This window comes from Salmo trutta, chromosome 2 (assembly GCF_901001165.1).
Source record: "Salmo trutta chromosome 2, fSalTru1.1, whole genome shotgun sequence".
Lineage (NCBI taxonomy): Eukaryota > Metazoa > Chordata > Actinopteri > Salmoniformes > Salmonidae > Salmo > Salmo trutta.
Window position 1 is genome coordinate 18,439,782 of NC_042958.1, and position 288,358 is coordinate 18,728,139.

Here is a 288,358-nt window from a genome sequence, read left to right on the forward strand (position 1 = left end):
ATCTGGGAAGGGTAGCTGATCCTAGATTTGTGTCTGAGTGTTACGTCTACTCCCGCTCTCCTACTCCGGCGCTCGACGTCACCGGTCTACTAACCACCAGTCCTGGCAACCCATCTTTACGCACACCTGGCAACCATCATTACGCACACCTGCGCCCTATCATCAGTCACACCTGTACTTCATTACTACCTTCATTACTTACCATTTATCTAGCACTGTTTTGTCAGTCATCGGGTAGTATTGTTTGTGTTTCCATGTCAGACGCTTCTCTTGTTTTGTATCGTTCCATGTTGCTTATCATTATCACTAACTGCACCTGCCTCCTGACCCTGCATCAACAGAATTGTTTTATTTTTTATTTCACCTTTATTTAACCAGGTAGGCCAGTTGAGAACAAGTTCTCATTTACAACTGCGACCTGGCCAAGATAAAGCAAAGCAGTGCGACAAAAACAACAACACAGAGTTACACATGGGATTAACAAACATACAGTCAATAACGCAATAGAAAAATCTGTATACAGTGTGTGCAAATGAAGTAAGGAGGTAAGGCAATAAATAGGCCATAGTGGCGAAGTAATTACAATTTAGCAATTGATACTGGAGTGATATGTGCAGATGAGGATGTGCAAGTAGAAATACTGGTGTACAAAAGAGCAGAAAAAAAACAAATATGGGGATGAGGTAGGTAGTTGGTTGGATGGGCTATTTACAAATGGGCTGTGTACAGCTGCAGTGATCGGTAAACTGCTCTTACAGCCAATGCTTGAAGTTAGTGAGGAAGATATAAGTCTCCAACTTCAGTGATTTTTTCACTGAGTAATGGAAGCAGCAGTTAATCAAGACATCTCCTAGATGGTCGGTGAACAGGGACACCTACTTAGTCAACATCACGACCAGCTGGCTCATTTGGGAACGGCTATGGATGAGGTCCTCTGCGTTCTTCAACGAGTCAACATTACTCAAGGGGAGTCATCTATAAACAGTGGAGGATTCTCTTCCACATGTTGAGCCAGTAGTCCGTCCTGGTCAGCGATGCCCGATTGTCCCTCCCGGACAAATATGACAGGACTCCATCAAAATGCCGCAGCTTCCTACTCCAGTGCTCCCTCTATTTCACTCATTAAATGGGAGCCCTCACCACCGAGAGGTCCAAGGTTGCCACGGTTATTTCTCTACTGACCGGACAGGCGTTGGAGTGGGCCACGGCCATCTGGGAGAGAGGAGAGGAGGAGCTGGGTTCCTATGAGGGGTTCATGGCTCTGTTCAGGGGGGTCTTCGACCATCCACCGGAAGGCAGAGAGGGGGGTGAGCGCCTACTCCAACTACGGCAGGATGGCCAGACCGCGGCGGAGTACGCGCTCACCTTTCGGACAGTGGCAGCATCCAGCGGATGGAATGAGCCGACGCTCCACACCCTATTCAGAAGAGGATTGCGTGAAGAGGTCCAGATTGAGTTAGCGTGCCGAGGCGACAACCTATCCTTGGACACCCTCATCGCAATCGCCATCCGTCTGGATAACTTGTTTCAGGTGCGTCGGTACCCCCATCGCCTCTCTCCCTCCTCAGTTGATCGTTCTGAGTCAGAGCCTGAACACATTGAAGTTATGTTATTACATACAGCCGGAAATAACTTTTGGATATCCGAGCTGCGGTAACACACCAGCATTACGACCAGGAATATGACTTTCCCAAATTGGATTCTTTGTTTGTACCCCCAGGGCAATTGAACTTATCCCAGAGGCTGCTCCAAGACGCCGCCGGAGAAGAGATATTTGGAGTGGACTTCTAGTCCGACTCAGGAAGCGTGCACGCCATCCACCACTTCCGAGTATTTGACTCGCTAATGTTCAGTCCTTGGACAATAAAGTAGACGAGCTCAGTGCGAGGATCTCCTTCCAGAGAGACATCAGGGACTGTAACATACTCTGTTTCACAGAATCATGGTTCTCTCTGGATATACTGTCCCTGTCCGTACAGCCAGCTGGGTTCTCAGTACAATGCGAAGACAGGAATAAAGAACTCTCCGGGAAGAAGAAAGGCGGTGGTGTATGTTTCATGATTAACTACTCATGGTGTGATTGTGATATCGTACAGAAACTCAAGTCCTTTGTCCACCCGACCTAGAATATCTCACAATCAAATAAGATACCTCCCAAGAATATTATCTTTGGTTATAGTCACATCCGTGTATATTTCCCCTCAAGCCAATACCACGCGGCCCTCAAGGAACTGCACTGGACTTTGTGGACCAAAGTTCTATCAACACATTGCCTGTAGTACTCGCGCTACAAGAACTCTCAACCATTGTTACTCTCCCTTCGGGATGGCTACAAGACCCTCCCCCACCCTCCCTTCGGCAAATCAGATCACGACTCCACTCCTCCCTTCCTATAGGCTGAAACTCAAACAGGAAGTATTCGACACAAAGTATTAGGATTACTGTGAGCATAGTTACATGTGTATAAGTGTTGTCTCTCTTTCTTCCTCCCTTTCTCCTTCCTCATTCTTTTGATAAACAAGCAGTCATGTTGTCGTTAGTCCACTAGGGAACTGATTTCATCGTATTAAGTTTCTAATCAATAACCTATACCGTGTGTGTGTACCCTGTGTTATCATTAAGTTAGTTAGTAAATAAACAATAAACCCAGCCCTGTGCAACTGGGTCCTGGACTTCCTGACGGGCCGACCCGAGGTGGTGAAGGTAGGAAACAACAACACCACTATGCTGATCCTCAACACAGGGGCCCGACAAGGGTGCATGCTCAGCCCCCTCCTGTACTCCCTGTTCACCCATGACTGCTTGGCCCTGCACGCCTCCAACTCAATCATCAAGTTTGCAGACGACACAGTAGTAGGCCTGATTACCAACAATGATGAGACAGCATACAGGGAGGAGGTGAGGGCCCTGGTGGAGTGGTGCCAGGAAAATAACCTCCCTCAACGTCAACAAAAAGAAGGAGCTGATCGTAGACTTCAGAAGACAACAGAGCGAGCACGGCCCTATTCACATCGATGGGACTGCAAGTTCCTCTGCATACACATCACCGACCATCTGAAATGGTCCACCCACACACACAGTGTGGTGAAGAAGGCGCAACAGCTCCTCTTGACCCTCAGGAGACTGAAGAAATTTGGCTTGGCCCCTAAGACCCTTACAAACTTTTACAGATGTACAATTGAGAGCATTCTGTCAGGCTGTATCATTGCCTGGTACAGCAACTGCCCCGCCCGCAACCGCAGGGCTCTCCAGAGGGTGGTGAGCTCTGCCCACCGCATCACCGGGGGCACACAGCCTGCCCTCCAGGACATCTACAGCACCCGATGTCACAGGAAGGCCAAAAAGATCATCAAGGACATCAACCACCCGAGCCACGGCCTGTTCACCCCGCTATCATCCAGAAGGCGAGGTCAGTGTGGGTGCATCAAACCCTAGAGGCCGCGGGGCCCTAAGTAGTTGCTTATGTCGCTTATGCCTGGGGCCGGTCCTGGTGACAGCACGCAGAGACAAACCTAATCTCATCTGAACCAGAATTATTTTCTACCCCCCTGGACCTGCCCGACCTCAAAACACAGTCAGTCAATCCAGGAGGACAGAGAAAAAGAAAAAGAGAGAAAATGAGAGCGGGAGAGAGGGCTTCAGAGCATCAATCTAATGAACTCACAGGACCCCCGGCTGGTTTTCAGAGGTGTTTACTTGTCTAAAACCCCAGAATAATCTGTCTCTCTCAGTCTCTCTCCTTCCTCCTCTCTCCCCTCAGTCTGAACAAGATTTCACTTCCTGCTGTTGTCTGGCACACCTATGTTAGACCTCTCATCTCTGTCAGCACAGCGTATGGGCACCACAAACACACACATATACCCACACCTGTATGAACATTTCTTTTTTCCATATACAGTACATGTATAAATGTCCATTGTAGGTCTGTGAGTAGACTAGTTGAGTCAGCACTAAATGGTTTCTTACATCTGTTTGTGTCAGAAGGTGAGTGTAGCTGGTGCATGAAGTCAGGCGCAGGAGAGCAGAATGAATGAGCAACGTACTTTACTCAAAATAAAGGCACAAGGTAAACAAATACACTTGACCAATAACCAACGGTAAACATTACGCACGGGTGAACACAGCACCCGTCTAAAAACCAGCCGTCATGAACCAAACTGAACATAGAAATAATCACGCACAACAAACATGGGGGAAACAGAGGGTTAAATACATGAACATGGAATTGGATAATGAAAACCAGGTGTGTAGAAAATAAAGACAAAAATCCAATGGAAAATGAAAGATGGATCAGCGATGGCTAGAAGACCGATGACGTAGACCGCCAAACGCCGTCCGAACAAGGAGAGGGACCGACCTCGGCGGAAGTCATGACAGTTTGAGGCCACCACTCCTGCTGAACATTGCAGGAGTGCTGCGTGTCTGTGTAATGTGCGTACGTGTGTGCGCGAGTGGGTGTGTGTACATACGTGCGTCATTGGTGCCTGTCTAACCTGTAGTTAGATCGGTGGTCTAACCCTGGTTTGAGAGACAGCAGGTATAACATCTCATCTCGCTGAGGGTTTTCTGTTTCTGTTAAAGTGAGGTATCAGATTCTACTGCCTTGCACATCTCTGAGACCAGCAGGAAACACACACAGTGAACAACTCACGTCTGATGGAGAAAGAACATAATCATTGAAGGATGTAAAAACATTTGATTCACTGAACAAGAATACACTATTAACTTCAGACTATCAAGATGTATTGTTCCTGTAAGGAAGAACACATTACTCCTACCCAGAGCCGTGGATACAACTTGGCAACATATTCCCAGCAACATTTAAAAAAAGAATGTTTAGTGCCAACATGGTGGGCAGTTTGCTGCTAATCAATTAACCCCAAATTATTAACATACAGTATGAACTTCCCTCATCCTTTCTCTGCCATTTGTAAAACCCTGAATCCCCAAACCCATGAATAAGGCCATATTATGAGTAATCACAAAGGGCTGACTATTTAACACCTTTAAGCATTAATCTGTCTCAGTTTGCCCTCTGATGAAGAGTCCTTAAAGGTGTGGTGAAGGTTGAAGCGCAGGGTGAGATAGGACAACCCTTATCTTAATTACCCCCATCACTCACACCCTCCTCTATCTGAGCCCTCTCTCCACACCAGGACATTAACCACTAATAAAATAATAAAAGATAGCTCATTGAGGAGGAGTTTCCCCTTTCATAGCAGGACAAACTGATTTTTATACGCCGTTGTGAGAAATTTAGCTTCATAGCTGATATTTCATCTCTTGAGTTTGGTTTAAGTTGTTGGAGGTGAAAGGCACCATTTGTAATGGCTGTGTGGAGGGGCATGTTGACAAACTATCACCCGTTGTAGAGGGGTAATAACACTCATTTGGGAAGGTTAGCGATTCTGCATTTGACCTTTGTATTAATCTGGCAGTTTGAACGCAGCAGACGGTGGTTTTATGTTACACTTGCCTGCCAGTAGTTTTAATGCAGGCAGATTGGGATCATTTGTCACAGATGATGTTTGGATCATCACAGGGTTACAGGGGTTATCAGTGAGCAGGAAATAGAAGGGTAACACGCGGAATGTTGAAACATAAACATTCCGGATTTAACTTTAAAGACAACAATGGCAGTCACATCTCCCCTTCTTTGGCATTAGCCTGGATACCAGTGTGTTTCTGCTTAAGTTTTAGTTGACTCCTTTGTTGTTGTCATACCAAACAACAAGTACAACCAATATCTGGTATAAATGCTCTGGAAAACTACAGGAACAAGCCTTGATTGACAAGAATGAGAGCTTATGGGAGAATGAATGGTGTGTTATTAAACCCAATTCTACTGTATATTTGACCAACATTACAGTAATTAATGGGTCCCATACATAATTATAACAGGATAATTCATAAGACTGCATAATCCTGTAATTTTCTCATTAACAAATTGCACATGGTATCCAATCAGATGCACCAGAGGTTGGGGGCGTTTTAGAAAATGAACAAAACCTGTACTTTACTTAGAACTTTTCACAATCACTTAAATGGGACATTAATAGTGCTGCGTTCAGTCCTACCAAGTGCAATGATTACTTTTCTGTAGCGTAATGATTGCAGAGTTAAACAGATTCCCCATCGTTATGATAGTCTCTGTCTCCATCTTTCTCTTCTTTAAGGTAATCCATTTTCTTATGGGCACCAATCCCTGTAGTGTTTAAGTGCCCACTTTGAGTGCTGCCATTAATCACCCATACAAACCATGTCTCAGAGAGGACTATTCTCTATGGCGCATACTGAAAATACTGCTTCCAAAACTACAAATACCTTTCTTCATATTTCTAAATGGAAGCTTTAATTCCTGCATAATAGACCGTTAAACAAGTATGTGTTCCGTGTACAGTTGAAGTCGGAAGTTTACATAAACCATAGACAAATACCTTTAAACTCTGTTTTTCACAATTCCTGACATTTAATCCAAGTAAAAATGCTGTGTCTTGGGTCAGTTAGGATCACCACTTTATTTTAATTTCTTATGGATGGTGGCAGTATTGAGTAGCTTGGATGACTGACGTGCCCAGAGTAAACTGCCTGCTACTCACTCCCAGAAACAAAGATATGCATATTATTAGTATATTTGGATAGAAAACACTCTGACGTTTCTAAATCTGTTTGATTGATGTCTGTGAGTATACCAGAACTCATATGGCAGGCAAAAACCTGACAAAAAATCCAAACAGGAAGTGGTTTGTAGTTTTTCAAGTGTTTGCCTATCCAAACTACAGTGTCTGTGGTGTCATTTTGCACTTCGTAAGGCTTCCACTAGATGTCAACAGTCTTTAGAACCTTGTTTGAGGCTTCTACTGTGAAGTGAGGATGAATAAGAGCTCCTGGAGTCAGAACACTGCCAGCAGAGCATGAGGCTCAGCCATGCGCGCTCACGTGAGAGGTAGCTCATTGCATTTCTGAAGACAAAGGATTTCTCCGGTTGAAACTTTATTGCAGATTTACGATAAAAACATCCTAAAGATTGATTCTATACATCGTTTGACATGTTTCTACGAACTGTAATGGGATTTTTTGAGTTTTCGTCTGACCTGCGCGTCGTGAATTTGGATTTGTGAACTGAAAGCGCGAACAAAAAGGAGGTATTTGGACATAAAGGATGGACTTTATCGAACAAAACAAACATTTATTGTTGAACTGGGAATCCTGGGAGTGCATTCTGATGAAGATCATCAAAGGTAAGTGAATATTTATAATGCTATTTCTGACTATTGTTGACTCCAACATGGCGGATATATTGTATGGCATGTTTTTGTGTCTGAGCACCGTACTCAGATTAATGCTTTTTCAGTAAAGCATTTTTGAAATCTGACACAGCGGTTGCATTAAGGAGAAGTTTATCTAAAGTTCCATGTATAACAACTGTATTTTCATCAACATTTATGATGAGTATTTCTGTAAATTGATGTGGCTCTCGGCAAAGTCACCGGATGTTTTGGAGGCAAAAGATTACTGAACATAACGCGTCAATGTAAACTGAGATTTTTGGATATAAATATAAACTTTATCGAACAAAACATACATGTATTGTGTAACATGAAGTCATATGAGTGTCATCTGATGAAGATCATCAAAGGTTAGTGATTCATTTTATCTCTATTTCTGCTTTTTCTGACTCCTCTCTTTGGCTGGAAAATGGCTGTTTTTTTGTGTGTAGGCGCTGACCTAACATAATCATATGGTTTGCTTTCGCGGTAAAGCCTTTTTGAAATCAGACACTGTGGCTGGATTAACAAGAAGTAAAGCTTTAAAATGGTGTATAATGTTTGAGGAATTTTAATTATGAGATTTTTGTTGTTTTGAATTCTGCACTTTCACTGGCTGTTGTCATATCGATCCCGCTAACGAGATTCAAGGCATAAGAAGTTTTAAGAATGTGAAATAGAATAATAGCAGAGAGAATTATTTATGCCAGCTTTTATTTATTTCATCACATTGCCAGTGGGTCAGAGGTTTACATACAGTCAATTAGTATTTGGACTCAAACGTTTTGGGTAGCCTTCCACAAGCTTCCCATAATAAGTTGGGTGAATTTTGGCCCATTCCTCCTGACAGAGCTGGTGTAACTGAGTCAGGTTTGTAGGCCTCCTTGCTCGCACACACTTTTTCAGTTCTGCACACACATTTTCTATAGGATTAAGGTCAGGGCTTTGTGATGGCCACTCCAGTACCTTGACTTTGTTGTCCTTAAGCCATTTTGCCCCAACTTTGGAAGTATGCTTGGGGTCATTGTCCATTTGGAAGACCCATTTGCGAACCAAGCTTTAACTTCCTGACTGATGTCTTGAGATGTTGCTTCACTAAATCCACGTCATTTTCCATTCTCACGCTGTCATCTAGTTTGTGAAGTGCACCAGTCCCTCCTGCAGCAAAGCACCCCACAACATAATGCTGCCACCCCCGTGCTTCACGGTTGGGATGGTGTTCTTCGGCTTGCAAGCCTCCCCCTTTTTTCCTCAACATAACAATGGTCATTATGGCCCGACAGTTGTATTTTTGTTTCATCAGACCAGAGGACATTTCTCCAAAAAGTACGATCTTTGTCCCCATGTGCAGTTGCAAACAGTAGTCTGGCTTTTTTATGCCGGTTTTGGAGCAGTGTCTTCTTCTTTGCTGTGCAGCCTTTCAGGTTTGGTCATTATAGGACTAATTTTACTGTGGATATAGATACTTTTGTACCTGTTTCCTCCAGCATCTTCACAAGGTCCTATGCTGTTGTTCTGGGATTGATTTGCACTTTTCGCACCAAAGTATGTTCATCACTAGGAGACAGAACGCATCTCCTTCCTGAGCGGTATGACGGCTGCGTGGTTCCATGGTGTTTATACTTGCGTACTATTGTTTGTACAGATGAACGTTACCTTCAGGCGTTTGGAAATTGCTCCCAATGATGAAACAGACTTCTGGAGGTCTACAATGTTTTTTTCTGAGGTCTTGGCTGATTTCTTTTGATTTTCCCATGATGTCAAGCAAAGAGGCACTGAGTTTGAAGGTAGGTCTTGAAATACATCCACAGGCACACCTCCAATTGACTCAAATGATGTCAATTAGCCTATCAGAAGCTTCTAAAGCCATGACATCATTTTCTGGAATTTTCCAAGCTGTTTAAAGGCACAGTCAACTTAGTGCATGCAACTTCTGACCCACTGGAATTGTGATACAGTGAATTATAAGTGAAATAATCTGTCTGTAAACAATTGTTGGAAAAATTACTTGTGTCATGAACAAAGTAGATGTCCTAACCAACTTGCCAAAACTATAGTTTGTTAACAAGAAATTTGTGGAGTGGTTGAAAAACGAGTTTTAATGACTCCAGCCTAAGTGTATGTAAACTTCTGACTTCAACTGTATGTGTTTCACTCACACATACAAAAACACGCACACATGCCTGCATGCAAGCACGCACACATATAGATACACACATACGCACACAGCTTCACAGTGTATTACGACATTGTTTTGTATCCATTATGATGGTGGGTTCATGTAGACTGTGTGAGAAACAACCTTTCATCTTTAAGTAAGACTGACTGAGCACGTGCCATGGGTGGTGCTTTGTTCCATTAACATGACTTCACCTGTAGGGCTGAAACCAGAACTCACCTGGAATCACAGATGATGTCATCTCATTCTAGAACTTTACAGAACCTCTCCCACACAGAGAAAAATAGGACCAAAGACAACTGCAAAAAAAATGTAATAAGTGTTCAGACCCTTTGCTATGAGACTCGAAATTGATCTCAGGTACACCCTGTTTCCATTGATCATCCTTCAGATGTTTCTACAACTTGACTGGAGTCCACCTGTGGTAAATTCAATTGATTGGACATGATTTGGAAAGGCACACACCTGTCTATATAAGGTCCCACAGTTGACAGTGCATGTCAGAGCAAAAACCAAGATTGTGTCGAAGCACAGATCTGGGGAAGGGTACCAAAAAATGTCTGCAGCATTGAAGGTCCCCAAGAACACAGTGGCCTCCATCATTCTTAAATCGACAAAGTTTGGAACCAAGACTTCCTACAGCTGGCCGCCCGGCCAAACTGAGCAATCAGGGGAGAAGGGCATTGGTCAAGGAGGTGAGCAAGAACCCAATGGTCACTCTGACAGAGCTCGTGAGGTCCTCTGTGGAGATGGGAGAACCTTCCAGAAGGACAACCATCTCTGCAGCACTCTACCAATCAGGCCTTTATGGTAGAGTGACTAGAAGGAAACCACTCCTCAGTAAAAGGCATATGATGGCCTGCATGGAGTTTGCCAAAAGACACCTAAATGAAACCTGGCACCATCCCTACAGAGGAAACCTGGCACCATCCCTACGGTGAAGCATGGTGGTAACAGCATCATGCTGTGGGGATGTTTTCAGCGGCAGGGACTGGGAGACTAGTCAGGATCAAGGGAAAGATGAAAAGAGCAAAGTTCAGAGAGATCCTTGGTGAAAACCTGCTCCAGAGCTCTCCGGACCTCAGACTGGGGCGAAGGTTCATCTTCCAACAGGACAACGACCCTAAGCACACAGCCTAGACAACGCAGGAGTGGCTTCGGGACAAGTCTCTGAATATCCTTGAGTGGCCCAGCCAGAGCCCGGACTTGAACCCGATCGAACATCTCTGGAGAAACCTGAAAATAGCTGTGCACCTAACCTCCCCATCCAATCTGACGGTGCTTGAGATGATCTGCAGAGAAGAATGGGAGAAACACACCAAATACCGGTGTGCCAAGCTTGTAGCGTCATACCCAAGAAGACTCAAGGCTGTAATGACTGCCAAAGGTGCTTCAACAAAGTACTGAGTAAAGGGTCTGAATACTTACGTAAATGTGATATTTCAGTTTTAACATATTGTTAAAATATCTAAAAACCTGTTTTTACTTTGTCATTATGGGATATTGTGTGTAGATTGATGAGGGCAAAACACTAATCCATTTTAGAATAAGTCTGAAACATAACAAAATGTGGAAAAAGTTGTATATGTGACTTGATATTTTAACAATGATAATGTCACAGAAGAAGAGGGGTACATTACAACAACGTTAAAGCTGATGTAATGTAATTAAGGTTTGACAAGTAGGAAGTCGGGAGGAGTCTGCCAGTAATCCCTGAACGCTTCAAAGCATTAACTACACCAAGTTCAAGCTTTTATCACTCAAATAGCAGTTAATGCAAACTGAAATCCATGAGCGTTTTGACAACTAAATATTGACATTTCTTACAATCTTGAAGATTTAGGCCAGGTTTCTATCTGATCAGGGATTCTATCTGATCGCGCTTGACATTTCAGATTGAGCCGACAGTTTAATTTAACCGATTGAACTTGACCCTTACCCTTACCGCTAAACCCAACCCTAACCGTGACCCAGTGGCGAACTGGGAATGTAATTAGGCTCTGGCATTTCAACCACACTGGCCCACTACTGCTATACCACACCGTAGCATACCACAAAACCATTTTTGAGGTCTCACATTTTTATTTAATTTCCCCTTTAATTACACACCTAGGGGCAGATTCAGACTTAGGAAATGTACACCTTTCCTACACACGCCTTTCCTAGACACTTCTCAGTAGTCAGTAACCAAATTAAAATAAAATAGTATTTGTCACATGCGCTGAATACAGCAGGTATAATACTTACCGTGAAATGCTGACTTACACGCCGTTATCCAAAATGTAGTTAAGAAAATAGAGTTATGAAAATATTTACAAAATAAACTAACATCAAAAAAAGGTACACAATAAAATAACAATAATGAGACTATATGCAGGGGGTACCGGTACTGAGTCAATGTGCTGGGGTTAAGGTTAATCGCGGTAATTTGTACATGTAGGTAGAGGTAAAGTGCATAGACAATAAACAGCTAATAGCAGCAATGTAAAAACAAAGGGGGGAGGATCATTGCAAATGTTCCGGGTGGCCATTTGATTAATTGTTTAGCAGTTTTATGGCTCGGGGGTAGAAGCTGTTAAGGAACCTTTTGGACCTAGACTTGGCACTCCAATACCGCTTGCCGTGCGATAGCAGAGAGAAGACTCTATGACTTGGGTGACTGGAGTCTTTGACAATTTTTTGGGCCTTCCTCTGACACGGCTAGTATATAGGTCCTGGATGGCAGGAAGCTTGGCCCCAGTGATGTACTGGGCTATACGCACTACCCTCTGTAGCGCCTTACGGTCGGATACCGAGCAGTTGCCATACCAGGCGGTGATGCATCCGGTTATGATGCTCTCGATGGTGCAGCTGTAGAACTGTTTGAGGATCTGGTGACCCATGACAAATCTTTTCAGTCTCCTGAGGGGGGAAAGGCGTTGTCGTGCCCTCTTCACGACTTTCTTGGTGTGTTTGGACCACTCAGACTTACCTTATGCAGTAGTGTAATGGTCTTTGCTGCTGGGGCTTTGCTGCTGGGCGTGCTCTGAATAAATTTAATTAAACTGCTGAAAACCCTCCCACTTGCTGGTCAACAGATTTTCTTGTGAAGTTTTAATTCAATAGGATTTTCAGTACATTTATCTTTAGCCATTCCTTTAAATATGATTTACCTTTAATTTGAATTTTGTTGACAAACTCACTGGACTATATCGAGAGAACAGGATATTCAGAACCTGATAAAGGTTGTAGAAGTATTAGGGAATTAAGTCAAGGTCAGAATACACTGGCGTACCACCCCTCCCCAGGGTACCTTGCTGACACTGGCTTGTCCCCATGATTAAGTTCACGGTCAGAATACGCATAGAGAGAAAAGTGCATAAAATGGGAATAAAATTATATTTATGCGGGTGTAATTTGGGTCTGAATAAACCCCCTAGCTAGAGAGGACTGTGTTTGGCTAGCAATGTTTCTGCAGACTACCACAATGGCAGAGTTTGTTAAACAAATCCCAACCCAATTGATACAAATAATATTAATTATATCATCCTGCCAGGAAGTCATACTTTGTAGATCTACTCATAATCAAAATAGTTGCTGTAGGCCTATTAGTTAGCCTGACGACTCACACTCGCTGCTCTGTCGTTCACTACATAAACTAACGTCCGTGGGCGTGGCATAGCGTTTGGCCGGAGGAAGGAGTCTGGGTAGACAGGCAAATCATTAGTAGCCAATTGCTAGCTAACTACACAAAGTGATAGATGAACATGCGCACACACACACACACACACACACACACACACACACACACACACACACACACACACACACACACACACACACACACACACACACACACACACAGGGGAGTTAGTCATTAGGTTCCAATTCATTCCATTTTCCTTCTTACCCTTGGCCTTAACCATTCCATGATAGCAAATCTGAAAGCTATAAACAATTGCAACATCAACTACGTAGTTACCTGACTAGCCTTTTTTTAATGTAGCTGTCATTGTTACTGTAGCCAGAACATCTTCCATTATTTACAGCTGTCACTATTCCTGTTTTGTCCCCGAAACATTGATTTTGTTGTAAAATTCTATTTGCTTCTATTTCAAGTTTTTTGGCAAGTTGTTATTATAATGTAGCTTTTTTAAATCTGGACATGGTCCAATTTGTACAAATCAGAGCAGTTTATTGTTTCGTTGTCAAAATAAATAAAAATCATAAGTACATCCAGGCTGCATCACATCCGGCCGTGATTGGGAGTCCCATAGGGCGGCGCATAATTGGCCCAGCGTCGTCCGGGTTTGGCCATCATTGTAAATAAGAATTTGTTCCCTCTTTGGGCAAGGCGTGCCGCTAGCGACCCAACCCGACAACATCCGGTGAAATTGCAGAGTGCCAAATTCAAATGACATAAATAGTAATAATAAACATTCATGAAAGTACAAGTGTTATACATCAGTTAAAAGATTAACTTCTTGTTAATCCAGCCGCTTTGTCAGATTTCAAAAAGGCTTTATGGCAAAAGCCTACCATGCAATTATCTGAGGACAGCGCCCCGCTTACAAAAGCATCCAAACATTTTCCAACCAAGCAGAGGAGTTGCAAAAGTCAGAAATAGCAATAAAATAAATCACTTACCTTTGAAGATCTTCATCTGGTTGCAATCACAAGGGTCCCAGCTACATAACAAATGGTCCTTTTGTTCGATAAAGTCCTTCTTTATATCCAAAAGCTCGTTTTGTCGGCGCGTTTTGTTCAGTAATCCACTGGCTCAAAGGCGGTCAAAACATGCAGACTATTACATCCTAATAGTACCGGTAAAGTTCGTCAAAACATGTCAAACAATGTTTAGAACTAATCCTCAGGGTGTCAATTATCTAAATAGTCGATAATATTTCAATCGGACAATAGCGTATTCAATAGAAAGGAAAAAGAACGAAAGGCACAAACCAGTCATTCGCGCGAACCAGTACTGCATGATTCCATAGACCCCTGACCAAAAGGTATTTTTCTTCGTTGTTTTTCAGAAAACAAGCCTGAAACCATGTCTAAAGACTGTTGACATCTAGTGGAAGCCATAGGAACTGCAATCTGGGCCCTAACCACTTATATAGCCAATAGGCTTTCAATGGAAAACCACTCACATCAAATAAAATCCCATTTCCTGGATGGATTTTCCTCGGGTTTTCGCCTACCATATCAGTTCTGTTATACTCACAGACATTATTTTAACAGCTTTAGAAACTTCAGAGTGTTTTCTATCCAAATCTATTATATGCATGTCCTAGCTTCTGGGCCTGAGTAACAGGCAGTTTACTTTAATCGCTATTTCTGACTTTTGTGAGTCCTCCTTGGCTGGAAAATGTCTGTATGGTTTCTTGTGGCTAGGCGCTGTCCTAACATAATCGCATGGTGTGCTTTCGCCGTAAAGCCTTTTTGAAATCGGACACTGTGGTTGGATTAAAAAGAAGTTAATCTTTAAAATGATGTATAATACTTGTATGTTTGAGGAATTTGAATTATGGGATTTCTGTTTGAATTTGGCGCCCTGCAATTTCACTGGCTGTTGTCGAGGTGGGATGCTGGCGTCCCAATGATACCAGAGAGGATAAACTGATATTTCTTCTTCGTTTTTGAAGTTACAAGCCTGAAACCTTGAACATAGACTGCTGACACCCTGTGGAAGACATAGGAATTTTTATCCAGGGAGCTAATTTCCAGTATGCCCTCATAATTTCCATTGTAAGTGCATGGTCTCTCTCAAAATAAAAATTCTGGTTGGTTTTTCTTCGGATTTCCTCCTACCATAGGTGTTGTGTTATATTTTCCTACATTATTTTAACATTTCTACAAACTTCAAAGTGTTTTCTTTCCAATGGTACCAATTATATGCATATCCTGGCTTCAGGGCCTGAGCAACAGGCAGTTTACTTTGGGCATGTCATTCAGGCGGAAATTGAGAAAAAAAGGGCCTAGCCCTAAGAAGTGTGCACTCTATATAATGGCATATGACATGGTTATACTGCCCATCTTTCCATTCAATGTAATAATGTGACACAACGGTTGGTAAATGACATAACACCCTGTTATAACATCTTGTATGTAGACTTATAAAGCATGTAACAGATGACATAAGTTGTCATGCATACTATGTAATAACAGTTGTTATTAACAGTTGACATTAGAGTATAGGACAACAGGATAAACAGTCATCTATAACACCAATTATATCTTATTTCAGAACATCATATGGGGTTTCTCATAACTAATTATGACAACTTATGACAAATGTTATGTGTTATATAGCTGTTATAAAAGGTGTTATGAATGCATGCATAAGGACACCTACTGTAAAGTGTTACCAAACAGGTATTGCAATGTGAAACATGTATTTCTAGATGAAACATTAAGTTGAGTTTGGTGAAAAAGTGACTGTGAGATTTTGTGTGTTGTACAATTGAAAATATGCTTAGAGTTTTGAAACAACTGCCTTTTTGATTATCTGTTTTGAGTTTTGGGCCCGAGGAAGAGTAGCTGCATCTTTGGCTGTAGCTAATGGGTATCCTAATAAAAAAATGAATTACTAAGCGTTGTGAAAATTGCACCAAAGCTATAAAAATAAGTATTCACACCCCTTGACTTTTCCCACATTTTGTTGTGTGACAGCCTGAATATATAATTGATTAAATGTAGATGTTGTATCACTGATCTACACGTAATACCCCACAATGTCAAAGTGGAATTTAGTTGGATTTTTTATTTTTTTTAATTACAAATGTATTAACAATGAAAAGCTGAAAAGCTGAAATGTCTTGAGTCAAAAAGTATTCAAACCCTTTTTTATGGCAAGCCTGAATAAGTTCAGGACTAAACATTTTCTTGCCAGCAGCATACCACCTTGCATCCCACTGCTGGCTTGCTTCTGAAGCTAAGCAAGGTTGGTCCCTGGATGGGAGACCAGATGCTGCTGGAAGTGGTGTTGGAGTGCCAGTCGGAGGTACTCTTTCCTCTGGTCTAAAAAATATCCCAATTCCCCAGGGCAGTGATTGGGGACATTGCCCTGTGTTGGGTGCTGTCTTTTGGATGGGATGTTAAATGGGTGTCCTGACTCTCTGTGGTCACTAAAAATCCCATGGCACTTATTGTAAGAGTAGGGGTGTTAACACAGGTATCCTGGCTAAATTCCCAATCTGGCCCTCATACCATCATGGTCACCTAATCATCCCCAGTTTACAATTGGATCATTCATCCCCCTCCGCTCCCCTGTAACTATTCCCCGGGTCGTTGCTGTAAATGAGAACGTGTTATCAGTCAACTTACCTGGTTAAATAACAAATTGGTGATTTACTGCCACCTGCGGTGATGGAGTCTCGTCATTCATTTATTGTGGCCACTTCATGGTGGTGATGAAGCTTAAAGCCATTTACAGCCATAAGCAATCCAAATTGAAGTTTAAGATAATGCTCTGGTCATTGGCTAATCATTCTCAATCCATAGAAATCCCCACCCAGTTGACTACTTTAAAATGGTGGAAGCCCTCAATGGCAATGTCCATGCAAAAACATTTTACATCCAACTAGCGATCTCTGTCAGTATGTCTCTCTGTTTTCAACCTCGACAGAATTGCCTTCTGTTCCTTTGGCTGCAGTTGAACTGTCTTTGCGCACAGAATCAGGTTCTTTGTCCTCATCATCCATTATTCACTCGGCTCATTTAGCTGTCTCTCCCTCGCAACTTTAGTAGGAATATAGGCTGGCTCACTGATGGCGCGTTTGACTTTGAACTACAGATAGGACGATAAAACCAAAATTATCAACACCAACCATTCCGATCACTGTTTGCAGGCATTTTGCTTATGTCGTTCATTACGATAAGTAGCCTATGCTAGAGAAAAGTGAAGTTTGATATTAAATAAGTTTGCTAATATGGATGATTGTTAATGGAACAATTGATAGCTACAAACAAACTAATAGTAATAGATTAAATGATAATAAAAAAAACTGTGATGCACATTAATGTAATAAACGTATTGTTCTATTTATTGTTATCGCAATATGGATTTTTTTCCATATCACCCAGCTCTACATTGAAATAATATCATTTTTTTCAATTTTGACCCACTCAACCACCTAAAAAAAATGTCCAGTCCATTTGGCAGACGGCCAATTCAACCTTGCCGTAACCCTAACAAGCAGTTGAATATCAAGAGAGTTGCAGTTCATAGTTTCTTCATAGTATGATCATCTGTAGATCATTTACAGATATCAAATCAAATCTTATTGGTCACATACACATGGTTAGAAGATGTTAATGCGAGTGTAGCGAAATGCTTGTGCTTCTAGTTTCAACAGTGAAGTAATATCTAACAAATAATCTAACAATTCCCAACAACTACCTAATACACACAAATCTAAAGGGGTGAATGAGAATATGTACATATAAATATATGGATGAGCGATGGCCGAGCGGCATAGGCAAGGTGCAGTAGATGGTATAAAATACAGTATATACATGTGAAATGAGTAATGTAAGATATTTAAGCATTATTAAAGTGGCATTATTTAAAGTGGCATTGTTTAAAGTGACTAGTGATCCATTTATTAAAGTGTCCGTCCAGTGATTGGGTATCAATGTGGGCAGCAGCCTCTCTCAGTTAATGATTGCTGTTTAGCAGTCTGATGGCCTTGAGATAGAAGCTGTTTCTCAATCTCTCGGTCCCAGCTTTGATGCACCTGTACTAACCTCGCCTTCTGGATGATAGAGGTGTGAACAGGCAGTGCCTCGGGTGGTTGTTGTCCTTGATGATCTTTTTGGTCTTCCTGTGACATCGGGTGCTGTAGGTGTCATGGAGGGCAGGTAGTTTGCCCCCGGTGATGCGTTGTGCAGACCGCACCACCCTCTGGAGAGCCTTGCGGTTGAGGGCGGTGCAGTTGCTGTACCAGGCTGTGATACAGCACGACAGGATGCTCTTGATTGTGCATCTGTAAAAGTTTGTCAGGGTTTTGGGTGACAAGCCAAATTACGACAGCCTCCTGAGGTTGAAGAGGCGCTGTTGCGCCTTCTTCACCACACTGTCTGTGTGGGTGGACCATTTTAGTTTGTCTGTGATGTGAACGCCCACTCCCTATCTAGGGGACTATCAAAATGAAGTATTACGAAATACAGTAACAACAACTGGTGAATGACCCAAGAAACCTTCACCTCATTGCCAGTTAAAATAAATAAAGAATCCTACCAGTAATCCTAATGAAATAATACTCCCTGATGTTTAAGAACCCTCTTTATTCCATAGAGACACAATATATTTCACACAGATATAGCTCCTACTTTTATCCTGTAAGTATCTAGCCTCAAAGACTAGATCATTTCAGAAGATGTGTCGTTTCAGAATGAGAGGTGCTGTAGCTCTGCTGCTGTTTTCTCTGTTTGGGGCATGGGCTGAAGCTACAGAGATGGCCCACAAGACCCCTGACATCTGGTCTAAGCTGGAGGAGCTGAGAGACATGGTGGTGGAACAGAGACAGGAGCTGAGCGTCACCAAGACTGAACTGCAGCTCCAGAAGAGCAAGGTGGAAGAGCTGGAGAAAGCGAAAGCAGGTAATGTCAGAAATATCAGGCATTTGTAAATTTGATTGATACAGGTGGCTAAGTAAGCATTTGCCTTGTTGTTATTGCAATCTCAGACTGTCCTTTTAAATAATCAACTCCTTTTCACAGGCAGACCAACTGTGGCCTTCTCTGCTGGTTTGACTGACTCTGGAAATGTTGGTCCATTCAGTACTGCTACTACACTGATCTTCAGTAGAGTCATCACCAACATCGGCAAGGCCTACAACCCAATTACAGGTACTAACAAGAGGGAAATCCATTTGAATGTTGCATAACATTCATCCAACAGTGCCAAATATTGAGTCAGTCATCTCATCAATATTTGTTATGAAAGCAATTTAATGTAATTCTTCTAGGGTGGATTTTGCTGCATGTTTCTCAGTAATCTCTGTATATAATTTTACTTCCCTAACTTGTTTTATATTTTATTTTGAAAATCATGATGACACTAGATTTTCAGAGTGGACATAATTCTGAGGGACAAATTCTACATTTCAAGCTTTTAAATCCATCTCATTTGATGACTTCTGTAACTGTAATAGCCTTGGGTTCATGCGTGTTAACATTAGAAGCCTCCTCCCTAAGTTTGTTTTATTCACTGCTTTAGCACACTCAGCCAACCCGGATGTCCTAGCCGTGTCTGAATCCTGGCTTAGGAAGTCCACCAAAAACTCTGAAATCTTCATCCCTAACTACAACGTTTTCAGACAAGATAGAACGGCCAAAAGGGGCGGTGTTGCAATCTACTGCAGAGATAGCCTGCAGAGTTCTGTCTTACTATCCAGGTCTGTACCCAAACAATTTGAACTTCTACTTTTAAAAATCCATCTCTCTAAAAACAAGTCTCTTACCGTTGCCGCCTGCTATAGACCACCCTCGGACCCCAGCTGTGCTCTGGACACCATATGTGAACTGATTGCCCTCCATCTATCTTCAGAGCTCGTGCTACTAGGTGACCTAAACTGGGACATGCTTAACACCCCAGCCATCCTACAATCCAAGCTTGATGCCCTCAATCTCACAGAAATTATTAATGAACCCACCAGGTACCACCCCAAAGCCGTAAACACTGGCACCCTCATAGATATCATCCTAACAAACTTGCCCTCTAAATACACCTCTGCTGTTTTCAACCAAGATCTCAGTGATCACTGCCTCATTGCCTGCATCCGTAATGGGTCAGCGGTCAAACGACCTCCACTCATCACTGTCAAACGCTCCCTGAAACATTTCAGCGAGCAAGCCTTTCTAATCGACCTGGCCCTGGTATCCTGGAAGGATATTGACCTCATCCCGTCAGTAGAGGATGCCTGGTTATTTAAAAAAAATGCCTTCCTCACCATTTTAAATAAGCATGCCCCATTCAAGAAATGTAGAACCAGGAACAGATATAGCCCTTGGTTCTCCCCAGACCTCACTGCCCTTAACCAATACAAAAACATCCTGTGGCGTTCTGCATTAGCATCGAACAGCCCCCGTGATATGCAACTTTTCAGGGAAGTTAGAAACCAATATACACAGGCAGTTACAAAAGTTAAGGCTAGCTTTTTCAAGCAGAAATTTGCTTCCTGCAACACAAATTCAAAAAAGTTCTGGGACCTTTTAAAGTCCATGGAGAATAAGAACACCTCCTCCCAACTGTCCACTGCACTGAGGATAGGAAACTCTGTCACCACCGATAAACCCACTATAATTGAGAATTTCAATAAGCATTTTTCTACGGCTGGCCATGCTTTCCACCTGGCTACCCCTACTGCAGTCAACAGCACTGCATCCCCCACAGCTACTCGCCCAAGCCTTCCCCATTTCTCCTTCTCCCAAATCCATTCAGCTGATGTTCTGAAAGAGCTGCAAAATCTGGACCCCTACAAATCAGCCGGGCTAGACAATCTGGACCCTTTCTTTCTAAAATTATCTGCCGAAATTATTGCAACCCCTATTACAAGCCTGTTCAACCTCTCTTTCGTGTCGTCTGAGATTCCCATAGATTGGAAAGCAGCTGCTGTCATCCCCCTCTTCAAAGGAGGGGACACTCTTGACCCAAATTGCTACAGACCTATATCCATCCTACCCTGCCTTTCTAAGGTCTTCGAAAGCCAAGTCAACAAAAAGATTACCGATCATTTCGAATCCCACCGTACCTTCTCCGCTATGCAATCTGGTTTCAGAGCTGGTCATGGGTGCACCTCAGCCACGCTCAAGGTCCTAAACGATATCGTAACCGCCATCGATAAGATACAATACTGTGCTGCCGTATTCATTGACCTGGCCAAAGCTTTCGACTCTGTCAATCACCACATCCTCATCGGCAGACTCAATAGCCTTGGTTTCTCAAATGATTGCATCGCCTGGTTCACCAACTACTTCTCTGATAGAGTTCAGTGTGTCAAATCGGAGGGCCTGTTGTCCGGACCTCTGGCAGTCTCTATGGGGGTGCCACAGGGTTCAATTCTTGGGCCAACTCTTTTCTCTGTATACATCAATGATGTCGCTCTTGCTGCTGGTGAGTCTCTGATCCACCTCTATGCAGACGACACCATTCTGTATACTTCTGGCCCTTCTTTGGACACTGTGTTATCAACCCTCCAGACGAGCTTCAATGCAATACAACTCTCCTTCCGTGGCCTCCAACTGCTCCTAAATAGAAGTAAAACCAAATGCATGCTCCTCAACCGATCGCTGCCTGCACCTGCCCGCCTGTCCAGCATCACTACTCTGGACGGTTCTGACTTAGAATATGTGGACAACTACAAATACCTAGGTGTGGTTAGACTGTAAACTCTCCTTCCAGACTCACATCAAACATCTCCAATCCAAAGTTAAATCTAGAATTGGCTTCCTATTTCGCAACAAAGCATCCTTCACTCATGCTGCCAAACATACCCTCGTAAAACTGACCATCCTACCGATCCTTGACTTCGGTGATGTCATTTACAAAATAGCCTCCAATACCCTACTCAACAAACTGGATGCAGTCTATCACAGTGCCATCCGTTTTGTCACCAAAGCCCCATATACTACCCACCACTGCGACCTGTACGCTCTCGTTGGCTGGCCTTCGCTTCATAATCGTCGCCAAACCCACTGGCTCCAGGTCATCTACAAGACCCTGCTAGGTAAAGTCCCCCCTTATCTCCGCTCACTGGTCACCATAGCAGGTCCCCCCTTATCTCCGCTCACTGGTCACCATAGCAGCACCCACCTGTAGCACGCGCTCCAGCAGGTATATCTCTCTGGTCACCCCCAAAGCCAATTCCTCCTTTGGCCGTCTCTCCTTCCAGTTCTCTGCTGCCAATGACTGGAACGAACTACAAAAATCTCTGAAACTGGAAACACTTATCTCCCTCACTAGCTTTAAGCACCAGCTGTCAGAGCAGCTCAAATATCACTGCACCTGTACATAGCCCATGTATAATTTAGCCCAAACAACTACCTCTTCCCCTACTGTATTTATTTATTTTGCTCCTTTGCACCCCATTATTTATTTTCTACTTTGCACTTTCTTCTACTACAAATCTACCATTCCAGTGTTTTACTTGCTATATTGTATTTACTTTGCCACCATGGCCTTTTTTGCCTTTACCTCCCATATCTCAACACATTTGCTCACATTGTATACAGATTTATTTTTCTACTGTATTATTGACTGTATGTTTGTTTTACTCCATGTGTAACTCTGTGTTGTTGTATGTTGTCGAACTGCTTTGCTTTATCTTGGCCAGGTCGCAATTGTAAATGAGAACTTGTTCTCAACTTGCCTACCTGGTTAAATAAAGGTGAAATAAATAAAAATTAGTTTACTTTTGTAACTACTAGCTATATAATACCAAACACGTACAGTACCAGTCAAAAGTTTGGACACACCTACTCATTCCAGGGATTCTTTATTTTACTATTTTCTACATTGTAGAATAATAGTGAAGACATCAAAACTATTAAATAACACAAATGGAATCATGTAGTAAACCAAAAAGTATTAAACAAATCAAAATATATTTTATATTTGACATTCTTTAAAGTGGTCACAATTTGCCTTGATGACAGTTTTGAACACTCTTGGAAAAGCATTCCAGGTGAAGAGAGAATGCCAAGCTGTCATCGAGGCAAAGGGTGGCTACTTCGAAGAATCTAAAATATATTTAGATTTTTTTGAAACTATTTTGGTTACTACATGATTCCATATTTGTTATTTCATAGTTTATGTCTTCAGTATTATGCTACAATGTAGAAAATAGTCAAAATATAGAAAAACCCACACCTCTAAGTATCTCCAAACTTTTGACTAGTACTGTATGTCTACGGTATAAAAAATATATATATTTTATGTTACTTAATCTGTCACCCTTATTTTATTTTAGTTATAACAATGTTTTATTTGATACTTATTGTGTTTGGTGGTAATTTGTGTTTACTAGTCCCTGACTTAATTATACTAAACTCAGCAAAAAAAGAAATGTCCTCTCACTGTCAACTGCGTTTATTTTCAGCAAACTTAACATGTGTAAATATTTGTATGAACATAACAAGATTCAACAACTGAGACATAAACTGAACAAGTTCCACAGATATGTGACTAACAGAAATGTTACAATGTGTCCCTGAACAAAGGTGGGGTCAAAATCAAAAGTAACAGTCAGTATCTGGTGTGGCCACCAGCTGCATTAAGTACTGCAGTGCATCTCCTCCTCATGGACTGCACCAGATATGCCAGTTCTTGCTGTGAGATGTTACCCCACTCTTCCACCAAGGCACCTGCAAGTTGGCCCTGCCCTGGCCCTAGCCCTCACCCTCCGATCCAACAGGTCCCAGACGTGCTCAATGGGATTGAGATCTGGGCTCTTTGCTGGCCATGGCAGAACACTGACATTCCTGTCTTGCAGGAAATCACGCACATAACGAGCAGTATGGCTGGTGGCATTGTCATGCTGGAGGGTCATGTCAGGATGAGCCTGCAGGAAGGGTACCACATGAGGGAGGAGGATGTCTTCCCTGTAACGCATAGTGTTGAGATTGCCTGCAAAGACAACAAGCTCAGTCCGATGATGTGATACACCGCACCAGACCATGACGGACCCTCCACCTTCAAATCGAACGTAGTTGCCGGTGATGACCTGCCTTACAACAGGCCTACAAGCCCTCAGTCCAACCTCTCTTAGCCTATTGCAGACAGTCTGAGCACTGATGGAGGGATTGTGCATTCCTGGTGTAACTCGGGCAGTTGTTGTTGCCATCCGGTACCTGTCCCGCAGGTGTGATGTTCGGATGTACCGATCCTGTGCAGGTGTTGTTACACGTGGTCTGCCACTGTGAGGATGATCAGCTGTCCGTCATGTCTCCCTGTTGCGCTGTCTTAGGCATCTCATAGTACGAACATTGCAATTTATTGCCCTGGCCACATCTGTAGTCCTCATGCCTCCTTGCAGCATGCCTAAGGCATGTTCCTGCAGATGAGCAGGGAACCTGGGGCATCTTTCTTTTGGTGTTTTTCAGTGTCAGTAGAAAGGCCTCTTAAGTGTCCTAAGTTTTCATAACTTTGACCTAATTGCCTACCGTCTGTAAGCTGTTAGTGTCTTAACGACCCTTCCACTGGTGCATGTTCATTAATTGTTTATGGTTCATTGAAGAAGCATGGGAAACAGTGTTTAAACCCTTTAAAATGAAGATCTGTGAAAGCACTGGGCCTTTAATGTCTGTAAAACTATTTCCTGGAGGAACTACGGCGACGTCTGTAGCACTGGGCGATGAGACTTGGACATTGGTTCCTCCTGGGTTGGGGTTGGGCCGTGGTTGGAGGGAAATGGTAAGTGCCCGGAGTGTCTCTGATATTTGGGAGAGTTGTTCTTGCTGCCGCCCCAGCAGCTCCTTGGTGGGTTATAACATTCTTGATCTGGGTGATCTCTACTGGGTCCATGTTGAGGGGCAGAAGCTTGCTGTGACATGATGAGGTTGGACCCAGGAGCAGAGAAGAGACCAGACGATGAATCAGTGGTTTAGGAAAAACGTAAATACTTTACTGAGAATTAGTAACAGAAGGATCACAGGAATACTGGGAACCAATAAACATTAGGGCTAGAAAACTCATTCAGGAAACAACCGCCCATGGGAAACAGAAAACACACCTCTCTTAAAAGGGAACTAATAATTAGTAACGGAACACACCCGAGTGTCATTATAGTCTCTAGGACGGTCTCTGTCGCCCTCTGGTGAAAGGAGGAACCATAACACAATCCCTGTAAAATACAACACCCTCAATGAATTGAATTCATTCATCTATTCCAATTACGGTAGCATTTACTTTTTTACAGTATAATACAGTAAATTACGGTTTTCTGCTGTGTGTCAATTCACAGTACTTGCTTTGATACCGTATTTATATTACATTCATATTACAGTAGGTGTACTGTAATATGAAATACAGATTATTACTTTCCACTGAGCTGCCTGTAAGTTACTGTAAAATTCACAGCAACCCTTTTACAGTGTTGAAAAATAGGGGTAGGGTTGTAGAGAATCGAAGGACCATGAATGTAATAAGAAAACTTAGGTGCTGGCTTAAGGCTGGTAGCAACCATTACAGAATGTCCGGTCAGAACAAGGATGAGGCGGATGTGCAGGTTAAGGGGATTTTAAAATGGAAGATGTCCACACTCACACACACATATCTGACCACTCATGGTTCAGATAACTGAAAATCATGTCCAGTGAGAACTGACATTAACTATGTGGTTCTGAAAGGAAAGAGGAGAAAGAAAACTAAACAGCCTATTGGACTTGTACACATGAAACTCAGGCAAATGTGTTAAAAAAAAAATTACAGTAATGTTGAAATGTATACATAATATAATTACAATGAGCATTAGTGATATATTTAGAGAATAGAAAATAGCCTAGTACCATAAATGAGAAATGCTAATAAACGGCTAATCGCTAACAGTTATGCTAAATCGCTAATGCTTTCCAATGCAAAATGCTAACGGTAGTGCTAATGCTAGCGGGAGCGCGAGCTAGCTAACAAGCTCAACGGTAATTATACACAATAGACCACAAAACCTAGCCCCATATAATATGACACAGATTTCAAGGCACTTACGTTTAGATGCACACACAATTATATATACAGGGATTCAGTCCACAGGAGGACAAGTGCAGCAGGAGGGCAAACTGTGGAAGTGCTCATCAAGATGGGGAAAGCATGTTTCTGACCACACAGCCTGCTAGGGTCATAGACTAACTGAAACTGAAGTCCTGGGAGTCAAGGCCACTGATAAACTGAACGAAATGTGGTGATAAGTATTTGGTGTGACCTTGACCAATAAGACACTAACAAAAGTGGGGGTCCTCTGAATGGGAGACTAAGCTGCAGGCCTAGAACTACCAGAAGGGATGACTAGAATCAGCTGACTGAAGCTGGCTGTTTTAATAAGTATAGCTGTGATACCATGTGACCCCACAGGACTATAAAATAGCTCAGCTCTCTCTCTCTCCCTCTCGCTCTTGTCCTTGGGAAATATTATATTGGTCTTGAGGTTTTCATAACCACTTATTTCTAACAATTCAATAATGATGAGAAGGGAGATGGGAATTAGTTCAACCATTTATTTGGAACGTGTTCATCAACAACACACAACTCCCATGATGTTTTGTGGCACAACCCCAATCCATAACAGGAAAGATCCTCAATTTTAGCAGACCATCAAGGGGCCTTCGCCTACTTATCAGTCCCAGGGAATCCCACAGTGAAAAGCTGAAATTCAATACTTTCATTCATCTGCTTGCTCTGCCCTTGCGTGGCTTGTGAACGTCACAGAGTCTCAGCTTTTCATAAATGGGTCATAATAGTTTGCTGCTCAAACAGTTCTGACGTTTCAGACGTTTCTGTGAGAAGAACCATTTTCGGGATCTGCCCTTGTCTCACAAACACCGCTCTAGCTTAGCTTAGGTCATTGTTGGTATCAACAGATGCAGAGAAATAGACAAATTCAATGCAACAACCCAGCAGTCGATGTTTAAGGGGGATTGGAAGTCCAAAATCCGCCCGCATCAAGGTGGAACTGTAGGAGTTGAACTGTAAACTGATAAGTTAGGGAAAGTATTTTTAGGGAAAGAGTTTATGACGTACTGGCCTTATAACCTGCAGGGATGAAATTTGGGGACCCAAACTATTGGCTTCTGTAGCCATACTCAAATGACAGTATAGCGCCAAACCTATGGAGTTGATTTATGATTTCTAGAAGGTTTTAATTATATGCCCAGACCTTTCACTGTATTTTTTACAATTTTTATCATATTAAAAATCAGCCACTATTGGTTGCTACCGTTAGTTATGACCACATACATTTCTAACTGTCACTTTAGTGTTAGTTTCCTTACATTTTGCTTCATTCCATTAGTTTACCTTTCTTTCCTATGTCCCGTTAGTGTGGTTGTTCCTGCCAATCTCTAGCAATAGTGGATCATATTAGGCTAATGTATTACCAGTTGTGGAATAATTTGGGACATGTACCCTACTTGAATCATTATGGAACGCAGACTATATGTAGCAGTTAAAACTTGGAGCCTGGCACACGGTTCACGACTGGATCGTTGTCATCACAGTTCAATGATTAGTGGCCCCTATTGAACACTTATCTCACCTTCCAATATTTCATTGATTGAACAATTTAATATGACAACTTTCAGGAAGTATTTTTATTCAACAATACATTTTTTGCATAAAGGCTCTCCAAACCTGTTTCTTTTATTATTATTTATAAATACGTTCCTAACCCTAAATAAAATAATTCAAGATCAGAGTATTTTTAATCTACCAATTGGTGCTGAAAAGGAAACGAATATGAATGTATTTACATGGCTTTCTTTAATTGATCCCTAAAATTCTGAATTGTTCTCTCCATGTATTCTAGTGAGTCTGTCGAGAACATTCAAATTAAAGATGCACCAAATATAAAGGGATGGCTTTAGATAAATGTACTGAAAACCCTATTGTATGAAATATTGGTCAGCAAGTGGGAGGGTTTTCAGTGGTTGAATTAAATGTATTTAGAACTACGCCTGCAAAGCCCGTTAAGCACCTGCAGAAGGTATGTCTGAGTAGCAACTACTGAGAAGTGTGTAGCAAAGCGTGCATAGGAAAGGAGTACATTTCCTACGTGTAAATCGCACCCTACGGAAATTGGGACGGAAGAGCCCATACACTAAGCAGTCTCAGAAGACTTAGTCTCAGAAGAAGACATAAGACTTTAGAGAGCTAGTTAAAAGGGTGGCAGGTAGCCTAGTGGTTAGAGCTTTGGGTCAGTAACTGAAAGGTTGCTGGTTTGAATACCTGAGCAGACAAGGTAAAACATCTGTGGATGTGCCCTTGAGCAAGGCACTTAACCCTAATTTGCTCCAGGGGTGCTGTACTACTATGGCTGACCCTGAAGAAACAACACATTTCACTACAGGGTGTGAAAGGTGTTGTTTCTTCAGGGTCAGCCATAGTAGTACAGCACCCCTGGAGCAAATTAGGGTTAAGTGCCTTGCTCAAGGGCACATTCACAGATTTTTTTACCTTGTCTGCTCAGGCATTTGTATGGCCTGTACACTTAAGCTAACCTTCTTCAAGGAAAGAAGACAATCAGAGCACAGCCTCTGCGACTCGAGGAGCCAACAGACCGCAACAAGGAGCACAATCCAGAGGAAAGGAGAAACATAAAGAAGGAACCCCAGCTCAGAAGAGAGGACACTGACATCTTCTCTTTGTTTTTTTACATGCGGCCTGAACAACAGAGACAACAACAGACTTTGCTCACAGATTGAGAAGAACATATTTAATATTCAGAAATCTTGTGGTCTTTCTTATCTTTCAATCTATACCTTTTTCCATGATCATTCTCATTATGTTTGTAAATATTTAGATTCGTGTCATTAAGGGCTCTATTCAGTCTGTAAAGCTCAAGCGTCACAGATTCCGCAACAGAAAGGTAAAGGTAATTTTTGATTGAGCAGACATGTGCAGCGTTTACCATGAATGCAGCCTCCGTTAAAGCGAGAACATTGCCTTTAAATTTCAATCATACTGTGAATCTAAATTTTCACTATGCGGATTGAATAGAGCCCTAAATGTTGGTAAAAAATAATTGTGTTGCCTTTTTATTGTGGTAAAATTAGCTCAAATTGACTCAAAGAATTCATACCTTCAGATAAACTATTGTTAAAAAATAATTCTTATAGAGTAATTGTTCAGTAACTCATGAGACAGGACTCTTTAGAAGACCAATACTGTCCAATAATGGACTGATGCTCCGATTTCATAATTTTATAGAAAATAACTTGACACACTCCCTCAAGAAGTTCATTCAGACTCATAAATGAGACAAGTGTTCATCTCTGCCATCAATATGCCACTGATAGAACACAACTGTTTGCGGTGTTGCGCAGTGGTGCCTGCAGTATTTGTTTGTTTCTTGTTCATTGTTTAAATTTGTTTAAACTCGTCTGTTTTTGTTGCTTTGCTTTTAGTAGTTTAATTGTGTTTTATGTTAAATCGGATTACCGATTAGGCTATGGTAGAGCGTCATGAAGTGCACACAGTGGATTATTCTCCTACTTGGATTACTTTTGCTGGTACCTGAAACAACATGCGACCTTCTGAGAAAGTCGGCGGCACCACACATCTGCTACAGCAGAAAGTCTTTTACAATGTAATAACTCATATTGGGGAGAACGGATCAAAGGGGAAATACCTGCAGAGATCGTGAGACAAAACAACTTGGGTGAAGGACTACTAAAAAGGAAGAGGAAAAGGGGCAGGAAAGGCGGTGTGCAGCAGAGGTTGAGAAGGAACAAATAAAAGTTTTCACTTCCAACTATCCTGCTCTCCAATGTCCAATCGTTTAAGGGGAAAATGGAGGAATTGCGGGCAAACTCACGGTTTGAGTACAGGGAGGCCTGTGTGATGGCCTTTTCTGAAACTTGGCTGTAGGAGGTGGTGCCCGATTCTGAAGTCACCCCTGATGGATTTACTACTACTCGTATGGACAGAGACAGGGAAGCTACGGTAAGGAGCACGGAGGCGGAGTCTGTGTTCTGATAAATGATAGATGGTTAAAACTACGATTGTCAGGAATAAAATATGCACTCCTGATATAGAGCTACTGTCAGTGTCACTGCGCCCCTTCTACCTCCCCCGTGAATTCCCCCAGCTTTTTCTGACAGTTGTTTATATCCATCCAAGAGCAAACAGTGTCAATGCAGCTGACATAATTTTTAACCTCACTTAAGAGCTTGATGCGATTTCCCCTGATGCGCCCAAATTCATCATGGGGGATTTCAATATCTGTACTCTTAAGCACACTTTGAGTACTTACACCCAGTATGTGACTTGTCTAACAATGAAAAATACGATCATTGACTTATGTTATGGCTCGGTTCCCAAAGCGTATTCATCCTTGGCCAGACCTCCACTGGGTGGATCAGATCATAACACTGTTTTTCTATGACCAACTTATAGGCGGTTACTCAAAAGGGAGAAGGTGATGGAAAAACAAATACAGGTGTGGGACAATGATAGTATTGATCAATTGCAGGGATGGTTTGATTGTACCAGCTGGAGTGTATTTAAAGAATCATCAGCTGACCTGAAGGAGTTGACTAACGTAATATCTGGCTATATGGAATTCTGTGTTGATTTGGTGATCCCCAAGAATTGAAAGTGGTGCTTAATGTTTGCCTCCGGGAATCCACTCGAAATAAAAGAGGTACAGAGAGATGTGAACAGTGATAAAAAAGGCAAGATGCCAGGACAAGGATAAGGTGCAACAGATAATGTTACAGGGAGACTCTCGGTCTGCCTGGTTGGGCATTAAGAATATGGCAAACGCCCCCTTCAAAGGTAGGCAACGTATCGATCCCTGCCTGGACGAGAGGGTGTCCCTCTCTACAGCCAATGAACTAAACAAGTTCTTCACCCGCTTTGAAACAGGGGTCTTCCCCGCTCCCCTGGCCTGTCTGGAGGAGGATGTCATGGCAACCAAGAGCGTGCTTGTCATCGATGAGGAAGTTGTACAAAGAGTATTCGAAAGCACTGGAGCACGAAAGAGCCCGGGGCCTGATAACATAAGTGGTTGTGTCTTGAAACACTGTTCCACTCAGCTGAACGGTGTCTTCTGCTCTCTGTTTCAGCGGTCCCTGGATACATTGGAAATTCCATCTCTATGGAAAAAAATATATTGTTGTACCTGTCCCAAAAACCTCACCCATTTGCATCAAATGATTACAGACCTGTCGATCTTACCTCTCTCTTGATGAAATCTCTTGAAAAGATCATCAAGGCATACATAATCAACACCACCAGACACCTTCCTGACCCCCTCCAATTTGTATACCGATCAGAGAGAGGGACAGATAATGCCATCTTTTCGCTCTTACATCTGGTGTACATGCATTTGGAGGGCAGTGAAACCCATGTGCGTATCATGTTTGCAGATTTCTCCTCGGCATTTAACACAATCAATCCGTTGGTCCTCGCGGACAGACTGAGAGGAGACTTCAGACTTGATGTTATGCTTATCACATGGAGTTGGCAACACTCTCTGAGGTGCGCACTACTTCAGTTGGAATGCCACAGGGCAGTGTTCTTTCACCAGTACTATACATACTGTATACTTTTGTATTTGTATTTATTATGGATCCCCATTCTCTTTTATAAATCATTCATTGAGAGCATTCTGTCCTACTGCTTGACCTGCTGGCTTGGGAATATCAAGGTTGCAGAAAAATAGATTGGGCAAAATAGTCAGGACTTGTGGAAAAATCATGGGGCAGGAACAGCAAGAACTGTCATCTCTCTACATGGGCAGAGCCCTCCATAAGGCGAATAAAACAGCGGTTGACTCTTCCCATCCACTCCACCCTAAATTCCAGCTCCTTCCCTCTGGACGCAGGTACAGACTACCTAAGGTTAAAAAAAATAGGGCCAAGTACTATTTTATTCCGAATGTAATTCTGCAACTTAACAAAATGTTGGACTAATTGCACTTAGCACTTGTACTATGAAACTGCACTTACCCTGCCTATTTGCTTGTAAATATCCTTCGCTATTTATTTTACATTTTTAGATGTGATATGTTTTATGACTGCTGCAAGATGAATTGCCTCTTTGAGGACATTAAAGTTTTTCTGAATCTGAACTGTTGTGAGCCATATCTCCCTGCTCCGACACAGAGAGGGAAAGGGGAATATGAATGAGGGGAATAGGCCCATTGCAGCTGGTGAAGATGAATAGAATCAGAACCTTTTTGTGGGGAATCTGGCAGAGAGGAAAAAGGGAGAGGGAGAGGATAGAGGGAGAGAGAGGGTGACTTGAAAGTAAGGTAGATGATAGAGGTCTTCCTATGAAGGTAAAAATTCTGGCAAGGGAGGAGAGAGGATAGAAGTGAGGATAGAAGAGAAAGAAAGGAGTGAGAGTGAGGGTGAGTTAGTTAGTTAGATAGAGGACTCCCATTGAAGTTGAAACCTGGACCCCAGTGGCATCCGCCATCTTGGCAAGTCACATCAGTAGCAGCTTTCAATGAGTTGAATGAGCTGGGTTTCTAAGGGGAGTGTTGTTGTACCTGATAAGGTTAATACATTTTGACTGGGGGGTGTTACGGAGGAAATTGCACCCCCTCTGCATCCTGTGCCTTCCTGCAGCTGTACTCTGGAACTGTGGAGGCACCTGGAGGACCAGATGTCTTGGGTAGACATCTATGGTGGCATCTATCCTATCCTCTAACTGGCATGGATTTCTATGGTAATATCTGTCAACCCTATCCTCCAGTTGGCAATGTGTATCCTCCGATTGGCAAAGATTTCCATGGTGCTGATCAATCCCCCAGCTGGCGTAGAACATCTATGTTGACATCTATTCCCAGTTGACAGAGAGAACCCGTTAAGATCCAGCCAGGGCCCTGTCTATCTCCCTTCCCAGATCTCCCTTAGCTCTGCTGGCAGACCAGACCATTTTTGTTGCTCCCCATTGGACAGAGAGGAAGTGGGAGGAGGGAGTTGTCGCTGGGGATAGAGGGCTTTCTATGAAGGTCACAGGAAACTGGACCACAGTCATATCCACCATCTTGGTAAGGGACATTGGTAACAGCTGTCAGTGGGGTGAATAGGTTTCTAAGTTAGACAAGCTCTCTCTCATCACCCCTCTTCTCCCTCTCTCTCTCACCCCCTTCTCTCTACCTTTTACCCTCTTTCCAGAGAGACCCAAACAGCTGTAGCTTGAGTGAACCCAGGAGATATTGTCCAGAGACTGGCATACAGCCTATCTTTGGGGGGTTGGTAGACGATGGGCAGTGGTGGAAAAAGTACCCAATTATCCTACTTGAGTAAAAATAAAGATACCTTAATAGAATATTACTCAGGTAAAAGTGAGTCACCCAGTAAAATACTACTTGAGTAAAAGTCTAAAAGTATTTAGTTTTAAATATACTTAAGTATCAAAAGTACATTTAATTGCTAAAATATACTGAAGTATCAAAAGTAAAAGTATAATAATTTCTAATTCCTTATATTAAGAAAACCAGACGGCATCATTTTCTTGTTTTTTATTTATTTACGGAGTGCCAGGAGCACACTCCAACACTCAGACATCATTACAAATGAAACATTTGTGTTTAGTGAGTCTGCCAGATCAGAGGCAGTAGGGATGACCAGGGATGTTATCTTGATAAGTGCGTGAATTGGACCATTTTCCTGTCCTGCTAAGCATTCAAAATGTAATGAGTACTTTTGGGTATCAGGGAAAATGTATGGAGTAAAAAGTACATTATTTTCTTTAGGAATGTAGTGAAGTAAAAGTAAAACTTTTCAAAAATATAAATAGTAAAGTAAAGTCCAGATACCCCAAAAAAACGACTTAAGTAGTACTTTCAAGTATTTTTACTTAAGTAGTTTACACCACTGTAGACGGGTTGGTTGTTTAGTAACAAAACCAATGTCTGCGCAACTATGGGGCAAAACAGACGGGGTTGGCTTAGATTGTTGATAACATGTAAACTATATTTAGACTCCAATGTTTATTGAAAACATATATGAAGTGGCACAATTTACACTTTTTTCCTCAAATACATTGTTACAGTTGTTGATTAGCTAACTAGCTAGCAACATTTAGCCATATTAGAATGGATGTCCCAGTCAAAACAACTCAAAACCAAACATGGTATCAAGAACAAGATCAAATGAGCTGAAACGTGCCACTTACGAATAACCACATGGTAGCTTCTTACTGTATCATTGTTGCTAGCTATCTGACCATCCAGAATCACAACAGCACCCATTTGAAGCGCACACATCATTTTTGTGACGTTGTCAGCTAACCCCTTTATGGAAACAGGCAACAGTATCCACACAGTAACAGAAGCAAAACAGTAGGCCTATTTCATTGCATAACCTAGCCCTCATCTGTATTCAGCACGATCACAGTTCGAGAGAGTCCTAAAATCAAGTGTTTTGTCAACCCCCTCACTCACATGAATTTCTAGGTGAATTAGTAGGGTCTAACATTGGCACTGTGTCACAGTGATAGCAGCTATAGATAAGCCGTGCAATTTAGGAAGAGTACCCACTTCACATGAATAAATATTCATGGATATCCTCAGCGGGGTGAAGCACAGTCTAATGTTGCTATGCCCACTGTGTCTATTTCAGATGCAAAAGCACATCCCTCTTATACAACTCTAATTCTGTCACGTATGACCCTTTGACTTCTCAGGCTGTCTGCATGCTGAACTGCTAATGTCAATGGTGGCTGTATGACATGAGATAACATGTTTTTTATCTAAGTAAGGTGTGTGTGAGAGAGAGAGAGAGAGAGAGAGAGAGAGAGAGAGAGAGAGAGAGAGAGAGAGAGAGAGAGAAAAAAAAGAGAAGGAGAAGAGGGCTCTTGTAGGGAGAAGAGGGCTCTTGTAGACTCTGGTGGACATGTGGCTGACATGTGGTCTGGATTTCTGGGATGCAGACAGTCTGGTGTGTGTGTTTGTGTGTGGTGTGGTGTGTGGGTGTGTATGTGTGTGTGTTTACTCTAGAGTGAGACTGTCCTGCTTTCTCTCCAGGTTGAATGCTGTGGGCATCACCAGACTCAGACCCACATGGTTACACTTACTCTTACCCGGCTCTGAGACTCCATCTGATCTGCAACAAAACAGCAGCCTGTCTTTTTCCCACTCAAATACAGCTTCAAAAGGCTCCTACATTTGCTCTCCAATTTGACAGGTCAACTATTGCTACATATATTATTATTTATCTCAGCAAGTCAGTTACAAACAAGTTCTTATTTACAATGACAGCCTACCTGGGAATTTTTACCTTGTCAGATCAGGGATTCGATCCAGCAACCTTTTGGTTACTGGCCCAACACTCTAACCACTAGGCTACCTACCGCCCCAATTAGAACCAACCCTTTTGTTGCTACGGAACTTTGAAGTGAAACATTCTTATTGGTCCTGTTAGAATGAATGGGCCGGTGGAAAGGAAAGATCTGAGTGTCTGAGGAGGTGTTCCGGACTGTTCTGATGTAAATGTGAATGAGAGAGAAGAACTCCCAAGGGAGGAGTAGGGCTTAATGGACATCCACGCTCTGTCAGTCTGTGACAGGAACAATGTCACTCGCCCTGTTTGTCACTCACTGGCCTCTGTAGACACACTAATTGGCAGATTACAGAGTGTAACATGACACAGTGGCAGACATGTGCGCACACGCACACACACTTCTCTGTGGCAGACAATAATACATTCTAAAAGTGTTAAACTGGCTAAATGAGACGTAAGGGATACAGGCGAAAGGTGTGTAATTTGTAAGTTGCTCTGGATAAGAGCGTCTGCTAAATGACTTAAATGTAAATGTAATCCATCTAACAGAGTACCTACCTTCTAGTGTATTTAGTGTTGCTGGGAAAGTTGAGATAGAGACAGACATAGAAGATTATGGTGTTTATTGGTATCCTCTTTTGCATGGTCCGATGTATGTAGCAAGGCACAATATGAGAAAGAGACTTGTGTGAACTTCTCTCTGAGTGAGACATAGCCAAATGTCAGTGTGGGTAAGTCATCCATTGTCCCAAGGGCTAATGTCAGAGGCTGAGAGGGGGAATGCCACATGTGTCTGAATGACTAAGTGCAACATAGATCATACCGTCCAAGAGCCAAGGGAGAAGGCAGGCTATTGTGAGAAATGGAATTGCTGAGGAAAGCTCCAACAGTGTTCTTGTACCTGTAGATCTGTGTGTGTGCGTGTTTGTATGTTACTGCATCAAGTAATAACACTGATCAAGGTTGATGTAGGGGGCGAATAGCCATAGCTAATTACAACATGCACTCAGCAGCCCACCAGTGTATTTGAGAGAGTGGGTGTAGCTCGGCAGTTTCATGAGAAGCAAGGATGTCTATACAACTCAAACACACACACACACACACACACACACACACACACACACACACACACACACACACACACACACACACACACACACACACACACACTCTCTCAAAGCAATCCTCCAGACACCTGAAAAGTGCAGCCAGAGTTCTGTAGGGCCCCCAGGTCGCCAGCTCCATCTCTCTCTGAGGTAAAGTGGAGTCAAGGTAAACTGAGATTGATTCTCCTGGGCCAGAATCCTTCTATTCTGGCTGGATCAGCACTCTCACACTTTTGGACCCACTGACGGTGATGATTAATAACACACACGCACACTCACACACGGACCTGCACGCACACTCACACATGCACACACACTCCATTACCCTTTGCACACAGATGGCCAGTCAGGTTGAAGGTTGATGGAGAATAACACTGCTGCGCTTCGCTACGTCATATAGATCCATTAGACCTAACCACTCCCTCTCTGCATCTGTATCCTTCATGTATCCTTCCATTGCTACTGATGCCATTCATCACTATGGACTTGTTAACGGACTCTTGTAAAGGCTAAAAGAGTCTGTTACCGTGGTCTTGAGTGATTCATGTAGCTCTTCCAACAGTAAGTATTTTTCTTTGATGTTAGAGTGTGCATCTGTTAGTTAGTGTAGACTATGACAACCCTGAAGTGTACCAAGCGGTTTTTAATTTATGCACAATAAAACAAGCAAACATATAAAAAAAATTGTTAGTTACAATTGAAAACATTGAAGAAACCAACATACTGAATATTTCACTCAGTTATGGATGTACATCATCTTTAAACAAAACAGAGATATTACACCTTGAAAAGTACCACTTCAGCTTCTGGAGAAGGATGTTTGTAAAGCACTATCTCCATGTTCGTTACTATAACCCCAGGCAGAATAAATTCATTAAGTCACACAGCCAAATCAACAATTGTGAACAAACAGTTTCAAAATGATGAATTCCAAAATTATAAAAACTATACAAAGTAGGGGAGACCAGTGGCAATTGTAACACCTTGAATTTCTCCACACAGAAATCAGCTACAATTTTTTTCTTTTAAATCACTCAGCACAGGTCCATTTAGGTTCTCTCCCTGCTTGAAAAGCCAAATATCTCACTATTTGCACGCTTTATTGGCAAATGTTTGTTTAGTGGTGAAAGTATTTTTTTTCCAGCAGCTGTATTTTTCTTATACTGTCCTGATCATTAATGTCCAAGAATTCAAACTAGCATAATTTGCATTACTATATGTTGGCTAACCATTGACATGATTGACACGTGTCACTATTGTTGTCTTTTGCTAGGCACATGAGGTTTTGTCATGGCTGCTAGGGTTGGGGGTAATTGCAATGCAATGTTAAAATTACCCTGAGCCAAGAAGACAACTTATGAAAACAAGTGATTTAAACTTGGATGCAGTAAGTCATGTCAAAGCTAGCGGATTCATTACTTACCAACAACAGCTGCAAATTCCAATGAAACTATACTAAGTTTTGAAGTTCACCTTCCTTGCTTTGTCCAACAACACTATCTTGAATTTAGCAAATACGTTTTGTGTTTGTTTTGAGTGCAGTATTTATTTAGTTTCATTGCACAAATGTTGGTTAGCACGTTTCTCACACTGGCTTTAAGCATGGAGGGAGCAGGCCTGCCATGGCAAGCGCAGGGGGGTTGCCTAGCAACACGTGCCTCGGAAGGGAGTCAACATCAGCGGACAAATTCCCATGACTTGGAAATCTTTTCAGACTGAACAGCTAGGGTGATAGCTAAAATGGCTTTGAAAAAATATGATTGCAGCTAATAGGGAGAAGCATCTAACAAAATAACTACATTATGGCATTCACTAATCATAAACTATTTACATACGGCATAATATAAATGTTTGTACATTTGTGGAGAAAATTCTTACTTACTCAACTTTTAAAATAACTATACAAATACTAACTAACATTAGATCCTATGTAGAGTGCCATAGAAGTTGTAAAAATATATAATCTGGGCACTATCAGACTATTCAAGAGGTTTGGAGATTAACTGAATGTCCATGCACAGGGTGTTACTGTAAATATTGGTTACTTGCAAAATCATTACATATGTCTATGATAATATGATAATTTCTAAGCATGTTATTTGGGTTATTTTTTAGGTGTTACATTTGACCCCTGCTACTGTTACAATTGCCCCTGGCACAGGACTTTTCTGATTAAAATCTATATTGGGATCTGACCGTCCTATGTACAGACATATAAATGGTATGAATGATTAGGAGACAGATGTTAGTTTCTAATATATAAAAATGACCGGCCTAGCTCAGGTTGTCTCTGAGCAATAGAGTCAAATATAAAAAGTGTTACAATTGCCCCCGCTCTCCTCTATGACGACAGCTTAAGCATGATCTAGTTACATATTCCTGACCATTCTTTCCTTTCAAATTTATCCAATCTACTTGCATGAACTCATTACTTCTAAGCAAAAACAAAGAAAATTATTATTTTTAACACTGACATTGAGTAAATGGACCTATAAAAGCTACAGAGACATATATATATGCTTCTAAATGAGCTTACTGTACAATAACATCAACAAAAAGAAAAAAAGATTGTACACTGATATCTCAACCATTGCTAACTGCTAAACTGACGCCAGCCCTGTAAGAGAAAAAAATATGGTCACATCTCTAAAATATCTACATTCTGATCGATAGCTGTCACAGGTAGATGGTTAAAAGCACTAGATCGGTTAAACAAAAGTCTAAAATTGGGTAGCTATTGAGTGACAGCTACCCTGGGTACACTAAGCACTTGACTATCTAACGTTGAGCATAGTAGTTGGGTCAAATTCATCAGGCATCACTAAGGCCACCCCATTTGGGGTACGCTGTAGGACCCTAGCACAGCAGATGAAGGGAAGTGGCTATACAGACACATCTGGTGCCCAAATTGATGACATATATCGTGCAGCAAAGAGTCCAGTGGAGACGAATGATTTCGGTTCAGTCAGTTCAGGTAGTCATCCTGATGAGCCCTTCCCCGTTAGATAGTTTATGCTGGCTAGCTAGCAACAACAGCAGCATGGCGCTAGTTACAACTTGTAAAATAAAGTTATGTTTATTTCGATGGGCGAGGGAGAAAGTAGTTGTAGGCTATTGGTCACCATCTGGATGTTATTCCAATGACATGCCGTGACATGCCAATTAGCTATCGTAACGACAAGCCGGTGCAAATGACCCTAACCATGCCACTTGATTTTATTTTGAGTAGGATAGCGTCCTACTAATATTGGTAGTAACCATCTGGATGTCACAGTGATACAGTCTACTGGAGAGTTTATGCTACAAGCCGGCAACACAACACGGGGCAGTGTCCTTCGCTCCCGCTTGCCGCAGTTAGGAGAAGGAAGTAGCTAGATAGTGTAGCTAATATCAGGCCAGAATGACAGCTAAAGCACCGGAAATCTACAGTTACGGCATTACGTCTCCATTATTTATTTATTTATTTATTATTATGATAAAAACCGAATGATTCTGAACACTTTCCCAAATTCGGCAGACAAGTTTTAAATTCTCGCTGAAGTTTCTAGCCACAAGCAAACTAGCTAGCTGGGAAGGGCTCATCAGGACAACTGACTGAACTGAATCCGTTCGTCTTCCCTCGACTCTCAGCTGCGCGACATACGTCAACAATTTGGGCACCAGGTATGTCCGTATAGCCTCTCCCTAGATGGAGCAGTTCTTGGACTACAGACCAGTGGAGTGGAATGTGACCAACCATGCAAAACTGAACAGAGCGACAGAAAAAACACGTCAGATGAATTCATGCAAAGCAGTTAGGTGGTTTTCTTCCCCCGGAACAGACATAGTTCTGGAATCAGATAATTCACAGGAAATCAAAGAGGGATCCATCCCATTCAGACAGCTCTTTAAGTTTATATATTTATATATATTTTTATGTATTTTTTTTTATTTTTTACTTTTTTTAAACTTTTTTCCATTCCTTCCATGAAAAAAACGAAATTCCAGTTGTCTCCATGTTTGTGAGAGTCAAGTCAGGATCTTGTTGTTTTTAGTTTTTCCGAAGATGAACATTCCCAGTGAACCCCATCAGAGCACCTGAAGGAAAGTAAAGTGGGCATGTCCCTTTGATGACATCACTGTCTGGCTGTAATTTGATTGAATGGCAGCTGCCTAAGGGTCCCAGAGTAGGAGGGTCCCACATAAAATGTCACAAATTACATTAGAAACCACAAAGCAGAAAAAAATAGGACATAGTCAAAGCGAGTGGAGTGGGGTTGTTGTCTACACAAGGGTGTGTATCCCTGGTGCTGTAGCCCAACGAAGGGTTAATAGTCATCATAAGTGTTAAGGTCCGTGAAGTATGCGTTGGTGTATGTCTTCCCGGCTAGCTGGGGGTTGAAGTACTTATTTCTTTCCTCCAGAATCAGGTTGTTCTTATTGAAAGCCTGTGAAGGACAGAGAGAGAATAGGAAGAGAGCGAGGGCAAGAGAGGGGAGATGGAGAGAAGAAGACAGAGATGTGTCAGTGTCAACTGTATTGTAAGGATCAAATAATGATTCAGTCTAGATGGGAGAGTGCAAGGTAAAAGGAATACGTCAAACAGAAAAATAAACCTTGGTTTATGAGACGACAATATAAAAATCAACAGGAGGTCCCTGCATGAATAAAGCATTTCAATGAGCAAGGCCAAAGCACTAACAACAACAGGCTGGCAAAATGATAACCACTGAGCTGGTGTATTATGATGAGAAACCATATGTCCATTGATCTCCTCTCTAATGTCTCTACATCAGCAGCTTTCATGGCTTTCACATCTCCAAATCCCTGAGGACGAGTTAAATGAAAAAAATATTAATCAAAGAAAAGAAAATAGAAGACAAAAAAGTGAGTCAGAAAATAAGGAAGGGCCACAGGGTATCTCTGTAGTATCCTTCTCTGTGGTTCTATGGAGATACCATACATTCCTGTGAGTTAAGCACCCTGCGCTCAGTACAACCTCAGCAGTTTGCTAAATTGATGTGCGTGCGCCCCTCTGTCTTATTGTCTTGGCTAAGTGCATTCTGAAAGCCCCTGGAGGCGACATAATTCAGCACTTGATGATGCTGCGTTTGTTCTTGATTGATGGATCCGTATCAACTGATAGGGTTGCGAGTGCTGAGCACAAACACACATAACATTATTCTGTCTCGATAACATTTAAATGGCTTGCACACAGAGAGGTGACAAACATAACTTAAAGATCGAATCATGTGTTATTGGTTGAGTCTAAAGTCAATTTCTATGTCTAAAATGGAACAAAATATACATTCTCAAAAGTCAAAATCTGTCTGAAACAGTAATATCTTGTATCTCTGCCAGTGGCCCCTTGGCTGCACTCAACCATTAACCAGCTGTTCTCAGACTTCGTCTACTCTGCCTTTCTTCCTTAACTGTGCTTAATTGGCTAAAGAGTGATTAGGGAGTGTTTTTAGTGGAGTAAACAAAATCTGTTGAACAGTGGGGTGGCATTAGAGATAAAAAGAAAGAGGACAGCTACGGAGAAAACAGAATGAGTTACGAGTTCCCTTTTCTCCATGGTAACCCATCATTAGAAAGCCAAACAGAGCTAATAAGACAGAGAAAGACAGAAAAGGGAAAAACAAACACATGCAAATGAGAAGAGTCAGAACATGGTGGACGTTTTAGAACGGAAAGAGATGAGTGGAAAATACACTGCCTTCTCACAAGTCTATGGGTAGTCCTATGGCAGGGTGGGGGGCAAATCTGTCCCTCAGGAGCCTCCATGTCTGCTTGTTTTCATTATTTCCTTCTGATCTAGACCTGGGAAACCAGGCGAGTGCACTCTCTGATCAATCAACCAATTGATCAATTAAGAACCTGACCAAAGTGAAGAGTGATAGAAGAGGGATGACCTATCCCTAAAAGCACCAAAGCTACTGACTAACTGATTAAGTGCCAAAGAGAGAAGAGAAAACCAGCAGACATTACGGCTCTTGAAGACCGCAGTTGCCTTCCTCTTGCCCTATGGGATGAATATGAAATAATGGGATTTCCGAGCAATGAGAGAGAAACTGAGTCTACCCCAACCTGCCGCACACAGAAGCGCCACAGGAAGTGGGGGCGCGGTGGGGAGGAAGAGGAAGGAGGTTGCTGATAGGTTAGGAGGAGGGTCAAGAGGCGGGATGTTGTAGAGGTCAGAGGTCAGTAGAAAGTTAGTAGAAAATCTCCAGGCCACGCATGGACACGCCCATGTTAGCAGACAGAGGCTGGCGCATGCCGGGTTCATCCAGGGTCAAGAGTACGGACACATCGGGCTGCGGAAGCAGAGGAACGGGCAACAGTCATCCTCACTGGAGCCACAATGGACGACTAAGTTCTACTGTACCCATTGAGGAAGACAGGTGGTCTGTGCTACTGTAGGTGCAGGGGACTACATGGTCATTCTATGCCCTCCATAAGAAAGGACACACTACTGAATCATCGAAAATTGCATTATTTCAGCTACACTCACTGCCTTTGTCTCAGCGGTGCTCTAGAGCATAATCTTTCCGAGCTCACCTGGATGATAAAGATATTATTTTAATCAAACAAAGAACGAAGCTTTAGGAATTATAGTGCCAGGTGTTCTTCTTTCTCCTACATTATAAAATTAAATTACAGAATCACTCTTCTCACTTTTAGAATATGTATATTCAGCTGTACAACGCAGCCATTAAAACAAGAGTAAAGACAGGAATAATACGCTTTTGAAATATAAAGACTAGATTCATTTTTTAAATGGCTCTTTTAGAGTTTTTCACTTAGCCAAACGAGCATTGTCCATATTCATATTATCCTCTATCCGTAACTGCAAACTAGATTATGCTCACACACCAGACACTAATTACATGATAGATGGACACTTTTCAAATCTTTATTCTGCTATGGAAACTGCATTCTAGACCTGCGTCAGAGACTCCATTCACTTTAGATGGTGTGTCTGTTCAGTCATTTATAGGAGATGAATACTCTTCTGAAAGCTAGCTCTCTGTCCACACGATATGTTAACTCACATAAAATAGTGTCTCAACTGCTTAACCCCCTGACTTCATAGAATTCTAAACTAAGTCTTTCCAAAACCAAGCCTTGTGTCAACAGTAATCTCAGAGAAAATATAACTAACTAATAGTATTAATTTATTGAGTTAAACCAGGATGATCCACTGATATTAAACATCTCTTTTAGAATGAAGACCTGGAACCTATTCACTCCATATAAGAAACTTACAGTATGTATATTGTGATGTATGTTGTTAGTAACTTATGAGAAAGCAGTGTATGGCTATATACACAGAACAGTGCAGTCACACAGAGTAGACGCAGGACCACACACACAAGTACAAAAAGCTACAGTACTATAGACCAGCCCAGGGGTATAGGTGAGCCTGGAATGTTCTAGAAGGCCACAGAGTGTGATAGTATACAAACCTTAATGGCCTCCACCGAGTCATATTTGTCCAGTTTGTTGATGTGGTTGGTGATGGAGGTGTTGAGTGGTGCTGCTGAGATGGGGTGGATGACCGTAGCATCGTGAGACTGCTGCTGGTAGCGCTGGCAGTAGGTGTACACTAGTAAAGTGACCAAACAACCCATGATAGAACTACTCAGGCCTACAGCAATCATATGGAACAGGTTGAAATCTGGAGAAGGAAAAAAGAGAGCAAAAAACGTTTTCAATGGTCAAAATAAGTTGACTGTGCAATGATTGATGTCACGTTAATACGTGTGGATGAATTCATTATTGATACCAACAAATATCACACTACATTATCACACTACCACACTACATTATCACACTTTCACACTACATTAAATACCACACTACATTATCACACTAGCACACCGCATTATCACACTTTCACACTACATTAAATACCACACTACATTATCACACTAGCACACCGCATTATCACACTACCACACTACATTATCACACTACATTATCACACTACCACACTACATTATCACACTATCACACTACATTAAATATCCCACTACATTATCACACTATCACACTACATTATCACACTATCACACTACATTATCACACTACATTATCACACTACCACACTACATATCACACTTTCACACTACATTAAATATCACACTACATTACTACATTATCACACTATATTATCACACTACATTAAACCCATACACACTCATACCTCCGCATCTTCTCTCCTCCTGACTTGAACGAGCAATGGAGACTTCTGTAAAAGAGAAAAATAAAAGAGATGCTGAACAGAAGAACACACTTCTTCCCCTGACAAAACTGTATAGATAGTGTTGAAGTCTTTGAGCATTATATTGAGAATGAACCAGAGGATGATAAAGCCCATCACTAGACACCTGAAGAGTTTTATGATAAGTACTGTATGATAATTAGTGTATCTGGCCTCATTACGGGAAATGAAGTACACAACCCTACTAACGACCCTTAATGGAGTGGCATTCCCATTAAAACAGATGAGTGATAAGGAACTAAAGACAAACTGGTGTTTCAGAAAGATAAAGTGTACACTTTTAGAAAAAAAAGATGCTATCTAGAACCTAAAAGGATTCATCAGCTGTCCCCATATGAGAACCATTTGAAGAAGCCTTTTTGGTTCCAGGTAGAGTCCCTTTTGAGTTCGAAGTAGAACTATTTGGGGTTCCTCTGTGTAAAGGGTTCTACATGGAACCCAAAAGAATTCTACCTGGAACCAAAAAGGTTTCTATCTGGAACCAAAAAGGGTTCTCTTATGGGGACAGCCAAAGAACCCTTTTGGAACCTTTTTTTCTAAGAGTGTACTCAAACTTATCACCTAGCATAGGCTACGGTCATATCACTGGAGCAGTTTTGAAGAAATAATCATGTTTTATGGGTTGCTAAGTGTTAGTTAGTCCAAAGTATTCTGCGATATAAAATCTATCCGGCTCTGGTAGCTCGAGTAGTATTGTGTCCATTGATACTATGTAGAACACATCATTGTTGAAGACATCAATGGGTGTGTTTGACTGAGCCTCAGAACTCAGAGAGAAAGAGGTCTAATTATCCAGTGGTGTAGTAGAAATCAATGTTCTGGTGTGTCTCACATTACACCCTGTCAATAAGGGAGACACCTGTCTGGATACACATAAATACTATCTGGCCTATGCATGTGTGTGTGTGTGCGTGTATGTGTGTGAATGTGTGTGTGTGTGTGTGTGTGTGTGTGTGTGTGTGTGTGTATGTGTGTGTGTGTGTGTGTGTATGTGTGTGTGTTAATCAGTATGTATGTGTGTATTACCTGGTATAAAGTTGGAGTCAGGTGGGCAGGCCCTGGTCTCGGTGTGGTTTCCTGAACACTGGTTTCCAGTAGGGAACAGGATGTCACAGTGACGGACACGCAGCTGGGAGCCAGCACTGTCACACTGGGACCATTCAGACCAGTTAGACCAACTCTCTGGAGACAAAACATAACCACATCAGATTACTGGGCTGCTGAATACACATGCCAAGAGTCATAGAGAAAACTGATGGTCCATGTGATTGTGTGTGTGTGTGTGTGTGTGTGTGTGTGTGTGTGTGTGTGTGTGTGTGTGTGCGTACCTACATGTGTGTATGTGTGTGTGTACCTGGACATGATTGTATGTTACAAAGAGCCTCTTCAGTGTGCAGTCCCAGACAGATATCTCCTCCGTAGGCTGGTGGGGGGTTGTTGCAGGTGCGCGTCCTCATATAGTGTCCCCCTCCACACGTCACTGAACACTTAGACCAGCCAGACCAGCACGACCAGCTACCATCCACTACACAGGAGGAGAGAGCGGGAGGGGGGTGTTGAGGCAAGTACTGGGTTGTTGAGAACAGAGTCCATGTGTGTACTGTACAGTGTAAGAGTGTGTGTGTATGCCCATGTGTGTGTAAGTGTGTTCCTGTTTGTGTGACGTCTAGTGCTTGGTATCACATGAAGGGAGGAAAAACAAGAAGGACTTGATGGTTAATTTCCCTTTGTTAATTAGTGGAGAGTCTGGAGGGGGAGGAGGGGGAGAGGAGATGAGATGAGGGGTCAGGAGGGGGTTGGTTTGAGCAGCTGGATGAAACAAAACCTGCTAGCTGTCACATCTGAACTAGATCCAAACACACAAACACGTTAACACACACACACAAACACGTTAACACACACACACACACACACACACACACACACATACACACACACACACACACACACACACACACACACACACACACACACACACACACATCTCATTGTGCTGTTCTTGCTTTGTCCTAGAACTGTAATGTCTCGACGACATGTCAGGGAAGGACAAAACCTCATTGGGGTTTTCGGGATTTGTCCAAGAACCCAAAAAAAGGCCTCTCAATAAAGACTGAGAACAAAATCCTTTCACTTCATCTGAGGAGAAAAATCTCTTTTCAGGGCCATTTCAGAATTGGTTTTAAACAGCTCAGCCTGTAAGGCACTGGCTGTGTGGTAATTGAAGTTCCCTTGGTCTTTGTCATCTCTGTGTAATTTCTCTATGGTAAAATGACACGAGTCGATTCTTGCCTGCACATGATGGATAGTCTCATCTCCATCAGCCGCTGCAGAAAACTAGGAAAGATTCATTTGTTTCAAAACCAGATGGACTTCAGACATAACATCTCTCTCTCTCTCTCTCTCTCTCTCTCTCTCTCTCTCTCTCTCTCTCTCTCTCTCTCTCTCTCTCTCTCTCTCTCTCTCTCTCTCTCTCTCTCTCTCTCTCTCTCTCTCATTTCAAAGGCCTTGGCTTAACTGGCGGATGGATTATGTCTTGAGGCGCGGCCTACGTCCAAAAGATCATCACACTTCCAGACGAGGGCTAATTTAAGCGAAATTACTATTAATTATTATTCACACTATGCAAAGTTGCACCATTCCTATGAAATCTCTTCGATTCAGGTGACTTGATAAGTCTCCATTGTCTACATCAATAGAACTGGAGGCTGACTGCTGCTCCTGCAATTCAAGCCCTCAGAATAGTTGTATGTTTAGTTAGCTAGCTTAGAGCTATAGTAAAGTAGAATTTTAAATCTTTACAAACAGCCTTCCATCCTTTGTTGAACATTTTAATTGGTTCTACTCAATGACATTCCTAAGGGCTGTCAACTTAATCTGAATCAAACATTCCAGAAAAGAACACAGACGGGAAAATACTTTCTTTTCCTTTTTTTTACATTTTAGCAGACACTCTTAACCAGAACAACTTACAGTAGTGAGTGCATAAATGGGAATCGAAGACTCAATCTTGGCATTGCTAGTACCATGCTCTACCAAGTGAGCCACACGGAACACACAGGGCTTATCCTGAAGTAACCCGGCAGTTCACTCCAGGTGAGTAAGTGTCAGAGGGGAACGCTAAGAGCTAGCTACAGTGCCTTCAGAAAGTATTCACACCCCTTGATTTTTCCCACATTTTGTTGTGTTACAGCCTGCATTTAAAATGTATTAAATTTAGATTTTTTTAATGTCAAAGTGGAATTATGTTTTCTAAATGTTTACAAATTAATTAAGAAAGAAAAGCTAAATTGTCGTGAGTCAATGAGTATTCAACCCCTTTGTTATGGCAAGCCTAAATAAGTTCAGTACTAAAAATTTGCTTAACAAGTCACATAAGTTGCATGGACTGAGTGTGCAATAATAGTTCAACATGATTTTTGAACGACTACCTCATCTCTGTACCCCACACATACAATCTGTAAGATCCCTCAGTTGAGCAGTGAATTTCAAACAGATTCAACCACAAAGACCAGGGAGGTTTTTGCATGCCTAGCAAAGAAGGGCACCTATTGGCAGATGGGAAGAAGAAAAAAAGATGACATTGAATATCTCTTTGAGATTGTTGAAGTTATTAATTACCCTTTGGATGGTGTATCAATACACCCAGTCACTACAAAGATACAGGCAAATCCAATACAACACATTACTGAGTACCACTCTCCATATTTTCAAGCATAGTGGTGGCTGCATCATGTTATGGGTATGCTTGTAATCGTTAAGGCCTTGGGAGTTTTACAGGATAAAAAATAAACGGAATGGAGCTAGGCACAGGCACAATCCTAGAGGAAAAACTGATTCAGTCTGCTTTCCACCAGACAACCTAAAACACAAGGCCACATCTACACTGGAGTTGCTTACCAAGGAGACAGTGAATGTTCCCGAGTTACAGTTTTGACTTAAATCTTCTTAAAAATATATTGGAAGACCTGAAAATGGTTGTCTAACAATGATCAACAACCAATTTGACAGAGCTTGAAGAGTTTAGAAAATATTACATTGGAAAATGTAGCACAATCCAGCTGTGGAAAGCTCGTAGAGACTTACCCAGAAAGACTCACAGTTACAATTGCTGCTAAAGGTGCTTCTACAACGTATTGACTCAGGGGTGTAAATGCTTATGTAAATGAGATATTTCATTTGAAATACATTAGCAAAAATCCTAAAAACATTATGGGGTATTGTGTGTACATGGGTGAGACATCTATTTAATCCATTTTGAATCCAGGCTGTAACACATCAAATTGTGCAATAAGACAAGTGGTATGAATACTTTCTGAAGGCACCGTAGCATTAGCAGCTAAACCCTCAAGGTAACTGGGATGATGGATCTTCGATCAACTCAAAGAGCATCAGTGAGAATGTGGTGGGTCAGCATCTCAATGCTCCCCATTCATAGCCTCATTCATGACGAGACAGACAGGTTCTCTCCAGTGAATAAATTAACAGCTAAAATCACAGCTTTGGTTCTGTGTCAGCACATACAGTATTATGATGGATAGCTGTTGTTGAAGGCATTATCAGACACCGGTCTTGCTTTGTCCTAGAACTGTAATGTCTCGACGACATGTCAGGGAAGGACAAAACCTCATTGGGGTTTTCGGGATTTGTCCAAGAACCCAAAAAAGGCCTCTCAGTAAAGACTGAGAACAAAATCCTTTCACTTCATCTGAGGAGAAAAATCTCTTTTCAGGGCCATTTCAGAATTGGTTTTAAACAGCTCAGCCTGTAAGGCACTGGCTGTGTGGCTGTGTGTACTGTATCTCACCTGGAAACAGAGTCGTGTGTGTGCATGTGTATGTGTGTGTGCGAGATGCTAACTTAGCACTCCTTTCAAATACGACTGATTAATAATGATTTGAAACAAACTCCTTGTTGTGTGTTTGTGTCTGGCGTGTGTGTGGTGTGTGTGTGTGATGCCATGTGTTCTCTTTAATTAAGAAGCTAAGCAGGAGGATTTCCATTTAGATGGCACATTTCCTTCTACCGTCACTATGAACACTAATTTAATTACAATTGCTTCCTTTCCGTTCCCCCTCAGGTAGAAGACTGGAGAAACAGACGCATTGTCTTTGGCTTTTCACAACAGAGATTGAGACTCGCACACAAACGCACAAGTTAATGCATGCAAGAGTGCAAGTGCATGTGCACGCACGCACGCACGCACACGGCTCCCCGTAGCTAGCAGTATAATTGCCCTGAAATGTAATTACAGTCTTACACGCTGTGGGGATTGTGTCTCTGATTCCAGCTGTAAATTTGTGTCTTCGTCACACCTCCTGACTTAAACACATTCCTATTGTGTAGTTTTGTGCTTCATTATATTCATTATGAGGATATTTATTCTAATTTCTTTATTTCTTTATTAATTTCTCATGGATGTCATATTACTGAAGCTTTCCTGTTTTCACTCAGTGTGTAAATGAAAAGCCCTCCACAAATGCAATTTATTATTATAATTATTCATATTATTATAGGGTTGTGTGTGTGGATGTAGAGTAGGTGTGTACTGTGTCTCACCTGGAAACAGAGTCGTGTGTGTGCATGTGTATGTGTATGTACAGGTAACTGCCAAAAAAAAGGAAACACTTGAGTAAATGAGGGAAACTAAGTATATTGATAGCAGTTGCTTCCACACAGGTGTGGTTCCTGAGTTAATTAAGCAATTAACATCCCATCATGTTTAGGGCCATGTATAAAAATGCCCAGTTGCCCATCATTTCGGCTACCATGTCTAGAAGCAATAGTTTCTAACTATTTTAGCACTGCTCTGAGACATGCATGGGGACTGGTCTTGATAAATCAATGAGATTTTTCTTTTGACTGAATCTCCATTTGGGTATTGGTTAGACTACAATTATACAAATAGGTTGTAGACATGTTATGTTCTTAGTGTAACCTTTATTTAACTAGGCAAGTCAGTTATGAACAAATTCTTATTTACAAGGACAGCCTACTCCTTTCTCACCATCAGGGAATTGAACCCCGGTCTCCCGCGTGCCCGCACAACACGGGGATTCTTTAGCTAAAGAGCTCAGTACTGTACTCCCGACTGTCACGTTGTACAGCGCCATGATTTCCGTTCCATCCTAACGGAAACCCAGAGGGTTTTTAATTTTTCTTGGAATAGAAACACCATAATATTAATCCAATTAATCCCAAACTCTAAAAGTAATTGTAAAGGTAGATACAAATTATTTGTGACATTGTGGTTACAATAAAAAATGTAAACAAGATGTAAACAAGATGCTGTGTTTATATTTACAGTAGTGATGGACAGCTGGTGGCATTTTGAAAACAGGTTTTCAAACACTTGTAGCCCGATTAGCAGGACAATAGACACTTTATAGCCCAGCTACTGTAGGTGTGAACATCCCTCTACCTGCAAAAAATGACATTGCGACCAAAGAGTGAGACGAAATGGACATTGTTTTCATGAAGCCAGCTTCTTTCTATGGTGCTACCCGTTCCAGGGTTAGGACCGTAACCACCAGCTTCTTTCTATGGTGCTACCCGTTCCAGGGTTAGGACCGGAACCACCAGCTTCTTTCTATGGTGCTACCCGTTCCAGGGTTAGGACCGTAACCACCAGAGGACTTGAAAATGAGCCGGAGCTGAGAGGATCACCAAAGCTAAAAGATATTTTAGTTTCAGCGCATTTTCTTTAAAAAAAAATATATATTGCCTATCAATGTGTAGACATACTGTGTAATAAAATTGATAATTAAATAAAGGTTAAATAAATAAAAAAAATATAAAAATTATTGTGTACCAAAAACGTGAATGTGTTTTGTACGCAGTATTTGTGTGTTGGAGTCACTTTTAATTCTTAATTGATCTACAGTTTCTATAATAGGCCGCTGTAATCAATGGGGGCTCAGGGCGGGTCCATTCTGCTCATCTGATGAAGGTGCACATGGATCAGATTCAAACTTTGAACACCGAGATTGAGTCATTGAAGGCAGACCAGCAGAAAGACAAACATTATCTGAGGGCAGAGATACGGGCGACAGCTGAAGCATTGCTCCAGAGCCAGGCGGCATTGGTGGAGAGTCAGGCGGAGAATGACGCGTTGAAGAGGGCGAGGAACGAGATGGAGTCACAATCGATGTCAGGCACACCTGTGAGCTCTGGAACTCCACCTCCGACAGGCAGAGTCAACATACCTGGCGGGTTCATCAGGTAGTCGGTTCACCCTGACATTTCCATTTCTCTTCTGACAACAGAACTTGACTCACTGCTCACTAGGCACAGCAAGGGGCGTCCGGACAATTATACTGTTCTGCTATATCCTAATAAACAAATGCCGGTGGCTTATATCTTCAAAATGTTTTAGATGCTTTATTATCGAAATGTGAAAGCATATACTGTACAGTACTGAATTTCTTCATCAGCATCTTTATGACTTATTTAATAAAATAATGATAAAAATACTCAAAATGCCGATGTTTATTTAGTTATGGATCCATAACAAATTACTATGGGAATAAATGTCACTGAATTACAGAAATATTGGAACAAAGTTGTCTAATGAAGGTAAACAAATTGTTGCTTACTGGAAAATACTCTTTCAAACACACATGGTTACATTGTATAGCACCATCATGGCTATTAGCAGGTAGCTGGACAATAGAGGGTAGAGGGAGAATTCTATCGTCAAATATATTTCGTAGGTTGGCCGTGATTGGTTGCAATTTCAGTTTAATCCACCAGAAAAGACAAAACAAATAACACAACAAACAAAACGTATTATTATTAGGATCAGTTAGGATCACCACTTTATTTTAAGAATGTGAAATGTCAGAATAATAATAGAGAGAATTATTTCTTTAAGCTTTTATTTCTTTCATCACATTCCCAGTGGGTCAGAAGTTTACATACACTCAATTAGTATTTGGTAGCATTGCCTTTAAATTGTTTAACTTGGGTCAAATGTTTTGGGTAGCCTTCCACAAGCTTCCCACAATACGTTGGGTGAATTTTGGCCCATTCCTGACAGAGCTGGTGTAACTGAGTCAGGTTTGTAGGCCTCCTTGCTCGCACATGCTTTTTCAGTTCTGCACACACATTTTCTATAGGATTGAGGTCAGGGCTTTGTGATGGCCACTCCAGTACCTTGACTTTGTTGTCCTTAAGCCATTTTACCACAACTTTGGAAGTATGCTTGGGGTCAATGTCCATTTGGAAGACCCATTTGTGACCAAGCTTTAACTTCCTGACTGATGTTTTGAGATGTTGCTTCAATATATCCACATCATTTTCCTACCTCATGATGCCATCTATTTTGTGAAGTGCACCAGTCCCTCCTGCAGCAAAGGACCCCCACAACATAATGTTGCCACCCGCTTGCTTCACGGTTGGGATTGTGTTCTTCGGCTTGCAAGCCTCCCCCTTTTTCCTCCAAACATAATGATGGTCATTATGGCTAAACAGTTCTATTTTTGTTTCATCAGACCAGAGCACATTTCTCCAAAAGGTACGATCTTTGTCCCCATGTGCAGTTGCAAACCATAGTCTGGCTTTTTTATGGCGGTTTTGGAGCAGTGGCTTCTTCCTTGCTGAGCGGCCTTTCAGGTTATGTCGATATAGGACTTGTTTTACTGAGAATATAGATACTTTTGTACCTGTTTCCTCCAGCATCTTCATAAGTTCCTTTGCTGTTGTTCTGGGAATGATTTGCACTTTTTGCACCAAAGTACATTCATCTCTAGGAGAACGCATCTCCTTCCTGAGCGGTATGATGGCTGCATGGTCCCATGGTGTTTATACTTGCGTACTATTGTTTGTACAGATGAACGTAGTACCTTCACGCATTTGGAAAGGATGAACCAGACTTCTGGAGGTCTACAATATTTTTTCTGAGGTCTTGGCTGATTTCGTTTGATTTTCCCATGATGTCAAGCAAAGAGGCACTGAGTTTGAAGGTAGGCCTTGAAATACATACACAGGTACACCTCCAATTGACTCAAAGGATGTCAATTAGCCTATCAGAAGCTTCTAAAGGCATGACATCATTTTCTGGAATTTTCCAAGCTGTTTAAAGGCACAGTCAACTTAGCGTATATAAACTTCTGACCCACTGGAATTGTGATACAGTGAATTATAAGTGAAATAATCTGTCTGTAAACAATTGTTGGAAAAATTACTTGTGTCATGCACAAAGAAGATGTCCTAATCGACTTTCCAAAACTATAGTTTGTTAACAAGAAAATTGTGCCGTGGTTGAAAAACGAGTTTTAATGACCCCAATCTAAGTGTATGTAAACTTCCGACTTAACTGTATATATATTTTATCCCAGCCCCCGTCCCCACAGGATCCCTTTTGCCTTTTGGTAGGCCGTCATTGTAAATAAGAATTTGTTCTTAACTAACTTGCCTAGTTAAATAAAGGATAAATAAAATTAAATAGAAATAAATCCAGAAAATGCCAGACTTTGATGACAAAGTTTGATGACAGAATTTGCCCACAAAGGACTGCCACGCCACCTTCATGTTTAAGTGAGCACATCACAAGTCAAGGTGAGTCCAAAAATGTCTTGAATGCTGCATAAATCATGTAATATGCAAGGGAGGTATGTATACTGTAGCTAAGAAAGTAATACTAAGTGTATGTTGTGTAGTAAGCTGTTAGTAGCCCATGTGCTTCACCCTAATAATTTGGCCTATTTTCACCTCTTAATTTCGCCTAACGTTACTGTTCTGACTCGGTGGTGCTGCACATGTAGCCTATAACATGTTTTTGAGAAATGTCATCTAATACTATAAGAGTTTTCATTGTCTGCGTATATGCCCCCTTTATCCTACGGTTCTGACTTGATGTACAGGGAAAATACTGTAAGAACGACCCAAGATCTGCATTCTGTCGTTGTACATTTCAAAAGTGCTGAACACATAGTTATATTGACTACGTCCGTCGTCGCTCACTCATTAATGTTTTAATCGAAATTACAGAATGCCTCTTATCCGCTCATCGTTCCCTTATGCCATAGTTTGTACATCTCAATTGTCAGTAGAAACCACATTTGTTTAAGCAAGTCAGCCATATCAGCTAAGTTTTTTATAAGGCTGTAAATGAGGCTGAATTAACTGTTTCGCTGCCAGACAAGGCTCCGCTGATAGCCAGGTGTAGCAGTGGTAAGGATTCACTCCATGATGCTGAAAAGAAAGCTCTGCTGTTGGGACAGCTTTATGTAGGCCCTAACAGTTTGTGGGCACCGTTTGTCACCATTATAGTGCAATTAATGTATTGTTTAGTGTTGTGTAGTGGCTTTGCTGGCATGCATCTAGGATTTTTTTTCTTCGAGTTTGCCCCACCAAGATTTACATGCTAAAATCGCTACTGCTTATATTCATTATAATGCCATTATCGCTTACGTGCTGAGTTTCACTCTTTATCAAGACCACTTGGTGCTTATAATGATGTTTAGGCTACTGATGTTTTCATCATTTGACCACGCATCTTGCTGACCTTATGTCTTGCTGACCTTATGTCTTGCTGACCTTATGTCTTGCTGACCGTATGTCTTGCTGACCGTATGTCTTGCTGACCACCCGTCTTGCTGACCGCTCGTCTTGCTGACCACCCGTCTTGCTGACCACCCGTCTTGCTGACCACGCGTCTTGGTGGTTGGGGTTTTTATTTCATTTTGTCATTATGAAAAGAAGCTGTTAATGTGTTCCAACACACATGCCTTCTGTTCCATAGTTGTAACAAATGTATTGAACACTTGAATTGGTGTTTTGTGTGTTTCTTTTTTTTTTTTTTTTTTACATATAGCCTACAATAACAAGCTAATGAAAATGCTATTGTGTTATTTGAAAGCCAATTACCCAAGGCCTTCATGAACACAACCTAATCATTCATTTTGTGATAGCATATATGAAATGTATTAATTACAATGTTAGAATGTTGCAGTCAGAATCAGTGGTGCAAAAAGTACCCAATTGTCATACTTGAGTAAAAGTAAAGATACCTTAATAGAAAATGACTCAAGTAAAAGTGAAAATCACCCAGTAAAATACTACTTCAGTAAAAATCTAAAAGTATTTGGTTAATATATTTTAGAATCCCAAGTAAATGTAATTGCTAAACTAAACTCCAGTATTGGGGCGGCAGGTATCCTAGTGGTTAGAGCATTGGACTAGTAACCGAAAGGTTGCAAGATCAAATCCCTGAGCTGACAAGTTAAAATCTGTTGTTCTGCTCCTGAACAAGACAGTTAACCCACTGTTCCTAGGCCGTCAATGAAAATAAGAATTTGTTCTTAACTGACTTACCTAGTTAAATAAAAGTATTAAAGTATAAATAATTTCAAATTCCTTATAGTAAGCAAACCAGACAGCACCATTTTATTATTCGATTCGATTTTTAACGACTAGCCAGGAGCACACTCCAACACCATTTACAAACGAAGCACGAGTGTTTAGTGAGTCCGCCAGATCAGAAGCAGTAGGGATGACCAGGGATGTTATCTATTTATTTATTTTTATTTTGGGGGGTAGATCAGCTTTAATATTGCAGATAGATTGTAGCTTCCATCAATGTAATTGTCTGCATCATTTCCAACCCCCATATGCAGTGCATTCAGAAAGTATTGTGTTACGTTACATTCTTATTCTAAAATAGTTTCTGGTGGATTAAACTGAAATTGCAACCAACTTTCTATGGCTTGTTTTAAAAATAGTGATATTTTTTAGATTATTTCATTTTCAAATAACCAATGTTCTCTTGATAAGTGTGTGAATTGGACCATTTTACTGTCCTGCTAAGTATTACAAATGTACTTTTGGGTGACAGGGAAAATGAATGGAATTATTTTCTTTAGGAATGTAATGAACTAAAAGTAAACGTTGTCAAAAATATAAATAGTAAAGTAAATTATAGATACCCCAAAAAACTACTTAAGTAGTACTTTAAAGTATTTTTACTTAAGTACCTTCCACCACTGGTCAGAATGACTGCTCATTAGCTTGAAGGTGGATCCGTCTATGCCCGGCGGTTCTACTGTTAAAGGGTGTGTGTGTGTGTGTGTGTGTGTGCGTGCGTGTGTATCAGTCACCAGATCTCAACCCAGTTGAACACTTATGGGAGATTCTGGAGCATTGCATGAGACAGCGTTTTCCACAACCATCAACAAAACACCAAATTAAGGAATTTCTCGTGGAAGAATGTTGTCACATCCCTCCAATATAGTTCCAGACACTTGTCGAATTGATGCCAAGGCGCATAGATGCTGTTCTGGCTCGTGGTGGCCCAACACTCTATTTAGACACAATGTTGGTGTTGCCTTTATTTTTGCAGTTACCTGTATGTTCAGGTGTGTATCTCTATATCTCACCAGGGCAGGGTGTGACATTACACTCCTGGTACTCCTGAGCAGGTCCCAGGCAGGTCTGTCCTCCATGGCGTGGTTCAGGGGAGGTACAGGTCCGTTTACGGCTACGTATCCCTCGGCTGCAGTCTCTACTGCACTGAGACCAGGAGCTCCAGGATGTCCAGCCTCCATTCACGGTGTGGCCGGAGATCTTACCCGACAGCAGCAGCTCTCCTAGTGGAGAGCGAGACGAGAGAGAGGGGGTCAGGATGGAGCTGGGACAAATGGACTTACTTACAGAGAATTAAGAAATACATCATATTTTGTCCATTTGGAATATGTATTGAAGCTAAGAATTTATAATAATAGAACCAAGAGTTTTTGGTGACCAAGAAAAACTGAATCCCTGGAGCAAGACATCTACATGACTCATATGTAGGCTACAAGACGGAGAGACTAAAAGGCTCTCCACAGTGATTTCAAAGTCTACGCAAATGGAGCTACCAATCTCCGTTTGTGCCACTTTCCAAAACTGCAGCTGCAGTATGTATGTAGAACTAACAGAGTTATGCATACTAACCTGTGTACAGCCCGTCACTGTACTGTGTGTGTGTGTGTGTGCCTCTGTGCGTGTGTGTGTGTGTGTGTGTGTGTGTGTGTGTGTGTGTGTGTGTGTGTGTGTGTGTGTGTGTGTGTGTGTGTGTGTGTGTGTGTGTGTGTGTGAGGTGTCTGAGCTTAAAGTACATCAGCCTGTGCCACACACACACGCACACACACACACACACACACACACACACACACACACACACACACACACACACACACACACACACACACACACACACACACACACACACACACACACACACACACACAGTCAGACTCAAGCTACAGCAGGTCGCCTAAAAGTTAAGTTAACTTTACCTCTACAGCTCTTTAGTCGAGCGCGTTCACAACAGGCTTGCTGAGAGCTACTGAGATCCTCTAATTCATGCAACTCTACGAGCATTTGACTACTGTATGATCCCTCATCTGACATGAGTTAACGGAGAAATCTAAATGAAATATGAAACTATAATTTCTATTAAGCTTCAATTACCGCATTCATTCATCATCAGAGGCTGTGAAAATGTCCCTTTCAGAGTGAGTCTGTCTTGCTTCTCTTTGTGCGAGACAGAGGAGTGAGATCAGGTCTTTGTGTGAATGATAATCACTCGAAACTAAATTAGAGCGTTCGCTCCCAAACACTCCAGTGATGATTCACTCAATCAACCCACCCTGCTATTATCAACCATCTGAGCCACAACAATGAAACCATTTCTCTCTCTTTTCCTGCCCTTTTCTCTTTTCTCTCTGTGACCTTCCTTTGTCTCTCTATCTCTACGTCTTGGAAATGTCCTTTGCCTCTATTTCTCTCCCTCTATTTTTCTGATTGACCATCCAGTTCCCCTGCTGCTGGGTGCTTTGTATTCTCCCTGCAGCCCTTTAGTAGAGAGACCAGAGTGTTTACCTATCACACATACAGTCCTGACCTCTTCATAACTACACACAACCTTGGGAGTCAACATGTCCGCACGCACACACATGCATGCGCGCAGACACACATACACAGACACACGCGCACAAACACTCTCTCTACCTCACCCTGAGTTGGCAGGAAAACTGACAGGTCCTCTGAGGCCCCCTGCTTTTTTATTGATTCTGAACAGGTAGTGGCACGGACAGCCCTGCCTGCCACAGTGACCTGCACTCTTTATCAAGCCCTCTGCTCGGTCGGGTAGATGTACACGCACACTCGCTCACACACACAACACACACAACCACACATAACACACAACACGCACACACACACTTGAGATGAGATCAGAAATCCCAGTCTACACAGTTGCTAAAACAAACAGCGGCCTGTCCTCCCTTTTAAATGAGGAGAGTACTGTAGTTCCATTGATCTCTGTATCCACCATGTACAGAGGAGATAATTATAAGCCACTCTCTCAGAATGCAGGGGTACCGTGCAATACAAACCCCTATCAGCTTACAAACTAGAACAGAAGAATAGAGTTAGCAACATGATGTCTTTGGACTGTAAAAGTACAAATACTGAGTGTCCCACACACATTCACACACACTTGAGATGAGGTCAGAAATCTCTCCACAGGGATGAGAGGTCTGGTGTGTGTGCATGTGTGTGTATGTCAGCGGAGGCTGGTGGGAGGAGCTATAGGAGGACGGGCTCATGGAATTCATGGAACGGTATCAAACCCATCAAACATATGGAAACTACAATGACCCCTTCCTCTTATAGCTCCTCCCACCAGCCTCTACTAGTGTGTGTGTGTGTGTGTGTGTGTGTGTGTGTGTGTGTGTGTGTGTGTGTGTGTGTGTGTGTGTGTGTGTGTGTGTGTGTGTGTGTGCGTGTGTGTGCATCTGGGTGTGTGTGCATCTGGGTGTGTGAGTGCATGCATCTGGGTGTGTGAGTGTGTAAACCAGAAAATGAGCAGCTCTGGTGGATTACAGCGTTACACCACAGTGCTGTGACAGTATTCCCAGAGCTGTCATCTGGTTTGTCAAACACTCGCCTTGGGGAAGAGACTCGAGAGCTGCTTAGTGTGTGTGTGTGTGTTCTTAAATCGCTTATTAAAAGTTAGTGAGAGGGCAATTAAAACTCCCACCCTGAAGGGAAAGGGGATCAGAGAGAAGAGACACGCACGTATGCACACACACACACACACACACACACACACACACACACACACACACACACACACACACACACACACACACACACACACACACACACACACACACACACACACACACACACACACACAATATAACTAACACCCAGTGATGAGGGCTAATTACAAGGGGACTTTGTATTTACTTTTGTCTGAGGTCGACAGAGGTAAGACAGATACAAGGAAGTGACTCTTAGATTTTTTTTGTAAAGAGGTTAACAGATCTATTATCCATCTGCTGAGACGGAGTGTGCTAATGAAAGACTTCTGCTTTATCTCAGATCAATTGTAGATGTGTGAGTTATTTAGCATGTAATCCTGGTTTAGTGTACGTATGATTAAGGGATTGAAGTCCCAATAGTCAAGCGTAGCCGGAGAGAAACAGAGGGGGTGAAAGAGCTGGCGTGGTAGAAAGAGAGAGAGAGAGAGAAAGGGTGAGCGGGGTAGCATAGTAGAAAGAGAGAGAGAGGTTTGAGAGGGATAGCACGGTAGAAAGAGAGAGAGAGAGAGAAAGGGTGAGCGGGGTAGCACAGTAGAAAGAGAGAGAGAAAGAGAGAGAGAGGTTTGAGAGGGATAGCACAGTATAAAAAGAGAGAGAGAGAAAGAGGGTGAGACCGATAGCACGGTAGAAAGAGAGAGAGAGAGAGAGGGGTAGCACAGTAGAAAAAAGAGAGCGAGAGAGGGTGAGAGGGGTAGCACAATAGACAAAAAGAGAGAGAAAGAGAAAAAGAGAGGTACTTTAAAATAATAAAAAATCCCATTCGTCAATGTCCTATTGTCTGATCACAGGGAGAACTAATCTATCGATAGTCTCCTTGTCGGCTAGTGATGTCTGTGGGCAGAAAGGAACTGGCCTCAGAGCATCTGAGCTGAAAAACATCACACACATTTCCATTTTAGTAATATCCAGACCGACTTACAGGAGCAATTAGGGTTAAGTGCTTTGCTCAGGGTCACATTGACAGATTTTTCACCTAGTCGGCTCAGGGACTCTAACCAGCAACCGTTCAAAGAAAAATCTCTCTTATGTGTGTTCTGTCCAGTGTGTCTCTCTGTGTGTCTCTCTGTCTCTCTCTCGACCTCGACATTAATGCAGCTCTTATTGATTCCTCTTGTTCAGATAGTTTATCTGCTAGATACTGCATTTACCCATCTTTTCACACATTCTGTAAATAAATCCATAGGCTAACTTTCATGTGCAGTAATCTTCTGTGAGAAATGTACTGTATGTTGGAACTGTATGTGTCGTGGGTGTATGGCATAAAAAAAAACAGTAGTAGTTACATAATATCCTCAGCATTTCTCTATAGTGTATTTCCATGTGAACACGAAAATAATAACATCCACAACATGCCAAAAGTATGTGAACACCCCTTTAATTTTGTGGATTCGGCTATTCCAGCCACACCCTTTGCTGACAGGTGAATGAAATTGAACACACATCCATGCAATCTCCAGGGACAAACATTAGCAGTAGAATGGCCCATACTGAAGAGCTCAGGAACTTTCAAATGTACAGTGTGTGCAAATGAGGTAGGATAAGGGAGGTAAGGCAATAAATAGGCCATGGTGGCGAAGTAATTACAATATAGCAATTAAACACTGGAATGGTAGATGTGTAGAAGATGAATGTGCAAGTAGAGATACTGGGGTGCAAAGGCGCAAGATAAATAAATAAATACAGTATGGGGATGAGGTAGTTGGATGGGCAATTTACAGATGGGCTATGTACAGGTGTAGTGATCTGTGAGCTGCTCTGACAGCCGGTGCTTAAAGCTAGTGAGGGAGATATGCCAAGCCTTGGCTGGAGTGGTGTAAAGCTCGCCACCATTGGACTCTGGAAACGCGTTCTCTGAAGTGATGAATCACCTTTGGGGTGAACCAGAAGCCATGGATTACAGGCAACATCCGCACTGAGCTAAAAGGTAGAGCTGCCACTTTCAAGGAGCAGGACTCTAACCCGGAAGCTTCTAAGAAATATCTCCTATGCCCTCCGACAAACCATCAAACAGACAAAGCATCAATTCAGGACTTAGATCAAATCGTACTACACCGGCTCCGACTCTCGTCGGATGTGGCAGGGCTTGCAAACTATTACAGACTACAAAGGGAAGCACTACTGAGAGCTGCCCAGTGTCATAAGCCTACCAGACGAGCTGAATGACTTCCATGCTCTCTTCAAGGCAAGTAAAACTAAATATGCATGACAGTATCAGCTGTTCCGGATGACTGTGTGATCACGCTCTCCGCAGCCAATGTCAGTAAGACCTTTAAACAGGTCAACATTCACAAGGCCGCAGGGCCAGGCGGATTACCAGGACGAGTACTCCGAGCATGCGCTGACCAACTGGCAAGTGTCTTCACTGACATTTTTAACCTCTCCCTGTCCGAGTCTTTAATACCAACATGTTTCAAGCAGACCACCATAGTCCCTGTGCCCAAGAACACTAAGCTAACCTGCCTAAATGACTACGGACCCATAGCACTCACGTCTGTAGCCATGAAGTGCTTTGAAATGTTGGTCATGGCCCACATCAAAACCATTATCCCAGGAATCCTAGACCCACTCCAATTTGCATACCACCCCAACAGATCCACAGATGATGCATTCTCAATTGCGCTCCACACTGCCCTTTCACATCTGGACAAAAGGAACACCTATGTGAGAATGCTATTCATTGACTATAGCTTAGTGCCCTCAACACCATAGTGCCTTCAAAGCTCATCACTAAGCTAAGGATCCTGGGACTAAACACCTCCCTCTGCAACTGGATCCTGGACTTCCTCATGGGCCGCCCCCAGGTGGTAAGGGTAGGTAACAACACATTCGCAATGCTGATCCTTAACAGTCCCCTCAGGAGTGTGTGCTCAGTCCACTCCTGTACTCCCTGTTCACTCATGACTGCACGGCCAGGCACGACTCCAACACCATCATTAAGTTTGCCGATGACACAACAGTGGTTGGCTTGATTACCGACGACGACGAGACAGCCTATAGGGAGGAGGTCAGAGACCTGGCCATGTGGTGCCAGGACAACAACCTGTCCCTCAACGTGATCAATACAAAGGAGATGATTGTGGACAACAGGAAAAGGAGGACTGAGCACACCCCCATTGTCATCGGCGGGCTGTAGTGGTACAGGTTGAGAGCTTCAAGTTCCTTGATATCCACATCACCAACAAACTATCATGGTCCAAACACACTAAGACAGTTGTGAAGATGGCACTACAAAGCCAATTCCCCCTCAGGAGACTGAAAAGATTTGGCATGGGTCCTGAGCGGCGCAGCGGTCTAAGGCACTGCATCTGGTTTGAATCCAGGCTGAATCACATCTGGCGGTGATTGGGAGTCCCATAGGGCAGCACACAATTGCCCAGCATCCTCAGGGTTTGGCCGGAGTAGGCCGTCATTGTCAATAAGAATTTGTTCTTAACTGACTTGCCTAGTTAAATAAAGGTTAAATAAATACAATTGTCACGCCCTGATCTGTTTCACCTGTCTTTGTGATTGTCTCCAACCCCCCATGTGTCGCCCATTATCCCCTGTGTATTTATACCTGTGTTCTCTGTTTGTCTGTTGCCAGTTAGTTTTGTTTCGTCAAGCCTACCAGCGTTTTCCCCTCTGTTCCTGTCTCATTATTGTTCCTGTTTTTCACGGTTTTGACCTTTTCTGCCCGCCCTGACCCTGAGCCTGCCTGCCGTCCTGTACCTTTGCCCCACTACCCTGGATCATCGACCCCTGCCTGCCTTGACCTGTCGTTTGCCTGCCCCTGTTTCTGTAATAAACATTGTTACTTCGACACAGTCTGCATTTGGGAGTTACCTGAAATGTGATAAAAAATAAAAAATATCCTCAAAAGGTTCTACAGCTGCACCACTGAGAGCATCCTGACTGGTTGCATAACTGCCTGGTATGGCAACTTCTCAGCCTCCGACCGCAAGGCACTACAGTACATCACTGTGGCCAAGCTTCCTACCAGGCGGTGTCAGAGAAAGGCCCTAAAAATTGTCAAAGACTCCAGCCACCCTAGTCATAGACTGTTCTCTCTGCTACCGCATGGCAAGCAGTACTGGAGCGCCAAGTCTAGGTCCAAGAGGCTTCTAAACAGCTTCTACCAACCAAGCCATAAGACTCCTGAACATCTAATTAAATGGCTTCCCAGACTATTTGCATTGCCCCTCTCCCCTCTTTACACCACTGCTACTCTCTGTTATTATCTATGCATAGTCACTTCAATAACTCCACCTACATGTACATATTACCTAAATTACCTCGACTAACCGGTGTCCCCGCACACTGACTCGGTACCGGTACCCCCTGTATTTATTTTATTTTTATTTTACCCTTATTTTACCAGGTAAGTTGACTTAGAACACATTCTCATTTACAGCAACGACCTGGGGAATAGTTACAGGGGAGAGGAGGAGGGATAAAAGAGCCAATTGTAAACTGGGGATGAGTAGGTGGCCATGATGGTATGAAGGCCAGATTGGGAATTTAGCCAGGACACCGGGATCTTTGGTGACCCCAGATAGTCAGGACACTTGTTTAACGTCCCATCCGAAAGACGGTATATAGCCTCTCTATTGTTATTTTACTGCTGCTCTTTAATTATGTTACTTTTATTTCTTAATTTTTGTAGGTATTTTTCTTAAAACTGCATTGCTGGTTAAGGGCTTGTAAGTAAGCATTTCACTGTAAGGTCTACACCTGTTGTATTCGGCGCATGTGACAAATACAATTTGATTTGAATTGGAACGCCAACTGCGAGCCAGTCCTAATCGACCAACGTCAGTGCCGACCTCACTAATGCTCTTGTGGCTGAATGGAAGCAAGACCCCGCAGCAATGTTCCAACATTCTGGAAGCCTTCCCAGAAGAGTGGAGGCTGTTATAGCAGCACAGGGGGGACCAACTCCATATTAATGCAGATGATTTTGGAATGAGATATTCGACAAGCAGGTGTCCACATGTACTCTCTATAAGCACAGAATAAAACAGTTATATCAGAAATGTGTGATGGGTTGCATGGATCTTTGTGTCGATTGTGTTGAATACAGCAACTGAAATATGATATATAGTATACCATTCATATAATGAATATCATTACAGAGCGACAAGAAAGGATAACACATTACATTAAATATCACTGAGTAGACGCAATGAGAAATATCTAGTAATCAATTCATATCTTAAGTTAGTAACTAATAACCATTAAGTATTGATCGCTGGTAGAAAACACCTCAGTATGCAGTAAAATACATACAGATTGCTTGGCTTAATCGTATACGCTTTATCTATTCCATCTAATTTAGATAGATAGAAACGAGATGAAACCTCCTAATATGTAATATTTTCAATTATTTCCAGAGAAAATTAATCTAGCCTTCCGTATCGCCATGATGTAGTTGGGACTTGTGTCTGGTTTAAAATATGTTTCTTCAAATGGAGCTGAAATCGCCAAATGTCAGTCATTTCTGATAGCCCTGATCCCTCTGATCCTTCCATGACAAACATGATGACATTCAGAAAAAAGGGAGGGAGGCCCACACCTCAAAAGGCCTGATAAAACAGATATCATATTGGTGACTGCCAGGGAGTCACCTGCATATTAAAGGGAAGCTCCAAGGGAAGTTGGAATAGTTTGCAGGAGTGGTCTTTCACAGTCATATCATTTGCATACACAGGGTTGGGTCATTACTTTCTTAATGTAAACAGTTACGGTTACTAGTTACCTGTCCACATTCTTTATCAGTAACGTAACGTTTGGATTACCCAAACTCAGTAATGTAATCTGATTACGTTCAGTTACTTTCAGATCACTTTCCCTTTAAGGGGCATATGAAGAAAACAAAAATGTATATTAACAAATGAAGCGACATTATTGCAACATAAATCAATGTTAGAGTTTACATAGCTGGCCATAAACAAATGCTGCATTTTACTTTATGGGTTATGTAGGCTTCTAACCCATTACTTTCTACTTCAATACATATAATAAAATGATTAGGCTATATTTTTACATTAACAATCAAAGTTTATCAGATTTCCAGTCCTTACAATTAATTACAGTCCCTTTAGAAAGTATTCACGCCTCTTGAGTTTTTCCACATTTTGTTGTGATACAAAGTGGAATTAAAATGGATGTAATTGTCATTTTTTGTCAACAATCTACACAAAATACTCTGTAATGTCAAAGTGGAAGACAAATTTGAATATTTGGAGAAAAAAAATTGAAAAATAAAACACTAATATATCTTGATTAGATAAGTATTCAACCTCCTGAGCCAATACATGTTAGAATCACATTTGGCAGCGATTACAGCTGTGAGTCTTTCTGGTTAAGTCTCTAAGAGCTTTCCACACCTGGATTGTGCTACATTTACCCATTATTATTTTCAACATTCTTCAAGCTCTGTCAAATTGGTTGTTGATCATTGCTAAACAACCATTTTCAGATCTTACCATAGATTTTCAAGTAGATTTAAGTCAAAACTGTTACTCGGCCACTCAGGAACATTCACTGTCTTCTTGGTAAGCAACTCCAGTGTATATTTGGCCAAGTGTTTTAGATTATTGTCCTGCTGAAAGGTGAATTCCTCTCCCAGGATCCCAATGTTGTTGATTCATCCTCAGTTTCTCCAATCACAGCCATTAAACTCTGTAACTGTTTTAAAGTCACCATTGGCCCAATGGTGAAATCCCTGAGAGGTTTCCTTCCTCTCTGGCAACTGAGTTAGGAAGGACGCCTGTATCTTTGTAGTGACTGGGTGTGTTGATACACCATCCAAAGTGTAATTAATAACTTCACCATGCTCAAAGGGATATTCAATGTCGGCTTTATTTTTATTTTTTACCCATCTACCAATAGTTGCGAGGCATTGGAAAACCTCCATGGTCTTTGTGGTTGAATCTGTGTTTGAAATTCACTGCTTGACTGAGGGACCTTACAGATAATTGTATGTGTAGGGTACAGAGATGAGGTAGTCATTCCAAAATCATGTTAAACACTATTATTGCACACAGAGTGAGTCCATGCAACTTATTATGTGACTTGTTAAGCAAATTCTTTACTTATTTAGGCTTGCCATAACAAAGGGGTTGAATACTTATTGACTTACACTTACATTTCAGCTATTACTTTTTGATTAATTTGTAAATATTTCTAAAACATAATTCCACTTTGACATTATGGGGTATTGTGTGTAGGCCAGTGATACATTTATTTTTATTGAAACCATTTTAAATTCAGGCTGTAACACAACAAAATGTGTAAAAAGTCAAGGGGTGTGAATACTTTCTGAAGGCACGGTAAATACCCCTTGATCTTTAAGAATAGGACTTGGAAATATAGATTAGTAAAATTGTTTTACCTGAACGTAACCCAAAAAATGAAGGACTTCTTAGTCAACCCCAGAGATATACAGTATTATTTATATTTCTAAATACATGGTTCTGGCCTAGTTATGTTTTAGTCATGGTGGAATGATTGGACTCATTGCTTCAAAATATGGTTGAAATAAATGCTGCTCTCATGGAATGTCATCGCTGAAAAATGCTATTTTTGTGACATGAAAAATGAATGGAATTTGCTATAAGACTATTGTTTGCGTTTTTGTTGGTGACACTATAGAATTAGAATACTTTGTTAATTTAATAGGGTCTCTATGGGTGACACTTTGATATCTCAATCATTTGCAGCTGTTGAAGTCTATCAAAAGTGTGCGAGTTCAGGCATGTGTCATGGCCTTCAGACTTTTTTCTAAATTGGCATGAATTAGATTAAGAAATAAAAGCCCTGCTTGGGGTCTTCTTAAATGAAACTCGTTTTTTGACAGTATGTGTGGAGCACAATACCACGGAAGAATTTACAAGGGAGGAACTCCCTCAAACGTTTATCTGTTGCAAGAGCACATTTTTCAACAGCTGTCCACGGATCGCATAAACAATGATTGATCGGCAGCTTAGCCTACACTTATTCAATTTAACAATTATTGGGTTAAAATACAACTATGCATTTGTCAACAGCCATCCATAACAACCACAATCCGTAAGGTGCAAATAATTGAGAGATCAGCAGTGTGATTCACATCATTCCTATGTAGATATCAATAATAGGACTAAATTATATCCGTAGCACCCGTAGGCTACACCACTGTTGGCGTCCTTACCTCCAAGCGTTTTTTCAAGTTGGTTGTATAATATTTAATGCCGACAGCAGTCGCACCATTGGAAGACATAATTTAGCTTGCACTGTAGCCTACAAAACATATTACTGCTCTTTTTCTGCAATCCATCAAACGCATTTAGTGTGTCATCATAGTGGTTAGCTGAGGAACGCGCAACTCCGTTCTCTTATATCTAGGCGGATTTGAGTTTTGATAACTGGTCACTTGATTTGCTAGCAACAACATTGAGTCACCATCAGTCAATACTTGTAAAAATTGTATTTCTTAAAATGCTTACCTGTACCTATGTTTGTCTTGTAAATCTGCGGTCCTTCCGCTGGGTGCTGAAATTCATACTTATAATAAAATGTTCTATCAAATACTTTCCCAGACTGATGGTTACGCAATGTTGTTTCTTGCAAATCGTGCAACTAGTTATCAAAACTAAACTCTGCCTCGATATAAGAACGAAGTTTAGCGTTCCTCAGCTACATACAATAGTGGTCTCTGACTTGTGGTCAGACTCGCTCAGATGGAACAAACTTAAACTTGAGCCTTTTTTCAATGTTGATTTGAATGTCATTGAGAAAACGGAATGGTGTAATAAAGTATTGTTTTTCGCAAAAATCCTTTCTGAATTTAAAAGTAACTCTAGAAGTAATCATATAGTTTTTCTATAGTATCTGTATTCTGACTACAATATTTTAGCCAGTAATGCAATGGATTAAAGTTACATTTTATTTGTAATCAGTTACATGTCACAGATTACAGAAAATAAAATTGTATTTGTCACATGCGCCGAATACAACAGGTGTTTACCTTACCGTGAAATGCTTACTTACAAGCTCTTAACCAACAATACAGTTAAGAAAATAGAGTTAAGAAAAGATTTACTAAATTAAAAAATAAAATAAAATAAATATCACAATAAAATAACAATAATGAGGCTATATACAGGGGGTACAGGTTAGTCGAGGTAATTTGTACATGTAGGTAGCGGTAAAGTGACTATGCATAGATAATAAACAGTGAGTAATGTAATTCGTTACTCCCCAACCCTGTGTACAGTAAGAAAGCCTTGCCGGAGCCAAAATGGCCCATAGGGTAAGAGCCAGTGAGCCTTGTCCAAGCAAGAAAGACCCATAGGGCAGGAGCCAGTAAGCCTTGTCCGAGCCACATCGGCCCATAGGGCAAAAGCCAGTAAGCCTTGTCCGAGAAAGAAAGACCCATAGGGTAAGAGCCAGTGAGCCTTGTCCGAGCAAGAAAGACCCATAGGGCAGGTGCCAGTAAGCCTCGTCCGAGCCACATCGGCCCATAGGGCAAAAGCCAGTAAGCCTTGTCCGAACATGCTCCTGTTTCTGTAGTATAAGGCAGCTTGATAAGCACACCTTCCGGACAGGACTCCCTCTACTCTCTCCACCCTCACTTCACCTCCAGTTAATTATCTCTTGTTCACCATCTCTCCATTTATCTCCCTCCCTCTCAATCCTTCTCTCTGTCCCCCAAGGCCTTTTAGTACAGTATACAGTATAATGTATAGATAGAGCCCAGAGTTTTTCCTGGACTTGTCACAGGTAAACCTCCTGGTCCCATAATGATACAGTTATACATGTAGGTAGACGTGGTGTGTGTGTAGCAGTCTTTATTCACTGATGACTACTGGAGTTTCTTCTTTCCAACCACTAGTTTTATGTGTGTGATAATGTGTCATGTGTTTCATTGGAGTATAAATCACAGTCCCAGTCTCTGGCTACGTATGGCGACACGCTATCTGTCTCTGAGGTTTACTATCTACTGTGATCATGTCTAGATACTTCTGTATTTCAGAAGACACACACAAACAATAACGCAGGCAGGCATGCACAAATGTAGGCACACACACACACACTCACACACTTTTATCAGCCTGCTTTATCACCGTCCTCTTATAACCGGCTAGGATGTGTTTGTGTGTGTGTGTGCGTGTGGACTCAAATCGATAGCGAATAGCCCGCTGCTAACTGTAAATCTTCATTGGGTGACAGTACGGTCCATTCCCACTGGGCTCTCATCATCTCTGGAGGATAGAGGGGGACTGAGGGATCTTTGGCTTTGTGGCTTCATCACACACACAGCGTGGCAGACATCAATACACAGCTTCAATATGGAGGTGATTACTTCAGGACGGCCTCCTTGTGTGATAACTACTGACCCTGGGTCAAAAGGAATATGTCATTGGGATGATCGGGCTACGTATGGATGATCACATGCACACACACTATCTGTCACACACACTGTGCACTATTTGGATGGATGGATGTGGAGTGTGATAATGAGGAAGTGGGTCATTGAATCCATCCTCCTCACTGCCAAAGCACTGAATCTGTCACCTTCCTCTCTCTCTCTCTCTCTCTCTCTCTCTCTCTCTCTCTCTCTCTCCCCCCTCTCTCTCCCCCTCTCTCTCTCTCCAATGGTGTTTGTTTTTCACTGGTTGAACTTTACTTGTGGCAACCGGTCACAAATCTTGCTGCTGTGATTGCACACTGTGGTATTTCACCCAATAGATATGGGAGTTTATCAAAATTACATTTGTTTTCAAATTCTTTGTGGGTCTATGTAATCAGACCTGGCTCTCAAGAGAAGACAGGCTTCAGCATTTTATTTTATTTTTTTCTTTCTGTTTTTTTTGTAAATTCTTTCCAATATGTCAAGTAATTATCTTCTTGTTTTCTCATGATTTGGCTGGGTCTAATTGTGTTGCTGTCCTGGGGCTCTGTGGGGTCTGTTTGTGTTTGTGAACAGCCCCAGGGCCAGCTTGCTTCGGGGCTCTTCTCCAGGTTCATTTCTCTGTAGGTGATGGCTTTGTTATGGAAGGTTTGGGAATCGCTTCCTTTTAGGTGGTTGTAGAATTTAACAGCTCTTTTCTGGATTTTGAAAATTCCTCACAACCATAAAGGGAAATGGGTTCTATTACTGATTCAAGTATTTTTAGCCAGATCCTAATTGGTATGTTGAATTTTATGTTCCTTTTGATGATATACAAGGCCCTTCATGCCTTGTCTCTCAGATCGTTCACAGCTTTGTGGAAGTTACCTGTGGCGCTGATGTTTAGGTCGAGGTATGTATCGTTTTTTGTGTGCTCTAAGGGAACGGTGTCTATATGGAATTTGTATTCGTGGTCCTGGCAACTGGACCTTTTTTGAAACACCATTATTTTTGTCTTACTGAGATTTACTGACAGGGCCTAAGTCTGACAGAATCTGTGCAGAAGATCTAGGTGCTGCTGTAGGCCCTCCTTGGTTGGGGACAGAAGCACCAGATCATCAGCAAACAGTAGACATTTGACTTCAGATTCTAGTTGGGTGAGGCCGGCTGCTGCAGACTGTTCTAGTGCCCTCACCAATATATGTTGAAGAGGGTGGGGCTTAAGCTGCATCCCTGTCTCAACCCCCAGCCCTGTGGAAAGAAATGTGTGCGTTTTTTGCCAATTTTAACCGCATACTTGTTGTATGTGTACGTGGATTTTCTAATGTTGTATGTTTTTCCACCATCACCACTTTCCATCAATTTGTATAGCATGCCCTCATGCCAAATTGAGTCAAAATATTTTTTGAAATAAGCAAAGCATGAGAAGACTTTGCCTTTGTTTTTGGGTTGTTTGTTTGTCAATTAGGGTGTGCAGGGTGAATACATCGTCTGACGTACGGTAATTTTGAAAAAAAACAATTTGACATTTGCTCAGTACATTGTTTCGCTGAGGAAATGTACAAGTCTGCTGTTAATGATAATGCAGAGGATTTTCCCAAGGTTGTTGTTGACGCATATCCCACGGTAGTTAATGGGGTCAAATTTGTCTCCACTTTTGTAGATTGGGGTGATCAGTCCTTGTTTCCAAATATTGGGAAATACGCCAGAGCTGATGATGTTAAAGAGTTTAAGTATAACCAATTGGAATTTGAGGTCTGTATATTTTATAATTTCATTTAAGATACCATCAACTCCACAGGCCTTTTTGGGTTGGAGGGATTGTATTTTGTCCTGTAGTTCCTTCAATGTAATTGGAGAATCCAGTGGGTTCTGGTAGTTTTTAATAGTTGATTCTAAGATTTGTATTTGATCATATATATGTTTTTGCTGTTTGTTCTTTGTTATACAGCCAAAAAGATTGGAGAGGTGATTTATCCATACATCTCCATTTTGGATAGGTAACTCTTTGTGTTGTTGTTTGTTTAGTTTTCCAATTTTCCAAGAAGTGGTTAGATTCTATGGATTCTTCATTTACACTGAAAGCGTCCAGAAAGCAAAGACTATTCTGCTTGACTGAATCACATGTTGTCGCCTCACCTCCACTTTTAAATTAGAACGATGACAGACCATTAACACATGGCTCTTTGTTCATAAAACCTGTTAGACGTCTGTCTGTTGCTCCTCATGAAGCTGTGAATCAACGTTAACACCGCCACTATGTTAGTTCATTTAAACCTCCACAGTCATTAACTTCAGAAGGCAGTCAGAGTAAAGAGAGAGAGACTGTAGTTAGTAAGTCTTAACTTTCTTTCCGGTTGATGAACTTGCGGTATGTGTGCGAGTGTATATGCAAGTGTGTGCGCGAGTGTGTGTGCGAGTGTGTATGCGAGTGTGTGTGCGAGTGTGTATGTGTGCAAAGCGCTAAAGCTTTAAAAAGAGATCTTCCTCCCATTGGGGCCGAGAGCAACTCAATAAACAAACTTTAACTGGCACATCTGTAACCCAAGCCACTATATTGCTCTGCTGTCCCTCCCTCCCTCCCTTTCCCTCCCTCCTTCTTTTCTTCCCTCTCTCCCTTAAATGGTTGGATCCCTCCTAAACAACATCAACAACATGTCAATTAGCAGCCTGTTGGTGTTTACGACTCTCTAATCTGAGATGGAAGAGTCAGACTCTGTGGTATCAGCCGAGGAGAGAGCTGAGAGTGAGAACCTGGGGAATTGGAGCCACAATGGTGCTTGTGTCAGGGAGAAGTGAGAGGGGGAGAGAGTGGGGAGTTGGATCCATAATGGCGCTGATGCGAGGATGCTAAAATTAGCAGCCCCAAACTGTTAAGTAGCTCTGTGGATTTTCATTGTGGAAGTTCATTAACACGTTTGACGTTTGGAAGCGCTGAAGGAATCAGCCCGGGACTGAAAACACTTCAGCCGATTAAGATAACACTACTAAGAGAGAGAGAGAGAGAGAGAGAGAGAGAGAGAGAGAGAGAGAGAGAGTGAAAGCCGACTAACAGGCCTAGAGGGACAGAGAGAAGGATGAAGAGGGAGGGCGATAAATGGAGAGATAGTGAGTGAGAGAGAACAGACTGGAGGTGAAGTGAGGGTAGAGAGAGTTGTCAGAGAGAAGTAAAAGAGTGTGCAGGTTCAGTTGAAGAACTAGTGTCAGCTGGGAGTACCGTCAGCACCTGACAGAAGATCCCCCATTTATTTATTCTGTTAACTATGAACTGTTCCACTCACCATCAGTAGAGCATCCAGTGGAGCCATCACTGGAGCAGTACCTCATCTCTATCCTCTGTCGGCCCACCTCTAGCAGGGCAGGGTCCGGGACGCGGGCCTTACAGGTGTACCGGAACCGCTGCTCGTAGTGACCGCCGTTGTCCGAGATGTTGACCGGCGTCCAGGGGGTCCAAGGGGTGGTCTTCTTCAGGTCTGGACACGGGAGGGTGTTACACGACTGGTACTCCTGGAGAGAGTGAGAGAGGGGGAGGGAGAGAGAGGGAGAGAGACAGACGGACAGACATAGAATTATCATTATTACAATGGATATTCTCATTCAAAGCATTTGATATCAAATCAAATGTTATTGGTTTGATATCAATCGCTTTGAATGAGAATATCCATTCTAATAATTATTTCACTCTCGCTCTCACTCGCTGTCTCTTAGTAGTGCTATCTTAATCAGATGAAGTGTTTTCAGTCCCGGGCTAAAGTTATAACATTTTGGCACCATTTGAAATTAAGCCCCAAAACATCCTTACAATTCAAAGCACTGGAAACCCAAGAGCTGAACCTTGAAAGAGTCCCCTATGTCAACTGTTAAAAACACTAAACAGCCCTAATATCCAAACATAATTCATTTTTTACAGAAATTAAAACCTCCTATTTGACAAATTGGGCAAATGAAACAAAACACAGAATAAACTAAATTGCTATTTGACCCTCAAAAGATAATACAAATTGGCAGAATATTTCTACACTCTAAGAAAAAAAAGGTTCCAAAATGGTTCTTTGGCTGTCCCCATAGGAGAACCCTTTTTGGTTCCAGGAAGAACCCTTTTGGAATCAATGTGGAACCCCCTGTGCAAAGGATTTTATAGGGAACCCAAAAGTCTTCTACCTGGAACCAAAAGGGTTCCACCTGAAACCAACAAGGGTTCTTCAAAGGGTTATCCTATGGGGATGTCACGTCCTGGCCAGTATAAGGGTTAATTATTATTGTAGTTTGGTCAGGACGTGGCAGAGGGTATTTGTTTTATGTGGTTCAGGGTGGTGTGTTAGTTAGGAGTGCGTTTGATTTATTATTTCCGGGTTTTGAGTTATGGTCTATGTTTATGTATTTCTATGTGTAGTCTAGTAAGTGTGTTTCTTGTTGAGTTAATTGGGGTGGACTTCCAATTGAAGGCAGCTGTTTGGTGTTGCCTTTGATTGGAAGTCCTATATTAGTTGGGTGTGTTTGTCTGTGTATTTGTGGGAGATTGTTCTTGGATTGCTGTGTTGCCTTCAAGACTGTTATTTTGTCGTTCATCGTTTTGTTATTTTTGTACACGTGTTTGTTTGGGTTTTTCCTTCTTTTCCCGTAAATAAAGAAGATGAGTATACATGTCCCTGCTGCGTATTGGTCCTCCATTTCTAACGACACCCGTGACAGGGGACAGCCGAAGAACCCTTTTAGGTTCTAGATTAGGGCTGTTGCGGTGACCGTATTACCGCCAAAACGGCGATCACGAGTCATGAAGGCAGTCAAATTTCATGTGACTGTTTTAGCCACTATAATTAGGCTTCTCCAAGCTCTGATGCTGCTGATGGTCATTAGTTGCCTAACAAACTTGCTAACTGCCTGGTACTCAGCACTCTATTGTCCCTCTAATACTTCATTAGAACCCATGAGCTCATGTTGCACAACTTTTCTATAGGCTATGCAATTGCGCGAGAAAACAGAGTGATGGCTTCTACTAAAAAGAGGAGGGTCCCATCAGCTTTCCTAATATTAAGCACATTGTTTATCTTTACAACAGGAGTGTAGCCTACCTGGCTGGCATGAAAATCAACCAGGGGAAAACCTTCCTCCATTCGCTATTTAAGTGCATAGATAACATGTATTTTTTCCCGCTGCCCATTTCGATACAGGTGCATGATAATGGTCCATTCTAAATCAAAACAAATTTCACACATATATTATTTAGTATATGTAAAGACAAGATTAAATCAAGAATAGTCTGATGGGTGACAATATTAGCCTATCACTTGTGAATTATATATTATCACTTGTGAATGATGCCCTGCATAAGGAATTTACTTTTTTTTGCAACTTTTTCTAATCATAGTTGCACACCTCTTGTAGCCTAGCCCATATGTTATTTTATTAAAAAAAGTTACACCTTTTTTTTTTTTTTTACCCACTGCAACTCCCGTACGGACTCGGGAGAGGCGAAGGTCGAGAGCTGTGGTCAACTTTTGTACTATGGGGATAGTAGATTGAAAAAGGCTAGTGCTTTTGATGTTCGTTAGGCAACTGAACAACTGAAGTTACATTAATAAGTCTAAATTAAGCATATAGGAGTACATAATTCTTTGTTAACCTCATGAGCGCACTCCCTCAAATCGTTTGGAGAAAATATTTAGATTTTATTCAGCTTTGTTTAATTGTATTCTTTATACAATAAAATATTGCCACGGAATTCTAAGCAAATCTTGTCTGCTAAATGAACTAGCATAGTCCACAGCCATTTGGCATAGCCAGATCAGGACCTGCTAAATGAACTAGCATAGTCCACAGCCATTTGGCATAGCCAGATCAGGACCTGCTAAATGAACTAGCATAGTCCACAGTCATTTGGCATAGCCAGATCAGGACCTGCTAAATGAACTAGCATAGTCCACAGCCATTTGGCATAGCCAGATCAGGACCTGCTAAATGAACTAGCATAGTCCACAGCCATTTGGCATAGCCAGATCAGGACCTGCTAAATGAACTAGCATAGTCCACAGCCATTTGGCATAGCCAGATCAGGACCTGCTAAATGAACTAGCATAGTCCACAGCCATTTGGCATAGCCAGATCAGGACCTGCTAAATGAACTAGCATAGTCCACAGCCATTTGGCATAGCCAGATCAGGTCCTAAGATAAGGACAACGCAGAGTATGCTATTCTGTTCTTCTGAAATAGACTACATTTTCTAATCATGCTTCTTTAGACCTGTCTAAAATAAATAATGGATTTATTGTGAAGGTATAGGCTATATTACATGGATTTATTAGACTTTTTAAAATGTAGATGTTCCAAAGGTCTGCATCAGTGACTTGTGTGGAAGCCAGGAGATACTAAATGTGTTAATATTAATTAACGGTAAATTACCGTGAGACCGACAGTTATTTGCTTGACAATCACCGGCTGACAGAATTTTGTGACCGCCACAGCCCTATTCTAGATTGCACCTTTTTTTCTAAGAGTGCACTCTGTCAGAGATACAAAACAGAGACAGATCCTGACCAAGTACAGGCGCAGTGACCACCAATTGGCTATAGAAAAAGGGAATCACAAAAAGACATGGCTACGCAAAGAGGAGCGTCTATGTGGTCACTGCACGACAGGGGAGGTAGAGACAGAGACGCACCTTTTCCTCTACTGTGAGAAATACTCCCAAATAAGATCATCTTTTTAAAGAAAATATCTCAATCAATTACCATCTTCTGTGCATTTACTAATGACATAAAGCTGGGAATTATTTTGGGTGAGGGAGAAACCACAAATATTACTGCCAGATATGTATACGATTGCCATAGCCTGAGGGATATCCCATGAACACTAATTTGGTGAAGTATTTACATTGTATATAACTTACTGGTAATACATAGTGGAACCATTATCCATGTACAGATTGTTGTTTATTTATTAGACATTCTTTATTTTTTGTTTTTTATAATTGTATTTTTATTGAATTAAATGTTTTGACCGAAGATTACACAATACAACAGCAGTAGTGTTGTACCTGTATACATGATTATACGTACTAGTATTATTACTACTGAAATTAACCGTATTTCATAATCCTTATAGAATTGTACTGTATTTACTGAAATGCTGTACCACAATACTGCTTTGGCAATATCTACAAATGGTATTTCATGCCAATAAAACAATCTGAATTTAAATTTGATATTCCCGTGGAGAACAGAGAGGAAAGAGCAAAACTCATAGATTTAGAACTAGATGAATGCATATTCCTATTAACATTCTACGATGACTTTACCCTGTGGTGTTTGTGCCAAGCATAATTTCTGCTGACGGGCAGCAGGTATCACATATGAACTATGAAACAGTCCCATTAGACCCACGTGCTGAACATGGCAAGTGGCAAACAGGCAGAAAAGGTCATTGATCAGATGTGATTTATAACAGAGGGGGAGGGAGGTGGGGGAGGGAAGAAGGATGGATAAAGGGAAGGATGGTGGGGGAAAAAGAAGGAGGGTGGACATGTGAGGGTATGATAATAGAAAAACATGATACACAACTTTGAGTGACATTTCCATTTGACGTTCACTCCACCTGCAAAAGGAGAGATGTCGGTCTCTGCCTTCCTCTCTGGCTGTTTGTTACAATAGTTAAAGTGAAAACCCCAGACCCACACAACAAGGCCCTTTTCCATCCTTGTTGTCTAACTATCTAATGTGTCTCTGTCTAATAGAGAACCATTGTTGCATGCTTTCTCCTCCGTTTTCCCCCTCTCCTTTCATTTCTCCTTTCCCTCACTCTCTCCGGTCCTTCTCCCAGGCAGCCATAAATACATGCTTTCCAGGGCACTGTTAGTGATGATGACATACCGATGTGCATGCAGCCTCAGTATGTCTAACGATCCAAGCGGCACCTGCTTATAACGACAAGTCAGATGAATAAAAACGAGAGGAGAGCAGGGGTGGGAGGGAGTGATAGGGTGATGCAGTGATACCGGGGGACTAAATTACACCATCGTCTTCGTCTCAGCGTCGTTTAGGTGATATGACGGCCATTCTCCCAGGTCCTTACTTATTCATGCTGAGTGAGGCCTTGAGTTGAGTGACTGCCAGACCTTGACCAAATAAGATAAAAGTCTCTTTTGTTCATCCATCAGGTTGTCACAGTGATTCTGGGGTTGGACAAAGGGGCTGGAACACTGCATATTTCCATCTCCCTCCCTCCCTCCTCTTATCTTCCTCTATATCTCTCTCTCTCTCTCTCTCTCTCTCTCTCTCTTTGCCTCTATATCTCTCGCCCTCTCTCTCCTTCTCTCTCCCTCTCTCCCAGCGTGGGCCCAGGAACAGGAGTCCAAGGTTAAAGACAGTAGGAGGATCCAGATTGGGTTACGTTACAGAGATGATGAATGAGTGTGTCATCCCCGTCGCCTTTCTGACTTCACACCGTCTAGATTAGTAATCATCAGCCTGCCACACATTAATATTAAACACCATCAAGCATCAGGAGGACCTGGCCCGGCCCCAGCCATAACAAACCGACTCTGTCTTCAAAAGAACTTCCTCCTTTTCAGCAATGGCTCGCCAATTTTTAACATGATCCAATAAACCTAACAAAAGATGAGCCAACGGGCCCAGTCTGGAATGATAACCTATTCTTCATAGCCTACTAATAGCCATATAGGACTGGGGAAGACACGTTTAACCATTTACAGTATCACCCCAAGGATGACAAAAACAACACCCAGCATGCAACAGTAAACAGGAAGGGGCTGTTTGTTGTTGTGAGTTGTCCTCAAACAGTATGAATTTGTAATGAGTGTGAGTGTGTGAGAATGTATTAGAAATGGACCGAGGGCCACGAAATAAATAGGTTCAATAGGTGGGAAATATCCCAAATAAATGTTGATTTACCCCTAAAATGTTCAGACAAATGTCCTCCTGCGTATTGTAATGACATTTTACACCAGATGATATTAGGGCGAGCCGGGCACACTAATAAAATGACATTAGTGATGAAAAAATAGGAATCTTTGCCTGTATCTCTTCCTCTACACCCCCGTCACACATCGCTCCACCCGTAAACGCCTCTATTCCGGAAAAAATTAAGGGAAACTGAAAACGCAGCAGAAATCATCGGAACGTGTAGAGTGGCATGTGGAACGCTAAATTGGATTCAATTAGTGGCTCATTCCTGCTGGGACCATTCATATGCATTATGGAGAGGACAAGAGCAGAGGAAAGAAGGGGAGGGGAACAGGATGTGCTGAGGTACATTATAATTCACAACCCCTCTAACAGACAGCTGCCCAGAGGCTGCTAATAGAATAATGCGTACCGCAGCCAGCTCAGCATTCGGCTGAGAGTATAAGGATGTTGGATATGTTCTTTACTGCTTCAGACACACAAGGTGTTTGGGCTTTCTGTCCAGCACATACAGTGTGTGTGTCTCTGTCCAGTCTGTCTGTCTGTCTGTCTGTCTGTCTGTCTGTCTGTCTGTCTGTCTGTCTGTCTGTCTGTCTGTCTGTCTGTCTGTCTGTCTGTCTGTCTGTCTGTCTGTCTGTCTGTCTGTCTGTCTGTCTGTCTGTCTGTGTGTGTGTGTGTGTGTGTGTGTGTGTGTGTGTGTGTGTGTGTGTGTGTGTGTGTGTGTGTGTGTGTGTGTAGGCCTACAGTTGAGTAATGGACTCAGGCATCTCCTGTCTCATTCATTCTCCATCCTAGACTCTCCTGGTTATTTTTCTAGGTGTTAAAAGCAGAAAAGGAGAGGTGCGACAGAGGGTGATGAGAGAGGGGGATGACAGAGGGTGATGAGAGAGGGGGATGACAGAGGGAGATGGGGGGTGTCAGGGGGCCATTCGTGTGTCTTGTGAAGGCATTACCTAAACCCTTGCCCCTAAGCCTCTCCTCCGTTGTTTTATCAATGTGTCTGTCTGGAGGGTGTGTGTGAAGGGAGGCAGATGGGGGACATACGGTAGGACTGTGTGTGTGTGTGTGTGTGTGTGTGTGTGTGTGTGTGTGTGTGTGTGTGTGTGTGTGTGTGTGTGTGTGTGTGTGTGTGTGTGTGTGTGTGTGTGTGTGTGTGTGTGTGTGTGTGTGTGTGTGATTGTGGGTGTGTATGTGTGTGTGTTGACGGTGAGTAATAGGGATCTTTGTCTCTGGAGCCTCCTAACATCATTACAGTCAGTCATGTTTATATCACTGCACTAAGAGACATGTGTGACGGTGTGTGTGTACCTCTGGCCCTGCGGTTCCTGACACTACCCGTTCTGTTAGCCAGCCCAGCCAGCCCTGCTGCTAACTATCCATCCATCTCCCAGGTGCCTGCTTACTGTAACTCAGAACAGCTATGATATCTGCTGTGAGAAGAGAAGCCGTGTGTGTGTGTGTGTGTGTGTGTGTGTGTGTGTGTGTGTGTGTGTGTGTGTGTGTGTGTGTGGGACATACTGCTGTCTGTCTGTCTGCCTGTCTGTCTTCATTAATAGCTGCCTCTAGTATCCTGGGGAGAGAGGACAGATGGCTCATAAAAACATACCTCTTCCCGGTTTACGCTTCCTTTCCTGCGCTGAAATAAATATTCTCATCATTCTCCGTCTTTGCATGGTGAGTACAAATAGCAGAATAGACGCAAGGATGTGTTGATTTATCTGGGAAGATTTTACAACTTGTAGTGTTCGTCTGGCATAATGGGAGCAATGATAAAGGAGTTGTGAGTAACATCACTTATTGGTAGCCTTTACATGTATTACAACTATGGGTGACTATCTGATTACAGTTGCTTCAAGATATCCACCATTGTTCCTGTACCCAAGAAAGCAAAGATAACTGAACTAAATGACTATCGCCCCGTAACACTCACTTCTGTCATCATGAAGCGCTTTGAGAGGCTAGTTAAGGACCATATCACCTCTACCTTACCTGACACCCTAGACCCACTTCAATTTGCATACAGCCCCAATAGATCCATGGACGGCGCAATTGCCATAACACTGCACACTGCTCTTTCCCATCTGGACAAGAGGAATACCTATGTAAGAATGCTGGTCATTGACTATAGCTCAGCCTTGAACCACATAGTACCCTTCAAGCTCATCATTAAGCTCGGGGCCCTGGGTCTGAAACCCGCCCTGTGCAACTGGGTCTGGGACTTCGTAACGGGCAGTGAAGGTAAGCAACAGTACCTCCACTACGCTGATCCTCAACACAGGGGCCCGACAAGGGTGTGTGCTCAGCCCCCTCCTGTATTTCCTATTCACCCATGACTATGTGGCCACACATGTCTCCAAGACAATCACCAACTTTGCAGATGACACAACAAGAGGTAGGCCTGATTACCAACAACGACGAGACAACCTACAGGGAAGAGGTGAGGGCCCTGGTGGAGTGGTGGCAGGAAAATAACCTCTCCCTCAATGTCAACAAAACAAAAAAGCTGATCGTGGACTTCAGGATACAGCAGGGGGGAGCACGCCACCATCCACATCGACAAGGCCGTAGTGGAGAAGGTGAAAAGCTTCAAGTTCCTCGGTGCACACATCATTGACAATCTGAAATGGTCCACCAACACAGACAGGAGGCTGACTAAATGTGTCTTGACCCCTAAGACTCTCACAAACTTTTACAGATGCACCATTGACAGCATCCTGTTGGGCTGTATCACCGCCTGGTACGGCAACTGCACCGTCCGTAACCGCAGGGCTCTCCAGAGGGTGGTGAGCTCTGCCCAACGCATCATCGGGGGCACACTGCCTGCCCTCCAGGACATCTACAGCACCGGGTGTCACAGGAAGACCAGAAAGATCATCAAGGACCTCAGCCACCCGAGCCACGGCCTGTTCACCTCGCTACCATCCAGAAGGCAAAGTCAGTACAGGTGCATCAAAGCTGGGACCGAGAGACTGAAAAACAGCTTCTATCTCCAGGCCATCAGACTGTTAAATAGTCACCACTAGCCGGCCTCTGCCCAGTACCCTGCCCTGAACTTTATTCACTGTCACTAGTCGGCTACCACCCAATTACTCAACCCTGCACCTTAGAGGCTACAGCCTATGTACAAAGGCATGGAACACTGGTCACTTTAATAATGTTTACATACTGTTTTACCCACTTCATTCGTATGAATAGTATTCTAGTCAAGGCGTATCCTATTTAACTATTGCGGTACATAATATATTTTATCCTACGTATTCTTCAGATGTACTACATATTATATCCATATACTGTCCATAATGTCTATACATCCCATCATACTGTATGCATTGTCGTCCTAATATTTCAATATTTCTTAATTCCATTATGTGTATGTGACCAATAAAATGTGATATATTTGAATTAAAGAAAGGGTTTTCTTTGATCACTTTAAATAAATAGAGAGAGAGAGAGAGAGAGAGAGAGATAGAGAGAGAGAGAGCGAGAGAGAGAGAGAGAGAGAGAGAGAGAGAGAGAGAGAGAGAGAGAGAGAGAGAGAGAATAAGACACTGACATCTCTGCCCTCTTTCCCACCTCTCGACTTTGTTACTTCATGGTCTCCCCTCCTCACCTTGCTACTTACCCCAAACTGGAAACACACCTTACCCACCACAGACAGGGTTCACATCTTGAAATTAGGTTCAGAGAGGTTTACCACACGGATAGGGAGACAGGGACAGACTCAGTTTCCGTCTAGGAATGGGGTCTTGGAATGGGGTTCTGGGAAGGAAGCCTTCAGGGCCGGAGTGGTATTCCCAAAATAATGGCAGAACAGTGCTGACAGAGTTAAGGCAGCTGCAGCTGGGAGTGTGTGTGTGTGTCTGTTTGTGTGGTCCAAACACTGGCACGTCCTAGACTACATTATCGTCCGTCAGTGCAACCAAAAGCAGGTACTAGTGAACCGACCCATGCTGAACTGACCACCGCTTGATCAAGTCCAAGCTCCGAATTGAGATTTGCCCACGCCACCCAAGGAAGACCTTGAATAAGAGACTCAACTGTAATGCCCTCAAAAACCCTTCCATCATCATCATCACTTGCGCCGTCTCCTCTACACCAAACTCCCCCCAACCCTCCCGGATTGATGAGAACGCTTCTGACATTCACACACTCCTACAAAACAAACGCCAAGCCCACAAAGCCCTCCTGTCCAACCCAGACTCCCCCACTCAAAATATCTGATGAGATTAAAAGTATAACAGACAAAAACAACACCCAAGGGTTCTATGCTGCCATTAAAGCCCTCTACGGCCCGCAGAAACAAGTCATCACTTCAGTCAGGTCTGCCCATGGAAAGACACTTTTCAAGACCACCAGAGGATCTCGGAGAGATGGGTAGAGCACTCTGGAAACCTCCTCAACCACACCAACCCAAAAAACCTGCTCATCCTGTACACACTCCCACACATCCCCACCATTCATGAACCCCACTGCAGTTTTCTGAGGTCCACCAGGCGATTAAAATCCTAAAAAATAACAAAAGTGCTGGACCAGACGGTAGCCCAGGTGAAATCCTGAAGCAAGGGGGATATCTCCTCTTGTGCCAAATTCCACCTCCTCATCAAAGCCATCTGGCTGTCTGAAACCATCCCACAGGAATGGAAGGATGACAATATTGTAGTCATCTACAAGAAGGGTGACAAAGCAGCTTGTGGTAACAGCAGAGGCATCTCCCTTCTTTCAGTGACAAGGAAGGTTTTATTTTTTATTTATTTAACTAGGCAAGTCAGTTAAGAACAAATTCTTATTTACAATACCGGCCTACCCTGGCCAAACCCAGACAATGCTGGGCCAATTGTGCACCACCCTATGAGACTCCCAATCACAGCCAGATGTGATGCAGCCTGGATTTGAACCAGGTACTGCAGTGACACCTCTTGCACTGAGATGCAGTGTCTTAAACCACTGCGCCACTCGGGGGCCCAAGGTCATTGCCAGGATAATGTGCTATCTACTCGCGTAGTACCTATCTGAAAACATCCTCCCAGAATCACAGCACGGCTTCAGGAAAGGCAGGAGCACAACCGACATAATTTTTGAGGCCAAACAAATGCAGGAAAAGTGCCAGAAACAAAACCAAGACCTCTACATGGCTTTGATAAACCTCATCAAAGCCTTTGACACCATCAAACGTGAGATGCTCTGGCAGCAGCTCACCAAACTCGAGATGCCTCCCAAGTTTCTTAGTGTCTTAAAACAATTCCATGAAGGAATGCACGCCAGAGAGGTGCTTGGTGGGCATCAATCAGAGCCCTTTAGCGTAGAGGTTGGGGTCAAGCAAGGCTGTGTTCTGGCTCCGGGTCATTTTTAACATGTTCCATTTCTGCAGTTACAAGCCTGTCAAACAACTACCTTGGCTCAACCGATGGAATCCAGCTACAGTACCGTCAAGCCCACACAAAAAACAGAACCCAAACAGATCTTTGAATTCACGTCTGGCTCATACCCCAGAATCCATGCAACAGACCCTCAACCTGGTCTCCCGCACCTGTCGACCTCCAAGACAATACCCAAAAGACAGAAATAATTGCACAACTCTCATCCGCATCCCCCCCACTCCCTTCTTTCATCATTGGTGGTGTTCTCCTCAAAGATGTACCCCATTTCACCTACCTTGGCGCTGTCCTCTCTCTGGCGTGCTCCCTAGATGATCAAGTCTCTGCTTCCATCAGACGACTCGGGGCCAGAGTTTTGGAAAATCTAAACCTCAAGACCCATACCAAAGTGGCAGTATACAACGTGTCTCCACCTGCTTTATGGCTCAGAGACCTGGACCCGATATAGGCAACACATAAACATCTTGGAAGCCTTTCACATCAGAAACCTCAAGACCCACACCAAAGGGGCAGTATACAATGTGTCTCCACCTGCTTTATGGCTCAGAAACCTGGACCACATATAGGCAACACATAAACATCTTGGAAACCTTTCAAATCAGATGCCTACAACACATCTTAGGGCTAACCTGGGAGGACAGAGTACCCCATAACGATATCCTCACCAACACCAAGTTGACCGACTCCTTTGTTGGCTCGGCCACGTGATCCGAATGCCTGAACACTGCCTCCCCCGTCGATTTCTCTAAGGCCAGCTAAGTGCAGACAAGCTCTCTGCTGGAGGACCTGCTGAAGCACTGTAACATTCATCCCTCTAGCCTGGAAAACCAAGAAGACAGCATCTTACATAGGAGATGCGAGAGATGCAGCCAAAGACACTAACGCACAGCTGGGACAACGCCATCCGACTCCCAACACACGTTTCTCAGCTCCCACATCGGCCCCCACATTGGCCCCCACATCGGCCCCCACATCGGCCCCCACAACCACATGAAGTGGCACAAGCGGCAATTGCGCTAACCCACCCCTTCCCCCCATCCACAAGAGGAGCATCATCAACATCTATGGACTAAGAGTGTGTGTGTGAACAGACACCCACCAGGGTAGTGAAAAAATAGTGCTGCTGTATATGTGTGTGTGGCCGTGCCGTTTTCACGGTTGTTTTATGGGGTATCAGTCATGCTTCATTACAGTTAGACTGTTAAGGTATGGGAGGTCAGCTCTCTCAGTTGTTAAAGGGTTATCTGTGCTTAGTTAGGTTAATCACGGAACATTATCAGATATGTTACTACTTTGCTGTGGGTTGTAAGTTGCTACTTTCAGCTTGCCAGCAATATTACATTAGTCATGCGTCATTACCAGCTCCTGATGTGGTTGCTATGGAATGCAACACTAGATAGGGTTGCTATGGAATGTTATAATGCAAACATAGATATTTATATACAGTGAGGGAAAAAAGTATTTGATCCCCTGCTGATTTTGTACGTTTGCCCACTTACAAAGAAATGATCAGTCTATAATTTTAACCTATTGGGGATAGGGGGCAGTATTTGCATGGCCAGATAAAAAACTTACCCGATTTAATCTGGTTACTACTCCTGCCCAGTAACTAGAATATGCATATAATTGTTTGATTTGGATAGAAAACACCCTAAAGTTTCTAAAACTGTTTGAATGGTGTCTGTGAGTATAACAGAACTCATTTGGCAGGCCAAAACCTGAGAAGATTCCAAACAGGAAGCGCTCTCTCTGACTATTTCTTGGCCTTCTTGATCATCTCTAACCAAAACAGGGGATCTCTGGCATAACGTGACATTTTCTAACGCTCCCATAGGCTCTCAGAAGGCGCCAGAACGATGAATGGTGACTTTGCAGGCCATGGCTGAAAAACAGTAGCGCATTTGGATAGTGGTCGATCTGAGAACAATGAGACTGAGGCGCGTGCACGAGCCGACACCATGTTTTTATTTTTTGGTCTTTGAACGAAAACAGGGTTTCCCGGTCGGAATATTATCGCTTTTTTACGAGAAAAATAGCATAAAAATTGATTTTAAACAGCGTTTGACATGCTTCGAAGTACGGTAATGGAATATTTTGAATTTTTTTGTCACGAAACGCGTCGGACGCATCACCCTTCTTTACCCTTCGGATAGTGTCTTGAACGCACGAACAAAACGCCGCTATTTGGATATAACTATGGATTATTTGGAACCAAACCAACATTTGTTATTGAAGTAGAAGTCCTGGGAGTGCATTCTGACGAAGAACAGCAAAGGTAATCCAATTTTTCTAATAGTAATTCTGAGTTTGGTGAGTACCACACTTGGTGGGTGTCAAAATAGCTAGCCTGTGATGGCCGGGCTATCTACTCAGAATATTGCAAAATGTGCTTTCACCGAAAAGCTATTTTACATAGCGATTGCATAAAGGAGTTCTGTATCTATAATTCTTAAAATAATTGTTATATTTTTTGTGAACGTTTATCGTGAGTAATTTAGTAAATTCACCGGAAGTGTTCGGTGGGAATGCTAGTCACATGCTAGTCACATGCTAATGTAAAAAGCTGGTTTTTGATATAAATATGAACTTGATTGAACAAAACATGCATGTATTGTATAACATAATGTCCTAGGAGTGTCATCTGATGAAGATCATCAAAGGTTAGTGCTGCATTTAGCTGTGGTTTTGGTTTTTGTGACATTATATGCTAGCTTGAAAAATGGGTGTCTGATTATTTCTGGCTGGGTACTCTGCTGACATAATCTAATGTTTTGCTTTCGTTGTAAAGCCTTTTTGAAATCGGACAGTGTGGTTAGATTAACGAGAGTCTTGTCTTTAAAATGGTGTAAAATAGTCATATGTTTGAGAAATTGAAGTAATAGCATTTCTAAGGTATTTGAATATCGCGCCACGGGATTACACTGGCTGTTGAGTAAGGTGGGACACAAACGTCCCACCTCCCTTTAAGAGTGTGCTCCTAATCTCAGCTCGTTACCTGTATAAAAGACACCTGGGAGCCAGAAATCTTTCTGATTGAGAGGTCAAATACTTATTTCCCTCATTAAAATGAAAATCAATTTATAACATTTTTGACATCCGTTTTTCTGGATTTTTTATTGTTATTCTGTCTCTCACTGTTCAAATAAACCTACCATTAAAATTATAGACCGATAATTTATTTGTCAGTGGGCAAACGTACAAAATCAGCAGGGGATCAAATACTTTTTCCCCTCACCGTAGCTCTGAAATGGGTTGCCAGTGCACAGTGAAACACTTGTAAGATGTAACTCTCTAATCATTTGACCCATATAGAGACCATGGTGCTATCTTTATGAAAGGGTCTATAGTCAGTACATCTGACAGTCACACACTTATACATTTGTTACTGGTTATCATGTGACTCTCTCTGACCCCTACTCACTAATCCATTTCAACTGTAAAGGAATCTCATGGTCATGTGTCTTCCTTTCTATTTCTACCAGGCCCGTGGACAGAAGGAGGAGTGGGTTTGAAAATAGTGTTAAAATAATATGACAGTCTCGTCATCCTCCTGACACCCAAGAGGACACCAGCGTAGCTGACATACACAACGTGCCATTACATCCCTCTGGCATCATCCAGCCTTGGACTTCATTACTCAGCACTAGGATATCATATGCAGTAGGTAACAATTATAGATGGTGGCAAAAATAAAATCTTATTTTTTTTATATTCATTTGTTGTCAGCATACAGTAGATAGACTAATAAAAGTGATTAGCAATCTAACATGTACTTGTGTATTTTAATATGTGTATTCAGTTGAGAGAATATAGTGTAAGACCATTTAGGGGGGTGATTTAGTGTTACATGTTAATGGTTAGCAGTGGTCATGTATCTGCTGTTCTTAACATGTTAAGTGCCATGGCTGAATATAAATACTAGGGGATTTTGGAGGGGATGACCCTTAAAGTTCAATGTTACAGTTTAGATGGTTAAGAAGTTCAAGGTCAGCCTGCTATGGAAGTGCAGCCCAGATCTGTTTTTTTTGTGTGTGTGTGTGTGTGTGTGTGTGTGTGACATACCTGGGCACACCCAGGGCACTCGTTGCCGTTCTCGCAGGTCCTGCGACGTGATTGGATGCCGCCTCCGCAGGGCACCGTGCAGCGTTCCCATGCCGACCAGGCCGACCAATAGACATGAGGCGGGCAGGGCAGGTGCTCGTTACAATACCTAGGAAGGACAAAGACCACGGCGGATGAGTGTGTGTGTGTGTGTGTGTGTGTTTTTATGTCGCCATCAACGACAGAGAAATTACACACTATTAAACTAGAATTACTAGAATTTAACAAAGCCTGCAAATGCACCATGTATGTGGTTACCCATTTTGATATTCCTCTGAAATTCAGACTTAAACATGCATGTAATGTTAATTTATGAAAGCTATATCTTAATGAGTCTACATGCATATCCCACTTATTTTAATAGTGCTGCCTTTGAAAAAGCCACACAGACTCATGAATCATGTTTAATTACAATATTTAATTATTACTGTACCGCTCCATAGGTTAATTGTGACGTTCATTATCCAATAATGTGATGCTATTGATAGTTTTATTATGGTCCATATACTTACACACACTACAACTTCAGCAGTATTTGTGTAACCATGAAAAACATTTCATGTTGGATAAAAACTTTGGTGATGGTGACTCACGCAGATTTCCCTTACTTCATCGTGTCTGAGATCTGACTCCGAGAGAAAGAAATAGGCCTTGTTATATCTGCTTATACATATAACAGATAACACACACTGAGTGTACAAAACATTAAGAACTGCTCTTTCCATGACATAGACTGGCCAGGTGAATCCAGGTGAAAGCTATGATTCCTTATTGATGTCACTTCAATCAGTGTAGATTTTTTATTTATTTTTTATTTCACCTTTATTCAACCAGGTAGGCAAGTTGAGAACAAGTTATCATTTACAATGAAGGGGAGGAAACAGGTTAAAGAAGGATTTTTAAGCCTTGAGACAATTGAAACATAGGGCACACAAAAGAAAACGGGTTATCGTAGTAGGTACCAGGCACACCAGTTTGTGTCAAGAACTGCAACGCTGCTTGGTTTTTCTCACTCAACAGTTTCCTGTGAGTATTAAGAATGGTCCACCACCCAAAGGACATCCAGCCAACTTGACACAACTGTGGGAAGCATTGGAGTCAACATGGGCCATCTTGTAGAGTCCATGCCCCAACGAATTCAGGCTGGGGAGGTTCCTAATGTTTGCTATACTTAGTGTATATTATGTTGCTTTTTGGAGCGCAATGAAAAGTTGAAATAGGAAAACATTGGTGCATTACTCTGTTTTTCTATAAACCTATTTACATTAAAGTGCCTGAGATATGGCTGAGGAAAGGGAGAGAAAAAGAGAGATAGAGCGAGAGATGACAGAGCGAGAAAGAAAAAGCGAGCGAGAGGAAGGTAGAACGGGAGAGGGAGAGAAGCACCGACTGCAGGAAAAATGAGAACGAGAAAGAAAGAGAGTGGGAGAGAGAAAGGGAGAGAAATGAAGCGAGGGAGGAAGAGAATAGGTGTAAATGGGATATAATGCAAATGGTAGCGATATTAGCATTGATCTGCAGGGTCCCCTGCTGAGTCTCAGAATGGAGGAGTCAGACCTAAGCCAGATCCATAGTAAATAGATTTAGAGCTTCGCTAAACTCATCGTCAATCCAGCCATGCAAATTGTTCTGCTCACTGATTAGATTAGCCTTTGTAAAATGCAATGTCCTCCCCCTCCCTCAGTAAAACTGGGGAGGAAGTCAAGAAGAAAATGGTACAAATAATTTGCCTATAGGAGCTGAGTAAGCAGGGGAATACAGTGAACATGTGCTGAGGGGGATGCTAGCATAAGGTACATAAACCTGAGCATTACCCAGCCAGACTTCTGCCCCATGGCATTGACTGATTGGTTTTTATAACTGTTTCTCTTCCTACGGCCAGCAAACAAGGACAAACTGCTGGGATGCCCCTGGCCAGGTACTCAGACAGTTGGGTGTGAAAGAGTGACTTTTCATCATTGATATATACACTACATGACCAAAACTATGTGGACACCTGCTTGTCAAACGTCTCATTCCAAAATCATGGGCATTAATATGGAGTTCATCCCAAAGGTGTTCGATGGGGTTGAGGTCAGGGCTTTGTGTAGGCCAGTCAAGTTCTTCCACACTGATCTCAACAAACCATGTCTGTATGGACCTTTGTGCATGGGGGCACTGTCATGCTGAAACAGCAAAGGGCCTTCCCCAAACTGTTGCCACAAAGTTGGAAGCACAGAATCGTATAGAATGTCATTGTATGCTGTAGCGTTAATATTAACCTTCACTGGAACTAAGGTGCCTAGCCCGAACAATGAAAATCAGACCCAGACTGATATTTCACTCCCACCAAACTTGACAGTTGGCACTATACATTGGGGCAGGTAGCGTTCTCCTGGTATGTGCCAAACCCAGATTCGTCCGTCAGACTGCCAGATGTTGAAGCGTGATTCATCACTCCAGAGAACGCGTTTCCACTGCTCCAGAGTACAATGGCGGCGAGCTTTACACCTTTACGCCTTCAGAAAGTATTCATACCCCTTGACTTATTCCACATTTTGTTGTGTTAAAGCCTGAATAAAATGTTTACAATACTCTATATCACACAATACCCTATAATGACAAAGTGCAATCGTTATTAAATACTCTTAAAAACAATGTTGAAAACGGGATAATTTTATTGTTCGCTAACTTCGCTGGGTAGACCTCTGGTTGGAGAGAAAAGTACATTACCTCTACTTATCACTATGTTTAGCCAACTGTACAAAGCTTCTGCCGGTAGCTTGCAAAGTAAACATCAGCTAACAGTACATTGGCAAATACGTTCTTCGCTGCTTGACAGGCAGAGCCCACAAAGGATGAATGAACCTAAACCACTCATACCTGTCAGGTATAGTTAACGTTTATTTTATATCACTCAAATATTCAATTAATGGTGGTCAATATTGAGAGATATCGTGAGGCTACCCTCACATATCTAAAATGACTTAATCAATTGATGCTTACTGATTATGAAAAGCATGTAGTTACTTGCTGTGTAACTGATGATAAAGCTAAATGTGTGCAATAGTTTTGCATGGAATAATGGGAAATGTGTAGTTCTGACTAGGCTCTTCAAGAGGTGATGATATTACAACCAAATAGTTAACATTTATTAAACAATCCCTTGAAAACAGCACAGAGTTGTCAATAGTTTTAGAGGAGCTGGGGGTCTCCCTGCCCCCCCAGCAAGAAAACCGAACGCTCTGCACCGTATTTTGACGCTATACTTTAGCTCTAACTATAGCCATCAGGCTTTATAAATAAAGTGTGCGTGTACATCTGAGATGAATATCTATTAAAGGAGGCTCTATGGCCACAGCAGAAAAACCCTCCACCCTATTCCTAGCATTAAAGGGAGAGCACAGTCCCAAAATCAAAGTGGTCCAACGTATAGCTGAGTCTACATTCCACACCATTTGTTCTGCACATCTGTATTTGCATTCGGTGGGAATCACTACATGCCTTTAACAAGTCAAGACAGTTTGCCTTTCAATTAGGACAGAAATGAGAGGAGATAGATAGGTAGATAGGTAGATAGATAGATAGGTAGATAGATAGATAGATAGATAGATAGATAGATAGATAGAGAGGACAGTAAGAGAGAGAGAGAGAGAGAGAGAGAGAGAGGGAGAGAGAGAGAGAGGATATTTAGAGAGAGGACAGAGAGACTTTAAATTGAGAGAATGTGTGTGTGAGACAGAAAGCGAAAGAGAGAGAGAGAGAGAGAGAGAGAGCGGACAGAGAGCGAGAAAGCGGACAGAGCATGAGCAGAATCAAGAAAACCTACTCTTTTGGGACAGAGAGACTCTTCTCCCCCGCAAGATCAGAGTGATACAGCATATTTCATCCATTAACACGTGTCTCCCTCCACAGTGTGTAAAGCCACCAAGCCCTACTATAGGACCCTGATGGATTCTCCATTCTCACAGCTCTACTGTTCAAGGTGTTTTATTGGCTGAGCAGGTAGTGTGAAATAAGCAGAGAGGGAGAGAGGGTCAAGGAGTGAAAGACTGAGGGAGAGAGAGAGAGATGGAGGTGGCAGGGTAGTCATAGTTATGAGTGCACTCGAACAAATGATAAATCTACAGTCTCTTTTTCACCTTGAAAACTTGCTTCAGTCACCATGGAAACTCTTCAGTCATTTACAGCTCTGTTTTTTTCACACTTTCTTTCCATTTTTCTCACGGTCACATTTTGAAATAATTGTTTACATTTTTTATTTTACTCTTATTTTACCAGGTAAGTTGACTGAGAACAAATTGTTCTACAGTCTCATACACAAATGCCTTAAGCCTGTGTCACACGAAGCAATTTGGACACAATTTCTGTTGCAGATGCAAGTTGCAAGTGAAATCATCTAAAGCACCTTTGCTGATTGATACATGAAGCAATTCAAATGCAATTCAAATTGCATGCAACAGTCAATCCTGTCATCAATGGTGTAAAGTACTTAAGTAAAGATTATTTAAAGTACTACTTAAGACGTTTTTGGGGCATCTGTACTTAACTATTTATCTTTCTGACAACTTTTACTTGTACTACATTCCTAAAGAAAATAATGTACTTTTTAATCCATACATTTTCACTGACAAAATTCCTTCCAATGTGTCAAGCAATTATCTTTTTGTTTTCTCATGATTTGGTTGGGTCTAATTGTGTTGCTGTCCTGGGGTTTTGTGGGGTCTGTTTGTGAACAGAGCCCCAGGACCAGCTTGCTTAGGGGGCTCTTCTCCAGGTTTATTTATCTGTAGGTGATGGCTTTGATATGATACGGTGGTTGTAGAATTTATCGGCTCTTTTCTGGATTTTGATAATTAGCGGGTATCGGCCTAATTCTGCTCTGCATGTATTATTTGGTGTTTTACAAAAGTTTGGCAGAATTCTGAATTCAGAATTCATCTCACTTTGGTGTTTGTCCCATTTTGTGAATTCTTGGTTGATGAGTGGACCCTAGACCTCACAACCATAAAGGGCAATGGGTTCTATAACTGATTCAAGTATTTATAGCCAGATCCTAATTGGTATGTCGAATTCTATGTTCCTTTTGATGGTATAGAAGGCCCTGTATATTTTATAATTTAATTTAAGATACCATCAACACCACAGGCCTTTTGGGTTGGAGGGTTTATATTTCGTCCTGTAGTTCAATTCAATGTATTTGGAGAATCCAGTGGGTTCTGGAAGTCTTTAATAGTTGATTCTAAGATTTGTATTTGATCATGTATATGTTTTTGCTGTTTGTTCTTTGTTATAGAGCCAAAAAGATAGGAGAAGTGGTTTATCCATAAATCTCCGTTTTGGATAGATAACTCTTTGTGTTGTTGTTTGTTTAGAGTTTGCCAATTTTCCCAGAAGTGGTTAGATTCTATGGATTCTTCAATTACATTGAGCTGATTTCTAATGTGCTGTTCCTTCTTTTTCCGTAGTGTATTTCTGTATTGTTTTAGTGATTCACCATAGTGAAGCCGTAGGCTCAGGTTGTCTGGGTCTCTATATTTTTGGTTGGATAGGTTTCTCAATTTCTTTCTTAGGTTTTTGCATTCTTCATCAAACCATTTGTCATTGTTGTTTCATTTTCTTAGGTTGTCTGCTTGAAATTTTTAGATTTGATAAGGAAGCTGAGAAGTCAACTATACTGTTTAGGTTTTCTACTGTCAGGTTTACACCTTCACTATTATAGTGAAACATTCTGTCCAGGAAATTGTCTAGAAAGGCTTGAATTTGTTGTTGCCTAATTGTTTTTTGGTAGATTTCCACACTACTTTCCTTCCATCTACAGTATAGCATTTCTGAATATTATTCAGTTCCTTTGTCTTTGATGCATCATGACCGAGCAAAACTCTGTCAAGTAGTGTGTGATTTTGCTGTGATCTGATAGGGGTGTCAGTGGACTGTGAACACTCTAAGAGACTCTGGGTTGAGATCAGTGATAAAGTAGTCTACAGTACTACTGCCAAGAGACGAGCTACAGTTGAAGTCGGAAGTTTACATACACTTAGGTTGGAGTCATTAAAACTCGTTTTTCAACCACTCCACAAATTTCTTGTTAACAAACTATAGTTTTGGCAAGTCGGTTAGGACATCTACTTTGTCCATGACACAAGTCATTTTTCCAACAATTATTTACAGACAGATTATTTCACTTGTAATTCACTGTATCATAATTCCTGTGGGTCAGAAGTTTACATACACTAAATTGACTTTAAACAGCTTGGAAAAATGTCATGGCTTTAGAAGCTTCTGATAGGGTAATTGACATAATTTGAGTCAATTGGAGGTGTGCCTGTGGATGTATTTCAAGGCCTACCTTCAAACTCAGTGCCTCTTTGCTTGACATCAAGGGAAAAATAAAATAAATCAGCCAAGACCTCTGATATAAAATTGTAGACCTCCACAAGTCTGGTTTATCCTTGGGAGCAATTTCCAAATGCCTGAAGGTATCACGTTTATCTGTACAAACAATAGTACGCAAGTATAAACACCATGGGACCACGCAGCCGTCATACCGCTCAGGAAGGAGACGTGTTCTGTCTCCTAGAGATTAACCTACTTTGGTGCGAAAAGTGCATATCAATCCCAGAACAACAGCAAAGGACCTTGTGAAGATGCTGGAGGAAACAGGTACAAAAGTATCTATATCCACAGTAAAACGAGTCCTATATCGACATAACCTGAAAGGCCGCTCAGCAAGGAAGAAGCCACTGCTCCAAAACCGCCATAAAAAAAGCCAGACTACGGTTTGCAACTGCACACGGGGACAAAGATCGTACTTTTTGGAGAAATGTCCTCTGGTCTGATGAAACAAAAATAGAACTGTTAGGCCATAATGACCACCATTATGTTTGGAGGAAAAAGGGGGAGGCTTGAGGGGGAGGCTTGCAAGCCGAAGACACCATCCCAACCGGGAAGCACAGGGGTGGCAGCATTATGTTGTGGGGGTGCTTTGCTGCAGGAGGGACAGGTGCACTTCACAAAATAGATGGCATCATGAGGTAGGAAAATTATGTGGATATATTGAAGCAACATCTCAAGACATCAGTCAGGAAGTTAAAGCTTGGTCGCAAATGGGTCTTCCAAATGGACAATGACCCCAAGCATACTTCCAAAGTTGTGGTAAAATGGCTTAAGGACAACAAAGTCAAGATATTGGAGTGGCCATCACAAAGCCCTGACCTCAATCCTATAGAAAATTTGTGGGCAGAACTGAAAAAGCGTGTGCGAGCAAGGAGGTCTACAAACCTGACTCAGTTACACCAGCTCTGTCAGGAGGAATGGGCCAAAATTCACCCAACTTATTGTGGGAAGCTTGTGGAAGGCTACCGAAACGTTTGACCCAAGTTAAACAATTTAAAGGCAATGCTACCAAATACTAATTGAGTGTATGTAAACTTCTGACCCACTGGGAATGTGATGAAAGAAATAAAAGCTGAAATAAATCATTCTCTCTACCTTTATTCTGACATTTCACATTCTTAAAATAAAGTGGTGATCCTAACTGACCTAAGATAGGGTATTTTACTAGGATTAAATGTCAGGAATTGTGAAAAACTGAGTATAAATGGATTTGGCTAAGGTGTTTGTAAAATTCCGACTTCAACTGTATATGTGTACCTACCATAGGAGTCCCCTTGAAGCCTACCATTGACTATCAACAGACCCAGCGTCTGACATATTTGCAGGAGTTGTGACCCGTTTTTGTTGGTTATGTTGTCGTAGTTGTGTCTAGGGGGGCATATGGGGCAGGGAATGTTGTCACCTCCAGGTAGGTGTTTGTCCCCGTGTGCTGAGGGTGTCAGGTTCTTGTCCAGTTCTGGCATTTAGGTCACCACAGACTAGTACATGTCCCTGGGCCTGTAAATGGTTGATCTCCCCCTCTAGGATGGAGAAGCTGTCATCGTTAAAGTATGGAGGTTCTATTGGGGGTATATAGGTCACACACATGAGGACATTTTTCTCTGATTAGATAATTCCCTTTTTAATTTCTAGCCATATGCAAAATGTTCCTGTTTTGACTAATTTAATAGAGTGGGTTAGGTCTGCTCTATACCAAATTAGCATATCCCCTGAATATCCTCCCTGTTTCACACCTGGTAGTTTGGTGGATTGGACTACCAGCTCTCTGTAACCTAGATGGCAATCAGTGGGTCCATCTGCTCTATACCATGTGTCTTGTAGGATGACAATGTCTGTATTTCCAATTTCTTTGATGAAGTCTGTGTTCCTGCTCTTTAGGCCAAAGACAGATGACCTCAGATCTTGTATATTCCAGGATGAGATAGTAAAAGCTTTGTGTTCCATTGGTTCTAGTGTTGTTTTTGTGTGGTTTAGGCCCGGACCATCACAGTAGGTGTGAGCAGAGCATGTTGAGCATCTGATACATACCTCTTAGGTCGCAGGATGGGGCATGGGCAGGTGTAATATTGGGGTCACGGCTTGGGCATATGTCCTGCTGTCATGTTGAGGCCCTTGCCTCAGAGGTGGGGGGCATGGGGTGGGCCGAAGGGCCATAGGTCTGATATGGGGGGGCCTATATAGAGTGTGGCCAGGGTTTGCTGGGGGTGGTTTTAGATGGTTGGGGTGTGGCTGGTGATGCTGTGGTCTGGGTGTAGTTCCTCTTGGCATGGGTTGTCTCAGTGCAGGTCCTTCAGGAGGGGGTCTTGCAGGTCTGGGAGGGTGTCTCGCTGGTCTCGGAGGGGTGTCTAGTGCTCTGTTGCTCCTGTGTGAGGTGCTGGAGCTACGGTTGGCTGCCTTGTAGAGGTAGACCTGGTCGTAAAGTCCAGGGTGGAGTGGTGGGCCAGGTATACATTAGGTTTTGAGGCACAGTCTTGTGAAATGCTTGCATTCACCTGCTGTATGGTGGCAGGGTGAAAGTATTTTCGTGGTAGCAGGGTGGAGTTAACCACTTGTGCTTTGGGGAAAGTGGAAGATGTTTTTTCAATCACTCCCTTGAGTGCTGTGGCCACCCTTTCTTGCTGCACCCTCAGGTCATTTGTGCCCATGTGAATTATGATGTGGCTGGGGACTCTAGTCTGTCCTCTGACAACAGCTTCTGGGCATGCCTAGCGTTTGGTCACCAGAGCTTAGCCACTTTGTGTTTGTGAAAAAGTTTATCCTCTTGAATGTATTTGCCATTTGAGTCAATGAGGAGCTCTGGCTCTGGCTTTTGTATGTTCTCAGTGGATGTGTTGGGGTTTTCAAGACAGCAATCAGGGGAGCTGACAGGGGGGCTGTTAGGAGGGGGTGGGGTCTGTTGGGTTGGTGGGTCCTGTGTTGTCTGTCCCATTGTTGTGTTGGAGTCGGGGTCTGGGGCGGGCTGTTCTGCTGGCTTTCTCTGGGGGAGTGTCCGCTTTTTTTTGTACTTATTCCTTGCAGTGTTATTTTTAATATCCATGGGGTACTGTATTCTAATAACCTCTGGACAGGGATAAGCCATGGGGGCTTCAAAGGCCTCTACATTTGGGTGGATGGGGGAGCTGGGGAACTCTCCTGCCATTGTTAGGCTCAAGAGTTTTCACTCCTCTCACTTCACACTTAAGTGATAATTGATCAGTTCAGTTTCTTTCCTAGCAGCTTGGTACATTGTAGCCTTATTTATTAAGCTTTACATAACACAATTCCCTCGAGATTATTGTCTTTTACTTTTAGCCTTCAGAAGTAGGTTCAGACTGAACTTTAAACACTCAGTGTTGTTGCAGATGGTATTTCCAGGTTCCGCTGTGTTTCTTCTGCGGGTTTTGGTTTGTTAGAAGTTTTTTTTTGATAGTCCTTGGTAGGAATAGTCCATTCAGGTCATTTTGTCTTAAATCAAGGTTTTCGGTGTGGAATAGTGATTTGGATTGAAGGTTTTGATGTTGAGGTTAGTATCCTGTACAAGTCCTTCTAAAATATTCAAGTTTATCTACATTTATCCAACTCTCATTCTATCTTTTTTCAGGAGAACTCAGGAGCTCATGCTCTAGGTGTGTGTGTGTCTCTCTCTCTCTATCCCCCACCCTCTTTCCCTCCCTCCAGAGGTGGTCAATGAAATTAGCAGCATGTCTGGGTAGCTAAAAGAAGCTAGAGCCTCATATAAAGAATGCCCAAGTCCCCCATGCTTCATTATGATGAAATGGACCATGTATAAATGACATATAGAGGAACAAAGTACCCAGACATTAAGGAATCTGTCTGAAGTTATTCTCATATTATTATTTACTTTGTTGTAAAGTTTCAGGTAAAGAAGTTTAACTTCAAACAACCTGTAGACGTGTTGACCTTCTCTACCTGCACTGTTTCATGTTCTCCAGCTTTTATTTTTCTTCTCTCACTTTCTTTCTCTGCAAATCCCATATTTCAGAGGGCCACATCGGTTGCTTAGAAACCTTCAAAACATATTTTTTGGAGGTGATTATTCCAGACCAAAGCAGAGGATCCAGAGCTCCAGAAGGAATGCAGCTTCCCTCGTCTGTGTGGGGCTCAGATAATTACCAGGCTCAGAAACATCCCTCTCTCTCTTAATTGGCTGTCAGAGTCGGACAGAAGCGATTATGACAACAGCGAGTAATTTCTTCCAGTCATACATTTTACATTAGAATGTATGACTGGCTGGATGAAGGACTCAAGACTTCTGTGACACTCACACCAGCAAGGGGACTGTGTGAGGTGATCTTGTGTGGATTTACGGTTGAGTATTAGTGGCTATGTGCGCGTGTACATGTGTATGAATTTATGTGTGCGAGTCCTGTACCTCTCTTCTCGGTTCTGCCCCACACACACTCGTCCTCCGTGGCGCGGAGTGGGGTTGCTGCAGGACCTCTGGCGGACCTGGAAGCCAATGCCACAGCTGGTACTGCAGGGAGCCCACAGAGTCCAGGGGGTCCACACTCCATTCCTATAGAGAAACACAGACCACAGGGTTACACTCACAACGAGAGAGGCAGTGGAGAAAGATAGAACGCTTGCTATTGGGAAAATCTTTCTGTTGTCGAATGAAATATATACTCTCTTTCATGTATTATCCATAACATGAACTGTAAGCTTGTGGTGTCTTTGTGAGAAAAGGGCAGATTGACAAATACAAATGAAAAGACAGAAAGACAGAAAGACAGACAGACAGACAGACAGACAGACAGACAGACAGACAGACAGTCATGTACCTGGAGCAGTTGGCTACCTCCACGTTGAGTCCATGACAGGACTGACCCCCACACTGGGGTGTGGGGTTATCACACGCCCTGGTCCGACACAGACAGGACCCAGCACTGCCCCCATCAGTATTGCTACAGGCCCCCCAGCCTGACCAGGACCCAAACCCTCCATCCACCGTCACATTACGCACCTGGGGAAAATACAGAGAGGAGGAAGAAAATACTTTGAACTATGTTGGAGGTAAATAGAAAAGAACGAAGGATACAGGCGGATAGAGGGAGAGATAACTATACACAAACAGGAAGTTTGACTAAACCATATACTCATGTACGGTATATCCACAAGGGTAATAAATAATAATGTAGTCACTACAGATATATAGATATGGACACTCTGAGATCCAAATAAGGAGATATATAAATAAAAAGATAGTATGATTTTTTTTTTAAGTATAATCCACAAGGGACAAAACACATACTTTAGCTGGGAAATGGATGATGAGAGAAATAAATATTCACATACACACACATAGTTACTCATATACAAACGTCCATTTGTATAAAACAGAAAACAGTGCAGAATTTCGATAGCAATGTATTTATTACAAATGACGGCCCGGCCGTACGGGCTAACTGGAAAGAAATGGTGTGACATTCAAAACCACAGGTGATTTGAGCCCTGTAATGGTTACATTTCCGGCTAATTTAAAAATGCTAAGAGCATTTTAACAACAGTAGAAAGAAGGCTTGATGTGTCACTGCTTTGGCGGAAACTGAAATAGCGTCTGCCCTTCTCTTATTGGTAACTGAACCCAGTCGACGGTCTAAATAGGAAGACATCTCAATGAGAGAAACATACTCTCGTGAAAGGAGAGAGATAACACAGAGAGAGAGGGGGAGCAGAGAGAGAGAGAGCAGAGAGAAGAAGAAAGAGAGAAAGAGAGAGAGAGAAAGAAGGGGGAGAGAGAGCGAGAGAGAGAGAGACTTTTGACTTTTTGTCTTTCTTTAATGATACATCCTCATTTCATTAAAACCTCACCACCACCACCCCCACACACCTTTAAAAAATAAATATCCCTTGTGCTGTATACTCACCTTGCCCTCTACCGCACCATACAAAACAACATCATACATCTCAATAACCAAAACCTAACTACTTCTACAATCGTATAACCATCCCATCTTCCCCAGCTAAACACACTATATCTCCTGAAACATCTCCACACTTTTTATAATTTTATAGAACTCAAATTCCACCCTAAGGCGTGCAGAGACCATCCCATTAAGGGTCTGTTATCCCCCCACCTTTGACCCTGTTCCTCCTTGTTAGCCAAATAGCCAGAAAATTCAACAACCACATTTGGTCTTTTCCTTATTCGGATACCTGGGCCCCATTATAAACATCCCGACAGTAAACTCCATCCCCAACCTCTCACACAGACATTACAACAAAGACATTAATGGCATTAACCTGAACACACAGAAAACACATGATCCAGTTTCACTCATGACACAGAAAGGACACCCTGTCTGACTCCCGAGTCGACCCGTGCCAACCAGCTACTAGTGGCCAGGCTCCATGTAGAACCCTCCACTGGAGGTCCCCTGACCTCTTTGGTACTGGGGGTTTGTAGACCCCCCTCCATCTAAAACCCACCATACTCTCTGCCCCACATACCCCCTGCCACTGATGTGCCTTTACTCCTGTTAGGCTCCTAATGTTCCTCACCTTAATGCAGAGCTTGTAGAAGGCTTTACCTTCCACCCCTCAGAGGCTCGGAGTATTAAAATCCAACAAGTCCTCCATCCCCCTTGCCAGTCCCCAGTCTCTGCTGTCACCTGCAGTGGCGGAAACATTGGTGGCCTCTTCCCCTTTGGCCGCTCAAATACCCCCATTACCGGCTCAGTCAGTGCCTCCTGGACCTCTCCCAGGAATCAATTCAATTCAAGGGCTTTATTGGCATGGGAAACATATGTTAACATTGCCAAAGCAAGTGAAATAGATAATAAACAATAGTGAAATAAACAATGAAAATTAACAGTAAACATTACACTCACAGAATATTAAGTCTATATACAGTGTTGTAACAATGTGCAAATAATTAAAGTACAAAAGGGAAAATAAATAAACATAAATATAGGTTACTGTCACGCCCTGACCTTAGAGATCCTTTTATGTCTCTATTTTGGTTGGTCAGGGCGTGAGTTGGGGTGGGCATTCTATGTCCTTTTTTCTATGTTTGGTATTTCTTTGTTTCGGCTGGGTATGGCTCTCAATCAGGGACAGCTGTATATCGTTGTTGCTGATTGGGAGCCATACTTAGGCAGCCTGTTTTCCTTTGGCTTTGGTGGGTGGTTATTTTCTGTTTAGTCATTTGTTACCTGACAGAACTGTTTAGCTGTTGCACTTTGGTTTTTTGATTCAGTGTTCATTCAAATACATTTCATAATGAGCACTAACCACGCTGCGCCTTGGTCTACTCTTTCAGACGGCCGTTACAGAACCACCCACCATAAGAAGACCAAGCAGCGTGGATTGGAGCATCGGGTTGACGGATGGACTTGGCAGAAGGAGCGAAGATTCTGGGAGGACAAGTTACGGGAGCTACGGGAGCCCGAGAGGCAGCCCCCAAATTCTTTTTGTGGGGGCACACAAGAAGTTGGCCTGAGTCAGGATGGAATACTGAGCCAACTTCCCGTGCTTACAGAAGGCATCGTAGTACTGGTCAGGCACCGTGTTATGCGGGAGAGAGCACGGTGTCCCCAGTACGCGTTGAGAGCCCGGTGCACTACATCCCAACTCCTAACATCTGCCGGGCGAGAGTGGGCATTGAGCCGGGGCGGAGTGTTCCAGCTCAGCGCATCTGGTCCCCAGTGCGCTGTTTCGGTCCAGGTTATCCTGCGCCGGCGCTGCGTACTGTGTCTCCGGAGCGCTGGGATGAATCAGTCCGTCCTGTGCCTGCGCTCCGCCCGCGCCGGGCTAGGTTGGGTATTCAGCCTGGAAGATGGGTAACAAGCCTACGCACCAGATCTCCAGTGCGACCCCACAGTCCAGTACGCCCTGCTCCTGCTCCTCGCACTAGCCTTGAGGTGCGGGTCTCCAGTCTGGTACCTCCAGTGCCATCACCACGCACCAGGCCTCCAGTGCATCAGCCCAGTCCAGTACGTCCTGCTCCTGCTCCTCGGGCTAGCCCTGTGGTGCATGTAAACAGTCTGGCACCTCCAAAGCCAGCCCCACGCATCAGGCCTTCAGTGCGCAGTCCCCGTCCAGAGCTTCCGATGACAGTTCCCCGTCTAGAGCTTCCGGTGACAGTTCCCCGTCCAGAGCTTCCGGCGACAGTTCCCCGTCCAGAGCTTCCGGCGACAGTTCCCCGTCCAGAGCTTCCGGCGACAGTGCCCCGTCTAGAGATGGCCCACAGTTTGGAGCCTGCAGAGACGGCCCACAGTCCGGAGCCTGCAGAGACGGCCCACAGTCCGAAGCCAGCAGAGACGGCCCACAGTCCGGAGCCAGCAGAGACGGCCCACAGTCCGGAGCCAGCAGAGACGGCCCACAGTCCGGAGCCAGCAGAGACGGCCCACAGTCCGGAGCCTGCAGAGACGGCCCACAGTCCGGAGCCAGCAGAGACGGCCCACAGTCCGGAGCCAGCAGAGACGGCCCACAGTCCGGAGCCAGCAGAGACGGCCCACAGTCCGGAGCCAGCAGAGACGGCCCACAGTCCGGAGCCAGCAGAGACGGCCCACAGTCCGGAGCCAGCAGAGACGGCCCACAGTCCGGAGCCAGCAGAGACGGCCCACAGTCCGGAGCCAGCAGAACCGGCCCACAAGGCTATGCTCACTGAGTCTGTACACAGTCAGATTTCCTTAAGATTGGGTCAGTCACAGTGGTCAGGTATTCTGCCACTGTGTACTCTCTGTTTAGGGCCAAATAGCATTCTAGTTTGCTCTGTTTTTTTCTTTCTAATGTGTCAAGTCATCTTTTTGTTTTCTCATGATTAGTTGGGTCTAATTGTGTTGCTGTCCTTCGGCTTTGTGGGGTCTGTTTGTGTTTGCTTAGGGGACTCTTCTCCAGGTTCATATCTCTGTAGGTGATGGCTTTGTTATGGAAGGTTTGGAAATCGCTTCCTTTTAGGTTGTTGTGGAATTTATAACGTCTCTTTTCTGGACTTTGCTAATTAGCGGGTATCGGCCTAAAACTGCTCTGCATGCATTAGTTGGTGTTTGACGTTGTACACAGAGGATATTTTTACAGAATTCTGCATGCAGAGTCTCAATTTGGTATTTGTCCCATTTAGTGAATTATTGGTTGGTGAGCAGACTTGTGTCTCAGATTGTTCACAGCTTTGTGGAAGTTACCTGTGGCGCTGATGTTTAGGTCGAGGTATGTATAGTGTGTTGTGTGCTCTAGTCCTGGCGACTGGACCTTTTTTGGAACACCATTATTTTTGTCTTACTGAGATTTACTGTCATGGCACAAGTCTGGCAGAATATGTGCAGAAGATCTAGGTGCTGCTGTGAGCCCTCCTTGGTTGGGGACAGAAGCACCAGATCATCAGCAAACAGTAGACATTTTACTTCAGATTCTAGTAGGGTGAGGCCGGGTGCTGCAGACTGTTATAGTTCCCTTGCCAATTCGTTGATATTTATGTTGAAGAGGGTGAGGCTCAAGCTGCATCCCTGTCTCACCACACGGCCCTGTGGAAAGAAATGTGTGTGTGTACATGGATTTTATAATGTTGTATGTTTTTCCCCCAACACCACTTTCAATCAATTTGTATAGCTGACCCTCATGCCAAATTGAGTCAAATACTTTTTTGAAATCAACAAAGCATGAGAAAACTTTGCCTTGGTTTTGGTTTGTTTTTTTTGTCAATTGGGGTGTGCAGGGTGAATACGTGGTCTGGAATATCTACAGCCTAAGAGATGTTAGTCCTTTTTGTTGTGCCAGAACTTCCGGGGTTTTCCACTCCTCCTCCCCCAGCAGTCGCAGGTCACCCAGCCTTAGTAAACCCGCTGCCATCAGTCACTTCTGCAGGGTGGCCGATTGAACCGATCTCAAAAGGATGACTGAATTGTGGAAGATAGGCTCCTCCCACACCGACAGCCCAGGCTCCACACCCCCTTCTCCTGTGGTCCTTAGCAGCTGCCAGGCCCTCATAACCGCAGAGAAAAAAATCTGAGAGACCTGCTGTACTCAGCCTCTCCACCCTCATGAGGAAGAGCTGCCAGTCCAACCTTAATCCACCAGCTCTCCTCAGCAGCACGCATGCTGGTTCTCTCCAGCCGACCTCAGTATGGTACAGCAGTCTCTGCGACGCCTATAGTCGGAATGCAGCCACCCTGCTCTCCAGTTCCACCAGGCCCTGTCCTCCTTCGTGGAGTGCCAGTGATGGCCTGACCAGAAAAAAATCCACCAGCTTGCGCTGCAGGTCTTTTATCAGACCGGCAGGGAGGGTTGAGGACAGCCAGTTTAAACCACAGGGAGGATGCTGCCAGGTTGTTGATTATCAGCACCCTCCCGCTATATGACACTTGGGACAGGAGCCGCCTCCACCGGGCCAGTCTTGACACCACTGCCTGTGACAGCCCCTCCCAGTTCTTCTTGACCCACCTCTCTGAGCCCAGGTACACCCCCAAAATGTTAAGCCCTTCACAACCCCTTTGCAAAACCCCCTGGAAGCAGAGGGGGGGAGGGGGGGATATCCCTCCATGCCCCACATAACAGAGCTTTGCTCTTGCCCCAGTTCACCTTAGCTGACAAAGCTCCCCCGTACACCTTCAGACTAGTCTCTAGTGCCTGCATATCCTGCCCATCCCTAACCATCACAGAAACGTCATCTGCATACGCCGACACTGATATGCCTGTCCAGCACATTCCCTGCAGTCTCCTGCGTAGGAGGCCCAAAAAAGGCTCAATGGCTAGTGTATATAACTGCCCCGATAGAGGGAATCATTGTCTAATGCCCCGTCTCACCCAGACTGGCCTACTGAGCCCCACTCCCACCTTGACCATACATGACGCCCCAGCATACAACATCTTCACACAAGACAAAAACCTTTCCCCAAACTCAAACATCACATTAAACAGATTATCATGGTCCGCTCTATCAAAGGTCTAAGGAGACCAGTCAGAGTTCACATTAGAAACTCTTGATAAGTCCAACATGTCCCTGATTAAAGACAAGTTGTCCGTGATTCAGCGACCCGGTACGCAATAAGTCTGGTCCTTGTGTACTATAGAGTCTTTATTATTCCCTTGATTTTTAAAATAAAACTCTACTGGGAGTCCTTCGACCCCCGGTGCTCGGCCGGGGGACATCTTGGTTATGGCCTCTGAAGGTTCATGGGACAACAGGGGAATGTCCATTTCATCCATCAGTGCCAGAGAGAGCATAGGGAGTTCTGCAAACAAAACCTGACCACACATAGGATCACACAATTCTGCCCTACACAACTCTGTGTAAAACTCCACAGTCCGCTCCCGCATCTCCCCCACCACAGAGGTCACCCGCTCATCCGACAGCTGCAGACAATGCATACCCTTGGCTTCACCGCTCTGTCTTTCCAAACCAAAGAAGAAGGAGCTGGGAGCATGGAGAACCTAGCTCGTACAAGTGCTCCCTTTGCTTTAACCTTGAAAAAACTGCCAAGGTCATTACGTAATTCAGCTAAATTAGCCTGGAGTCTTACATTGCCTTGCCCCACCAGCTCTACCTCCACTTCACTGATACTACGCTCAAGTTACCCCAATATTGTCCTAGCCTCTGAGGATGAGAGAGCTGTACCCTGTTGACAGAAAAGCTGAATTTGGACATTTCCCACATCCCACCATTGACTCAGACTCCTCTTTGTGCAGCCCCCAACTTTCCCAAAAAGTCTGGAAACGTGAGCAAAAACTGGCATTTTGTAAAAGCTTTACATTAAACTTCCAATAGGATGCCTACAGAGGCCCTGGTTAAATAGACAGCCGAGCCACGGTCATGTGGTGATCCGAAAAACCCACCGGGACAATGATAGCGCCCAACAGCCTATTGCTCTGATCTAGTCTGGCTACTTTCACCATAGTCCCAAAGACCTTCACCCATGTATACTGTCTTGTGTTGGGATGTCTAGATCTCCAAACATCCACCAGGTCAAACTGCTTAATGATGTTGCTTAACACCCACACTGAGCCTGAATGATGCTCCTCCCCATTTCTATCTTTCGTAAAATCTATCGTACAATTCCAGTCCCCGCCAACCACCAGTATCTCCTCATGCACTACCTGTGAGACTTCCTGTGTAAGACACCCAAACGACACCCTCTCGCTCCCTTTGTGAGGTGCATACACATTTATTAGGACAAAACCCCTGTTTTTAATTTCTGCTTTTACTACAAGCAGTCTACCCCTACACACCCTCCTTTGAGGAACACATTTTTACAGTCAGATCCGGTGCAAAAAGGACTGCCACCCCTGCACTAACATTTGCTCCATGGCTCAGCACACTTGCCCCTTTCCATCAGAGCCCCTAATTGACTTAATTCACAACATTTGTATTTATTTTACCTTTATTTAACTAGGCAAGTCAGTTAAGAACAAATTCTTATTTACAATGATGGCCTACATCGACCAAACCCGGACGACGCTGGGCCAATTGTGCTCCGCCCTATGGGACTCCCAATCACGGCCGGTTGTGATACAGCCTGGATTCGCCCCAGGGTGTCTGTAGTGACGCCTCTAGCACTGAGATGCAGTGCCTTAGACCGCTGCACCATGGGTCTCCAGCGTCTCCTGCAGAAACAAAACCTATACTTTTTTTGTTTTACATATTCACCCAACAGACTCCTCTTTCCCGCATCTCTGGCGCCATTTATATTAAGCAATCCTACCCGAAGAGTCTCCATAAGAAGTGGGAGAAAAGCCAGCAAAGAAAGAGACCAATTGTAAAGCTAAAAAAATCCCAGTGCCAGATAAGAACTATTAATCTAAAAAGCATCTGAAGGTAGAACCTTACGCATGGTTGTGACCCACTTCCTCAACCTAAAACATTTCCTGATCTTACAAAACTTTCCCGGATCGCATAAAAAGCTTCAAGATGAACCTTTTTCCTTTTAGTGTCATTCAGGAACCCAGGAACTTTGACCCCTCTGCCTGACTGGCTGGCTGTCAGCTCTGGACCCATTGTGGAGGAGTCTGAAAAGAAAGCCTCCTCATTGTCCTCTTCCTCCTCCTCATCTCCATCTCCCGTCCTGACCAGCTGCCCTTTCTCTAAATTCGGGGCCTCCCCCCAACACCAGGCAAAGGTTCCTTATTGCCTTTGACCACACCAGCCTCTCCCCTCCCCTCCCACCTCCTTTCTTCTCCCCCTTTTTCCTCTTACGCTTGACACCCTCCTCCACCGCCCCTAGCCACTTGCCCTTCCCCACTTTACTCTCCTCATCCACTAGCATAACCTGACTAGGCCCAGCCTCATCTACACCCCCATCCATCACATGACTAGACCCAGCTTCAGCTACACCACCATCCATAGCCTGACTAGACCCATCCTCATCTACACCATTTCTAGCATGACTAGGCCCAGCTTCATCCACACCACCATCTATAGCAGGGGTTGGCAACACCAGTCCTCGAGGGCCTGATTGGTGTTACACTTTTTCTCCATCCCTAGCAAACACAGCTGATTAATCAAATTGCATTCTAAAGTGAAGACCATGATTAGGTCATTATTGGAGTCAGGTGTGTTAGCTGGGGCTGGGGCAAAACTGTGACACCAATCAAGCCCTCGAGGACTGGAATTGCCCACCCCTGATCTATAGCATGACTAGGCCCGGCCTCTGCTGCCTGCATCTCATGGCCCCTGCACGTTGACCTCGATTTCCCCCACTGGTGGTTGTACCCTCACCTTGTCTATGGCCTTTATGTGGGCACTTAACGCTCTTATGTCCCAAATCCCCACACTCAAAGCACCATAGACTATCTGTGCTGGCAAACCCTGCGTAGAGCCCCTCTCCATGCCTCACTTTAAAATGCACATTTAACTGTTGCTCATTGTTATTCAGAAACATGAACACTTGCCTCTGGAATAAAACAAAATGCTTAACGGCATCTTCTGAAAACCTGCCGACAGTAAACAAAAATGCTAGCAAACTTACCGTGAGCAGAATCTCCATCTTAACTCCAATCTCAGGAACACACCTGAATCCATGCTGTAACAACAGTGTTTCTTCCGAGCTAGGCTGCGAAGCCATCGTGCACACCACAGTGTTCAAAACCCCAGGAAACTAAAGCTCTGTCCTCTTCCTCCCTAACTTAAAAAAAAAACTACGGGTACTGCTAAACTAACAGTGCGTTAACCCTCCACCATAGAAAATTAAATGTAAAGAAAAGACCAAGGAAAGAATCAAGAAAATGTCTACTGTTTGCTGATGATCTAGTGCTTCTGTCCCCAACCAAGGAGGGCTCACAGCATCACCTAGATCTTCTGCACAGATTATGTAGGACAAAAATAATGGTGTTCCAAAAAAGGTCCAGTTGCCAGGACCACGAATACAAATTCCATCTAGACACTGTTGCCCTAGAGCACACAAAAAACTATACATACCTCAACCTAAACATCATAGGCAACTTCCACAAAGCTGTGAATAATCTGAGACAAGGCAAGAAGGGCCTTCTATGCCATAAAAAGCAACATAAAATTCTACATACCAATTAGGAGCTGGCTTAAAAATACTTGGATCAGTTATAGAATCCATTGTCCTTTATGGTTGTGAGGTCTGGTGTCCACTCACCAACCAATAATTCACAAAATGGGACAAACGCAAAATTGAGAGAAAGTATGCAGAATTCTGCAAAAATATCCTCTGTGTACAACGTAAAACACCAACTAATGCATGCAGAGCAGAATTAGGCCTTCTATAACAAAGCCATCACCTACAGAGAAATTAACCTGGAGAAGAGCCCCTTAAGCAAGCTGGTCCTGGGTCTCTGTTCACAAACACACCCCACAGAACCCCAGGACAGCAAAACAATTAGACCACACCAAATCATTAGAAAATAAAAAAGATAATTACTTGACACATTGGAAAGAATTTATGGAAAAAAACTGAGCAAACTAGAATGCCATTTGGCCCTAAACAGAGAGCACACAGTGGCAGAATACATGACCACTGTGACTGACCCAAAATGAAGGTGTCACGTCCTGGCCAGTATATAAGGTTAATTGTTTTGTAGTTTGGTCAGGGCGTGGCAGAGGGTATTTGTTTTATGTGGTTCAGGGTGGTGTGTTTTTGTTAAAAGGGTGTTTGAGTTAGTAATTCCGGGTGTTGGTTTATGTTTAGGTATTTCTATGTGGAGTCTATTGAGTGTATGTCTATGTTTGGTTAATTGGGGTTGGGACTCTCAGTTGAAGGCAGGTGTTGTCTATCTGCCTTTGATTGAGAGTCCCATATAGTAGGGTGTGTTTGTGTTTGGGATTTGTGGGTGATTGTTCTGTGTTGAGCCTATGCTAGCCAGACTGTTTGTAGTTGTTCGTTCGTTCTTTTTGTTTTGTTATTTTGTACGTTCATTTTTTGAAGTTAATAAATTCTCAAGATGAGCATACACGTACCTGCTGCGTTTTGGTCCTCCTTCACCGATGACAACCGTGACAGAATCACCCACCAACGATGGACCAAGCAGCAGAGGAAGGAGCAGACGGTTTTCGAGTTGGACTGGCGGGAGAAGTGGACTTGGGAGGAAGTTCTGGACGGGGCCGGACCTTGGCACCAGGCTGGGGAGTATCGCCGCCCGCAGTGGGAAATTGAGGCAGCCAAGGCGGAGAGGCGGAGGTACGAGGCCATGGACGCGCTGAGGGAGAAGCACGAGAGGCACCCCCAAGAAATTTTTTGGGGGGGGCACACGGGTAGTTTGGCTAGGCGAAGGAAAAGCCGGAAGCCAGCTACCCGTGGTTATATGGAGGAGCGTATGGGGTGGAGAGCGCTATGTTTCGCTGAGAAGCGAAACCCATACGCACGCACAGTCCGGTGCGAGTTATTCCAGCCCCTCGCAGGTGCCGTGCTAGAGCGGGCATCCAGCCTGGTAGGAGGATGCCTGCGCAGCGCATCTGGTCGCCGGTACGCCTCCGAGGACCAGGCTACCCAACTCCCGCTCTACGCACGGCTACCATCAGGCCCCTGCACAGCCCAGTCTGCCCTGTACGAGCACCCCGCTCGTACAGGGCTACTAGTTCCATCCAGCCAAGGCGGGTTGTGCAGGAGGTAAGATCTAGACCGGCTGTGCGCCTCCATAGCCCGGGGTTTCCAGCTCCTGTCTCTCGTGCGGACCCGGAAGTGCGTCAACCCAGTCCGACTCGTCCTGTTCCCGCTCCCCGCACTAGCATTCAAGTGCATAAACCCAGCACCGCCAGTCAACAGTCGTCGGAGCTGCCCGCCAGTCAACAGTCGTCGGAGCTGCCCGCCAGTCAACAGTCGTCGGAGCTGCCCGCCAGTCAACAGTCGTCGGAGCTGCCCGCCAGTCAACAGTCGCCGGAGCTGCACGCCAGTCAACAGTCGCCGGAGCTGCACGCCAGTCAACAGTCGTCGGAGCTGCCCGCCAGTCAACAGTCGTCGGAGCTGCCCGCCAGTCAACAGTCGTCGGAGCTGCCCGCCAGTCAACAGTCGTCGGAGCTGCCCGCCAGTCAACAGTCGTCGGAGCTGCCCGCCAGTCAACAGTCGTCGGAGCTGCCCGCCAGTCAACAGTCGCCGGAGTGGCCAGACTGCCCTGATCTGCCGGAGTGGCCAGACTGCTCTGAACTGCCGGAGTGGCCAGACTGCCCAGACTGTCCCGAGCGGCCAGACTGCCCAGACTGTCCCGAGCGGCCAGACTGCCCAGACTGTCCCGAGCTGCCAGACTGCCCAGACTTTTTGTGTTGCTTGGAGTTATTTTTTGTTAAGGTGCTTCCGGGGTAGCACCTTTAAGGGGGGAGTACTGTCACGTCCTGGCCAGTATATAAGGTTAATTGTTTTGTAGTTTGGTCAGGGCGTGGCAGAGGGTATTTGTTTTATGTGGTTCAGGGTGGTGTGTTTTTGTTAAAAGGGTGTTTGAGTTAGTAATTCCGGGTGTTGGTTTATGTTTAGGTATTTCTATGTGGAGTCTATTGAGTGTATGTCTATGTTTGGTTAATTGGGGTTGGGACTCTCAGTTGAAGGCAGGTGTTATCTATCTGCCTTTGATTGATAGTCCCATATAGTAGGGTGTGTTTGTGTTTGGGATTTGTGGGTGATTGTTCTGTGTTGAGCCTATGCTAGCCAGACTGTTTGTAGTTGTTCGTTCGTTCTTTTTGTTTTGTTATTTTGTACGTTCATTTTTTGAAGTTAATAAATTCTCAAGATGAGCATACTGCTGCGTTTTGGTCCTCCTTCACCGACGACAACCGGGACAGAAGGACATTTTTGAAAGATGTACAAACTCAGTGAGCATAGCCTTGCACAAGAAACGGGCAACCAGTGAAGAACAAACACCATTCTAAATACAACCTATATTTTGTTTATTTATTTTCCCTTTTGTACTTTAACTATTTGCATTATAACACTGTACATAGTCATAATATGACATTTGAAATGTCTTTATTCTTTTGGAACATTTGTGAGTGTAAAGTTTACTGTACATTTTTTATTGTTTATTTTACTTTGTTTATTATCTATTTCACTTGCTTTGGCGATGTAAACTAATGTTTCCCATGCCAATAAATCCCTTAAATTGAATTGAGAAAGGGAGAGAGAGAGCTATATTGCATCTCTTTTACTCTTATTGTAAGACTGATACAGAAGTGTGTAATCTGCTAATGAAATGAAAGGTTAGAATAGAGGGATGGACAAAAGAGTGATATTTTGCTGCCATGGCAAGGGGAGCTAGATAAAACAATTGTTTGTGAAAAAAAGTGTTTGTATTTCATATACACTAGGGAACATCACATCAAAAATAATTTAGAATTTCACGGCCTCAGTGGAATTGTATCAGCAGACTTCTCTATTGTTTCTCACTTAAAAGATGAAGTGCATTGTTTTATTGTTGGGTTTGAAATGTGCTGTAGAGGGGGAAGGAACAGAATGGTTACAGTTAAGGTGAATAGAATGGTGAATAGAATGCAGTTCCATTTGTACTTTTAATGCCTAAAAGACACATTTGGTGAACATGGTGACTAAGATTTATTTTACTTCACCAAAAACACACCTCTTTTCTATAGTGTTTATTTCCACAGGGAGTCCAGTCCCAAACACCAGATGGTTTTGTGAATAGGTTGGTAAAGCCGTCTCCTTTCTACCAACTCACTGTGGTACACATTACACCTTGGAACAAGATCCTATCCAAATCTTAACCACAAAACATGTGAAATATGACTTCATCTCTCCTCTAAGTTCTCTGAAAGTTCAGTTCCATGTTGAAGAAAGCCATGTTAATCACAAAAGCCGATTAGAGTAATGTATGGGAAATAAATCTACGCAGCTTCACAAAAGCGTCATTGACTTTGCAGTCATTTTGTCCCCAATATTCCAGTCCTGTCCAACAGTTATGTGCATTTGGACTGCCAGTTGTCAGTCAGTTTTAACAGCCATGGAAGTCCTACAATAATAACCAAATGGTTCATAGTTTGTCTGGGCAACACAGGACTCCATTGTTCCGCTGGCTAGCAGGTCGTTATTGGAACAGAATTTATTCTCATTTTCAATTATTTAACTGGCTATATAAAGGCTACATAAGCAAATACACGCTCCCTTCTTGTCTTTGGCAGTTGTGTCTGAGCAAATAAAAGGCGCTAAGAATAGCCAGAGCACAGGCGACGACACCTGTAATAGTGTCTGTGTTTACACTGTCTTTTAGTTGACCATTATGTAATCAGAAGGAGACAGCCAGTGCTCTCTGATCAGTAGAGAGTGTCCCTTAGGTCTGTCGGTGAACTTTAAAGATTCTGGATAAGTAATGCTTTGGTGTGTGTGCGCATGTGTGTAGGTGTTCGCCAACAAATGCAGTGGGCTGTCTAGTAGTGCCAAATAACCTGTTGAACATGAAACCACATACAAGACTAGGGCAGCACTCAACACTGCCAATGGTCACCGCACCAGAATGGATGTCTGTCAGAAACACGTCAATTACCGTTTCATTAAGCGGGGTCGCTGTGAAATCAATCCCCCGGAATTGGGAGTGGACAGAATGAATGGGGCGAACTGTTGCGAATTAGCTAATGATCGCGAAGACAGAGGAGATTGATTGAGGCTTTGCTGGGGAGAGAATACATTTCTCTTAGTGTGTGTGTGTGTGTGTGTGTGTGTGTGTGTGTGTGTGTGTGTGTGTGTGTGTGTGTGTGTGTGTGTGTGTGTGTGTGTGTGTGTGTGTGTGTGTGTGTGTGTGTGTGTGTGCGTGTATGGTACAGTGCATTCTGGGTACTCACAGGGCACTTAGTGATGCTCTGTTCCCATTGGCTCATGCTGACGCTCTCCTCCAGTGTGGTGCACTTCCTCAACACCAGGTCCCAGCCACAATACGGGTCCCTCGCCCCCACACACGCCCTGACAGAGAGGAGACATATTGACTGATTCATTGATTCATATATTAATTAATGAGAGAAAAGGCAAGAGGGTGTGAAAAAGTTATTCCTCAGTCATGTTCTGATCTGTAAACTTTTAAGGAATAAGCAAGACTATCACAAACTATTATCACAGTACAGATTTGTCATGGGACCAGTCTAATACCAGCTCAATCCCCTTCTGGCTTTTCCAGGTCTCTGTTTAGGAGGCGTAGAGGTTTCCAGCACAATAAAGTACCTGATGTCTCTCTTCTGTCATGCAAATAAGAGAGCCGTGTCACAACCTACACTCATCTCTGAGACACAGACAGATGGTATTAGCTACAGTAATAGTCTGTAGAATATAATAGTGATAGATTGTGTACTGACACACACTCGCGCGTCTGTCAGAAGAGAAAAAATAACAGTTTATAATCTACTCAGGTGTTACTGACCCAGGTGTTACCCTCCATCTCTAAATCTAAACCAGAGAATAACTTATGTCTTTGTGAGATGAAAATTGCAGATTGGTTTTCACCTATTTGCTGTGGTTTCTCCAAATCTCTTCAATGGAGTCTGTCTTTGTAAATCATGCATTGCGTCCGAAATGGCACCCTGTTCCCTATATAGTGCACTACTTTTGACCAGAGCCCTATCAAAAGTAGTGCACTAAATAGGGAATAGGGTGCCATTTAATACACAGTAAGTCTCTGTGAATCATGTGTCTACTGTTATCCTTGGCACTGTGTTCATATCCAGGCCTCTGCTCCGAACGATCTGGTGCCTCTGTCAGAAACTCAATATGTCTCATTAACATACTCCCACTACAATAGCCACAGCAGCTGAGGGGACAAGAAGGCAGACCAACACTATATTACATTGGCATCATGCCAGGCGCACTATAATTGGATTAATTAACAAGTAATTAGCTTGTAACAACTATGAAACTACATGCAGTTGTGGAGAAGTAGTGTATGTGTGTGGGTCTGTGGGTGGGTCTTTGTCTGAAACCTAATCCCTGGTGGACAGATTCTCATGGACAGATGAAACGTCGAGAATCTATCAAGACACACGTATAATTATGTGATTAGCAGCAGTAGTTCCTGGTTTTGGGTTTTTGTGATTGATTATTTGGACGAATCAGGATTGGGCAAAGGTGGTGCTTAAGCTGGTGCGGTGTTATTCAAGCCCGTGATGAACGGTTTCCACTAGATTCCACAGCAACAAAGTCAAAATTGGCTATATTGTAAAAATTCATCAAAACAATAATGTGCTTTTTGACCATGATAAACACAGCTGAAATTAGTGGAAGGGTTTGGCTGAGAGTTTCCATTTCCACAGGAGGACACTTCGCTTCCTTCCTTTGCACAAAGGTAATCACAATTGTTAACGGCATACACCCCAGAAGTAAAACAGGAAATTACAAACCTTGGTAAAATAATTTTACTTCTGGGTTACCAAGATTATCTGAAACCTGAAGACTTGTTTTAGCTCCATAAAATAATGTCTAGACTTTAGCTCTGTTGGCTAACATGTTCTTGGTCACCTGGATTGCACAGCTTTGATAACTAGGAGGTTGTGTGTGTGTGTGTGTGTGTGTGTGTGTGTGTGTGTGTGTGTGTGTGTGCGCGTGCGTACACGTCTGTGTGTACTACTCACTCTCTGGTCTTGTGGAAGTTGCATCTCATCAGTGGTATCTTGATGACCTGGTCCCTGACCCCGACGTACAGCTCACTGCTGCTGTGAAGGATCAGGAGGCTTCTGATTGGTTGTCTCCTCCTGGGCGGGAACAACTCAATCTCATCCAATAGACAGCTGCCCATGGACTGGTTCAGAGGAGACAGGACCTTACGGATGGTTCCATAATCTGGAGAGAAGAGAGTAAGAGAAGGAGGTATATAAAAAAGAGGGAACATTTCTGTCTCATATGTATTAAACAATATTCTTATTTTTCAAAGGGAGTGGATGAGGGAGAGGAAGTCACCATTGACTCCATATTTGGCAAAGTTGCAAGATCCCCAATCAACTACAATAGCTTACTCCCTCTGGAAAAGTACACAACATGACCAAAAGTATGTGGAACATCTCATTCCAAAATCATGGGCATTAATATGGAGTTGGTCCTTCCTTAACTGCTATAACAGCCTCCACTCTTCTGGGAAGGCATTCTACTACATGTTGGAACATTGCTGCATGGACTGGCTTCCATTCAGCTACAAAAGCATTAGTGAGGTCGGGCACTGATGTTGGGCAATTAGGCCTGGCTCGCAGTCGGCATTCCAATTCATCCAAAAGGTGTTTGGTGGGGTTGAGGTCAGGGCGTTGTGCAGGCCAGTGAAGCTCTTCCACACTGATCTCGACAAACCATTTCTGTATGGACCTCGCTTTGTGCATGGGGGCATTGTCATGCTGAAACAGGAAAGGGCCTTCCCCAAACTGTTGCCACAAAGTTGGAAGCACAGAATCATCCAGAATGTCATTGTATGCTGTAGTGATTTCCCTTCACTGGAACTAAGGGGCCTAGTCCTAACCATGAAAAACAGCCCCAGACCATAATTCCTCCCCTACCAGACAGTTGATACTGTGCATTCGGGCAGGTAGCGTTCTCCTGGCATCTGCCAAACTCAGATTCGTCCATCGGACTGCCAGATGGTAAAGCGTGATTCATCACTCCAGATAACTAATTTCCACTTCCCCAGAGTCCAATGGCGGCGAGCTTTACACCACTCCAGCCGACACTTGGCATTGCGTATGGTGATATTACGCTTGTGTGCAGCTGCTCGGCCATGGAAACCCATTTCATGAAGCTCCCGATGAACAGTTCTTGTGCTGAAGTTGCTTTCATAGGAAGTTTGGAACTCGGTAGTGAGTGTTGCAACCGAGGACAAAATATTTTTACAAGCTACGCGCTTCAGCACCCAGGGGTCCCATTCTGTGAGCTTGTCTGGCTTATCACTTCGCGGCTGAACCGTTGTTGCTCTTAGAAGTTTCCCCTTCACAATATCAGCACTTACAGTTGACTGGGGCAGCTCTAGCAGGGCAGAAATTAGTCTAACTGACTTGTTGGAAAGGTGGCATCCTATGACGGTGCCACGTTGAAAGTTACTGAGCTGATCAGGCCATTCTACTGACATTTTTTCACTATGGAGATTGCATGGCTGTGTGCTTGTTTTATACACCTGTCAACAACAGATGTGACTGAAATAGCCAAATCCACTAATTTAAAGTGTTTTTAGACATGCTAAACTGCCATCATAGGAAGTCTTGATTTATAGATTAGGTCAGCACTTAACAGATGACCTCTGTGGTCAATAATGTAATGTAATGCGAACATCCCATGTGATTGCATAAGATACAGAATTTGGAGGCAACTCAAGCAAACATCGTCAATTATACATGCATTCCCTGTGGGGAGGGGAATGTAATTAGATCTAAGAAAGTTGAATTCCTATTCCCTAACACAAAGCTTCAAGGTGGCAAAATACAAAAGTACAGTCCTGCCCCGAAGTAGAGTTTTTCACTGCGGGAGCAATGGATGTTTTATCGATCTGTAGGGAAACTGATATCCGAGATACTCAGAAATTGATGACTACACTTGACTAAAAGCTACAAGCAAAGAAATGTGGGAAATAGTTTGGTTCAACATGCTACAATAGTGTTAGCGTTCATGGCTAGATCCTGCCTAAAAACAGTTTATTTTATACAAACAGGAATTAAAGAGGATTTGTGTGGTTTACAAAGCCAACAGTTGGAAAAACATTGTACGACACTACCTAGTTGTTCGGCCCTCTAGTAAAACAATCAGGTACCAGAGAATGGTCCCAATCAGAGCAGTGCACTAGAGCGCTAATAGCCAGTGATTAGCTATGTATGCTAGCCGTTGCTAATGGCCCTGGCACTGGTTCAGATGTTTTCATTAGGGTCTGGTTAGCATCCAGAAACTTGTCTGCTCTGTGTGAACCCACCGATCTCATTGCCGCATTGATCACACAGACACACTCACGCACGTATAAGCACGCATCCACACACAATGAGAGTGGAGATACACACACTCACTCACTCACGCACATACGAACACACACAAACACAATGGGAGCAATGTTTTGTCAGCAGGACCGTCAGACAGACAGAAATGCCCCAAGGCTAGTGATGCAGAACAGGTGGAGGAGGGATCCAGAAATAACAGGGGCACAGAATGAGACAGAGCATGGCTGTACAAGCCAGCAGTGTAAGAGGAGGTTAAACCTTCCAGTCTGGTTGCTGTGTTACATACTTCCTGTCCTCTGTCTGGTTGCTGTGTTACATACTTCCTGTCCTCTGTCTGGTTGCTGTATTACATACTGTACCTGTGTTTTTCTCATTACCGCCATGCTTCCCCTTGACAGGCGACTGGTTGCAATTTCATGGTGTTTAACATCTCTCAGTGAGGGATTGAGTGTGTGGAAAAGGATGGGGTGTGTGTGTGTGTGTGGTTTGTGTGTGTGAGTCTGCTGGATGTGCAAGGTTGTGTGCGTGTGTGAGCTTGTGTGCCTCTGTGTGTGTGTGTGTGTGTGTGTGTGTGTGTGTGTGTGTGTGTGTGTGTGTGTGTGTGCGTGCGCGCTGCCGCATATGGAGGACACATGGCAGTTCATTGCGATCCCATTAATGTCAGCTGAATGAAAGCTTTGATGTCTCCTCAGAGCTACACATCTAATGCCTTCATTCACCTTCCTGAACCACTCCACAATGTGCAGAGTCAAAGGGCTAGGAATCAGATCACACACACACACACACACCCACACACACACACCCACACACACACACACACACCAATTTTACCTGTGGCCAGGTAGATGATATGGAACAGCATGTCTTTGCCCTGCACCACGTCCACAGCTACGTGGGAGAAGCGGATATTATCCTCCATAAAGTAAGGGACAGGCTGGACCGGCTGAACCACCTCGTTCATCAGCAGGAACTTCTGGGCATCCTGCAGGTTCCTCTCTGTCAGGTTCACGTAGGAGCCGTAGTCTATGGTACCACACTCGAGGGAGAAAGAGAGGGACAGAGATCATTTATTTGTGCTGTGTTTTTGTATTTTAATGCAATATATACAGTCCCAGTCAAAATGTTTGGACACACCTACTCATTCCAAGGTCTTTTGTTATTTCTTTTAAACTATGTTCTACATTGTAAAATAATAGTGAAGACATCAACACTATGAAATAACATATATGGAATCATGCAGTAACCAAAAAAGTGTTAAACAAATCAAAATATATTTTATATTTGAGATTCAACAAGTAGCCACCCTTTGCCTTGATGACAGCTTACAGATCTGAGGAAGTGACTACTTTTCTGAAACTATTGGATTGGCTGCCTTCAACTAATGGCAGGGCTGTATCTGGAACTGCATGTTGAAGATAGAAATAGAATGAATAGAGCACACACAATCTCCTGCACAATTTCAATCTATCTGAGAGTCTTATTGGATCTACACAATACATTTATTTCTGAACTTTTTGTAAATCATTGATTGTATGTTGTTTTACTCCATGTGTAACTCTGTGTTGTTGTATGTTGTCGAACTGCTTTGATTTATCTTGGCCAGGTCGCAATTGTAAATGAGAACTTGTTCTCAACTTGCCTACCTGGTTAAATAAAGGTGAAATAAATAAATAAAATGTTCATTCTCCTGAATATCCATTGCCCCAGGTGTACAATCAAATCAAACCAATTAATCAATGATATTTTGTACAGAAAAGTATAAATAAGTTGTGATGCTCAACAACTGACTCTTCCAACATGCCACTGAAAAGTTTGAAAGCTGCAATTAATTGTATGATACCTGAAAATACTGCAGAGTAATTCAAATCCATTTACAAACATTGGAAACAGCAAGTTGGATGCTTAGCAAAAACAACTTTGAACCTCTTTGTCCATCTGAGGGTAAATGTTCTTGTTACAAACACACACTATACCATCTTTAAAGAGAACTAACAGATTTTCCACCTACCTTGGTTGTAGTTGATTCATGAAGGCAGTTTTGGGATATTTAGTTTCCTTTTGACACTCAATAGCCATCATTTGTTACTGTTAGCACTCTCAGTAAGGTTTAACATTAAACTGTTCTTGTGCCTGTGTAATAAAACTGTAATTACTTTTGGGGCAACATTTTATTAGCATGTTGTTACATAATAATTTTGCAATTGCATTTTAATTGCATAGAAATGAGCTGAGAGTTTTTTGTAACTACTGCACACAAGAGAAATAGTGACTATTCCTTATTCTACTTATGTAATAACTCCATTATTATGCAAGTCCTATGTAACAACAATGTTGCTATTGAAAATAATCACAAAGTTACTACACAAGAACTTGATGCCAAGTGTTACTGTATTACCTTATGTCTCACTCATTGTGAAAGTATATTTGTTAGTCATTTTGAAGCTGCAAAAGTGGTCTACTCTAATGTTGAAGTGATTCCATGTCCCTCATATATTTCATTCTAGACGATAAACTAGATTAAGACGAATATCTAAGAGCCCCCTAAACCACGTGCTTATGATGATATATTTAGACTAATTCAACTAACTGTTGTAGCTTTTTGGCAGCCATCAAAAATATCTTTTGTTTGCTTTCAAATAACTTATATTAAAATACCTTAAAATATTTTTGGGTTTTCTGAGAGATATTCCAATACTTCAATATTATGTTGTTTTTCTGAGACCTGTATTTGAATATTAAAGAAAATATTTTCCTTTTAGTTGAAATGTCATAACCTATATTTGACGACCTTAAGTTTTTGAAAAGGTAGTATTTTCAAATGAACTACAAAACATAACTATTTTCTACCCAGGTCTGGTACTAACTGTATGGCTTATAGTATAGTGAGATATACATGTAAAATGTATTATAACAACCATTGGGAAATCATCTATAAGAGTTTTGTGCAAAACACATCAATCTCTCTGACAATGAGTTAAACGATGAATTCATTTTGCATTTACAAGTGAGAGATGACTATCTGCACTCAGACACACCCACCCCAGTCTGATGGTATTGGAACTGTTAATACACAGCAACATGATTCACCATGATCTATAACTGCTGGATCAATTCATACAGTTTAAGAGAAGAGGGAGATATTTCTCTAGACAGATAGATCATTAACCATTCAATCAATGGCCAGGGTGTGTGAGAGTAATGATTTCACAGGAAGTTGGGGAAAGATCCATGTTGGTGTGTGTGTGTGTGTATTTGTGTATGTGTGTGTGAGTCTCTCTCTCGCTCTGTGTGTGTGTGTGTGTGTTTGTGTGTGTGTGTAGGGTGCTAGATATATGGGCAGGCCATTTTACATCAATGCAGGGCTGCCATAAATCCAAAGCTCGTAAATCGAATCCTCCAACATTGACAAATACTTGATGAAGATGTCACCCCAACCTAGATAAAGTGTGCTGTGCTCCAACAGTGAAATGTGTGTGTGTGTGTGTGTGTGTGTGTGTGTGTATGTGTATGTATGTGTGTGCGTGTGTACGTGTGTCAAATGGTGCAGCTCAGAGCAATTCCCCCTGAGCCTGGAAAAGGCTGGTTTACACACACACGCACTCGCGCACGCACGCACACGCACACGCACACACACACACACTTTATCCTCTCTAACAGGGCCCTGTGCAGACCTACACTGCCACAGTGGGCAGGGCAAGGCTTTGGTCAGATACTACAAGCCAGAGGAAATTGGTTTCCATCAAGGCAATTTCTCCTAGCCTCAAGTGACTGGAATCTGTGTGTGTGTGCGTTTCTTCATGTGCAAATATGTGTGTCTATCAAGCGTAAAACTCGCTGACCAAGTTAACCTTAGGCTTTTGGTTACATGAGTGATATGGAACATGTGTGTGCAGCCGGCCGTGTCTGTAGCCGTGTGTGTGTGCGCCCTCCACTCCCCAACCCCCTGAGAAAATGAAATCACATTCAGACTGTTGTATGTAGATTAGCCTATAGGCCATCTGCTAAGCCTGCTAGCCCTGAGAGCTGCTAGCCCTGGGAGCTGCTAGCCCTGAGAGCTGCTAGCCCTTCCAGCCATACACCATTCTCTCTGTGTCATGACTAAAAAGCACAGAGCTTTAAAGCTAAGGCTTCCAAGTCCTCCCTCTGTTCCAAAGCCCTATGAGGTCAGAGCATAGCCGTAGGAAGTAGGGGTGCTGAGCACCCCCCCAAAAAAACATTTTAAAAAATATATTGTTTTCACAAGAGTAGTGCACTGGATCTTTAATACACGGAACAAAAATATAAATGCAACATGTAAAGTGTTGCTCCTATGTTTTGTGAGCTGAAAAAAAATATCCCTGAAATTTTCCATATGCACAAAAAGCTTATTTCTATCAAATTTTGTACACAAATTTGTTTAAATCACTGTTAGTGAGCATTTCTCCTCGGTCAAATTAATCCATCCACCTGAAAAGTGTGGCATATCAAGAAGCTGATTAAACAGCATGATCATTACCTTGTACATTACCTTGTACCTTGTACGGTGGACAATAAAAGGCCACTCTAAAATGTACAGTTTTGTCACACAACACAATGCCACAGATGTCTCAACTTTTGAGGGAGTGTACAATTGGCATGCTGACTGCAGGAATGTCCACCAGAGCTGTTGCCAGATAATTGAATGTTCATTTCTCTACCATAAGCCGCTTCCAATGTCGTTTTAAAGAATTCGGCAGTACGTCCAACTGGCCTCACAACCACAGACCACGTGTAACCACGCCAGCCCAGGACCTCCACATACGGTTTCTTCACCAGCGGGATTGTCTGAGACCAGCCACCCGGACAGCTGATGAAACTGTGGTTTGCACAACTGAAGGATTTCTGCACAAACTGTCAGAAACCGTCTCAGGGAAGCTCATCTGCGTGCTCGTCGTCATCACCAGGGTCTTGGCCTGACTGCAGTTCGGCGTTGTAACCGACTTCAGTGGGAAAATGCTCAGCTTTGATGACCACTGGCACGCTGGAGAAGTGTGCTCTTCATGGATGAATCTTGATTTCAACTGTACAGGGCAGATGGCAGACAGTGTGTACGGCGTCATGTGGGTGAGCGGTTTGCTGATGTCAACGTTGTGAACAGAGTGCGCCATGGTGGCGGTGGGGTTATAGTATGGGCAGGCATAAGCTATCGACAACAAACACAATTGTATTTTATGAATTGCAATTTGAATGCACAGAGATACTTGGGCCCATTGCCATGCCATTAATCCGCCACCATCACCTCATGTTTCAGCATGATAATGCACGGACCCATTTTGCAAGGATCTGTACATAATTCCTGGAAGCTGAAAATGTCCCAGTTCTTCCATGGCCTGCATACTCACCAGACATGTCACCCATTGAGCATGTTTGGATGCTCTGGATCGACATGTACGACAGTGGGTTCCAGTTCCCATTTATATCCAGCAACTTCGCACAGCCATTGAAGAGGAGTGGGACAACATTCCACAGGCCACAATCAACAGCCTGTTCAACTTTATACAAAGGAGATGTGTAGCGCTGCATGAGGCAAACGGTTGTCACACCAGATACTGACTGGTTTTCCGATCCACTCCCCTACCTTTTTTTAAAGGTATCTATGAGCAACAGATGCATATCTTTATTCCCAGTCATGTGAAATCCATCGATTAGGGCCTCATTTATTTATTTATATTGACTGACATGAACTGTAACTCAGTAAAATCTTGGAAATTGTTGTATTTTGCGTTCATATTTTTGTTCATTGTAGTATTAGTCGAGCGATATCGACGTCTGTAGCGAGGGCAAAAGCATGTTTTCAGCATCTCCACTTTGGCAAAAAAGGTAGTTGTATAATTAAGAACATGACTCAATAGTTGGTGTTGTAAGAGTCGTTGCCCTGTCCCTTTCTCTTTGATTGTCATTTTAATGGAATCCATGAAGATCAAAACCCTGTCCTCAGACATTTACATCAAAAAGTGCAAAGTTGTAGGCAAAGAAACAAAACATCCACTTCAAATAAAATATTTTTCTTGATCAAATAACATAGAAAACAACCACTTTATGTGCAGTATTAATTTACCATCCAAACAAACCACATAATGTACATTACTGTATTGTACACAAGCTGGTCATCTAGGTTTGTAACTAGACCATCACCATGAAGAAAAACAATGTACAGTAGAGTAATTGAGTACATTGAGACATCAAGTGGTTTGTGATGATGTGATGATCTGGCTGAGTTGGTAGAGCATGATCCTTGCAATGCTAGGGTTGTGTGTTTGAAAAAACATGTAAATGTATGCACTCACTACTGTATGTTGTTTTAGATAAGAGTGTCTACTGAAAAGGAATGAATAAACCATTTCAGTTCACAAGTTGCATTTGCAAAGTATTTCAAGAAACTGGAAAACATATATCAAGCAACTATTTTTATATTCCACAAGTATTATCAGATTAACTGTTTTGTACAGAGTCAAGTTACAAATACCTGGTAAACATTCAAATACATTTAGTTAATTTTTTCACAAAAGTCATGCACTGAGCCTTTACTAGTCCTGTATTAGTGGACTGATAAAGACATCTTCAGCGTGGGCAACAACAAAAAAATTCTGCATCCCCCAATAGGCAAAAAAAAATCGCAGCACCCCCACCCCCAAACAAATTCCGTGGCTATGGGTCAGAGAGGCTTCAGAGAATGAACTGCCATTCATGATAGGTAGAAGTTGACCTTTAACACAGATCTAGGATCAGATTACCCTCAACCCACTCCTAACCTTAAACTATAAGAGAGATGTAATAACACCTGGTCCTGGGTCAGTGGTTAGGGACAACTTCTTCCGGCTCCAGGGAAAGTACTGTAGTGGTGCGATTGGGATGTTGTAAATTTCACATCAGTGAATTTTATAACGCGAGGTCGTCATTATTAACAGGTTTGTGAGGAGATTGAAAGAGAGAGTGAGAGAGAATTAATTAATGAGAGGGAGTGTAGAGGGACTCTGGAGCTTGCTCATCAGCCCTACACACAAGCACACACAAGCACACACACACACTCAAGCATGCACACAAACAAACACACACACAAACACAAATGCAGACCCACCCATACACATAACCACATGTACACACATACTTTCTGTTGGATTCGATGATGTTTTTGTGTGTTGGTTAATTGGACAGAGTTGTTGAGGTGATAAAAGCTCTCAGAATAACCAGGTGAAAGCCTGAGTCCATGACGGCTAGATGTCCACCAGAGCTAACTGTCCATGGGAAACAGACACAGGCATGGTCGTCCGCAGCCATCTCAGATGTAAGATCTTAATTTGATCACTCTTTTGTTGCTGAAAATATTCCTGTACAGCAGGAAATGAAAACTTAGTGTATTTGATTTTTTTAAACGTTTCTAAAGTTTATAATTTCCAATTTTAAAAAAAACTTAATTTGCCCTAATGAAAAATATATCAACCCCTACAAAAACGTCCATTAATTATAATCCACATAATAATTCACATTTTCTGTTGCTGCAGGATTATTTTCCTGCTGGAACAAACTTGCTCAAATTAAGATCCTACATCTGTAAGGCACTGACCTGAGTCATACATCTGTCTTGTCACACTATTTATATATATATTTTTTATTTCACCTTTATTTAACCACGTAGGCTAGTTGAGAACAAGTTCTCATTTGCAACTGCGACCTGGCCAAGATAAAGCATAGCAATTTGACACATACAACAACACAGAGTTACACATGGAATCAACAAAACATTCAGTCAATAATACAGTAGAACAAAAGAAAACAAAAAGTCTATATACAGTGAGTGCAAATGAGGTAAGTTAAGGCAATAAATAGGCCATGGTGGTGAAGTAATTACAATATAGCAATTAAACCCTGGAATGGTGGATGTGCAGAAGATGAATGTGCAAGTAGAGATACTGGGGTGCAAATGAGCAAGATAAATAAATAAATACAGTATGGGGATGAGGTAGGTAGATAGATGGGCTGTTTACAGATGGGCTATGTACAGGTGCAGTGATCTGTGAGCTGCTCTGACAGCTGATGCTTAAAGCTAGTGAGGGAGATATGAGTCTCCAGCTTCAGAGCTTTTTGCAGCTCGTTCCAGTCATTGGTAGCAGAGAACTGGAAGGAAAGATGACCAAAGGGGGAATTGGCTTTGGGGGTGACCAGTGAGATATACCTGCTGGAGCGCATGCTACGAGTGGGTGTTGCTATGGTGACCAGTGAGCTGAGATAAGGCGGGGTTTTACCTAGCAGAGACTTGTAGATAACCTGTAGCCAGTGGGTTTGGCGACGAGTATGAAGCGAGGGCCAACCAACGAGAGTGTGCAGGTCGCAGTGGTGGGTAGTGTATGGGGCTTTGGTGACAAAACGGATGGTACTGTGATAGACTAATAGCTACTATGGTAGCTATTAGCCTGATTTGTTATATTCAATTGGTCATATTCAACTTTAAAAACTGATTCAAGCTCATCCATCCCAAAACATATCCCAATCTGATCCTGTGCCTGGCTTAACCCTGATAGAACAACTACCTAGCTGAGCTCATGGCTCAAGGCCTTGTTTCTACTATAGGGATAGAAGATTTTCCTGTGAGCTGTGTCGGCAGCCATACTAGAGTTCCTTACCTGACCCTGAAAGTCAGGGTTAGGGTTGGGGTAGGTGTATATTTACCAGAAAGTCAGGGTTAGGGTTGGGGTAGGTGTATATTTACCAGAAAGTCAGGGTTAGGGTTGGGGTAGGTGTATATTTACCTGAAAGTCAGGGTTAGGGTTGGGGTAGGTGTATATCTACATGGAATTCAGGGTTAAGGGTGGTGTATACTTGGTTTAATGACATGTCTGTAGACAATTAGAATGTGACAAGTGTCGCTGGTCAAAACAACATTTAATTTATACTCTGGTGGAATGTCTGTAGACCGTCACTGCAACGGTTTCCTTGTTGCACAGACATTAAAAAAGTTAATGTCTCTGCGACTGTCGGAACGCCCGTTGTCGTGGTTACTGGGCTGCTACAGCAACAAGACCAAATCCACTGTGACAAGACAGTGCAGTAGTTCTAAATTCTCTGAAAGAATTACCTACTTTTATTTTGTAACACACAACCAAAAGCTACTTTCTGTAAACTCGCCATCATTACCTTGCAATTAATGATGTTGTTGTGGTGGGTTTATTTTCCTGTAATAATGAATAAATGAATAACCCCTATTACTAGTCTGTTCAACCTCTCTTTCGTATCATCTGAGATTCCTAAAGATTGGAAAGTGGCTGCGGTCATCCCCCTCTTCAAAGGGGGAGATAATCTAGACCCGAACTGTAACAGACCTATATCCATCCTGCCCTGCCTTTCTAAAGTCTTCGAAAGCCAAGTGAATAAACAGATCACTGACCATTTCGAATCCCACCGTATCTTTTCCGCTATGCAATCTGGTTTCCGAGCTGGTCACGGGTGCACCTCAGCCATGCTCAAGGTCCTAAACGATATCATAACCGCCATCGATAAAAGACAGTACAGAGCAGCCGTCTTCATCGACCTGGCCAAGGCTTTCGACTCTGTCAATCACCGTATTCTCATCGGCAGACTCAATAGCCTTGGTTTATTGAATGACTGTCTCGCCTGGTTCACCAACTACTTCTCAGATAGAGTTCAGTGTATCAAATCAGAGGGCCTGTTGTCCAGACCTCTGGCAGTCTCTATGGGGGTGCACAGGGTTCAATTCTCGGGCCGACTCTTTTCTCTGTATATATCAATGATGTCGCTCTTGCTGCGGCTGATTCTTTGATCCACCTCTACGCAGACGACACCATTCTGTATACATCTGGCCCTTCTTTGGACACTAAGTTTTAACAAACCTCCAAACGTGCTTCAACGCCATACAACACTCCTTCCGTGGCCTCCAACTGCTCTTAAATGCTAGTAAAACTAAATGCATGCTCTTCAACCGATCGCTGCCAGCACCCGCCCGCCTGACTAGCATCCCTACTCTGGACGGTTATGACTTAGAATATGTGGACAACTATAAATACCTAGGTGTCTGGCTAGACTGTAAACTCTCCTTCCAGACTCACATTAAGCATCTCCAATCCAAAGTTAAATCTAGAATCGGCTTCCTATTTCGCAACAAAGCCTTCTTCACTCATGCTGCCAAACATACTCTCGTAAAACTGACTATCCTACCAATCCTTGACTTCGGCGATGTCATTTACAAAATAGCCTCCAACACTCTACTCAGCAAATTGGATGCAGTCTATCACAGTGCCATCCGTTTTGTCACCAAAGCCCCATATACTACCCACCACTGCGACCTGTATGCTCTCGTTGGCTGGTCCTCGCTACATATTGTTCGCCAAACCCACTGGCTCCAGGTCATCTATAAGTCTTTGCTAGGTAAAGGTCCGCCTTATCTCAGCTAACTCGTCACCATAGCAACACCCACCCGTAGGACGCGCTCGAGCAGGTATATTTCACTGGTCATCCCCAAAGCCAACACCTCCTTTGGCCGCCTTTCCTTCCAGTTCTCTGCTGCCAATGACTGGAACGAATTGCAAAAATCACTGAAGTTGGAGACTTATATCTCCCTCACTAACTTTAAGCGTCAGCTGTCAGAGCAGCTTACCGATCGCTGCAGCTGTACACAGCCCATCTGTAAATAGCCCATCCAATCAACTACCTACCTCATCCGCATATTTGTTTTTGTTTTTCTGCTCTTTCGCACACCAGTATTTCTACTTGCACATCCTCATCTGCACATATCACTCCAGTGTAAATTGCTAAATTGTAATTACTTCGCCACTATTGGCCTATTTATTGCCTTACCTCCTTAATTCATTTGAACACACTGTATACATATTTTTCTGTTGTGTTATTGACTGTAGGTTTGTTTATCCCATGTGTAACTCTGTGTTGTTCTTTCCGCACTGCTTTGCTTTATCTTGGCCAGGCTGCAGTTGTAAATGAGAACTTGTTCTCAACTGGCCTACCTGGTTAAATAAAAAAGAAAAGAAAAATGCCATACAGAGGCTGTCGTTTTGTAATTATACTTTTTCATAACGAAGAGGATAAGTTTGATGTCGGATGATAATAGAATGTTCATGATGTCACTGCGACAACTGTCTACAGACATGTCGATCGACCAACTGCAAACCAGCCTTTCGGGTTGGGTAGGTGAATATTTACCTGGAAGTCAGGGTTAGGGTTAGGGTAGGGTAGCCAGGCGGAGCGAGAGTTCTCCTGGTATTTGAAGGGACCTCCAAACACCTGGGTGATGGCACTGAGGTTGAAGGCACACACCGCAGATGCTGCTATGCTGTTCCTGAAGGGGGAAGAGAGGGATAGCGATAAATATACAGTGCCTTCAGAAAGTATTCACACCACTTGACTTTTTCCACATTTTGTTGTATTACGAAGTGGGATTAAAAGGTTTTAGTTGTCATTTTTTGTCAACTATCTATAGAAAATACTCTGTAAGGTCAAAGTGGATTTTTGTGGTAAGACTCTAAGAGCTTTGCACACTTGGATTGTACAATATTTGCCAATTATTATTTTCTAAATTCTTCAAGCGCTGCCAAATTGGTTGTTGATCATTGCTAGACAACCATTTTAAAATCTTGCCATAGATTTTCAAGCAGATTTAAGTCAAAACTGTAACTCTGAGACTCAGGAACTTTCATTGTCTTCTTGGTAAGCAACTCCAGTGTAGATCTGGCCTTATGTTTTAGGTTATTGTTCTGCTGAAAGGTGAATTCATCTTCCAGTGTCTGGTGGAAAGCAGACTACCAGGTTTTCCTCTAGGCTTTTCCCTGTGCCTAGCTCCATTCTGGGTTTGTTTATCCTGAAAAACTCCCCTTAATGATTACAAGCATACCCATAACATGATGCAGCCACCACTATGCTTGAAAATATTGATAGTGGTACTCAGTAATGTGTTGTATTGGATTTGCCCCAAACAAAACACTTTGAAGTCAGGATAAAAAGTGAATTGCTTTGCCACATTTTTTGCAGTATTACTTTAGTGCATTGTTGCAAACAGGATGCATGTTTTGGAATATTTTTATTCTGTACAGGCTTCCTTCTTTTCACTCTGTCAGTTAGGTTAGTATTGTGGAGTAACTACAATGTTGTTGATCCATCCTCAGTTTTCTCCTACCACAACTATTCAACTCTGTAACTGTTTTAAAGTCAACATTGGCCTCATGGTGAAATCCCTGAGTGGTTTCCTTCCTCTCCAGCAACTGATTTAGGAAGGATGTCAGTATCTTTGTAGTGACTGGGTGTATTGATACACCATCCAAAGTTGAATGAATAACTTCACCATGCTCAAAGGGATATACAATGTATGCTTTTAAATTTATTTTACCCATCTACCAATAGGTTCCTTTTTTGCGAGGCTTTGGAATACCTCCCTGGTCTTTGTGGTTGAATCTGTGTTTGAAATTCACAGCTCGACTGACCGACCTTACAGATAATTGTATGTGTGGGGTACAGCAATCATGTTAAACACTATAATTGCACACAGAGTAAGTCAATGCAACTTATTATGTGACTTATGTTTTTACTCCTGTACTTATTTAGGCTTGCCATAACAAAGGGCTTGAATACTTATTGACTCAAGACATTTCAGCTCTCATTTTTACTTAATTTGGAACAATTTTGAAAACAGAATTCCACTTTAGTTTATGGGGTATTGTGTGTAGGCCAGAATGTGGAAAAAGTCAGAGTGTGAATACTTTCTGAAGGCACTGTATATCTTTCGTATTTTTTCTGCTGACTGTTAATATCCAGTCTGTGTTTTTGTCCTCTAAATATACCTACACATCTGTCCCTACCAGTTAGTGTCTATAACACACACTCAGATCCTACTGTGAGCGATGGTGTAAGGTGACTATACATTTAACACCAGGCTTCAATTAAGATGTTCTGCCTCTGTGGCTAAGTGTATGGATCGGGCCTGACGGATAGCTTTGACTTTTCAAACTGTCACTTTCCACAAAAACATGTATCTTCTAAGAGGTGAGAAAATTGAAAATGAAAGAAATGAGTTTAAAGTCAAACTGTGAAACTAAACGTTTATAAATGACGATAGTATGTATAACATGACTGTTCATTTTAAGCTGTGCCTGAATTATACTTCAGTGTTTTGGCAACTACATGGTTTATCATACATTATAAACTGGGTGGTTCAAGCGCTGAATGCTGATTGGCTGACAGCCGTGGTATATCAGACGGGTATGACAAAATATTTATTTTTACTGTACGAACAGCCCTTAGCCATATACCATACCCCCTCTGGCATTATTGCTTAATAATACAGGCAGAATATACCCTATGTGTGTGTGTGTGTGTGTATATAGTATAGTATGCGTCTCACACTTACACATTAGTAGTGAAGATCCCATAGAGCAGTTCTAGCTCTGGCAGGTAGAACGTCCCCTGTAGTTCATTATAGTTGAACGGTATCTCTCCCGGTCGAGAGCAGTTCAACCGCGCCTTCATGAACGTGGTCCAGGTGTCTTCCAATAGGAAGCGGCCCCCAATGTCGTTCTTACAGACCCGGGCGGCGCGCGAGAACACGGTCCGACCGCAGTCGTGTTCCACCGCGTTCTCTCGGAAGAAGAAGTAGGTGAAGTTCCCAATGTCGTAGGAGGAGACAAAGTTGGGTTCTGTTGAAGGATGAGACAAAGTTAGGTTCTGTTGTAGGAGGAGACAAAGTTAGGTTCTGTTGAAGGATGAGACGAAGTTAGGTTCTGTTGAAGGATGAGACAAAGTTAGGTTCTGTTGAAGGATGAGACAAAGTTAGGTTCTGTTGAAGGATGAGACAAAGTTAGGTTCTGTTAAAGGAGGAGACAAACTATTCAGACCACCTGACTTTTTCTACATTTTGTTACGTTACAGCCTTATTCTAAAATTAATTAAATAGTTTTTTTCCCTCATCAATCTACACACTACCCCATAATGACGCTACAAGCTTGGCACACCTGTATTTGGGGAGTTTCTCCCATTCTTCTCTGCAGATCCACTCAAGCTCTGTCAGGTTGGATGGGGAGTGTCGCTTTTCATCTATTTTCAGGTCTCTCCAGAGTTGTTCGATCGGGTTCAAGTCCGGGCTCTGGCTGGGCCACTCAAAAACATTCAGAGACTTTTCCCGAAGCCACTCTTGTGTTGTCTTGGCTGTGTGCTTAGGGTTGTTGTCCTGTTGAAAGGTTTACCTTCTCCCCAGTCTCAGGTCCTGAGTGCACTGGAGCAGGTTTTCATCAAGTATGTCTGTACTTGGCTCCGTTCATCTTTTGTGCCTTTACTGAGGAGTGGCTTCCGTCTGGCCACTCTACCATAAAGGCCTGATTGATGGAGTGCTGCAGAGATGGTTGTCCTTCTGGAAGTTCTCCCATCTCCACAGAAGAACTCTGGAGCTCTGTCAGAGTGACCATCAGGTTCTTGGTCACTTCCCTGACCAAGGCCCTTCTCCCCCGATTGCTCAGTTTGGCCAGGCTGCCAGCTCTAGGGAGATTCTTGGTGGTTCCAAACATCTTCCATTTAAGAATGATGGAGGCCACTGTGTTTGTGGGGACCTTCAATGCTGCAGACATTTTTGGTACCCTTCCCCAGATCTGTGCTTCGACACAATCCTGTCTCAGAGCTCTACAGACAATTTCTTCGACCTCATTGCTTGATTTTTGCTCTGACATGCACTGTCAACTGTGGGACCTTATGTAGACAGGTGTGTGCTTTTCCAAATCATGTTCAATCAATTGAATTTACCACAGGTGGACTCCAATCAAGTCGCAGAAACATCTCAAGCATGATCAATGGAAACAGGATGCACCTGACCTCAATTCCAAGTCTTATAGCAAAGGGTCTGAATACTTATGTAAATAAGCTATTTCTGTTTTTGTTTTTTTATACATTTTCAAAAAATTCAAAAAATCTGTTTTCACTTTGTCATCATGGTGTGTCATCGTGTGTAGATTGATGAGGAAAATTATTTTTGAATAAGGCTGTAACGTAACAAAATGTGGAAAAAGTCAATGGGTCTGAATACTTTCCGAATGCACTGTATATGACAATGAGTTCTGAGTGATTGACTAGGGGTCCATAGGAATGTGAGGTTGAGGTGATTAGTCTTAATAAATGGTGGCATTGTTATTAATGACTTTGTGTTTCAAAATGTATTATTTATCCAGGGAAACCCTAAAGGTTAGGATGAGGTATGGCCAAAACACTGGTGTAGTGTAATAGTTGTCAACCCATCTAAAACTGCTGACCTTCCTAGAGCACTCATTGATGAGCTGTTCATTTTTATGTATGACATTATTGGACCTTAACCGCACGCTTTATCCTCTCTGACAGTGATTTAATTCACTTTTAAATGAAAGAGTTTTTTCCTCTTGTTTGCTCTTTCAACCCCTCCTCTCCTCTGCACCTTTGCACAGCATCACAGGAGAAAAGAGAGAAAAAAATCAATTTGCCATAAAATTAGTTATTAAACCTTTCTCAAAGGTTGTCGCGGCGCTATGTATGTGGTGGCTTTTAATTTATTTTTTCAATCTGGCTTTAATGTGAATCAGATAAAATCCTGACAAGATAGCGATTGACCTGCTCTTTTAGAGCAAGTGAACGACTGAAGCAGCGTATTCAATCAGCAGCCCTGGTCCAGGTGGGGTGTGCTGTTGAACTGCGATCCACTGAGCTCTTCAGAACGACACACTGATTTCATTGTTTCAGTACCAGATGTAAATGTCACTTTTATGTCCTTCAAAAGGAAAGAACAAAATATTTTGAAATACACTGCTCAAAAAAATAAAGGGAACACTTAAACAACACATCCTAGATCTGAATGAAAGAAATAATCTTATTAAATACTTTTTTCTTTACATAGTTGAATGTGCTGACAACAAAATCACACAAAAATAATCAATGGAAATCCAATTTATCAACCCATGGAGGTCTGGATTTGGAGTCACACTCAAAATTGAAGTGGAAAACCACACTACAGGCTGATCCAACTTTGATGTAATGTCCTTAAAACAAGTCAAAATGAGGCTCAGTAGTGTGTGTGGCCTCCACGTGCCTGTATGACCTCCCTACAACGCCTGGGCATGCTCCTGATGAGGTGGTGGATGGTCTCCTGAGGGATCTCCTCCCAGACCTGGACTAAAGCATCCACCAACTCCTGGACAGTCTGTGGTGCAACGTGGCGTTGGCGGATGGAGCGAGACATGATGTCCCAGATGTGCTCAATTGGATTCAGGTCTGGGGAACGGGCGGGCCAGTCCATAGCATCAATGCCTTCCTCTTGCAGGAACTGCTGACACACTCCAGCCACATGAGGTCTAGCATTGTCTTGCATTAGGAGGAACCCAGGGCCAACCGCACCAGCATATGGTCTCACAAGGGGTCTGAGGATCTCATCTCGGTACCTAATGGCAGTCAGGCTACCTCTGGCGAGCACATGGAGGGCCACAGCTCGCATTGATGTGCCATCCTGGATGAGCTGCACTACCTGAGCCACTTGTGTGAGTTGTAGACTCCGTCTCATGCTACCACTAGAGTGAAAGCACCGCCAGCATTCAAAAGTGACCAAAACATCAGCCAGGAAGCATAGGAACTGAGAAGTGGTCTGTGGTCTCCACCTGCAGAACCACTCCTTTATTGGGGGTGTCTTGCTTATTGCCTATAATTTCCACCTGTTGTCTATTCCATTTGCACAACAGCATGTGAAATGTATTGTCAATCAGTGTTGCTTCCTAAGTAGACAGTTTGATTTCACAGAAGTGTGATTGACTTGGAGTTACATTGTGTTGTTTAAGTGTTCCCTTTATTTTTTTGAGCAGTATATATATATATATATTGTAAAAGAGGCTAAAATGTGTGGATATGTTCTTTGTCATCAATACACTGCATGGCAGTGACAGACGTCCGTATCACTGACATTTTGACACTTCCTGTAAACACCACCACCTTACTTCTACCCTTTCCCCCTCATCCACCCCTTTTCTCCTTCTATATGAACTACTTTTCCTCCTCTCTATACCTTTACTGCTTATCCCCCTGCCCCCTTACCACCTTCCATTTCCCAGCCTACCATTGAGCCATTTGGAGTTGTACTAAGCAGTGCATTATTGGCAGCAGCTGCCTATCTCCTACCACTTGCTTCCCTACCCCTACTACCCTTACCTCTACCCGGTACCCCATCCTACCATTGAGCCATTTGGAGTTGTACTGTGCAGTGCGTAGAGGCGGCAGCCCCCCCAGGCTGCGATAGATAGCTGGGTCTCTGCCAGAGAAGTCCATGGCGGTAGCAGCATAGAGCTCTCCGCTGGAGGTGATCAGGGCTGTGGAGTTATGGAGAGGGTTGTAGGGACAACGGGCCATCCCACTGATCTGGTCATGGATCTCTGTCAGGTTGGTCAGCTAGAGGGGGAGGGGGAGAGAGGGTGGAGAGGGGGGAGAGGGGGAGGAGATGAAGGGCAGGAGGAGTTAGAGGGGAGAGGATTAATGTGTTTATAATGCACACAAATGCATGCAGGAGTGGTGAGAGAGGGAGTGTGAGCACACATCACATGATTTTTAACCCTCTCCTTGACTGGAATTTGTCACTCCCATACAAATATTGATTGGTCTCAATTACTGTGAGTTTCAGCAAACAATGAGACAAGGCTAAACATTGAGCATGTTGCTTGGTTACCACAGAACCAAGGGAGAGATTTGGAGTTTGACTTAAATAATTGATTATGATAGTAAAAGTTCAAGTGAAACAGAGAAGTCCCAATTGGCAGCATTTATAGTTGATAACGGCAAAGCAGTGTGAGTGCAGACTGTTTTACAAATCACCTTTATATGATTGTTTATTTCACCACTATGGCGATTTCTCATCTCATAACTAGCTTGTCATCGCTAACATAAATTAACATAAATGCTAATCATTGCCTACCTCACACATACAGTCAATACCAACAGACACAGACATACATACACATGTACCACTTGGTTGGCTCAACATGAGCTCATTTAAATTCTAAAACTTTATCAATTTTCAGAAATGTTGTGGAATTTGTTTTTTTTAAAAGAAATGATCAAATAAATGATTGTGTTTTTTCACTATGATGGCATGGGGTTGTTCAATGAAAGACATGTTTTTTGTTTAAAATCTATCACTTGGTGGTTTCAATTCAGAGAGACAAATATTTTATTTTGCTAAATGCTATATATCCACCTCACTCTCAGAGAAATAACTAGTACTGCTATAGTAGGTTTTATAACTTCTTCAGGATCGGTGGGTCCCCCACGGGACAGTTGAGCTAACGTAGGCTAATGCGATTAACATGAGGCTGTAAATAACAAGAACATTTCCCAGGACATAGACATATCTAATACTGTCAGAAAGCTTAAATTCTTCTTAATCTAACAGCACTGTCCAATTTACAGTAGCTATTACAGTGAAATAATACCATGCTATTGTTTGAGGAGAGTGCACAGTTATGAACTTGAAAAGTTCCTAATAAACCAATTTGGCTCATTTGGGCAGCCTTGATCCAAAATGTGGTTGTTTTTTTTCTTTGTATTTTCTTTTACCAGATCTAATGTGCTATGTTCTTCTACATTCATTTCACATTTTCACAAACGTCAAAGTGTTTCCTTTCAAATGGTATCAAGAATATGCACATCCTTGCTTTAATGCCTGAGCTACAGGCAGTTAGATTTTGTCATTTTAGGCGAAAATTGAAAAAAGGTCCGAACCTTATTAAACAGTCAAATGCAACAACAAACTACATTTTTTATAAAGACATTAAGAAATGATACTGTACATTTGTGACATCAATATAATAAATAAAAAAATGCAATACAGTAATATGACATTTTAGTCATTTAGCAGATGCTCTTATCCAGAGAGACTTATAGTAAGTGCATTCATCTTAAGATAGCTAGGTGAGACAACAGTCAAATATACAGGATACGAACATTCCATTCCAGCGAAACAATGGACATATAGCGTTTCGCAAACAAATCTGAGAACAGTAATATTTTACACACACATGAAGGTACCCATAAGCAATCATTTCTGATGAAAAAACACAAATGTGAAAAATATATGGATATAGTGTTTGGGAAATAAACTCTTCATTTGGACAGACCTCAGATTAGAAAGAAGGATATGGAACAATAAACAATAATGCCTGTGAAAGTGCTGTTTGTCCTCTAGGAAGAAACCTGTCTCTTATTGTTAATGTAAGACCATCTTACAGAACCATAGCTAAAATCCTACCTTTACCTATGAAGTTTGGATACAAAACCAATCCGTGGAGAATCAATCGAGGTAAAATAGAGGCAACCTACAGTCTACCTACGCAGTTCCCAGCGTAGAGCTCTTATGGCCATATCTATGTGGGTGGGTATTGCTGGTAATTAGCTATAGCATATTTTTAGGCAAGAATATGACTCTTCCCACAGCCTTTTATAATCAGCTTAACCTATCCAAAACCACACTCTAAGAACAAGAACACAACATCTGGAACAGGACCAATGCTAATAGAAAACCTCCATCTTCACTGTACTTCCTGGAGAAGTTCATGCAATTTTTATTCCTCCTTGGTTTGGTTGTTCTGATGACTAGCGGACATACATCTGTTTTCCTTGATAAAGCATTATTAAACCACATCAGTGACTTAGGGAAAGCCTCTCCGTTTTCACAAGCAGCTCCATGCGAAGCTCAGAGCTCAGACGTTTGGTTTGTCTGCCTTTGAAAGTGAGGCCAAATCCAGCTCTCCGTGTTTAAAAATACTCTACAGTACGACCTACACTTGGCCCTAAGACAGTGCACTTGTTCCCAATAAAAACCCACCCAACATAAACTGAGGCAAAAGCCTTGGATATGTTTAAGAGCTGGAATGTACACAGTATTTTCTTTGCCAATATGACATTTTAACTCACGGAGTAACCGTGAAGGAGAGATGCTTAGGGCAAGGCTTCCACCTCCATTCCTATCAATCTAAACCGTGAGGTATTTTTAGACATTTATATAAACCATCATTCTGTACTTCCCATTTATGGTTAACCACATACTGTTGTAGAAATGCATCTTTGTTTCAATGGAAACCCTTCCAATAAACTTTAAATACTTACTGAGTCCCCAAATGGGGTTCTGCAATGGTCAATTTTAGGGCCGCTATAGTTTCTTTCCCACCCACTAACCATCGCATTAAGCTATGAGGCAACGCTACACATTACTCACATCGACCCAGGTGTGTTCTTAACTGCACATCCTGCCTGCCGTGCAGAAGATCATCAGCACAGGAATTTCTAACCATACAGAACACAAGCTCTGTCCAACTGACACACTGAAGCTTCTCTCTAATGCTGGCTTGAGTTTCAGGTTAATCAATGAGAGATGGCCTTTCCACTTCCTTAAAGTACGTGATGCTCATTAATAAAACAGCCTAAGAGCGGGTCACTTTGTATAGATTTATTAGAGTGGGTTGATTTGGACCACTGTTGGTTCCGTCAACACAAACTACCTCCGCTCCGGGCCTCCGGGCCTCCGGTCTGACCCAGCTTGACCCAACAAGTGTCACTGTGTCTGGGCCTGAAGTCTGTGATGAAAGGGGGTATTGATGGAGCTCATTCTGTGTGTTGAGGGAAGTGTTTGGGTCGAGCTGGGTCTGTAAGATGGGTGGAATGGGGATAGAGTATAGATAGAGGCTGCATCTATCATGCATATTAAAGCAATGGAGTGAATGAGTTCTCTCTTCAGGACACACAGCAGCTGTGGTTGGGAGGACAGGCTGGGGAAACGGGTCACTTTCACACCTCTAATAGGCAATCATTTGAGACACACTCAGTGCTGTTGACTTGGCTTTCAGATCATCTCTCTTTCTCTCCCTTCCTTCCTGGTCAGTTGCCATGTTACACTTCCTTGCAGCCGTCTCAGAAATGTGATCAGACACAGAAAGAGACAGCTAAGCAGGTGTTAGGTGTCTGATGATTCATAGCTGTCAACAGGGCAGCAAAGAAGACATTGGGTCTGCAATAATAAGCTCTATATAATCATCATCATTTCACTCATCATCATTATCATTATCAAAATCCTCATCATCATTATCATCATCACCATCCTCATGACCACCATACTCATCGTACTCATCATCATACTCATCATTATCATCATCATCATCATACTCATCATCATCATACTCATTCTCATCTTCATCCTCCTCATCATACTCATTCTCATCATCATCCTCCTACTCATCATTATCATCATCACACTCATCATCATCATACTCATCATCATCACATCATCATCACCATCATCATACTCATCATCATCATTATCAGTAGCAATATCATCATTGCCATTATCAATAGCATGACTAGAGGATTGCATTCTCTAATTTCTGACAAATCCATAGTGGGCAAAAATAATCCTGCCATTCAAGGCTATAAATATTGATAAGGTCTTGAAATTAATTAATATATTGTCATGAATGAGGACATTTGGACAGAATTAATTTCAGTAAATGCCTGTAAAGACAGTGAATGGGTCATTAACGGGATATTAATCTGTGGTTATGTACACACATTATGATAACTAAATGCATATTTATTTCCTTCTCCTCTCTCTTGCCATCTCTCTCCCTCCCTTGAATCTTTCTCTCTCTCTTTCCCTCCCTCTTTGTCGCTCTCAATCCCTCTCTCCCTCCCTCTCAATCTCCTTCTCTGTCGCACCTAATACTTCTCTTTCCCTCCCTCCCTCCCTCCCTCCCTCCCTCCCTCCCTCCCTCCCTCGCGATCTCGCTCTCCCTCCCTCCCTCCCTCCCTCACGATCTCTCTCTCTCCCTCTCTGTCACACTCGATCCCTCTCTCTCCCTTCCCTCTCTGTCGCACTCAATCCCTCTCTCCCTCCCTCGCGATCTCTCCCTTCCTCGCGATCTCTCTCTCCCTCTCTCGCGATCTCTCCCTCCCACGCAATCTCTCTCCCTCCCTCGCAATCTCTCTCCCTCCCTCGCAATCTCGCTCCCTCCTTCGCAATCTCGCTTCCTCCCTCGCAATCTCTCTCTCCCTCCCTCGCAATCTCTCTCCTCCCATGCAATCTATCGCTCTCCCTCCACCTCTCTCCCTCTCTCTCCCTCTCCTGCCCTCTCTCTACCTCTTTGTCGCTCTCGATCCCTTTCTTTCTCCCTCTCGCCTGATCCCCCCCACTCTCTCCTTCCCTTTGTCACACTCGATCCTTCTCTCTTTCCCTCTCTCCCGATCCCCCCCTCTCTCTCCCTCTCTGTCACACTCAATCCCTTTTTTTGTCTTTCTCGCTCTCCCTCTCTCTATAGCTATGCAGCACTTATCTTTCATATTAGCAGACCCACTCAGAGTAAATATGTGTTCTCCTATAACAGGGCTGATGAAATACTATCGTAATAATGTTTTGGCATTTATACTATACGTATTTCTGACGGAGTAGTCGTTATGAGACGGTGACCTTTGCATTTGCAGCTAACAAAATGAAAAATAAAATCAAAAGACTGTCCTTCCCTCCACCTACACACCATATAATATAACCAACAGTCCACACACTTCCCTCCACCTACACACCATATAATATAACCAACAGTCCACACACTTCCCTCCGGTTAAACTGCAGGTTTATATACAGGTGGTGGAGTAGAACTAGAAGTAGAGGAGCATAGAGTAGTAGAAGAGAGGAAAATAGAAGATAGTTGCAGATAAGAAAGTAAAGTAGAGGAGAGAAGAAAAAGGAGAGGATAGAAGAGACATGATTAGATTCTTACAGTGCGGTTGGTGCAGATGGGTGTGAAAGCATTGGTTCCACAGGTGAACAGTCTATCTCCATTCACCAGCAGCACTCTGATGTAATTCTGACACTCCTCCTGTGGAGAGGACAGAACAGCACAGCTAACATTAGCACTGATAGAATGACACAAACACAGGAATAAACACCTTAACCAAGTTTCAAGTATTTGCCATTTGTAAGTACATACATTGGAATTTCTCTTCAACGAGAGCTCAAAAAAGGTAGAAGAAGATAAAAAAAACACAAAGATTACGTATAATACAAATAATCACATATGCAAGATAAGAAAGTATATGTGTAAATACTAGCCAGTCACATCCAAATATTGCACTAACTCTGAATAATGAAGCTACAGCCCTAGAGTACCTACAGATGTAGGATCTTAATTCAAGCCAGTTTGCTACAGTAGGAAAATAATCCTCCAGCAACAGGAAATGTAGGGGTTGATACATTTTTTGTAAGGGAAAATCAAGTCGAAAATGTCAAAGTGGAGATTACAAACTTCAGAAGCCTTTTTAAACCTCATGTTTTAAATGTCCTGCACTGCAGGAAAGTTCTCCTGCAACAGGGTGGTCAAATTAAGATCCTACATCTGTTTTGGGAGTTTTTCTTTGCCTCTGTTGCCTTGGCTAATCCTTTGGGGGTTAGCTTTAAGCCCGGGTTGAAAAGTGCTATACAAATAAAAAATGAATAAAATGTGATTGATTGAAACAGTGTAACAACACGACCTCTGTTTCCCCCAACACTATTCACACTGCTCAGTCTGTCAGGGGACTTTGTTAAAAACACACAACACTAACACCATGCTAGCAGTGAGAAGTCTTGTCAGAACATGGTGGATGTGTGTTTTTGCATTGTCTGACTGGAGTCTTAAAATAAACCACTTGTATGGTAAGTTCCCCTGAGTCCGTCTGAAGGGACCTGGGGCTTGTGGTTCTGACGGCCCTCGTTCAGATTTAGGGCCACTAAATCAAACTGTCTGGTGTACTAGAGATGCCCGGAGCCCCTCTCTGACTCTCTTTTTTCCTCTCTTTCTCGCTCTTCTATCTCCCTTTCTCCTTTCTCTTGCTTTCACGCTCGCTCTCTCCTCCACCTCTCTCTCTATCAGTGGTGCCTGATTTATTAGTGTTACAAGGGACCGCTGAAGGGTTAGTGGGAGCAGTATATGTGTGTCTGTGGGAGGGGTAGAAGTCTGGTATATTTTATTTCCCCCTATCAAGATGGAGGTTAACTCGTAAAACCATTCATTTTCCTGTACTAAGCACATTGTTTATGTGTGTGTCTCTCTCGCTGTGTGTTTGTGTGTCTCGTTGTGTGTGCGTGTGTCTACCTTTTGTAGTGTGGCTGCCTGTGTGTAAAACTCAACTCAGCACGGAGGTTGTTCCCCCAGCAAATAAGAAGCTGATTGTCTTGTGTCACAGTGTTGAAAACTTCCTGACAAACGTTCAGGCTCCTTATAGTAACATGGAGACTGTTATGCACGGCTCTCGAATGACAAACCAGACAGAGCTGCCGATCGACTCCCGTCAAGTCAATTTAAGTCCCTTTTCTTCTCCTGGTGGAAATAAATCAAAGGCGGTTCAGAGAGGCAGACACCGGCTTTAAAGAGCACAATCACTTGTAAATTCACTCAAGGCGGAGACACCGTATCTGTGAAATAACTTAAGTTACGGTATATTGCTGTGCGGCGGACTAAGTAATAAAACCCCCAACTCTGCCAAGTAAAAGGGAGAGATGAAGAGCGAGAGTGAGAGGGCGAGAGAGTGAGAGAGCGAGAGAGTGAGAGAGCGAGAGAGTGAGAGAGCGAGAGTGTGAGAGAAAGGGAGTGTGAGAGAGAGAGAGAGAGAATGTGAGCGTGAGAGAGTGAAAGACAGAGAGAGCGATAAAGAGAAAGAAAGAGAGAGAGAAATAAAGAAATATGCAGAAAATGATGTCTTTAATGCTATTCTTAGTGTTCTGTACATTACTGGAGTGTATCTTCAGAAGCAACAACAAGAAAAACAATTCCTTAGGACTAAGGTAGCTTAGTCTGTAATTCAGAATGACAATCATACACTGGCCAGTCCCTGCACACCTATTATGTGTGTGTGTGTGTGTGTTATATGCCTCTAACCACCTTTCACAGAGGGATAAACACACAGGCAAATCTCTCAGACTCCAACTAAAAAACGTAAATACCCACAAGGCCCCTGCAGTTCAGCACACGGTCACATTCAGTTATAAAGCATGTTATTTGGAGGAGGGTATGCAGGAAAACCACACACACACACACACACACACACACACACACACACACACACACACACACACACACACACACACACACACACACACACACACACACACACACACAGAAGAAAGGGAAACAGTATCTGGGTATAGTCGGTTTAAATGAAAAGGTGTGTACTAAACCCACTAAATACTACTTCAGACATAAATCACACATTATTGTCCATGAGGGGTTTTCTCCAGTTTGAGTGAAGTCTAAGTTAAGTCTGAGTTATGAGTGGGTTTGTTTCATGTTGGGATGAGTGTGTTAATGGCCTCACCTCTGATTTGCCCTGACTGAAGCAGGCTCCTTTAGTGAACTCCTCACAGTTGTGTGTGTGTGTGCGTGCGCGTGTTTACACACACACACACACACACACACACACACACACACACACAGCGCTCACTGACACAGACATAGTGTATCCTAGAAATACCGTAATGCTTTTGAATCATCACTTTTAGAGAGCAATGAACTAAAGTGGTACCAATTGATTAACAAACCTGGGTAATACTTTCTATGAAGTCCACATGCACACTGCATTACACAGCATTAGACATGCACTCCTAATGCAGTATACGTATAGTTATAGACACACATAAAGACTCATAATTCTATATACCAATAGTCATAATGCATTATAAGTATCATCATAATCACTATAAAGGTATGCTATAACACACCATAACAAAGATTCCTTTATAGTGGCTTATAGGTATGCTATAACACACCATAACAAAGATTCCTTTATAGTGGCTTATAGGTATGCTATAACACACCATAACAAAGATTCCTTTATAGTGGCTTAGAGGTATGCTATAACACACCATAACAAAGATTCCTTTATAGTGGCTTAGAGGTATGCTATAACACACCATAACAAAGATTCCTTTATAGTGGCTTATAGGTAGGCTATAACACACCATAACAAAGATTATGATGCAACAATAATCATGTGCTGCTCATTGATAAAAACATTAGAATTGCATCGCACTCATAGTCATTATAATACTGTATGATCCTTGAGGAAGAAGTGATCAGCCATGATGAAGCAGTATGTTGCAGTATATTCTAAGTGATTATGATGATACTTATAATGCATTATGACTATTGGTATATTATGAGTCTTTATGAGTCTTTATGTGTGTCTATAACTATGCTTATACAGCATTACGAGTGCATGTCTAATGCTGTATAATGCAGTGTGCATATGGGCTTCACAGAAAGTGTTACCCACACCTGAAAGTAACAAACTGTGCACCTACTACCTTTTTAAATGCTATTTTGGGACAGAACACAATGTATGTACTGTTTATCCAAGCAATATCAAAGTTATTTTGCAAAATGTTGATTTGGAGTGGGCCCTCTCGCTATTAAGACTGGTCGATACACTGTTGTAACTTTAATGGGTTACAGAGTTAATGTTTACAGTTAATTCATTGAGCTGTATCTAAAGATATTTTCTTTACAGTTATTTACATATGTAATTGTATTAGAATTTGTGTGTTGGAGATTGAGAGAACTACATACATATTTTTGTTGTATTGGTTAGTATTGGATTACGCTTTTGACTGCAAGTTCCAGAATGCCTTGCGACAGGAAGTAGAGAGAGAACACACCAGTTACGTACAAGTGACAAGTGATTATCCTGACTTTCGCTAGCAACTTTCTTTTATTGTTTTGTAGAATCTAAAGTTGTTAAATGTAACGTGAACAAGTAGTATTACTAAAAGAAGCTTTCATTTCAAACCCGACGTCCCGAGTCATTACTTTGAAGATAGTTATTCTATATATGTGTATGTATTTCTTGTAAAGATCATTACATTGAAACAGAAGTTCATGCCTTCCTTGCTTTACTGTGGGTTGTACAACAACATTAGAGATGATCCTTACTGTGGGTTGTACAACAACATTAGAGATGATCCTTACTGTGGGTTGTACAACAACATTAGAGATTATCTTTTTGGTCAGCTGCCCAGCCAAAATGAACATTTTAATGGTTTTGATGAAAATATGAAACTATGGGAAATGTTATGAAGAAAAATGTCTGAGCCGTGTGAATGTCTGAGCAGTGTGAATGTCTGAGCAGTGTGAATGTCTGAGCCGTGTGAATGTCTGAGCCGTGTGAATGTCTGAGCAGTGTGAATGTCTGAGCCGTGTGAATGTCTGAGCAGTGTGAATGTCTGAGCCGTGTGAATGTCTGAGCCTTGTGAATGTCTGAGCCGTGTGAATGTCTGAGCCGTGTGAATGTCTGAGCCGTGTGAATGTCTGAGCAGTGTGAATGTCTGAGCCGTGTGAATGTCTGAGCCGTGTGAATGTCTGAGCCGTGTGAATGTCTGAGCAGTGTGAATGTCTGAGCAGTGTGAATGTCTGAGCAGTGTGAATGTCTGAGCCGTGTGAATGTCTGAGCCGTGTGAATGTCTGAGCCGTGTGAATGTCTGAGCCGTGTGAATGTCTGAGCAGTGTGAATGTCTGAGCAGTGTGAATGTCTGAGCCGTGTGAATGTCTGAGCAGTGTGAATGTCTGAGCAGTGTGAATGTCTGAGCCGTGTGAATGTCTGAGCCATGTGAATGTCTGAGCAGTGTGAATGTCTGAGCAGTGTGAATGTCTGAGCCGTGTGAATGTCTGAGCCGTGTGAATGTCTGAGCCGTGTGAATGTCTGAGCCGTGTGAATGTCTGAGCCGTGTGAATGTCTGAGCAGTGTGAATGTCTGAGCCGTGTGAATGTCTGAGCCGTGTAAATGTCTGAGCCAAAACCTGCCATCTTATCCTCAAACAGTTTAATAAAGGTTAAATAAAATAAAATAAAATCATCCAACGGAGACATATCTTTTTAAGTGCCTAATTGTCCTTTCATCCACTGTTTTTAATAAAATACAATAAGTATGCATACATGTGTATAGATGATGTAATGTACCATGTTTGACCATGATTGTGTTTAGTGTCTCAACTCAATTTGAGCGGTCCACAATGTGGTAAAAAAATCTGTATTTTATATTATTGTGAAGTGATATTTAAATACACTGTTCTCACTCACTCACACACACACACACACACACACACACACACACACACACACACACACACACACACACACACACACACACACACACACACACACACACACACACACACACACACAAACAAACAGAAGAAAGGAAAACAGTGTCTGTGTATAGTCGGTTTAAATGAAAAGGTGTGTACTAAACCCACTAAATCCTACTTCAGACATAAATCACACATTATTGTCCATGAGGGGTTTTCTCCAGTTTGAGTGAAGTCTAAGTTAAGTCTGAGTTATGAGTGGGTTTGTTTCATGTTGTGATGAGTGTGTTAATGGCCTCACCTCTGACTTCCCCCGACTGAAGCAGGCTCCTTTAGTGAACTCATCACAGTGCCACTCCGCCTCCTGTCAACACAAAAATAACATTAGAAACACAAGATACTGGTGTTAAACTGCATTAGAAACAGACACTGAAACAGCATGACACAATGGAAACACATAGGCATTAAACGAAGAGAACATTAAACATTGGGCAAAAAAATATGAATTGTTCATTAACAACATTGTAAACCAACAATAAAACAGCTTTTAGAAACACTCAATAAACTGACACTTGAGCAGTAGACAACAGTTTAATAATGAACAGTGACAACATTCTACAATAGCCGTTTTCTGTAGGCAGGTATACCACATCACATTGTTTTAAATACGGTGTAGACTATTTCCTCCAGTCTTGAGTTTGTTTGACCAGGTGGTATAGTATTGGCCACTACAACCAACCTCTCTCCCTTTCCCATTCATTTATATGGCTGTGGTTCATCGACCCACACAGAGGCTGAATGAATACATCCTACACAACAGACCGCATCCTATCGGTGTACCAGTGCACGTTAAATATGAACACTGAATTCAATTAACGCGCCCACCCACCAGGGCTCACTCCAGACACGAGGGAGCGAGCACAGAGACGGATGACAATGTGATTTACACCAGGGGAGAAAATGAGGGATACTTAGACATGACAGAGCAATCACAGAACTGAATGTCAATGTGATTTACATGGGAGGAAATGTTGAGATGCTTTTCACGTTTTTACTAGCAGAGAGGAATTAGGAGATAAAACCTAGGCCTATCCTCTAAGGATGAGAATTCAATACACTCTGATTCCTCAACTGTAATTTCACTTCTGGTACTCCAGGGGGTTTTCATTGATAAAGGTTCTGTAGTAATGGAATGAAATGACTGCTGGCGTCAAGCCAGTGAAACGATGGACGGAGGGAGGAGGAGAACAGCCATTACCGCCACTCCAGAGATTAGGGAGTGAATGGAAAGTTTCTGTAATAATTACTGTACCGGTGTAACTTAATGTACCACTCCGGAAGTTTATGAACCACTTGCTAGCTATAAGTCCCATTATAATTGTATGTTTCACTGTAACTCTTGACCACCTTCCCCATTCATTCATTTAGCCAGGTAAATCATGGAGAGCAGTTTCTATTTTTACAATATGGTAAACTACTTGAGGGAACGTTATACTGTATGGATAAAAAAATTTAGGATAGAAAATAAATCATATTTTCATCTTAAATATACTCTATATTTCAACTTTGTATAAGGACGAAACGAGGGGAAGGTAGCCTAATGAGTTGAAACCACCTTTTACATTAAGAACCTGTTAAACTTTACCAAACACATTATTATAATGTTTCCATCTGATTCAGGATTGAAAGTTGTATATCAGCTGTATATCGTGCAGAAAGAGAGGATAAGTTGAAACCCCTCAGCAGAAACTTTCTTTAATTTCCTCCTCAGACAGGAACAGTGCACTGAAATTCTCCTCAGTGGTTTTTATGAGGAAGCCTTAACTCCACCGTCGCAATGGCCTAAAAGTAGTAACAGGAAGTAGAGATATTGCACGCACGCACACGCACACACACACATACACACGCACGCACGCACGCATACACGCACAGGTAGCCTAGAGGTTGGGCCATTGGGCCATTAACTGAAAGGTTCCTGGTTTGAATACCGGGGCCGGCAAGGTGTAAAAATCTGTTGCTGTGCCCCTGTGCTAATTTCACTCCCTGGGGTGTCTCAGGGGGAGTTGGGATATGCAAAAAAACACACTTGTGTGTAACAGGACAAAATATAAGCACCCCCAAATAATAATAATTATTATTATTACCCACACACCTGGCAGGTTCACGTGGGAACAGGAGGTGGGAGAAGGGGGGATGAGAAGGAGAACGAAAATAGGATAGAGGCCCAGCATAAAGTGGAGGGAGGCAGAAGGTGGTGGATTGTGTGTGTGTGTGTGTGCGTGGCCACCACTCAGCTGTATCTGTCAGGATGCCAGATGACATTCCAGGCCAAAGCTAGCTATTTTAGGGACAGTGCTCCTCTGACACAAACCACACATAAGCACTAGCAGCTCAGCATGCCAACCCAGCTTGCACAGCACTAGCTGTCCCTATGAGTAGACTATGCGTGTGCAGTACGTGCTCTCAGAAATGACAGGGGAAATACCAAAAGGTTTGGTCTAACTCAAACACAAACATTCTCTAGTCCGTCTGTGAAATGGTATTAGATAGTAATGATGAGGTAGCATAATCAATAATATTACGAAAGGGCTTTGTGGGCACTAACGGATTCAATAAAACAAATCATTACTCATTCAAATGTATTATAATAATCAAATATAACTAGAACAATTCAGAAGAGATTCAATACTCATACTTATTCCACTTTCAAAAACGGCTACTATAATAAAATATGAAGTGAATATTATCCATCTTTCCTAAAACCAGTAATATATTGGCATCATTTACCACCTCTCACACCCCAGTACCACAGTGCCAAGACATCAAATGGGCCAGAATACCTAGCCGTGCATCGATGCAAAGTCTAGAACCAAAATCTTAATAAACACCCATTACAACGCTATTATTTAGCCTCTTTGTGCTCTGCAGACGAAATAGCTCTCTTAAAGTGAAATATAATCTCTAGTGTGCTGACATTTATTCTAATTATCAGCTCTCAACTTTAGGTCTCTGATACACAGCCCTTTTTAGTTAGAAAGAAAAGCTGCTTTTCAGAAGTATCTACTGGTCTGAAAGCAGCTGTAGGGCATAATCACATGCAGGCATTCAGTGTTTGGGACTTAAAGTGATTTGAATCTGGAGATATGCATGTTCTCTCTGCCCACCCTCTCTCTTCACTACACTGTCCTCAGTACTGTTTGATAACCAAGAGATGAGCCTTTGTGCAGAGACCATGTGTGTCTTCACTACTAAGAGGCCCATTGTTACTCTAAGGTGGGTGTTAGGGAGAGACAGAGAGAGCGTGGTCAGAGGACAGACAGAGGGAGAGAGAAACAGAAGGGTGACAGAAAAAGAGATCGGGGGTGAGAGAGAGAGAGAAAGAGAGAGAGTGGTTGGGGGGACATAACATAGGACAGGGACTTAGGCAGAGAGAGAAAAGGGAGAGCAAGGAAGAGAAATGGAAAGACAGAGAGAAAAACAGAGAAGGACAGAGAAAGAGAGAGAGAGAGAGAGAGAGAGAGAGAGAGAGAGAGAGAGAGAGAGAGAGGGAGGGAGGGAGACAGACAGACAGACAGACAGACAGACAGACAGACAGACAGACAGACAGACAGACAGACAGACAGACAGACAGACAGACAGACAGACAGACAGACAGACAGACAGACAGACAGACAGAGAGAATCCAAAACTGTGTTCTTCTCCCCAGACAACCAGACATGATAGCATCTATTTTGCATAAAGAGAGCCACACTTTATGTCTAGAGTAGATACTGTCTTGGGACTCCTTCATAAGACTAGGACATTATGAGGAGAGACAGAGAGCAGAGACATCTGTATCTGTTCGAAATGTCTTTTGACCGTTTTTTTGTTGCGACATTTAGAATTCTGACTGATGTCTGGCTGATGTAAGCCGATGAAAGGTTCTGACAAGAAATTGGCCCTGAAGTCATATTAAAATATGTGTCTATTTCACTACAGTCCCAGATAGTTACAGTCATCAGAGCAGAGCTGTCAGTCAACATGTAGGTAGGGTATTTAAAATCTTAATCAGGTATGTTTTAATTGACTGAAAAACATCCTAACTCCACAGAGACTGTAGTCTCACCATAATGTATGACATCAAATATGAAGGTGTTCAGTATACACAGGGTAGACAGTCAATTAGTCACTATCAGTGTCAACATTGACCATCCTCCACAGTCAAACCATTAGTTTCCGAACCCCATCACCCCTCTCAGCCCCTTTAATGGACCAGTCCAAGTTATTATTGAGTGTGCTGTGTATCTCTATTCTGTGCCCTCATTCCACTGACTCAGTCCTCTGTATTATTCCATGCATTTAAATGGAGGAGTTATTCCGACTTGGCCAATTTAAAGAAGCTGAGCTATTGGAGCTAACAGAGGTGTTCCGTTAGCGCTTGCTAAGCAGGGGTAATTGTCTCTCAGACAGAAAGCGTGATGGGAAGAGAGAAGCTGCTGAAATACAACACACTGGGAACTTATTTTGCATCTTGCATTAAATGTCTTCATTATAGCAACAAAAAAAAATTTCATGGCATATCTGCTATTTATTTCACATACTGCACTCCACATTGAATGTGAACAATGCTACTGCTACTACAGAATTCGTCCAGCAATAACTGCCTAATGCTTCGATCCACAACACTGTCTGAAAAACTAGACTGCCTCTGTGTTCCAGTTTAGATTTTCTGTGTCAGAGGAAATAGCCTACTAATGAAGGATTTAAAACATCAGGTCTCTCTGAAGGCCATTCTATTAACGATAGAACAGAGGGAGAGAGAAAGAGAAAGAGAGAGAGAGAGAGAGAGAGCGAGAGAGAGAGAGAGAAACAGGACAGGAAGGAAGGAACACTGAGGTCTAGAACCCAGGTGATCATCCATCACCGTGGGCAAGACAATGGGATGTGAACACAATGCAGACAGAGAGCAGGTGATTCATCAAGGAAGTGCTCGGTCCAACCAACAGCAGCTACTGTACAGGGTGTACAGGGTGCAAAGGCTCATGGAAGTACGGTACAGTGGTGCCAAGGCTGACTCTGCTGACTGGGGTTGGCAAGGGGTGAGTGTAGGACAGTGAGGGAGTAGGGGGTAAGGCTAGGGAGTAAGAAGGGGGTAGAAGGGGGTAAGGGCTGGGGTATTGACATAGGGGCTGTTCACACTAGACATGTTAGTCATTGCAGAGTAGGCCTACTTTACCTGCTGCCAGATTCTATATAAACCAGATTCTGAGTGTGTGTTTGTGTTGTAAAAACACTCCATCTGATGGCAATCAGAAACTTCTCAGAAACTTTTCACTTCAAATCATTGTTTTGCTTTGTATTCTGAGAGTGTTTACAACACAAAAACAGTTCATCAGACAAAGTACTATCTCTCACCTGAGTCGTCTGTACCCTTCCTGTTCATAGCCCCAATTGAAGAGATAATCCATGGGGAATGCAATCAAAGACACACAGAAATTGCAAAAGAGTTCTCTCGCTCTCGCTCTCTCTCTCTCGCTCTCTCTCTCTTGCTCTCTCTCTCTTCATCTCCAATGTTATCCCTTCTTCTCCGAGCAGAGGACTTCACTTCTTCTCTCCCATATGCTTTTCTAAAACCTTGACTTTATTGTTCATTACAGTCAGGAAGTAGGAAGAGAGAGGGGGAGAGAAGGAGGGAGGGAAGAAGAGTGTTTTGCTGAGGTAACAGAGGCCAGTGAGATTATGATAGCAGGCCTCAGCCAGTATCGATCTCCTGGTGAACTCTATATCTGCAGTACCACAGGACAGACAGAAGGCAGTTAGCTAGCTAGCAGCACATCAACTGCCACCACTCTCTGAAACTCCAAACAACACAACACTGCCAAGAGGCTCCAGGTTTCATTTTAAGTGATGAGGGTTAGTTTGAGGGAAAATTAGAGGGATTTCAATCAATAATGCCGGAAACAATTTCTAGAGGACTGGTTTATTTTTCCTTCATACATCGAAGGATGACCTTGGCTGTTTTGACATGCTCATAAATATATTTTCTTTGTACATAAAGGATTAAGTCTGAGCATTGATTAAACATCAAATGGTAATTCTACCTCGTCTCTTCTTGTATAAAAAAAATCATGCACGGCATAGCTCTCAGCACTAAGCTTCATCAAGACACACAAGACACGAGAGTGTAGTTTGTAGGTCATTTCCCACAGTAGACTACTTTATTTTTTCAACAACAATGTAGACAAGTAAAATCAACAAACCCTGTGAGTATTCTGGTAGTTCATTCTTTCTAGGAATGTATTATTTCTTTGTTTCTTTGTTAGGGACCATGTACAACATGCCATTGCACCAGATTTAACTAGATAGTACATTTTCATCTGTAGTCCCTGTATTGCGGTTTCATAAACAATATTCACATCACAAATTAACTTGATCAATCTTTAATGCACTTAATATGAGCTGAGAGGCACCGGCAGGGGAGACTTCCTTCATAATGAAACCTAACACAGAAAGAATATAAGACATGCCAAGGACGCCAAGGATGCAAATTTCACCGCAATGAAAATAATTGCATCTTTTAAAGAGAGGAAAGGAGAGGGTAAATTAAAACGAGAGGAGTGGGTAAAGGGTAGTGGAGCTGAGGGACAAAGCAGAATATGTCACGCCCTGATCTGTTTCACCTGTCTTTGTGATTGTCTCCACCCACCTCCAGGTGTCACCCGATTTCCCCATTTTCCCACGGTATTTATTCCTGTGTTCTCTGTTTGTCTGTTGCCAGTTCGTCTTGTCTTGTCAACCAGCGTGTTTTTCCATGCTCCTGCTTTTTCCTTTCCTCTGTTTTCTAGTCCTCCTGGTTTTGACCTTTTGCATGCCCTGACTCTGAACCCACCTGCCTGACCATTCAGCCTGCCCTTACCTTGAGCCTGCCTGCTTCCTTGTACCCTTTGGAACTCTGACCTGGTTAATGAACTTTTGCCTGTCCTCGACCTGCCTCTTGCCTGCCCCTTGTTGTTTAATTAATATCAGAGGCTCTAACCATCTGCCTCCTGTGTCTGCATCTGGGTCTCGCCCTGTGTCGTTATAGTACGAACTGGCCATGACTGACCCAGCAGACTTGGACACCATTAAAAAGCCACCATTAAAAAACACGACGAGCTACTTCAGAACCTTATGGAATGGTTCCAATCTCTGGCGGAACGCCACAACCAGGGGTCAAGGCGTTGATGGAGCAGGTCTGTGAATTATCTCACAGGCAGCATGCCACATCTGAGACCTCCCAGTCACTCAGTAACCCACCTACCAGCGGTGGGTTTGTTCAGCCTACCCCGTTTCCCCGAGAACCCCGCATACCTCTTCCTCCGGAGCGATATACTGGGGATCCTGGAACCTGCCGGGCGTTTCTTTCCCAGTGCTCCCTTATTTTTGAGCTACAGCCATCTTTGTTCCTTTCGGATCGGTCGAAGATAGCGTATCTTATTATGCTAATGTCTGGAAGGGCACTCTCCTGGGCTACAGCTGTTTGGGAGAAACAATCTGGTGTTTGCTATTATCTGTAGGATTTTATGGCAGAGGTGAGGAAGGTGTTCGATTCTCCGGTGCCTGCAAGAGAGACGGCCCAAAAACGACTGAAATTAAATCAGAACTCCCATAGTGTGGCATACTACGCAATAGATTTTCGCACATTGGCCACCAAGAGTGCCTGGAATCCGGAGGCCGTGTTCAATACCTTCACGGACTATCAGAGGAGATAAAAGATGAGCTAGCAGCCCGGGAGTTTCCTTTGGACCTCGATTCCCTCATCTCCCTTACCATTAGGATTGATGGGCTTCTACAGGAACTCAGGAATGAGAGGAGGTCGGGTCTCGGCAATACTCGTTCATCTGCTGCTGCTTGTTCACCTCCGAAGGAACCCGGAGGTCCCCAAAGGCTGCATTTCTGAGAAGATCCGAAGCCACCCGAGTTCCCTCGAATCATGGGCGACGGGTCTGTCGGATACACTGGAGCCTATGCAACTGGGCAGAGCTAGATTATTACCTAGGGAACGTTCACGTAGGCTAAGCTCCAACAGTTGTCTGTATTGTGGTGCTGCGCAGAATTAAATAGCCACCTGCCCAGTAAAGAGACCTGACTCATTAGTAGGTACGATTAGTAGGTACACTGGTGAGCCAGACTGGGAATTCACTAATTCCCATTACCCAAACTCCTTTTTTTTGTGATCCTGCTGTGGGGAGACCAGTCTAAGTCTCTCCGGGTGCTCATTGACTCTGGGACAGATGAGAGTTTTATGGACGCTATCCTGGTATCGGAAATAGGTATCTCCACTCAACTCCCCTCCTTTCCAAGAACGCCAGGGCACTGGACGGCCGCTCCATTGGAAGAGTCACGCACAGAACAGTTCCCATTAATCTGCGGGTATCTGGAAATCACAATGAGTCAATACAGATTCTCCTCAGTGAGTCTCCCCACATCCCTGTTGTTTTGGGATTTTCTTGGCTCCAGAAGCACAACCTCGATATTGACTGGACCATTGGTTCATTCCTGGGTTGGAGCCCGTTCTGTCATTCACAGTGCCTGAAGGCAACGCAGCCTCCCCCGGAACGTCCACCTCCAGGGTTAAGTCCAGCCTCGGATTTCTCTGCTGTTCCCGCAGAGTATCATGACCTCCTGGAGGTTTTCAGCAAGGCTCATGCTACCTCCCTTCCTCCACACCGTTCTTACGATTGTGCTATTGACCTCCTCCGGGCACCACACCGCCTCGAGGCTGGCTATATTCCCTGTCTGGCCCTGAGACCAAGGCCATGGACGAGCACATTGAGGACTCTCTGGCTACTGGGAGTATTCACCCTTCTGCCTCCCCTGCCGGCGCAGGGTTCTTCTTTGTGGGGAAGGACAAGACCCTGCATCCATATATATTGATTACTGGGGCCTCAATGACATCACGATCAAGAATCGTTACCCTCTACCACTCCTATCCTCGGCTTTCGCACCTCTCCAGGAGGCTACCATATTTTCCAAACTGGACCTTCGGAATGCCTACCACCTTGTTCGGATACGCAAAGGAGACGAGTGGAAGACGGCCTTCAACACTGCCAGTGGACACTATGAGTACCTTATCATGCCGTACACTCCCACTGTCTTCCAACCCTGGTCAACGATGTGCTCCGGGACATGTTGAATCGTTTAGTATTTGTCTACCTCGACAACATCCTGGTTTTCTCTTGTTCTGCCCAAGAACACGTTCTCCATGTTCGACAAGTCCTTCAGTGCCTCCTGGAGAATCAGTTGTTTGTAAAAACAGAGAAGTGTGAGTTCCTCCACTCCACTATCTCCTTTCTGGGATACGTCATCGCTGAAGGGAATGTCCAAATGGATCCAGAAAAGTTGAGAGCGGTGGTGGATTGGCCCCAACCCACGTCCAGGGTGCAGCTACAACAGTTTCTGGGGTTTGCTCATTTCTACCACCGTTTCATTCGAGGCTACAGCACCCTGGCGGCTCCACTCTCTGTACTCACCTCTCCCAAGGTACTGTTCACATGGTCCCCAGCAGTGGACAGGGCTTTTATGGATCTGAAACAGCGATTCACTTCTGTCCTCATCCATCCGGACCCGACCCGTCAGTTTGTGGTTGAAGTTGACGCTTTCAATGTGGGAGTAGGGGCCATCCTTTCCCAGAGTTCCATCCAGCTAACCGGATGTTCGTCCCTGATTCAGCCCGGCCTCAGGTCCTGGAATGGGCTCACTCCTCCAGGCTTACCTGTCATCCTGGTGCCCGTCGTACCCTGGCTTTCATCCAACAACGCTTCTGGTAGCCCACCATGGCTCCTGATGTCTCGGCCTTAGTTGCCGCATGCACTGTGTGTACTCAAAATAGGACTCCGCGGCAAGCTCCATCTGGTCTCGTTCAGCCACTGACTGTTCCTCATCGACCCTGGTCCCATATTTCCCTGGATTTTGGCACTGGGCTTCCCCCGTCAGATGGCAACCCCACCATCCGTTTTCCTCATTATTCCCAGGGTATTTGTTCTGTGTTCTCTGTTTGTCTGTTGCCCGTTCGTCTTGTCTTGTCAACCAGCGTGTTTTTCCATGCTCCTGCTTTTTCCTTGCCTCTGTTTTTCTAGTCCTCCTGGTTTTGACCTTTTGCCTGCCCTGACTCTGAGCCTGGCTGCCCTTACCTTGAGCCTACCTGCCTCCCTGTACCATTTGGAACTTTGACCTGGTTAATGAACTTTTGCCTGTCCTCGACCTGCCTCTTGCCTGCCCCTTGTTATTTAATAAATATCAGAGACTCTAACCATCTGCCTCCTGTGTCTGCATCTGAGTCTCGCCCTGTGTCATTATAGAAGAAGGTAAATGAGGAGAGGAGAAGAAAAGAGAGGAGAGCGGGAAAGAGGAGAAGAGACGTGAAGAGGGGGAGAGTTAGAGGAGAGAGAGAGAAGAGGACAGGGGGAGAGGAAAAGTACAAGAAGAAAGGAGAGAAGAGAAGAAGAGAAAAATAGAAGAGGGTAGCAATCAAAGTAGTACTAAATCTCAATAGCACTCTGACCACTTCAGCTGAGCCCTGGGGGTTTTTAGATAGGTAGCTCCTTAACTCTCTAACCTAAAACCCTGTTCCAGTCAGATGCAAAGCAGCCTCTAGACTCAGGGTCAGTTTAAATTGGCAGTTGGCCCGTGGTCCAGATTACCAAGGCTTTCTCTCTCTGGAGATGGGGCCTGCCTGGGGCGAAGGAGGGTTGATAGGGGCTAGAGGAATCACACTGAGTGAGGGATGAGATAAAGGCTAAGAGGGATGGATGAAGGGATGGGGAGGATGAGAGAAGAAAGGATGGGATGAAGCATCTTTAATAACCAGCCCTGTCCCAGTGAGCGCCAACAAAAGAGTGACTCCCCATGGATCTCTGCCTTTCTCTATGGGGCTATCTCTATTTTCTTATCTCTCTGTCTCGCTCTACCTCACTTTCTTTCTCTCATCTCTGTCTATCACGATCTCCGATCTCTTTTTCCTCTATTCTTCCCTCTCCTCGTCTTCTTCATGTCTTTTATTCTCCCTCTCTCTCCCCAACCCCCTTCCCCCATTCTCTCTATTCTCCCCTGGTCTTTGAGGGTGTAAACAGCCATTGTCTAGCCTCTGTCCAGAGCATCAGTAAACTGCCAGTGTCTAGCCTCTGTCCAGAGCATCAAAGGAGCCTGCTGTTTTCCCCCAGGAAGAGATCCAGATAAACCTCTAACGTGTCAATATTTGACTGGTTACTCACTGGGCTACACGATTCTTAGCCCCACAGGGGGTAAGTACACACATACAGCCTTCAGCCATGGAAATCAAGGAGAAAGGAGGGAGCATGCTGGTGTAATGGTTACTATTCCATTGTGAGATGAAGGGATGAAGGGAGGGAAAGAGCTACAATTATACTGTACAGTATGTTTACAAACATCACATTGCACTGCTCAAACACATGCTATGGCTTTCAACATCAAAGGTTGACAAAAAAGATAAGAGATTATTTTATAGCATCATTTTAATAACAATCAATTTGCTTGATTCAATTGATTTGGTTTTGTGCTGCCAGTCTTAACTAAGAAGAGAGAGAATGAGCATCTGTGTTTCTTTCTCTGGCAGGCAGAACACAAGGTGCAAATAACTGCAAAAATACTATCGTCATGCAGCAGAACAGAATGGGTCTGGAACACAGGAACCACAGGAACTTCACACGTGGTTTTAGGAGTTGGGGTAGACATACACGTATAGGGAATTAACACTGACTGCAGAGAAGACTACAGTTTGACAGATGGGGCATTAAGACTGACTGAAGAGAAGACTACAGTTAGACAGATGGGGCATTAAGACTGACTGAAGAGAAGACTACAGTTAGACAGATGGGGCATTAAGAATGACTGAGGAGAAGACTACAGTTAGACAGATGGGGCATTAAGACTGACTGAAGAGAAGACTACAGTTAGACAGATGGGGCATTAAGACTGACTGAAGAGAAGACTACAGTTAGACAGATGGGGCATTAAGACTGACTGAAGAGAAGACTACAGTTAGACAGATGGGGCATTAAGACTGACTGAAGAGAAGACTACAGTTAGACAGATGGGGCATTAAGACTGACTGAAGAGAAGACTACAGTTAGACAGATGGGGTATTAACACTGACTACTGTGGCTGGTGGACTTTCCTGAATCCCTGATCCAGCTTAGCCTAGAGATGGCCTCTGCACATAGCCCATGGTGCAATCCAAGCCCATAGGATCTCCTGACAAAATAATAATGATCCTGGCTTCATTTATCAGCACTTAACATAATGATGTTGTCAAGATGCATAGGCCTATAACATGGAGAAACTATTGAACTATTTGAAATGTTCCCTGGGTTTTCATTACTGTAGCTCCCATGGCATGCTATGACAAGCTTTGTGTCTTGTTTGTGACCATTTCTAAGGGCCTGACAGCTGGGCTGTTCCAGTAAGTGCTACGATAATTACTGCATAACTGTGTTACACACAAAGACAAGACAGTCAGGACATCTTATAGATCACACTGTGGTCCAACAGAGAGTGAGGAGGTGGTGGGAGAGGGAGGGAGGGGGCAGAAAAGAAGGAAGAGGAGCAAAGAGAGAGAGAATACGAGAAGAAAGAGAGAGTATGAGAAAAGAGAGAAGTGAATCGAAGAGTGAGTGAGAGGTATATAAATAGGAAGGGGATTGAGAGGGAGAAAGAGGGAGTGACAGAGAGATAGATAGTAAAATAGAGGGAGGATAATGGTAACGCTGGTAAAGACTCACCTGGATCAACGAGAGGTCCTCCAGATTGAGTCTGAAGAGGTGGTTTCTGAAAGAAAAAAGAGAGGGAGGAGAGATGAAGATAGAATCTTCTCTAAAAGAACAACACCGGAGAAAATAAAAGTGGACAGGAGAGCATTTCTGGTAATAGGTGTCCAACGATATCTCTGGGTTATTTTATCCCTATTTTGGTCATTTTCTCTCCCTTAATAACACATCTTTGATGTAGCACACTTGTTTCTGGGCCACTCCGAAAGCCTGTTCAGATGTAACCACATATAGGAACACTTGATTTGACTACTTTACTGCTATAGCATTCCAAAACTAGGTATATCTTTGTTGAATAGAAACCCAGTCAAAACTGAACTGAATATAGTTTGCAAGATTACATACTTTGTCATCTCCCAGTGATATGCCCTTGTCTGGGAAGAACTTTCCCATAGACACAGATACGGAATCAGCTTACCCTTTACTAATCCAAACATTAACCATTAGATCTTTTTTACGGGTAACTTCAACCAACTGAATGGGAGTTTTGAGGAGTATTTTTCTTCGCTCTGCTGATGAGTATTTGTCTCTGTTAATACATGAGTAATAAAGGCCTAGTTCATACATTTGGTGAAAAAATACATATTCTATTCGTCAGCTTGACGAGAAAGAAATAGCCTATTCCAAACAGACTATGGGACAGTTATGGGACGATAGATCCCAATAGGCCTAGACTAAATAAATAAAACATTCAAAAGCAATGAGTCTGATGCAACAGATCAGAACATTTAGCTTAAAATGTTAATAAACTACTATTATTTCACATTATAAGAGTAGCAATGTGCACAAGGCAGCAGGCTACGTGTGAATATTCTTTCCATAATGCAATTAGCGGGAAAACACTGTTGTCAAAAGCACACCATACATGTGAGCGGTTTCATGTGACAGAGATGAAAATATCCGTTCGAAATTTTGAAAGAGGGAAGATCTAATATGCAACAACTAGCATGGATTGCTGTTATTACAACGATTGTGCCTTTGGCTATTGACCAAAGAAAGAAAGTTAATATAAAATAATTTCCCCCATGGATATGGTCTGATTTTGTCTAGGCTACTTTAACCTGTTTGGGATAGGGGGCAGTATTGAGAATTTTGGAAAAAATATGTTCCCATTTTTAACTGCCTCCTACACCAACTCAGAAGCTAGAATATGCATATTATTGTTCAGGTTTGGATAGAAAACACTCTGAATTTTCTAAAACTGTTTGAATGGTGTCTGTGAGTATAACAGAACTCCTATGGCAGGCAAAAACCTGACAAGGTTTCAAGCAGGAAGTACCCTGTCTGACAAGGAGTCGTGCGTCTTGCATCTTTTTATTGAAAAGTAAGGATCTTAGCTGTAACGTGACAATTCCCAGGGCTCCAATAGGCTCTCAGAACCCGCGAAAAACCTGAAGGTTTACGAGGGAGCCTCAGGCTGAAACACATTATCACCTTTTGTAAGTGGCTGCTCAGAGGACCTTTGAATGAGGCGCGTGCACGATTCGCTCCTGAGGAGAAATTTTATTCGGCTGTTTAGGCTCAATGCATATTCCCGGTCGGAATATTATCACTTATCTACGAGATAAATGGCATAAAAATTGGTTTTAAACAGCGGTTGACATGCTTCGAAGTACGGTAATGGAATATTTAGACATTTTTGTCACGCCAATGCGCCATGCGCGACACCGTGATGAAGCATTCTGATAGTGTCTAGAACTCACGAACAAAACGTCGCTGTTTGGATATAACGATGGATTATTTGGGACCAAACCAACATTTGTTATTGAAGTAGAAGTCCTGGCAGTGTATTCTGACGAAGAACAAGCAAGGTAAGAACATTTTTCTTATAGGAAATGTGATTTTGGTGGAGGCTGACCTGGGTGGGTATCTAAATAGCTAGCCGTGTGATGCCGGGCTATGTACTTAGATTATTGCAAAATGTGCTTAATCCGAAAAGCTATTTTAAAATCGGACATATCGAGTGCATAGAGGAGTAATGTATCTATAATTCTTAAAATAATTGTTATGCTTTTTGTGAACGTTTATCGTGAGTAATTTAGCAAACTGTTAGTAAATTCCCCGGAAGTTTGCGGGGGTTATGCTTTTTCTGAACGTCACATGCTAATGTAAAAAGCTCTTTTTTGATATAAATATGAACTTGATTGAACAGACATGCATGTATTGTATAACACAATGTCCTAGGTGTGTGATCTGATGAAGATCATAAAAGGTTAGTGCTGCATTTAGCTGTGGTTTGGTTTTATGTGACATGATATGCTAGCTTGAAAAATGGGTGTCTGATTATTTCTGGCTGGGCACTCTGCTGACATAATCTAATGTTTTGCTTTCGTTGTAAAGCCTTTTTGAAATCGGACAGTGGGGTTAGATTAACGAGATTCTTGTCTTTAAATAGCTGTAAAATAGTCATATGTTTGAGAAATTGAAGTAATAGTATTTCTAACGATTCAAAAATCGCGCCACTGGATTTCAGTGGCTGTTACGTAGGTGGGACGAGTTCGTCCCACATGCGCCAGAGAGGTTAAAGCAAGGTAAGACATGCCTCATAATATGTAGTAAAATGTTCAGGTTTCAGACAATTAAGTATATGTTTTTAAAATGCATATACTGCCTCCAGTTCATTGCAAAGTGGTGTGTGACGCGCTGATGATGCCTGCCTTCTGTTGCCTACGCATTTGCTATTTGAGATGCTGTAGCAGCAGCTCTCACGCTGTCAGACATATTTTCCACTGAAAGGCTATCTGTATTGTGTACGTGTGTGATAAATAAGATACATAACAAATATACTGTACACATGCGCCAATTTAATTCCACTAAATTAGGCAAATTAACCTATAAACTGATAAGGATGACCAGTCAAACTGGTATTTCCACAAATTAATAGTTTAAAAAGCATTATTTCGGGATGGAATTTTTTCTTCTTCTCTCCGACAATTGGCCGGCGTCAATTTTATTTATCGGCTTTTCAATTTTTTTATCCGCCAAAAGCCGGCTATCACCGGCTAACGGAAACTGTGTTTCACAGGTACATCTCTCACTCTGTCTGATTATAAAGACTTTCACAGGTACATCTCTCTGTCTCTGTCTGATTATAAAGACTTTCACGGGTACATCTCTCTGTCTCTGTCTGATTATAAAGACTTTCACAAGTACATCTCTCTGTCTCCGTCTGATTATAAAGACGTTCACTGGTACATCTCTCTGTCTGATTATAAAGACTTTCACGGGTACATCTCTCGGTCTGATTATAAAGACTTTCACAGGTACATCTCTCTGTTTCCGTCTGATTATAGACTTTCACAGGTACATCTCTCTGTCTGATTATAAAGACTTTCACAGGTACATCTCTCTGTTTCCGTCTGATTATAGACTTTCACAGGTACATCTCTCTCTCTCTGATTATAAAGACTTTCACAGATACATCTCTCTCTCTCTTTCTGATTATAGACTTTCACAGGTGCATCTCTCTGGCTCTGTCTGATTATAAAGACTTTCACAGGTACATCTCTCTGGCTCTGTCTGATTATAAAGACTTTCACAGTGTCACGGTTGTCGTACTGGAGAGAAGACCAAGGCGCAGCGGGTTGCGTGTTCATCATGATCATTTATTCAATACACGTGAACACGAAAAAACAATAAACAAAAGAGAACGACAGACCGACAGTTTTACAGGCTAGGTACTCACATATAGCAGTGCAAAATCAACTACCCACAAGTGAACAAACAAAACACACACCTACTTATAGGACTCCCAATCAGAGGCAACTAGAAACACCTGCCTCCAATTGAGAGTCCAGCACCCAACCTACACATAGAAAACTAACCTAGAACCTACCCATAGAAATACAAACATAAAACAGTGACCAAAAACCCCCGTAATACATAAATAAACTACCCTCTGCCACGTCCTGACCAAACTACAATAACAAAATAACCTCTATACTGGTCAGGACGTGACAGTACCCCCCCCCAAAGGTGCAGACCCCGGATGCACCTACACAAAACACAGAAAACCCCCAAAACAAACAGAAAAAATCCCCCTAAACTAAAGGGAGGGAAGGGAGGGTGGCTGCCGTCAACGACGGCACAGTGCTACACCCCCCCTCCCCAACCCACCTATATGGGAGGCGGCTCAGGTGCGGGACGTGGACTCCGCTCCATCCCTGACGTAGTCCACTTAAGTGGCGCCCCTAACTTCGCCCGGCTGGCGGGTGTCTCTGGCTGCGCCCGGCTGGCGAGCGACCCTTGCTGCGCCCGGCTGGCGGGCGTCCCTGGCTGCGCCCGGCTGGCGAGCAGCGATGGCTGCGCCCGGCTGGCGGACGACCCTTGCTGCGCCCGGCTGGCGGACGATCCTTGCTGCGCCCGGCGGACGGCCACTCTGGCAGATCCGGCACGGCGGGCCACTCTGGCAGATCCGGCACGGCGGGCCACTCTGGCAGATCCGGCACGGCGGGCCATTCTGGCAGATCCGGAACGGCGGGCCACTCTGGCAGATCCGGAACGGCGGGCCACTCTGGCAGCTCCGGGCAGACGGGCCACTCTGGCAGCTCCGGGCAGACGGGCCACTCTGGCAGCTCCGGGCAGACGGGCCACTCTGGCAGCTCCGGGCAGACGGGCCACTCTGGCAGCTCCGGACAGACGGGCTAGCGGGCAGCTCTGGCTGCTCCTGACTAGCGGGCGGCTCTGGCAGCTTCTGACTGGCGGGCGGCTCTGGCGACTCCTGACTGGCGGGCGGCTCTGGCGACTCCTGACTGGCGGGCGGCTCTGGCGACTCCTGACTGGCGGGCGGCTCTGGCGACTCCTGACTGGCGGGCGGCTCTGGCGACTCCTGACTGGCGGGCGGCTCTGGCGACTCCTGACTGACGGGCGGCTCTGGCGGCTCCTGACTGGCAGGCGGCTCTGGCGGCTCCAGACTGGCGAGGCTGGGCTGACGCACTAGAAGCCTGATGCGTGGGGCTGGTACAGGATGTGCCAGCCTGGGCACACGCACCTCAAGGCTAGTGCGGGGAGCGGGAACAGGCTGAACAGGACTAGGCTGACTATTGGGAAGCTTGGTCCGGGTTGCTGGTACTGGTCGTGCTAGACTGGGGGTACTCACTTCCAGGATACTCCGAGAGGCAGGAACCGGAAAGACTGGGCCAGGGAGGCGCACAGGTGGCTGTGATCACACCGCCTGCACAACCCATCCTGGCTGGATGGAACTAGTAGCCCTGCACGAGCGGGGTGCTGGTACAGGGCGGACTGGGCTGTGCATGCGTATGGGCGAGATAGTGCGCACCTCGGCGAAACACGGCGCTCTCCACCTTCTTCGCTCCTTCCTGCACTCACGGGTAGCTGGCTTATGCTCTTCCTACGCCCAGCCAACTACCCGTGTGCCCCCCCCAAAACATTTTTTGGGGGTGCCTCTCCGGCTTCCTAGCCAGACGTGTCCCCCGGTAGCATTCCTGTTCCATCCCAGCCTTCTTCCACGGGCCCTCTCCGGCCAGTATCTCTTCCCAAGTCCACTTCTCACAATAATCCATATATTCAGCGTCCTGCTCCCTTCTCCGCTGCTTGGTCCTGTTGTGGTGGGTAGTTCTGTCACGGTTGTCGTACTGGAGAGAAGACCAAGGCGCAGCGGGTTGCGTGTTCATCATGATCATTTATTCAATACACGTGAACACGAAAAAACAATAAACAAAAGAGAACAACAGACTGACAGTTTTACAGGCTAGGTACTCACATATAGCAGTGCAAAATCAACTACCCACAAGTGAACAAACAAAACACACACCTACTTATAGGATTCCCAATCAGAGGCAACTAGAAACACCTGCCTCCAATTGAGAGTCCAGCACCCAACCTACACATAGAAAACTAACCTAGAACCTACCCATAGAAATACAAACATAAACCAGTGACCAAAAAACCCCGTAATACATAAATAAACTACCCTCTGCCACGTCCTGACCAAACTACAATAACAAAATAACCTCTATACTGGTCAGGACGTGACACACAGGTACAGTGCCTTGCGAAAGTATTCGGCCCCCTTGAACTTTTCGACCTTTTGCCACATTTCAGGCTTCAAACATAAAGATATAAAACTGTATTTTTTTGTGAAGAATCAACAACAAGTGGGACACAATCATGAAGTGGAACGAAATTTATTGGATATTTCAAACTTTTTTAACAAATAAAAAACTGAAAAATTGGGCGTGCAAAATTATTCAGCCCCCTTAATTCTTAGGGCTAGGGGGCAGTATTGAGAATTTTGAAAAAAAGATGTGCCCATTTTTAACTGCCTCCTACACCAACTCAGAAGCTAGAATATGCATATTATTGTTCAGGTTTGGATAGAAAACACTCTGAATTTTCTAAAACTGTTTGAATGGTGTCTGTAAGTATAACAGAACTCATATGGCAGTCAAAACCCTGAGACAAATTCTGACAGGAAGTGGATACCTGATGTGTTGAATTACCTTTAAGCCTATGCCATTGAAACACACAGGGGCTTATTAATTGTTGAGCACTTCCTATGGCTTCCACTAGGTGTCACCAGTCTTTACAAAGTGTTTTGAGTCTTATACTGTGAGATCTGACCGAACAAGAGCCATGGAACGGTGGTGGCCGATTAGACTCTGGCGCGCGAGTTCATGTTGGGTACTCTCGTTCCAATACGTTTTAAAAGAGAATGCAATCGTCCGCCTTGAATATTACTCATGTTCTGGTTAAAAAAGGCACTCATGATTTATGCTATACAACGTTTGACATGTTTGAACGAACGTAAATATTTTTTCCCCCTCGTTCATGAAGTGAAGTCCGGCGGGCATAGATCATGTGCTAACAACACGGAGCTTTTTGGACATAAATTATGAGCTTTTTCGAACAAAACTACATTCGTTATGGACCTGGGATTCCTGGAAGTGACATCTGATGAAGAGAATCAAAGGTAATGGATTATTTACATAGTATTTTCGATTTTAGATCTCTCCAACATGGCGGTAAGTCTGTATCGCAAAGCGTATTTTTCTGGGCGCAGTGCTCAGATTATTGCAAAGTGTGATTTCCCAGTAAGGTTATTTTTAAATCTGGCAATCCGGTTGCGTTCAAGAGATGTAAATCTATAATTCTTTGAATGACAAAATATAATATTTTACCAATGTTTTCGAATAGTAATTATTTAATTTGTTGTGCTGATTTGACTGGCGGTTATTGGAGGGAAACGATTTCCTGAACATCAACGCCATAGTAAAACGCTGTTTTTGGATATAAATATGAACTTGATAGAACTAAAAATGCATGTATTGTCTAACATAATGTCCTAGGAGTGTCATCTGATGGAGATTGTCAAAGGTTAGTGCATAATTTTAGCTGGTTTTCTGCTTTTGGTGACGCCTGTCTTTGAATTGACAAAACATTACACACAGCTATTGTCAATGTACTCTCCTAACATAATCTAACTTTATGCTTTCGCCGTAAAGCCTTTTTGAAATCGGACGACGTGGTTAGATTAAGGAGATGTTTATCTTTCAAAGGGTGTAAGATAGTTGTATGTTTGAGAAATTTGAATTATGACATTTAATTGTTTTCAAATTTGGCGCTCTTGATATTTCACCTGTTGTTGATAGGGTGTACCAGGGGTGGCACGCTTGCGTCCCACATAGCCCCTAGAGGTTAAGTTAATACTTTGTAGCGCCACCTTTTGCTGCGATTACAGCTGCAAGTCGCTTGGGGTATGTCTCTATCAGTTTTGCACATCGAGAGACTGACATTTTTGCCCATTCCTCCTTGCAAAACAGCTCGAGCTCAATGAGGTTGGATGGAGAGCATTTGTGAACAGCAGTTTTCAGTTCATTCCACAGATTCTCGATTGGATTCAGGTCTGGACTTTGACTTGGCCATTCTAACACCTGGATATGTTTATTTGTGAACCCTTCCATTGTAGATTTTGCTTTATGTTTTGGATCATTGTCTTGTTGGAAGACAAATCTCCGTCCCAGTCTCAGGTCTTTTGCAGACTCCATCAGGTTTTCTTCCAGAATGGTCCTGTATTTGGCTCCATCCATCTTCCCATCAATTTTAACCATCTTCCCATCCCCTGCTGAAGAAAATCAGGCCCAAACCATGATGCTGCCACCACCATGTTTGACAGTGGGGATGGGGTGTTCAGGGTGATGAGCTGTGTTGCTTTTACGCCAAACATAACGTTTTGCATTATTGCCAAAAAGTTCGATTTTGGTTTCATCTGACCAGAGCACCTTCTTCCACATGTTTGGTGTGTCTCCCAGGTGGCTAGTGGCAAACTTTAAACGACACTTTTTATGGATATCTTTAAGAAATGGCTTTCTTCTTGCCACTCTTCCATAAAGGCCAGATTTGTGCAGTATACGACTGATTGTTGTCCTATGGACAGTCTCCCACCTCAGCTGTAGATCTCTGCAGTTCATCCAGAGTGATCATGGGCCTCTTGGCTGCATCTCTGATCAGTCTTCTCCTTGTATGAGCTGAAAGTTTAGAGGGACGGCCGGGTCTTCGTAGATTTGCAGTGGTCTGATACTCCTTCCATTTCAATATTATCGCTTGCACAGTGCTCCTTGGGATGTTTAAAGCTTGGGAAATCTTTTTGTATCCAAATCCGGCTTTAAACTTCTCAACAACAGTATCTCGGACCTGCCTGGTGTGTTCCTTGTTCATGATGCTCTCTGTGCTTTAAACGGACCTCTGAGACTATCACAGAGCAGGTGCATTTATACGGAGACTTGATTACACACAGGTGGATTCTATTTATCATCATTAGTCATTTAGGTCAACATTGGATCATTCAGAGATCCTCACTGAACTTCTGGAGAGAGTTTGCTGCACTGAAAGTAAAGGGGCTGAATAATTTTGCAAGGCACTGTACATCATTCTCTCTTGGTCTAAAGAAAAATATACTCTAATCTGAAAAGATCATAGGCCCATGAGGCGGTGTGTGTGTGTGTGTGTGTGTGTGTGTGTGTGTGTGTGTGTGTGTGTGTGTGTGTGTGTGTGTGTGTGTGTGTGTGTGTGTGTGTGTGTGTGTGTGTGTGTGTGTGTGTGTGTGTGTGTGTTAGTGTGTGTGTAGTGTGTGTGTGTGTGTGTGTGTGTGTGTGTGTGTGTGTGTGTGTGTGTGTGTGTGCAAACCACAGTGAAAGAAACCTTAAGCCCAACAGTGAAACTTCACTTTAATGAACACCTTTAGCCTATCCTTGGCTCAAGCTCTTTTGAATTGTGAAGTTTCATTGTAAGCCAACTAAAAAAACGGTTTATTTGGAAACCTTTTACAAAACATGACAGTGAGTAGTATCTATATTGACTATCAATGTCTCACTATGGTTTTGGAAAGTCAGCATTATTGCATCACAGAATCATCATTTCAAAACGATTGTCTGGATTCTGGATGCTGATTGGTTGATAGCAGGGAGTTATTCACCACAATCCCCAGGTAATTGAACTGTTCCATTAGATTTATCAATGCGCATCCACTGTCCCACAGCCCAGCTAGGAAATGTATATACTTCATCTCCCCTGGAAAAAAGCGTCTAGACAATATTTCCCCATGCTACTTGCCTAGCATTTGGTTTGCAACAGTTGGAGTTTGTCTAAACCTTTCCTGTGGAACAATGCTGCAGGTTTTTTGGGCGATCTCCACCGTGCCATGCATATGAACATTATGAAACTGACAGCTTCTCTGAGCCAGGTTATTCAAGGTATAACAACACTCCTAGCTCTTGTCAGAGTAATGCATCTATTCTGTAATATTATTCACCAGCTGAAACCTCTTCACATAAGATGACTCGATAGCAACACACATATGCATAGGTGCACACACGAAGACGCACGCACGCACGGACACACACCAACGGATCCATCTTCTGAAGAGTGGCTATCTCACAGGGCAGGCTGTGGTCTAAGAACCTCTTTACAGTATATTGACATTTACATCGATCTGCCGCTCCTTCTCTACCTCCATTATCACTGAGTCCTTTCACTCTGGCCATCAGGCCACAGACAACCCCTAGCTCCTTAAACACTTCTTCTAGATCCCTGTCACTGAGCATTTAAGGAGCTAGGGGTTGATTTGGTAATAGGCTTCTTTGACTGTGTGAATGGTCTCGGAATACACTGTGTGTTGAATCCGTCTAACATGGAGTTTCCATGAGTCCAATTAGACCTGTATTTTGGATACAGTTGGTTTAATTCAAGATGTTTAACATACGAGCAGTCGTATAATTGCCTTAGAACCTCTGGTGCCAATATGACTCACATCAATGTCTAAAACTCAAATGTAGTTAGCCAGAGAGGGTATGTCTGTGGCCTGATGGCCTGAGTGAAAGGACTCAGTGAGGCCTGGTCCTAAGTCAACCCCAAGCCCTGGACACTTCTCCTAGATCCCTTTTACAGATCCCACAGAGCCCACTCCAGAGAGAGCGAGAAGACAGACTAGGCCAGACCACTGCAGGCAGAGACAGGACCACCCTTAAGCCCCTGAGTCAGGTTCGTGTTTGAAAGGAAAGGGTAAGAGCTCTTCTCTCTCCCTCCCTCTATCTTCTCCTTATCTGTCAGTCCTTGCAAGTCTTTCCAACTCCTCCGTTTCCCTGTATCCCATCTGCAGTACATTAGTTTATTCCCCCAGCTCTGCTTCTCTGTGTTGGTCCTGCTCCTCCAGCTCTCTGTCTCCTCAGCCATCTGCTAAACTGGAGAGAACGGCTTGTATTGACAACCTAGGCCATTAGCAGAAGTGAAATACATGCATAGTAAAGCACACACACGAACGCACTCACACACAAACACACACAGACACTCTAGTTAGAGTTCATCTAAACCCAATCTCAGCTGGCCAGAGAACACTTCAGACAAACACAGACACTCTGGATTAAATACGATGTGCTTGACAGAGACAATGAGCTTAACTTGAGAACACTCTGTGGCAAGTGAGGGGATAGCCAGAGAGAAAGAGAGGGAGAAGCATAGAGAGGGGGGGAAAGAGAGAAGCAGAAAGAGAGAGAGAGAGAAGCAGAAAGAGCGAGAGAGCAGCAGAGAAGCAGAGAAGCAGAGAGAGAGAAAACAACATATTACCTGGCTCCGACTATCAGTTCGTTCTGGCTGGGATCAAAGGTTAGCTGGGAGTAATCCACTGTGCCCTCATCCCGGAACCTGTGGATCCACGGCTCCATATCTGCCAATCAGTGTAGAGAAAGATACACGGTAATCAATGAAACAGGAGGAAAAGAGATCAGAGGAAAAAGGGGTGGATAAAGAGTTTAGCCAATAGCCACAGTAAGTAATAAAGTGATGTAGGCCTATATTATATTGTCTTTCTGTGTATTGTTCTGTATTGTGATTTTATGAAAACAAATGCTTCTTGCCTGGTGATGTTACACACTCCCTCGCAAAAGAGGTTCAAACCAGAGGGTAGTTCCTGGTAAAATGAATATTACTTCAAAAAAAGCCTTCCAAGGAGACCTAATGTACCCTATATCCTGTGCGTCTCCAGATAGCTGTAGTCTATCTCAAGGACACATAAGTACAGTGTCCCACCTGGGCTTTCAACCAAATGCCTTCCACTCCATTTACTAAACCATTACTGCAGCTAGCAGGAACTAATGCATACAGTACATAGTGTGTGAGAGGAGGAGGGTTGTTTGTGTGTGTGTGTATGTGTATTTGGGTGGGGGGGATTGTGTGTGTGTATGTGTATTTGGGTGGGGGGGGGGATTGTGTGTGTGTTGTGTGTGTGCATGCCTGTCTGAATCCAAGGTCCTTCTAAAGTGAATCTGAGACGGATGCATCTCATGGTTGTCAGTGCCTTGACCTTGGCCCTGAACCCAGAGATAGAGATTCCCTCATGGTACATTAGACACACACACGCACGCACGCACGCACGCACACACACACACACACACACACACACACACACACACACACACACACACACACACAATACGTCAAACCCCAGACACACAGAGACAGATCACCCTCAACACGCCTGTCTCCATGGCGCCCAACCCATTAGCCCTTGACCAATAGAATCAAATATTCCTGTCGGGTTGCTGGGCGATTAGTGTCGGGCCCCTACTGTCCTGTAATCTGATAGGTAGTGAGTCAGTTAAGCATTTGAAAGAAGATAATCTGATTCTAGGTCTGTGTGTCACGCCTGCTCCCACTCTCCCTCCCTGGCGCTCGAGGGCGCCAGGCTGCCCAGCACTACGCACTCCTGCCACCATCATTACGCACACCTGCCTCCCTCGTCACGCGCATCAGCAATTCATTGCACTCACCTGGACTCAATCACCTGTGTCATTTCCTCCCCTATATCTGTCTGTTCCCCAGCTCTGTTCCCTGCTTCAGCATTAATTGTCGTTTGTCATTTTGTTACCCAGTTCTGACACTGTTCCTGTCCTGTTCCATGTCAGTGCTAAATGAAATGTTCACTCTCCCTACCTGCTTCTCTACTCCAGTGTCAGTTCTTACACTGTGGTTAGGGCAGGTTCTTCTCTGGGCGTTTGTTTCCTCTCACTCAGCACATAACCTGCTCTGTAGTCACAATAACACATCACTACACACCGATACTAGACAGTATTCTATTCTAATAATCCCCGTTTGAAACGGTTAGCAGTATGTCTTATGTTCATCTAAGTACAGTATTTCAAAATATCTGGTGCCACTGTGGCTCAGGGATTTCAAAACACTTTTCATGGTAGAGAATGAAGCCATTTTAGGGCAATTACTGTGGTGGATATTATGTTGTGATCTGTCTATACCTGTCCTGTACTATATCTGATCGAATACAGCTAGGGTTGAAGTAAAGAAACTCACCTCGAAAAACTTTTAGTCAAAAATGTGAAACACCTGTCAGAAGACATCTTGAAATGAAACCACAGTTTCCCTTCACTGCATCAAACCAACAATCCATTGTTTACTGTCAAGCCAAAGCATTCAGCCCAATACAACAGGGAATCTCTGCCTGGCTGCCTGCCTTCCTGTGAGTCACTGCTAGGAGCTACGTACTAAAAAAATACAGCACTGACTCTACCTCCTTGTCAAACTGCAGGAGCACAGAACACTATCATAGCACATTCATTTCACCTAACATGATGGCATCACTGCTAACAAAGACATTCCTTTCCTCTTCCTTCCACTCTCCAGGGTCTAAAATATTAATGAAAATGAGCACCAGTTAAACTGGAAGGAGGAAACTTTCAACTCGCAGACCCAAAGCTAATACATTTTCATTAGCCTGGGTGAAATAAATATTGTGGAGAGATCACAACAAATTCCGCCCTAAGATTTGGCTGTGGTTAATGGCTTGTTCCCCTCTAATTCTACAGGGGGACGGGAGTTTGGGATGCGCCTCTCTGGTGCCAGTGACAGGCTAGTTTTTCATACCGGGGGAAGCATTCAGAGCATACAAATGTGGCAGCGACACCATCAGAGGGAAACCAAGGCTTCAGTTACCCAGTGTTTCCCCCATAAATCATGCTAAGATCCCACCGGGGTATAGCCCCACTCAGGTCCCTCTCAGAGGGGGAGGCAGAGAAGGGTTTTTAAGTGAATACAACGCCCACAACATGGAGGATTTATGTGTTTTATGACAAGGTGAAGGGCTCATAAACATTCATAAGCATTGATAAGCATTCATAACCAGAGCAGATGTGTTACCCTGGGCTCTGGGCTCTAATGAGAAACAGACCAGACTAATGTTGGAGAATGGCAGCAGGACATTATGCTTTGGTAGAGCGTTGAGTGATCTTGGTAGAATACTAGAAAGTTATATGGAACATTGAGTGATTTGGTGGATTACCTCAGGGCTTCAGTATAACATTGGTATGTTTTGTAAGGCTCTAGGGGAGCAGCAATAGCTCCCTTAGGAGCATTATATTACAGTTGAACCTCAAATTAACTCTGACCTTGACCTCTACAAAAGGAACCAATGGGATTTAAAGAACTTCTTCACTAAACAAGATGTGTTTTTTAAAAATAGCCCCTTTAAACAGTAGAACGTCTGAGCCTCAAGGGACACCCCCCCCCCTCCCTGCAAGTTAATGAGCAGTCATTCTGACTGCAACATTCTAACACTGTAGTTAATACATTTCATATATGCGATAGCAAAAATAATCATTTGGTTGTGTTTATGAAGACCTTGTGTAACTATGATTTTTTTTAAATAGCATTTTCATTAGCTTGTTATTGTAGGCTATAAGTAAAAATATAAAACACAAAAAACACATTCAAGTGTTTAATACATTTTATTTGTGGGGTGGGTTTGTTACAACTATGGAACAGAAGGCATGTGTGTTGGAACACATTAACAGCTTATTTTCATAATGACAAAATGAAATAAAGACCCCAACCACCAAGACGCGTGGTCAGCAAGACGGGTGGTCAGCAAGACGGGTGGTCAGCAAGACGGGTGGTCAGCAAGAAGGGTGGTCAGCAAGACATAAGGTCAGCAAGACGGGTGGTCAGCAAGAAGGGTGGTCAGCAAGACATAAGGTCAGCAAGACGGGTGGTCAGCAAGACGGGTGGTCAGCAAGACATAAGGCCAGCAAGACGGGTGGTCAGCAAGACGGGTGGTCAGCAAGACGGGTGGTCAGCAAGACGGGTGGTCAGCAAGACGGGTGGTCAGCAAGACGAGCGGTCAGCAAGATGGGTGGTCAGCAAGACGGGTGGTCACCAAGACATACGGTCACCAAGACGCGTGGTCAGCAAGATGGGTGGTCAGCAAGACGGGCGGTCAGCAAGACGGGTGGTCAGCAAGAAATACGGTCAGCAAGACATACGGTCAGCAAGACGGGTGGTCAGCAAGACATACGGTCACCAAGACGCGTGGTCAGCAAGATGGGTGGTCAGCAAGACAGGTGGTCAGCAAGACATATGGTCAGCAAGACATACGGTCAGCAAGACGCGTGGTCAGCAAGACATACGGTCAGCAAGACATACGGTCAGCAAGACATACGCTCAGCAAGACGGGTGGTCAGCAAGACATACGGTCAGCAAGACGCGTGGTCAAATGATGAAAACATCAGTAGCCTAAACATCATTATAAGTGCCAAGTGGCCTTGATAAATAGTGAAAATCAGCACAAAAGCAATAGTTGTATTATAATGAATGTGTCGATATGACAGCAGTCAAAAACAGTCAATTATTGTCAGCTATGTGCTTGTGTGCATCTTCACACAATGGCATCAGTTGGATTTCATTGAACTGTTATTCGTGGTCCTAGTAATTTACCGAATTTTTGTAACTTTCACTTGCTTGTCACACTTTGACATACCTTTGTTTGGTTGTAGTGCATAATAGTCTCCGGTTCTCTCTTTATTGCGTCCCTGTGGTCTTGTCAATCTTCAGCACCGTTGTGGAGTACAATGGCTGTGCCGGTGAGCTCCGTCTCCCTTTGTTCATGGTGCCAGCCAATGACAGTGAAGTGAAGAAATTGTACATGGTGACATTTCTCCCCTTGCCAGTGTAAGGTTCCACAAGCCTCATCACAACATTCTCTGTCACTCCCTCACCTGCTGCCCAATATTGAAAGGGTTTCTGCATGTAAATGACACACGCTCTCACTGTGTAGCCTGTTCCAAGTAGGCCCATGGTAGACTGATAAGGCTGCTTTTATTTAGTGGACTGAAATAGGGTACACACCATTTTAAGATTAGAATTAGACTGGATCAATACAATAGAATCCCCCCCCCCCTGTTCTTCAATCACAATTGGTGATTACACAATTATGCATCATTCGCTTCCCCTCGCTCATCAACTCAACCATTCTCCCCATTTCTCCCCAGTCATTCTTACTTAATTTATTTAATCTGATTTTATACGTGTGAAATTTGTTTCGGTATAGTTTCGAGGCAATTATCGTGGTGATTATCAACTGGGCACTGCACTTTCAACTGTTGGGAGAAGGAGGGGCAATGTGGGAAAACCATTTCAAAAATGACACGCCCTGCTAAAAATGGTAATACCTCCGGTTCTGTTTGTGATATTAAGATTCTAACACAGACAGTGTGTTATATAGACTTATTTAGGAAAAGTCAAGAACGGAGGGGGGCAAGACTTAAAAAATGGCAGAGTAAAAAAAATGATTCATGAGCAGTCAAAATGACTGCTTTAGCGGTTGTAGTGTTAAAATATGGTCCCCTGCCTCGCTCTCTCTCCAGGCATTTCTCTAGTCTTTTTCATGTCCTTTCCTTCATGCTTTTAATGCGTGTGCGATAATGTAATCGAATCATTACTGTGCTTGTACCACAGCCGGGTGCATCGGGGGCTTGGCTGCTGATGAGACAGAACCGTACAGCGTGCACGTGTATGTGTGTGTGTGTGTGTGTGTGTGTGTGTGTGTGTGTGTGTGTGTGTGTGTGTGTGTGTGTGTGTGTGTGTACGGTTTGGGAAAAGAACTCTGAGAACGCGGCCAGGGCTGCCATGGCAAAGAGCCAAGCCAAAACCGGCACAGTCCCCTCCCCCTTCCCTTCCTCCTCCTTTCTATCCCCCTTTCCAAACTAGATCTTTGCCTTTTTCCTTCTCCATCACTCTTTCCAGGTTTGTTATTCTGGGTTTTGAAACAGAGCGGTTGACACACAATGACAAAGTGACAGACTATATAAATATTTACACCCTAGCTTCAGAAACTAGGGCAGTGTTCAGTCTCAGAGTGCTCAAACTGTATAAAGAACAACCTGACCTGAAACAATAGACACGTGGAACCAACTGGGACTGGAATACTGCAGGTTTCCAGGAGTAAATGGGGGGTCATTGAGGGTTTAAATGGAGTACCTACGTATATATTCAATTTAAATTCAGCCTGACAAGATGTCCAACTAGGGAGACTGGGGTGTGTTTGCTGTCCCATGTGGTAAAGGGAAAATATGAAATTACAACTATTTTGTGAAGTTGGATTGAGAAGAAAACCTTAAAGATGCACTGCAGAGGGTGAATCCTAACAGACAAACCACAATAAAACGTTTCAATGCATCATGCGCTTCAGAGCGAAACCGTTTAAGGGAAGAAAAAAAGGAACATTTAACAAGATGACCTAATGACCTCTGTGTGCCACATGGGAAAAAGAAACACAACTGTAACTTAAGACTTAAAGAAAACACATGAAGGTAGAGGCAGGGTGGACTACATTTCATTTCCTGTGTCAGTATTCAAATGCAGCTTTGTGGGAAGTTTGGCCGTAAATAGAATGCACTGATGCTTAAGAATGTAGAAGTTGGTCTCGCAATTGACTTAGTGGGCTGTAAAAAATATTCCCCATGGACCAATTAAATCATCTTGGTCTCCAATCGTTGATGTGGCGATTTGTTTATTTTCTTTTGGAAAGTCTTGCGCGCACACACACACACACACACACACACACACACACACAGCAACTCTCTAACAATGTGTTATTCTTTGAGGGGTGATAAAAGTGCAAGTCTATCCACCGCTGTTAAACAGACACGTCTTCTCAGATCCTCCGAGACGAGACCTTGAATGGTGGTGAGATGACACTGTTTACTGCACACGTTTTAACTATCTTCCATAACTTCAACATCCGCCAAGGAACACTCGTTAAACATAGAGCTTCAATAATATATCTCTGGAGGTTAGGACTGCTGATTGACTCATAAACCCACACGTGTTCCACAAGAATGAACTGTGCTTTAGAACGTTTTTTTTTCTGATAGAGGATACATTTTTGTTTAAAGTCTGATTTCATCATGGTTGACATTAAGAAGTCATTTCCGAAAGGTTCCTTGCAGAATCAGAAGTTCTATGACTCGTTCGAAGTTCTAAATTCTGTCTGTCAGTTTTGAGCTACGCAGCTTCAAATCCTTCTCACTATAAAACATTTTTCTTGGAAAGAAAACTGCACTCAGAACGACAAAGGAATGGACAATTTCTATAATTCAGCCTTTGAAAATATCACAAGGGAGTATTGCTGTACAGTAGCAGTTATTATGGCTGAGCAAAGAGCCAAGTCAGAAAATCACCACCCTTTAGTCTTTCATGTGTGTTAGAGTGTCACACCCTGCTCTGAGCAACCCACAGGCCCCAGACCAGACAAAACACAACAGGAGAGTACAGTGTGTCACTGGAACAGCTTTAGTGCCATATTCCATCAAACCCACTAACCAGATTCCCAGGAGAAGTTATTTTCAAACAATCCCAGAAATCCAGTTTTCGCTTTAGATTGAATATGGCCCTTGGAGACATGGAAGACATGGGAGTATAGCGAGGCCCACCACAGCTAGCCCAGTCAGTGTGTGTCCGCCATAAGAAAAAGCCTGACTCTCCAGGGAGTTACATTTATATTATATTGATATATTTTCATATTTATGTTTGAGGTCTTTGTAGTTCTTCCCACTCTTTGGAGGACCTGGGGACCTCCCTCCAACTTTAGACGTCAGCAGGACATGGAGTATACAGCATATAGAGAGCAGTGAGTGTGTGTGTGTGTGTGTGTGTGTGTGTGTGTGTGTGTGTGTGTGTGTGTGTGTGTGTGCGTGGCTGTGTTCTATTATACTACATATTATAAACTGGGTGGAATGCTGAATGCTGATTGGCTGACAGCCGTGGCATATCATACCGTATACCCTGGGTATGACAAAACATTACCCTGGGTATGACAAAACATTTACTGCTCTAATTACGTTGGTAACCAGTTTATAATAGCAATAAGGCGTTTGTGGTATATGGCCAATATACCATAGCTAAGGGATGTATCCAGGCACTCAACGTTGCATTGGGGTTAAGAATAGCCCTCAGCCGTGGTATATTGGCCATATACCGCACCCCCTCAGGCCTTATTGCTTAATTATACTACCTTTAGAGACATTTCCTCCCACTTCTTCTCTATCCCCTACCCCTAACTCTTCTCCCCTTCTCCTCTTCCCCCTCCCCTCTACAGTCTCCCCTCTTCTCCTCTTCCCCCTCCCCTCTACAGACTCCCCGCTTCTCCTCTACAGACTCCCCTCCTCTCCCCTACCCCATCCCCTCCTCTACAGACTCCCCTCTTCTCCTCTACCCCCTCCCCTCTTCCCCTCTACCCCCTCTTCTCCTCTACCCCCCTATTCTCCTCTACCCCCCTATTCTCCTCTACCCCCCTATTCTCCTCTACCCCCTCTTCTCCTCTACCCCCTCCCCTCTTCCCCTCTACCCTCTCTTCTCCTCTACCCCCCTATTCTCCTCTACCCCCCTATTCTCCTCTTCTCCTCTACCCCCTCCCCTCTTCCCCTCTACCCCCACTTCTCCTCTACCCCCCCTCTTCTCCTCTACCCCCTCCCCTCATCTACCCTGCCCCCCTCTTCTCCTCCTCCCCCTCCCCTCTTCTCCTCTACCCCTCCCCTCTTCTCCTCTACCCACTCCCCTCCCCCCTTTGCATCTCCCCCCTTCTCATCTTCCCCCTCCCCTCTTCTCCTCTTCCCCCTCCCCTTCCCCCTCTCCTCTTCTCCCCTTCCCCCTCTACTCTTCTCCCCTTCCCCCTCCCCATCCCCCTCTCTTCTTCTCCTCTTCCCCCTCTTCTCTTCCCCCTCCCCTCTTCTCCTCTACACCCTCCCCTCTTCTCATGTACCCCCTCCCCTCTTTTCATGTACCCCCTCTATCTGTGTTCAGTGTTCATATCTGATTAGTAACCAAACTGTCTCCATACTTTATTAACACCACTGCATTTCCATGACTTCAGCAGGCACTGAGTGTATGGACTGAAACATTAGGGAACACAAACTGTTGACCTCAGGCAATGCTAGTGTGCAGTTTGGTCACCCCAACTACCACAGAGACTCACCGAGGACAGCAGATAGCACTAGCCAGACCGTTAGTCATCGTCCTCACAGTCTATAGACTGAGTGCTGAAGGTAACCCAACTAACCATGAGCTAACAGAGGAGGCTATGGTGTGTGTGTGTGTGTGTGTGTGTGTGTGTGTGTGTGTGTGTGTGTGTGTGTGTGTGTGTGTGTGTGTGTGTGTGTGTGTGTGTGTGTGTGTGTGTGGTGACCTTGCCCTTTCACTCAATTACACCCTAGACAGAGAGCTGTATGATTAGCTGACAGTCTCAGCTAGGATGGATGGAATGGGCGCAGTGGCATTGGGCTGGTATGTTGTTAGTGGAGAGAACTGAATGAATTTTTATCCATGTTTTCATCTGGTGAAGTTTTACAGTACTATTTATGGCTGAACTGCTCTATAAAATATGTTCTTTAATGCAGGAAATATGAAAAATGCTATTAGATTACAGGAAACACTGAATAACAAAATATGAACTTCCACAACGGGAAGGGAATGAGTGTGTGCATGACTGTGAGTGTGTGAGTGTGTGTGTGTGACTGTGAGCGTGTGTGACCTACCTGTGTGTGAGATGAGGGGGTGTTCTGCCCGGTGACAGGGCGACTCAGGCAGCAGCACCGGCCCTCTCCTGCCAACCACGCCCCCAGCCCACAGGACCAGCATGCACTGCAGCAGCAGCACCGCATGCCGGGTAAGGGAGAGGCGACCCACGGGGGGCGGAGCCATGGGAAGGTGGGGCGTCGGTTACTTCCTGTTGGGCCGTGAGCTAATCGCATTAGAGACACGCCTGTAGAGAGAGAGAGGCAACATAAGTTCCTTTAGTTTGCTTGCAAAAAAGGCTTTTTGAGGGCGAAAGAAAGACGGAGCTGCGAATTTAAGCTGGTAATAATTGGAACTCTTAATAAACCACGAGAGAGTGAGGAAGAGACAGAAAGAGAGCAGGGGAGAATAAAAGAAAGGAGGAGAGATAAGACCAAAGAAAAAGCAGCGAGAGCGAAGATCGAAAGTGCTAGAGAAAGGAGAGCGGAGAAAGGGAGATAAAGAGAGAGATATGGTTCTAGTGTCAGATTCATGCGGAGCTGAGGCAGCTGCTGTCACATTCACCCTGATGACCCCTGAACTGTAACCTCTGACCCCTAACACATGAATCAGATCTGCATGCCCTCACACAGCATGAGCGTGCGTGTGTGTGTGTACACATGACCTTCATGTGGGACATACTACTCTTCATGGGGCCCGTTTAAACGTGGATCCCATAAAAACACATTCACTTCTGCTCCAAATGGAACTGTTTAAAGATACATGCATGGCTATTCCGACTCCATGGTCTTGGCATCGTGTAGAGAAATCTGTCTCTTTTGAAGGAACGCTTGATGGTGGAATGTACGGCACTCTTGACTTTCTAATGTAAATCACCTGTCAAATACTGCCAGTCAAGACCACTGTCTTTAGCAATTCTTTCCTCCCGTTTTCTATAGGAAGAATATCCTCATGGCTTTTAGCTTGTCTCCCCTTTAGTGAGCATATTTCCTCAACTCTATATAATAAAACTGTCCAAATGTAATTTTTCTTTAGTTAAGTTTTCCTACCCTTTTGACAGCCTAGTCTACAGTATCTGACAGCCTAAATATAATTTATCTAAAGGAAGGTTTACCTATTATATCAGAAACTGTCAGGAAGCGTTTAACTTTAGTAATATTTACTCATTCTAGCATTTTTCTGGATTGATGTTTTCTCCCTTTCTGACAGTCTGCACATCATTTGTCATAAACATTCAAAGAGTGCAGCAAACCTGCAGTCAATTATCTCAAGGCCTGTATTCAGAATGTCAGCACAATCATCAACATGACAATCTGCACATAGACATGTGTGTGTGTATGATTGACTGCACGATTCCAAGTCAGATTTACTGGGCTGACTGAGTGCTGATATATGTCTGTGTGTGTGTGTGTGTGTGTGTGTGTGTGTGTGTTTGCTGATGCTATCTGTTAGGTGGAGGCCAGAGTATGACTGACTGACTGACTGACTGACTGACACACACACACACACACACACACACACACACACACACACACACACACACACACACACACACACACACACACACACACACACACACACACACACACCCTTATACATTGCTGAGGCAGCCATGATTTACAGTGGGTGGACGGATAAATAAACCAACAGCATTGTAAGAGATGTATACAGTAATAATACAACCCAGTCTAAATCATTTTTATCCAGGGTGATTGTGTAAACCCGTTCTTGATCTCGCTCACAAACACACAACCATAACTTGCACACTGCTTTTCAATGGCATCATCTTCAGCATAATACTCCTCAAGTAGCACCGCATTAGAGACCACACACAGTGTTCCTCCCTAAACAAGATGAACATGTGTACAAGGTCATGTATTTACACTACAGACCATAAATACTCGGGTTTAACCCTGTGTTGTCCTAGACAAAAGGACTGTATTAAGATCAACACCACTATTTATCTCAATTACAACATGTAGACAGCTACAGAGGTTATGGAAATAAAATGGTAGAGATGAATGCTATTGTCAACACTCAAAAAGTTATACAAAGACAGATGTTGGGAAGATAAATAATTGTTCATTTTTATATATGTACAGTGGGGGAAAAAAGTATTTGATCCCCTGCTGATTTTGTACGTTTGCCCACTTACAAAGAAATGATCAGTCTATAATTTTAATGGTAGGTTTATTTGAGCAGTGAGAGACAGAATAACAACAAAAAAATCCAGAAAAACGCATGTCAAAAATGTTATAAATGATTTGCATTTTAATGAGGGAAATAAGTATTTGATCCCTCTGCAAAACATGACTTAGTACTTGGTGGCAAAACCCTTGTTGGCAATCACAGAGGTCAGACGTTTCTTGTAGTTGGCCACCAGGTTTGCACACATCTCAGGAGGGATTTTGTCCCACTCCTCTTTGCAGATCTTCTCCAAGTCATTAAGGTTTTGAGGCTGACGTTTGGCAGCTCGAACCTTCAGCTCCCTCCACAGATTTTCTATGGGATTAAGGTCTGGAGACTGGCTAGGCCACTCCAGGACCTTAATGTGCTTCTTCTTCAGCCACTCCTTTGTTGCCTTGGCCGTGTGTTTTGGGTCATTGTCATGCTGGAATACCCATCCACGACCCATTTTCAATATCCTGGCTGAGGGAAGGATGTTCTCACCCAAGATTTTTCCCTTTGATGCGGTGAAGTTGTCCTGTCCCCTTAGCAGAATAACACCCCCAAAGCATAATGTTTCCACCTCCATGTTTGACGGTGGGGATGGTGTTCTTGGGGTCATAGGCAGCATTCCTCCTCCTCCAAACACGGCGAGTTGAGTTGATGCCAAAGAGCTCCATTTTGGTCTCATCTGACCACAACACGTTCACCAGTTGTCATCTGAATCATTCAGATGTTCATTGGCAAACTTCAGACGGGCATGTATATGTATTCTTGAGCAGATGGACCTTGCGGGCGCTGCAGAATTTCAGTCCTTCACGGCGTAGTGTGTTACCAATTGTTTTCTTGGTGACTATGGTCCCAGCTGCCTTGAGATCATTGACAAGATCCTCCCGTGTAGTTCTGTGCTGATTCCTCACCATTCTCATGATCATTGCAACCCCACGAGGTGAGATCTTGCATGGAGCCCCAGGCCGAGGGATATTGACAGTTCTTTTGTGTTTCTTCCATTTGCGAATAATCGCACCAAATGTTGTCAACTTCTCACCAAGCTGCTTGGCGATGGTCTTGAAGCCCATTACAGCCTTGTATAGGTCTACAATCTGGTCCCTGACATCCTTGGAGAGCTCTTTAGTCTTGGCCATGGTGGAGAGTTTGGAATCTGATTGATTGATTGCTTCTGTGGACAGGTGTCTTTTTTACAGGTAACAAGCTGCGGTAAGGAGCACTCCCTTTAAGAGTGTGCTCCTAATCTCAGCTCGTTACCTGTATAAAAGACACCTGGGAGCCAGAAATCTTTCTGATTGAGAAGGGGTCAAATACTTATTTCCCTCATTAAAATGCAAATCAATTTATAACATTTTTGACATGCGTTTTTCTGGATATTTTTGTTGTTATTCTGTCTCTCACTGTTCAAATAAACCTCCCATTAAAATTATAGACTGATCCTTTCTTTATCAATGGGCAAACGTACAAAATCAGCAGGGGATCAAATACTTTTTTCCCCCCACTGTACATTTTGAGAATAAAAATGTTGTTATGGGACTGAAACTCATTGAATGTCATTTTAATTCAGGGGAAACAAAAACACACTGAAACACATTCACACTATTCTGTAGAGTGGGAGGTCTTTGTGAGACCGATGGGGATTAAAACCTGGGTGTCTAGCGTGTTGCAATACTGTGAAAGCCTGCGTGGCTAAAACCAGGGTGATATCTTGGGGGGACAGTGAGAGTCTTCATGTTTCAGCCAAGGTCACTTATCTTGCGAGTCTGGTTACAAACCAGCTCCATTAAACATGGTGTAACTTAACTGATCAATATGTCAGAAAACCAGGCAGGATCATACTGTCACACCCATATTGATCATGTCTGAGTTCGTCTATGATAGCAGTATAGCATTGTTAATGAATAACCTCTGAAATGAACCACAGTTTAGTGGTCAAGACGAACGCATTCTCACACACACACACACACACACACACACACACACACACACACACACACACACACACACACACACACACACACACACACACACACACACACACACACACACACACACACACACATCTGTGTAAACAGACAGTAGGGTGTTAGCTTGGGGTCACATCACCATGTTGATAGATGCTGCCTCTCTCCACACTAGACATGTACATGCGCACACGCACGCACGCACGCACGCACACACACACACATACACACCAGTAAAACAACCCCAGACTTTACATTACAATCTAAGATTAGAGGAAAACCAAAAAGAGAGGCCTGAAGTGTGTGTGTGTGTGTGTGTGTGTGTGTGTGTGTGTGTGTGTGTGTGTGTGTGTGTGTGTGTGTGTGTGTGTGTGTGTGTTTCTGTCATTTGACTAAGTTGGTAGGTCGGTTGTCTGTCAGTTAGTCTAGAATACATGAACTATATGAACTGTGTGTCCGATGTGAAGTGTGAGTCAGTGTGTTTGTAAAATAGTGAGAATAAGAATGGGATTAAGAATAGAATGACGATATCAGCATCAAAGTCACTGGGTCAGTAAGCAGGCTTTTCAGCTTTTCTCTCTCAAAATGATGTGAGGGCTGAGCTACTGAATAAATGTTGATTCATTTCTAACAGAAGATTATTATCACAGTCAGATTAGAAAGCTGTTTGTTAAAGCCTGGTATGTGCGGTTGGAACAGGGATTATACACACTCACATAGATAGCGGTAAAGAGAAATTCAGGGCTGAGCAAACAGCTCAGTATTCTCTAGACCAGGTGGCGTGTGTGTGTGTGGCGTGTGTGTATGTGTGTGTGTGTGTGTGTGTGTGTGTGTGTGTGTGTGTGTGTGTGGGTATATTCTCCCCAGGTGTGTCGGTGTCAGTGTGTGAACATTTACTGTCTTCAGGCATATAATGCATTTCACCGCCTCCAGCTTCTTATCCCAAACTGATATTTCTCCTCATTCAGACAGAAAGCTGTGTGTGTTGATATTTCTCCTCATTCAGACAGGAAGCTGTGTGTGTTGATATTTCTCCTCAGTCAGACAGAAAGCTGTGTGTTGATATTTCTCCTCAGTCAGACAGAAAGCTGTGTGTGTTGATATTTCTCCTCAGTCAGACAGAAAGCTGTGTGTGTTGATATTTCTCCTCAGTCACACAGAAAGCTGTGTGTTGATATTTCTCCTGAGTCAGACAGAAAGCTGTGTGTTGATATTTCTCCTCAGTCAGACAGAAAGCTGTGTGTGTTGATATTTATCCTCAGTCAGACAGAAAGCTGTGTGTGTTGATATTTCTCCTCAGTCACACAGAAAGCTGTGTGTTGATATTTCTCCTCAGTCAGACAGAAAGCTGTGTGTTGATATTTCTCCTCAGTCAGACAGAAAGCTGTGTGTGTTGATATTTCTCCTCAGTCAGACAGAAAGCTGTGTGTGTTGATATTTCTCCTCATTCAGACAGAAAGCTGCGTGTGTTGATATTTCTCCTCAATCAGACAAAAAGCTGTGTGTTGATATTTCTCCTCAGTCAGACAAAAAGCTGTGTGTTGATATTTCTCCTCAGTCAGACAGAAAGCTGTGTGTGTTGATATTTCTCCTCAGTCAGACAGAAAGCTGTGTGTGTTGATATTTCTCCTCAGTCAGACAGAAAGCTGTGTGTTGATATTTCTCCTCAGTCAGACAGAAAGCTGTGTGTGTTGATATTTCTCCTCAGTCAGACAGAAAGCTGTGTGTGTTGATATTTCTCCTCAGTCAGACAGAAAGCTGTGTGTGTTGATATTTCTCCTCAGTCAGACAGAAAGCTGTGTGTGTTGATATTTCTCCTCATTCAGACAGAAAGCTGTGTGTGTTGATATTTCTCCTCAGTCAGACGGAACGCTGTGCGTGTGTGTTGATATTTCCCTAGGTGAGTTAGAACATTTCCCATCACAAACCTAACTACTAACTTTCAGGATTGCTTCTACCCAATCTGTTCCACAAACAGTATTCCGGCGGAATAAACACTCGAGTGTGGGCTGTGTGTGTATGTATGTAAGTCCCCTCGGAAAACCAGACTGAGATTCCAATCTGTTTGGTTTGTAGCTGACTCTCTGGAGTGGAGGGGTTTTAAAACAGAAATGTTCTACAGTGAGTGTTCTCTGCTGTGGACAGATGGACGGTGTAAGGCATGAGTAATGGAACACATGGATGGAGGACTGTAGAGGGGCTGTAAACAGGACTGTAGAAGGATTGTAGAGGGACTGAAGAGAGACTGTAGAGGGACTGTAGAGGGACTGAAGAGAGACTGTAGAGGGACTGAAGAGAGACTGTAGAAGGACTGTAGAGGGACTGAAGAGAGACTGTAGGGGGACTGTAGAGGGACTGAAAAGAGACTGTAGAGGGACTGTAGAGGGATTGTAGAGGGGCTGTAAACGGGACTGTAGAAGGATTGTAGAGGGGCTGTAGAGGGACTGTAGAGGGGCTGTAGAGGGACTGTAGAAGGATTGTAGAGGGGCTTAGAGGGGCTGTAGAGGGACTGTAGAAGGATTGTAGAGGGGCTTAGAGGGGCTGTAAACGGGACTGTAGAAGGATTATAGAGGGGCTGTAGAGGGGCTGTAGAGGGGCTGTAGAGGGGCTGTAGAAGGGCTGTAGAGGGGCTGTAGAGGGACTGTAGAAGGATTGTAGAAGGACTGCAGAGGGGCTGTAGAGGGGCTGTAGAGGGACTGTAGAAGGATTGTAGAAGGACTGCAGAGGGGCTGAAGAGAGACTGTATAGGGACTGTAGAGGGGCTGTAGAGGGGCTGTAGAGGGATTGCAGAGGGACTGTAGAGGGGCTGTTGCAAGTGTGTGGTTGAGGGTGAGGTCAAAAGGTTGAGGAAAAACTAAAACACTAATAAAATAAATGAAATTAAAAGCAACCGTATGCAATGACAATTGTTAGAATATACAAATGTACTGAAACCCTGATGACTTCGTAAATACTGTACTTAACTGTACAAAATCTTTGTCTTTGGAGAAAAACTCACACCCACTGTGGTAACAGACTGTATTGTACAAAGGTCTGAAGGACTCTTGGACTAATCCTGAGTTGACTGGCCACAGCCTTGGTCCCATTTAAATCTGACGCACTAACACAAGCACACACACACAGTGTCACGGTAGTCATACAGAGTGGACCAAGGCGCAGCCTGAGTTGAGTTCCACATAATTTTAACAAACAACAAAACATCTGTAGACCGTCACTGGAGTCTCCGGACCATACACACGCACTGGTGGACGAGTGCGGGGATCCGGCACAGGATGTACTGGGCTGGGGAGGCGCACTGGAGGCCTGGTGCGTGGAGACGGCACAGGTGGCACCGGACTGATGACACGCTCTTCAGGGCGAGTGCAAGGAACCGGCACAGGTGGCACTGGACTGATGACACGTTCTTCAGGGTGAGTGCAAGGAACCAGCACAGGACGTACCGGGCTGGGGAGGCGCACTGGAGGCCTGGTGCGTGGAACCGGTACAGGTTGCACCGGACTGGTGACACGCTCTTCAAGGCGAGTGTGGGAAACAGGTATAGGACATACCGGACTGGGGAGGCGCACTGGAGGCCTGATGTGTGGAGCCGGTACAGGTTGCACCGGACTGGTGACATGCTCTTCAGGGCGACTGCGAGGAGCAGGCACAGGACGTACCGGACTGGGGAGGCGCACTGGAGACCTGGTGCGTGGAGCTGGCACAGGACTCACCAGACTGCTGACAGGCTCTTCAGGTCGAATGTTGTGCAGAACACACCTCCACAACATCTCTCTCCTTTCTCTCACCTCCAACAGTTCCATCAGCTCCCCGACGGTCTCTGGCTCTCTCCGACGCTCGACCGACAGCCCCTTGTGCCCCCCCCAAAACTTTTCTTGGGGTTTCTGTGGCATCGGACTGAAGACACGCTCTTCAGCACGCCTGCGCTGCAGCATACTCCTTGCTAATACCTCTCTCCGGTATCCCTCATTAAACTCCTCCACCGACCCCCATTCGGGCTCTGGCACTCTCCGCTGCTCGACCGACAGCTCCATGCCCCCCCCCCCCAAGAATCTTGGGGTTTCTGTGGCCGCGGACCCCGGCGTCGTCGCTGTCCTTCCACCTTCCTTGGTGTCTCACAAGGGTCTCACAACCTCCCATGATTTCCTCCCATGTCCAAAACTCTTTAACCTCCATAACACGCTGCTTGGTCCTGCGTTGGTGGGATATTCTGTCACGATCGTCATACAGAGCAGACCAAGGCGCAGCTTGAGTTGAGTTCCACATAATTTTAATTCACAGTGAAACAAAAAAAAAGAAAAAAACATCCAACGAACATGAAGTACAGCACGCACATAGGCACTAACTGAAACAATATCCCACAAAGCAGGTGGGAGAAAGGGCTTCCTAAATATGATCCCCAATTAGAGGCAATGATTACCAGCTGCCTCTAATTGGGAACCATACAACTCACCAACATAGAAATAGAATTACTAGAACACCCCCCTAGTCACGCTCTGACCTCAACCAAGGGCTCTCTATGGTCAGGGCGTGACACACAGACACACGCGCACACAAGCACAATAAACCCAGCAATTTCAGCTGTGTCCCGCCCTTACTCTCAGAGGTTCCCAAATCCTGATGTTATTTTTACCAATCGCTCTCAGCCTCCAGCAGTGTGTGTGTGTGTGTCAGAAAAGGGGGATAACAATCACAGTGAGGACTGATGACTGACAGTAGACAGAGCAGATCTTCACCTACAATACAGAGTTGAAGGGTACCTGTAGCAGTGGGGATATATGTTTGAACAGACACACACACACACACACACACACACACACACACACACACACACACACACACACACACAAACAAGCAAGCAATTACCTGTGTAACCTTGCCCTGTGGTTTCTGGAGGTATTCCAGAATGAGATGGGAGTTAAACCCATTAAATAATGCCTGGGGGATCTGGCCTCATGGCTTTATAACAGGTGACTCTACCTCCAACACACACACACACACACACACACACACACACACACACACACACACACACACACACACACACACACACACACACACACACACACACACACACACACACACACACACACACCAGAACTACAGTAGGTCAAGGTCAAATAAAGCTGTGTATGCAGTTAAGGAGAACTTCAATTAATCAAACTATGAAACCCTGACACGTAATGAAAATGTTTTCTGAGTGGATGCCAAGGTAAAGTCTATGGTAAAGACCACTTAACCTGACCAGGAAAAATGTCTGAATCCTGTAGGGCTGTGAGTTTTTCCGGTTCAGGTCACGTGGTGAGCAAAAACTTAGGACGCAACTTATCGGCAATCCAGAGGATTTTAAATGACTCCTTAGCTGTCAAATCATATACTGATGTTTCTATGTGTTTCTAAAGAATTTTCTCTCCTTCTGTTTGAGTGACATGGCACATTTCACACAATCTCATTGGTAAACAGAAGCTTTAGTTTAAACACCTAAAATGCCATTTATATTTGTCCACAGTTGGCTCACAGTGATCTCGGACCTAGTTTGAAGTATTCCCTGCACAAACTCTGATGTTTTCCAGACATTAGAACGCTTAGGAAATGCCTCAGCATCAAAGATCCACATTACTTCAAAGACTGACATGTCCATAGACTGACACTAGGAAAGGAGAAGAGTGTCATCGGAAAGCTGATCAAGGGAGAGAGAGAGAAAGAGAGAGAAAGAAAGAGAGAGGGAGAGAGAGAAGGAGAGAGGGGAAGAGAGAGGGAGAGAGAGATGGCCACTATGAAGACCCAGAGGAGTCAACATCAACACACATACAGTTGAAGTCAGAAGTTTACATACACCTTAGCGAAATACATTTAAACTCAGTTTTTCACAATTCCTGACATTTAATCCCAGTAAAAATTCCCTCTGTTAGGTCAGTTAGGATCACCAATTTATTTTAAGAATGTGTAATGTCAGAATAATAGTAGAGAGAATGATTCATTTCAGCTTTTATTTCTTTCATCACATTCCCAGTGGGTCAGAAGTTTACATACACTCAATTAGTATTTGGTAGCATTGCCTTTAAATTGCTTAACTTGGGTCAAACGTTTCGGGTAGCCTTCCACAAGCTTCCCACAATAATTTGGGTACATTTCGGCCCATTCCTCCTGACAGAGCTGGTGTAACTGAGTCAGGTTTGTAGGCCTCCTGGCTCGCACACTCTTTTTCAGTTCTGGTATATTCAGTTCTAGTATACAAACTTTCTCATTTGTTCTATGTTTGCTGTCACGGACAGCTAGAAACCCAAGCATTTTGCTGCACCTGCTTTAGCATCTGCTAATCTGTGTATGCGACAAATAAACTTTGATTTTATTAAAGTGGAACTGACAGCGTTTTAACAACTTTGCAGATATCGAACAAACAGACAATCATAATATCAGTAAAAAATATCAAATTCCCAGTTTATGCTACAAAACCAACTTCATAAGATGTTATAAAAATGTCAATACAATTAAACTAGCAAGGGCAATGATCAAACTAGCAAGCGCAAATCAGACATTACGTGGCTAATATGCTAGCGTATTTATTTAAAACACATAGCCTAACTTTAGCTAGATAGCTAGCTAGTTGACAGGAGGACGTCATGTCATTGGAGGAGTGGGTGAGTGACTTTTTCCACTCGTATCGTTTTTCGGTGGCTACACAGCTAGAGATAACAGTCGTCCAGCATTTGGTTAGCTAGCAAGAAATGTGGTTAGCTAGCAATGCTGAACAACTGTTTTCCAGTTAGCATATCTCTTGCGTTCACAAATTCATTCTGGCTAGCTACCTACTCCGATTTCAGGGCACTCTTGTCTGAGTGTGCCAGAGCACAGAATAACTGATGAATTTACAAACGCGCAACACCCATCGAATATGACCTGTGTCAGTAAACATAGGTAAAAAAAGTAATAGTTAGTCACGAACGCTCTAGATAGAGCGTCTGCTAAATGACTAAAATGTATAACATCTAAACAGCCTAACCAGCTCTATTAGGGTGAGTAAAATGGTCAGAGTGAGGTGTTCTCTTATTTGTGTCTGAAAGCAGCTAGCTAGTAAGCTAGCCAACTTTAGCCAGTTAGCTTGGGTGCTTGGTTGGGACAACAGATGCATTGGCAGGCACGCTGCAGAAGGACGAGCAGGCTATTCCCCTTAGTTTATAAGTGCAATTTTGACAGCCAACAAGCTAAAAAAAGTTTGAGAGACTTTATCTAATGTTCCTTCGTTAGATTTGAGCTAATCTTGCTCTGGCTAGCGTTAGTTGTTGGTCTTGTTGTTATTGATCTATATATATAGGGCAAAATAGCCTACATTTTTATGGTTGTTCAATCAATAGGACTGTAAAGTTCACAAATGTAAGAGGACTCCTGTGGTATTTAGCTACATATTTGCAGAAATCCATTCAAGTGTATTTAATGGCTTTTGCCGAATGCGTTCTAAGGACCTAAAGTCACGCTGCTGCTACTTCCTGTAAACACACAGTGCAGTTCAAATTGAATGATGGCAGGCCCTTGTGGCCTCTGATTGGCTATGGCGCACCGGTCTGCGTAGACTCCGGTCCTGGACGAGACAGATGTTTTTATTAGGTTTTATTTACTGCAGTGTCTATTAAATAGTCCAAACACACAGCTGCTTTCCTACTCTACTCTAATTTTCACAAATGCCTTAGTATACGTAATTCCCAAATATTCTAAGAATTTATGAAAACGTGAAAATGACCATTTCAAATCAAATGTTATTTCTCACATGCGCCGAATACAACAGGTTGACCTTATTGTGAAATGCTTACTTACAAGCCCTTGACCAACAATGCAGTTAAGAAAATAGAGTTAAGAAAATATTTACTAAATAAACTAAAGTAAAAAATACAAAAACACAAAAAGTAACACAATAAAATAACAATAATGAGGCTATATACAGGAGATACAGAGTCAGTGTGCGGGGGTACAAGTCTCGACCCGCTCCACTACAGCTTAAGTGCTCACTTGTCAGAAAGCGTTAAAAAAATCGAATATTCTTCCTGGGGGTGTATATGAACAGATTTTAATAAGATTTCATGTTGCTAAAATGCTGTCATTTCCACTTTACATTATATTTGGAATAATGCCATGCCTGGAGCAATAACAACACCGACACAAAAATACACTTACCATCAGCAAGTCTGATGTCAATAATCTAAATGTAGATTCTCCTTAAAAGTCAGATATCGTGTCCTATACCACAACATTAAAATGGATCAGTCACAACCCATACAATTTAGAGAGGTCTTTATTGTTGCTGTCTGGTGGTGAGTTGATAACTTGGACAATGAAATGTGAGCGCTCGGTCGACCAATACCATGATACTCTTTCACCAATCACACACAAACACACACACACAAACACACACACACACAAACACACACACACACACACACACACACACACACACACACACACCTGGTAATGCTGTGATAAGGGACATAAAGCCGTCTGGCGAGGGATGGTGACATTTTTAAGGCTTTAATTACATGGTTGGCTAACGTGAGCCTAGTAGCTCTCTGGCTGGAAATTACACTATCACTGTCATACACACACGCACACGCACACACGCACATGCACACACACAGTCTATCAGTCTCTCCAGCTGCAGAGAGGAAGAGGATTCTGTCTTTTCTTTCTGTTAGATACAGCGTGGACACAGCACCAGGGCCTAAGGTGACTGGATTTAATTGAAAAGCAGACAGGAATGCTACCAGGACTGGCCACTGGTGCTACTGTATGTCTCCTTAAAGTTTAGAATAAAGTGCTATTCTAAGGACTTCAGAATGGCAGAACATGTTTCGACCATTGCTTTGTCCAAGTTTGACCTTTTTGGGAGTAGACATATTAAGTACAGCAATCTAATCTATTCTTAGCAGCACTTCAACCATGCCACAATAGTTACTTTCTTCAAATCCGCATGACAGCAAAGCAAGAAGCAACAGCTGTGTATAAACAATAGCCAATACATTTTATCAGACGCTCTTATCCAGAGCGACTTACAGGAGGAATTAGGGCTTGCTCGAAACTTTTCAACTAGTCGGCTCGGGGATAACCTTTTGGTTACAGGCCCAACGCTTTTAACCGCTAGGCTACCTGCCACCCTATAAGTCGCTGTAAATTGCCAGCTGAAAAACTAATTTCTCATTGCCAGTACTGTACACATAAATTAGAGAGCAGAAAAAGTTAACCAACTTCCCGGTTCAATGAAACCAAGATAATGATCTTCCAAAGACACCTCTAGGAGAAGTGAGAAGAGGTGTGAGTTAAGGACTAATAGATCTCTGCTGATGAGGACACTTAGGCTACACTGCCAAATCAACATGTGTGCAAAACCCGTCACCAGACGAAACTTAAGGAAACAATGTCACCACTGATCATTCTACGATAATCGATCATTTCAATAAGCATTTTTCTACGGCTGGCCATGCTTTCCACCTGGCTACTACCCCTACCCCGGCCAACAGCTCTGCACACGTTGCAGCACCTTGACAAGCCCCCCCCCCCCCACCGCTTATCCTTCACCCAAATCAAAGACAGCTGATGTTCTGAAAGAGCTGCAAAATCTGGATCCCTACAAATCAGCTGGGATAGACAATCTGGACCCTCTCTTTCTAAAATGATCCGCCGAAATTGTTGCAACCCCTATTACTAGCCTGTTCAACCTCTCCTTCGTATCGTCTGAGATTCCTAAAGATTGGAAAGCGGCTGCGGTGATCCCCCTCTTCAAAGGGGGAGACAATCTAGACCCAAACTGTTACAGACCTATATCCATCCTGCCCTGCCTTTCTAAAATTTTCGAAAGCCCCACCGTACCTTCTCCACTATGCAATCTGGTTTACGAGCTGGTCATAGGTGCACCTCAGCCACGCTCAAGGTCCTAAACAATATCATAACCTCCATCGATAAAAGACAGTACTGTGCAGCCGTCTTCATCGACCTGGACAAGGCTTTCGCGCTGTCAATCACCTCATTCTTAATCGGCAGACTCAATAGCCTTGGTTTCTCAAATGACTGCCTCGCCTGGTTCACCAACTACTTCTCAGACAGAGTTCAGTGTGTCAAATCAGAGGGCTTGTTGTTCGAACCTTTGGCAGTCTCTATGGGGGTGCCACAGGGTTCAATTCTCGGGCTGACTCTTTTCTCTGTATACATCAATGATGTCGATCTTGCTGCTGGTGATTCTCTAATCCACCTCTACGCAGAAGACACCATTCTGTATACATCTGGCCCTTCTTTGGACACTGTAAACAAACCTCCAAATGAGCTACAATGCCATACAGCACTCCTTCGTGGCCTCCAATTGCTTGAAAATGCTAGTAAAACTAAATGCATGCTCTTCAACCGATCGCTGCCCACACCCGCCCGCCCGACTATCATCACTACTCTGGACGGTTCTGACTTAGAATATGTGGACAACTACAAATACCTAGGTGTCTGGTTAGACTGCAAACTCTCCTTCCAGACTCACATTAAACATCTCCAATCCAAAATGAAATCTAGAATCGGCTTCCTATTTTGCAACAAAGCCTCCTTCACTCATGCTGCCAAACATACCCTCGTAAAACTGACTATCCTACTGATCCTTGACTTCGGCGATTTACAAAATAGCCTCCAACACTCTACTCAGCAAACTGGATGTAGTCTATCACAGTGCCATCCGTTTTGTCACCAAAGCCATAAATTCTACCCACCACTGCGACCTGTATGCTCTCGTTGGCTGGCCCTCCCTACATATTCATTGCCAAACCCACTGGCTCCAGGTCATCTAGGTAAAGCCCCACCTTATCTCAGCTCACTGGTCACCATAGCAACACCCACCCGCAGCACGCACTCCAGCAGGTATATTTCACTGGTCATCCCCAAAGCCAACACTTCCTTTGGCCGCCTTTCCTTCCAGTTCTCTGCTACCAATGAGAGGAACAAATTGCAAGAATCACTGAAGCTGGAGACATATATCTCCCTCTCTAACTTTAAGCATCAGCTGTCAGAGCAGCTTACTGTTCACTGTACCTGTACACAGCCAATGTGTAAATAGCACACCTAACTACCTCATCCCCATACTGTTACTTATCTTCTTGCTCTTTTATACCCCGGTATCTCTACTTGCACATCATCATCTGCACATCTCACTCCAGTGTTAATGCTACATTGTAATTATTACGCCTCTATGGCCTATTTATTGCCTTACCTCCCTACTCTTCTACATTTGCACACACTGTAAATAGATTTTTTCTATTGTGTTATTGACTGTACGTTTGTTTATGTGCAACTCTGTGTTTCTGTTTTTGTCGCACTGCTTTGCTTTATCTTGGCCAGGTCGCAGTTGTAAATGTAAAAACTGGTCTAACTGGTTAAATAAAGGTGAAATGTACACTGCTCAAAAAAATAAAGGGAACACTTAAACAACACAATGTAACTCCAAGTCAATCACACTTCTGTGAAATCAAACTGGCCACTTAGGAAGCAACACTGATTGACAATAAATTTCACATGCTGTTGTGCAAATGGAATAAACAACAGGTGGAAATTATAGGCAATTAGCAAGACACCCCCAATAAAGGAGTGGTTCTGCAGGTGATGACACAGACCACTTCTCAGTTCCTATGCTTCCTGGCTGATGTTTTGGTCACTTTTGAATGCTGGCGGTGCTTTCACTCTAGTGGTAGCACGAGACGGAGTCTACAACCAACACAAGTGGCTCAGGTAGTGCAGCTCATCCAGGATGGCACATCAATGTGAGCTGTGGCAAGAAGGTTTGCTGTGTCTGTCAGCGTAGTGTCCAGAGCATGGAGGCGCTACCAGGAGACATGCCAGTACATCAGGAGACGTGGAGGAGGCCGTAGGAGGGCAACAACCCAGCAGCAGGACCGCTACCTCTGCCTTTGTGCAAGGAGGAGCAGGAGAAGCTCTGCCAGAGCCCTGCAAAATTACCTCCAGCAGGCCACAAATGTGCATGTGTCTGCTCAAACGGTCAGAAACAGACTCCATGAGGGTGGTATGAGGGCCCGACGTCCACAGGTGGGGGTTGTGCTTACAGCCCAACACCGTGCAGGACGTTTGGCATTTGCCAGAGAACACCAAGATTGGCAAATTCGCCACTGGCGCCCTGTGCTCTTCACAGATGAAAGCAGGTTCAAACTGAGCACGTGACAGACGTGACAGAGTCTGGAGATGCCGTGGAGAACGTTCTGCTGCCTGCAACATCCTCCAGCATGACCGGTTTGGCGGTGGGTCAGTCATGGTGTGGGGTGGCATTTCTTTGGGGGGCCGCACAGCCCTCCATGTGCTCGCCAGAGGTAGCCTGACTGCCATTAGGTACCGAGATGAGATCCTCAGACCCCTTGTGAGACTATATGCTGGTGCGGTTGGCCCTGGATTTCTCCTAATGCAAGACAATGCTAGACCTCATGTGGCTGGAGTGTGTCAGCAGTTCCTGCAAGAGGAAGGCATTGATGCTATGGACTGGCCCGCCCGTTCCCCAGACCTGAATCCAATTGAGCACATCTGGGACATCATGTCTCGCTCCATCCACCAACGCCGCGTTGCACCACAGACTGTCCAGGAGTTGGCGGATGCTTTAGTCCAGGTCTGGGAGGAGATCCCTCAGGAGACCATCCGCCACCTCATCAGGAGCATGCCCAGGCGTTGTAGGGAGGTCATACAGGCACATGGAGTCCACACACACTACTGAGCCTCATTTTGACTTGTTTTAAGGACATTACATCAAAATTGGATCAGCATGTAGTGTGGTTTTCCACTTTAATTTTGAGTGTGACTCCAAATCCAGACCTCCATGGGTTGATAAATTGGATTTCCATTGATTATTTTTGTGTGATTTTGTTGTCAGCACATTCAACTATGTAAAGAAAAAAGTATTTAATGAGATTATTTCTTTCATTCAGATCTAGGATGTGTTGTTTAAGTGTTCCCTTTATTTTTTGGAGCAGTATATATTTTTTTAAACTACAAATCAGAGTGAGAGAGTGAGAGAGGGAGAGCACATGAGAGTATGTTGCAACACACAAAATCGCCCACTTGTCTACACATACAGATAATAACAAGTTGACAAACCCCAAATCCAACATAATTATATTCCCTAAAACATAACTCTCTCACTGTCTCCACACTAGTCCCACACGAAAGGGTGAATGAGGCTTACTGTACATTTATTTTATTTGACCTTTATTTTACTGGACGGGTCAATTGAGAACAAATTGTTATTTACAAGGACAGCCTGGCAGTATGAGGATCATAAGGTATCTGAAAGCCTTGAGCAGCCTTGATGTGTCACGATACTGAGACTATGTGGAGGGTCAAATCAAATCAAATAAGCACGTGGTACCAGCGGAACCAATTAATCACCCTGTGTGTGTGTATGTGTGCACGTGCGCACGCGCAGAGGATATCATTTGTCCTGTTAAAATACAGACTGGCACAATAGCGCAGAGTGAGGGAGTGAGAAAGATAATGAGAAGGAGAGAGATGGAGGGAGAGTCACAGACTGGATGGGAGAGACGTCTGAACAGGACAGAGACTAAGCAGAGCGTGTGGGTGTTCTCCTCAGGACATGAGGAGACCGTGAAGGAGAGGAATGGAGACAGAGCCTAGAGGCATCCGATCTGATCACGTCCCAACTAGACCGAGGAAAACAGATGTAGAGGACTTTTTTGTCTCCTGGTGGCTGATGCGTATGTGTCTGTGTGTGCCTGCATTTCTTCCTGCGTGGGGTTGTCTGATGACTGGGAGATCTGGAAGATCTCCCAAATCCTTGTCTGTGTTTTCCACAGACAAGGATTTGGTTAAATCAGGATTGTACATTTTCTAATCATAGCCTGGTGTCTGACTTCTGCCCTAGTCTCAACCCATAGGCACTTCTTGTAACTTGATCTGAAAGGATGGAGTATAGGCATAAGCAAGCTGGAGAATAATTCCGCCCAGCCTACCATATAAAGTAATTACAATATTCCTCATCTCTTCCTCTCAGATCTGGAAGACGTGCCTAGGGCCAAGTGGGTATAGGGACTGGGATTGGGCATTTGACTCCTAATTGGCCAACTAAGAAAAGAGGACCAGAGCCTTTGATCTGAGCGCCACCTCCCTCTTTTTTCGGCTCCCTCCCTTCTTTCTGCTCCCTGCTACGATGGATAGAAACAGCGCAGATAATGAGCGTGATCTGAATCTCAACTACCGCTAGTGAAAGTAAGAGCAGTGTCACATGTGCTCATTTGTAGAGTCCCAAACCTTGCAGATTTCTTTGGGCACAGATTGCACATTTGGGCCTGAATTTTATCTTGAGTAAAGCTTGTGCAGCTAAAATCTGTAAAGTCAATTGTTTAAGTGAATGGCTGAAGTCTTCTAATTGAGCATGTGTATCCGAAGAGAACCTGTACAAAGAGGGACAAAGGTTCAGTACAATGTGACGTGCCATTAAACAAGTAGCCCAGAAACTTTAGACCAACAACACAACACATAAATCTTGACCAATATACTCTCTGTGATTTATCTGCTTCTTCCTCATATCGGTCTTCTGACAGTATATTAGATGAAGTTCATTAACGAGGAGGAGGGAGAAGAGGAAGGGGGAAGAAATGGGGAGGAGAATGAGGACGAGGAGTCTGACACATATGGACAGTAAATAACACATGATTTCCCTACTGGGTCCTCTGAGACGTGTCTTAATAATGACACACTGATTACCTCTCTATCTCTCCTGAGACAGTAATAAAGTACAGTAGAGTTAGAGATTCAAAATGGCCTCCTTACTAATAAGCTCATTTACATCCCTGAGAGGAGAGTAAATAAATCAGATAATTTGCCATTGCAGGGTCTTTGAATTTCAACACGTTTAGAAAAGCACATTTCTTAGAACACCAAGGCTTGGCGATTATGATACTATAGAGAGATGGTAATTGTGTTTCTTTCCCTCCTTTCTAAGAGCTGATGTATTCTTCCCCTGAGAGAAAGCAGAGTGTTTTTGAAGTATCACAACAAACCAATTTCTCCTTCCACAGACCTATACCTATGCTGAATGGTAAACCATGAAATGGTAGAACATTAAGGTGAAAACCAAGGACAACGTAGCGCTGCTATTTTTGAATAGCTAAATCATGTAGAACCTGATGAAGCACTGTAGGCCTACAACGAGGGGTGGTGATGGGTTGAAAACGAATATATAAAATAATCTCAATAAAAGGAGGTCCTCCCCTTCTTTAATAAGAGATTGCTAGAACTAGCGTATAGCGAGATGGTAAGGGTCCACTCATGGGCAACATGCTCCTGACCCCTGCCTGTAGATGTTAGATCATGTTGGGCTTTAAAGATCTCCAATGGCATTTCCTTCGGGGAGAACCTTCAAAGGCGGACGTTTGTTTATGCTGTCCATCCTCTGTTTTATAGATGTATTCTGCATGCTCATCTTTGCACTGCTGCAACCAAAAGTGCCCAGCGATGGGAACATAAATATTTACATCATAGCCAAACCATATAGATATAGAGCTGATGATGGGAAGTACATCCTAGACCTTGTATTTACAGTGTCAACACCAGAGTAGTGTAAGTACCCTCGACAACCTACGCTTCTATTAACACTACACAGTTAAAAACCTACACTTCAGCCGACATCACGTCTAAGAGCTCCAGACCACACAGCCTGTGCCCTCATGTCCCCATCATTATATCTGTGACATCAATGACAGTCATTACTGACACGCTAAGGTCATCAGAGGTACCTGTCTGTCCTTCTCACAGCTCGTTAGCCAGCGCAACAAAGCCATCGCTACAGAGGAAAGGTTGTCTTTGAAAGCTGGCTAGCAGGAACATCAGTGTAAATGTCAACGTGAAGGTCAAGTGACTGGGGGAAGTTGGGGAGAGAGGTGATAAGGGACCCAGTGAAGTGGAGTGTGATGTTCGTGCCCGAATTGAGTGAAAATGCCCTAAGAGAGCACAGATGGTAAAAAATAAATGCTTCTTAAACACAACTCATTTGAGTTTGTTTCAAAATGTTTGTGGTGTGTGTAAAGATAGCCACTTATAATTACAGAAACGGTAAAACCGATATCGCTGTTGTAAACTGCCATGTAACGTCTCGCTTCAAGAGCCAATCCAAAAAGCTTTGATGGAATACGATGTCGAAGAGAAGTTGACTGTAGATATTAACAACCAAACAATCAATAGAAATTCCATTTCCACTGTCAGGATTTTGAGGACAGAAAGCATCTATCAAACCTTAGAGTGAGAGAAAAAATGAAGCCCAAGGTGATTTCCTAAGAGGGTAGGGTTATTAATGTTTTCTCTTCAGGCAGTTCACACACCACCCTTATCTAATCAGGACCCACTAAAACACATCACTTCCGATCTGTCTGATCAATCCCACACTCCCCCTAACACAGGAAACATCAGACAGACAGATAGGACATACGAAACCTTTAATCTACTGTACTGGAGAGTAGTGAATCATCTGCATCACACACACACGCGAGAGCCTGGAGTAGGGTTGCTGAACACCACTCGCATGATCACAGACTTTAGGCTTCCAACTCATATCATTAATAGAGCCTTTTAAAGATTAGGCTAAATGTTGTGAATATTTGATCGCTTTTAAACAGCAGACAGCTAATAGCAGGTCTTCAGGGTACAACAGCACTTCTCCAAAATACAGGCAACATGAAAGGAGATTCTCCTAATTGAACTAAATGCATGTTGTACGAATTACAAAGCACTGTGATAATTTGTCGTCGACGCCTCCCTACACAGACAGACACAGACATTCAATTCAACTGGGATGAGAGAGAATGAGAAAGGGAGAGAGGGAGAGAAAGCGCAAGAGACCGAGAGAGAAACAGAGAGAGAGAGAGAAACAGAGAGAGAGAGAGAGAGAGAGAGAGAAACAGAGAGAGAGAGAGAGAGAGAGAGAGAGAGAAACAGAGAGAGAGAGAGAGAGAGAGAAACAGAGAGAGAGAAACAGAGAGAGAGAAACAGAGAGAGAGAGAGAGAGAGAGAGAGAGAAACAGAGAGAGAGAGAGAGAGAGAGAGAGAGAGAGAGAGAGAAACAGAGAGAGAGAGAGAAACAGAGAGAGAGAAACAGAGAGAGAGAAACAGAGAGAGAGAAACAGAGAGAGAGAGAGAGAGAGAGAGAGAGAGAGAAAACAGAGAGAGAGAAACAGAGAGAGAGAGAGAGAGAGAGAAACAGAGAGAGAGAAACAGAGAGAGAGAGAGAGAGAGAGAAACAGAGAGAGAGAAACAGAGAGAGAGAGAGAAACAGAGAGAGAGAGAGAAACAGAGAGAGAGAGAGAAAGACAAGACGAAGAGGAAAGACGTTCAGTGAATAGGTGTAACATATCCTGTCTGCATGTGTGAGACGCTAGATAACAATCCCCTGTAAATCCTTTACAAAACTGATTACAAGGCTTCTGTCTGTCTGTCTGGGCCAGATCAACCCCAACAGCATATCAAACCGTGTAGCCCAGCTGTAAACTACTGCTATACATAGCAGTTCATCTGTGTTTTACATTCCTGCCGTTCAGACAACAAAACCATGCAGTCAGTGTGTGTGTGTGTGTGTGTGTGTGTGTGTGTGTGTGTGTGTGTGTGTGTGTGTGTGTGTGTGTGTGTGTGTGTGTGTGTGTGTGTGTGTGTTCTGATCATAAACCCGGACTACACCAGATGTTTGAGTGTCCCAGGACTTTGTAGAGCTGTCTGATGAGACTACAGGGAAACGTTAACACATCCCAAATCAACAACTGCTGAAGACCCAGTCTGGCAGTCTTCTTCACGCCCAGTCCTGTGGGGGCTTTTGTTCTCGCCCAGCATTAACATACTTTGATTCAGCACTTGATTCAGCCAATCAAGGTCTTGATGAGTAGCTGATTGGTTGAGCCAGGTGTGTTAGTGTTGGGCTGGAACAAACACTCTCACACCTTGGGGTCTACCAGACATCACATATCATCACAACTGAACAATTCTGTCAAAACAACACACAGCTAAATCAACACAAACCCTGAATGAAGATGTGCGTTGGTATGGCATATCTACATTTCGTCAGGTCTAATTTTGTCTCCCGGCTAAATATACATTCCAGTCCGGCCCAGCCGACCTAATCAGCGATGCCTTTGATGCTATGTTTCCCTTCAAAGGAAGATGCCATCACTTTCAACTCTAACTCCAATGTATTCATTCAACATCTATCTTTAGCATGTAATGCCCCATATTGCTAGAGAGAGAAAAAATGTATATTAATGATAGTCGAACTACAACACACCTGAGTCTCAAGACTCTTCTCTTCCTCTTTCCCACTATATCTCTTCTCTCCTCCCTTTCTCTTACTCTCCTTTTCTGTCTCTGTCTTTGTCATTGTCATTCTCTCTGTCTCTTTCTTTCTCTCCCTCTCTTTATCTCCTGGCCTTGGCGACTGACCTAAATCTCCCTAGATTATGCCATAAATTAATTTGGAAAATAACTCCAAGTACCCATCATATACTGATTAGTAACTCATACCCTGGCTCCTCTTTTGATGTGTGGTCTTTAGGTAGGAGAGAGGGGGAGAGAGGGGATAGAGAGGGAGGAGAAGAGATGGGGATGAGAGGAGAAGATGTGACTGGTGGAGTAAGGTAGGAATAGTAAAGTATGGGATAGCAGGCAAAGAGGGGAGATGAGAAGGAGAGGTGAGGAGAGGAGGCAGGGGATGAAGGGGTGAGTGTGGAAGGAGAGGTGAGGTGAGGAGAGGGAGAGAGGAGCAGGGGGTGAAGGGGCGAGTGTGGAAGGAGAGGTGAGGAGAGGGAGAGAGGAGCAGGGGGTGAAGGTGTGAGTGTGGAAGGAGAGGTGAGGAGAGGGAGAGAGGAGCAGGGGGTGAAGGGGTGAGTGTGGAAGGAGAGGTGAGGAGAGGGAGAGAGGAGCAGGGGGTGAAGGGGCGAGTGTGGAAGGAGAGGTGAGGAGAGGGAGAGAGGAGCAGGGGGTGAAGGGGCGAGTGTGGAAGGAGAGGTGAGGAGAGGGAGAGAGGAGCAGGGGGTGAAGGGGCGAGTGTGGAAGGAGAGGTGAGGAGAGGGAGAGAGGAGCAGGGGGTGAAGGGGTGAGTGTGGAAGGAGAGGTGAGGAGAGGGAGAGAGGAGCAGGGGGTGAAGGTGTGAGTGTGGAAGGAGAGGTGAGGAGAGGGAGAGAGGAGCAGGGGGTGAAGGGGCGAGTGTGTCTTGCTATAAAGAGCACCTGGGATAACACAGTGGAGCAGCAGCAGCCCTGGGCCCCTGAGTCCATGTGTGTGATTGTAGGGTAGGAGCAGATGTCTGTCTAGAGACGGAGAGTGTTTTTTTCTTTGTGTCAGTTTAACCACACTGGAGTGTGGTATCAGTGTCACTGTTGGTGCAGAGTTACAGTTTAACAGTGGAGTTTTACTGGTCTAAAGCTGTCTACTTACCCCCTCTCCCCTCTGCTGATAACACACAAGTTCATCATCATCATCCTATTATTATACTGTGGTTGATGTCTAAAGAGGATTATTATCATATAACCATGACCAACACTGAGCTGTATGTGGACAAAGACGTATACCAGATTTATTAGTATGTGTGCCATATTTTATATCTCCTGTCTAGGTCTGCTGTATGATTTACATGCTGAAACCTGCTATATGTCTGAAACTTGGGTTATATTTTAGTAGATGGCTGTCTTGGATCTCTCTCTCTCTCTCTCTCTGTGTGTGTGTGTGTGTGTGTGTGTGTGTGTGTGTGTGTGTGTGTGTGTGTGTGTGTGTGTGTGTGTGTGTGTGTGTGTGTGTGTGTGTGTGTGTGTGTGTGTGTGTGTGTGTGTGTCAGACAGACAGACATTAGATCGAGTAATGACTTACAGACGCTCACTTAACCACTCTTGCTCTGCTCTGCACTGCAGACTGTGGCCAGGAGAGAGAGAGAGAGAGACTCACACCTACTGTAAAGGTCCAGGAATAAACCATAGAAAACAACACTAGACACTATGGAACACAAAGCTTTTACTATCTCATCCTGGAATATACAAGGTCTGAGGTCATCTGCCTTTGGCCTAAAGAGCAGGAACCTGGACTTCACCAAAGAAATTGGAAATACAGACATTGTCATCCTACAAGAAACATGGTATAGAGTAGATGAACACGCTGGTTGCCATCTAGGCTACAGAGAGCTGGTAGTTCCATCCACCAAACTACCAGGTGTGAAACAGGGAAGAGACTCAGGGGTGTGCTAATTTGGTATAGAGCAGACCTAACACACTCTATTATATTAGTCAAAACATGAACATTTTACATCTGGCAAGAAATTAATAAGGAAATTATCTCAACAGAGAAAGATGTCCTCATGTGTGCTACCTATATCCCCCCACTAAAATCCCCATACTTTAACGATGACAGCTTCTCCATCCTAGAGGGGCAGATCTACCATTTCCAGGCCCAGGGACATGTACTAATCTGTGGCGACCTAAATGCCAGAACTGGACAAGAACCTGACACTCTCAGCACACGGGGACAAACACCTACCTGGAGGTGACAGCATTCCCTCCCAAATATGCCCCTTCTAGACACAACTATGGCAAAACAACCAACAAAAATGGGTCACAACTTCTACAGTCCTGTCGCACGCTGGGTCTGTTGATAGTCAATGGTAGGCTTCGAGGAGACTCCTATGGTAGGTACACCTACAGCTCAGCCCTTGGCAGTAGTACTGTAGATTACTTTATCACTGACCTCAACCCAGACTCTCTTAGAGCTTTCACAATCAGGCCACTAACATCCCTATCAGATCACAGCAAAATCACAGTCTACCTGAACAGAGCAGTACTCAATCATGAGGCATCAAAGCTAAAGGAACTACACAATATTATGAAAGTCTATAGATGGAAGGAAAGTAGTGTAGAAACCTACCAAAAAACACAATTAGGCAACAACAAATTCAATCCCTTTTAGAGAACTTCCTGGACAAAACATTTCACTGTAATAGGGAATGTGTAAACTTGGCAGTAAAAAGCCTAAACAGTATATTTGACCTCTCAGCTTCCCTATCAAATCTAAAAATGTCATGCAGACAACCTAAGAACATTTACAACAATGACAAATGGTTTGATGAAGAATGCAGAAACCTAAGAAAGAAATTGAGAAACCTGTCCAACCAAAAACATAGAGACCCAGAAAACCTGAGTCTACGTCTTCACTATAGTGAATCACTAAAACAATCCAGAATACAAACCCTCCAACCCAAAAAGGCCTGTGGTGTTGATGGTATCCTAAATGAAATAACAAAATATACAGACCACAAATTCCAATTGGCTATACTTAAACTCTTTATCATCCTTAGCTCTGGCATCTTCCCCAATGCTTGGAACCAAGGACTGATCACCCCAATCCACAATAACTACCGTGGGATATGCGTCAACCACAAACCTTGGGAAAATCCTCTGTATTATCATTAACAGCAGACTCGTACATTTCCTCAGTGAAAACAATGTACTGAGCAAATGTCAAATTGGCTTTTTACCAAATGACCTTATGACAGACCACGTATTCACACTGCACACCCTAATTGACAAACAAACAAACCAAAACAAAGGCAAAGTCTTCTCATGCTCTGCTATACAAATTGATGGAAAAACATCAAAAAACATACAACATTATAAAATCCATGAACACAAACAACAAGTGTGCGGTTAAAATTGGTAAAAAAAAACACACATTTCTTTCCACAGGGCTGTGGGGTGAAACATGTCAACGAATTGGCAAGGGCATCAGAACAGTCTGCAACACCCAGCCTCACCCAGCTAGAATCTGAAGTCAAATGTCTACTGTTTGCTGATGATTTGGTGCTTCTGTCCCCAACTAAGGAGGGCCCACAGATCTTCTGCACAGATTCTTCCAGACTTGGGCCATGACAGTAAATCTCAGTAAGACAAAAATAATGGTGTTCCAAAAAAGGTCCAGTTGCCAGGACCACAAATACAAATTCCATCTAGACACCGTTGCCCTAGAGCACACAAAAAACTATACATACCTCGGCCTTAACATCAGCGCCACAGGTAACTTCCACAAAGCTGTGAACAATCTGAGAGACAAGGCAAGAAGGGCCTTCTATGCCATCAAAAGGAACATAAAATTTGACATACCAATTAGGATCTGGCTAAAAATACTTGAATCAGTTATACAACCCATTGCCATTTAGGGTTGTGAGGTCTGGGGTCTGCTCACCAACCAAGAAATGGGCCAAACAATTAAACATAAAACACCAAATAATGCATGCAGAGCAGAATTAAGCCAATACCTCCAGAAAAGAGCTTTTAAATTCTACAACCACCTAAAAGGAAGCGATTCCCAAACCTTTCATTACAAAACCATCACCTACAGAGAGATGAACCTGGAGAAGAGTCCCCTAAGCAAGCTGGTCCTGGGGCTCTGTTCACAAACACAAACAGACCCCACAGAGCCCCAGGACAGCAACACAATTAGACTCAACCAAATCATGAGAAAACAAAAAGATAATTACCTGACACATTGAAAAAAAACTGAGCAAACTAGAATGCTTTTTGTCCCCAAGAATACCTGACCACTGTGAATGACCCAAAATTAAGGAAAGCTATGTACAGACTCAGTGAGCATAGCCTTGCTATTGAGAAAGGTCAGACCTGGCTCTCAACAGAAGACAGGCTATGTGCACACTGCCCACAAAATGAGGTGGAAACTGAGCTGCACTTCCTAACCTCCAAAAGGAGCAGAGAGATGAGAAGGAGGATGAGAGGTGGAGGACAGAGAAATAAGAAGGAAGATGAGAGGAGAGGGGAGGGGAGGGGAGGGTGAGAGTGACCGTGAATAGAAAAAAGTTAGACTAGAGGGCAGGTCTCCACACAGAAACCAAAGTTAGACTAGAGGGAAGGTCTCCACACAGAAAACAAAGCTAGACTAGAGGGAAAGTCACCACAAAGAAAACAAAGTTAGACTAGAGGGAAGGTCTCCACACAGAAAACAAAGTTAGACTAGAGGGAAGGTCTCCACACAGAAAACAAAGTTAGACTGGAGGGAAGGTCTCCACACAGAAAACAAAGTTAGACTAGAGGGAAAGTCACCACAAAGAAAACAAAGTTAGACTAGAGGGAAGGTCTCCACACAGAAAACAAAGTTAGACTAGAGGGAAGGTCTCCACACAGAAAACAAAGTTAGACTGGAGGGAAGGTCTCCACACAGAAAACAAAGTTAGACTAGAGGGAAGGTCGCCACACAGAAAACAAAGTTAGACTGGAGGGAAGGTCTCCACACAGAAAACAAAGTTAGACTAGAGGGAAGGTCTCCACACAGAAAACAAAGTTAGAGGAGAGTGGGAAAGATAGAGGATTATGGGAAGTAGAGAGGAGAGATGAGAAATAAGGAGATGTGAGGAGAGCAGAGGGAGCAGTGGAGCAGGGTTGAGAGTGAGTGTGTGTGGAGAGCGTGGCCTTGCTATAAATATAAAGAGAACATGGGATCTCCATACATAACAGACCGGGGGTGAGGTAGACCGGGGATGAGGCAGACCGGGGGTGAGGAAGACCAAGGGTGAGGCAGACCAGGGGTGAGGCAGACCAGGGGTGAGGCAGACCAGGGGTAGGGAAGACCAATGGTGAGGCAGACCAGGGGTGAGGCAGACCGGGGGTGAGGCAGACCGGGGGTGAGGAAGACCACGGGTGAGGCAGACCAGGGGTGAGGCAGACCGGGGGTGAGGCAGACCGGGGGTGAGGCAGACCAGGGGTGAGGCAGACCAGGGGTAAGGCGGACAAGGGGTGAGGCAGACCAGGGGTGAGACAGACCAGGGGTGAGACAGACCAGGGGTGAGACAGACCAGGGGTGAGGCAGACCGGGGGTGAGGCAGACCAAGGGTGATGCAGACCAGGGGCGAGGCAGACCAGGGGTGAGGCAGACCGGGGGTAAGGAAGACCGGGGGTGAGGCAGACCGGGGGTGAGGCAGACCGGCAGTCGGACAGACGCAGCTGGAAAAGCAAGAGTCACTTTCTGCACTGAACGGAAACACCAGGAGAAACTGTGGTTATTTGGACTAGCCTGAACCTACAGCCATAATGCTAGCTGCCTCTCTCCTTTTCTCTCTCTCTTGCTATACACAGAAGCCTAACAGTTATAAATACCTACAGGGTATACGGTTTAAGATACTATTATATTTTATTTCTGTTATATCTACTAAAATACTCTAGAATGCCAGAATAGGTATTTTGTCCAATCGAGGAAAAAAACATAACAAATGTCAGAATGTCTGCTTTATTTTCCTTTATAAAACCGTGACCCAAATCCATTAAGCTTAGATGTTATCATACTGGATAGGCCAGTTCAAGAGGTTAAGGCCTAGATTCAAACAGATAGCCGACACCCGCACAGCTGATGTTCTGGCGGTGTCGGAGGTGTAACTGTGTTGGAGCTGTCAAAACGGTGAGCCGCTGCTCTTGATCATGGTCACGAATCCAAACTCGTCCCACTGGTGTTAGAAGTTCAGAACGAAGTGTAGGCTCTATAGAAATAATGACACTCAAATTGAAAATCATTAAACTAAATAATGAGGATTTCTATCAGCCTAATCGAGGTGCAGATTACATCTCACATTCCAGTGCTCGAATTTGTAAACAAGGCTGCATGGGATTTTTCTTAACCCTCTACTAAACATCGTAGCCCTCAGACAACAGAAATCACTTTGGCCCCTGACATGACAATATGTGATGACATGTCTGTAAAAAAAATGAAATAGTGCAGAAGTTGGTATGATATAATCAAATGGGGGACGGACCTTCTTTCAGGAAGCAGAGCGACGTGAGCGCATGGTGTGAGCAAAGGGTAAGATACATTTCATTCTTTTGAATGTTTAAATAGAGATAACTTGATGATAAAAAATATGTGCTGGTGTAGGAACCTTTTAAGAACCATATTTCATAGGTTTTCAACGTATTTAAAAAAAATATATATATATCCAAAAATAATCATTACTATTTGTTGCCTCAGGGCAACATTGTGCAGTTAAGCAACATTTTTTGTTTTTGCCTCCAGGCTACTTTTCAGGGCAATATCATGCTCATTTAAAGACATGGAATTTGTTGTAAAATTATGGCCTTGGTTAATGTTTTTGCCAACATATTCACTGACATTCACAGGCAATGGATACAGGGACATTCTATGGGTGAAAGGAATCGGGCAGTTACCCTCTGATAGTGAGGACAGTGAGCTTGAGGACAGTGACAACTAGGAAGAATGGACCCCAGAATCAGGTTTGAGAGGCAGTGAAATACTCTTTTATAAGCCCAACTTTTATTTTCTCGTGAAAAAAGTGCTTGTTTCTACTATTTCACTTCATAAATGTTCTGAAAATATCCGATTTTCAGAGGCAACAAAAAAAATTCTGGGTGTGGGTAAACATTTTATTTGTATTATTATTATTATTGATACATTATCATAATGCCAAAATCTTCCAAAAATAGGGAAAAACCAACATGTGTGCCGTAGAAGGTTAATGTGACTCCGTGCAGCCAATGGCAATGTCCACTTTAAGTACAATGCCAGGAACCGCTTGTGGATTTGACAGCGCTAACGCAGTTCCACCTCCAACGCCAAAACAACCACTATGCGAAAGTTGGCTAAACCGAATCAGATTGAATAGAGCCCTCTAAGTTGTGCCAACTAGACACCTTGTTAAAACCTAAAGTATCTGTTACGTTTGAATGTCTAAATATGCTAATTTTACTGTGAAAACAGCTCCAATCTAATAAAAACAGCCAGATAAAACAGCCTCAAATTGGGTGAGAGGGAGAGATTCAGTCTCTCTATTTCCGCCTTGTTTCCACCCTGGTTTATCAGACAAACATGCTACCCTTGTAAGGAGGAAATTGCCTGTAAAACTTTCTCGGCGAGTGTGTGTGTGTGTGTGTGTGTGTGTGTAATTGGACTAATTTTAGAAAGGAGTGGGGGTTCATTTTCCAAGCAGTTCGTAAATAAAACACAAATAAAACCAGGTGCAAAACAAGACACAAAGTTTCCATCAACAGAGAAACGCAGAGCTGACGACTAGACTGTTAATGTCAGCAGTTTTTCTTGGGGGCACCCCTTTCCCTAGACTGAGTTATTCTTCTGTCGATGGTGTGTGTGTGTGTGTGTGTGTGTGTGTGTGTGTGTGTGTGTGTGTGTGTGTGTGTGTGTGTGTGTGTGTGTGTGTGTGTGTGTGTGTGTGTGTGTGTGTGTGTGTTTGTGTGAGTGTGTGTGTTTGTGTGAGTGTGTGAGAGAGAGTCCATGTGTGTTCCTGTCCCTGTGTGTGTGCGTGTGTGTTTGTGTATAGTATTGGGCTGACTGTGTTGTATGAGTGTGTCTGGAGGTGATCAAGTAGTGGAGCTCTCATAAATAACGTCCTAATGAGCACCACCACCCTTCACTTTCATGACTGAAGACTTTTCTACCCGCAACGTCCACAGCGGTGTGTGTGTGTGTGGGGGGCTACATGTGGTCTCCAGGTGTACAACGCCCTTCTCCCGGAACACACACACACACATTCCAATCTACTCTTTTCGAGTCCAGATTAAATATCCTCCTTAACTTGTCACAATTCCTTTGTGTGTGTGTGTGTGCGTGCGTGGGAGCGAGAGATGAGGGGGGGACCAGATGTGAGATCACACACACACACTGAAACTAACTCTTGACTACTCAGGCAGAAATAACAGAACATGCTTCCTAACTGTTTCTATGGAACATTCCATCACTGTAGGCCTGGTTGGTACAAGAGAGCTTTTGAACTTAACCCCAATTATCCCCCTCTACCTCTCCCTCCTTCATTATCCCCCTCTACCTCTCCCTCCTTCCTTATCCCCCTCTACCTCTCCCTTCTTCCTTCCTTCCTTCCTTCCTTATCCCCTCTACCTCTTCCTCCTTCCTTATCCCTCACTACCTCTCCCTCCTTCATTATCCCCCACTACCTCTCCCTCCTTCCCTATCCCCCTCTCCCTCCTTCCTTATCCCCCTCTACCTCCTTCCTTATCCCCCTCTACCTCCTTCATTATCCCCTCTACCTCCTTCCTTATCCCCCTCTACCACTCCCTCCCTCATTATCCCCTTATCCCCACTAGCTCTCCCTCCTTCCTTATCCCCCTCTACCTCTCCCTTCTTAACAATCAGCTATGCCTCCATCAGCTTGACCAGAACATTCTATATAGCTCAGTCACCACTCACCATGAAGCTGTCTGTCAATGGTCAATTACAGGAGAGACTTTTCTTAACAACTACAACAATCCCACAAAGTTATAAGGGGTCTTTCGGTTCATATAGAGTTTCATGATTGATTAAGGGGGAGGGGGTCAGACACCTAACACCAGAGTGTGAATTATACCGTGACATTCGGGAGGTCTCATTTGAATTTGGTTATAGAAATGTTTTTACCGTTAAATAATGTCTTTACTATTAGGCCCAGTCCAAAACATGTATGGGCCTAATAGAAAACACATGTCATTTAAAGATAATTTATTTTGTATTAACTTTTAATTTGGTATGAACACAATCAGTTATGATGTTTTCATCTTTTGGCAAACAAATCACTGGAAAAAGTAGGCTACCCGTCCACACCAAAATAATTTGAGCATCCAAACAGAGCACTGTGCACTCGCACCATTTGATGAATGGAAAGAAACAGCTGTTACAAAACGCCAAAAAGTGTAACGACATTCGGCGATTGTCATTGGGTCTACACTCTTCTAGCCTGAATTAATTGATGCGTTTTGCTGACAAAAGGACCTTTTTTGTAGAAAAGTTGGGACACCTGAAATGGCACTGAGATACGGGACTGTCCAGAGATGACAAGTGAAGCAACATGGGAAAATATGGTTTAAACCATGACACAGAGGTTGGGGTGTTTGTTTCATTTGGAATAAACTCTTATTTGAATATAAAAAATGAAGCAGTACAAATTCCATTGTAAACAAATAGGAGAATGGTATTTTAGCATTATTTAGAGACCTGAAAAAGAAAGGGGATGAAGGGTGTGAAAGAGAGAAAGCAAGGGAGGGGAAGTCTCAACTTAACTCAATAGGAATATCAGTACCTATAGAAATAAATAGCCTACAGCAAAACAGAGTTGGGTTCAACCTCACTCACCCTTAACACTTTCTTCCCGTCTCACTGTTTTTCTAAAGTCAATACAAAGATGTGAAGTAAAACACTTCCTCTCTGTCTCCACCCTTAACCACTGGTGCCAGGAGGCTTCTTTCACACCCACAAAACAGAGAGTAGAGTAGAGTGGAGAGAGTGCACACAAAAAACAAAAAACTATACATACTGTACCGCGGCCTAAACATCAGCGCCACAGGTAACTTCCACAAAGCTGTGAACGATCTGAGAGACAAGGCAAGAAGGGCCTTCTATGCCATCAAAAGGAACATAAAATTTGACAAACCAATTAGGATCTGGCTAAAAATACTTGGATCAGTTGTACAACCCATTTCCCTTTATGGTTGTGAGGTCTGAGGTTCACCCACCAACCAAGAATTCACAAAATGGGACAAACACCAAATTGAGATTCTGCAAAAAAATATACAACGTAAAACACCAAATAATGCATGCAGAGCAGAATTAGACCGATACCCGATAATGATCAAAATCCAGAAAAGAGCCGTTAAATTCTACAACCACCTAAAAGGGAGCGATTCCCAAACCTTCCATAACAAAGCCATCACCGGCTCTGTTCACAAACACAAACAGACCCCACAGAGCCCCAGTACAGCAAAACAATTAGACCCAATCAAATCATGAGAAAACAAGAAGATAATTACTAGACACATTGGAAAGAATTTACTAAAAAACAGAGCAAACTATAATGCTATTTGGCCCTAAACATAGGGTACAGTGGCAGAAAACCTGACCACTGTGACTGACCCAAACTGAAGGAAAGCTTTGATTATGTACAGACTCAGTGAGCATAGCCTTCGTATTGAGAAAGGTCGCCGTAGGCAGACCTGGCTCTAAAGAGAGGACAGGCTATGTACACACTGCCCACAAAACGAGGTGGAAACGGAGCTGCACTTCCTAACCTCCTGCCCAATGTATGACCATATTAGAGACACATATTTCCCTCAGGGTGAAATACCACAGTGTGCCATCACAGCAGCAAGGTTTGTGACCTGTTGCCACAAGAAAAGGGCAACCAGTGAAGAACCAGTAAATACAACCCATATTTATTTTCCCTTTTGTACTTTAACTATTTGCACATTGTTACAACACTAAATACACACAATATGACATCTGTAAATGTCTTTATTCTTTTGGAACTTCTGTGAGTGTAATGTCTACTGTTCATTTCACTTTTGTATATTATCTACTTCACCTTCAATTCAATTCACATGACATCTGCTTTATTTTCTCTGTAGAACATTTAATTTCAAGACAAATGCACAGAGTTGCTAACAGCCTATCTTCATCAAGAAACGTTAGCCTATTAAAAATGAACAATTAATCCTCTCATATGAATATTAAAGTACAGGAGGCCTACCTTATAAAATTACAACAAAGCAGGCTTCATTTTGATAACAGCCACAGCTGCAGGTAACCTAGAGAAGCCTATGATCCCATCTGGGCCAGGGGAAACGTAACATAATGTTTTCATAGCCTAAGATATGTATTTCAAGTTTAAAATAAGCCTATTTATTTGTGTTCTGAGAAAATGTGAATGTGATGATCAAATTTGGTTTATATTCAAACTTCGGGTGGCTGGGCCTGCTAGGCTTTTTTAATCAAACATTATTGACTGGAATGAATCAATCAACACGATAGTGATGACATACTGTATGAGTATATTTTTAATTACAGATGCAAAGGCCTACACCATTCAACCTGCATACAGCCAGCTCAGCCCTGTTCGTTTTATTGTCCAATCGCAGTTGTCTCTTTGTCTGTGTAAAGGGATTGAATGTTTTCGTCCTCCCTAGGGCCAGGAGATTTTCCAGAAGTTTTTTTTAACCATATGACTGATATGAAACATGATCTGATCCTATCATAGCCCATATAAAGCTGATTCATTACTATATCCTACCCTACAGCCAGGTTCGGGAGTTAGTTAAGTTAGCCTACTACCAGATCAGGAAAAACTCTGGGCCCTAGTTAAAAAATGCCCCCCTCCCATCCTATTTGAATGATCTACATTTTACAACCTTTGGTGGTGAGGATGGGCTTCCGTAGTTTTACGTGGTTCAGTGCAGCCGGCAGCTACTAAAATAATTTCAGTATGTAACAGGCTGATATTTTTTAAGGTAAAAACTCAATAAAACAAGTCTGAAATATTAGGAAAATGTCTGTACATATCAGCTTTTTAAAAACCATCGCTCTACTATTTCCATTTATACTGTAGGAGTGTTGGCTCAATGAGACAACTGTGTTTACACTGCCCTGCTTCAAGGCGGGCAACTATCAGGGGAGTGTGATGCTCTGCGTCTGGAGGTATCTGTCGAGACGTAGTACACAAGTTTACATTTGAGTAATATGTGTAGCCGACTGTATTGTTATGAAAAGTCTCGTGTGAAGAGGCTCATAGAGGGAGAGAGAGAGAGAGAGAAAGAGAGAATTCGATAACAAATCCAATTTTGATAAACTCCCATATCTATTGAGTGAAATACCACAGCGTGCCATAACAGCAGCAAGATTTGTGACCTGCCAGAAGAAAAGGGAAACCAGAGAAGAACAAACACCATTGTAAATACAACCTATATTTATGTTTATTTATTTTCCCTTTTGTACTTTAACTATTGGCATATAGCCATAATATGATATTTAAAATGTGTAATGTTTACTGTTCATTTTTTGTTTATTTCCCTGTTTATGATCTATTTCACTTACTTTGGCAATGTAAACATACGTTTCCCATGCCAATAAAGAGAGAGAGAGAGAGAGAAAGGATCCCACATAACAGGAACTTTGCTTCAGAGGGGTGCAGGAAGCTATTTTTAGTGTGGTGCAGCAGGATAGGGTTCCACTGAATAGCCCCTCCCTCCTTAGCTACTTAGTGTTATTACACTATTCAATCAAAACAGGTAGGAGGAAGTTGCTGGGGTGTGGCAAAACAACCACCCTGCCTGTTTTGAATCCGATGTTTTGATGCTCAACACTAGAAAGTCATCATCTCAAGGGTAAACCCAGTCCTGTCCTCTCATTACCATTGTAACATATAGCCATCTTTGGGAAGTTGGAACCAGTCTCTGTTGGAACCTGAGCCTGTCCTTCCTGCCTCTCTAACCCAGTTGTGAGACCTCTCTAACCCAGCCGCCGGACCTCTCTAACCCAGCCGCCGGACCTCTCTAACCCAGCCGTGAGACCTCTCTAACCCAGCCGCCGGACCTCTCTAACCCAGCCGTGAGACCTCTCTAACCCAGCCGTGAGACCTCTCTAACCCAGCCGTGAGACCTCTCTAACCCAGCCGCCGGACCTCTCTAACCCAGCCGTGAGACCTCTCTAACCCAGCCGTGAGACCTCTCTAACCCAGCCGTGAGACCTCTCTAACCCAGCCGCCGGACCTCTCTAACCCAGCCGTGAGACCTCTCTAACCCAGCCGTGAGACCTCTCTAACCCAGCCGTGAGACCTCTCTAACCCAGCCGCCGGACCTCTCTAACCCAGCCGCCGGACCTCTCTAACCCAGCAGTGAGACCTCTCTAACCCAGCTGTGAGACCTCTCTAACCCAGCAGTGAGACCTCTCTAACCCAGCTGTAAGACCTCTCTAACCCAGCCGTGAGATCTTTCTAACCCAGCCGTGAGACCTCTCTAACCCAGCCGTGAGACCTCTCTAACCCAGCCGTGAGACCTCTCTAACCCAGCCGTGAGATCTTTCTAACCCAGCCGCCGGCCTCTCTAACCCAGCCGTGAGATCTTTCTAGCCCAGCTGTGATATCTCTCTAACCCAGCCGTGAGACCTCTCTAACCCAGCCGTGAGACCTCTCTAACCCAGCCGTGAGATCTTTCTAACCCAGCCGTGAGATCTTTCTAACCCAGCCGCCGGCTTCTCTAACCCAGCCGTGAGACCTCTCTAACCCAGCTGTGAGTTCTTTCTAACCCAGCCGCCGGCCTCTCTAACCCAGCCTTGAGACCTCTCTAACCCAGCCTTGAGACCTCTCTAACCCAACCTTGAGATCTCTTTAACCCAGCCTTGAGACCTCTCTAACCCAGCAGTGAGATCTTTCTAACCCAGCCTTGAGACCTCTCTAACCCAGCCTTGAGACCTCTCTAACCCAGCCGTGAGACCTCTCTAACCCAGCCTTGAGACCTCTCTAACCCAGCTGTGAGACCTCTCTAACCCAGCTGTGAGACCTCTTTAACCCAGCCTTGAGACCTCTCTAACCCAGCCGCCGGACTATCTAACCCAGCCGTGAGATCTTTCTAACCCAGCCGCCGGACTATCTAACCAAGCCGCCGGCCTCTCTAATCCAGCCGTGAGATCTCTCTAACCCAGCCGTGAGATCTTTCTAACCCAGTCGCCGGACTATCTAACCAAGCTGCCGGCCTCTCTAATCCAGCCGTGAGATCTCTCTAACCCAGCCGCCGGACTTTCTAACCAAGCTGCCGGCCTCTCTAACCCAGCCGTGAGTCCTCAAGACCTCAGGATGGCTGGTACAGCAAAAATATCTGAAAACAGAGACGCATGAGAAGCAAACAGGCTGTCTATAAATATTCTGCATCATCTACCATACATCCAGATTCAGGCTTGTTTTGGACCTCTTGTATTCTCATCGTAGCACAAGGACATTGATTCATCACTATCATTAGGGGAATCAATTTTAATCAGCTATAAGTATTTCTCTTATTTCATTCAAAAGTCATCCCACTTAGAGTTTAAATGCATTTCACAGAAACGTACGGTATAGATTTAGCACTGGAAAACCATGTTCAGGCCTGAAAAATAAACGACACCAGCCTCTCTGGAGAGCGGATCTGGTATTGACTTTCTACGTGCTTTGTCTCTCCAAGAATCACAGCCCAGTGAAGGAGGAAGCAAATCGCCTCTATACTTATCTAAGGTCAATTTTAACATATGTAGCAGTGGGAAAGGTCAGTTTTAACATATGTAGCAGTGGGAAAGGTCAAAGGGGGTGGGGGGGTGGAAGAGCTGAGAAGCTCAGTTCTGATTACATTTCAAAAGGACATACTACTCCAAAATGAATTAAAATAAAATTATGCTGACATCATTTAAAATGTAATTTCCACCTCCAGAAATGAGCCAAATAACATATTGGTACAATTATTTTAAAAAGTACACTCATGTGTGCTCTGCTGTACTCTACTGTATTTTACTGCACTCTACTGCACTGTAGTTTGTGACTACTAGGATTTCCCATTTTGCCCAATTCAATTGCCGTCATTCTGTTACAGATTTTCCGGTCAATCAGTTACTGATTTGATAATAGAGTGAAGTGTTTTAATCATTTAATAATTCATTAAAAAACTATAACTAATTGGTAGGTCTACCTTTCCTTGTTACTTCTGTAAACTTTCATAATCCTCCCTCCTCATGAGGGAGAGAAATTAGAAAATATCTGAAAGTTATCTGGGGTTTTTGGTAACAGAATGACAAGACACTAGCCAAATAATTTCTGCAAAACATTATTGTGTTTTCATGCATTTCTAATACGTTTTAGTAATGTTTTTTAAGACCCCTTTTCCATCTGTGACCAGAGGCCTTTGCTTATTCCTAATTTTTAGGATGGAAAATGGTTGAAAAACGTGGCTCATGGGTCCTTTTACATGGAAATGACCTAATATCTGGAGGGCTTTGTTGCAATAGAAAAGCAGGGATGTTAATGATAGCATCAGAGTCATGCTTGGTCCTGCTGGATTTGGATTATCGGACTCCAAATGTTTGGATAAGGATTGAGTAGTTATTAGCAAAGTATACACAGAAACAGAGAGCACATCTCTTTTGTTCTCTTTCTCTCTCAACCCCTTTCTTTATCTCTCCCCCTCCTTCCTCCCTCTCTCCTGTCAGATCTCCTCTGTGGCCCAGGGGCTTGGTGCTGGTCCACCTGTCAGATACCAAGTCTCTCTCTCTCTCTCTCTCTCTCTCTCTCTCTCTCTCTCTCTCTCTCTCTCTCTCTCTCTCTCTCTCTCTCTCTCTCTCTCTCTCTCTCTCTCTCTCTCTCTCTCTCTCTCTCTCTCTCTCTCTATCTCTATCTCTCTCTCTCTCTCTCTCTCTCTCTCTCTGTCCATGAGCCTGCCTGCTTGTGTAAGAGTATAAACAAACTCTTCAGCAGTTGTCAGGAAAAATGCTGTGCCACCTACAGAATCCTTAATAAACAGCCCTGTTCAGTCCCCAGCACACGAGAGAGAAAAGAACAGGACAGAGTCAGCTTTCGAATGTACCTGCCTCCAAATCTCAGGAGGTTTCAAATACACTAGAATAGGCATCACACTCTCTTGTTTCACAACCAGCCGAATCAGACTGGTGTACCGGTTACTAATAGTGTCTGGAAAAAGGGGCACTCCTAGTGATAACGCTCAAGTTTCTCAATTGTCTTTCAGGTTAACCGAGGGTTATACATCGTCTCAAGTGCATGAGCTGTCGGTTAACACAATAAATGGCTAGACGATTGATAGGCAAGTGTACCATACATACTGTACTATAGTGTTAGGAAATCTCCTCCCACACAAAGTGGGTAACTTTAAACCTGTGCTCATACAACAGACTACAGTAGCATTCAACTCCAAATAACTATTTATCTTGAACGCAGCTCCCTAATCTAACTATCCAGTCACTGAGGTGCGTTCAACACGGAGCTGTGGTTATCCACTGTTAAAACATCCCATGCCCACATTGCCTTTTGACTGAGCAGTTCTTTCAGGGCAGAATAGAGACATGTTATGCAGAGCCAATGGTTCAGACCACACATCCGGCCTGTGGTCCACCTTTAGGACTGAGACAGCATTGTGTCTGTAGGGACAGACACACGCATGCCCACACACACACACACACACACACACACACACACACACACACACACACACACACACACACACACACACCAATAAAGGGCTGACTCACAGGAGCCCTTGTCTGGAGCCGCAGTGTGTGTGTATGAGACAGTGTGGGGAGCACAATGGGGGGTGTGTGTGTCCATGTGTGTGTGAGCGTCTGTGTGGACTGGAGTACCCAAGGAGTGTGTGCCCTGAGAGTGTGCTTATTAGAAAAGCAGACTGTATTTAAAGCCAGACATGTGGAGAACTGACTGGTAGACCACGTACCAGCTCCTTTCATTAATTCATATCTCTACAGACAGAGAGCTACTTCCTCTTTCTCTCCCACCCCCCCTCTCTCTATCCCACTTTCTCTCTCTCCCTCCCTCTCTCAATCCTTTTTCTTTCTCCCTCTCTCCCTCACACTCTCTAACTCTCCATCCCTCCTTCTCTTCCTCCCTCCCTCTCCCACCTGTGTAGGTCTGTGTTAGTGATATATGGAGTCCACAGACAGAGATGGGCCAATACAGAGCAGCTGGGGCCCCTGGGAACACCCAGTCCAGTGCATATGGAGAGAAAAAAACACTACATTAAGCTGCATCTCCCTCCCATCCCGCTCTCTCCAATCCTCTCCCTCCCATCCCGCTCTCTCCAATCCTCTCCCTCCGTCTCTGTGTTTTACTCAGTTCTGTAGGCTATGCACCAGAAACCTCTTTCTCTGTTTCCTTTTCTCACCATTCTCTTCCAATCTTTATCGTTCTCCTATTCTGTCTCTCACCTCTTTCTGTGCATCTTTTCTCAGACAATCTGCCTCTCTATCGCCCTCCTATTTTTCTGCATGACCATGCAACAAGTCTGTACAGTATTCTCTTATTGATATGATCACACAATCTCCCCAAAAGTTCAGCTGAGAGGTTTTTATTTCTGTCATCCATTGGCGCATCTTTTTAAATATCATTACCATTCACCAAATGCATTTTTCACGAACGATAAATCTTTCAGAAGATATCTTCTTAATTACCCTTTCATAACGATTTCAAAGCTAAGATACATTTTTTTTTATTAGCCAAAGATTAAAGAAGGCTCCATACTCAAATCTCATCCACTGATCAAATTAGCTGTCTTCTGCCTTGCTCTGGCTAGGCAGCCACGCGATTAATGAATCTCACATCGACTTAAACGCTGCTGCGTGAAAAGGCTTGCTTATCGTAAAGACACGCAATATCTAGATATGACACAGGAGGCAACATCCCTGAGGATTTAGGATCCATTTAAAACATTTACCGTGTTTCTATAGTCTTCTACAGACGACACCATTCTGCATACATCTGGCCCTTCTTTGGACACTATGTTAATAACTAACCTCCAAACGAGCTTCAACGCCATACAACACTCCTTCCGTGGCCTCCAACTGCTCTTAAATGCTAGTAAAACTAAATGCATGCTCTTCAACCGATTGCTGCCCGCACCCGCTCGCCCGATTAGCACCACTACTCTGGATGGTTCTGACGTAGAATATGTGGACAACTACAAATACCTAGGTGTCTGGTTAGACTGTAAATTCTCCTTCCAGACTCACATTAAGCATCTCCAATCCAAAATTAAATCTAGAATTGGTTTCCTATTCCGCAACAAAGCCTCCTTCACTCATACTGTCAAACATACCCTCGTAAAACTGACTATCCTACCGATCCTTGACTTCGGTGATGTCATTTACAAAACAGCCTCCAACACTCTACTCAGCAAACTGGATGTAGTTTATCACAGTGCCATCCGTTTTGTCACCAAAGTCCTATATACTACCCACCACCTGTATGCTCTCGTTGGCTGGCCCTCGCTACATATTCGTCGCCAAACCCACTGGCTCCAGGTCATCTAGGTAAAGCCCCGCCTTATCTCAGCTCACTGGTCACCATTGCAACACCCACCCGCAGCACGCGCTCCAGCAGGTATATTTCACTGGTCATCCCCAAAGCCAACACTTCCTTTGGCTGCCTTTCCTTCCAGTTCTCTGCTACCAATTACTGGAACGAATTGAAAAAAAAGTCTTATATCTTCCTCTCTAACTTTAAGCATCAGCTGTCAGAGCAGCTTACTGATCACTGTACCTGTACACAGCCAATGTGTAAATAGCACACCTAACTACCTCATCCCCATACTGTTACTTATCTTCTTGCTCTTTTGCACCCCAGTATCTCTACTTGCACATCATCATCTGGATATCATAAGGTGAACGCACCAATTTGTAAGTCGCTCTGGATAAGAGCGTCTGCTAAATGACTTAAATGTAAATGTAAATCATCTGCACATTCTATCACTCCAGTGTTAATGCTAAATTGTAATTATTTCACCTCTATGGCCTATTGATTGCCTTACCTCCCTACTCTTCTACATTTGCAAACACTGTACATAGATTTTTTTCTATTGTGTTATTGACTGTACTGTACGTTTGTTTATCCCTTGTGTAACTGTGTCGTTGTTTTTGTCGCACTGCTTTGTTTTATCTTGGCCAGGTCGCAGTTGTAAATGAGAACTTGTTCTCAACTGGCCTACCTGGTTAAATAAAGGTGAAATAAAAATAAAAATAAATTCTAATGGGTTTGACATTTCTACAATACTGAGCTGCTCTGTAGAAGGCGCAAGAGTTATGTCTCTTACGTTTAGGATAAACTCCAGGCCACAGGCTGCTGTGCAAAACACACAGGACAGAACTGAAATACGACTACCAGAGGCTATGAAAAGATCCGCTCATTGACTCCAATTCATCTCACTTAGAGAAAGAGATAGAGAGAAAGAGAGAGGGAAAGTGGGAGAGAGGGAGGTAGAGAGAGTGAGAGAGAGAGAAAGGAGAGCGAAATAGAGAAATAGAGCGAGAGAGAGAAATAGACAGAGCGAGAGAGAAAGAGAGAGAAAGTGAGAGAGACAAACAAACAAACCAAAACAAAGGCAAAGTCTTCTCATGCTTTGTTGATTTCAAAAAAGCTTTCGACTCAATTTGGCATGATGGCCTGCTATACAAATTGATGGAAAGTGGTGTTGGGGGAAAAACATACAACATTATAAAATCCATTTACACAAACAACACGGTTAAAATTGGCAAAAAACACACTTTTTTTCCACGGGGCCGGGGGGTGAGACAGGGATGCAGCTTAAGCCCAACCCTCTTCAACATATATATCAACGAATTGGAGAGGGCACTAGAACAGTCTGAAGCAGCCGGCCTCACCCAACTAGAATCTGAAGTCAAATGTCTACTGTTTGCGGATGATCACGTGCTTCTGTCCCCAACCAAGGAGGGCCTACAGCAGCACCTAGATCTTCTGCACAGATTCTGTCAGACCTGGGCCCTGACAGTAAATCTCAGTAAGACAAAAATAATGGTGTTCCAAAAAAGGTCCAGTTGCCAGGACCACGAATACAAATTCCATCTAGACACCGTTGCACTAGAGCACACAAAAAAACTATACATACCTCGGCCTTAACATCAGCGCCACTGGTAACTCCCACAAAGCTGTCAACGATCTGAGAGACAAGGCAAGAAAGGGAAAGGGGGATACCTAGTCAGTTGTACAACTGAATGCATTCAACTGAAATGTGTCTTCCGTTTTTAACCCAACCCCTCTGAATCAGAGAGGTGCAGGGGGCTGCCTTAATCGACATCCACGTCTTCGGCACCCGGGGGAACAGTGGGTTAACTGCCTTGCTCAGGGGCAGAACGACAGGTTTTTACCTTGTCAGCTCGGGGATTAGATCCAGCAACCTTTCAGTTTCTGGCCCAACACTCTAACCACTAGAAGTGCCTTCTATGCCATCAAAAGGAACATAAAATTAGACATACCAATAAGGATCTGGCTAAAAACGCTTGAATCAGTAATAGAACCCATTGCCCTTTATGGTTGTGAGGTTAGGGGTTCGCTAACCAATCAAGAATTCACAAAATGGGAAAAACACTAAATTGAGACTCTGCATGCAGAATTCTGCAAAAATATCCTTTGTGTACAATGTAAACACCAAATAATGCATGCAGAGCAGAAGTAGGCCGATACCCGCTAATTATCAAAATCCAGAAAAGAGCCATTAATTTAACCACCTAAAAGGAAGCGAATCCCAAACCTCCCATAACAAAGCCATGACCTACAGATAAATTAACCTGGAGAAGAGCCCCCTAAGCAAGCTGGTCCTGGGGCTCTGTTCACAAACACAAACAGACCCCACAGAGCCCCATCACAGCAAAAAAATTGACCCAACCAAATCATGAGAAAACAAAAAGATAATTACTTGACACATTGGAAAGAATTTACGAAAAAACAGAGCAAACTTTAATGCTATTTGGCCCTAAACATAGGGTACAATGACAGAATACCTTACCACTGTGACTGACCCAAACTTAAGGAAAGCGTTGACTATGTACAGACTCAGTGAGCATAGCCTCGCTATTGAGAAAGGCCGCCGTAGGCAGACCTGGCTCTCAAGAGAAGACAGGCTATGTACACACTGCCCACAAAATGAGGTGGAAACTGAGCTGTATTTCCTAACCTCCTGCCAAATGTATGACCATATTAGAGACACATATTTCCCTCAGATTACACAGACCCACAAAGAATTTGAAAACAAATCAAATTTTGATAAACTCCCATATCTATTGGGTGAAATACCACAGTGTGCAATCACGGCAGCAATATGTGTGACCTGTTGCCACAAGAAAAGGGCAACCAGTGAAGAACAAACACCATTGTAAATACAACCTATATTTATGTTTATTTTTTTTCTCTTTTGTATTTTAACTATTTGTCTATTTCACTTGCTTTGGCATTGTAAACATGTTTCCCATGCCAATAAAGCCCTTTGAATTGAATTGAGAAACAGAAAGTGACTCAGAATCTATGACATAAGGACTCTCCTTACCTCTCCTTCAAGGGCAACCTCTGTACGGATACACAGGTAGGCAATCAATATGCCTTTTCACTCTTTCTTCCACTTTCTCTCACTCCTTCTCTTTCTCTCTAATAGTCTATCCTTCTACCTGCTTTCTCCTGACTCACTACTCCTTATAACTGCTTTTGCTACATTTTCTTCTTCTCTTTTTTGTCAATATTTCTATCATAATGGTGTATTATTATATATATTTGTTTATATTTAACTCCGCATTGTTGAAAAAGGACCCAGAAGTAAGCATTTCACTGTTAGTCTACACCTGTTGTTTACGAAGCATGTGACAAATAATATTTGAATTGATTGATTAGATTTTCTCTCTCTTCCTCTCTCAGAAGTCTAATTCTAACTCCAACAACCAGAACAGACTCCAGATCAACAGACCAACAGCACCTATAATTCTGTATAAACGACTCCTGTTAGTAACGATTTAAGTCCATCCTTATTTTACTTCTCATTCACAAACACCCCTTGACACGATCCTTCCTGAGAAAACAGGCATACAAGATTTATTAACAATGTTTCAGATTTAGAACACAACACAGATGTCCATGCTCCAGTAAGGAAGTGAGGTTTCAGGTTTGGGTGCAGGAAGCAGGAAGCTGAGCTAGCTGTCGTGTTTTAGTGGAGGATAATAGAATGCTGGTTTGCTGCTTTTAATTCTGTTTGGCGTGTAGACATGTCAGGCCTGTTCCATACAACCCACAGCCATTCATTCATTCAGGAACCCAAACAGCGGTGAGAATAATCACACAGCCAGTAACATGTCTCTCTCTCTCTGCTTCTACCTCTCTGGTGAGAATTTAAATCATTTCAAACTAAAACCCAGCGTGAAATTGCTACAGTTTATGATGTAGCTTTTTCGTGCAGTCATTCGGTGTGTGTGCAAGTTGTGGGGCAATAGTCGTAGCTTGCTTGTCAGAGAGATTGAAGCTGAGTAGAGTGAGGAAAGAGGAAGGGAGAGAGGAAGAGAGAGGACGGAAGAGGAGGAGAGAGAAGGCAAGTCAGAGAATAGAAGCGGAGGGGAGATGAGGGAAGAGAGAGGACGGAAGAGTTGGGGAGAGGAAGGAAGAGAAGGAGAGAGAAAGGAAGAGAGAGGACGGAAGAGTTGGGGAGAGGAAGGAAGAGAAGGAGAGAGAAAGGAAGAGAGAGGACGGAAGAGTTGGGGAGAGGAAGAGAGAGAGGACAGAAGAGTTGGGGAGAGGAGGGGGGAGAGAGGACAGAAGAGGAGGGAAGAGAGAGGATGGAGGAGGCTGAGAGAGAAGGGAAGAGGAGGAGAGAGAAGGGAAGAGAGAGGACAGAAGAGTTGGAGAGTGGAGGGGGGAGAGAGGACAGAAGAGGAGGGAAGAGAGAGGATGGAGGAGGCTGAGAGAGAAGGGAAGAGGAGGAGAGAGAAGGGAAGAGAGAGGACAGAAGAGTTGGAGAGAGGAGGGGGGAGAGAGGACAGAAGAGGATGGAAGAGAGAGGATGGAGGAGGCTGAGAGAGAAGGGAAGAGGAGGAGAGAGAAGGGAAGAGAGAGAACAGAAGAGTTGGAGAGTGGAGGGGAGAGAGAGTACAGAAGAGGAGGGAAGAGAGAGGACGGAACAGGAGGGGAGAGAAGGGAAGAGATAGGACGGAAAAGGAGGAGAGAGCGAGAGGCCCCAAACAATGACAATGCAGGACTCCAGTCACCTTAGAGGAAACCTCAGAGGAAACCTCTGAAATGGAACACCGGTACCTGATCAATACATGTGTCTTTCCCTCCTCTTTCCCTCAAACAGTGTGCCATCTCACCTTTTCTGCATAAACTGGTCCCCTATCCACTGCCAGAAATAGTATACAATCTCACTAAATAGCTTCCACTATTCACAGATAAGCTGCTGATATTCGTTAAGTAGCACTTGTTTCAGCATAATTATGTGTCAGACCTCGACTTGAATCAACCACATGGTGTGCCTTGCATATAACAACAATAGACGTTTATAGTGTTGACGGCTGACGCAAATGCTGAACAAAACAAACAGGTTGACGCAATATGTTATTCAGACAGGATCTCAACAATAGAAGCACTTAGCAAACAACATGTTGCATTCTTCCCCAGTAGCTATGGTAACACAGTCACCCTAACAACGCTGGCCTTTAAACAGCGAGCCAGCTACAGATGATCAAGTTTTATCATATTGTCAACATTTCCATTTCTCATTGTATCCCACGGAAAGCAATCACCTCCCTGAACCCCTGGGGTAGACATGGCAATGTGCCCATCTCGATAAACAGATAAATAAACAAGGGCGATGAACAGAGGAGAGGAGAAAAATAATCATGCTTCTTATTTTGACAGAAATGTTCTGGGACAAATACAATTGAAAGGATAGTGCTTTACCAGGTCAGGTCATGCCAACCTTACACCCGTCTCTCAGCCAAATGGTTAAGGTTAGGTTTTGGGGGTGGGAAAACTGATGCTCGATCTGTGCCTATGGGCAACGTCTACCCTGATCCACAAAGGTGATCCCTAGGGGCAGGATCCCTAGGGGCAGGATCCCTAGGGGCAGGATCCCTAGGCTAGGGCAGGATCCCTAGGCTAGGGCAGGATCCCTAGGCTAGGGCAGGATCCCTAGGCTAGGGCAGGATCCCTAGGCTAGGGCAGGATCCCTAGGCTAGGGCAGGATCCCTAGGGGCAGGCTGTCTATGCCAAGGTAATAAACCGTCAGCCGGGCGGCTCTTTGATACTCCAGTGTGTGTCTACTGGTTACCAGCCTACAGAAGGACCTCGACATAATCTAGAAGAGGCTACAGGACAGGGAAGAGAAGAGATATTGACTAAGTGAATCTATATTTAAACTAAAAGGGGGGACATGATAGAACGGAGCGCTAGAGGTGTGGGGGGACAGGGAGGATACATTTCATTTGGGATATAATGTTTGCTTTGACCAGCAGTAAATCAATGCCTGAGAGAATTTACGTCAGATTAAAATCCTATTTCAAACCAATGAATACAAGCTCAACTATTATCTTATTGTGAGGTTTGTCTCTGTAAGGCCAGTCTCTTTCAGTGGCTCTAGCCCGTGTCAGTTGAATGAGTAACTAAAGTATTTTTAAGAGCACTGAGGGACTGAGGGTAATGGCTGTTTAGGTTACACGCGCATGACAATGTCTCTTTTAATCCTGAACAGCATTCCGCCCCATGCTCCCAAGTCCCTTCCCCAAAGAGATGCCCAATCACAAAGCCGGTCAACAATGGTGCTGTCACTCAATCTGTCTCCATAGTGACCGCACAGAACGCAGGGGTCCGTGAGGTCACTTTCATTCCAGAATTCTCTGAACAGGGACTAATTGCTATGTTTGTGCTGGTGTTCCGTGTCAGTGAGCGGGCAAATTACCAGCACCGCGCAAATATCAATCACACCAGCTAATCATATGCTGCTATTCACACCAAACAACGAGAAGAGAGAGAGAGAGAGAGAGAGAGAGAGAGAGAGAGAGAGAGAGAGAGAGAGAGAGAGAGAGAGAGAGAGAGAGAGAGAGAGAGAGAGAGAGAGAGAGAGAGAGAGAATGAAAGAAAGAAAGAAAGAGCTGAGAGAGATGCTTCTCAGCTGCTCTGTACTTATCTGTAAGTACAGTTCACACTGGTGGTTATCTTTGTTATGAAGCTTGGGAGGGGAAAGGAAAGAGCAGGGAGGAGGGATGTTTTTGAGCATATATTGTTTTTTTCTCTGTCCAGTTTCCCTTGTTGAAACTCAGCTGTAATATAAACCCAGTAACTTTGCCGAGAGGCATCCCATCAGATCAGTTCTCGATTCAGCAATTTTCCCCAACCCTCTCTCTTCCCTAGTCTCCCCTCTCCTTCCTCCCTTCTCGCTCCCTCTCTCTCTCACTTTATCTCATGTCTTCAGGGACTTTAGCAGTCCGAGCCGAGCAGGCCTTTCTGAGGGGTGAACTCAAGGAACTCTCTCTGCCAAAACTCTCAGAGTAATTCAACCATCTGGATGGGGTCACTGTTTGTCGCGGAGCGCACAGTATGAGACAGCACCGCATGCACAGCATCACAGCAAGGAGAGGCTCTGAGACTACAGTAATGCTGTGTTCATGAGAGCCACTTCCTTCAAGCCAAAAAACACATTAATACATCTTTGAAGCATCCATCATTGTGTCAAAGAATGGAAATGGCATTAAGACATATTGTTGAGTTGTTATATAAAAACAGCATATGTTGTGATTACTCTGCTGTGATAAAAAGGGATATTTTTGTAGTTGTGATTTTTACATCCACATTCATATTCTCTGAGGGCCTGAGGGTGTCTGAATGCACTCAACACTCAACACTCAAAATGCATCTGTAAGTAAGGTATTAACCCACAGTGGATACCTCATCATCATACCCCACTCAGTATGATGGAAAGAGACATTCAGGATTCATCAGAACTCACATGTAGGCATGGAGGTCCATTAGGAGCCGATGCCGGGAGCCAAACAGTTAGGTTTCTGAGGTACTGTGAACTCACACAGTCACACACACATACTGTTACCGGAACCCCTTTTAAATGAACCACCGTTGGGATGCATTTTACAAATCCACTTAGCATATGGAAATAGACAATCAAGATGAATCATAACTCACATGTTGGGATTCCCAATTAGGAGCCGATGCCGGGAGCCAGACAGTTATGTTTCTGAGGTTTCACACTGAACAGGTCACATGCATATTGTTACCTGAAACCCTTTAAATGGACCACCGTTGGGGTGCATTTTATAGACTAAAGCCTGCTTCGAAAGACAATGTGTTGGAGTAAATAGTTTGTCTTGAAAAAAGGCATTGTATCTCCTTGTCTTTGTTTTCTCTTGAAGTCTCAGATGTGGCACTCCAGGCCTACTGTAAACAATCCCAGCCTCAATATGAACGTCCTTCATACTAACTAAAGGTTAGTACATGGGGAAGGAGGTACGTGGGGAAGCAGGTAGCCTAGTGGTTAGAGTGGTTAGAGCTTTGGACTAGTAACCGAAAGGTTGCAAGAATCGAATCCCCAAGCTGACAAGGTAAAAATCTGTCGTTCTGCCCCTGAACAAGGCAGTTAACCCACTGTTCCTAGGCCGTCATTGAAAATAAGAATTTGTTCTTAACTGACTTGCCTAGTTAAATAAAGGTAAAATAAATATGTAATGGGCTGACAAGCCAGAATGTGTGGTGTTGAATTAGAATGGATGGCAGTGTACTGTAGCTTACAGTTACTGAGGAGAGGAAAAAATTGCCCACACAGCAAGTGCCAATCCTGATGCATTCACAAATCAAAAGAAGGGACATGGAAGAATTTAACACCCGCTGTATGTCATCAAAATCACTGTCAAGTAGTCAACAAAAATAAAGTCATATAAGGGGGTTCCATAACAAAATACAACCTTCTATCTATCCTTCTCTGTTCAATTTGTAAACATTGTTCAACATGAGCAATAGCTTATTACCAAAGTTAATTACAATAATTGCCAAGATATCCAACCATATTTCACTCCAAAAGTAATAGTGACTTACTCTGCTTCAATTAAAGCTTAATTACGTAACTGTTGTTTTGTATACATGTAATGGGACCAGGAGACAAACAGATACTATAAGAAGTAAATGGTTTCAGAGTTAAACTGACAATGTAAGTATAGAACGGGACCAGTAGCCTACCTCTGTAATTACACAGACCAAAATACGGTGTTTGCACAGCACGAGGAACGAACTATCACTACCAGTGGACATTTTGTTATTAAAATGAATGTGTAAAAGGCATGCATCTGCATAACGCAGAGGCGAGATATCGTATTAAGTGCGTGTAATAACAGTGAATAATCACAGTGTTAGCACCGCCAAGCGGTACTAAAACCTTTTAGATAACCATGGTAAACTTCTACACCGGGCTATTCATATTACTATGTGAATAATATCATACGGCCAACATTATTTTGATTATTATATGTATTATACGTATTTATTGTATCCTATGAAGTCGTGAATTATGCACAGCAATAGAAAAGAGAAGGTGGAAACGTTAAATATTTCACCAGTAATCCAATTTACTCCAGAGATTACAGCATTCAGACTGCAAAACGGCAAATTAACCAGTTCAGCAGGTCCAGTGAAAGGTCTAATTTGGAAAGAAGAAAACATCGGCATGGTAAAGCCTTTCAAATGCCAATATGTGTAAACCACTCACCTAGTGAAGTCTCCAACTACTCCTATTCATCTAGCAGGAGAACAACTGCAGGTCTCAACCAGTCTGAAGAAGGTGAGTGTTGTTGTGGCTCAGGGAAAAAAATACCGTAAAGGTGGAGTAATCCCAGTTTGCGTTCTCCTATTTAAAACAAAATCCACTAACTCCGGGTCAGTCTCTGACTACTGTACAGCTTTCTCAGATCTCTCTCTCCCCCTCTCTCTCTCGGTCTCTCTCTGCCGTCTCTCTAGAGCCATATATTTCTGTCGCCGTGCCTCCTCGCAGCAGCACAGTGCACTGTTTGTAACTGGACACTACACCGCACTGCACTGCCGCGCTCCGCTTCACCTCACAGACAATAGCCTCGGCCACGAGACAAGGACGCAATCCAAGTGACGCGAACTCTTAAAACTTTGTTAAAACTGTAGCAAGAAGGAAGATCAGACAGAGCATTGCAGAGTGCGCGGTTATGTGAGTTGCTGCGTGCAATGCAAGCGCTCAGTGATAGCCATCGGGTTCGCAGGATTTTAAAAAGAACGGAGGTAAGAGTGCGCCCCCCCTTGCCGCGTCCGTTCATTCACACAGTGGATGAATTGGCCATGATTCTCGCATGATTCTGGAAGACGTGGCAGGCAGCGGCGCACAGCTGTCCTGCAGGTAGATTACGTACTGCAGACGGATACAATAGAGGAACATTGACCCATGAGATCCCAATGTTTTTGGGGGACTATCCAAAGTGCATTTTCTAGGAGACACTTGTATGCATTCAGGTTTATGTTTGTTTCACATTAAAGGGCAATTCCACCACTTTTCAACCTCATTTTAATTATCTCCAACACAATTGTGTCTACATGTGAAAACGGCAAATATCTACGTTTTGTAGAAGAAAAATATAAAGTTCAAATATTCTACTGCCGGTTTTGACAATCACAGTAAAAAATAAAATGTAGTACGACTATCTGTGATGTCACAGATTAGTATTTTTTAGAACCATTCCCTTTATCTATTTAACCACAGATCATAGAAATGTGCTCTTTTCACATAAGACACTGGTTTGTTGCTGGAGATGGATGAGGTTGAAAACCGGCGTTATTGCCCTTTAGTATTTTGAAAGAGTGTTGGTCTATCCAACTTTTGTTGAATATTAAGTGAACTGTCTGCAAACGTTTTTAACTAGTCAAAATCAAATCAAATCAAATTGTATTAAGGTCAGATGCAAACAGCACCATGTTTTTAATCGGCCTTTCAGAGAAACAGCAGCTTCCTCGTGAATAGGAAATACCAATATAAAACTCTGTCAAAAGTCATTGGTCCATATCAAATCTTAACTCACATTTTCACCTTCATATACATGTACATGCCTTGAGTGTGACATCTTCAATTCAATACCTTACTTGTAACGTTTATCCCTCCAGCCAAATGAACATGTGTCAAGCTATGCACACACAAGGCCAATGCGAGTGACAGTCATCCTGTTTTGACACTATGACAGAGAGGCGACGTCTGCTGCTTTGACAGATGCATTTATTCAAGTCAAACACAGACTGTCTCTTCATATACTGGCCTGGGTGAATACAGATACAGTATGATAGGCTCTCTGTATCCACACATCTACATTCAAATCAGGAACATTTCATATAAAAATGCAAACCGCCCCCAATAGAGGATAAAGTAAAGCTGAGATTTACATTTCAAGTGGTATTTCTCTCTCGCTCTCTCGCTCTCTCGCTCTCTCGCTCCAATTCAATGGGCTTTATTGACATGGGAAATATATGTTAAAATTGACAAAGTGAAGTAGATAATAAACAAAAGTGAAATAAACAATAAAAAATGTACAGTAAACATTAAAACGTTCAAAAGGAATAGAGACGTTTCAAATGTCATATTAGGTCTATATACAGTGTTTTAACAATGTGAAAATAGTTAAAGTACAAAAGGGAAAATAAATAAACATAAATATGGGTTGTATTTACAATGGTGTTTGTTCTTCACTGGTTGCCCTTTTCTTGTGGCAACAGGTCACAAATCTTGCTGCTGTGATGGCACACTGTGATATTTCACCCAATAGATGTGGGAGTTTATCAAAATTGGATTTGTTTTTGAATTCTCTCTCTCTCTCTCTCTCTCACAGAATGCCAACAACTCAAAATGCCAGTAGTCAGAGAACGTTAGCATATTTACAGGGCTGAGAAAAGGCACGGAGTACAAGTCCTACAAGATGTATGATGCGTTTGTGCCTCGATGCCAGGGAAGGACAAAGAGCAGACAGGACACACGGGGGATCACAACCACTGCTTGGTCCTACAAATGCCACTGTGACATCTAGTTGTACACATTACTCACTAGCTGTCAAAGTGTTTCGAAGAACATCTTATTTACTCAACATCATCAGCGCTATAACGTAGAACGAACAATTACTTAAATGTATATTTCACCTTGCACAAGTTTTAAAGAATATGGAGGTACAGTAGTAACTCACTGCATTCACCCCCAATGTGTAGCATATCAGCTACTGTTTGATTCTGCCTCAATCTGGATCTAGCCTAAACTCCAACAAAAACCCTCTCCAGCCGGAGAACTCCCAAAAACCCCTCCTGAAAGGGTTCTTTACCTCGGCTTTAAGTGAGATTCTTTAACCAGACAATGGTGGGTCTTAACTGAGTCCCCAGATAAATGGGCCCGCTGATGGATGGCTGTTAGTGCATCAGGGCATGGAGGGGGGATGGAGAGGGGAGCATTCACACACACACACACACACACACACACACACACACACACACACACACACACACACACACACACACACACACACACACACACACACACACACACGCACACACACACTGGTATTCAAGTGTCCCCCAGTCCTCTCTGGTGTGTGCTGTGTGTGTGTGCGCGCGTGTGTGCGTCTCCTTAAACAGTATACATATTCACTGGATGCCAGAGTCAGTCTAATGAACTGGAGTTGCCAAGCAACACACCAAAAATCTAGGCTAGGCATGAGTTCCCTTCCTCTCTTCTATCCCGCTCTCCATCCATCCCTTCCTCCCTCCATCCCTTCACCTGGCCCAACTGTGTTTACTGTTGAAAAGGTGTGTGTGTGTGAAGGAGCACATGTTTGTGAGCTTTACCTCTGCCTACCCAACCTCTATATAACTCCCAAATCGCTCTCCAACAGCAAACAGTCCATCTGTCAAACAGCTACTGTTACCCAGCCGCTGGTCAGCTCAGGACTGGACGGACTCTGCGAACCCTAAAAACAACAAGCACACACACACACACACACACACACACACACACACACACACACACACTCACGTATCGAGTTTACAGCAGCTGCAACAATGACTCAATCACCTGAAAAAAAACTGTCTTTGGAGATGGGGTGTATGCATACATTTAATGTTTGTGTACAGTACCATTATAAAGTTTGGACACACCTACTCATTCAAGGGGTTTTCTTTATTTTTACTATTTTCTACATTAGAATAATAGTGAATAATAGTGAATAATAGTGAAGACTAATAGAATAATAGTGAAGAATAATAGTGAAGACATCAAAACTATGAAATAACACATATGTAATAATGTAGTAACCAAAAAAGTGTTAAACAAATCCAAATATATTTGATATTTTAGATTCTTCAAAGTAGCCACCCTTTGCCTTGATGACAGCTTTGCACACTCTTGGCATTCTCTCAACCAGCTTAAACTGGAATGCTTTTCCAACAGTCTTGAAGGAGTTCTCACATATGCTGAGCACTTGTTGGCTGCTTTTCCTTCACTCTGCGGTCCAGCTCCATCTCAATGGGTTGAGGTCGGGTGATTGTGAAGGCCTGGTCATCTGATACAGCACTCCATCACTCTCCTTCTTGGTCAAATAGCCTTATACAACCTGGAGGTATGTTGGGTCATTGTCGTGTTCAAAACCAAATGATAGTCCCACTAAGCACAAACCAGTTGGGATGGAGTATTGCTGCAGAATGCTGTGGTAGGCATGCTGGTTAAGTGTGCCTTGAATTCTAAATAAATCACAGACAGTGTCACCAGCAAAGCACCCCCACACCATCACACCTCCTCCTCCATGCTTCATGTTGGGAACCACACATGCAGAGATCATCCTTTCACCTTCTCTGCATCTCACAAAGTCACGGCGGTTGGAACCAAAAATCTAAAATTTGGACTCATCAGACCAAAGGACAGATATCCACCGGTCAAATGTCCATTGCTCGTGTTTCTCCGCCTACGCAAGTCGCTTCTTCTTATTGGTATCCTTTCATTGTGTTTTCTATGCAGAAATTTGAGGTGCATTTTGAGGTGCAGTTAACTCTAATGAACTTATCCTATGCAGCAGAGGTAACTCTGGGTCTTCCTTTCCTGTGGCGGTCCTCGTGAGAGCCAGTTTCATCATAGTGTTTGAAGGTTTTTGCGACTGCACTTGAAGAAACTTTCAAAGTTCTTAAAATTTTCCGGATTGACTGACCTTCATGTCTTATAGTAATGATGGACTGCCATTTCTCTTTACTTATTTGAGCTGTTCTTGCCATAATATGGACTTGGTATTTTACCAAATAGGGCTATCTTTTGCATACCACCCCTACCTTGTCACAACACAACTCTTTGGCTCAAATGCATTAAGAAGGAAAGAAATTCCACAAATTAATTTTTAACAAGGCACACCTGTTAATTGACATGCATTCCAGGTGACTACCTCATGAACTGGTTGAGAGAATGCCAAGAGTATGCAAAGCTGTCATCAAGGCAAAGGGTGGCTACTTTAAAGAATCTAAAATATGAAATATATTTTGATTTGTTTAACAACGTTTTTGGTTACTACATGATTCCATATGTGTTATTTCCTAGTTGTGATGTCTTCACTATTATTCTACAATGTAGAAAATAGTAAAAATAAAGAAAACCCTTGAATGAGTAGGTGTGTCCAAACTTTTGACTGGTACTGTGTATATGGACCGTGCGTCAGATTGGATTGGGAAAAAAGGTGATGGAGAGGGGGTGAGGATTGGGTAATGGAGTCAGTCAAGCATAGTCCCCGGAAGGAGGAAAAAGGAGGAGAGGAATGAACATTGGAGGGATGGAGGGAGGAGTGCTGACCAGCTGTGAAACTCTGCAGTCATCTTTCACCCTGCTACTGTACCTGCGTGGGCCCAATGAGCCATCCCACACTGCACTGAGGCCAAGAGCAGCTGATTTCTCAGGCTTACCCAGCCTTGCCTTGTCCCTGCGGTGCCGAGGGAAACGTCCCTGTAGCATCTGAGATCCAGAATGTCCTCTGTAACGTTAACTGCCACGGTCCAGAGGAAGAAGGATTGGAACAATAATGTCAAAAACATCAAGGTTCTCCAAGAAGTATTTCTGCGGTGGAAGACACAGTGAGGGGAAATTATTGAACTCCATAGACCCAGTGTCTCCCAGGTGTATAACAGAATACACCTGAACCGTAGATATACAGACCTCAGCAAAATCTGGGTGAGATTTAGATTTTGAATGGCTGCCATATTGGCAACAAATATGCCATTCTAGAATGCTAATTAGAATGTTTTCTCATCGAGCATTCCATGCCAACATGGTGAATTGTCTGCAGAACTGTGGTTTAGTAAATCTATTCTGTAGCTATTCCTGTCTCTTTCATGACACCATCTTTGTCCAATCCATCTTTAACTCATCCTCAGGTCTGTCTAGGCCAGTGGTTGCCAAAGTTTGTATAGTCCCGTACCCCTTCAAACATTCAACCTCCAGCTGTGTACCCCCCTAGCACCAGGGTCAGTGCAATCTCAAATGATGTTTTTTGCCATCATTGTAAGCCTGCCACACACACACACTAAACATCGAACATCATCGAAAATTGTGAATAACTCACCACAGGTTAATGAGAAGGGTGTGCTTGAAAGGATTCACATAACTCTTCAATCTTGGGTTGTATTGGAGAGAGTCTCAGTCTTAAATCATTTTCCACACATGGTCTGTGCCTGTATTTAGTTTTCATGGTAGTAAGGGCCGAGATTCCACTCTCACATAGGTATGTGGTTGCAAAGGGCATCAGTGTCTTAACAGAGCGATTTGCCAAGGCAGGATACTCTGAGCGCAGCCCAATCAAGAAATCTGGCAGTAGCTTCTGATTCAATAACATTTTCACAGAACCGCTTGTTGCAATTTTGATGAGGCTCTCTTGTTCAGATATCAGTAAGTGAACTGGAGGCAGGGCATGAAAGGGATAACGAATCCAGTTGTTTGTGCATCCGTTTCGGGAAAGTACCTGCGTAATAGCGCACCCAACTCAATCAGGTGTTTCGCTATATCACGTTAGACATTGTCCGTAAGTTTGAGTTCATTTGCACATAAAAAATCATACAATGATGGAAAGACCTGTGTGTTGTCCTTGTTAATGCAGACAGAGAAAAGCTCCAACTTCTTAATCATAGCCTCAATTTTGTCCCGCACGGTTGTGGAGAGTCGCTGTAATCCTAGATTCATATTATTCAGGTGAGAAAAAACATCACCCAGATAGGCCAGTCTGGTGAGAAATCCGTCATCATGCAAGCGATCAGACAAGTGAAAATTATGGTCAGTAAACAAAACTTTAAGTTCGTCTCTCAATTTAAAAAAAAAAAGTGTCAATACTTTGCCCCTTGATAACCAGCGCACTTCTGTATGTTGTAAAAGTGTTGCATGGTTGCTGCCCATATCATTGCATAGTGCAGAAAATACACGAGAGTTCAGGGGCCTTGCTTTAACAAAGTTAACCATTTTCACTGTAGTGTCCAAAACGTTTTTCAAGCTGTCAGGCATTCCCTTAGCAGCAAGAGCCTCTCGGTGGATGCTGCAGTGTACCCAAGTGGCTTTGGGAGCCACTTGGGTACCTGCACTATGTCTCCCTGTCATGGCTTTTGCCATGACAGGGAGGCAGCAACTACGTTTGGCTACATACGGACCATTAGTGGAATTCCTGCGAGAAAGTCATGGTTAATGTGATTGGATGTTAATTATTTGACGAGGCTACCTGTATTTGACATTGTGATGTTATTTCGCTGAACACTAGATGGTTTCATTTTATTTTTGGCAGTGAAACGAGGCTACTCAGGTGAGAAAAAAACCTCATCCAAATGTATAGCCCCGTTGGAAAATATAAATGGACTGTTTGAAAATGCAAAGAAAAAAATGTACAAAAAAATGAATTTTCTTTTCTCTATTTAAAAAAAATATGTAAATCACATTTTTATTTGGCGTACCCCTGACGGTATCGTGTTCCCCAGTTTGGGAATACCTGGTCTAGGGCATTGGCTAGTCTGATGTAGTGTGTGTGTCTATCTATGCGCACACGTGTGTGTTTGTGTACGTGTGTGTGTGTGTGTATATATATATGTGTGAGTGTTTGTGTGTGTTTGTTTGTGTCTGTGTGTGTGTTGGTGTGTGTGTGTGTGTGTGTGTTTGCATTTGTGTGTACATGCACTTGCGTGTATGCATTGCCTGTAAGTGTGCCCTCTGTCTTTTCTCATGGCTTCTACAACTTGATGGAGTGGAGCTGTGTTCTCCTCCAGCCCAGCAGCTCCAGAGAGAATGGACAGACAGAGAGCGAGAGATGATGACATGGGGTGCTAGGTCCATAGGGTCATCTTTCTCTACTCTACTGATACTCTGGCTGGCTAGATCCCTCACTGTCCTCCCCTGCTTCCACCATGATGGATAGTAACCAGAATAAGGCTGATACTTTTTAGGATATGTTGTTCCCTCTCACTCTCCCTTGCATGTGAAGTGGAGTGGAAAAGTTAAGAGCGGCAGAGATGAACTTTGTGAAATTCAATCATGGAGCGGAGGCCAGAGGAGGCGTGAGGTCCCCTGTCTGCAGACAGCCTTTTAAATTACACAGAATTAATTAATGTCACAAATGACAATGGCCTGAAGTTGTAGGGAGCAATTATCTACATCGCTATCCCATGTGATGGGAGCAGTAATCCACCGCAATGGGTACAAAATATGACCAACATTTGGGACCACTAATAGTATTGGTGACAAGGGCTTTAGTTTTATGTAATTATTTAGACCTACTATCCAAAAACAAATATGATAAGAAACCTGAACTATTCATACTGTCCCAATATTATCTAGGTACAGTATAACAGCAATGGGTAGTGTAATCAAAGTCTCTGTCTCCTGTGCATTCCAGCGGGGCTTGAAACGAATCTCCTACAGTGAATGTTTTGTTTTCCTAGTGTAACAAGGACACAATGATATTCTCCCTTCATCTACCCTCCTAACTCACCAAAAGGCAATTTGTTTCTCTCAACACCGGATTGTGTTTCTGAGCCTTCCCTGGCCTCTCCTCACAGCCCTGTCTTCTTCTGTCACTAGGTCTTATTGTGTCAGCCCTGTGTCCTATATCATCGGGTCACACATCTCCAACAGGACGAAACACAGACACACACAGAGGCAAGAATGCATTCACACACACAAACAGATGGAGAGTGTGGATGGTGTGTGTGTGTGTGTGTGTGAACCGTGATGCTTTCTGAGCAGGTGTGCACAGCAATTCAAGATTAGGCTTCCCGCTACACTGCCTCTGTTTCTCTAGAGTTGTACAAATCTAGATTTATGTGTGTTTTGGGGCTCTACTGAGGCACAGAAAAATGACAGAAATCTGCAGAGTTTCTCACAGTGCAGGATCATGGATACCTTAACTGTGTCGGTACCACAGAGAATAAAGAAATGGAATGGTTTATGATACTTTTCTTCCTAGATCACCCACAGCCACAGGCCTCTATGCAGTCATCGTGGAAAATCCTCTTTTCATAGTAAATGTACTGCAACATGCTCCGGCCTTTTTACATATAAAATATAACATTCACATTCGTCTGTTCTACCCATTGGGAAATACACAATCTTATAGATTAACCACAACAACAACACCACCACCAACAACAACAACACCAACAACAATAAGGATAATACCAAAAACGAGTTCCCTAACCAATAATAATCATCGATATTACTTGGATATTATTATATTTTATTATCCCTGATAATCAATTTTTATAATAATGAGCCGGCAGTATGCTATTGGAACTCATTAAAAACAAGCCTCTGTTGTAAAACCCTACATCCATCTTACTCACTCACACACACACACGCACGTACGCACGCAGGGCACGCACATACACGCACGCACACAAACTTCCCAACATCCATCATCCTACTGGGTCTCCAGCGGGAGCCAACGGTGGGACAAGCTGCCCATTCCTCTCCCAACCAAACGCTGCTTTGTTGACAAGCAAGTGTGTTCCCAGATAATTGGTTTTAGCTTCATGCCGGACAAGTTAATTAATTTTAATTACTGGCAGGCATCCACTTGGGGTCAAATGGAGGGAGAGAGAGAGACAGAGTGACAGACCAGACAGAAGTAGATGTTTGTGGTTTGTTAGGCTGTTTGTGTTCTTCCTCAGAGCGGACAGTGAAATGTATGTTCGTCTGATGTCACTAATCTGAAAAACAGTCATACGTCAACTTTGTCTTGACATGACAGAACTGGAACGGTGCAAAATAACATCTAATATTGTTGTCCACCACAGACAGAACAGCAGTGTGTGCAGGTTACCTGTTGGGTTCAAACAAGGACAAGAGATTACGGGTTACCTTCAATGGGCAAGTGTTGCCCACAGTGCGAATATCCATTCACAGCAGCACTATAGAAGTAAAGGACGCATAGCAGGCTGGACCATCACCTCATTTTAACGAGGGAACAAACCCAGGAAGTATTTTGAAACGGAGAAATGCATGAAAATAGGAAACGTGCAGTGATATACAACACATTGTCAAATCAAATCAAATTGTATTGGTCGCGTACACAGATTTTCAGATGTTATGGCAGGTGCAGTGAAATGCTTGTGTTTCTAGCTCCAACAGTGCAGTAGTACCTGGCAATAAAAACACACACAAAACACAATGCACACATAATCCCCCCAAAAATAAGAAATGAAGAAATATCAAAACGAGCAATGTAGATATCTAACATGTTAATATAAAAATAGATTATCAGGGATAATAAAATAATGACAACATTAAACACAGTGGCACTAAGCTGGCACCAATCAGAATACACACACACGCGTGCACACTGTTTTACCCACTTCATACAGTATGTACGTATATACTATACTGTATATATATATATATATATATATATATATATATATATATATATATATATATATATATTTACACACATATAATGCTGTGTTTTGTATGTAAACATTATCGAAGTGACCAGTGTTCAATGACTAGAGTACAGTATATTCGTACATACTGTATGAAGTGGGTGAAACAGTATGCACGCGTGTGTGTGTATTCTGATTGGTGCCAGCTTGGTGCCACTGTGTTTAATGTTGTCATTATTTTATGAATGACAGTCCACAGGCACGACATCAGTGGATATTACAAGTTATTTGCTTTAGGACTAGGAATTTAATATTAATTCGGAGCTGATTCATTATTCATTTATATATTCATCAGGTTTGGAGTAGAGTCAACAGCAGCTGTGGAGGGCAATTGTGTGTCTGGTTATTTCAACAAGTCAATTATTTGACCAATATGAGAGCTTGGACTATGAGTTTGGTATATTGGTATGTTTTATGTGATTGTCTTTGATGTGCTAACATAAACCACACTGATTTACTGGTATGCCCTTCTCATCACACACCCATTCCCAATAGCTACACAAATTCCCATTAACTCTGTAATCGACTGGGTCATTGATTGGTTAATTGAATTGTTCATTGATTGGTTAATTGATTGGAATCGCTGATCTGTGCCCCTACGGCCCACCGGAGACACCCTAGGGATTGTGGGATTTGTGTCAACATTCTCCCTCGCTCCGCCACGCTGTCTCGTTCTTTCATCGCTTCCTCCACTTTTCCTCTCTAAACCGTGAAGCATGAGATTGGATTTATTCTGTAATAGCATAAAGCACATTGTTTCTCATTGGTGCAGAGAAAGCGAGGATATAACCGAAACAGCGCCGACTTGCCTGGTTGGGAAAGTTGATCAAAAGCGTCATATCCAAGAAGGAAGAACAGTGTTGTTTTTTTTGGTCAAAATCTATTGAGTTTGTTTTCACTAAAAATAGAATTCCTTTCATTTCCTGGTGGTGCTCATATTGATTTGGTGTAAGCTGGTGCAGTTCGCTTTAGAAGTGAAAGAGGAGGGAAGGAAACAGGTAATCTTCAAGAGATCAAAGAACAAGGTTGACACAGCTATTTCCAGGGATTTGTGTAATTTAACAAAGTCTACAATGATTAGGATGAAGTTTACCCCTAGACACTGCTCTAAGGTCAGTTTTGGGTTTTCCCGTAATAGTTTAAGGGAGCTAAGCTGATCCTAGATGTGTGCTCTCGGGCAGCTTCCTACCTAGAGCAATAGAAAACATTGAAATTCATACCCTCAATTCGGACCGTTGTTGTGGTCTAAAAGTAATGAAGAATAACCTGTATTGTTCATATTCAACCTTCAACAATGTGAAACTCTATCTGTAGTTTTAATTGAACATGTTTCTCTGTTATCCCTAATGTCCATTATTCTGTCTCGCCCTTTCACTCCTGTTCTCAGCTTTATAGTCTTACTGAATAGAGCCACATGATCAGTTCATGAACTATTAGCTTCAGTGACACCATAAAAATAGCATCTTTCAGAATGACATCAATCCACAGTCAACTTATTGTTTTGTTATCCTGCTATTTAATGTTGAATATTCACATGGGAACGTAAGGACAATATATTCCACGTTTCGTTTTAGATGAAGCGAATGGAAGGTCAGGACATATGGTGCACAGTGTAGTATATTAATGACTGTCTTTAGGAAACTGAGAAAGTAGCTCTGCTGGCCTTTAGTTTCATTTACAGTCTTGACTTTTCTGGGCCGTACAGAGTTCATAGAAATATCCTCACTCAATTTATTGCTCCCTCGGTTGCATGCACACTTGCATGCACAAACACGCACACACTCAGCTAGACCAGACATGATCAATACATCCTGCCTCTCACATCAGATGAACGGCTCTTGGTCCTGGAGTGCCACAGTGTCTGCAGCCTGAGGTGCATGCCAGACAACTCCTCATCTAACCAATCACCATCCTGACTGAACCAATTATGATGCTCATTCAACCAATCACAGGTCCTGATGGAACCAATCTAGCCCCCTGTCTTCCAGGGTCAGGGGTAAAGTTGGTGGGTTAGTGACTGGGTGGAAAAGAAGACTGAAGCGCCCAACGATCAGGGCTTGGAAATGTAACTTGTTGAGAAGAAGTTGTTGCTGTGTGTGGTTGAGTTAGAAAATAATAGGGAAGAAATAAATAGAATACTATTGGTTGAGAGGCAACAGTGTTACAGTTACCGCAATCTGTAAAAAATAGTTTTAAATATGCTTTTTGTAGGAAGGCGGCAGTGAGGGAGTTATACTGATCAAACGCTGAATGTGAATGAACTGTGTGCCTGTATCTAAACTAACCTTATTAAAAAACAGTAAACTTAAAGAAAACAGCAAGGGTTCTCTTCAGAGACTTTCGCTCTGTAGGCAGAGTCAGCAGAATAGTCAGGACAATGCTAACAAGTGTTCCTCCCCCCAGTTCTGTTCCTCTCCAGTGTTATACAGTACTGTCAATATGAGACATCAACTCAATCACAACAGACAAAGGAGCTGACGAATCATATCTGTTTCAGGTATCTTGTACCTTAATAGAGTGTTCCGTAACGTCAGCGGAGTTAGTGAAGGTGGCATATCAAACAGACAGTGGGAGTGGACACATCGTCTTCAATCACACATCAGAGGAGTGATGGATCAAAGTTATCATAGTCCACACACATGCAGGTCAGAAAGAGGAATGCACGCATACTCACAGACAGACACATGCAAGCATACAAGCACAGGCACGCACGCATGTATGCACATACTCAAACACAACTCTCTAAGGCCCTGCTCTAATTCCGCTGTGCCCTTGTACACACGCTCCAAGGATACTCCCTAACATGAGAGTCAGTTTGTACAGCTATTAACTTGGATTCTGTGAGTTATAACATGGCTCTGTAACACTTTCCTCTGACGTGTTTAAGTTAAACAGCAAGTGTAGGGCGTCCTACGACCACATCATGATCCAATTCAAATGTAAATTCAACATTCTGCTGATAACCGAGGAACAAAGGGGCTGCTAGACAGGAAGTGTGTTTTACACAGGGTTCCGTAGTGTCTGTAAGCAGGTGAACGCAGACAGACGGAGGCCTCACTGGATAAAGGTTAGATTAGCATAAGGCCCAAGGTCATGGGCGTTCAGGTGTCGCTAAGGCAGGATATTGTCACTTTAAGGGATCAGCAGCTGATCTTTGACTCCTGGTATTTGCCCGGCTGCTACTCTCGTTCCCCTTCATAAGCACGTCTTATCTCTGTGAATAACAGAACTTGTCTAGGCTGTTGAAAGCTTTGCGATAAGACGAAACTGCGCTTCACACCTTGTGTCTACAACTGGCGAGCCTTTAAACTATGTAAGGTATACTGAGATTTTGTACACTCAAATGATAGTGATTCAACATTTTAAGGTGGCAAAATTCACCGTTACACAACCGGTTTAGAATATCCAGGATATCCAGTGAATCTCAACAGACACTGGAGTGATGTGTCACCTCTGCAGGTATATCTGGAGCCCACCTTAAACTCCATATGGAAGAGTGGTAGTGTAGATGAATGACTAATGCTAGCATTAAAGCCATGGAGTTTCTCAGCCGCCGACAGAGTTTTTCATTTCCACCTGTCGTGATTCACTGTAAGCTTCATCGTAAGTCACGAATCCACTCGCTCGGAGAACAACTTTCCACTCAGCGAAAATGTTTGGGGATAACTTATGCAGAACAAATCGGCTCCAATGACCAACAAATTACCACAGGGCAAGAGGTATTGCTGCTATATATGCTGTAGTCCTACTCTGGTGGGTGCCAATAATGTAGTAATCAAACCAAGACTAGAGCATAGTCCTACTTCTGACCTGACAAGAGCATTGAGTCTATAACTACACTCCTCCATTTCATTAAGATGTCTGGAGTTGTCATTAAGTATTGTGTTGTCTTCGCAGGATCTGTCTTCGACTTAACAATAAGATAATATCGAAACAACCTCTCTATTGTTCACTGTGTTCGTCCTCCTTTTATGAATCTCGGACGGCTTCACACACAGAAAAGGATTCTTATCCCAGACAGATTAGATCTATTGTGTTTGGTTGAACGGTGAGGCTGTTGAACGGTGAGGCCATTACTATGCTTTCAACACTTGGTGTTTAGGAGAGCTTATTTGGTACCCGTGCTTCCGCTCAGATTTTTTGACATATTTTTTTATTTAACCTTTATTTAACTAGGCAAGTCAGTTAAGAACAAATTCTTATTTACAATGACGGCCTACCCTGGCCAAACCCGGACGATGCTGGGCAAATTGCGTGCCACCCTATAGGACTCCCAATCACAGCCAGGTGTGATACAGCCTGGATTCGAACCAGGGACTGCAGTGATGCCTCTTGGACTGAGCTGCAGTGCCTTAGACCGCTGCGCCACTCGGGAGCGTTGGGTAAACAACAGGGCATAGTGTGTGTCTGTGGGTGTGTGTGTGTTTTGTAACACAGCCGTTCATCGTGACATTTCCGGCTGACAAGAGAGTGTATTGGTCCACAGATGGTGCTGTAGAAATGCCAATGTAATGGGACTGATTGGAGTAGCTCATCATTCTCTCTCTCCCTCTCGCTCTCTCTCTCTCTCGTAAAACATAACTCACTCTCCCTTCCAACCCTACAGCCCAATTTTCTCCCTATCTTCTCCCCTAAACATCATTCTCTTTCACACGTTCCTAAAACATCCCTCTCCCTTTCTCATTTATCCCTACACATCAGTCACTTCTGCACTCGTTTCTTTAACACCTTCCAATCCATCCAGAATGGGCCTTTCTGCCCCCAGACATGACACAATGAGCACTGATGCATCACCACCATGGTTATGGCAGTGGAGCACAGAATCATGAAGAGACTAGGGGAATCTAAACATGTTCATTCTGTTGCATTGTATTGTATTTTATTCAGTTTGAAAGGCCTTGAGATGTCAGACTTGTAAAGAAAATGGTGTTTATTATTATTCACCGTTTACTTTTTAAATGTTAATGCTGAAAATAACATTAGCATATTGGAATGGAATAATAGGCACTGAACAATTAATGAAGGTCAGAGGGGTAAAAGCAGTCTAATTACTCATAATGTGGTGTTTTGCATCTCGGTAGTCTGTTTCTATTAAAACTGTATACGTATCACAGTATAGTATTAGCACACAATTAGTTTAGAATTGTGCTCAGTCGTTAAAAGGTCTCGGTTGCTTTTAATTCATAAAGGTCAGGCTGGTGGCTTACTATTCCATCTTCCATGTTACTTAACATAGTTTGTTTACATAACGATTTATATCACATATGGTCTCCAAAGCAATTAAGTCTGAATTTACAGCTTTTAGTTGCATGGCAAGCTCTACATCCCCCCGAACTCTCTAGTGTCAAACCCTCAGTAGAGACAAACTCTGATTCCACGTTTACTTTTAATCCGTTAATACCAGCGCTAATGAACAGGCGATAACAGGGTACTCAGGCGTCTGATAAGCTGGAGTAGGAAAAAGAGAGAACGAGAAAACAGAAAGAATAAAGATGGAAGAAGGAAGAGGCTGAGAGAAGATAAATTCAGGATGAGTCACACACACATATATATATAGACACACACACACATGCACACACACACGCAAACACACACAAAACATGAACATGTAAGCACACATGCAAACAAACACACGCAAACATACGCCCACACTCAGCTCTTCGGGCACAAGCCTCTTAAAAGCAGCTAGCTATACGTCACTTGAACTTCCCCATCATAAGGCTTACATTAAACAGTCATTATATTATGACAAATGCTATAAACACCTTTAAGAGTGGATGTTGTCTTTTTAGAACTGACCAGAAGATATATGGAGACTGAAATAACACATGCTGCAAGCTGTTACAGTATTCATTGAATGTAGTCTACAGTAGTGTACATACAGTATCCTGTGGTTTATGTCATGTAAGATGTTAGCTAACAAAATAGCCTTACCCAGATTATACCATTTCAATATAACTTCTGCATTTAGAGTCTGATTGCTCTATCGTACCTCTGAATGATTGCTGTACTGTCGTTGCGTGTACAGTGGCTTGTGTAAGCATTTTTCCTATTTTGTTGCCTTACAACCTGGAATTAAAATAGATTTTGGGGGGGTTTGTATCATTTGATTTACACAGCATGCCTACCACTTTGAAGATGCAAAATATTTGTTATTGTGAAACAAACAAGAAATAAGACAAAAAAACTGAAAACTTGAGCATGCATAACTATTCACCTCCCAAAGTCAATACTTTGTAAAGACATATTTTGCAGCAATTACAGCTGCAAGTCTCTTGGGGTATGTCTCTATAAGCTTGGCACATCTAGCTACTGGGATTTTTGCCAGTTCTTCAAGGCAAAACTGCTCCATCTCCTTCAAGTTGGATGGGTTCTGCTGGTATACAGCAATCTTTAAGTCATACCACAGATTCTCAATTGGATTGAGGTCTGGGCTTTGACTTGACCATTCCAAGACATTTACATGTTTCCCCTTAAACCACTCGAGTGTTGCTTTAGCAGTATGCTTAGGGTCATTGTCCTGCTGGAAGGTGAACCTCCGTCCCAGTCTCAAATCTCTAGAAGACTGAAACAGGTTGAGAAGAAAAGGACTTGAGTTCCTGTACGTTACCACAATCACACCATTAGTTGTTAATCATTAAACAAACCCCTCTGCCTTTTTCTTCTCAAGAGAGTTATTTCTTCCTGTCAGCACGATGGATGGAGAACCATGCTGGGTGAATGGACAGGGCAATATATCCGTAGAGAAAAATGATTCCGTAAAACAGAGTATGTTACAGTCCCTGATGTCTCTTTGGAAGGAGATCCTCGCCCTGAGCTCGTCTACTTTATTGTCCAGGGACTGAATATTAGTAAGTAATACAAGTACAATCAGAAGCGGTGGATGGTATGCACGCCGCCTGAGTCTGACTAGGGCCCCACTGCTTTAGCAGTATGCTTAGGGTCATTGTCCTGCTGGAAGGTGAACCTCCGTCCCAGTCTCAAATCTCTGGAAGACTGAAACAGATTTTCCTCAAGAATTTCCCTGTATTTAGCGCCATCCATCATTCCTTCAATTCTGACCAGTTTCCCAGTCTCAGCTAATTAAAAACATCCCCACAGCATGATGCTGCCACCACCATACTTCACTGTAGGGATGGTGTTCTCGGGTGATGAGAGGTGTTGATTTTGCGCCAGACAAAGCATTTTCATTGATGGCCAAAAAGCTAAATTTTAGTCTCTTCTGACCAGAGTACCTTCTTCCATATGTTTGGGGAGTCTCCCACATGCCTTTTGGCAAGCACCAAACGTGTTTGCTTATTTTTTTCTTTAAGCAATGGCTTTTTTTCTGGCCACTTCCATAAAGCCCAGCTCTGTGGAGTGTACGGGCAGATACTCCAATCTCCACTGTGGAGCTTTGCAGCTCCTTCAGGGTTATCTTTGGTCTCTTTGTTGCCTCTCTGATTAATGCCCTCTTTGCCTGGTCTGTGAGTTTTGGTGGGCGGCCCTCTCTTGGCAGGTTTGTTCTGGTGCCATATTCTTTCCATTTTTTAATAATGGATTTAATGGTGCTCTGTGGGATGTTCAAAGTTTCAGATATTTTTTTATACCCCAACCCTGATCTGTACTTCACAACCTTGTCCCTGACCTGTTTGGAGAGCTCCTTGGTCTTCATGGTGCCACTTGCTTGGTTGTGCCCCTTGCTTAGTGGTGTTGCAGACTCTGGGGCCTTTCAGAAAAGGTGTATATATACTGAGATCATGTGACAGATCATGACACTTAGATTGCACACATGTGGACTTTATATAACTAATTATGTGACTTCTGAAGGTAATTGGTTGCACCAGATCTTATTTAGGGGCTTCATAGCAAAGGGGGTGAATACATATACACGCACCACTTTTTTATTTTATTTAATTTTTAAACAAGTTATTTTTTTCATTTCACTTCACCAGTTTGGACTATTTTGTGTATGTACATTACATGAAATCCAAATAAAAATCCATTTAAATTACAGGTTGTAATGCAACAAAATAGGAAAAACACCAAGGGGGATGAATACTTTTGCAAGGCACTGTATGTGCTTGCTGTACCTAAGTTCCTGTGACGCAAGGGGAAGGGATCTATTGGCAGGTTGTCTGAGGAGAACACTGTGATTTAATGAATAGGGAGATGAGGACAAACTCTTCATATTACTGCTGTTGCATATCACATACTTAAGCCAATACATTTCTGTGAGTGTGTGTGTGTGTTTCAAAAGTCAATCAATTGTTGCCCAGACCAACAGAGCTGACAGGAGTTTGGCTGGCCATCTCTTAGTTTAGCGTGTTTGTGTGTACAGTATGCGTGTGTGTGCCTGCTGTTAATTTCCAAAGCAGAACGATTACTGCAAATTAAGCAATTACTGAAAATGTAGTGCCGCTGACAGTCTAATAAGGAAATTTTGGTTTATTTTTTGACAAGTTGGACTTTAATCGATCTTTGCATCAGACATTAGCTCAAATATCAGTTTGTTGCGAGAGGGGAAAAGTTATATTGTTCCTGCACAGTGAAATAACATCTTAAACCGTTTAAAATATTATCTTTAGTCATGGTACTCATGGGCGTCCCCAACTGAAATTATTTAGGGGAGAAGAAAAATAACAAAAAGCTCTCAACACTTTATCCATCCTCACCCCTGGCAGGAATGTGCTCTCGTGCGGAATTAAAAAACCCAAGGTGTGGTATTTCCATGGATGCCAAATACCTCTCCAAAAATACTTGACATTTGATAGGTACCTTAGGCAGGGTATTCGAGAGCAATACCCTATCCTGAGCCCCAATGACAAAAACAAAACCCAATCTTAATTTGAATTCATGTCTCTGTAATTATTCATTGATTCTCAAGCTGTCAATGATTCTCAGAGGATTTATACAAATGTCATGTGCGGAGCTGTGTGGTGGGGAGGTGTAAGACTACTTCTGCATCTCAAATGGCAACCTATTCCCTTTATAGTGCAATACTTTTCACCAGGGTCCATACGGCTGTGGTCAAAAGTAGTACACTATGTAGGGAATAGTTTGACATTTGGGACGTAGCCTATATCTAATATCCCTCCTTAAAAACCCAACTGAAATAGCCTCCCAACTCCCATGTGTCACCTTTTAATGTATTGCTTATGAAAGAAATGTCACATTTAGTGAGTATGGATTGCAGACATGAATTTCTTACAACGTAAACATTTCACCTGAACTGAACATATTATTTTTCATGTGGGAGTCAGTGTGGTGAACTGCTGAGGTGACAAGCACAAACGACCTTCCCTGCCTCGTGTCAGACTGTGTGTGTGTCTGTGTGTACGTCCAATTATGCATGTAGGTGTTTTTTCCAAAACTCCTATTCCCTTCTATGTGCATATCTCCAGCTCCAACCCAAAGTTCTCAGGAAGAGGAATCAAAAACATTGAAGTCGGTGGCCTTAAGTGTCTGTCTGAAACACAATCTAGTGCAGGACTGTGAACTGTAATGTTGAGGCCTTTCAGCCCTGAGGAGTGCCTTAATTAAAGTGATGCTACACTGCCTCACATTTAGACAAGGACAAACACAGCATACACAACTAATTTAGCTCTACACCTACGCTACCTAACATTGATTAATGTGAATTGTCAACTAGATGAGATGAATATATAAAATAGCCAAGGGCAATATGTCCTATTCAGAACCTCGGAGAGGAAAGGCAACTTAATCTATGTTAGGAAACCTTGAGATAGATATCTGTGGCATGCAATTTGTTTCTAGCTACACTGCTTGTTTGTAAAGTTTCCAACTGAAAAAGTGTAACTTCTTCTCATACATATGCTATTAGTAAGAGGTGTGTTTGAATATGTGAGTGTATCCCTTTTAGGGGCATGTATTTGTCCTGCCAATTAAAAAGAAATCATTGAGTGCAGGCAGCAGTGGCATCGTGCGCTGGGTGAAACTATCACTGCCACCCACGCCTCTGGGAACGGCATTGTCTGTTTACCATTTACTAGTCACTATACTTAGCAGTCACCCACCCACGCACCAACACACACCCACCAATAAATAGTCTACTGTTTTCAAATCCACTGGTCCAGAATAATATGAGCAATCTAAAGCCAATCTGATTAGAATTAGCTCTATCCGTCAAGAGGAAAATAAAACAGATAGGACAAAAACCATAATATAAACTAGCCCTGAGAAACATGGTCAACAGTTGGTGCCTGTAGACAAGGCTACTCCCTGCCAAAGAGACCCTGACAGTGGCTTGGTTCAAATCAAACAGAGCAATACCTCCCCCTAGTGGCTCAAAAATATCACCACTGGTTGAGGGGGAATAGTGGACAGGAACAAAGGGTGTAATTTCAGACTCAATTAGGGGAATTTCTTGATATCAAGTTTCACCCATAGAGCCCATAGTGGAGGTGTCATAATACCCATAAAACCTCAAACAGGGGAATGGTCCAATGGTTCCAATCATTTTTCCACCATTCATTTTTCCAACAGGGGATTTTATAAACACTTAAAATAAGGGCTGTGACTTTTATCAAATCATCTGTGTTGAGAAACCATCAGTCTCATAACACTGGAATTGACAAATGGCAGTCACCAAAGGGAGTTTCCAGATATCAAGAAATCACTATAACAGCTTTTTTTTTGGGGGGGGGGGACAAAACACTGTCAAGTTTAAAATACGTTGGAAACCCATTTAACCGCAAAAGTGTTGTTTTTTTAATGTGCACTACCTCATCACGCACAGACATTTATCCATAAGTCAACTTGATGGAAACTTCTCTGGTTGGAAAATGTGCATATTCTTTTTATGGGGATATTAGAATATCCGCAGTAAAATCAGCCACCGATTGGATGGAAACCTAGCTACGGTGAAAAAATGTATTTGCGCTGTGAAAAGACAAACACCACAAACGAGATATGAATATAATCATATGTTTAATGTACAATAGATTAATCCCCAAAATGTATGAATACCCAACAACAAAATCAAGTCTCAGAAATGCAGAATCAAACTGGGTTAAACTCCCCATAATGCATGTGGGAAGGTTATGAATCTGGGACGGAGACACACTGATTTGTCACCACAAAATGGAAGATTATCATAATCATATAACAATATAATTTAAAGTAATTTTAAACTCATCTGCAACCTTTCTATTCTATGCTTAAAGTTATGTTTCAAATGGGTCTCTAGAACTTCCTCCAAGTTCCCACAGTATTTTTTACTACACATTTTACAACATTGTTATTGTTTGTTTGTCTTTGTAAACACACCAAAAACCTCTGTTGAAAGGTCATCATGATCAGGCCTGTTAGCTCATCCATTTACAGCCAAGGGAAGGAAGGAACCAGATAGTTGGGATACTAACGGTTCGTCCCAATAATATCTCCTTTCTCCTGAAGTGTGCACTCGTTCACTACTTGCTACAAATCTAAAAGCATTGGATTGGTGGAGGCATGGGCTAGTGGGAGTTTCCACCAACTTAGAGCAGTCATTTCCTTCAAATCTGTGAATGGTAACGAACAAATGCACACTTTGGGAGGAAGGAGATTTAGAGTGAGCTCCAAAGGTATTGGGACAGTGACACATTTGTTGTTGTTTTGGCTCTGTACTCCAGCACTTTGGATTTGAAATAATACAATGACTGAGGTTAAAGTGCAGACAGTCAGCATTCATTTGAGGGTATTTTCATCCACATCGGGTGAACCGTTTAGAAATGACAGCACTTTTTGTACATAGTCACCACATTTTAGGGGACCCAACATATTGGGACTATTTCACTTATATGTGTATTAAAGTAGTAAAACGTTAAGTATTTGGTCCCATATTCACAACATGCAATGACTACATCAAACTTGTGACTCTACAAATTTGTTGGGTGCATTTGCTGGTTGTTTTAGTTGCATTTCAGATGATTTTGTGCCCAATAGAAATGAATGGTAAATAATATATTGTGTCATTTTGGAGTGGATGAAAATACCCTAAAGCTGACAGTCTGCACTTTAACCTCAGTCATTGTATCATTTCAAATCCAAAGTGCTGGATTACAGAGCCAAAACAACTCAAATGTGACACTGTCCCAATACTTTTGGAGCTCACTGTAATTGGGACATAGTCTGTGGGGTTACAGTAAATGCATTGACACAGCAGCAATCTTCAATGAATGGATATGACTACAGTTAGGAATTTTCCTAACTACATGACCTGACTAGAAACACACTGGACACTAGTTAAACTTTAAGGTCCAGAGTTTTTGGTCAGGAAAAAAACTCCTGGCCCCTGGAATGACGCAATAACAGAACATTTATGACATAATAGCCAAAATGGCATAACCAAGCCACTGACAGAGTGAAGAGGGGATGGAGCTCTGATGGACTGAAGATGTTAGCCATCATTATTATTCTGTGACTGTACAATAATCATCACATTCAACCACTACATTTTTCCAACATGGTTCTTTCATCCGGTAGATTTCTTGGAAATGCATCGATCTCTCTCTCAATCGCTAAGGCAAATGCTGTTGGATGTTACAGATAAAGACCTGTCGAATAGTCTCTTTTAAATCAGTTCTGAGAAGGTGCTTAGTATAGAACTCTGATGGGGACGCTGGAATGGGTGTCTAGACGAAGCACTAAAGGCCGTCATTGGACTCATTGGATATTGGACGTTATTGTTGCCTTTTATCCTCTCCACTGCTGGCTGTTGTGTAAATCTCTCCCTCTGCCCTCTTTCTCTTCTTCCCATGATGCAGTGGGGTGTCCGAGGGAAGAGTTGTCCAGCAGTCAAACTCCCATCAACTCCACAACATTATATTTTATTATTTATCATATTCTTCATCACAATAAATCACTTTCAAACAGTAGAAAATAGAAAACTGCTTTAAAACCTAGAAAACCAAAACAAAAGTCTGCCCTCTCGGTTTAGTGAGTGAGCATAGCTGGCAGGGATCGCTGAGGTGAGAAGGCAGGGAGGAGGACAGCACTTGGAAAGGCGGTAAAGAGTCGGTCAGCATCAGAGTTTGTGATTGGTCTAGCTGGGTCGGTCCTCCTAGTGTGATTGGCTGGAGTTGACAGGGCCCTCATGCTGGTTGGGGCTGGGGGTGTATGGAGGCGGAGCTTCGCTGATGATGCTAGCAGAGTCTCCAACCTCAGAGAGAGGGGGAGGGAGAAGGGCGTGGTGGGAGGGGCGAGAAGTGTCCATGGCGTCGCTCTGGGCAACCTCGCTATACGGAGGAGGTTTCAGGTCATCAGCTGTGGGTTAAGAGGTTAGAGGTCAATAGGCAGAAATACAGAGCGACGCCATGAACATCTGTGTGCAGTCTAAAGAAAAAATAAACTAAAGAATGTTGCGATGGTCGGCAAACATTCTTAAAACTCAGTCTCCAACAAACGCTGGACATCGTTTTTAATTTTAGCAAATAAATGCTGGCCGCTTATAAGCGCCGGGTCAAAAAAGTGAAATGACATGCACAAATTTGGCTCGTCTGCTCCAGTAGAATGTCACAGCATTGCCACCTGGTATCAAATGATTGATCCCTGCATGTCAAAACACAAGTCTGTCTGTAAGCAGCGGGAAAAAAAGACCAGTTCTCCCCTTTTGTAACATTTGCAGTGCGTTCTAAATGCAACCACTGTTTTAAATATTTCACAGGGCTACCGGTGACAAAACGTATTAATTACAGTAGCTGTAGAGGAACTTCCACACCTCGAGTGATATTAAAACGCCAGCCTCCCATACGCACCGGCCAGCTCGGCAGTTGAAACAAATAAATGTCTGGGTTATTAATAGAAGTTTTACAGTACTTTGGAATAAAAAATAATAATAGTGTACACACAACTTCTACATACCTCTATTTGGCATTGTCCTAGAGAATATCGTTTGAGAGATCATAGGAGGAAGTAACCACTCAACAGACTCATATCCTCCCCTACCACATCCTGTTACTGTTCAGTGAGCTGGCTAGAACCGGTTTAGGGTAAAGTTGCTCCTAGATGCTGATCTTGGGTCAGTTTAGCATTTTGCCCACTAAGGGTTAAGGTTGGAATTGGGGGAGGGGAAACTGATTCTAGATCTGTACCTAGGGGAGATTTCACTCCTGAGCGCTAGAACACCAGGCAACGCAGGAGGAGGGGGGAATAATAAGGTACTTTTGACAGTGTATTTATGACAAGGAAAGAGACAAACCCACACACTGGTCCTGGTACTAACACTGACATCAGCTACATGTGTGAGTGGAGGAGGCTCTGTGATCATGGAGAGATCTGAGGGGTAAAGGTGTCTTTGATACAGCACACACACAATCACTCAGGGTGAGTGATCTAAGCACTAAAGATCTAAGTGACAGTGCAGTCAAGCAGGGAAGTCCTCATTCATTTTAAAATGGGGCTACCAGAGCTTGGTTCCTTTGCATCTTGCCTGCTACTGTAGTCAGGAACCACTGGTGGCAATAGTGACTGGGATATGAGGGAAAGAACACTCCCCTTTTGAATGTGACGAAGACCATGCTGTTAAAAATGATGTAATTGTGTCACTAAAGAGCGCTTCTGGGAAGAGCAAACAAGGAGTCATTTTTTGTCTCCAGCTCATGTGTTATGGCTGGATGTGCGTAATCACTCCTTTCAACAGGGTAAGATGGTGTATCTTTGGCAGCAGTGTGGCTGTGACGGGCCTAAAACAAGCCTTTTGGCAGTGGTACCAGATGGCCAGCCAAGCAGTGCTATTATACTGGGAGATGTGTGCTTTTTCTCTCCTGGGTTGTGTTCACTAGGGACCAAACCGAAGCAAACAGACAGAAATGGGGAGGGACTACTTCAACTTGTCCAGTAGGAAACTTGTTGTTGTTGCAAAATGAGCTAAACATAGTGGTGAAGACAGGCTTAAGGTAGCCTTATTAAGTAGCTCCAATGCAATCTTGAGTAGGCTGTAGTATTTGTGAGAGATAAAAGCCATCAACTCTAAATGTAACGTTAGCCCCTTCTTTAGATAAGACATGTACGACTTTAAGTGGTGTTTCTATGACCTATTTCCTGCAGTTTTGTCTCGTCACCTAACCATATCCTGCATGTGTTACCTCCAGAGACAGCTTCGTATGGTGGAGGCATGTCCATGTGAGAGAAGGATGCTGCCGGGGGGGGAGACGTGGAAGGCTCGCCCACTGACTCCTCATCCTGAACCCCATACCAACTGGGCCAGATAGACGTCTGGGGGGGGGGGGGGGGAGAGAAAGAGAGAAAGAATTAATACCACACACACGCACACTTTCATTCTCAACTGGAGTGTGATGATAAACACAAGCTAAACAGAAGCAAAAGCTCACTAGTGGCCAAAAGACAGAATCTTCACCCTGCATCTCCCCGTCTCTCTCCCTCCCTCCCTCTCAAGCTGTGCCCTAAATGGCTCACTATTCCCGATATAGTGCACTACTTTTGACCAGAGCCATATGGGTCCCAGTCAAAAGTAATGCATTTATAGGGAATAGGGTGCTATTTGGGACGCAACCTGTCTCTGGTCTCCCCCTGGCCTGTCTCCAGAGCCCTTTAGGGAGGCTGCTGCCTGCCTGCTGGAGTTATGGATGGCTCGAGGGCCTCCTTGCTGAACATTCCATTACAATCTAAACAGGGAGTATCATGCTTTAGACTAGAAGACTGAAAGAGGAGATGGGGTGGAAAACAAAAAAGAGAAGTAGGTTGAGGTGAGCCAGAGAGGGGTTGTACTAAAGCAGTGAGGCAGTAAAGGCTTGGAATGGAGTGCAAAAGATCATTCAAGCTGGCTCACTGGGGTGTGGCTGAAAAGGACCAGGTGGAATCACAGGGTTAGAACACTCAGCTTTACCTGGGTTCTGTTCCGAGCACAGCTACATTCTGACTGACATTCTAATTCTTACATTCTAGTTAGGCATGTTAACGGTTAATCGGCAAAAACTATATAATGCTTATTGGTCTATAGGTTCATTTGCATAATTTAGTGGAATTAAAATTGGCACATGTATTTTTGTTTGTCACCATGCATCTTACTTATCACATGCTCACAGCATAGGGAGTCTAGTTTGAGGAGTGGAATAGCCTATCACCTGTTCTCAAAAAGCTAGTACTGGAGTGAAACGGCAGTTGATTGAGAAATAAAAACGGTATCTATTTTTAATTGTGGCCATCAAAACTGTTTTTAACACTCGATTTTCATTCATAATTATTTGTTGCGCAATGACTGGGCTTACAAGCATACAAGCCCAGTCATTGCGAGTGTTAAAAACAGTTTTGATGGCCACAATTAAAAATAGATACCATTTTTATTTCTCAATCAACTGCCGTTTTTTTAGAACAGTGTTTTCTCGCGAATTGCATTTTGGCGAATATTTGAAATCAACGTTTTATTAGCTGGTCATTACAGGAGTTGGATGTTCAATAATAGGCTATAGCCTTTTGACTGTAAGGTGATAGGCTTGATATTGTTGCATGTTTCCATTCTAATTACAAATATCTGTGTATGCATGCATAGAATTTTCTGTTGGTCACGTCATGTTACTGCTTGGATTTTCTTTTTACTGTTTGTTGACCAGTTAATGAGAGTCGGTTAGTCGGCGGTAAAATTGACCGAAATGTGCATCCCTAATTCTAATTCCAGCCTAACAGAACTTTAAGGTCTGCTCATCATGTACAAAAATCTACAGTTGTTATTTGAACTTGGTTTCCTTGTAGAGCTGTTTCATTTCGGGTCCAACTACACTAACAATCAAAAACAGAACAGGCTTCTGTTCAAACCAAATGTTCAAATCAGATCAAAGGCAGATATACTAAAGCAGATACAGTAGTGTCATTACTGGGGAGAGCTTCCAAGAAGAGCTAGCTAGAGGCTGGAATCTCCCCTTAACGACTACAGCCCTCATTCTTAGAATTGGGGCATTTCCGCCATGAGAAAGCTACGCTATAAATAGCCTAAAAAAACTAACCTGGAAGACAAGGGGCACCAATAGTAATTCAGTAAAGGCAAGGCATTTTTTGAGTAACATAGCATTTGCAGTCCTTTATTCACGTAACAGTGTTCTTTCTATCCAGTCAATCAGAAGGATATAGACCTAGGCCAGGATAGTATGGAACCGTTCTGAGCGCTATTAAAAGGGACAGCAGAGGAGTCGGAGAGAGAGATGTTGAATTTGTTCCCTCATAGATCGTTTGAGCCGGGTTTTGATTCATGGAGATTACTTCCAGGTGTTCTACGAAGAGCTGTTAAAACGTGTTCTAAGAACCTCCGCAGAACACAAAGGCAGAACGTACTGGAAGTAGGGCTAATGTCAGTTTCTATAATGCAACCTTGGTTTTGAAGTCTTCTCCCAGACTTGTCTATGAAACATCAAAGTCACGGGTCAGTGGTTCTAGAGATATTAGTCCACCGAGGACAATAAAACCACAACAGATGGTAACACTTGGTGTTTAGGGAGAAGTCCCTGGCCAGTACAACAAAGGAATGCAGAAGTTGCATGAATGTAACTTTGAAAACAAGATGTATAGAGTGGTGGTCCGTCCTCTTCTCTAAGGCACTTCTCTTGCCCCGTCCATCTTAGCTGTCCCTATTGGCTCAGAGACTTTCACAGGCTTGGGTTAGATTTTACAAGTGCTGGACAGTCACCGGTAGAAAAACCTACCCCAACATTGGCTCACACACATTCATTGTAGCCCTTGCACTGCTTCACAAAGCCATGAGACCTTCCAGAGCCCTGACATTTTAGCAAGGGCACCGTCTCACACACAAACACACCCGTACGTGCACACAAACACACACAAACACACAGACTAAACACATACATGAGCATACACACCTACTAAACAAAGAGTCAACCTGCTGTTAAACACAAGACTGGTGGGAAGCTGAGTAATCGACACAGTGAGAAAGCATCCCATTCTCAGTCACTCTGAGTGAAAGTAACTCATCTAAAACCACAAGCACTTTCAGGAACACAAACTGCCCACCCACCAACACACCAACTCACAAACCTCTGAAAGGGCAACCTTTAGCAACCCTCCTGACCTCTTCTTCTTTACTCAGAGTCAATATGATATGCTTCCCTGCGCATGACTGGAACAAAATAATGTGAATCTAGTCTCTGAATAACCTGAATTAGTAGGTCTGCATCCCCATTTATTTTCTCAGAATGTGTGCCTGAGAACCATGTTGCAAACAGGATGCCACCTCCCCCCAAACCTAGTCAAATTGGTTGCTAATTGGTATACAATTACTTGTACATAATCAGCCTTGTATTGTGTCCATCCATGGCCTTGGTTTGATGCCCCAATAACAAAGATGTAGACGAACCTCTGATACTTACATTCGGTCTCTCACACGTCTGATGCAGATAGGCCCTCCCTCCCACGATGACTATCTGGGCATTACGAGGGTTGTTGAGGTACGCTGCCAGCTGTCTCTGACGTGAGCGGTACCAGCACACGTAGAAGAAGATCTTGATGATGATGAATACGATGACCACTCTGAAGGTACACAGAAGAGAGAGAGAAGTAGCAGCAATAATGTCTTATGCTGAAGTTAATGTTGTTCACATTGTAATTCTATCCATCAAATCCTACTGCATCATGTGAATTGAAGTGAATGCAAAAGAAGTAGAATAGAAATGCAACTAGCTAGCTACTTACATGTACCAGTACAACTCCATATTGAGATCACTAGTTGCAGGGTATCATGGTCCCTGAAACACAAAACCAAAGCAGTGTTTAGACATTTCCAGAGGCACAGCCCACTGTGTGTGTTCTTCTAAAACAAGATGACAGAGAGAATTTGTTTACTGTAAACCCAAATGGAAAACTCAGAATGGAAACCATAGCTACGTCACCTCTGTGAAGAATAAAGGAGTCCCGTTCAATCTGCAAGACACACGTGGCACAATGTGAGCAACAGTTCAACATCCGATCCAAGGGATGTTGTGTAGTTTTCGTGGGAGAGGCACTTCAAACTACAGGCTGTTACTCCTCCAACCATGTAGCTAGCCAGCCAAGTAAAACTCAACTCCACCATGTACTTCACATCAACGGAGTTGAGCGGAGACGAGACTGTATCTCCGAATACACCGAGTCGCCGAAGGTCGATACTTCTTAAAAGGACAATTCCACCACTTTATAACCAGTTAATAAGCTATTATTACACTGAGTATATGAAACATTAGGAACACCTGCTCTTTCCATGACATAATGACCAGGTGAAAGCCATGATCCCTTATTGATGTCACTTGTTAAATTAATTTCAAATCAGTGTAGATGAAGGGGAGGAGACAGGTTAAAGAAGGATTTTTAAGCCTTGAGACATGGATTGTGTGTGTGTGCCAATCAGAGGGTGAATGGGCAAGACAAAAGATTTAAGTGCCTTTGAACAGGTTATGGTAGTAGGTGCCAGGCGCACCGGTTTGAGTGTGTCAAGAACTGCAGTGTTGCTGGGTTTTTCACACAACAGTTTCCCGTGTATCAAGAACGGTGCACTACCCAAAGGACATCCAGCCAACTTGACAACTGTGGGAAGCATTGGAGTCAACATTAAATGTCAAAACATTTAAAAATGAAAAATAACAATATTCGACAAACAATGGACACTATGCAAGAATTTTAAAAAAAACAGCAGTGATCAAATACATTTTCACTAAAATGTCAATAATGTAGTCATCAAAATACATAAATCATTTGAAAACATGAATGTGGAAGTTGTTAAAAATCGAAATAGTGTTTTTCTGATATTTACATGATAGGAGTCCAAATGTAAAGTAAGTGCTGTGCTTAGAACATTCAATTCTGTGACACAGTCTTTTTTATGAAAGCCATGAAATCGGTGTGTTGATGTGTTCAAATTTGCTCTTTGGTAGAGTGAGGAATACCCATCGCAGAGTAAGATCGATGTGACATTGTATTGCCAACAGGTATGGGAAAGTCCTGAGGTTTTACGTTCATCAGATGTTATTGGACTGAAATATAAAAGGTAAAATGTTTTCCTTTCGGTCATTCAGATGTTTTCAGAGACACATAAAACAACATAGCATGTCACCAAGTAGAGCTTCGTAGCTACATTTTGGTGTATGGGTTATTAGGGATTGGTACCACCCTTTTTCAACACTCCCTCACACAGCTAGCTAGCTGTGTGAGGGAGTGTTTGTTGGCTTGATGCCGTTCGCTGAGGTAACACTCTTGGTGAGAGGCAGCACTGCTCTGCAGCGGCTGTATTGTGCCAGCAGCAAATTTTGTGTTCGATGATTTTATTAATTCTACCAGCATGCAGTGGTTACAGCCCTACAATCGATAAAAACATGACTAAATACAAGTGAATTGAAAATGTGTTCCATCTATCTAAAAAAAAAAAAGGTTTACCTTTATTTACCTGTGCAGGTTACTACTACCAGGCAAATCACTGTCTCAGCCAAGGATAATTATTTACTGGAAACAATGCAGTTTATCCTCCCATCACTAGAGTAACTCATCAACACCAAACATTGCAATGTAAGCCAACTCAGGTTTATGCTTACCTTAGAAGTAAGCCACAGTATTACTAACAAATATTCATGCTTTTTGCAAAACAGAGTTTGTAACAACTTATGAAATTATAATGCAACTTTTCATACTATTTTTTGCTAATTAGTTCGTGAATAGCAAAGTGACATTCACTTCAATGGTATTTGTTTTTATTTTTAGCCTAATCGTTGCTGGTGTGGAAGAACTTGACTGGCCTGCACAGAGCCCTGACCTCAACCCCATCTAACATTTTTGGAATGAATGTCGACTGCGAGCCAGGCCTAATCGGCCAACATCAGTACCCGACCTCACTAATGCTTGTGGCTGAATGGAAGCAAATCCCCGCAGCAATGTTCCAACATCTAGTGGAAAGCCTTCCCAGAAGAGTGGAGGCTGTTATAGCAGCAAAGGGGGGACTCCATATTAGTGCCCATGACTTTGGAATGAGATGTTCGACGAGCAGGTGTCCACATACTTTTGGCCATGTAGTGCATGACCACCCTACCTTAAATTATTAGTCTTAAATTACTGTCAGTAGGCCTATGTATTCCATACTGCCTCATTTGCATATTAAGTGCTACATTTCCATAATATTGCAGTTTAATTTAATACATTTTACTTTTATTTGAATCAACTATGTGTTCTACATCAGCCTTGAAAATATCATAATAATATGACCAAACTATCTTCAGATATTGGACAAAACGTGTTGAAATTAAGAATTTGGTGCCATTATTGACTAGTGATTAACATTGACTAGTCTGCGACCTTTTGAATATTTTCTGTTCGCTTGAGAAAAGATATATAAGCAATGGTAAATCCTATCCTCATGAAATAAAGTGTTCAATGTTCCTGGGAAGCGTCTCAATAACATAGAATACATGCGTATAACACCAGAACCACGGTTTCATTTTGACCCCTAACACCCTAGTTGTATAGATGAAAATGACCGACCATAATTTATTGTATTAGTCATCTCAGGGATCCTACTGAAAAAAACGTAACAGAGAAACAATTTCTGGTTTTGCTCATCACTAAACAGTCAATAGACATGGAATCATACAATTACACTAAAACTGTTTAGGACATCAGTAAATACTTTATAATAACAACGCAAATGTAGAAAGTCGGAGTTGACCTTTAAACCCTTACCGTGTACTTGTCCCTCTGTAGTTGAGTGTATTTGTTTGATGAAATCTATACTTTTTAATAAAACGTTAAACAAATACAACCACGGACTGTTTCCTCATATCGACTGACAGCGGGTGACTCGATGTAGTCGGAGTAGGTATACTCCGCCCACTCTCGTTACATCGTGCAGTTGCGTTTTACTTGGCTAGTAACTTAACTAGCTAGCCTGTCAACTACTACTAGAAAGCACAGCGAGTTATACAAACAAAAACGGCCAGCTAGCTAGCAAATCAAAAACAGTCTAAAGTATCTAACGTTAGCTAGGTGTTAGATTTATAATCTAGTGAGGACAGTTCGCTAGCAAGAACGTATTACAAGGCAAGGGTACTAGCTAGTTAGCTAATGTAGCTACTAATTAGACTAGCTAGCTAACGTTTGCTTGTTTACGTCGTGCTAGCTAATAGTAAACTTAGCTAATTCGCTGAACAGAACTAATAAATTACTTACGGTATCAGCGAAGTATATCACTCAGAACTGCGACCCAGGCTTGTCATTATGTTTTCATTTCAGCTGTGGCTTGCAGGATATTTGCGAATGTTAGCCAGCTAGCTTTTGCTTAGAGTGAACAACAATTTATTCAAACGCTGTCTAGTGTAATCAGCATGCTGAGGTAATCCACTGACTACTTCTCAATTTCCAAAGTTTATTTTCCTTACAAACATTGCGATTTAAACATTTGTAAGACCGTAAAACGAAAGCAAAGAGTAGTAGCTTCTTCTACAAAGTGTTATGGCAGACCACCTATTGGTGTATTGCTGCCACCTACTGTATGGGGGACCCAAAATCATACAAAAGACCAAAAATACATTTTTAAAAACATCCCACTCCTTCAGTCACAGTCCAAATCACATCCATGAACAGGCTCAGGTGCCTGTGAGGTTGGAACATTAATTGACAGGATTCCTTGGAATGCCTCTGCAGTAAAATCCTTGAGTCCCAAAAAAGTTTTTTCTCAGATTCCCTCTGTTTGTGCTTTGCAGTTGATAACCAATGCGATAAACTACAAAGTTCACCTCCTTAACATGCAACATGTCAAAATCCCTCTTTTGACAAGGAATATAATCTGGTGTCTCTACTACCATTACTTCTTCAACTTCACTCCTTTCTTCCACTCTTCTCACCAGCTCTGGATAGAATCTACTGGACAGACCTTATTCTTGCTACATCCGTCTCCTTCACCCTAACAGGACACCTCAGAAATTCGGGTGCATGTTCACCACCACAATTGCAGCATTTAGGCTCAGCTGGCATATGATATATATACTTGACACATGACCAAATATTTTGCATTTATAACACTGCATGGGTTTGGGCATGAAAGCTCTCACAGGGAATTTCATAAAACCCAAATAAACGTGAGAAGGAAGGGAGAGACTCGTCATCAAAAAACTGTGGAATGGATACAATGGGCTTCCTCACTCCATCCACCACGCTCTCCATAGCCAATGTGAGCAAGACCTTTAAACAGGTCAACATTCACAAAGCCGCAAGGCCAGACGGATTAGCAGGACGTGTTCTCAAAGCATGCGCGGACCAACTGGCAAGTGTCTTCACTGACATTTTCAACCTCTCCCTGGCCGCGTCTGTAATACCTACATGTTTCAAACAGACCACCATTGTCCCTGTGCCCAAGAAATAGCGAAGGTAACCTGCCTAAATGATTACCGCACTATAGCACTCACATCGGTAGCCATGAAGTGCTTTGAAAGGCTGGTCATGTCTCACATCAACACCATCATGCCAGAAACCCTAGACCCACTCCAATTCGCGTACTGCCCCAACAGATCCACAGATGACGCAATCTCAATCACACTCCACACTGCCCTTTCCCACCTGGTGCCTACAAAGATTATCACTAACCTAAGGACCCTGGGACTAAACGCCTCCCTCTGCAACTGGATCCTGGACTTCCTGACGGGCCGCACCCAGGTTATAAGGATAGGCAATACATCTGCCACGCTGATCCTCAACATTGGGGCCCCTCAGGGGTGCGTGCTTAGCTCCCTCCTCTACTCCCTGTTCACCCACGACTGCGTGACCAAACACGACTCCAACACCATCATTAAGTTTGCTGACTACACAACAGTGGTAGGCCTGATCAGCGACAACGATGAGAGCCTATAGGGAGGTCAGAGACCTGGCAGTGTGGTGCCAGGACAACAACCTCTCTCTCAATGTGAGCAAGACAAAGGAGCTGATCGTGGACTATAGGAAAAGAAGGGCCGAACAGACTCCCATTAACATCGACAGTACTGAAGTGGAGCGGGTCAAGTTTCAAGTTCCTTGGTGTCCATAACTTTTTTTTCCCTCAGGAGACTGAAAAGATTTGGCACGGGTCCCCAGATCCTCAAAAAGTTCTACAGCTGCACCATCCAGAGCATCCTGACCGGTTGCATCACAACCTGGTATGGCAACTGCTCGGCATTTGACCGTAAGGCGCTGCAGAGGGTAGTGCGTACGACCCAGTACATCACTGGGACCAAGCTTCCTGCCATCCAGGACCTATATACTAGGCGGTGTCAGAGGAAGGCCCAAAAAATAGTCAAAGACTCCAGTCACCCAAGTCATAGACTGTTCTCTCTGCTACCGCACGGCAAGTAGTACCAGAGCGCCAAGTCTAGGACCAAAAGGCTCTTTAATAGCTTCTACCCCCAAGCCATAACACTGCTGAACAATTAATCCACCAGGACTATTTACATTGACCCCCACCCCCCTTTGTTTTTACACTGCTGCTACTCACTGTTTATTATCACTTTACAAATGACCTCGACTAACCTGTAACCCCACACATTGACTTGGTACCGGTACCCCCTGTATATAGCCTTGTTATTGTTATGTACATTTGATGTGTTACTTTTTGATTGATTAGATTTTTTAAAACTTTTGTTTATTTAGTAAATATTTCATTAACTATTTATTGAACTGCATTGTTGGTTAAGCATTTCACGGTAAGGTCTACACCTGTTGTATTCGGCGCATGTGACAAATCCAATTTTATTTTATTTGAATTCTTCACATATACTCTTTGCTTTTACTTCTAGCGCCACCTGAGATAACACCATGATAAGCGCCCCGCTTTGAAGATCCACACGACACATTCCAATCCGCTATCTTCTTGAGTCACAGAGCACTCTCTTTCTGTTCCATAGATATACAAAAAAATAAAAAATAAGGCCACTTCTCGTTACTCTCATCGATGCCACCTCATCCAACGCATCCACAATTTTAATAGCGACTTCAAACGGATCTCCCACAATCTCGATCCAAAACCCATACTCCAAACAAAAACTAATCAGAACTACGCCTGGAATTAGTAGATTCCACTTCCACTTTACTTCTCTTATTTCCTTTTGGATTTACCACTGTAATCCAATTCTTCTCACTCTCATCTCGACACGCCATCTGATGCAAACATACTTCTGCCATTTTATGAGTACTAGCTAAAGCACTTTCTATCAGTTCTTCTTCTATGATATCATGGCAGTCCTTAAACAACTGTTTAAGGTGCATGCCACCACATACTGTGCTGGAGTGTGCAATCAATCATGGTCTGCCAAATTCTGTACTACTAAGAAAATCAAATTAAAAAAACAAATACATCCCTACTAACTTCTACCACATCATCCCCCTCCTGAGTTGTGTTGATAACCTTACCAGTGAAAGCTATGAAGTTAACTTTATTCACTATTAAAGTGTCCTTTGACACAGCACATTCATGAGTGCAAGATTTCTGAACAGGTCTCGAAACCATGCCAGGACCAGCAGAAGCACCAGCCTGTCAGTAGGTCCACTTACTACAGTAGCAGCCATGGGAGCTCCATCAGTCCGCATTGTAGTTCCACCAATCAGTCTTACAGCGTCTGCATATGATACATAATGACTGCTTCTATATCTCTGAGCCTCTCTCTGCACCTGGCATCCCTCCCACAATTACAATACTAAACCTTCACATTGCTCCCACATTCACCCTAATCATGTTCCCCTCCACACTTGGCACATCTTTTCTTTCCTTTACACTGAACAGCTAAATGTCCCATCTTTGGCATTTTAAACACTGCAATGGAGATGGGCCAAATCCTCTGACATTGAAACTAAGGAATCAAATCTACTTTTCCAGGAGAAACCTTAACAGCACTGATAAGCTTTCACTTCTTTGACTCTTTCCTACTGATCAACCTTTTGGCCTCAATCACTCTGCCTCCCTTCACATTTGATTTAATATCATCTATAGAAAAAGATATTGGGACCCTAGTGATGACTCCCCTTCACCTAGCATAAAAAAATTATGTCCGGGTCACGGAATTTCGAAACTTTTCAAAATAAAAGTCCCCCACGTAATAGTAGAAACGTGTCAATCAATAACCTGTATATATTCATGATATATGAAAAATGATTCTCTAAATATTAACAATGATTCATATTTGCTCATATTTAAGTGTCATTTTCATTAAATGTGGGTTTTTAAAACATATTCCGAGGTAAAAAATAAATGGCCACAATGCTAATCACTATATATGGAATACATATTGACTTATAGAGCAAACACTATTCTAGGTGCCACAGTAAAAGTATTATAGGGAATAGTCAGTAGGGTCTGTACAATGTATATGGTGTCATTATATGGGGCTCTGAATAATACCGAGTGTTGCTGGCCTTTTACTCCACCCATTCCATTGGCCTCAATGCGAATCACTGTATATGGAATACATATTTGTTTATAGAGCAACATTTTTTTTTTTGACCAGCAACACTCCGTATTATACAGAGCCCCATGAAATGACACCATATATACCACAGGAGGTTGGTGGCACCTTAATTGGGAAGGACCGGCACGTGGTAACGGCTGGAGTGGAATAAGTGGAAAGGTATCAACAACATCTAACATGTGGTTTCCATGTGTTTGATACCATTCCATTTGTGCCTTTCCAGCCATTATTATGAGCCATCCTCCTCTCAGCAGCCTCCACTGATATATACATTCTACAGACTCTCCTGAGTACTCCACAAACCCACTTTTACAACAGAATAAATAATAGTCTTTTCTCTATAAGCCAATATGTAATGTGCTGTGGCCTATGTAATGGGCTGAGTAAAAGGCCAGCAACACTCCGTATTAATCAGAGCCCCATGAAATGACACCACATATAGATTCTACAGACCCTGTACTCCCCACCCCACTTTTACATCTGCACAAATAATGATTTTTCATGTACAGCTCTAGATTGGTACCGTATAGTGTCCAGGCACCCGATGTTAAGCCATTTGACCACAGTAAAAGGCTAGCAACACTCAGTATTATTCAAAGCCCCATGAAATGACACCATATATAGATTCTACAGACCCTATTAAGCATTTCCAACCCCACCTTTACATCAGTACATATAATAGTTTTTTCTCTATAAGCTAATATGTCATTTATAGTTCTACAGTGTATTGCATTGGGACTAATGGGATGGGTGGAGTAGAAAGGGCTGCTGGGCATTTAGATCAGTCATTCAAGAAATAACACCATATATAGACTAGTGCTAGATTAATAGGGTCTATGGAATATTATGTTCTTTACGTTCATTTACTTAAGCTCCAACCATTTCTCAATGTGCTCCACCTTATAATATTATTTATGTTATATAAAGTAGTAGTTATTTTCCCAGATTTAGTTATCATTTTAACATTATGCGCTATGCACAAATTATTGATTTTGTATCACATACATAGCATTTTACCGCAGACTTTAATTATGTAGGCAAAATCGGGAAACCGGATGTTACCCCGCTCGTCGCTGGAGGCTCCGGACCATGGATCTTCTCTGGAGGCTTCGGGCCATGGATCGTCACTGGAGGCTTCGGGCCATGGATCGTCACTGGAGGCTTCGTGCCATGGATCGTCACTGCAGGCTTTGTGCCATGGATCATCACTGGAGGCTTGGTGCGTGGAGCAGGCACAGGACGTACCAAGCTGGAGAGACGCACTGGAGGCCGGGTGCATGGAGCAGGCACAGGTCGTACCGGGCTGGGGAGACGCACTGGAGACCAGGTGCGCGGAGCTGGCACAGGATATCCTGGACCGAGGAGGCGTACTGGAGACCAGGAGCGCTGAGCCGGCACAACCGGTCTTGGCTGGATGCTCACTTTCACACGGCAAGTGCAGGGAGCTGGCACTGAGCGCACCGGGCTGTGAATGCGCACTGGAGACACAGTGCGTATCACCGCATAACATGGTGCCTGAACGGTCACATGCTCCTTAAAGCGAGTGTGGGGAGTTGGCTCTGGTCTGAAACCTGGCTTCGTCAATCACCCCGTGTGCCCCCCCAATTTTTTTGGGGGGGGGGGCTGCCTCTCGTGCTTGCGTCGTGGTTGCGACCCCCGGTGTCGTCATTGTTTCTCCCTCGCTGCTTCCGTCTGCTCCCATGGAAGGCGATCCTTTCCGGCCAGGATTTCCTCCCAACTCCAGGATCCCTTTCCGTCCAGGATATCCTCCCATGTCCAGGATGTCTGCTCCTCCTGGCCATGCTGCTTGGTCCGTTTGTGGTGGGATCTTCTGTTACGCTCATCGTTTGAATGATGAGACCAAGGTGCTGCGTGGTAGGCGTACATAATTTCCTTTAATAATGAACACCAACAAAACAAGAAAATGCAAAACTGAACGTAACGTTCTGCAGGGCTAGACAGCACAATGCAAAAACAAGATCCCACAATCTCAGGTGGGAAAAAGGGCTGCCTAAGTATGATCCCCAATCAGAGACAACGATAAACAGCTGCCTCTGATTGGGAACCATACTAGGCCAACAAAGAAATATAAACATAGATTTGCCCACCCAAGTCACACCCTGACCTAACCAAATAGAGAATAAAACAGACTCTCTAAGGTCAGGGCGTGACACCGGAAGTGAATGTTGCTACCATGACACGAATGCACTTTCTTTTGCCACGTTCAAACCAAGTGGAAACTCGGAACTTGGAACTCCGAAATTCCAATGGATATTCCAACTCGGGAACTCAATAGCTCTGAATTTCCAACCTTCAGGTCACTGGCGTCATGATTTTACCTCGTATTTTTCAGAGTTCGCAGTTGTTTTGAAAGCACCCATTTTAGGCTCGCTTCACTGGGCAGCTCGCGGCTGGGTTTGTAGTCTGTAATAGTCTGCAAGCCCTGCCACATCTGGCGAGAATCAGAGCCGGTGTAGTAGGATTCAATCTTCGTCCTGAATTGATGGTTTGTCTGAGGGCATAGCTGGATTTTCTTATAAGCGTCCTGATTAGTGTCCAGAGTTTTTCCTTTGGTTGCACATGTGACATGCTGGTAGAAATTGGGTAAAACAGATTTAAGTTTGCCTGCATTAAAGTCCCCGGCCACTAGGAGCGCCGCTTTTGGATGAGCATTTTCTTGTTTGCTTATGGCTTTATACCGCTCGTTGAGTGTGGTCTTAGTGCCAGCATCGGTTTGTGGTGGTAAATAGACAGGTACGAAAAATATAGATGAAAACTCTCTTGGTAGATAATGTGGTCTACAGCTTATCATGAGGTACTCTACCTCAGGCGAGCAATACCTCGAGACAAATAGACACACACCACCACCCCTCGTCTTACTGGATGTAGCAGTTCTGTCCTGCCGATGTATGAAAAACCCAGCCAACTGTATATTATCCGCGTCGTCGTTCAGCCACAACTCTGAATCATAGGATATTACAGTTTTTAATGTCTCGTTGGTATGATAGTCTCGAACGGAGCTCATCCAGTTTTTTTCTCCAGTGATTGCACATTTGCCAATAGAACGGATGGTAGCGGCGGGTTACCCACTCATCGCCAAATTCTCACAAGGCACCCCGATATCCGCCCCCTGTACCTCTGTCTTTTCGTCACGTGAATGACAGGGATTTGGGCCTGGTTTTGGAGAAACAGTATATCCTTTACGTCAGAAATCATTAAAGAAAAAATCTTTGTCCAGTTTGAGGTGAGTAATCACTGCTCTGATAACCAGAAGCTCTTTTTGGTCATTATGTACAAAATAAGTTACAAATAATGCAAAAAAAACATACAAAATAGCACAGTTGATTAGGAGCCCGTAAAACGGCAGCCATCCCCTCCGGCGCCATTGATAAGGTTTTACTGAGTTACAGTTCATATAAGGAAATCAGTCAATTCAAATAAATTCATTAGACCCTAATCAATGGATTTCACATAACTGGGCAGGGGTGCAGCCATGGGTGGGCTTGGGAGGGCATAGGCCCACCCTTTTAGCAGTCAGGCCCACCCACTGGGGAGCCAGGCTCAGCTAATCAGAATGAGTTTTTCCCCACAAAAGGGCTTTATTACAGACATAAATACTCCTCAACCGGTGGATGGATTATCTTGGCAAAGGAGAAATGCTCACTACCATGGATGTAAACAACATTTGAGAGAAATAAGCTTTTTGTGCATATGGAACATTTCTGGGATCTTTTATTTCAGCTCATGAAACATGGGACATGTTGCCTTTATATTTTTGTTCAGTATACATTGCAACAATTCTTTGTTATTCACCATCAAGTAAAATACATACAGATTAAATAACAGTCAATAACCGCTTGCAACCTTATACAAAGGTGGGCATACAATGCATTCGGAAAGTATTCAGACGCCTTGACTTTTTCCACGTTTTGTTCATTCCAGCCTTATTCTAAAATAGTTTTTTTTAAATCCTCATCAATCTACACATCATACCCAATAATGACAAAGTGAAAACAGGTTTTTAGAAATGCTTCCAAATTTATAAAAAAGAAAACAAAAAGAAAAACCTTAAGTATTCAGACCCTTTGCTATGAGACTCAAAATTGATCTCAGGTGCATCCTGTTTCCATTGGTCATCCTTGAGATGTTTGCACAACTTTATTGGAGTCCACCTGTAGTAAATTCAATTGATTTGACATGATCTGGAAAGGCACACACCTGTCTATATACGGTCCCACAGTTGACAGTGCATGTCAGAGCAAAAACCAATCTAGGAGGTTGAAGGAATTGTCCGTAGAGCTCCGAGACAGGATTGTGTCGAGGCACAGATCTGGGGAAGGGTACCAAAACATGTCTGCAGCATTGAAGGTCCCCAAGAACAAAGTGGCCTCCATCATTCTTAAATGGAAGAAGTTTGGAACCACCAAGACTCTTCCTAGAGCTGGCCGCCCGGTCACTCTGACAGAGCTCCAGAGTTCCTCTGTGGATATGGGAGAATCTTCCAGATGGACAACCATCTCTGCAGCACTCCATCAATCAGGCCTTTATGGTAGAGTGGCCAGACGGAAGCCACTCCTCAGTAAAAGGCACATGACAGCCCGCTTGGAGTTTGCCAAAAGGCACCTAAAGGACTCAGTCCATGAGAAACCAGATTCTCTGGTCTGATGAAACCAAAATTGAACTCTTTGGCCTGAATGCCAAGCGTCACGTCTGGAGGAAACCTGGCACTGTGCCTATGGTAAAGCATGGTGGTGGCAGCATCATGCTGCAGGATGTTTTTCAGTGGCAGGGACTGGGAGACTAGTCACGATCAAGGGAAAGCTGAACAGAGCTAAGTACAGAGAGATCCTTGATGAAAACCTTATCCAGAGCGCTCAGGACCTCAGACTGGGGCGAAGGTTCACCTTCCAACAGGACAACGACCCTAAGCACACAGCCAAGACAACACAGGAGTGGTTTCAGGACAAGTCTCTGAATGTCCTTGAGTGGCTCAACCAGAGCCCGGACTTGAACTCGATCGAACATCTATGGAAAGACCTAAAAATAGCTGTGTAGCGGGTATTGTGTGTAGATTGACGACGAGAAAAAAGTATAATAAGTCTGTAACGTAACAGAATGTGGAAAAAGTTAAGTGGTCTGAATACTTTCCGAATGCACTGTCTAGTGGTAAAGAGAGGGGTCAGATCTACAGTCTCAATTCACTTAAATGCATCAAATACCTTTTTACGACTGTTTCTGCCAGAAAAGACATTCTAGCATATTGTTTTCGTATCTATGGTATCCAGCTTCTCCTGCTAGATATGGCAGACTGCTTTGTCTTGTTGGTGTTATATCAACCTCAACCTCCATGACAACGTCAACCTCCATGACAACCAAATTAAATCAGAATCCAGGCAACAACATTTGTTATAGCACTTGTGTGCGATGTAAATTGTTGTGCAAAGTGCTTTACCAGACTGCCTCGTAACTCATATTCCAAATTCTCACCTGATAACCTGTTTGTCCCTTCCCTGTGCCCTAACATGGGTGGTGCTCTCCCTCTTTCTACTGACTGTCTCTGACCCCTGCCAAAACAACCAAATGAAATGCAGGCAACAACTGTTTTGTTATAGCACAGGCTACAGTCAGCAAAGATGAGGAGTTGAACTGATAGTGCCTTATAACTCAAATTCTCACCTGATGATCTGTTCGTTCTCTCCCTGCCTCAACGTGGGTGGTGCTCTCTCTCTCTCACTCTCTCTATTGCCTGTCTTTGAACCCTGCCATAATCCTATTACCAAATACTATTATATGACAAAAATGGCTGGCCTTAACAATGATGTGGTTAGCTTATTAACACGAATTAGATACTGCTTTTATTAGCTAAATGATGTATTTACTGACAATAGGTATAGCAGCCAGCTGACTTCATAGTACCCGTTTATTGTGAATTGTGAAACTATTGTGTAGTTAGTTAGCCAGCAAGTTAAGTAGCCATTCATTAATTAACTTACATTCCACCTGCAATCCCCCCAAACATCTTATGTTCTGCACTTTTCTCCTCTTTTGCATTGGTACCTTTATTAAGGGCACTAGCTACTTTTTCAATAAGGTGAACACTGACTCAAGTGAGTGATGCTCATCTGAAACTGCAGTTGACAAGGAAAAGGGGAAGATCCAGATACTGTGCTAGCTTTGGTGCTAGCTCAGCTAGCTAGCTAGCGTTAGGCTTGCTAAAATAGCCAAACTAGCATCGCATCACTCGCTATAAAACTCTTTTGACACAATATTTTCTCATCACCAATAGTATGCTAGTTACACAACAACATAGGAATGCCTTTATGAAAGGTTCATGAACTTTTATTCGTTTTGAACTTTCAAAAGATTTATACATTGGAGCACTCCTGAATATAGGGGAGAGATCTGTCCATAAAGAGATGCTCTGCTTTTTTGATACCATATTCCACAAAGCAAGTCCTGCAGGCTCTAGTTTTATCTTATCAGGATTATTGACCAGTCATATGATCAAGTGCTGCAAAAAATACCTAGTTAAGCTGGAGCTGGCCCAGAACAGATCGGCATGTCGTGCTCTTCACTGTAATCAGAGGGCTAATATTAATACCATGCATGTCAGTCTCTATTGGCTGAGAGTTGAGAAAAGACTGACTGTGTCACTTGTTGTTTTTATAAGAAACATTCATGTGTTGGAAATTCCAAATTGTTTGCATAGTTACACACAGCACTGACACACACTTACCCCACCAGACATGCCACCAGGGGTATTTTCACAGTCCCAGAACACATTCAAGGAAACATACAGTATTATACAGGGCCATGAGTGCATGGAACTCCCTTCCATCTTAAATAGCACAAGTGAACAGCAAACCTGTTTTCAAAAAACAAATAAAGCAACACTTCACAGCACCTCTCCCCCATGTGACCTACTTGTGTGTATGTACGGACATGTCTGTGTAACTGATAGATGCACACACACACACACACACACACACACACACACACACACACACACACACACACACACACACACACACTATTTTATTTCACTTTTATTTAACCAGGTAGGCTAGTTGAGAACAAGTTCTCATTTGCAACTGCGACCTGGCCAAGATAAAGCATAGCAATTCGACACATACAACAACACAGAGTTACACATGGAATAAACAAACATACAGTCAATAATACAGTAGAACAAAAGAAAACAAAAAGTCTATATACAGTGAGTGCAAATGAGGTAAGATAAGGGAGTTAAGGCAATAAATAGGCCATGGTGGCGAAGTAATTACAATATAGCAATTAAACACTGGAATGGTTAATCTAATCTTTTTAAGTGTATGTCAATTGTAAAGTATTTTGTCTGTATTGTTTTTTTATTATGTGTTGGACCCCAGTAAGACTAGCTGTCGCCATTGGCGTCAGCTAATGGGGATCCTAATAAATCAAATCAGAATTGTCGCAAAGTCCAATTCAAACCATCCCAAACTGAAGATGAACTGTGCCAAAATGAAAATACTTTCTTTATTTTTATGTTTTGATATTATAACATGGGTCTGTATACTCTTGGACTTACGTCATTCACAGTGATTAAAAAGGCTAATAAGAGTACTATTGAAATAGATAAATGGGTCTGTCACATAAAAAAAATGTGCCTCTAAAAAGGTCAACATTGGAATAATATTCAAATCTATTTTCCATAAATTTACAGATAACTGACAAAATTAAGGAAACACTTCAGTAAATGAGGGATACAAAGTATATTGAAAGCAGCTGCTTCCACACAGGTGCTGTTCCTGAGTTAATTCAGCAATTAACATCACGCTTAGGGTCATGAATAAAAATGCCCAGTTGCCCATTATTTTGGATACCATGGCTAGAGGAAGAGATCCGTGACTTTGAAAGAGGGTTCTCAAATGAGCATAGGGGTTTTAAAGTGTGTGTAAGGGATCTCAAAATAAATATACTTTTATGGGAGATTCTGGAGCGTCGCCTGAGACCATAGAAATGTTGATTAAATTATTTTCTAAACACTTCCTTACGCCATTGAAACCAGCATTTTTCTAATGTTCTATTCGTTTTCAAATCAACTTCATTTCATTGTCCTGAAGCCAAAGACACAATCCTAGTCATATTAGCAACCCATGCTAGCTGTTGCATCTTTAGATCGCCCTACTTTCTAAATTTCTAAAGGATATTTTCATCCCTGTCACATGGTAAGCTATTTAGAATGGTGTGTTCCCGCTAATTGCATTTTGGAAGATTTGTGTGTAGCCTACTTGTGTGCGCATTGTGAATAAATCATATTTTGTCAACATTTTAAGCTAAATGTTCTGATCTGTCGCATCACCCTTATTGCTTTGAATTTTTTTGTAGATTTGTTGTTGTTGTATGAATTTTGGATCTATTGTCACAGAACTGTCCCAGAGTCTGTTTTGAACCTTCCCAGACATACAGTGCATTCAGAAAGTATTCAGACCCCTTCACTTTCTCCACATTTTGTTACGTTACAGCCTTTTTCAAAAATAGATTAAATCGTTTTTTTCCTCCTCATCAAATCTTCACACAATACCCCATAATGACAAAGCAAAAACAGGTTTTTAGAAATGTTTTCAAATTTATATACACTACCGTTCAAAAGTTTGGAGTCACTTAGAATTGTCCTTGTTTTCCATGAAAACATACATGAAATGTGTTGCAAAATGAATAGGAAATATAGTCAAGACGTTGACAAGGTAATATATAATGATTTTTAATTGAAATAATAATTGTGTCCTTCAAACTTTGCTTTCGTCAAAGAATCCTCCATTTGCAGCAATTACAGCCTTGCAGACCTTTGGCATTCTAGTCGTCAATTTGTTGAGGTAATCTGAAGAGATTTCACCCCATGCTTCCTGAAGCACCTCCCCACAAGTTGGATTGGCTTGGTACCATATGGTCAAGCTGCTCCCACAACAGCTCAATAGGATTGAGATCCGGGGAGTGTGCTGGCCACTCCATTATAGACAGAATACCAGCTGACTACTTCTTCCCTAAATAGTTCTTGCATAGTTTGGAGTTGTGCTTTGGGTCATTGTCCTGTTGTAGGAGGAAATGGGCTCCAATTAAGCGCTGTCCACAGGGTATGGCATGGTGTTGCAAAATGGAGTGATAGCCTTCATGCTTGAAGATCCATTTTACCCTGTACAAATCTCCCACTTTACCACCACCAAAGCACCCCAGACCATCTATGCATAGTCACTTCACCCCTACCTACATGTACAAATTACCTCAACTAATCTGTACCCCCGCACACTGACTCGGTACCGGTACCCCCTGTGTATAGCCTCGTTATTGTTATTCTTATTGTGTTACATTTTATATTATATTTTACTTTAGTCTATTTGGTAAATATTTGAACTGCACTGTTGGTTAAGGGCTTGTAAGTAAGCATTTCACGGTAAGGTTAACACTTGTATTCGGTGCATGTGACAAATGAAGTTTGATTTGATTTGATTGCCTCCACCATGCTTGACAGATGGCGTCAAGCACTCCTCCAGCATCTTTTCATTTTTTCTGTGTCTCACGAATGTTCTTCTTTGTGATCCAAACACCTCAAACTTAGATTTGTCTGTCCAAACACTTTTTTCCCAATCTTCCTAAGTCCATTGTCTGTGTTCTTTTTATTGGCCAGTTTGAGATATGGATTTTTCTTTGCAACTCTGCCTAGAAGGCCAGCATCCCGGAATTGAGACTGGTGTGTTGCTGGTACTATTTAATAAAGCTGCCAGTTGAGGACTTGTGAGGCGTCTGTTCCTCAAACTAGACACTCTAATGTACTTGTCCTCTTGCTCAGTTGTGCACCAGGGCCTCCCACTCCTCTTTCTATTCTGGCTAGAGCCAGTTTGCACTGTTCTGTGTAGGGAGTAGGACACAGCGTTGTACGAGATCTTCAGTTTCTTGGCAATTTCTCGCATGGGATAGCTTTCATTTCTCAGAACAAGAATAGACTGATGAGTTTCAGAAGAAAGTTATTTGTTTCTGGCCATTTTGAGCCTGTAATCAAACCCACAAATTTGGATGCTCCAGATACTCAACTAGTCTAAAGAAGTCCAGTTTTATTGCTTATTTAAATCAGCACAACATTTCTCAGCTGTGTTAACATAATTGTAAAAGTGTTTTCAATTAGCCTTTTAAAATGATAAACTTGGATTAGTTTACACAACGTGCCATTGGAACACAGGAGTGATGGTTGCTGATAATGGGCCTTGCTGATAATGTACACCTACAGTGTGTAGATATTCCATAACAAATCTGCCGTTTCCAGCTACAATAGTCATTTACAACATTAACAATGTCTACACTGTATTTCTGCTCAATTTGATGTGATTTTAATGGACCAAAATGTTTATTTTCTTTCAAAAACAAGGACATTTCTAAGTGACCCAAACTTTTGAACGGTCATGTATATAAAAAAACAACAACTGAAATACTACATTTACATATGTATTCAGACCCTTTACTCAGTACTTTGTTGAAGCACCTTTGGCAGCGATTACAGCCTTGAGTCTTCTTGGGTATGATGCTACAAGCTTGGGTATGATGCTACAAGCTTGGGTATGACGCTACAAGAATGGGCAGTTTATCCCATTCTTCTCTGCAGATCCTCTCAAGCTCTGTCAGGTTAGATGGGGAGCATCGCTTAACAGCTATTTTCAGGTCTCTCCAGAGATGTTGGATCGGGCTCAAGTCCGGGCTCTGGCTGGGCCACTCAAGGACATTCAGTGACATGTCCCGAAGCCACTCCTATGTTGTATTGGCTGTGTGCTTAGGGTCGTTGTCTTGTTGGAAGGTGAACCTTCACCCAAGTCTGAAGTTGTGAGCGCTCTGGTGCAGGTTTCATCAAGGATCTCTCTGTACTTTGCTCCGTTCATCTTTCCCTCGGTCCTGACTGGTCTCTCAGTCCCTGCCACTGAAAAACCTTCCCACAGCATGATGCTGCCACCACCATGCATAACCGTAGGGATGGTATTGGCCAGCTGATGAGCGGTACCTGGTTTCTTCCAGACGTGACGCTTGGCATTCAGGCCATAGAGTTCAATCTTGGTTTCATCAGACCAGAGAATCTTGTTTCTCATGATCTGAGAGTCGAAACTTCTTCCATTTAAGAATGATGGAAGCCACTGTGTTCTTGGGGATCTTCAATGCTGTAGACATTGTTGGTACCCTTCCCCAGATCTGTGCCTCGACACAATCTATAGACAGTTCCTTCGACATCATGGCTTGGTTTTTGCTCTGACATGCACTGTCAACTGTGGGAGTTAAAATTTAGACAGTAGTGTGCATCATGTCTAATCAATTGAATTTACCAAAGGTGGTGTAACGATCGTCGCCTGGTGACGAGGAAGCGGACCAAAACGCAGCTGGGAGCGAACACATGTTTATTGAACACACTGGAATTAAACATGTACACAAAATCAAGAAAACTGTCGATACGTTACGTGCTCAAAACAAAGAGACAACAACCCACAAACATCGTGGGGGGAAAGGAACTTAAATGTGATTCCCAATCAGACATAACTAGCGACAGCTGTCTGATTGGAAATCACCCCCGAGCCCAACATAGAAATAAACCACAAAGAAAGGCTATAACAAAACATAGAAAATAAACCATAGAAATACCACACCCTGACCAAAATAGCAGAGTTCCCCTGGTCAGGGCGTGACAGGTGGACTCCAATCAAGTTGTAGAAACATCTCAAGGATGATCAATGAAAACAGGATGCACCTGAGCTCAATTTTGAGTCTCATAGCAAAGGGTCTGAATACTTATGTAAATAAGGTATTTATGATTTTTAATGTAATACATTTGCAAAAAAATGTAAAAAAACTTTGCTTTGTGATTATGGGGTATTGTGTGTAGATTGAGGGAAAAAAAATATTTTATCAATTTTAGAATAAGGCTGTGACGTAACAAAATGTGGAAAAAGTGAAGGGGTCTGAATACTTTCCGAATGCACTGCATTTTTTATTGCCCCTGGGATGACGTGACACCCTTAATTTCAAACCCTGAAGCTACCTCTACTCAGTAGACACCACAGAGAGAAAAAGAGAGAGTGTAGTGGGAGCTGCTGAACTGTTACTGCAGACCAAATCAACCAGGCGCAACGAAAAGCATATTTGGCAGCGGGTTCAATCTTTAAAAGAGGAACTGAATAACTGTGGTGTAAAGCCACATTAAAAAACAGTAGCTGCCTGGTGGGACTTTTTTCTCCAATCAATCAAACTGCTAGGTAAAGTCTACCCTTATCTCCGCTCACTGGTCACCATAGCAGCACCCACCTGTAGCACGCGCTCCAGCAGGTATATCTCTCTGGTCACCCCCAAAGCCAATTCCTCCTTCGGCCGTCTCTCCTTCCAGTTCTCTGCTGCCAATGACTGGAACGAACTACAAAAATCTCTGAAACTGGAAACACTTATCTCCCTCACTAGCTTTAAGCACCAGCTGTCAGAGCAGCTCACAGATCAATGCACCTGTACATAGCCCATCTATAATTTAGCCCATACAACTACCCCTTCCCCTACTGTATTTATTTATTTATTTTGCTCCTTTGCACCCCATTATTTCTATTTCTACTTTGCACTTTCTTCCACTACAAATCTACCATTCCAGTGTTTTACTTGCTATATTGTATTTACTTTGCCACCATGGCCTTTTTTGCCTTCACCTCCCTTATCTCGCCTCATTTGCTCACATTGTATATAGACTTATTTTTTTTACTGTATTATTGACTGTATGTTTGTTTTACTCCATGTGTAACTCTGTGTTGTATGTGTCGAACTGCTTTGCTTTATCTTGGCCAGGTCGCAATTGTAAATGAGAACTTGTTCTCAACTTGCCTACCTGGTTAAATAAAGGTGAAATAAAAAATAAAATAAATAAAAACTCATCATGGTATATTATTGGGGGGGTCAAATGTACAGGTTTCTATTTTTGAAGTTACAAGCTTGCTGCTACGAAAATTCAATTCTGGTAAATTCTTCTAGCCAAATCCAAGAGGCGGTGAAGCTTCTTCTTCTTCGAGGGGTTTTACGTCGGACTACATCCACCTACTAGGTGGGGTGAAAACTGGAACTTTAACACAAAAGGGAAATAGGGGGAAGGGTTAAAAACCATACTCATAATATTTCTCCCAAATAACTACAAAAAAATAAATAATTATAATCTCAGCCTTATTCAAATGTATTCTCAGATCCCTATACAGGGATGGACTCCCGAGTGGCGCAGCGGTCTAAGGCCCTTTATCTTAGTGCTAGAGGCATCACTGCAGACCCTGGTTTGATTCCAGGCTGTATTACAACCGGCCGTGATTGGGAGTCCCATAGGGCAGTGCACAATTGGCCCAGCGTCGTCTGGGTTAGGGTTTGGCCGGGGTAGGCCATCATTGTAAATAAGAATTTGTTCTTAACTGACTTGCCTAGTTAAATAAAGGATAAAAAATAAATAAACAGGCTCTGTGGCCAAAGAGGAGGGAACATCTTCAGACAGTATTCCCTGCACGGTTTTCGGCTGTGAAGTCCTGGAGGTCCAAAAACATTTAGCCGCTTTCAAATTTATATCCATTTCCTTAGACGTATATATTTTTTTGCCAGTACAATTTATCAACTGCGCTATAAAAGCAAGAAAATCCAACTTCTTCAAAATCAGAGTTTCAGGATCTCTGAGCTGGTGAACTACATTCTCAGTCTCAGCAGACTGCGGGCGTCCACTACCGTATCTTCCTCATCTCGACTCGCTCCTTCAGCTATTTCCACTGCACAGCATAGGAGTCCTGCTGGACAGCCCTGATCCTTGCTATTGCAACCTCCTTCACCCTTACATGGCATTCGAGGAAGTAAGAAATGTGATTACTACCACAATTGCAGTGTTGTATACCCTCCAACTGTTCAACAACATATTTTTTCAGCCTACCAACACTTGGCATGTGTCCAAACGTCTTATATGCCTACACGAACGCTCTCACAGCTCCCAACTTTAAATGTGTCAGGAGCTATTCATCAGACATCAGTAATACGATTCACATAACATCAGCATTAACTTGTTTAGCCATAATGTCTGCTCTTTCTGCTCTTCTGACACACAGGAAATCCAAACCACTCCTGATCACTCTGACCGACTCCACCTTTCCTAATGCATCCTTTACCATCTGCTTCTCCTTTTTGTAGTGGAGTAGACAGAGAACAGCAAGACGATTTTTCCAATCAGCGCTGGTCCCAGGTCACAAGTCATAGAAACAGAAAGCAGCTGCATGCTGCTAGGCGGACTGGAGTGTCTGCAAGAGGTTCGGAGCAGATTAACATAAGGAATAGCTTCGCCACACTGGTGCCTGATCTGCCTGCGCCTTCATCGCTGGGATTCTCTGTGTCTGCTACGGCTGTGCTGACTCCAACTACACTGACTCCAGCATCGGCTTCGTCATTGAGTTTGGCTCCTTTCCCTCTCACTGGATCTGACGAGGCACTGCCTGCTGTGGGAGGTCTGGACCTATTGCCTGGGAGCAGCGGGCGTATGCTATCCTGCTTCTCGTGTGCCCGTGAAAGGTTCAACGAATTGTGTGAGGGGTAGGAATGGGCGGATTTCTCTATTCCCTTCTCCGGACGTTGTATTGAGCAGTTCAATGGTGAGAAATGTCTCAGTCCCTGGAGCAAAAATGTTACGCTATCCAGGAGCACGAGTTCAGGACATAAATAAGCTGCTCTCAAACATTTTAAACCTGCATCAGGGAATTGAGTCTATCATAGTTCATGTGGAATTCAATGACATTATAAAGGGCAGGTCACAACAGCTGAAGATGGATTTTAAATAACTTATTTGGTCTCTGCTTGACACCAACAAACACCCCATAATATCTGGCCCTGTGCCCTCCCTAAATCGTGGCACTGAATGTTTCAGCAGGCTTTTGGCCCTCCAAAACTGGCTACAAGACTGTTGCAGCTCTGTGGGTGTAACAACTATTGAGAAACAAAGCTTGTTTTATAAGGAGGATGGGATCCACCCAAATTATGTGGGTTCCTGGATCCTTTCACAGTATTATAAGACTTAACAATGATCCAGCTCAGTTAATCTCTACCAATGTGTCGATGAGTTGTCATAATGCTTCAGCAAATGTACCTTATCCCAGTGGCATTGGAAGACACAATGTAAGTAACCTAATTATGTCCCTTGTCATGACGTGGCCCTGTCTGGGTACAGTGAGCACCATCCCCCTCTCTCTCTCACCACCTCTCTTTTCCCCCTACACCCAGGCTCTGTTATCACAGGTCATAAATTCATAGAGGAGTCTATCTCCTCATGGCCATGCAGTATATATAGAGAGAGTTTCACAGGAGAACAAAGGAACCTCTTCCACATCACAGAACTTGAGAACTGAAAAATGTCCATGTTTTGGAGAACGTGTACACGATCGGGGGAGAATCCAGCTACGACCGGTCCATTTCGTTTAATGTTTGTGAAACTCATGAGAGTTTATACAAGAGTCTCAGTTGTGAAGCTTGCATCTAATGTTGTATAAAATGAATGAGTAAAGATGAAACTATTTATGAAATTATGTAATGTGATTTTAAACTGTTTAATGAAGGAAACTCCAATTCCCTTTGGAGTTTAACTAAGTCATAGGCCTGCCCCATGAGCACAGACATTGATCTGGCATCATGGGACAGCCCTTTCCTATGGTTCTGGATATAACCCCCACCTTGGGAATTTCCCAGCAGACCAGTACCTCGATCACAGAGGGAGCTAAGGTTTGAGTAGAGACCAAGCTTACCTTGATTACAGAGAGGGCTAAGGTTTGAGTAGAGACCATGCATACCTCAGTACAAACTAGGGTTGTAATGGTTGTTGAAACTCTGAGACTATCGATTCCGACAGAATAAGAGCAAATCTTCGATACTAATTACTAGTCTGCAGCTAGAAATTATGTACCACTGAGACGCGAAGGCCGACAACCGCCGAAACATCTATGCTATAAGAACATTTCTGAATGTTACTCTGAAGTAACCATTCTAACCAAAGACTCCAGGGACGCAGAGAGGGGTGGATGAACTTCCAACAGAAAGGACGATTCCAACAGAGATCACGACGACACACTGAGCGTAAATATATATATATTGATTGCAATTATTCCCGAATGAGTGAGCGTTCATGTGCAAATGATTAGCATTTCAATGAATATAATTATCAAGTGTCTAGTGACTCATTTGCGTAATTCCTGCCTTTCTCAGTCTACACTCACTTCCCTTTTATCCACCAAGCCGTAATATTGGTTTATCCCACTAGGAAACCTCCCCTATCATTTCCTTGTAACCATATGTACTACTCTTTGTTTATGCTTTTCTGTGATTATTTGGTTAGTTAATAAATGATTGAGACAATTGATGTATGGAGGATTCATAGTGAAGACTGGGTTTGTGCAGATAACCAACAATTTACGACGTTTGGAATGAGACTAACGTGAGGTAAAGAATAATTCATTAATTAGAAGACTAATTGATCAGATATTAAAATATCTGAAAGTTATATTAGGAAAATTATAACTTTGTAATCTGAATATTTTCCTTGGTGCCCCGACTTCCTAGTTAATTACATTTACGTGATTCGTTTAATCACGTAATAATAATTACAGAGAATTGATTTGATAAAATATGTCTTCAGTTTAATGATGCCAAAGACACGACACCCTCTAACTGCCCTGAGTGCCTCTGCTGATCCTACAGCTATTGTATACAGCTATTGTACGCAGTAATCATGTAACTATGAAAAATAAATTACTGCCTCTGAGGCGGTGTACCCTAGTAGGAAGTCCACTGTGTGCAACTCACCATGCACTAACATAAGTAACATGAGCATGTCTACTTCGGCTAAGCTTCACAGTAAAGCAATGAAAACAATCAAGTATCCCAGAAAAGTGTTGAAAAATAGTCCACATTAACATATGTAGTTTAAGAAACAAGGATTGTGAAATCAATAATTTGCTATAAAGGATGACATTCATATTCTGACAATCTCTGAAACTCACTTAGATAATGTAGCAATACATGGTCTAACATCTACAGAATAGACAGAAATGCCAAAGGTGAAGGTGTTGCCATTTATATTCAGAACTACATTCCTGTAAAGCTTAGAGAAGATATGTTAAATACTATAATATGGCCACAGGTTCATCTGCCTCACCTACAGCCCATTCTGGTGGAAAGCCGCTATAGACAACCAAGTGCTAACAGTCAGTATCTGGATTACATGTGTGAAATGCTAATACAGTACATTGATAATGTATGTGATATCACCAAAGATGTATATTTTCTGGGTGATTTGAAAATTGACTGGCTTTCATCAGGTTGCCCACTCAAGAAAAAGCTTCAAACTGTAACTAGAAACCTGTAACCTGGTTCAGGTTAAAAGTCAACCTACCAGGGTTGTTACAAACAGCACAGGAATTAAATAATCAACATGTATTGATCACATCTTTAATTCTGAAGAAATTTGCTTTAAAGCAGTATCCAAATCCATTGGATGTAGTGATCGCAATACAGTAGCAATATCTAGGAAAACTAAAGTTCCAAAGTCTGGGTCTAATACAATATAGTGTATAAGAGGTCATACAATACGTTTTTTAAATGATTCCTATGTTGTTGATGTAAATATGTTTTGCTGGGCTGTGGTGTGTAATGAGGAGCAACCAGATGCTGCACTTGACCCATTTATGAAATTGCTTCTTCCAGTTACTAATAAGCATGCACCCATTAAGAAAATGACTGTAAAACTGTCAAATCCACGTGGATTGATGAAGAATTGAAAAATTGTATGGTTGAGAGGGATGAGGCAAAAGGAATGGTAAATAAGTCTGGCTGCACAACCGATTGGCAAACGTACAGCACATTGAGAAATCATGTGACTAAACTGAATAAAAATAAGAATAAACTATACTATGAAACAAAGATAAATTACGTAAAGAATGATAGTAAAAAGCTTTGGAGCACCTTAAATGACATTTTGGGCAAAAAGGCAAACTCAGCCCCTTACTTTTTTTCAATCTTTACTAATGACCTACCATTGGCCTTGTGTGTTTATGTAAAGTCAGTGTGTCTATGTATGCGGATGACTCAACACTATACACTTCAGCTACTACAGCAAGTGAAATCACTGCAACACTTAACAAAAAGCTGCAGTTAGTTTCAGAATTGTTGGAAAGGAATAAGTTAGTCCTAAATATTTTAAAAACTAAAAGCATTGTATTTGGGACAAATCATTCACTAAACCATAAACCTCAACTAAATCTTGTAATAAATAATGTGGAAATTGAGCAAGCTGAGGTGACTAAACTGCTTGGAGTAACCCTGGATTTTAAACTGTCATGGTCAAAACATGATAATACAACAGTAGCTAAGATGGGGGGAAGTGTGTCCATAATAAAGCGTTGCTCTGCCTTTTTAACTACACTATCAACAAGGCAGGTCCTAAAAGCTCTAGTTGTCGTCACACCTGGACTACTGTTCAGTTGTGTGGTCAGGTGCCACAAAAGAGAGGCCTTAGAAATGCCAATTGGCTCAGAACAGGGCAGCATAGCTGGCCCTTAAATGTACATGGAGAGCAAACATTAATAATATGCATGTAAAAAAACAGGGAGAGATACAGGGAGAGAGAGAGGCAGAGGTTGTCCAGATTGTTTCCAGATTTATTAGCTGCCAGTGGAGGGGAGGACCCCTTTTCCATCTGTTCGACCAGAAATCAAAGCTTTTGCTTATTCCTAATTTTAGAATGGAAAATAGTTGAAAACATTTATATATGCCTTCATTTTCAAAAAAATATAGGACTCTTAGGACACCAAATTGTGTTCCTATGAACTTCACATGTTGGTGCTCATGGGTCCTTTAACATGAAATGGCCCTATATATATCAATCAACCATTTTTATACACTGTATATACATAACTAGTTTTACCCTAGGCCTATATGGTTTTACCCATGGAGTTTCATCTAGTGGAGTACTAATGTGTGTCTCTAATGTGGCTGAAATCTCTCCGGTGTCACAATTTTGAGCTTTGTGTAGGCATCCAGACAGGCAAACACAGGAACGACCCCCCCCCCCCTTAAAGGTATCAGAGAAGGTGTAGATGTGAGACCTCTTCTCTACATCATAGAAAGACACCTGGCCCTCTTCATAATCCAGATAGATGCCCACCCAGTTGACACTTGGAAGCTTGATTGGTTGGTCATTGCAGGCAAAGAGCTGCCGGGACCCATTCTGGGTCCAATAACCCCAGAGTGTCCAGTAGCCCTTTGCTGGGGTTATCTCAAACCGATTCCTCCTGGAGGAAGTTACAGTGGTTAATCCCAATCTCCAGCTCCCTGTGGGGGTTGCTTCCACCTCCCAGTAGTGATGCCCTGAGGTGAAGAATCTGTCACCAAGCACGCAGTGCCATGAGTTAAAACGACAGGGGTGGTCTGTGACATTGGGCCTCTGGCTCCCTCTCGATACCTCAAGCTTGTCGTCTGAGAAAGCCAGCAAAGGGTGGCTAGTGTTGGGGTCCAGGCGGATAGGGACTGTGGAGATTGACAGAGAGAACAAGGGAGGCGTTTAAAATTGAAGCCTTAAGATTGTTTCTATCATGTTCTTATTCATGAGGTTAAAGACTGATATATTTCCCTGCACTTTATATGTTTGAATGTTACCTGAAACACTGAGAATCCATTGCCATGCTGAAAGAAAATAATGGAATAGGTGAATAGATTTTACACAGGACTTAAATTGAGTGAATTTCCAAGAAGCAATGGAGGCTGCCGAGGGGAGGGCGGCTCATAATAATGACTCGCACGGAGCAAATGGAATGGCATCCAACCATGTGTTGATAGTGCTAAATACGGCTGCTAAAATCCTGACTAGAACCCAAAAATGTTATCATATTACTCCAGAGCTAGCCTCCCTACACTGGCTTCCTGTTAAGGCAATGGCTGATTTCAAGGTTTTACTGCTAACCTACAAAGCATTACATGGGCTTGCTCCTACTTATCTTTCCGATTTGGTCCTGCCGTACATACCTACACGTACGCTACAGACACAAGACGCAGGCCTCCTAATTGTCCCTAGAATTTCTAAGCAAACAGCTGCAGGCAGGGCTTTTTCCTATAGAGCTCCATTTTTATGGAATGGTCTGCCTACCCATGTGAGAGACGCAGACTCGGACTCAACCTTTAAGTCTTTACTGAAGACTCATCTCTTCAGCAGATCCTATGATTGAGTGTTGTCTGGCCCAGGAGTGTGAAGGTGAATGGAAAGGCACTGGAGCAATGAACCGCCCTTGCTGTCTCTGCCTGGCCGGTTCCCCTGTCTCCACTGGGATTCTCTGTCTCTAACCCTATTACAGGGGCTGAGTCACTGGCTTACTGGTGCTCTCCATGCCGTCCCTAGGAGGGGTGCGTCACTTGAGTGGGTTGAGTCACTGACGTGGTCTTCCTGTCTGGGTTGGCGCCCCCCCTTGGGTTGTGCCGCGGCGGAGATCTTTATGGGCTATACTCGGCCTTGTCTCAAGATGGTAAGTTGGTGGTTGAAGATATCCCTCTAGTGGTGTGGGGGCTGTGCTTTGGCAAAGTGGATGGGGTGATATCCTGCCTGTTTGGCCCTGTCCGGGGGTATCCTCGGATGGGGCCACAGTGTCTCCTGACCCCTCCTGTCTCAGCCTCCAGTATTTATGCTGCAGTTTGTGTCGGGGGGCTAGGGTCAGTCTGTTATATCTGGAGTATTTCTCCTGTCTTATCCGGTGTCCTGTGTGAATTTAAGTATGTCCTCTCTAATTCTCTCTTTCTCTCTCTCGGAGGACCTACGCCCTAGGACCATGCCTCATGACTACCTGGCATGATGACTCCTTGCTGTACCCAGTCCACCTGGCCGTGCTGCTGCTCCAGTTTCAACAGTTCTGTCTGCGGCTATGGAACCCTGACCTGTTCACCGGATGTGCTACCTGTCCCGGACCTGCTGTTTTCAACTCTCTAGAGACAGCAGGAGTGGTAGAGGTACTCTCAATGATCGGCTATGAAAAGCCAACTGACATTTACTCCTGAGGTGCTGACCTGTTGCACCCTCAACAACTACTGTGATTATTATTTGACCATGCTGGTCATTTATGAACATTTGAACATCTTGGCCATGTTCTGTTATAATCTCCACCCTGCACAGCCAGAAGAGGACTGACCACCCCTCATTGCCTGGTTCCTCTATAGGTTTCTTCCTAGGTTTTGGACTTTCTAGGTAGTTTTTCCTAGCCACCGTGCTTCTACACCTGCATTGCTTGCTGTTTGGGGTTTAGGCTGGGTTTCTGTACAGCACTTTGAGATATCCGCTGATCTAAGAAGGGCTATATAAATACATTTGATTTGATTCCACTCCATTACCACGAGCCCAACCTCCCCAATTAAGGTTCCACCAAACTCCTGTGCAAAGAAGGTACTGAAATAACTTATTTTGTGAATAACTTTGCCCACCTGAATTGGGGATATATATGGAGTTTCCTAATTGGGAAGGAAAATAATAGTTTAGCACAACAATAAATAGGTGAAAACGTTTCAGTGAACATCAATCCTATTTATGAAAAATTCTAAGAGAAAGAGATGAAGGAATCATCAACATTTACCAGTCTTGCATGCCCTCTGTTTGGACGTTAACCACAGCACTGATATGTCCTCCTATGGAGACAGAATAAATATGATTTGTTGGACAGTAATATACACAGGAAGGAATACACACACTGGATTCCTCACTGCTGTTTCAATAGTCACCATGTTTGAAAAGTGTGGGCACTGCTCACCTCAGAGTCATGTGATAGTAGAGACCAAGCCACAAATTCCAACAATGGCAGAGCACTGGCCAGCCTTGACTCCTTCCCACTGGGGCGCAGGAGACTTTCAATGTCTTCATCTGACAGACAATTCACCTGCATTACAAAACAATGGGAGTACACACACATAAAAGATATAGTAGCACACACACACAAATAAATAATTGCCATACCTTTGAGACATTCTTCAGCTCTACTGCCCAGTCCAGG

General features: G+C 43.1%; 2 protein-coding genes across 6 annotated transcripts in view; both read right to left on the reverse strand.

The window, feature by feature from the left end:
- Window positions 1-37,107: 37,107 nt before the first annotated feature.
- Window positions 37,108-230,377, reverse strand: sema5a (sema domain, seven thrombospondin repeats (type 1 and type 1-like), transmembrane domain (TM) and short cytoplasmic domain, (semaphorin) 5A). 4 transcript variants are annotated; one of them, XM_029697432.1, is made up of 23 exons: window positions 229,682-230,377; window positions 222,050-222,100; window positions 179,490-179,716; window positions 170,239-170,338; window positions 159,115-159,160; window positions 146,658-146,720; window positions 141,021-141,119; window positions 135,438-135,651; window positions 131,618-131,903; window positions 129,421-129,556; window positions 119,065-119,269; window positions 115,906-116,113; window positions 114,133-114,250; window positions 99,740-99,921; window positions 99,331-99,474; window positions 88,545-88,692; window positions 73,470-73,695; window positions 57,123-57,332; window positions 46,103-46,273; window positions 45,775-45,930; window positions 44,671-44,715; window positions 43,931-44,142; window positions 40,734-40,909 (listed from the first exon to the last, which is right to left on the reverse strand). In XM_029697432.1, the coding sequence occupies exons 3-23, from the start codon at window positions 179,653-179,655 to the stop codon at window positions 40,790-40,792; spliced, it is 3,255 nt and encodes a 1,084-aa protein (XP_029553292.1). In that variant the 5' UTR covers window positions 179,656-179,716; window positions 222,050-222,100; window positions 229,682-230,377; the 3' UTR covers window positions 40,734-40,789. The 4 variants fall into 4 exon arrangements, with proteins under 4 accessions (XP_029553288.1, XP_029553292.1, XP_029553295.1 ...); XM_029697435.1 differs by lacking the exon at window positions 229,682-230,377 and adding an exon at window positions 229,156-229,631; XM_029697428.1 differs by lacking the exon at window positions 222,050-222,100 and having other exon boundaries at window positions 37,108-40,909.
- A 54,538-nt stretch (window positions 230,378-284,915) lies between these two features.
- The window catches only part of LOC115152728 (butyrophilin subfamily 3 member A1-like), an 18,493-nt gene continuing 15,050 nt past the window's right edge, over window positions 284,916-288,358 (reverse strand). For both annotated transcript variants that reach the window (XM_029697490.1, XM_029697499.1), the window contains 6 exons: window positions 288,322-288,358; window positions 288,119-288,244; window positions 287,945-287,996; window positions 287,796-287,822; window positions 285,990-286,016; window positions 284,916-285,860 (listed from right to left, as the gene is read on the reverse strand). The exon at window positions 288,322-288,358 is cut by the window's right edge. In XM_029697490.1, coding sequence (XP_029553350.1) covers window positions 285,214-285,860; window positions 285,990-286,016; window positions 287,796-287,822; window positions 287,945-287,996; window positions 288,119-288,244; window positions 288,322-288,358 — 916 coding nt within the window. In that variant the 3' untranslated portion in view covers window positions 284,916-285,213. The remainder of the gene's footprint in view (window positions 285,861-285,989; window positions 286,017-287,795; window positions 287,823-287,944; window positions 287,997-288,118; window positions 288,245-288,321) is intronic.

Bases quoted from the DNA above. Each gene is read 5' to 3' on its own strand.
- sema5a (XM_029697428.1), bottom strand. From the start codon at position 179,655: ATGGCTCCGCCCCCCGTGGGTCGCCTCTCCCTTACCCGGCATGCGGTG. The intron at 45,931-46,102 runs GTACACACACAC...TTTTGTCTCCAG, and splicing joins TAACATACAATCATGTCCAG to AGAGTTGGTCTAACTGGTCT. The intron at 44,143-44,670 runs GTATGAGTGTGT...TTCCTTCTCCAG, and splicing joins GGAGGAGAGAAGATGCGGAG to ATTTCAACCTGTTCCATATG.